Source organism: Cloeon dipterum, chromosome 3 (assembly GCF_949628265.1).
Source record: "Cloeon dipterum chromosome 3, ieCloDipt1.1, whole genome shotgun sequence".
NCBI classification, from domain to species: domain Eukaryota; kingdom Metazoa; phylum Arthropoda; class Insecta; order Ephemeroptera; family Baetidae; genus Cloeon; species Cloeon dipterum.
Genome location: NC_088788.1, coordinates 317,808 through 596,229, shown reverse-complemented (window position 1 = coordinate 596,229; position 278,422 = coordinate 317,808). Strand labels below are relative to the sequence as shown.

At 41.9% G+C, this 278,422-nt stretch overlaps 25 protein-coding genes and 1 long non-coding RNA gene across 45 annotated transcripts; 15 read left to right on the top strand and 11 right to left on the bottom strand.

The window, feature by feature from the left end:
• Positions 1-9,167: 9,167 nt before the first annotated feature.
• Positions 9,168-17,021, bottom strand: LOC135940648 (thymocyte selection-associated high mobility group box protein TOX-like). The gene is made up of 6 exons (XM_065485619.1): positions 17,012-17,021; positions 16,725-16,896; positions 12,167-12,302; positions 12,026-12,106; positions 10,739-11,101; positions 9,168-9,368 (listed from the first exon to the last, which is right to left on the bottom strand). The coding sequence occupies exons 1-6, from the start codon at positions 17,019-17,021 to the stop codon at positions 9,168-9,170; spliced, it is 963 nt and encodes a 320-aa protein (XP_065341691.1).
• A 16,816-nt stretch (positions 17,022-33,837) lies between these two features.
• Positions 33,838-35,074, top strand: LOC135941527 (uncharacterized). Its single transcript, XM_065487131.1, has 4 exons — positions 33,838-34,227; positions 34,288-34,572; positions 34,661-34,812; positions 34,877-35,074. The coding sequence occupies exons 1-4, from the start codon at positions 33,925-33,927 to the stop codon at positions 34,908-34,910; spliced, it is 774 nt and encodes a 257-aa protein (XP_065343203.1). The 5' UTR covers positions 33,838-33,924; the 3' UTR covers positions 34,911-35,074.
• Positions 35,075-38,248: 3,174 nt separating this feature from the next.
• Positions 38,249-39,268, top strand: LOC135938455 (uncharacterized). Its single transcript, XM_065482096.1, has 5 exons — positions 38,249-38,327; positions 38,512-38,573; positions 38,751-38,857; positions 38,929-39,130; positions 39,191-39,268. Exons 1-5 carry the CDS (start codon positions 38,273-38,275, stop codon positions 39,266-39,268), a joined length of 504 nt encoding a protein of 167 aa, XP_065338168.1. The 5' UTR covers positions 38,249-38,272.
• Positions 39,269-44,365: 5,097 nt separating this feature from the next.
• On the top strand, positions 44,366-49,918 carry lovit (loss of visual transmission). Its single transcript, XM_065485736.1, has 12 exons — positions 44,366-44,461; positions 45,443-45,662; positions 45,750-46,012; positions 46,187-46,299; positions 46,358-46,586; positions 47,016-47,164; positions 47,219-47,302; positions 47,760-47,879; positions 47,936-48,091; positions 48,432-48,562; positions 48,620-48,794; positions 49,563-49,918. The coding sequence occupies exons 2-12, from the start codon at positions 45,478-45,480 to the stop codon at positions 49,836-49,838; spliced, it is 1,881 nt and encodes a 626-aa protein (XP_065341808.1). The 5' UTR covers positions 44,366-44,461; positions 45,443-45,477; the 3' UTR covers positions 49,839-49,918.
• A 190-nt stretch (positions 49,919-50,108) lies between these two features.
• Positions 50,109-66,759, bottom strand: LOC135938318 (GTP-binding protein 10-like). Its single transcript, XM_065481932.1, has 7 exons — positions 66,443-66,759; positions 66,071-66,326; positions 65,848-66,015; positions 65,346-65,794; positions 65,172-65,289; positions 64,726-64,942; positions 50,109-50,513 (listed from the first exon to the last, which is right to left on the bottom strand). The coding sequence occupies exons 1-6, from the start codon at positions 66,485-66,487 to the stop codon at positions 64,728-64,730; spliced, it is 1,251 nt and encodes a 416-aa protein (XP_065338004.1). The 5' UTR covers positions 66,488-66,759; the 3' UTR covers positions 50,109-50,513; positions 64,726-64,727.
• LOC135938316 (integrin beta-PS-like) lies at positions 52,203-55,944 on the top strand. Its single transcript, XM_065481929.1, has 15 exons — positions 52,203-52,384; positions 52,445-52,613; positions 52,665-52,893; positions 52,954-53,029; positions 53,081-53,251; positions 53,306-53,401; positions 53,452-53,616; positions 53,670-53,825; positions 53,883-53,996; positions 54,389-54,607; positions 54,672-54,962; positions 55,014-55,143; positions 55,204-55,464; positions 55,521-55,660; positions 55,726-55,944. The coding sequence occupies exons 1-15, from the start codon at positions 52,250-52,252 to the stop codon at positions 55,789-55,791; spliced, it is 2,418 nt and encodes an 805-aa protein (XP_065338001.1). The 5' UTR covers positions 52,203-52,249; the 3' UTR covers positions 55,792-55,944.
• LOC135938319 (uncharacterized) lies at positions 56,158-56,939 on the top strand. Its single transcript, XR_010574651.1, has 3 exons — positions 56,158-56,305; positions 56,360-56,811; positions 56,864-56,939. It is a non-coding gene; the product is annotated as an uncharacterized LOC135938319 (long non-coding RNA).
• LOC135940637 (integrin beta-PS-like) lies at positions 56,965-59,430 on the top strand (the record flags this gene model as incomplete). Its single annotated transcript, XM_065485608.1, has 11 exons — positions 56,965-57,156; positions 57,209-57,304; positions 57,355-57,519; positions 57,574-57,729; positions 57,788-57,901; positions 57,951-58,166; positions 58,213-58,503; positions 58,555-58,684; positions 58,825-59,058; positions 59,116-59,255; positions 59,306-59,430. Coding segments are annotated over 11 exons (1,797 nt in total), but the record flags the coding sequence as incomplete, so codon positions are not given.
• On the top strand, positions 60,075-64,726 carry LOC135938317 (solute carrier family 23 member 1). Its single transcript, XM_065481930.1, has 13 exons — positions 60,075-60,203; positions 60,255-60,470; positions 60,789-60,946; positions 61,009-61,214; positions 61,737-61,863; positions 61,925-62,057; positions 62,116-62,257; positions 62,311-62,424; positions 63,055-63,342; positions 63,408-63,487; positions 64,213-64,354; positions 64,413-64,533; positions 64,584-64,726. The coding sequence occupies exons 1-13, from the start codon at positions 60,174-60,176 to the stop codon at positions 64,633-64,635; spliced, it is 1,809 nt and encodes a 602-aa protein (XP_065338002.1). The 5' UTR covers positions 60,075-60,173; the 3' UTR covers positions 64,636-64,726.
• An 81-nt stretch (positions 66,760-66,840) lies between the features above and the next one.
• LOC135938315 (uncharacterized) lies at positions 66,841-77,351 on the top strand. Its single transcript, XM_065481928.1, has 13 exons — positions 66,841-66,994; positions 67,734-67,801; positions 67,930-68,326; positions 68,584-68,832; positions 68,884-69,071; positions 69,133-69,331; positions 70,574-70,761; positions 70,815-71,387; positions 72,736-72,979; positions 73,040-73,302; positions 74,527-74,695; positions 74,755-74,933; positions 75,884-77,351. Exons 2-13 carry the CDS (start codon positions 67,751-67,753, stop codon positions 76,136-76,138), a joined length of 2,955 nt encoding a protein of 984 aa, XP_065338000.1. The 5' UTR covers positions 66,841-66,994; positions 67,734-67,750; the 3' UTR covers positions 76,139-77,351.
• Positions 77,352-78,737: 1,386 nt separating this feature from the next.
• On the top strand, positions 78,738-84,521 carry LOC135939576 (dual serine/threonine and tyrosine protein kinase-like). The gene is made up of 13 exons (XM_065484041.1): positions 78,738-78,901; positions 79,092-79,247; positions 79,309-79,514; positions 79,570-79,843; positions 80,382-80,485; positions 80,550-80,834; positions 81,072-81,251; positions 81,309-81,518; positions 81,576-81,759; positions 81,810-81,966; positions 82,027-82,273; positions 82,326-82,575; positions 83,979-84,521. Exons 1-13 carry the CDS (start codon positions 78,769-78,771, stop codon positions 84,245-84,247), a joined length of 2,655 nt encoding a protein of 884 aa, XP_065340113.1. The 5' UTR covers positions 78,738-78,768; the 3' UTR covers positions 84,248-84,521.
• Positions 84,512-87,419, bottom strand: LOC135939577 (thymidine phosphorylase-like). Its single transcript, XM_065484043.1, has 8 exons — positions 87,259-87,419; positions 87,009-87,089; positions 86,304-86,489; positions 85,949-86,107; positions 85,771-85,889; positions 85,557-85,719; positions 85,078-85,299; positions 84,512-84,816 (listed from the first exon to the last, which is right to left on the bottom strand). Exons 1-8 carry the CDS (start codon positions 87,377-87,379, stop codon positions 84,542-84,544), a joined length of 1,326 nt encoding a protein of 441 aa, XP_065340115.1. The 5' UTR covers positions 87,380-87,419; the 3' UTR covers positions 84,512-84,541.
• Positions 87,420-88,670: 1,251 nt separating this feature from the next.
• On the bottom strand, positions 88,671-103,788 carry nompA (no mechanoreceptor potential A). Of its 12 annotated transcripts, none has more exons than XM_065484232.1 (20): positions 103,564-103,788; positions 99,496-99,581; positions 99,086-99,377; positions 98,402-98,534; positions 98,193-98,344; positions 98,007-98,139; positions 97,736-97,962; positions 97,095-97,421; positions 96,919-96,990; positions 95,606-96,204; positions 95,262-95,386; positions 95,044-95,201; positions 93,932-94,110; positions 93,642-93,857; positions 93,420-93,559; positions 92,019-92,258; positions 91,811-91,961; positions 90,770-91,101; positions 90,162-90,320; positions 88,671-89,619 (listed from the first exon to the last, which is right to left on the bottom strand). In XM_065484232.1, the coding sequence occupies exons 1-20, from the start codon at positions 103,637-103,639 to the stop codon at positions 89,448-89,450; spliced, it is 3,969 nt and encodes a 1,322-aa protein (XP_065340304.1). In that variant the 5' UTR covers positions 103,640-103,788; the 3' UTR covers positions 88,671-89,447. The 12 variants fall into 12 exon arrangements, with proteins under 12 accessions (XP_065340304.1, XP_065340305.1, XP_065340307.1 ...); XM_065484233.1 differs by having other exon boundaries at positions 92,019-92,255; XM_065484235.1 differs by having other exon boundaries at positions 97,095-97,391.
• Positions 103,789-108,193: 4,405 nt separating this feature from the next.
• On the bottom strand, positions 108,194-125,744 carry Atx-1 (Ataxin 1). The gene is made up of 4 exons (XM_065484086.1): positions 125,485-125,744; positions 115,049-115,204; positions 113,525-114,380; positions 108,194-111,381 (listed from the first exon to the last, which is right to left on the bottom strand). The coding sequence occupies exons 2-4, from the start codon at positions 115,198-115,200 to the stop codon at positions 111,112-111,114; spliced, it is 1,278 nt and encodes a 425-aa protein (XP_065340158.1). The 5' UTR covers positions 115,201-115,204; positions 125,485-125,744; the 3' UTR covers positions 108,194-111,111.
• Positions 125,745-135,371: 9,627 nt separating this feature from the next.
• Positions 135,372-246,064, top strand: LOC135940693 (TOX high mobility group box family member 4-A-like). Of its 4 annotated transcripts, none has more exons than XM_065485690.1 (11): positions 211,358-211,586; positions 225,444-225,503; positions 230,614-230,727; positions 231,174-231,247; positions 232,423-232,720; positions 233,537-233,658; positions 236,971-237,106; positions 237,167-237,247; positions 238,164-238,544; positions 239,915-240,033; positions 242,832-246,064. In XM_065485690.1, exons 1-11 carry the CDS (start codon positions 211,584-211,586, stop codon positions 242,896-242,898), a joined length of 1,455 nt encoding a protein of 484 aa, XP_065341762.1. In that variant the 5' UTR covers positions 211,358-211,583; the 3' UTR covers positions 242,899-246,064. The 4 variants fall into 4 exon arrangements, with proteins under 4 accessions (XP_065341764.1, XP_065341762.1, XP_065341761.1 ...); XM_065485689.1 differs by lacking the exon at positions 211,358-211,586 and adding an exon at positions 223,922-224,103; XM_065485691.1 differs by lacking the exons at positions 211,358-211,586; positions 225,444-225,503 and adding an exon at positions 223,922-224,103.
• Positions 136,134-139,225, bottom strand: l(1)G0320 (signal sequence receptor subunit 1 l(1)G0320). Its single transcript, XM_065485693.1, has 5 exons — positions 139,010-139,225; positions 138,587-138,766; positions 138,266-138,525; positions 137,403-137,673; positions 136,134-136,599 (listed from the first exon to the last, which is right to left on the bottom strand). The coding sequence occupies exons 1-5, from the start codon at positions 139,074-139,076 to the stop codon at positions 136,538-136,540; spliced, it is 840 nt and encodes a 279-aa protein (XP_065341765.1). The 5' UTR covers positions 139,077-139,225; the 3' UTR covers positions 136,134-136,537.
• Positions 139,602-145,367, top strand: LOC135940690 (tetratricopeptide repeat protein 21B-like). Of its 2 annotated transcripts, XM_065485685.1 has the most exons (11): positions 139,602-139,832; positions 139,885-140,984; positions 141,847-142,493; positions 142,552-142,662; positions 142,709-143,029; positions 143,078-143,248; positions 143,305-143,589; positions 144,246-144,369; positions 144,433-144,646; positions 144,699-144,883; positions 144,939-145,367. In XM_065485685.1, exons 1-11 carry the CDS (start codon positions 139,609-139,611, stop codon positions 145,256-145,258), a joined length of 3,702 nt encoding a protein of 1,233 aa, XP_065341757.1. In that variant the 5' UTR covers positions 139,602-139,608; the 3' UTR covers positions 145,259-145,367. The 2 variants fall into 2 exon arrangements, with proteins under 2 accessions (XP_065341757.1, XP_065341756.1); XM_065485684.1 differs by having other exon boundaries at positions 142,709-143,248.
• On the bottom strand, positions 145,319-150,698 carry wfs1 (wolframin ER transmembrane glycoprotein wfs1). Its single transcript, XM_065485688.1, has 10 exons — positions 150,483-150,698; positions 150,314-150,421; positions 149,889-150,260; positions 149,570-149,829; positions 149,207-149,415; positions 148,823-149,092; positions 148,543-148,771; positions 147,412-147,645; positions 147,096-147,353; positions 145,319-146,557 (listed from the first exon to the last, which is right to left on the bottom strand). The coding sequence occupies exons 1-10, from the start codon at positions 150,544-150,546 to the stop codon at positions 145,961-145,963; spliced, it is 2,601 nt and encodes an 866-aa protein (XP_065341760.1). The 5' UTR covers positions 150,547-150,698; the 3' UTR covers positions 145,319-145,960.
• On the bottom strand, positions 151,136-192,597 carry LOC135939724 (adenylate cyclase type 5). The gene is made up of 25 exons (XM_065484250.1): positions 192,493-192,597; positions 179,555-179,787; positions 170,725-170,973; positions 169,914-170,063; positions 169,628-169,745; positions 168,668-168,987; positions 165,896-166,045; positions 163,948-164,069; positions 163,645-163,737; positions 162,386-162,532; positions 160,195-160,353; positions 159,094-159,241; positions 157,890-157,975; positions 157,689-157,830; positions 156,584-156,681; positions 156,374-156,467; positions 155,832-155,960; positions 155,593-155,748; positions 154,624-154,760; positions 154,412-154,554; positions 153,495-153,598; positions 152,792-153,011; positions 152,597-152,728; positions 151,942-152,066; positions 151,136-151,882 (listed from the first exon to the last, which is right to left on the bottom strand). Exons 2-25 carry the CDS (start codon positions 179,720-179,722, stop codon positions 151,760-151,762), a joined length of 3,513 nt encoding a protein of 1,170 aa, XP_065340322.1. The 5' UTR covers positions 179,723-179,787; positions 192,493-192,597; the 3' UTR covers positions 151,136-151,759.
• Positions 204,725-209,724, top strand: SCCRO4 (DCN1-like protein SCCRO4). 2 transcript variants are annotated; one of them, XM_065485695.1, is made up of 7 exons: positions 204,725-204,866; positions 205,980-206,091; positions 206,783-206,889; positions 206,952-207,096; positions 207,157-207,265; positions 208,511-208,718; positions 208,775-209,724. In XM_065485695.1, exons 2-7 carry the CDS (start codon positions 206,003-206,005, stop codon positions 208,843-208,845), a joined length of 729 nt encoding a protein of 242 aa, XP_065341767.1. In that variant the 5' UTR covers positions 204,725-204,866; positions 205,980-206,002; the 3' UTR covers positions 208,846-209,724. The 2 variants fall into 2 exon arrangements, with proteins under 2 accessions (XP_065341767.1, XP_065341769.1); XM_065485697.1 differs by lacking the exon at positions 204,725-204,866 and adding an exon at positions 206,588-206,717.
• Positions 209,270-211,124, bottom strand: FRG1 (FSHD region gene 1). Its single transcript, XM_065485694.1, has 6 exons — positions 210,964-211,124; positions 210,798-210,877; positions 210,619-210,744; positions 210,398-210,564; positions 209,516-209,721; positions 209,270-209,459 (listed from the first exon to the last, which is right to left on the bottom strand). Exons 1-6 carry the CDS (start codon positions 211,023-211,025, stop codon positions 209,312-209,314), a joined length of 789 nt encoding a protein of 262 aa, XP_065341766.1. The 5' UTR covers positions 211,026-211,124; the 3' UTR covers positions 209,270-209,311.
• Positions 246,061-254,065, bottom strand: LOC135940691 (uncharacterized). 2 transcript variants are annotated; one of them, XM_065485686.1, is made up of 15 exons: positions 253,961-254,065; positions 252,858-253,134; positions 251,894-252,063; positions 251,614-251,831; positions 251,400-251,556; positions 250,532-250,738; positions 250,266-250,478; positions 250,068-250,190; positions 249,881-250,009; positions 249,714-249,824; positions 249,426-249,648; positions 249,234-249,359; positions 249,110-249,177; positions 247,610-248,064; positions 246,061-247,214 (listed from the first exon to the last, which is right to left on the bottom strand). In XM_065485686.1, exons 1-15 carry the CDS (start codon positions 254,001-254,003, stop codon positions 246,930-246,932), a joined length of 2,805 nt encoding a protein of 934 aa, XP_065341758.1. In that variant the 5' UTR covers positions 254,004-254,065; the 3' UTR covers positions 246,061-246,929. The 2 variants fall into 2 exon arrangements, with proteins under 2 accessions (XP_065341758.1, XP_065341759.1); XM_065485687.1 differs by having other exon boundaries at positions 249,426-249,645.
• Positions 254,066-255,039: 974 nt separating this feature from the next.
• LOC135939646 (uncharacterized) lies at positions 255,040-256,098 on the bottom strand. The gene is made up of 4 exons (XM_065484134.1): positions 256,019-256,098; positions 255,822-255,952; positions 255,358-255,562; positions 255,040-255,220 (listed from the first exon to the last, which is right to left on the bottom strand). The coding sequence occupies exons 1-4, from the start codon at positions 256,036-256,038 to the stop codon at positions 255,055-255,057; spliced, it is 522 nt and encodes a 173-aa protein (XP_065340206.1). The 5' UTR covers positions 256,039-256,098; the 3' UTR covers positions 255,040-255,054.
• An 850-nt stretch (positions 256,099-256,948) lies between these two features.
• LOC135939645 (tetraspanin-33-like) lies at positions 256,949-261,570 on the top strand. Its single transcript, XM_065484133.1, has 7 exons — positions 256,949-257,312; positions 257,634-257,837; positions 257,901-258,074; positions 258,134-258,265; positions 258,686-258,733; positions 259,780-259,896; positions 259,966-261,570. Exons 1-7 carry the CDS (start codon positions 257,217-257,219, stop codon positions 260,035-260,037), a joined length of 843 nt encoding a protein of 280 aa, XP_065340205.1. The 5' UTR covers positions 256,949-257,216; the 3' UTR covers positions 260,038-261,570.
• A 666-nt stretch (positions 261,571-262,236) lies between these two features.
• Positions 262,237-266,672, top strand: LOC135938793 (armadillo repeat-containing protein 8-like). Of its 2 annotated transcripts, XM_065482724.1 has the most exons (12): positions 262,237-262,396; positions 262,530-262,603; positions 262,670-262,884; positions 262,945-263,147; positions 263,205-263,365; positions 263,426-263,792; positions 263,848-264,027; positions 265,297-265,509; positions 265,570-265,764; positions 265,823-265,969; positions 266,029-266,195; positions 266,254-266,672. In XM_065482724.1, exons 1-12 carry the CDS (start codon positions 262,370-262,372, stop codon positions 266,288-266,290), a joined length of 1,986 nt encoding a protein of 661 aa, XP_065338796.1. In that variant the 5' UTR covers positions 262,237-262,369; the 3' UTR covers positions 266,291-266,672. The 2 variants fall into 2 exon arrangements, with proteins under 2 accessions (XP_065338796.1, XP_065338795.1); XM_065482723.1 differs by lacking the exon at positions 262,237-262,396 and having other exon boundaries at positions 262,403-262,603.
• A 630-nt stretch (positions 266,673-267,302) lies between these two features.
• On the top strand, positions 267,303-270,957 carry nudE (Nuclear distribution protein nudE). Of its 2 annotated transcripts, none has more exons than XM_065482725.1 (5): positions 267,303-267,583; positions 267,897-268,271; positions 268,467-268,617; positions 269,256-269,445; positions 270,116-270,957. In XM_065482725.1, exons 1-5 carry the CDS (start codon positions 267,464-267,466, stop codon positions 270,228-270,230), a joined length of 951 nt encoding a protein of 316 aa, XP_065338797.1. In that variant the 5' UTR covers positions 267,303-267,463; the 3' UTR covers positions 270,231-270,957. The 2 variants fall into 2 exon arrangements, with proteins under 2 accessions (XP_065338797.1, XP_065338798.1); XM_065482726.1 differs by having other exon boundaries at positions 267,304-267,583; positions 269,256-269,475.
• Positions 270,958-278,422: the final 7,465 nt, after the last annotated feature.

Below are 278,422 nucleotides of genomic sequence, written 5' to 3'. Positions count from 1 at the left end.
AGCCGTGCGCCAATTTCTGTTTAATATTCAGAGCGTAAATGAGAGAGTTCTCCCGTTGTTGGAGGGGCAGGTACTCAGGTAGCGTGAGCGTCGAGGGAAATATATTGATAATAATTGCTTTTTTCATCCTGCGCCAGATGAGGCAGATGAAAATCCAATCTCTCTCGCGCGCGTTATTATAGTAAGCGGTCGGCGGCTGACTGGCTGCCACGCCACGCCATACAAGCTAAAAAGGCTCTTGCGCGCTCATTCGCTCGTTTGCTCTCCTGCCTCGCGGCAGTCGCGGCCCTCCACTACATCTGAGGCAGCGGTGTTGCCAGTTCTCTCGTCATCTCTCTCGACTGCGCTATTAGCAGCGTCTGCGCGATGCCAGCGCCGCCACTGGTGTACAGCAGGCGACTGAGCGGCCAATCAATCCGTGCTATGCTTCCCAGCTCCCGCCATTTCGGGAGTTCGCATTGTTGAGCCATTTGGAGCGCGTAACACTGCAACACTTGGGTATAACTCGTCGCTAATAGCCATTAAACTCTCGATTTCGACTTTTTCCAAAATCCGCCACTTCAAAGAAAAGCAGTTTCGAAACAGAGAATATATACCAAATAACTTCACGCACCCTCAAAGTCGCATACAACAGCCACATGGGTTAAAAGGATGAGTGGCCGTCACCTACTGCAGCCAGCAGTAGGAGTCACGGGTTCAAATCCCGGCGCAGTTTTAGTCAAAACACTTTTTTTAACTTAAATCGAGAACGCAGTTTATTTAAGAGGAATTATTATTATTTTAAATAAGATTTTAATGCTATTCTCATTTTTAATCAAGAAAGTAATACCGCAGCCGAAATTCGCACCGGGGTCCGGGTTGTGATCTGTGTTGGTTTTCCCGCCGGTCAGAAGTCAATAAGGCGTCGAAATAATGGAGGCCAATTAGGAGCCAGTCCAGCGGCCAATCAGAAGCCTCGAAAAAGGGGCGTGCCTAATAAATTCATTCCTGCGTAATTTTGTTCAAATTTCCATCAGCCTAATGAGCCATTCAACGGTCGATCCGCCAATTACTGGGCTAATCAGCTGAAGGAATGTTCATTTCACGTTTGTAACTTTCCCGCCGCACTCTACCAGACGCCATGTCTGCTCGTTGCGTGGATTCGGCTCCGGTGGCAAACCTTTTTGATTAGAGTACACACAAAAACACGTGTCAGAAACGAAAAGCGTTAATGTAATACAACAAATTTGAGTGTCTGTAGACACATATTAGAGAAACACGAGTCGTTATAGGGATTATTTGCATCGTGATTCAGCCGTAATTAATGGGCCATTAGAAAGTTACGAGTAAATAATGTGCATAGGTTAATTATATTATGGCAAAAAGAACACTAAACTTTCTATAAATATTTCATTGAACGCCGAGCCAAGTCCTTCTCTCGCTTCCATTCAGCCGGATTATAATATAGCTCTCTGCACTGCACCGCGCCGCGCGTTATCGCTCAGGCTGATCGAATTTTGTGTGGAAAAAGAAATATACTCGTCGCTGTTGATGTACAATTACAATTAGCACACATTTAAATGCTTCAAGTCGTCTAGAAAGCGTTACTTTTGTTTCTCTGACGTTTCCATTGGAGTTTATTTCATGAATGCTTTCTTTAGATACAAAAATAAATCGGATTTTGATATAGGTCGAATCTTTTCCAATAAATAGCTCGGTATAGAAATGCTTGTCAACCTTTTGTATATATTTCTTGATTGTATTGATCCTGAAATATCGATGAGGGGATGGTCAGGTTCCTTTCTGTGCACGTGATTTTTCGTTTTGTGCGTTTTTTTTTGCCACCTGATTATTTCCTCAAGGCCATAGGCCTCCGTGAGATGGGTGGTGGGTGCAGGCCAAATGAACTCTGTGCAATTTTGCCTTCTATCCTTCGAAGCACGAAGGGGGTGTCCGCATCAATCAACCATCTGTTGTGCCCAAGTGGCCCAAACTGATACTAACCTGAACCTGATTTGGGTTAAGCAGCATGTATATTGAGAAGTGCAGTGAAATGTTAATTAAACGGCGACAAAACACAGTCAGCTATGTGAACTCAAATATGTACCTAAATAGATGACCTTTGCTCGGCCGCGTAACATATACGTAAACATTTAAATTTGTCTGTTTTTCAAGAACAAACAAAGACCGCAAAGCACATAAGATCCATCCGCATTCTAATGTCAACCGAGCATCAGAGCAGTTTGTCCCGATTATCCGAGCAGAGCTTTTTGCTATTGGATCAAGTGGAAATGGAGCTTGAGATGCAGCGACAGTCAGACTTTTTGCCTGAAAACACCATCCAGTCCTCTTCAAATTGCCAGACTCAAGGTATACACAAATATTTCGTTTTCAGAAAAATTAGATAAAACTATTATTTTTTAGAGAGAGTAAGGTTTGCTAACTATTTTCCGTCAGTTGAGGAAATGGAAACATGGTGTTCACTCTTCGATGCCAGTCATCGCAGCGGAAAATTGATGCCAAATTCGTTGGAAAGTAAGTTGAATGTTAAGGCCCCAAAAACTAGCTGTATTTTTAATTTATAACATATTCCAGCAGCAGATATTGATTGTGCTGCCCATTCAAAGGACCTGATTCGGAGCGACGGATCAAAGACCCAAGTAATCGACACGTTTTGGACAAATTTTGAAATGGGACGCAACGACTTAGGAAGGGAGAGAAGACAAGGCTACAGAGCAGTCATATGCAGATACTGTGGCAGATCTTTTCCCAGCAAAACGGCGTTGATGAATCACATCAGTCGTGAGCACCCCGGCCAACCCGTCCATTTCACCACATAAAGCAGAGATTTGTTGAATTATATGCATTTAATGATGTGTGGTTCAAAGATATGTTACCGTTTTTTATAACCAGGCAGTTGTGCAAACCCTTAGTGTTTAAAGCCGCTAACAGATGGTGCCTTTCATAAAAATTTAGTTTTAAGGCACTTCCGCTGCGATTTTAGACCCAATCCAGACACTGTGCATTCTTCACTTGATGTAATTTCTTTTGTCGTGCTGAAAACCAAAATCGATTCAGCCAATCGCCGTAGAAAGCTTCCGTTCAATAAGAGTGAATAAAATTATTGTAAGACTCAGTTTAAATTTATGGTTTTTAATTTGTCTCTTGCTGATAACATTATGAAATCGTTGGCCACTAAAATAATTTTGGCGTTTGCTCTTCGCCAAACAAATTTGTTTCAATCGGATCATCATACAAATAATCCGAACGAAAATGTAATTAGTTTTATATTTAGCAAGATTTGTCAATATTTTTTTTCAATTTCAAACTGGCTAATAGTAGGTTTTTACCGTTTTTAATAGTAATACTGAGCGTATTTGAAAAGGGGGAAATGAATATATTTTGTAAGTGTTTCGTCTACGCGAGAACAATAAAAAGATCGTTACCTTTAAGTTTTTAAAGTAATAAACTATTTGGCATGTTCAAAATATTTTTGCGACTTTGATGCCTTTGAGGCGGCGAAATTGAAAAAAAAAATACGAGGAAATTCCATTTATAAAGATGTTACCGCATTGTTAATTTTTAGTCACCTATATTTTTTGACCGTCCAATTTGGAAGTACATATTAATATATCCATTCAAAATAGTCGTATCTATATAAATTTACGTTGTACATTTGTATATAATCGCGAAATGTCATGCTAAAACCATTTTCATTTATATTTTCTGACCTGGATTAAAAATCATAAACAGCAGAATGTTATTTGATTGGCAATTAATTTTAAACAATCAGCAAAAATGATTCTAATTTCCATCCAATTCCATGTATATAAATTTGACCTTTGCACCGTTAGCAAACACTCAAGTTTTGTTTGTTTGCTTTGTGGAAACACCAAGGTATACTATTGAAAAAGTGTGTCCCTCTCCACATTCATTCTATTCTCAACCGAGCATCAGAGAGGTTCAGTCCCGATTCCAATTAGTTTTCGAGAGTTGCATCTTTTCGATTAGCCAAAAAAGAAATAGAGCAAAACCCAGACTTACTGTATAATAGACGAAACGGAACAGCCTTTTCCGACCAGCTATCTTCAACTTCAAAGACTCCAGGTATTTTATATTTTTCTTGCATATATATACTGAATGAATTTTCCGACAGTAGATATGACCATTTTAAATCCTTAAAATATTTTTTCCCAGATTTTTAGCAAATGACCAACCACGGACAAAATAAGTGTCCTCTTTTTGAGCCTGCTCGTGAGACGATGCTTGATTTTATTAAGCAGTGTGAGTAATTTTTTATAAAACACAACTCTTTCAACAAGCTCCACAGTTTCAAACTCATTTATTGGTGTGATAATATTCCAGATTTTGATTGTGCTTCAAATCTGGAAAGCAACACTCTTGGGCCGCTTTGTGAAACTGGCCAGAATGCCCTCCATGCCCAGGAAAGAAACACAGAAGTTCAAGAAGATGACAAATACGAATGCGCCTTTTGTGGCCAAAGGTATGACAGCAGTGGAGCACTGCTTGCCCACCTGAGAGCTGTGCATGGCAAAGGAAAGTGACTCTTTTCAGACGCTGCTCTGGTTAGAAATCCACACCTAGTTCTACATTGACGCAACTGTCCAAAACAATCCCTTTCGATTTATCTCATCTTTCCCAAAATTGACTTCAACTATTATTCTAACTTTCCAATTAATAGATATATTCTGACAGTAAATAAAACAATAATTTCCTCCCAATCAACCATACACTGTAATAAATATTATTCAAATGGTGAATAAAGTTAATCAGTAGTTCAGTTTACTTTGTGTGTTCCAATGATCCGACTACAACTTTTCTACAATGCGGTCTCTAATTTTAAAATACATCATTTGTAAACAGAGGCTAAATTGAATGATTTTAAATAAAGTTTCAATTATAGTTTGGCGTCTCCAAATATTTAAATTTCATTCATTTAAAAACACATTCATTTAAAACGGTGCGGCGCCGACCGCGTCTGCGATCTTCGGGGCATCGGGGTGATCCACGGTCTACGGGGTGGCGGAGGGATGGGAGGGTCGGCGCTCGTCGCGGAAGAGCGCGAAAGTGCGAGCGAGCGACCCTTTGCTATGGGCCCGTCGCGAAATGCGGACGCAACTTCGAGCGCCGTTTACGCGTGAAGCGACGCTTTGGTGCGGCGCCGACCTCCTGCGCGAGCATCCCGCCACGCACGTGAACTACCCCCGAGGGGTCACGGTTGGTTGCAAGCGTCGGCGCTCGACGCAGAAGGGCGCGAAAGTGCGTGCGCGCGACCGTTGTCCCTATACCGCAGTGGTAAAAATCGATTAAAGCCCCTCCGGCACCGCGACCGCTGCGGGACGCCGACGATGTGTTGGCAGCGCCGGTGGCCAAAATTCCCGCGAAAAAACTTTGGGCGCGGGGACTTTGATAATAGTAGACCGTCGGCGCCGGCCGCACCGCGAAAATCTCGATTTTTCCCTTGCCAGTAATTCCGCGAGGGCCCCGGCACCCGAGTTGCGTCGCGCTCCCACAGATAGGACTGAAAAAAACGCATTTAACCACCACATTGCATATTTTTAAATGCGGATTTTCCCCACGGCCGTGCCCACTCAGCCCTTTTTGCTCTCCGATTGAACAAAAATGTGCAATAAAATTTCAATGCATTGGAATTTGTTCTGAGAGCGCATCATAAGAAGGAGGTTTGAGTTCTTTCCTGGTTGGAGGGTAATCGGGTTTAAGAAAATGCCCGCACCTGGCAGACTAAATCCGAACCCTCCCAAACCCGGCCCGACGAGAGAATAAATTACCTGGTACCGGTTTTACCCGAGCATCTTCAGGTAACAAAAAAATACCCGGCCCTTCGAACACACCGCTCGCAGTACTCGCTGTATACAAGAATGTATGAAATATCTGGTCGATAACAGAACTAAATTCATACGTCGGCGTTCAATGAAATATTTATAGAAATAAATGCCATAATATAATTAACCTAGACACATTATTTACTCTCTAATGGTCCATTAATTACGGCTGAATCACGATGCAAATAAGCCCTATAGCGACTCGTGTTTCTAATTTGTGTATAGACACTCAAATTTGTTGTATTACAGAAACGGTTTTGGTTTCTGACACGCCTCTTTTTCGACACTTCTGTGGCCGCCTATCTTAAGACAAAACATTGGCTTCTGACCGGCGGGAAACAAACACGGATCGCAATTTGGCCCCCGGTGGGAATTACGACTGCGCAGAAGGTTTTGATTTGGGTCACGCATGCGCAGTGATGAGTTTCAGCCTCCCTGAGAGATAAAGAAGCGATTTGAACATACTGCGCATGCTTAAAATGCGCACAAGTTTATTGCACAGCTTCAAAATCGGCGAATTTTCAAACATTTATAAATTTAGACGTTCCGACCGACAAGTCAAGAACCATTTAATTTATATATTTTATATTTCTTTTGCCGGTGAGAAACAGAAGGCGGGGCTTAGTTATGGTTAGGTTAGATCCGAAGTGAATATATATTTTTTTGCTCTTTTTATCCCTGTCCGAGGACCGGGAAGGGCGCGCACTGCACTAGCACGATTGCTGAAACCTGGGTCCCACATGTCCCAATAACACCACGAACGGATAACATGGGCGCACCAGGCCGCACAGGGACCCAGCCCACTTGCCTCCGCACCGTGGAATTTTTTTTAAAACGCTAGAAATTCGTCCCGTGAAGCCAAATCACGCATGCTGGAAAGGTACGAACCAGCCCGTTGAGCAATTTGAGCATTTCGAGTCACCAAACTAACCACTTTTTGCCATCTCCGACATTGGGTAGCCAGTATTAGATCTCCGAACAGCTCAAATACCTCACATTGCTTTGACTCTCTTGAGAGTGCCTTAACAATGCGAGCCAACTGGCTGGAGGGGGGGGGGGGGCGAACGTGGATCGCCGGGCTGAATACCTCCGAAAGCATTGCGAGTCTGACAGCGTTAGGAGTAGCATCAGCTCGCACAAAGTATTATTTTACCACTGGACAAATTTGAAATTTAAACAATGGCTGCTTCCTCCGGCTCTTCGCTGAACGCCGAAGCAGCCGTTTATATCCCCGGGAAACCTGTCTTCTTGCGACCATCGGGTGAGTGATATTAACTACATTTTGCATTTCGTTGAATGTCATGAAATGTGGCCATCTGAGTTGCACGCACTCACATGGAACTTCTAAAGTTTACAAACCCAGCTGCCAATCCACTGCGAAATAGCGAAAAATAACATTAATTTAATCGAAATCGGCATTCTTGAAAGGTCCACAACATGGAAACAGTCATCGCCAAATGTTTTTGACTATCGATATAAATCATCCGAAAAAATATCGATGCTTAAATATCGTCCTGTATAACCTATATTGGGGCGGATCACGGCAACGCAACCTTGAGAACAAATGGCAACGCTGGTCATAAGGCAAGCATTGTACAGTGTTTCAAGGTCGAGCTAAAAACGGTGCCGTGATCCGCCCCAGTAAGCCACAAAAAACATCGATAAAAATCAATATCGTCAAAAAATATCGATATTAAAAATCGATTTTTGTTTGACCATGTCTACGAGGGAGCGGATCACGGCACCGTTTTTTAGCTCGACCTTGAAACGCTGTACAATGCTTGCCTTATGCCCAGCGTTGCCATTTTTTCTCAAGGTTGCGTTGCCGTGATCCGCCCCCTTATGTATAACGCGACCCCTGTGTGCGCTAGCGAGCGGGGTGGTGGTAAGCTAGGCCGTCGTCTCTGATTAAAATAAATACTCAAGTGTTCAAATTATAAGGGAGTCGTATAATTGTTTGAGACCGTCCTGAATAATAGTAAGTTTGACTTAAAGCAATGCATTTATTACGTAATCCTCCGCATTTGAGCACTGTCCGTCTGACAGTGACGGAGTTCGAGGACACCGCCTGTCGACCACGAGATCGACCAAGGCGAGTGCCCGGCTCTGGGTGCCGTAGACCGGCCGAAAGAGTTCAAATTCAGTTTAATCGCGGGAACTCCCACGAGAGAGTTCCCGCAGCCCAAAACAGAACATAGGCGAGATCTGGGCGCTGGCTCTTCAAGCCGCGCCAGATAGTAACGCACAAATTCCCCTGGACACGCGCGTTACAAAACAGACACTGAGATTAGGGCTGCCACTCTCCGGGTTTCGACCGGAGATTTCTTGACGGACACCCCCTTCGTGATCCGCAGTGAGAGAGCCAAATTGGACATTGGCCTGCACCCACCACCCATCTAACCGAATACAATATATGATTGTCCTTAATTAATAAATTCTTAATTCTATGAAAACCAAATTATTTACACAGAGGTCTCAGCCGCGGCCAGAAAGGCTACAAGCCATTTTTAAGCCGTCGCTGGCAGCTGGCTGAGAACTCACCAATAATATACTTAATATATTTATTTTAATTATTTTTTTATATCACATTCGATTTAGGCAATCTCTGATCTAGTCCAAATAAAATGGGATAAGAGCGAGTCCTATTACACAGCCCTGTTCTGAAAAGTCTTTTGATTGAATTGCTAGACTAGAAAAGTATAATTTTTGTACTTGAACCAGACGCAAATTGTCCGAACGTAAGCGCATAAAACACGTTCTCGACCTTTAAACACGGTTTTCTCAAATTGCTACTGCTCCTAATATTTAATTTTTAACCTGTGACCAGTTTCTTTTCCCTGTATCGAAGTATTTGAGCAACTGGAACGGTGCAAAATCCAGCCCGATGAGCTATTTGAGCATTGAATTTCGAGATTCGCCTTCTAAGACATTGGGCAGCCAGGAACAGATTGCCAAAAGCTCCTAATATCTGCCAGCCGTTACTCTTTTAGGAATTTCTTAACAATGCTACATTAAAAATGTTCAGAAGAGTTGTTCCCGTGAAAATATTTGGTTCGGCAGTAACGAAATCACCACAATTTTCCAATTTGGAGTTGTTATAAAAATCAGCAGAACTTTGTCTGCTTAATGCGTAGAAATCAAAATGGGCATTATACTCCTCTGAAAGTTGCAAAACAACGAGCTATTCTTTCGAAAAAACACACGTTTTCCTAGAAGATACCCTCATCATTTGGCAAATTTAAATCGCTATCATGAAATTGATCATGTTGCACGGATGTGACCTGGTCCGTCCTGAAGATGAAATGGAAGGGGAGAGAAATGAAATTAAAAAATGTGAATGGTGAACAAATGAAATGAAATGAAATGATGTTCGGGGGAATTGTTTTGAAGCAGGGGAGACACGTACCTGCAATGCGAGATGACGCACTCATTGGAACAGTACTCGTCTTGCCACTCGGCGTTGCTGATTGCCCAGTTGTGGCAGCCGCTCCTCACGCAGATCTGAATCGGCTGCGTGTTCCAGCCCTGAAATAATCAAAAACAACAATTCCAGTCAGTTTGTCGTAATTAAAAGAATAACCAAAACACTTAAATGTTAAGGAAGCACGCAATTTAAAAGTAGAGGTGTGCGTTCAACTCTTCTCGTAAAGCCGGATCAAATGAACACTAAATTTTAGGTCATTGGTCAAGGTCAAAGGTAACCAAGGCTCATTTTCGAAAATTTCTGGGTGTTTTTTTAATTTTAAAAAACAGGGCTGTACTTTAAAAATCCAGAACACTCTTCAAAAGATGTATCAGGGTACGTGGGAACTTGTGTAGAAATTTCAAGGTGGATTTCGACTTCGTTTTCGAGAAAATAATTTTTTAATTTATAAGAAAGACGAATTTTTCAATTTTTGCAAATGTTCGGACTTCCGAATCTCGGGTTCTAAGGGCCAGATATACAAAAACTGAATACCATTCGACTTTGCTTGACTTCCCCTGGTGTGCTAAATAGTTTCTGGGGTGCTCACCTCCAACCCCTATTTATCCCCTTGAGTCAAAAAGTGAAAATTTTAAACCATCGCAATTTTTTTAATCTGGGATTTTGCAATTTGACACTCCTGTTTTGAACACAGTTAGAAGGTTGTAATGCAGGACGGGTTAAAACCTTTTTTGAATTGGTATATGACACGCATTAGACGTTCAATAGCCAAAACCCGGCTGCCGTAAATTTTATATAAAATTAATTTTAATTTAATTTTTTCATTCGAAACATTTTTTAACGGCCAGCTGTTTGCATTTCTGATGTTTAGAACCCGAGAAAGTAATAAAGCAACCAAATTTTGCTCCAATTTTGGTCTTTTCAATTGATTTTAGTCAGAAAATTCCCCAAACTGAGGTTCCGGGAATACTTTTGAAATTTCTCAACTTTTTGCTTCATGTTAATCAGGAGTGTGTTTTTTTTCCTTCCGACCTGAATATCTCGGACCCTGAGAGCGCGGAAAATCCGCCTGATTATTTACTAACTGCCCATGACATATAGTTTTGAACGCAGGGCAGCACAGCCCTATCGAGACTCACAAACACGAAATAATGTCGAAAATTAACGTTTTTCGGACTTTAAAAATTAATAGCTCCGGCCCTGTGGGTCTGATGGGGCAAAACTAAAAATTAAATTGATGCCCATTAAATTTCGCGTCGAACGGTGTGTTAATAAACCCGATTGGACTTCATGAGACTCGTCATGCTCCGAGCTCGGCAGACTGGTAAAAAAGCCAAAAAAACGATTTGAATTTTTTTGTGGGCCCCCTATGGGCCAAAAAGGGCCGTAAAGGGTCTCAAAAGATGCGGCTAGACGAGAGGCATCGATTGCGTGGGTTTTATTTAGTATTTAAGAAATTGTCATTGCGCACCTGATTATCTGGGGGCATCTGGTTTTGCTGATCGAGGTGGTGCCTCGCTTGCTGCTCCTGTTGTTGCTGCTGTTGTTGTTGCTGCTGCTGCTGGGCGTACTGCTGCTGTTGATGCTGCTGCTGGTGCTGCCGCGTGTGCTCGGGGGCCAAAGTGGGCGTGAGGGGCGCCTGGCCCATCATCTCGTGCTGCTGCTGCATGTGCTGGTACTGCTGCTGCTGCTGGCCAGGGTACTGCTGCCCGTACTGCGGCTGCTGGGGGTTGTAGTACATCTGCTGCATCTGCTGGTGCGGCGGCGGTGGCTGCTGCATCGGCGCAGGAACGTGCGGCTGCTGCACCATGCCCGAGCCGTCCGCGTTGCCCTCCTGACAAATTACACACGAATTAATTCAATTGGATCGAAACAGGGTGGAAATTATTTCAATTTTTGGATGCAATAAATAGTTTGGAATAATCAATTTAGTTCCTATTCGAAAATTTGAAGCGCTTGACCACATTTTCTAGGCAGATTCAAATTTCTCTCATCGAGATACGTCTAACAGTGAATGAAACCTTTTAGGGAAACGCTTTTTTAAAGAAATAAAATCAGATTTCAAGTAAGGAGAAATAATCAATTATCTTTATTTCGAATTTTTAAAAATTCGAGTAATTTCCGATTTAATATTAAATTTTGGAATACCGAAAATACGGCATGTTAAATTATTTTCTAGGTATAAGAAAAATGTTGCCTAAAAATTTTCGGAGTCTTTCGAACAGTGAGAAATTCTAAATCGGATTGTTTTGACGCAGGGAGCCTGCCAGGAGTCATTCCAGAGTTCAGATAAGATTATTAAAACAGATTAAAATTATGTAAAAATAATTTAAAGAGGCAGGATCATCACATTTTCGCGATTTTCCACAGACACGTATTGGTTTACTGTAATTGCTACCGGTTCGATGCGGTTTTTGCGCTTAATTCCAGATTGACTGGTTTTTCCCACTTCTAAATCAACCATAAATCCAGTAGAGGACTGCTATTTAAGGACATTTTTATAGCTTGGTCCGCAGGAAAGGACTAATTTTAACTCGCAGCACATGTCTGGGAATCCCTTTTTAATGTGAATGTCTGCGGATAATCCCACGATACTGATATCAGCAAAGTCTCAAAACTGAAGGACATCCTCAGTCTAATTATACGTTAAATTATCAGATTCAGTCTAAATCAAGGTGAAATAACAGAAACAAAAATATAAAATTAAAAACAAATAACCAAGACGCTTAATTTGAATTATTTGAATGACTTTACTGACCTTTGAAACCAACGTGGCGCGGTAAGCAGCCAAGGCCTTGAGGTAATCCTTCTTCGCCAGTTCTGTCTTTTTCTTGTATACCTGAAAAGGAAGTCGCGTTAGAAATTGGAAGTGCGCATTTCTAACGAGTGAACAACTTACGTTTTTGTTATCGACATCCAGTCCGTCCCACATGCTGGCCACGATTTTGGAAACTTCGCCAAAGCTGGCATTTGGATTCGAGGTCTTGATCGCCGCCTGCGTGTCTCGGAAAAATAACGCGTACGCAGACACAGGCCTGAAAAAAAATTTTAAATTATTAGGCAAAATGATGAAAGCGACACAATATTTTATTTCTTTTATTAAATGGGCAGCAGATAAAATAAAAAACGATGAAATGCCGTTCTATTTTAACCTTTGATTGGTAATCAACTTTCTCTTTTCGTATTTGAGAGAAGAAGGGGTTTTTAATTTTCAGCAAAAGCGTGTATCGTTCGGTTGCAACACGGAGAATGTCCTCGCTTCCGATTTTTTTTAAATAAATAAATTTATTCCGGTCGCAAGGACACGCGGATTTTTCGTCCTCCATTTCTTCGGTTGTGTGCAAATCGGGAAAACAACACGGGAAGATGTTGAGTTTAGCGAAGAAGACGTGTACGCGGATTCGGTCGCTCGCGCGCGATAATATTCGTGAAAGTCGAAAGTTAGAGCTTGCGCCGCGAGTTGGATGTGAAAGCAGAACTGCTTTTTATAAATAATGATTTACATCATTGATCTTTGAGCGAGCCAGTTTTCAGATTTGATTACGTCACAAAAATGCGCTCGGCGCAGCGGCGGCGGAGGCGAAAATCCGATTTGTCTTTTATTGCGTTACGTTTGTAGCCTTTTACGTGTATTATAGCCGTTCTTCCTCTCTGCGCGAGTCAAATGAAAATTTAATTTCCTTTGAATTGTGTACCGCTATACGTACATCTCTTCTGAGCAACTCTGTCAGCGCCGTTCGATAAAATGCAACAAACTTGTTAGCAGCACAAGAGCTTTAAATTTTAGGTCAACTCGCGAATAAAGCAAGAGACGACGCGATTCCATCATTCAGGCAAGAAAGAAAATCGATTGCCTGTGCTCTGTTGTACTAATCATCCCTGCCATTCAGCCATTCAGCCGGCGTTTATATCTATATAATATTACTTTCTTTTTTGTGTTGCGTTGTAATGGACGAGGGGAAAAAAAGGGGGAAAACTTTGATGAACGCTCTCAACGTTGCAAGTTTGTAAATTGCAATATCAAAGCGCGGAGAACAAAAGAAAGACACGACTATTCGCGGAAGCGAGCTCCGTTTTGTTCTTATTTGCTTTTAAGGGATTTGCTTTTAGCAGGAAAGTTGTTTACAACAAAACTAGGCTGCAAATTCAATTTCAAATAACGCCACCAACATTAAAATTTTATTTTTCCTTAAAAACAAGTTTTGAGTGACGGCAGAGCAAAATGCACTCATGATGAAACGATGACCCCTCATGGCGCTTTCTCGCTCTCCCTCCTCTGACGACGAGAATGTTCAGGGACTCGATATAAAGGCAACCTAAAAACCTAACTTTCAAATTCCGTAACTGAAGTCCCGGCCAGACTAATTGTTGAAAATTAAAAACCCTGTGACATCATGACTGCTTCGAAATCTTCAATTTCTAGTCCCTTATCAAAATAAACTGGATTTTCTTTTGGTGGTTTTGCTTAATGAGCAAATAATACCACTTCGTGTCAGCCAAGCCTTCCAGTTTTAACTTGTACATTTTTGCACCTTTCGGCATGAGTTACAACAATTTCAAATTGAAGCGCCTTAAAGGCTAAATTCTGTTCGTGCGAGCCCCTTGTTCAAAATCAAATTGTTGCTTTCGATTAATGCGCGTGTGCCATTTTCGCATTAGCGCTCTTGCTCTTGCGCAGAGGAAAGGGTACAGGGGTGGGGTAAGGCCGAACCTCGACCCTGTTGTGGTAGAAACAGCTAAAAGAGAATATCTGTCGAGCGCGCGCTCGACGGCGTTTCCGGCCAACAGCTGAACAATCTATAGAGGCTGGTGCCACACGGAGAATTCTCACTCAGGTCATTTCATTTCCCTTTAAACTTAAACGCTCCCTGCTGTTTACCCTTGGATTCCCCCACCTTTTGTTAATGTTTTTACATTCCTAGACTGATGCATTGTACAATCATAATCTGAAATATTAAGCCAAACAGTTTCTCTCGTTCCTCGTCCGATTTTCAGTGTGATTTTAATTAATTTCGAGTTTATAAACAAAATGCTTTAGAAAATGACACCTGAACTTTGTTTGTACACATTACAGCTATTTCTTAAAATATTTATATTTTATTGCATGAGCCAGAACAGCAATTAGATTGACTTCAAAATATTAAATTAGGATTTCATCAAAAGTTTAAGCTTCATCAAATAAATCCATAATAACTTTGAGATAGAGACTTTAGATTTTAATCGTATTTGTAAAGCATCATTTTATTCAATGAAATATAGAACGAGTAAATGAGAAAATATGATTTTTTTTAATGAAAACCAACGATCCTGTTCACACCGCTTTGACTTGTTAGAGAGCAGAGCTAGATTAATTTTGCTGCAAACCAAATATTTCATAATTCCGGTGCTAATTGGTGTAGAATCTTCGAATTTGATTTATTTGTTTTATTTTGGAATTTTTTAGTTATATTCAGCACCAAGCTTAACCCAACAGGAGCAGAGATATTAATTAATTACGTTATATTTACAACAATTTAAATATACAACCATATAAAATAGACTGCGAGCGGTTTGATAAAAAATTTGTTTCTTCAAATAGCACATAGTATTGTTGTCTGTTATCAGCTAAATTTTTTTAAAGTTCACTTAATTTTAATCAATTAATTTATCTTTGAATCTGATTTGGATTAGTGCAACACAAAATATTTACAGATTAAAAATAGTTTTAATGATTCATAAGGAACAAACATATTTTTAAGCTTTTAAGCCCGTTGCAAATCCTAATTGCAAGCTTCTATTTCTGAATTTGAATCGGAACTTTGGTGCGGCGTAATACTTGCCGCGCCTGACCACGGTTTCTGAAAACGAGGGGCTACCGCGGTGAAGCCGATGCATGCCATGGTTTAATCTTGACCGGTTTTCATTCAATAACCACCGCGATGCCGAACGGAAGGTCAATTTTCCAAAAAATATTGTCTACCGATAGAACCGCTTTCGGTGAAACCAATATTAATTCAAATAACCCAAATAACACAAGACAATATAAAAAAAGGGATCTAACTATTTCCACAAAGGCTCTCAGAGAAATTAAAGTAATCTTTCAACCAATTCATTTCATATTATTTAATTCATTAAATTAAAGATATCATATCAATAATTAATGCTATGAATTTTAATTCAATATTTGCCAGTGCTTCATTAAATGAAAAATAAACTTTGTATGGGATAGATACCAATGCAGGGGGATGCAATCTGCTTCATATTATTCAAAGTTAATAAAAAAAATGTGGTGGCGAACACGGAGCCAGAATCCAGGGGTAGCCCAGCCCAGGGGAGGAGAGTGCTAAGGTCAAAGAATAAGTGCATCTTACCAGCGGAGGTGCCAGAAGCAGCGAACCTTTCGTCGAAACCAAAAAACAAGGGTGGCAAGAGCAGAAGAATAGTCAGCTAAGTTTGAAACTCTCCCTACTTTTGTGGAACATCGATCTTAACTAAATACCGGTACTTTCTTGACGGGTACTAGAGTCCTTTTTTTGGTATCGGTACTGTTAGTACCGGTACTATGAAAATGAACCGCCCATCCCTTGTGTGAAGTAAAAGGGGGTCGGAGTGGGGGTGGCAGGAATGCTGTGTGTTTCTCATTGCAGCACGGAACGTTGTGGATGGTACAAGTCTCTTAATATTCTTCGCTGCGTTTTACCTGTTGCTTTTATTAAAATCAAAAATCGACAAAATGAATACATCTACTCTGAACGTGAAAGCTATTGAGTTCGTCCCCCGATGCCAGACTTCCACGGGTATGTAAATTTATTAATTTGATTCAGTAGCCTCGTTGATTTCCAACTTTTGTTGTGTCGGGTGAATGTGCCGGAGGATATCGAAAATTGGCGATATTTTCGAAACGCGAGCCTAAAAGTTATAGCCAATAGTTTCACCCAATGCGCATAACAAACGCGAACATGCATACCAAATTTGGGAATTTTTGAGCCCATAGAACATTTTTAGTTCGATTTTTTGGGTTTTAAAATGCTGCGCGCTCCTCACTAGTATCCCGGGGACTAGCCGGCCGGCCGACTCGGGGAAGAGAGACGGAGAGAATGGGCTGTTGCGTGTGTGCGCGAGGGCGGTGATCAACGCGCACAGCATCCGACAAAACTGTCAAAGATGTGTCTCGCGCGTCGAGATGGATGCGGTATCGCAAAATTGAGTGAGCAGCCGCTGAGCTTGCTTGATCCCCGCGTCAGAGGTGTCGAGTTCTTGTTTTACTGTTTTTTGTTTAGCCCGAATAGGGCAGTCCATTCCATTTCGAGTGTTTCCGAGCTTCACATTTTTGCGACGCGGGCCACGAGTTTAATTTACTTGCAGAGCGGCGGCTGTGCAAATAATTTGCGGTTTCGTCTCGCGCTCAAAGTTATCAGCGGGTGGGCGGGCGGGATTTAATTAAAGTGTGTTTGCGACTTACCACTCCATTTCCAAACTTTTTGACGGTGCACGGCAAGACGGTGGTGCTGCCGATGCTGGCGATGACAACGCTCGAGTTCTCCGTGCCGAATATAGCCGGCTGCACTCCCGACGGACTCAGCTGGTTGGCGTCGCCCGTCCGCAGACTCCGGCCGTTTCTGTGCCGGATCACGTTCTGGTGCTCAGCGTCTGCAAACAAAACAACCGCTCTATTTGAATTTACATCCACACACGCCGTAACAAACTGACGATGCAATAAATTTAAATGTTGCTTTTATCTTCCTCTCGCTACACGCCAATTTACCATTGGACATGTCTGCACGGGTAAATGCATCATTTGCCCACGCAGAAGTGCGAAAAAGTGCACGAGACGCCGTATTTTTATGAGGACTTACATTAAATAATTCCAACAATGGAGAGCTGAGAAAGTGAGGTAGAGTTTTTACACTTCTATACGATTTTTAGTTCACGTACTAACGCGATCATGTGAATAAAAAACCCTTAATTTGAAAAAGTCACGGAAACACTCACATTTTCCGGGTATCGTGTTGACGTTGGAGCGTCGCAAGTGGCAGGAAAACCACAAAAAAATGAATGGCTTTTATCCTTTTATACCATAATCAAATTCAACGAGGCCTAAAAAAGGATTTAACGTCTGAAACGAGGAAAAACTGGAGGGTAGAAAAATTCACGGCTTTTATTTACCCTTTTTGGCGGAAAAAATGTATAGATTGGGAGCAGCAGAAGATTAAAGAGTATACAAGAATTCCGTTTTTGCTGGTCTGTTTACCACATTTTAGCTCCAATGACCAGATATAAATATGTATGTGACCGTCTCTTGATCAATGTTGAAGTGAAATTAACAATTTTATCGTTCAATTTACGTTAATTAAACCTCGTTCAATATTTCTCTTGGCTTTCCATATATGTACGTTTTAACTGTCCCTCCAAGTTTTTTTGCTTATAGCTCTATAATAATCGGAAGAGCAAGTAAATATTATCAAACTCTAACCGAGAAGTAATTAAAAAAAATCCCGACACTTTGCTGCTGCTTCGACAAAAATTCGCTCGATCTCGCGGGAAATGAACCATTCGATCGTTGAAATTGTATTAAGACGAATCCAAACCCAAAGCGTTCTAACTCTTATCCCGCACGCGGGGAAAACTTTGCTGGAAAAAATTGGAATGGAAATCTTTAATGATATGCAAGAAAGGAGATGCCGATAAATTATGAGCGTGGTGGGCGGTGTTGCCTCGGATAGGGTCGCGCATCCGCCATCCGCCAGCACGCACTCGTATCTGAAATCTGCGGGAAAAATTGCATTTGCTGCGGTGGGCCGAAAAAGCGACTCACTTTCTGGCTCTCGTGCGAAAGTTTAATTTCGAGCGGTGATTTATCATCGGGTTTCGTCTGTGCGAACGCAGCTTCCAGCTTCCAGCGCTGGAGCAAGGCCAAGTGCCGCGTGTGACGGTGTTGGCAACTTTTTCATCTCCTTTGCTTTGCTCTGCTCCGCAAGCCGGCCGGCCACCTGCACAACCCTTTCGCCCCTTCGCTCGCTCGCTCGCGTGCCAGCCGCGAGCAATATAATAAATTCTTTTATTACGCCGCCGCCGACTGGTCGTAATTCATCGCCCGCCGCCCCCAAATTAACTGCCGCGCGAATTAGCGAGCTTTTTTATTTTCAAATTTAAATTTGCGCCTAACGAACTCGTGCCCTCGCGGAGAGAGAGAGAGAGAGACAATTACGGCTTGTTTGTGCCTAATTACTTGCTAGCGGGGCAGTAAAAACTTGGCGATACTATACTGCACATCATATTTTCGCGTGCAGCGAGGACGCGCTCGCGCGGCAGTAAAATCCAGACACGCCTGCCTGCCTGATGAGAGCATTTTATGGCCGAAAGCTGTTGGATGAATGCGTTATGCGGTTTTTGTCAATGGATTTGCCCCGCTTTATGACCGCTCTCGCGCGCGCGAGCACGTATATTGCACAAAAGGGCGGGCGGGCGGGCGGACGCGTTAACTGCCGCGCTGAAAAAATAGGCGCGCGCTCGTTAATTGCAAATTGGTGCCCGGGCTTGTTGTCACCGAATTGAATTTGATATTGCGCAACCGATCGCACCGGGGAATAAAAAAGCAAGGTGGATTTTCATCGCAGCCAGCCTTGTTTACATATTTATCTGTTCCGAATTGCAGGCGGCAGCAATAAAATTAGGCGACTCACCGGCCACGTTATTACAGCAATCATCTTCGCCTCCGACTTGCCGTGCGTCCCACCCCGAGGGGAAAATTTTAAAAGACACTCAGCAGTGCGCACCGCCGATCGATCGGCCATTAAATGTGCGCGGCACGACGACGAGCCAACAAGCGAAATGACACACGATAATTGCCGAAAAGCATGTCAGCCGCTGAATTAATATAAACGCGTATGTCATTTGAATACAAGCATTTTACTTTAATGCTCGGCGGACGCACGCATTAGCATAATACGCGAGATATGCAAACGAGAGAGCGTGGACCCTTGTGCCGCCCGCCGCGAGATTGCATCGAAACACACGCGTGCCGCACCTCGAAATTCCAAATCACAAAGTGATCAGATAATTAATCTCCATCTCGGTGGAAACAGCTGTAATTTGTTTGCTAGCCTTCCAAATGGCCGTGACAAATTCATGTAAAACTCATTCCATCGATTAAATAAACTAGCTACATTTTTCCTGGAGAAATGCAGTTTGGAAAAATAATGATGGTTAGTAAATATATTTTGTATTTTTTGAATAAAAAACTAGGATATGCTGAAATGGCATACTCTGAAAATTCCGTCCATTTGTATTTGCTTCACTTTTTTGCACAGTTGCAGTCTCAAGATAATGTGTCGGCCTGGGGAAACGAGGGCGCAGCAGGCAAACAATAATCTGGCTGCCAGCGGGTGCGGCAAAATAATTTTATACGCGCAATTTGAGCCTACTTTGAAGTGCACGCAAGGGTTGCCGGGATCCACGATGCACTTGATGACCCACTAAACTTTACTTTCACTTACTTTGAGAAACTCGTAGGATGCGTCCCAGAGCAGTTTGGCAAAGTTTGGGCTCGGCTCGGCAGCGCTCGCGCCTCGGGCGAATAAAATGGGATTAAAGGAGGCTGGCCGGCAGCTGCTCTTTCCAAAATCGCTGCAATTGCGAGAGAGCGGAAGCGAGGCGCGACACTCGTGCACACAATTAGTAGCGCCGGTGCGAATTAGCGATTCCGTTTCGCACGCGCGCCGCGTTTGTTTAGCGAAACAAGAAGTTAAACTGCTTGAGGCCGGCGGCGGAGAGCGGAGATGGCTTTGCTTGCTTTAGTTTGCTCGCACGCCCCCTGCACTGCACTGCACACCAGCTGCGTCCCTTTTCCTCTCGCGCCTCTGAGTGAGCGATGGTCCAAGGTGTAATTGTAACACCGCGCCTTACGCGTTAGCCGCCGAGTAATTATTTATTCGGCTGCCCCCTCAAGTGTGGATGCCCTCTAGCCTGGCTTATCCCCCGTGAAATTAACCACAGGTTCGTGCAATCTCATCTCTTGCTCGCAGCATACATTTCGGTTGCTAAACAGGCCATTCGGGGTGTTGCCGCCCCTAACATGAAATAATCCCACTGCCCTGCTTCTCCGGATCGCTTTAATTTAGTTTTATTTTTCTCCGTAAAATTAAAAAATAGTTAAATATGTGTATCACTGTGCTATGTACCACCCTTCAACCCTGGAAATATACAAATACGCGATTTTTTTATTTAGTCAAGTAAGAAATTCAAATAAATTTAATGAGTCAACTATTAAATTTAAATTCAAGCCACAGTTAAATAATTCATCACTCGGCGTGTAGCCTAGATAGAAAGAACACGCTTAAGGGTTCAAGAGTCATTAGTAGATCAGGAAAGTTTGCAATTTGAATGCGTTTTCAAGCATGCAGGCTAACAGGCTGGTGCAAATAATCTGCAGAGCTTGAAGAAACTTTTAAAGAGGACGGATCATACAAGATTTGCTCGGTGATCGCGCGGCTCGGCTCGGCTGGTTTGCATTGCAAATGAAGCGCGTCCTTAGCGCGAGTGCAACATCTGCTCGGCGTCGTGTGCATCTCTCACGAGTCGCGGTGCGCGCGCGATTTCAAATAATATAATAATATATAAACTGCCAGAGACAAATGACCAGGCTGCTGCAACTGCTTTTTGTTCCAACGCGAGCACAGCTTTTCTTTCTTAAACGTATTCAACTGGAATGAGGACGGTAAGAGAAAAAAAAATTAATTTGCGGGAGCGCTATTTTTGCTGCAAAAAGAAACTTAATTCTTCGAAGCGACCGCCTCCGCGCACGTTGGGTTGTAAGACACTTTTTTATTAAATGTACGCCAGGGAGAGACGCGCAGATGGAGCACTCACTTTTAGCTTTTGTTGGTCTGCTCTCTGTATTTCCACGTTGTGTGTGATAAGAATGGGTCTAAGAGGCAACGCCTTCCCACTTTGAAATTTATATTTAAACCAAATGATGCCGCAAGTTGAACAGGAGAAACAGCACTTCAGACGAGGCGCTACTTGTTTAATATATGTAAAGCCTTCGTTAAAATCAGTTTTCTTGGTAACTCACGAAATCGCGGAATTGCAGAGAGCTAAGGAGCTTGCGGATACTCAATAGCAAAACCGCACAAAACTCAACGACAATTAGGAAAATCTTGCACGGAACCAGATGATGCTGTGCCGCAGATCAGTGAAAAGGCGCGGGTTGCATACCGGCGTCCATCCGCCAATTCATCCAATGTACTCGCTACACGTTCCAGAAAAATCTCAGAAGGAATAAAAAAAACGTGCGGAATTTTGAGGAAAGCATTGCAAGATATTCTTGGATGCCCCGGCATTTGAGTAATTGATTGGCAAGTATGCGTTTTTTGTAGGGAAATAGGATGGAAGTCGTCCTCCTTTTAAGCAAGAATAGATTGCAAGAAAAAAACTTGACATAACCATATCGTCAGCACTCAGACGGGACAGGAAGGTAAATAAATTTCAGCTTATTATAGAAAAAAATGCAAAAATCAAATCTCTGTTCATCGATTTTGCTAACTAAGACTGTATAAAAATACCATTTTGCATTAAAAGGGCGTAATACAGCTCGCTAAATCCTGAGCAACCTGCATTTAATTTCAATCGAAAAGATACATAACCAGAATACAATTAATTTAAATTAAGGACAACATTTTCAGAGGGATCCTGATTGTGAGCGAAATGCTGCTGTTCCAAAAATACTAGACATCTCTCGAATCGGCGGAATATGCAAATATGATTGTGCGCGCGTGCGGCGTAATGTGATGTCGGGGCACGTAACACATTAGGGGTGTTTAATCATGTCTGCAGCGAGACTGGAGCGTTTTTCGCTCATCCTTTGTTGGCGGCGAGCAGGCGTGGCAGCGGCAGCGGCCGCGGCGTCGAGATGCTTCTTGCTCAACTCCATCTTCGGCGCGGCACCCTCGAAAACACACGCACGCACTCACGAGAGAGTAGGCTGGGGATGAGAGGCGGCAAATTTATTGCCAAGTCTCCGCGCGGCACCACCAAGTTCCGTGTACATGTGCTCGAGGTTTTAATTAGCGACCTGTCAGACGCGTTCATCTGCCGACTACTGCATTTATTTCGCAAGATAAACTGATATTAATGCGCGCGCGTCAAATAATAATCCCTTAATTAATAAGAGCGTGCAACTTTGCTGTTCAAATATTCACGGCTGCATGGTAGCGGCGAAATATCATGGGCGCAGGCAAAGGGGCTTTCGAGTTTGCAGCCATTCGTCTTGCGGCCTGGCCTGCTGCTGCGCGCGCCAAATTGTGTAGAATCGGCCCGAATGCGGCCAACGAGCCCGGCTTCGTTACCTGCCCGCCTGCGTCTAATTTACCGCGATTTGCAAAGTGCAAACTTGACGCGCTGTGTGCGATTTGTTGACTGAACGGGCCACTATTTACGGCCGATGCCACTGTTATTTGCGATTGCGGCTCTATTTGTCGGCAATTGCACCCGCTCGCTCGAAATTGGCAATAATTTCATGTCACGCGCAGATAAATTAGCGCCAGTCTGTGCCTAAATTGGAACACGCGCTATAATAATGTGAATGTTTGCTCCTCCGATCGACTCAAATCGGTGAGCATTTCGTTGAAAACAATTACACAAAAAATTGAAAAGTTGAACTTGCATTAGCTTGAAATTTAAAAGGGTTTCACCCCCTGATGTGCTTAAATCATGCTCAAAATAAAGAGCTTTATCACCGAAAAATAAAAATGTTTGCGAAATATACGGACATGGAGCGCAATAAATTAATTATCGGCGGGGAAAGCCAGTGCAGGCTGCTTTTATGGCCATTGTTTGCCGAGCCTCTCGTTTTATGTGCCGGCGCGTCCGAAGCAGAAAAATTGATGGCGGAATATCATACGTTTTGTCGCGTACAACACAGTGTAAGAGAGGTCGTAATTTATTTACGCCCTAGGTATTTGGGTCGTGCGCTGCGCGGCTGGTAGGCAAAATCAATAAAACGCTCGCGCGCGCGAATATTAAAGGATTAAGCCAGCGGAAAATAATCGAATCCCTCGGCAAGCTTGCGTTTTATTGCGGCGGATTCATTTATCAGCGGCAGAAAGGGAGAAACAGAGGGAGAGAGAGAGAATTGATTCTCGCAAAGCAAGATAATGGGATTTGGACTCGACTTGCGGATGTATTTATTTCGTGTGTGTGCTCCAGCTCCGGCCGCCTGATTACTCGAGAATAAAAAGCGTTAATAAAACGGTGCAAATCATGGAAAGCCGGGCTGGCTGCGCGAGCGAACGAGACCAGATAAACAAAGGCCGACGCTGTTGTGAAAATACTTTTTGTCATCCTGCACGCTTTTATCAATTTTCGCTCCAGTATATTTTGTTGCAGAAGCAAAAATAAGCAGAATTGGAGCAAATGTCAAAGGTTCAGATCACATCATGAATTCGGCAAAGCGTGAAGCGCACAGCAGCATTAGAAATAAATTCATTTGCTCCTCTCCTCTCTGATCCTGCTTAGATGTGTTTCATTGATTCGCTTTTCTTTCTGCGTACAACTTTCCACATCGGGGGAATTTCACCGCGTTATTACCATCATTTAATAAACCTGCGCGATGCGTAAAAAGCGTGCAATGCTTTTCAGCAAATAATATGCGAGCATAAAAAGGAAAATGTCGAGCTGCGTTGCGCGGAGAGTATTTGACTTTGAGTTCGATATGAGCGTGCGGTACGTTCTTTGTGTCGCAAGTAAGATTTGTGTTATTCATGGATGAAACTTGAAAGGTGAGATGTATGTTGAAAAACGTTCAATATTGCGTCGTTTACCCGACTAGGTGGCGCAAAACTCAAAAAAACTACGAGAGCTGTGATAATTTCTTTCTGAACCTCTTATAATTACTCCGCTACATTAACACAATCTATCTAAAATAAAGAAATGCAGCTTCAAACCAGGGTTTCCACAAACATGATAAAATGCATCGGCTTATATTTACTAAAATACATGCGGCAAACACATCTTTCCAAGTTGACCACAATATCATTTCTAGAAATGAAAATGACTCGTTTTGGCCATTGAAAAGTAGATGCGCGATGGTTTAATTTTAACGTGAGACTGTTGCGTTTTTTAATTTTGCCGTATTAATTTAGTTTTTGGACTACTTATGAAGAACCGAATGATACAAAAATTAAATTTTGGACAGGGTTGCGTTAGCCTGGGATTCTTGTTGGAGGTATTGTTTTTTTTAATTTAACCAATTTGTATGTAGTGCTGGGTTTTCCTATACTTGAACGTGTCAAAAAAAATTGTAGAAATGGGCGGTAATGAAATTTTTTTTGTAAATTTTCTGCCCTGTCGTCAAAAGCCTTAAATGGCTTGAACTTGAAATTTTGGTTCACATACAATCAAAAATTGCCAAAGAAATCTCGACAAATTAGTGCTTTCCGGGTTGACCAAGGCAGTAGCGCGGCAGATGAAATCCTAAATCCTCGCGCTTTTTACCTCTGACGGTACAAACTATTGGCTAAAAAGAGAACCGCGAATTTCCCATCGAATAATGATGTTAGTTCTAATTACCCGCCATTTTATCTTAAACTCGTTTTATACCCAAAAAAAGCGTATTTATTGACCTAATTAATTTGCACGTAACTCAATGTAATTAAATGGTCAGCTTGCTGCTTACACCTCATGGATCCAGAAAAATTTATTTTGGTGATAATTCTTGAACATTAGCTTTCACGCCAATACTGGTGATTTTTTACATTCTTATACCCCAACTCCATATTTTTCGTTGAGTAAAACGAATTTGTACTCGACTCGTGCTGCTCATGAAGAAATTGTAACATTCCAGGGCATTCTATTGTTAAGCAAAACACATTGGAGCCTGGAACAAGGCATGACGGATCGCCTCAAAGGCGCCGCATCGTGCAGAACAGATGTTGGTTTGTTTGCCAATCAGAAGAGAGGAAACACGCGAGTTTATGGGAATTCCTGCCGGCCACTGACACTTGAATTATGTCCGAGCGAGTCGCAATCAAAATTAACAGAGGCCATAGATTACAGGCTCTTTCTCGATTTCCTTTCGCGGTCGCTATTTACGAGCCTCTTGAAGTGGAGTAATGTCGGGATCCGCCGACCGACGGACCGACCGTCCGACCGACCCACCGCCGGAACAGATGAACAAGCGGCCACACTCGAGTGCAATATTCTGCGCTGCCGTGTGTGTGTGTGGGTGTAGTGTGCCGAACCGAAACTCGCAGCAGCCGGCCAAATGTGTAAAAGTCATTCTGGTTGCGGCGGGTGGCGCGCGTGCTGCTTGGCATTCACGGTGTCACGCGCCGCTCAGGCTGCGGCATAATAATATACCTTGCTCGCGAGTGTTATCATTTGCGTACAACCCTCCGTGAAATGGAGACAAGACGGTAGTAATCGACTCACTTTGCTGCCAGCTACAAACTCAAAATTTCGACACACTTCAAGTGCTAAATAATGCTGGCCTCCGATCGCTGGCAAAATTGTTGATAAATTACAGATTCCAAAATGCAATACAATCAAGTTTTGTCTGCATACAATCAAGCGAAGCGTCGGCAAATGGCCATCCGCGACTATCTGCGTGTATGTGCGAATATTTGGAATTTGGCTCGCCGCGGCCGGCAGCGTAGCGCGCGGTTATCGATAAATCTGCAACCCCAATAAACACGGAGTCGCGAAATAATGTGTGCGTGCGAGAGGGCGAACGCCGCGCACTCGCTATTCCGCGCACGTCCTCGCGTTTCCACCATTCGACCTACTGCATGCAATTGCTCGCCTCATGTTTGTCCCTTGAAACACTTCTCGATTTCTCCGCCGGATAACGCACTGCCGCCTCCATGGAAATTCTCGGATTCCCAACAAATGGAATTCTCTCAACGTCTCCCAAGACCAAATCGAGTTATACAAACGGCTCTAAAGTTCAGATGTTTGTTTTTTAGCTTCAAATTGAACAAATAACCTTTAACTCTGTAATATCAAGGTGTCTGAAATACTCCTCCTATTTGAATTAATCTGCAATTAAAGTTGCTTTATTTTGTGAGAAGAGGTTGGAATTGAAAAATTGAGATTTTGAAAATGTATATATTGAAAAGGCAATTTACATGCCTTTAAGGTAATTTTTATTCCTTGGAAAAAATTCCACAACAAAGAAATGCATTGAAACAAGTTGTGTAGTCATAAAATTAAAGAAGAACTCTAGCAGCATATTTTATTTGAAAATTGACTCTTTATTCGGCTAAAAATTTGTAGAAATACAGATGGCAATTAATCGTATCAATTGCACAGCGCTTTTAGCATCTGCCGCTCCTTAAGATTCGACGCTTTTAATAATCATTTAGCAAGAAAAGAAAATCTCGTGATTTCCCTGTAATGGCTAATGGCTCGCAGCAATTATAGAAATATATTCGTAAAAAGACAACAGCAAGAATTACTGCTATTGATCATCAATGCCTACTCGAGAGAACAAATGGCGGAGAAATCGTTCCGGAAAAAATCATAGAGAGACATTTTTAACGTAATGTCCGTGTGCCGGTCTGCAGAAAGCTCAAAGCTCCGCACTTTGGCCAAATTGTACGGAAAATGTGCTCTCTCAAGGAAAATTTGCGTATGGCAGTAATATTCAGCGTGGAGCGAGCGCGTCTCAGACGGCGATTTGCCGTCAAATTGCCTTAAAACGCGCGCACGTGCGGCTAAACGGACCGCGAAGGACCATCGAGTGTGCGAGCGAATGGATTGCCAGCACTGCACGCCGCCTGCCCGCCTGGCTAATTTAAATTGCTGATGGAGATGGATGTTCCCCCTCGTCTCTAATTGAGCGACGTGTGCCATTCTGCCTGCTGATTTAATCAAAGTCCGACTTGTCCGCGATGCTCATTCCACGGCTGCTCCAATTGTTTCCACGCAGCGCAAGGAGCCCACCTAAATTATTCCCTTATTCACTAACCTCAGTGCAAAGTATGCTGTACTTGACACAAAATACTCTGTTCAATGTTACTAAACTAGTTTAATATTTAACTCTACTGAATTAACAATGGCTACTCCCACGGGCGGCCCGGGCAATCAGACATTTCATTTCACAACTTTTCAATTTGTTAGAATTCCATCAGCAAAATCAACAGAGTTATAATCACTCCCCACATGTGTAATAGTAGTAATATTTAAATTGAGATACGTAAAATAAATATTTATTTTCGAGGAAAAAAATCTTTGCTGATTTTCCTACCGCGGTCGGAAGAACCGATCTTTTCATTTTCGTTTGCAGAGAGCTTTTTTGATGAAACAAAAAGCAAATTAAACTTCCTGTTGCGCGAGGAAACGAGCAGAATCGTCAACGTACAGCATCAAAATTCACAAAATTCATGGAGGACCCCTTGGGGCATTCCAGCATAAATGAAAAAAAAAATTAATCGTTTAGCATTGGTAACGAAAAAGCAATTGAGGTAGTAGAGATATACACTCCAAGAGTTCGCCTTTTCAACTGACGATGGGGAACTCTTATCGCGCATCAATTTGCTGGAAATATCAATTTTGGAATTTCTTAAGGAATAGCGTCTGCGCAAAATTAATGAAAAGCAGGGCATTGGGACGAGGGAGGTGGAGGGTGGCGGGGTGGGAAATTAGTCGGGGGCCATTACCGTCGAGCACGTGGACGTTGATGCTGGCCGGGCGGGCGTTGGAGGTTGGAGGGCACGCAGCTGTATAGTTGCCCGAGTCGGCGATAGAGAGGGGAACGGGTTTTTGGTCCCGTCCCTGTCCAGTCCCAGAAAAATTAATCCCGTCCCTGTCCCTGTTAGCTCTTAACCTCGACCCCTTAGCAGGTTCGTTATATTTCAAATTTCTACTTTTAAAATTAGCCATTTTTTGGCAGTAAAATTTACTGGTAATTGTTATGTAAATTGTGAACCTCTCAAGAGCGCTCACCTTTAGAAATACGTCGGTGGAGACTTTTTACTACTCGTCCTGGTCGCGCCTTTAAAATTGCTCATCGCTCAACACCCAAATTTTATTGTTTTTTTGTTTAAAATTGCTACACTTTAACGGAATTTCTTCGATTTTAAACGGATGAAATAATATCATTTCGGGTTGTTACCTCCTCATAATTTGCTTCAATTCAAAACGAAACAATTTTTACTAAAAATAATTTCCATCCCGTCGGAAAGCGTGATTTGATTTTATTCGTCTCTGTTCGCAGGTGACGAGTCTGCTGCTGGCACGGTGGCCCCTTTGAAGAATTGCCGCGATTCAGCAAACGGTGAGTACAGAAAAACACAAACCACTCGGCTGATTGTGAGACGATTAAAGGTAAAGGGCGCGCAACGTCGACAATTTCGCTCGTTCCGCTTTTCCCCGGCGGCCGCCGCGAGCGTGGCCAACTGAGAAAATAATCAGCACAAACTAATCGCTCGGCCGACTCGCATAGGAAACTTGAACGCAAGTTCTCCGTGTATAAACCGTCTCCTTTTACTTCTTTTTGGTCAGGCACACACTGTGTATAATATGTGTGTTCGAGTTGGCGAATGCGACCACAAAACCGGCCTTCCCAGAAATTCGGCCTGGCGAAGACAAAAGTTGGCCCATTACGCGGACTCGAATTTGACGGATTTGAGATGGAAATCGAAACGAATTGAATGCGTCAGCGTAAGGCTTTGCTACACACCGATTTATTGCTCTGGAAACGGGCATCTAGCTGAGCGGTTGCGCAAATACGCCGAGCTCGGCCGCACAACTTCTATAAAATTTGAAAAAGAGAAAATTCAGACTGGCAATGGAGGCAAATTCACGGAAGCAATCTAATTAAGCGCCGGAAACAATTTCTAAGAGAAATTGTGTTTCCTTGTACCCGGGAAAATCGATTGTAGAAATGAATATTTTCCTGCTTGCTCGTCTGCAAAGGAGAAAATAAAAGTAAAGCGTCGCTTGTAAATGAAATAACTGTATTTTCCCTGTGCAAAATAACGAGGCGACTATTAAAACTTTTGTGCTTGTTACGAAAACGTTATTTGATCGTTGTTAATGTGGCAGACAAACACATTCGCTTTGTAAAAATGGTCGCTCGTCAACGCAAACAATAAAGGAATCCAGGTTGCCAAGTCATTTCCCGGACTGCGAAAGCGTTTCATTCCATTTGGACCGCGTAAAATGGAAATTAGCCGAAAGGAATTAATCCAAAGACGGTTTTTGTTATTCAATTGGACAATTTCCTTCCCGGATAAATTTTATTTGACGTTCCGGGCAAATTTTTTTAGGCAAAAATGCAGCCACCATTTTAATTGGGCTTCACCAATTTTGCAATTCGCAAAAATGCACCACTATTTGTTTGTTTTACGGAAAAAATAGCTGGAAAAACGAACGCTTTTTTAAAACAGAAATAATCACTTCATTCAGATTGATTGGCTGCTGCAAAAGAAATCGCGTGAGCTGTTGACATTAAATTTGCGCCTTGCGTGCAGCCAATCAGCGTTGAGGATTCTGCGAGCAAAGAATTCTTGCTGCTTTCTTCGATTTGCGAGATATCATTTGCAATTACATAAATCATTTGCATCGTAATTTAATAATTTCACATGTATGTACATATGATACATCGGGAAACTTGCGGAAAATTTACTGTTTTGGCGGGGGAAATGATAGATTGTAGCTTGTGCATACATAGATAGCATGAAGATATGTATGTACGTAATGCAATTAATGCATGTCTAGCCACAAATTGCATACATTAACGAAATTTCTTTGCCGAAACATCAGCGAAATCCGCAGAATGTCGATAAAAAAACGAATGGGCACGATGCATGACCCTTACAGAAAGACTGCATAAAAAATGAAATGTTTGCCTACCTTATTTAGCTGTCCAAATGGTCCAAATTCTTCTCTGGTTCAGCGGCAAGGCTGAAGCAGGCTGAAGGCAGCAACAACGACGTCAATTCTTTGTCGCCGTAAGCGTAGTAAGCTCCTGCGCGTTGAATTTGCCCAAAAGATCACGAAATGGGACATAATGATTCAACTAATTCCGAGCGAGCGTCGGTTCCTAAATAAATTTGTATGTACATGCACTGCAATGCACTATGCACTTAGTGCTGCCGTGTCTGTTGGCGAAAATATGTCGGCCGGCCGGCTAGCTGCCCCTCCCCCTCCCGCGCTTGTCATCCCGCTCCTGCCAATCTTCCCTCCCGTCTCCCTCATTCACTATTCATAATGCGCCTTATGTTTAAAAAAGCAGGCAACGCACCCACGACTTCTTCCACTTCCACTTGCACATCTCTGCACACGACACTGACGACACACACAAACACACATAGCCGCAGCCGGCTATCTGCGATGTTTACACCTTTTAAGCGCGTTTATTACTATCAGTTGGCGCCGTCGGCGGAAAATGCACCGGCGGGATGGAAAAATGCCGTGTTTGTGTCTGTTGTCACGCCGGCTGAATAAATTATGCTGGCCCGCCGTGTTTGTGACTGCAGAAAAGGCTAATTTGCGCGCCATCAATGACGATAATTGGACCGACAATTTTTCCTCCGCCGCGCCGCGCCTCGCCACCGGGAAAGACAAAAGAAAAGTTTCCAATCAGCGACGCACTCCGCCCGTCCGCCCGCCTAACGAGCAGCCGCGCGCTAATTTCAAATGGGCTCGCAATTAAAACCACCATCGCCGATCGAGCCCATGTGCTTCGCTCTCGGCGCATGTTTCATGCAAATCTGCCGCCGGGCAGTGACACACACTCTTGTGATTTATGCCATTCCGATGCCCACCTGCGATTGATCTTTTATTTGCGTGCCTCCGATATTTTAGCTGCAGTCTAGAAACACGCACTCACATACGCCTTCCACTTTGAAGGAAACTGTGCCGCCGAACAGTCTGTCAATGCAGGTGGTGCAGCATTCCAAAAAGCGACGACTCGAAAATCAAACGCACGCACTGGCCGAGTTCAGTGCGCGATGGTGGCTCTTGCCGCAATTTTAAATTTAAATTCAGTTTAGGAGCTTTTCGCCGGTGCTTGGTGCGGTTTATTTGCTTTCTTATGCAAATCGACACACACACAGAGCACGCCCACTTGCCAAATAAATTAAACCGCTTCCGTGACGCGGCGCACGGATAATTTGAACTTCGCAACGCTATAATTCAAAACAATTAAGGCACGAGCCTCGGTTTGCAAGATGCGGCCAGATGAAAATTCCGTGCCGCGTTTTGGATTTAATGCGCAACGTGAGCGCCGAGCGAGCACGGATGACACAACAGTGAATGCATTTCGGCCCATGCTGTTCCGCTGTGCGCGTATGACCGGCGAGTTGCCTACCTCGGCCTAGTCAAGGGGCTATTAATTGAGCGCGGCCGAGCATTAAAACTCTCACTCAGTTCAAACAAAAAGCAGGAAATTAAAATCGTGATTGTTTTTGCTGTTTTCAATAGATGCCACAACGGCGAGCATCAAGAAGAGAAAGAAGAAGAAGTTCACAGCAAGTGCGGAATTGACCAATCTTCTGTTTGGTAAAAATGGAACACAGAGTAAAGCTGTAAGTATTATATATGTCTGTTTTATACTCGAAATATTTCTCACAAAGGAATATTAATAATTTGCTCTTCATTTACTGTATTAGCTTTCAATTACTCCACCTTGAATCGACAATATCCCCTTGATTTCTTTTGTTTTTAATAAATCTCTAGATCATGTTTAGATAGAGACAGAAAAGAATGGCGAATTGAACTCTGCATCACGGATGTGAAGAGAAGACACATCAGTGGAAGTTCCTCAACGTGTTTTTTGTCTCATCATACAGGTTTTTTTTAATTGAAAATGAGTAATGGGTTACAAAAATGATTTATGAGTTTGGAGTTCTTTTTTGGTACCAAAAAATGCATACAAGCAGTTATTTGCGAGATTGGAGGTCGATTGGACGCGATTTTTCAGCGTAGAAATTTTTAGGTGGCAGTTATATTTGCTTAAAGTACTTGTTAATAGATGGTGAAATTCCAATTTGAAGCTCGGGAATGGGGGCGTTCCCTATTTTTTCGCCATCTCAAAAATACCCAAAAAACGAATTCTGTAAATGAATTCTAAACTGCAACTATTGACTGCGTTGAGGTATCACCTTGAAATTTTCACTGCCCAACCTAGTTTTTGAACCTGAACAACTTTTTTATTTACAAAAAATTCGCAGGTCGAAGGTCCAGGTCACCTTTTGCGACCTTTTTTTGAAAATTCAAAATTAAGGGATGATAGCCCCCTACGATTTTTTGGGGTTCAGGGCTGAAATGTAGCCCGTGAAATTCTGCACAAGCACACCGAGTTTCATAGGTGCAATCGCGATACTTTTGCTGCAATTCGAATTTGAAGTTTGAAAACCTGCTCGAGGCCGCTTGACCGTGCATGCACTCAGAGCGGCGAGTTCGCCTCTAGTTCTTCAAGTTGATTTTTTTCGCATTTCACTTGCTTAGAAACACCAAGAGGGCCTAGGGTAGGCCAAGGAAGGTTGAAATCGACCTTCAGGGTCTGTACCTGACGTGACCCTGAGATCCGAAACATCGAAAATTTCCAATTTCATCGAATTTGGTGTCTTTTTATAGGTTTTCACCACCGCACAGCTCAAATATACAGCCAAAACTGCCGAATGAAAATCCTGAAACCGGTGCTTATTTATTTCAAGCACTGGTTTCAGGATTTTCATTCGGCAGTTTTGGCTGTATATTTGAGCTGTGCGGTGGTGAAAACCTATAAAAAGACACCAAATTCGATGAAATTGGAAATTTTCGAAATTTTGTATCTCAGGGTCACGTCAGGGACAGACCCTGAAGGTTGATTTCGACCTTCCTTGGTCTACCCTAGGCCCTCTTGGTGTTTCTAAGCAAGTGAAATGCGAAAAACATTAACTTTACGAACGAGAGGCGAACTCGCCGCTCAAAGTGCATGCGCGATCAAGCGGCCTCGAGCAGGTTTTCAAACTTCAAATTCGAATTGCAGCAAAAGCATCGCGATTGCACCTATGAAACTTGGTTTCCTTGTGCAGAATTTTACGGGCTACATTTCAGCCCTGAACTCCAAAAAAATCGTAGGGGGCTATCATCCCTTAATTTTGAATTTTCTAAAAAAGGTCGCAAAAGGTGACCTGGACCTTCGACCTGCGAATTTTTTGTAAATGAAAAAGTTGTTCAGGATCAAAAACTAGGTTGGGAAGTAAAAGTTTCAAGGTGATACCTCAACGCAGTCAATAGTTGCAGTTTAGAATTCATTAACACAATTCGTTTTTTGGGTATTTTTGAGATACCGAAAAAATAGGGAACGCCCCCATTCCCGAGCTTCAAATTTGGAATTTCACCATCTATTAACAAGTACTTTAAGTAAATATGACTGCCAACAAAAAAATTTCAACGCTGAAAAATCGCGTCCAATCGACCTCCAATCTCGCAAATAACTGCTCATTCGAATTTTGTAATGAAAATTTGACTGCATTGAAATTTTAACCACCCAACCTAGATTTCAATCCTGAACAACTCTTCATTTTACAAAAAAAATTCGCAGGTCGGAGGTTAATGTGACCTTTTGCGAGTTTTTTTCGTTCGTTTCGTATATTTTTCGCACATACTTTGCATAAAAACATTTAATTCACACAATTCGATTTTCTGGGATTTCTGAGATAGCGAAAGAAGTATCGGTTTTCGGTGGTAATGTTGATGATGTTAATATTTTTGATCAACTTCATGTGCTTTAATTCCCACTCAAATAGCCAAACATTACTAATAGTTAATATTTTGCAGAGTTCACCGCTTAACAGATCTCTCAATATTTCCTCCATTGGAGAAATGACATCCCTCCATCATGTGGCCAGGGATGTATTTCTTGAAATGGAGAGAAATGATCCAGAGTTGACAGCGTTTTTAGTGGCTGAGATGCACGACGACTGTAGCAATAAATCCCATCAGCAACGAATAGAGAAGTTGTTGAAAAGACAAATCGAACATTACCTTAAGGTAAGTTTTATTTGAAAACATTGTACCTCTGTATAAACTAATTAATTTTTGTGATTTCAGGCAGGCGAACAAAGTCAGCAGATCGACATGGAGCCATCGGATGTAGCAGCGGAAGCGTCAAAGATCAGAAGTGAGATGCAACAGGCTCTTAGAGTGGAAGTGACAGCGCGCATCTCATTGTTCATCGAGGGAAACATCGAAGGGAGCAAAATGTGTGCAGAGCCCTTGGAGAATAGAGTGTCGGCAACAGATTCTAAGATGAATGAATTGTACCATCTGATCCTGCGAAGAACTACATGCACTTTCATCGATCTCCATTACTTGACAGTTATGGAGGCAAAAACTGTAAGTTTTTTTTATATGAATTTATTAAAATTAATTAATATCGAACTATAATAAAATATTTGTATGCTCAATGTTTTATTTCTTGCAGGTTATGACACTTTATCTCCAGCTCATTTCACCACTTCCCCTCGATTGTCATCCAAACGTTACTATCGTGACTGGGCGTGGCTTACACAGCAAGGATGGTATTCCAAAACTTCAGCCTGCAATTAAAAGCTTCTTAGGACAACATCGAATAAGGTATGATTCATTAATTGACTTTAGATTATATAAGCTCATGTATCTTTTTATGCATTTTTCACAGGTATGAAGAATGTCTCGGATCATTTCGGATTTAGCCAACGCATCAGGTGAACTAGGACTTAAGAACTTCAGTGAACAGGAAGTGCTGTGATTTGTGTACATATTTGCAGACTGTAAGTGTATATAGCTGGTCTGGTTTTTCCCTGTGATCTCACGTACTTGCTGAGCAGTTCAAACGGGAAAGCATATGGATTTGTTCCTTAGGATTCAGTTAAAAGCCACAATTGAATAAAGTAGAGCAGTGTACATTTTTTTTAGAAAGGGGGAAGCAAATGGTGAGGAGTTTCTCCTTATTGGAAATCCAATTTTATTTCCCAACAAAGAGTTTCCCTAAAAGTTTTCACACGCTGTTGGACAGATCTCAACGCGAGAAATCGAAATCCACCAACAAAATGCGTGGAGTAAGCGATGGAAATTTAAATGAAATTGGAACATTTTATTCTTATTGTTGCAAGGTCCTTTTTTATTGCAAATTGTAGAGAAACTTGTTTATTTTATCCAATAAGGGTCTAGGGTGTATCATGTTGGATACACCAGTAACCAAGCAACATTGAGTGCAGTCAGTGGCTGAACGGGCGACCGTCTGCACAGCTCTAGGCCAAATCGCTACTTGCTGGTTTGCACCTTTACAGCATGCGTGATTTTGCATCACGCGTCGAATATGTAGCGTTTCAAAGTTTCAATCAAGTCCTCTCGGTGCGGAGGCAAGTGGCCCTTGAGTGGGCTGGGTCCCTGTGCAGCCTGGTACGCTCATGATAATCCGTTCACGGTGTTGTAGCAACCAGGATTTCAGCATTTCGTGCAAGCACAGTATGTGCCCTTCCCTCTCCTCGGATAGGGATAAAACGAGCAACAAAAATATTGATTGAAACAATTTTTACTTGTCATATTCCATAGAATATCTCCCATTGCTTAGGCATTGCTGGCAATGCCTAAGATTGGATAGATAATGGGTGACAATTGAAAATATTCGAGTTTTTAGATGCAATTAGAAGTTATAAATTTTGCAGTAATCTAAGAGGACGTTGCTATACAGTACAGTTTCAAAATTGTCCAATTTTCTCCCAAATTTCTATCGTTTGACCACATTTTCATGGCAGATTTCGATTTGTCTCGTCGAGATCTGTCCAACAGCGTGTGAAACCTTTTAGGAAAACTCTTTGTTGCGAAGTAAAATCAGGTTTCAAGTAAGGAAACAGTTCTCACCATTTGAAAGCATGCAAACTCTGCAGCCACTTTTCACAAAAATTTAAAGCGCCACTTTAGCTAATTTTGGCTTTCACTCAATCCTATAAATTATGAGTTCATGCATTCCCAACAATAATTTTCTAGGATTTTACATATCAATTCTCTCAAGCAAGCAGAAAATTTTCGTTCCGTTTTTTCCATTCGTAAATTTTAATTCAGTGACGTACCTGAGAACGAGTTAAAACTCGATATTTTGTGAATTATCTGTGGATCTCTAATTACTCAGATCTCGCAATATTTTTATATGCACTATAGTGAGGAAAGGCTTGTACTTGTATGTACATAATGTGTTCCTGACTTAATTGTCTTGTAAATAATATGATCTGCTATTGAGACTGATAATTTCTGTGACACAAAATAGACTGTCTAATCGTGATGAGTTTGTATCAGACTGAAATATTTTTAAATGATATTAGAAATGTATATATTATATTTACTCTATGTTTATATTACTAATAAAATTGTTCTGTGATTGGTTTTACTACGTCGATGTAAAGAGTGAGCGGTGGTCTGTAGACGAGAGCTCCTCTTTTGAAGGTTGCCTGCATTTCCCGCATTTTTTAAAATTTGGAATTTGCAATAATTAAATGAAAAATTTTAAAGTAAATTCATATTAAAGCCAATTTTCTTTGGGAGGTTTTTTTACACCGACTTAAACTGGTGTTTTCCTACCCCAATTAACGTAGAGTCTCTTTTCTTTTGCAGGTTTTTCTCACCAATTTTAAATTGGTGTTTTCCTGCACAAATTAACGTAGCTGATTTCTTTTCATTTAAATTTTTCCGACAATAAATTACAGTCTTCCTCTTAGCAATAAACCTAGCTCGTTTTATTTGTTACATCCCTCCTTAGAAAATAAGTCAGGTTAAATTTTTGTCTATTTCCTATAGCACCGGAGATGTACGTTTGTTTACTCTTATACATTTAGTCAGTATGCATTCATGTCAATTTAAAAATATAGGAAAAAGCATGTGAGAAAGGCGACACTTCTGGAAAACAATTAAATTGCTAATAATCTAACCAGGAGGAAAAAGCCGAAGTGAGCCCAGAGTAGTTATCAGAAAAGACATCACAATAATCACACATGAAAATCTTGATGACACATACGCCTTACGGAGTGAAGGAAACTGTGCCGCAGAGCAGGCCTTTAGTGCGGGTGGCATATCGTTCTACTCTTTACCGACGCTGACGCTGAAGCCGAGGGTACAGCAGATTGTCTCCGTGGTACACGCGCGGCCCAAGGTGATTCGTGCCATCGCGTCTCAGTTCGACATCCCTGTCAGGCACATCTTGAAGAACAGGAGATCCGTTATAGATAGGCGAGCTGCGGAGGCACAGAGAGGAGATTTTGCCGTGAGTAAAGTGTAGTGCCCTGATCATCTTCTCCATGTTAGATTTTGTCGAGGGGTCATGCCACGCTGCTGTTCCGAAGAGCAGTTTGGGCTTCACAAGTGATAGGTACGTAATTCTTTTTCACTCTTTGGGTGCAGCCACGCAAGTTTCGGGCCGCGAACAAAGCGATTCACTCGAACTGGGCGAGCAGTGCGCCGCGTTTACTTCCTGGCTGCGCGCTGCAGTGACAAAAGGGGAGATAGTAGAAAAGAGGCCGCTGCTGAATAATGAGGTCATCGCTCTATATTTTCGAAGAGAAAATGAACTAAACAGGTGTCAAAATTAAAATCAAATCAGTTTTTCACATGGAGGAGTTTTTTTTAAAAGAGGAATTAGAAATTCAAGCGTTGATTCTGTGCGGACCATGTCAGCGGAAACATACTAATTCGGAGTCAGATATGTTAAATTAAATCAGGTTCATCTAAATATCTGTATCTGTTAATTCGAGCAACTCACAGATCAGCGCGTATTTTTTCCATTTTGATTATCATTTTCTAAAAGCTATTTTGATACTCTGATAAAGGCTTGTCTTTCTTTCACACTTCAACTTTTCTGCAAAACGATAAAAAAATACCAATTAATTTATTTTAAATGGAATATTATATCAGAAGCGGAAAAGCAGAAGATAATATAGCGATTGCCTCTTGACAGGTCGTGTCTTGCAGATTGTGAAAGATATGCTATATAATATTCCCCCTTGACACTGCGCTTTGTATAAAAGCTCGTGGAAATTAAATTGTGGTTAAAAAGTGCCTCAAAATGCTGTCCAACATAGTTCTCATCAACATCTTCCTTTGCTGCCCGTTTTTCTTAAGTATGATTTTTCGCATTTAGTTTCTTTCTAAACTGGCTAATTGTTGTAAAAGAAAATTCAAAAGTTAATCGTGCCTTTTACAACTCGTGAAGTTTTTTAATCACATTTTTATTCGTTTATATAGATAGACTTCATCAAATCAGAACACCGGCCAATTTTCTAATTTAAATATTGTTCCCGATAGCTGTTGAGCAGGGTGAAGCAGTTGCGGTTACGGACACAAGTCCGTCCGAGTACCCATACGTGGTAAGCACATTTTGTAATCTCATTTTCCCGCTTCAATTGGATTGACTCGCGCAGGGCAACAATTGAAAACTTGATTTGATTTATGCAATAAAATAAAAAAAAACCCAGTTTCCATCTAATTCACATTCCCTAGAGTTTATATATGAATTATTTTTGACCGCCTCTGTTGAAACGCAGGTTAGAATTAGCGTTTTTCTGCCAGGCGCCCCGATCGACGTCACAATTCCTGGACTGGTGGTCAGCAGCAAATTCGTGCTGCTCTTTCAACGGACGACCGATTTAAGGTAATATGCAAAGTTCCTTAATTTCAATGTTTTGATTCCAGAGTGAAATAAAAATAATTCAAACTCCACAGCGCTTTCAAATCATCAAATACTGACCAGTTTGGTGTGATTCGATCCCCTGCCAAAATCGAATCAATCTTAGACGACCAGTTTATACATTTCAAATTTTGCAACAAATTTCGTGAAGCCAAATATCCGCTCCGCGAAAGTGATTTTCCCAACCTGACAGACGCCATCAGTGATGCTCACCTACTTTTTTTCAATATAACATCGGTATCAGAATATTTCAGAGAGTTCCATTTGTTGATTTACACTATTGTATTGCATTTACAGACGGTCCTGAGAAAGGTGACTGTCCCTGTGATGAGCAAAACCGACTGCGCAATTGCTACGAACTCGGACGTTGCATAAATTTGACGACGTCGCTGTTTACCGCCAGAATTTGACTAGCGCAATTCCTCAAGTCGATCTCTTTTAGATACATTTTATTATTTGTCAACACAATAAATTCTCTCAGCTTTTAAGTCATAATCTTTCCCTTTCTAAAAATAAATTAATTTGGACTAAAATGGACAGTAATTCAATAAATTTATAGAATTAAAATAAAGGTTTAGTATAAAAATAAATCGCTACTACCAAGGGAATTCACATATTTTGATTCCACTGGACGACACATCCCCACAAATGTATAAAATTGGATTTTCTTTTTTCATAATCGTCAAGCGAGCACTGTGTAACTTTAAGTCCACGCTCCAGAATTATTTTGCCTTCAATATTTATTCAAAAAAAAATAACAAATGACAAAAGTAATGTATAGCATTGATTTTGATAATTAACAAAGCAAAGAAGTTGATTTACGGTGACAAATTCCCAAAAATCAGATAAATTTTTCCTTATTTCTAAGTAACAAAGGGATTCCATACAGTCAAAGCGATATTTTCCTCCTATTAAATTGAATATTTATTAGTAAAAACAACCTGGCGGGTGCCAAAAGTCAATTAAAAGACCAAACTCCTAGTTGAATAGTTTGAATTCCATCACTGAGGTCAGGGAAAGCAGGTTGACCCGATTCGTCAGTCATTTCGGAGTATGGCATTTCTTTGACCACCTGAAATCCAACCCTTTTAGCAATTTTCTGGGCTGCGGCTGAAGTGAAAACTGTCTTGGTGGCAGGAATTTCCAGTTGCGCGCACAAATCCCTACGCGCCCGCAGGAGCAACTCACCGATGCCCCCACCCCTGTGACTGCGGCCCACGGAAAGCCCGACACCATCAAGGTAATGATCGATTTGGTATCTGAAAGGGAAATTATCAAACATCGATTAATGGAGGTAATAATCACATTTTCAGGAATATTTAACCGGTGTCTTTGAAGAAGTTTCTGAGCCCACCAATCCATTTCTGAGGGTCGAATTAGGTACAGTGGATGTTTTTCCCGTTAAAAAAGTGCAGCACGACGTGCGAACTTTTTTCCCGCCAAAACAATTGAATGCGAGAAGTGCGCATGCGTGAGAGCTGGTTTGAGCACTTGCAGAGAGACCGGCTGTACGAATGACTTTTTTGCCACATCCAGCCAGCTCTCACGCATGCGCACTTCTTACATTCATATTGTTTTGGCGGGAAAAAAATTTGCATGTCAAACTGGACGTTTTTAACGGAAAAACATCCATTTTACCTAATTCGACCCTCACGAATCGTTTGGTGGGCTCAAAACCTTCGTCAAAGATGCCGGTCTTTATTTTTTTTTTTAAAAAACGCGTACTTATCAAAGATGTCTACTCCATGGCTGAATTTCTCCGTGTGTGAGGTTATACTCTTGAAGACAGACCCTTTGAGGGTGTCAAACAGATTCAGCTCAGGGTCAGATTTGGAAACAACCATCAGCACGTTTGCTCCCAACACGATTGGTGGATTGTCGGCTGTAACTATATGAATTTAATTATATGCCAATCATTCTTTATTAAAAATAATCGAGAATCTACCTGGCTGCATGTCGGCGCCGGGCGTCCCCTCAGCCAGGGCAACCAACGACACTCTTTGGGGCAGACTCAGGTCGCGCCACAGCCGCCTCATATCTTCCAACGAAGCCTCGTCTTTGTGCAGCTGCATGCTCTTCGATAAAGGAGCATCTCGGCACAGATATTCCACCTGATTAAATTTAATAAAATGTTTTGCGAATAATTGTGAAATTACCAGGTGGGCTATGACGAACTGGTCGAGGTCAGGTGTGATGTCTCGCACCACAATTCCTTTTTCGCGTAGCCATATTTGAGGAGCAACTGACGAGGGCCTTTTCCAGCTTGTCATATTTTACTGTTTATTTTTTATTCAGATAGAGCAGTGAATATGAGGAGTGAGATTAAGATTAGTTATCTGTTGATGACGTCTCATCACGCATTTATAAACACAGCACTGATTAGACTATTTAATAGTTCGTATTTTTATCTTTATTTCAACAATTTACTACTTGCATAAACCATCAAGCACTGTCTCCATGCTGTAAAAGCACGGTTTATTTTAAAATTTATTTTAAATATCAAATTTCCCCTCAAAATTCGCTCTCTTTATGATTAATTATAGTTAGTGGGGTCGAATTCAAAAGAGAAAACCATTCAATGTCTCGAGAAATTCGGTAATATCTAAAAATTTGACTATTCCTCGGTCCTGAATTCATTAATTTCACTTTAAAATTCAAAATGAAAGATAAAATTAATGGAATATTAAAATTAATCAAATATAAGTGCCAAATATTTTATTTTTAATTCAGCTCAATCGTTGGAAACACACTTTATATTCACTTTGGGATCATTTCCAGTGAAAATGGCTTTTTCTTAAAGCAGACAGTGCTAGCATTGAACCCGAGTTGGCCCCTGACGAGCCGCCGACCTACGAGGCGCCACCTGGCTACGACGAGATCATCAAGGTGGTCAGCAGGCGCAGTCTCGAGCTGGCCGGACCCAGCGGCGTGCCGAGCAGCGCCGAAGGACGCGGAAGGACCAGCAACAAGAGCAAATCAAGGGGCAGGAGGCGCGCAAAGTCAACGCCAGGCATCCCCTCCACGTAACCAAAATTAAATAAAATTCAAATGTTATTTTTTAAATTTTTAAAATATGGATTCCATTTGGTGTCTCAGGAGGGAACGCAACGTGACCCTGAGAGTGGCTCTGCTGCGCTCGAGGTCGCCTCCTTCTCGCAGGGCCTCCACCGCCTGGTCGGAGGAACAGGGAGGCTCGGCGCCGATAATTTTGCACGCAGTCAGGTTGGTTCAATTACATACTCTGATTTGAGAACAGTCACTCTCACAGAGTCTTTTTCAGCAACCCGGGAACAACCCCCACCCTGATTCTCCGCCTCCGCCATACATGACAGAGCCTTCTTTGGTAGGTATAAAAACATCGTGCGTGACCTGAGGAAGGTCGGTGACTGGCAAGGGTAAAAATGGTCGCCGAGTGTCGCCAATTGTGCTCGAAATAACTAAAAAAAGCATTAAAAACTGGCCTGGGAGCGGATCTCAGGTCGGGGTACCCTGAAAAAGGTTGTTAGGGTATGCCAGATTCAAGCCCCGTCCAAGACCTGTTCGATGTGGGTTCGTGATCGACGATCAGATGAACGGCCGAATTTTAACAAAAATAAAACCATTTTTGCCCATGACCTTTGGCGCGTTGCAAAGCCAAAATATTGATAAAAAATAATTTTAATTTTTCTATGGGCGCAAAAAATCTGATAATCGGGTTACAGGCCGGCGGCGGTCATGCGCGTGCGACGGAGTCGGTGAGACCCTTAAGGATTTCTCCGTTAAGAAAAAAAATCGCGAACATCCGATGGAGAATGTTCAAAAATCACGTTTTTAAAAGCAAAAAAATTATTTTCTCCAAGGATTTTGATCGGATCAGCTCGTGTTTGGTTTTAAAATTATTCCAGATAAATTTTTCGTTGAGTTGTGAGCAACTTTTCGAATTTTAGCTTTGGGCAAAAGATTTGGCTGGCGGTAGTCATTAAAAAATTGCCTTTTTTGAAAATTCGGCTGAAAATAATTCACGAAAATTCGGGAAATGGTCAGATTTTAAAACATTGAATATGGGCAGACGCGACTTTCCTAGGGACGTCGATTGGTACCAAAATCGGTGCCGTCCGGCCCATAGAGCCCCGCATGGGCCCCAAAAACAAAAGTTTGAAATGTCACAAATCGCGTTTTTATTTACTTCCACCAGGAAACTTCTCTCAAGACTCGCTGTTCGCGCGTTCAGCCCTTCAGGAGGTTGACACGCTGTCCACCCTGAGTACCCTGAGTAGTCAGGACGCCGCGGAGGCGACGTCACCGACGAGGAGCGTCGCCAGATCAGCGCTGCAATTGGCGGCGCCGACGCCGTGCAGCGTCATCTGCAAGCTGGCGTCGGTGGAGGCGTTCGAAGACCTGGAAGCGTCGCGCGAGTCGGTGCTCAGCGGTGTCGGCGCGTCGTCGTCGCCGGCGGCGGCGTCGGCCAATTTCGCGCACTTCGAGTGCGTGGACGAGTACCCGGCGTGCGGCTCGGCCACCGCCAGCAAGAGCACCAGCATCGACGGCGACCTGTCGGTCGGCACCGCCGCCAAGGACCTGCTCTTCTCGGCGCCCGTCTCCGCCCTCCACTCCAGGACGCCCAGCTCCGACTGCCTCGACGAAATGCAGGTGCTTTTTATATAACTCTTCCTTTACGACTTTAAGCGCTGTGCAAATAGCACGATTGACTATTTTTTACGCGACCAGCATAAAAAACCATCTAAATTTGACTTAAAGAGTGTACTTGATGAAGTTTCTGAGCCCACCGATCGATTCCCGAGGGTCGAATTAGGTAAAGTGGATATTTTTCCCCTAAAAAGAGTGCAGCGCAACGTGTGAACTTTTTTCCCGCCAAAACTTAATGAATGTATTTGCGAGGGCTGCGAATGCGTAAGAGCTGGCTGGATGTGACAAAGAATTCATTCGTACAGGCAGTCTCTCTTCAAGTGCTTAAACCAGCTCTCACGCATGCGCAGTTCTCGCATTCGTATTGTTTTGGCGGGAAAAAAGGTTCGCACGTCACGGTTCAACGTTTTGGAGGGAAAAAACCTCCTTTCTACCTAATTCGACCCTCAGGAATCGATTGGTGGGCTCAGAAAATTTCTCAAGGGCGGTCTTTTGATACTAGCAAACTTTTGAGTCAATTATTTTCTCAAAAAATAACAAAAACACAAAATGCAGCGAATATTTAATTCAATCCCGATAATAAGTGATTTATCGCCCAAACCAATTTGCAACCCTGTATAGGCATGTGAAATAAACAGCGTGCAATAAACAGGGAGCAAATCCTGCAAACGCAACAAATCCTGATGAACGCCCGATCTTTATTGAGGAAACGGCAATAGAAAAGAGAAAAGACGAAATTCGTTGTATAAAGTGAGAGCGCCGAGCGGGCAGATAGGCAGCGCCGCTTCAATCGTTTGCCTGCACCCCTAAACCTCCCCTGCTCGGCGCGGCAGGCAGCGAGCGAGCGAGTCAGTCAGTCACGCACCGAGCAGTGAGGGTGGCTCTCACCCCTAGCTGGACGCTGCCTTTCTTTAGCTTCCCTTCGCTTCTGGCGTGGAAATAGTGAGTTGCAAAATTTACAAATTTACCTATACAAGCACACACTGATTTATTTAATCGCAAAGAGAAAAAAATGGGTTAATTAGATTGAAGTGAAAAATCGAATATTTTGAGATGCGGTGCAGCTTATTTTTCTCTGTAAGGAGCTTAACCATTGTTAAAGAAGATCGGGAGCGCGAAATATAATTGGCAATTATTAGAACTCGGTTTGCTATGGGCTGTTTCTGCGATTTAATTGTGTGTTCGCGTCTAGGGCACTCGATCGCGTTGATTGGATCCGTGTGTGTACACACACACACGAAACACTGCCTGCTTCATCCCTATTGTTGTCCCGTTCCCATTGATTGCTGAATCTTCCGCTTCCGAAACTGGAGCATTGCGTAATTCCGGCGGCTGTCGCACTGCTCGATGAAGCGAGCGCGGGTGTTTAAGGTGCTTGAAACCATATTTTCTGTTTCTGCTCTGCTAATCCAAGAATTGAGCAGCAGCAGAGCACTTTTAGGGCTGCCCCAACACAAGCGGCCAAGCCACTTCTTTGTCACAGTCTTTTACAACAAACCGCTGGCACGGAGACTAACCTATTTTTAGCTAACTAGCTGCAAAACTTCAAGATCTTGATTTAAATTGCATAATTATTCCTGTTCACGCCAAATTAAACAGCAGGTGATTTTTAAAAAAAGCAGATTAATTTACAAAAAGGAAAAATACATAATATTATAATTTTTATACAACAAAGATTAAATATTAAGGTGTGGCACGATCGCAAAGCACGGTTTAATCGACAAAAATTAAGGTACAAAATTTCTTTTAATTGGTTTTCAGATTTTTTTACATATTCTGGCCGGAAGAAAAAATAAAAAAATATTTTAACCCTTTCTGACAGTGAAACCTTGTTGGTACTTGTTTAAATTCGTTTGTTGGCATTTCATTTTCAGGCTTCGAACATTAAAAAGGATTTATACAACTGGCAAATTCTGATTTTAGATGTAAAGAAGTGAATTAGAAGAATATTTGACAACATGACGGAAAAACTCCACGAATACCAGGGTTGTTTAGGCCGCTTGCACGCCTTCAGGGACAACTGGTCGCAAAAATTCGCACCCTACAAGGAGCGCTACGCCGAATGCGGGGGTGGCGTGGCCGGCCTCAGGGGGCTGCTCACCCACCGGCCGCAAACAACGCACGACTTTTCGCACATTTACAGGCAAGAAAATTCACAAATTAAGGATATTTCCTAATCTTTAGTTGAGGAATTGACCTTTTTATGCAATTAAATGTTTTTTTCGAGTAGACAAAAGACAAGGGGCGAGTTGGTGCGCATTTCGGCCGCCGTGATGGGCATCGAATTCGCGTACTCTGCCGAAACAGCGTTCGTGTCGCCCACGCTGCTGAAGATTGGAGTCGCCCACCGACATATGACCCTGGTTTGGGGTCTCAGCCCCCTGGTCGGCTTCTTCCTCACGCCCATACTCGGTTCCCTGAGCGACAGGTGCGACCTGCCCTTAGGCAGAAGACGGCCTTTCATCGTTGCCCTCTCACTAGGCGTCTTTCTTGGTAATTTTTTCAATTTGACGACGATTATGAGTCCACCAATCGATTCCTGAGGGTCGAATGGGAAAAAAAGGATGTTTTTTCCGTTAAAAAAGTGCAGCGCGACGTGCGAACCATTTCGTGTTCTCAGAAACTTCGTCAAAGACGGTCTTTAATAAATTTTTCCAATTTTGCTAGGCCTATTGCTGGTACCGAATGGCGAGTCAATTGGCTATTGGTTTGGTGATACGCACGGCATTGTTTACAACGCAACCTTGGCTGAAATGGACAAAAATTACACACCAAGTCAGGTATAGGTGCAATTTTTAACCACAAAAAAAATTTAACTAAATATGTCTGTGTTTCTAGGAGTCGATTATCGGGAGCCACCCTTGGGGGGTGCTGTTTACAGTCCTGGGGACAGTCCTACTCGACTTTGATGCGGACGCCTGTCAAAGTCCAGCGCGCGCTTATTTACTGGACGTAACGCAGCCAGAGGACCACGCCAGGGGCCTCAGCACTTTTACCATCATGGCTGGCCTCGGCGGGTGCATGGGATACGCGATGGGTGGCATCAACTGGGACGCAACCGCCATAGGTCTCGTTTTAATTCTTTTCCCTCGATAAAATAGAGAGAAAGTAAAATAAAAGAGTCAAAAATTACAAATTTTAGATATAAAATTACAAAAAAATCACTTCCGACTCAGGGGATGAATAGGGGTTGGGGGTTAGCACCCTAAAAACCATTCAGCTCATTAGGGGAGGTCAAGCTAAGTCAAACGATTTGCAGTTTATGCTTTTCTGAAGATTAGAACCCGATATTTGGAATTTCAAACATTTTGCGAAAATTAGAAAAATTAAATTTTTGGAAAAAGGAAGCCTAATACACCCTTTAAAGGTACCCTGAGACTGCTCTTGAGGGGAATTTTTGATTTTTAAAAGATGTCGCTAATTTTTAAATTCCAAAAAACACCCGAAGATGGTCTAAATTGACGCTTGATCTCAAATTTGGTGTTCATTCCGTCAGGTGTGATGCTCGGAGGTCACGTGAGGGCGGTGTTCACGCTGATCACCTTCATCTTCATCGGATGCGTGGCAGCGACAGTGACCAGCTTTACGGAAATTCCACTCTACTTGCTGGCCGAGCAGGAAGCGAGTCACGTCGATCCGGACAAGGTATTTAATTATTTCCTTCCTGGATTTTTTAATTAAATTTTAAAAAATCAAAAGGAGCAACGTCGAAGATCAACTCTCACTCATCAGCCGAGTGTAATGACCTACGGAGCTACTGAAGAGCAAACCACGCAATTCCAAGTTAGTGCGAATTTGAATTCTGTTTCTATATGCAACCTGCGTGACTTGCCTGTCGAGCATATTGCATATTTGATTTTGACGCAGTTTCTGAGCCCACCAATCGATTCCTGAAGGTCGAATTAGGTAAATTGGATGTTTTTTCCGCGCAAAAAAGTGCAACGCGCCGTGCGAACGTTTTTTCCCGCCAAAAGAATATGAATGCGAGAAATGCGCATGCGTCAGAGCTGGGCTGGATCTGAGACAAAGAATCATTCTCTCTGCAAATGCTCAAACCAGCTCTCACGCATGCGAACTTCTCGCATTCATATTTTTTGGCGGGAAAACACGTTCGCACGTCGCGCTGCACTTTTTTTAACGGAAAAAATATCCACTATACCTAATTCGACCCTCAGGAATCGATTGGTTTGATCAGAAACTTCGTCAAAGACGGTTTGTAACATTCTGATTAAAAACAAAGGGAAACGACGAGTATGGCGATGAGTATTCTCAGCACAAGAACGAGCCCAGCGGCGCACCAGAGGGTAGCAACCCTGAAAACTACAACTTCCAGGACATCGAGCCGCCGATCGCCACCCAGGTTCGTGCTTGACGGTTTTTCTGATTATTTTCTATTCAATCCGGCCTGACTTTCAGGCGTCTCTTCGGCATTACCTGCTGTCCATCGTCCACATGCCCGGCTCAATGCGAATTTTGTGCGCCACTAATTTATTCTGCTGGAGTGCCCACGTTTGCTACTCGCTCTACTTCACAGACTTCGTGGGCGAAGCTGTGTTCGGAGGCGACCCTCAGGTACGGAATAAAATTAGACTGTGCTGGTGCTGGAAATTACCCTGATGCCAGGGTTAGAATTTTAAAATATTTTAATCAGTTTGGTAGACCTTGCAAGCTTCCTGAGTCAAAACAATTTAATTTAAATTTTCTCAATTTTTACTCTACACAGAAAATGTCAATTTTTTCAAAAAATTCAAAATATTTCAAGCTCAAAATCAATTTTTGTATATATAAAAATTGTCGGTCTATTAATTAGGCATCTTTTAAGACCAAATTTACGGTTCTAGCTTCATTAGAACTCGAGATATTAACCATTTTGAAAATTTCGATCACTGGTATTGATTTAATATTTTTTCAGGCTGCAGAAGGTTCCGCGAAAAGAAATCTTTACGAGGATGGCGTGCGATTTGGTTGCTGGGGAATGGCCATGTATTCTCTGTCCTGCGCCTGCTACTCTCTCGTAATTGACAAACTCGTGCAGAGATTCAAGTAAGATTTAAAAAAGACAAAATTTAATTTTTTATTTATTTATTTAATAAATTGCAGGGCGAAACGGGTTTACGTGTGCGGCCAGTTGGTGTACTGCACGGGAATGTCGCTGCTCGCATTGACCAGAGCCAAGTTTGGCGTCATTATTTTCTCCTGGACAGCAGGCGTCATGTACTCGACACTGTTCACCATGCCCTACTTGCTCGTCGCCCATTACCATGCGGAGAATACGGTAATTCTGGGATTTCTGTAAGGTGTTACAGTTAAAAATCTTCCAAATGTGTTGAGTTTGTGAAATTTCGGCAATTTAAAACATTTACTTTAAATTTTAACCCCCTACATTTATAATAGCACCGATTTGGGGGGTGGCAGGGGCAGGCGGCGACGGCAAGGGGTCCTAAAATACGCAAAATTTTACGGCGAGTCTGAAAAACTTTGGGTTTTTACTGTACGACCCATAGCAGCCGAGTTAATAACTTTTAAAGTCGAAAAAACACGAATTGTGACATTTCTAACTTTTGTTTTCGGAGCCCATGTGAGGTCCTATGGGCCGGATGGCGCCGATTTAGGTACCAATCGATGCTCCTAAATGAGGCACGTTTGCCCGTGTGCGGTTTTCCCAAATCGGACCATTTTTCGAATTTTTACGAATTTATTTACGCCAATTTTTCGAAAAAGTCAAAATTTTCCAAAGAAATGTTTTTATTTTTATAAAAATTCGGCTGTTCATCCAATCGTTGACCACGACCCCTCATCAAACAGGTCTTTGAATGGGGTTTTACCTGGGATACCCTAGTGACCTTTTTCAGGGTAGCCCGACCTGAGATCCGCTCCCAAGCCGGTTTTTAATGCTTTTTCCAGTAGTTTTGAGTACAATTGGCAATACTGAGCGATGATTTTTCACCCTTACCTCTCACCAACCTTCCTCAGGTCATGCGACCTGAGGACTTTTTGGTCTGCCTCGACGGAATAATTATAAGTCGGCCTATTTGAATTTCAGTTCAGCGAAGCCGAGCACATGATGAAGAGCGAGGAGGCGGCGTCGATGGCGCCGCTGCAGCAGGGCCCGGCGGCGGCGCCGAAGCAGTTGCGCGGTCTGGGCACGGACGTGGCCATCGTGAGCAGCATGGTGTTCCTGGCGCAGCTCATTCTGTCCGCGTGCATGGGCGCCATCGTGAGCTGGGCCGGCACCACGACGGCCGTCGTCTGCGTCGCCTCGGTGCTCAGCTTCTGCGGCGCCCTCTGCGCCACGCAGGTCCTCTACCTCGACCTCTGAACCGCATTCAATACTCAATTTATTGTAGAATATGTGTGTAACCTCGCAACGAGTTAATAAATGTTTATCTCGGATTTATGTGCCAACATTTTCGGTTTTTAATTTAGAGGAATCAAAATCTACCAAAAAAACGCTGGAAATTTTAAAGTAAATTTGAAAAATTTGCTTATCGATCATTTTTTAATCTATCTCATAAGTTTTTCTTGACTAAATATTCAATCTAGATAATTTTTTAATAATTTATCAAGTGATCAATAAGAATAATTCTACTTTATATTATAAAAATTTTTATTCTGGCAGCAATTTGCGCTCTACAAGAAATTGAGGTTTGAAACTGGCAGGTTGCTGCTGCTCTTTGAGGTGCTCGCAGAAGGCTCGCACGATTTCCAGATGGAGGATGTCCTCGAAGACGTGCTGCATGGACACCAGTTCTTCAGGAGGCTCGTATCGAGGAGGCGTCTGCGCACTCGGCCTGTGCAAATGAGTCTTTTCTGGCGGCTTCCGCTGCTCGAGTTGATTCACCGCTCGAGAGGCGATGCAGCGCAGGCCCAAATTTGGTTGAGAAAGAGGCGCGTACGGCGGAATTCTGATTTCAAAGAGCCGAGCCACTGTTTCCTCGTCGATCACCGCATTTCCGCCCAGAGAACGATACCAATCGCAAAACCTCTTGCTTATCTGAAACACACAAACAAGTTTTTTAGCTTTATAAAGATAAATTATTTTTGTACACTGCTGTTTAGATTCAGGAAATTTATTTTCAAAACAAAATCAATCCTAAGTCAACTCCGTGCATAATAAATTGCGTTAATTTAATGTTTATTTATGAAAATTGATGCGTAACAACTTTTTGTAATGACAATATTTTTCTAGGTCCCAATTAGATTTTTTTAATTTCAAAATAAATTTTGAAATAGAAGGAAATTTTTTATAATTTTTGAGTAAACACAAAAAATGTTGCAAATTAGAACATTAATCCACCCTGAAAATTTTGAGACGGTGGCATCTTTAGTTTTAGAGATATTTCAGGTTAAAGGCCACAACCTGGCTTCAGGTCCAAAATAAAAATATCTTCTAAATTCGAGATCTCAGCTTCTGCTGGTCAGAAATTCAAAAACTGCACACCATTTAACTCGTCTTGATGCCCCCTGACGATCCATAAAGGTTTCAGGGTGGAAAATCCCACCCTTTCCATTTTTCAACAGTTTGAAATAACCAAGAAAATAATTTACATCAGAAGTAATAAGTTTGGCATGGTTATTCAGGGTTTCCCTGGCGTCCCAAAGGGGCAGGTCGTTAGATTCGCGTCGCCACGGCCGGTCGTCAGGGTGGCTGAGTAAAAACTTCGTGAAAAGGTCGCCTGGAAGCCGCTTCCTGCCCTGGTTTTCCTCACGGATTCTGCACAGTGGATGATTGACTTAATAAATCTCATTTTTAAAAACTAAATAAAATGAACCTGACTGAGGAAGGCGGTTTTGTGGACACTGGAGAGGCGATTCGATCAGGACTTCTGTGATACGCTGCTTTGTGCTTGGTTGATTTTGAAGGGTGCAGACAGATTTTCCTTAGAAGATCTACGCCCCGCAACTCGGGCAGTTTATCCTGCACCGACATATTTATCGATTGCAAAACGCGAAATAAAGAGAGAATAAACAAAATTGGTTGTCAAGGAAACTCTCGAGCCTTCTCCTGCGCTTGACTACTTTTTTACCACCTGTTTTTTCACTAATGGTTTTTGGCACTCAATTTTTACCAATTTCTTGAGCAAGAAATTAATTTGTTCCCTGAGAAAATCTAAAATTCGCGGTCGGAGAGGTCAAAATTTCCTCTGCCGTGCAGATTTCTTTATTTTAAATTGCCATTTGCTGCCTCCAAAAATATCTCTGATAATTTTTCAAGCCGAGATAATTAGAAAATTAATGAAAACTAAATAAGTGCAAACATTGCCTGCTCTAAAACTCGTAAATATTTTTTTAAAAAACTGTTTTATCACAGCAAATAATTTTTTTTTAAAAATGCGGGATTTTCAACCCTGTTCAGAGCAGATTTTTTTGGCTAATTTAACTGATCGAATCCTCGGTGTCATTTTGCCAAGAAATTCAATTCAGGAATTAACTTCATCTCCCTTTGGTCATAACAACAATTTTCATCCATCGGCGTTAGATTTTGAATAAAATTTCGTCAGCAATCTCCTTGCTAATCGTCTCAGTTTAAAAGCAAGATTATAATAATAAATGGAATAAGTGTAACAAATGTGAGCTTTTATCGGCCAGGATGCAGGCTTTATAAAGCACAAATCTGACGGACGTCAGAAAACCACATCCTGCGGAGTGGTGTGTTTTGCAGCGATATGCTCTTTTAATTATTATTCAAGTCAAGAACGCTCTTTGCGTAAGGGCGTGTCAGCCAGCAGAATGCGCCTCTACATCTTGATTTTGATCGCGATCGCGTCCGAAACTGTCCAGCAATCGGACGACCTTTGCAGCCACTCTTCGCTCAACACGTGCGGAAAGTGCATCGCCACGCCGGGATGTGCGTGGTGCGAGTCGGTGAGAGATAATTTTAATCCTCCTCAATAGAAAAGATGTAAATTTCAATAATAACTCAAGGAAGGAGACACGTCGAGGTGCGGAAAAGCAGCAGCCCAACAATGGTGCAGTGGAAAATTAACAAATCCACAAACAGTTATTCGTGCTCTTCAGGACAATCCTCTGAGCACAACCGCCGGTCGGATTGTCCAGATCAAGCCGCAGAAAATGTCCATAAAAGCAAGGCCAGGTGAGAGAGGAATTAAAACACTTCAGGACTCTTTTTTAATCGTCTAAAAAGGGCAAAAGGTGCAATTTGAGCTTCATTATCAACAGGCGAAAGATTACCCCCTGGATTTATATTACTTGATGGACATGTCAAATTCCATGAAGGACGACAAGGACAAATTGTCCGCGCTGGGCTCTAAACTGGCGAGTGAAATGAGAAGACGATCGTCCAATCTGAGAATGGGATTCGGTAGTTTCGTGGACAAGGTCACGATGCCGTTTGTCAATACGCTGACTGAAATGTGAGCACCTTCCAAGCCATCACAAATAATGTCGTTTTCTAAAAATTAACGTCTTTTCAGACCTTGTCCGGACTGTGCCCGTCCTTACGAATTCATAAACCATTTGAGCCTCACAGACAGAACGGACAATTTTGCGGTAATTAATTTCGATGGATAATTTTTAAGAATTTCTATCCATTAAATTCAGCCTGCGGTTCATCAAACTCAAATCTCCGGCAATGTGGACACGCCTGAAGGTGGCTTTGACGCGCTGATGCAGGCCATGGTTTGCAAAAATGAAATCGGTTGGAGAAACGAATCGCTGCGGATGATCATTTTCTCCACGGACGCCGAATCTCACTATTCTGGCGACGGACGGGTAATTTTTCATGATTTAATCAATGGCTATTTTAATGAATACGAGTGTTTTTAGCTTGGCGGAGTGGTTGAGCCAAACGATGAGCTGTGCCACATGCAAAATAATAGATACACTCACGGACTCATCCAGGATTATCCAAGCGTTGCTCAGGTAAGTGAATTAAACGTTTTAAAACCTTCTAGTGATCACGTTTCATGCAGATCAGCAATAATGCGCGCAAACTGAAGATGAACGTGATCTTTGCCGTAACCGAAAACGTCAAAATCACGTATGAGATGCTCAAGGAAGCAATTTACAACTCGCAAACGGCTATTCTAAAGGGAGATTCCTCCAACGTGGTTGAACTGATCAAGGAGCAATACGACGTAATGTCATTTTATTGAGTTTGAATCAATAATTAAGAGACGAATATCCACAGAAATTGACTCAAGACGTAATAATGGACTATCCAAAAAGCGACGACTTTGAAATTAAGATGTTCAGTCGGTGCAAAGGTGGCAACGAGCTCAGTGAAACCAACACGTGTTTTGTCAAGAAGAAAGGCGACACGATCACATTCAACGTCCAGCTGGAGGTAAAATATTATATTCACCGACTAATCGCAAATTAAATAATTTATCTTGGCGTAAAGGTGAAGCAATGTCCAGCAAGTAAAACCCAAAAAATCTACATTGCCCCCAGTTCAATCAACGAACGGCTGGAAATTGATTTGGAGGTGGACTGCGAGTGCGACTGTGAGAAGATGGTAAATTTGCATTTAATATGATCCACTGAAATTTGGTGGAATTACTAATTATTTCGATCAAAAATTGTTTTGAGAGGCGCAAAGCATAATGCTTGAATCATTTGTGCATGCGTCTCCCTCTGACGTCACAGCCATGCTTCGTGCTTGGCATTGGCCGCTGAGAGAGCTGTGACGTCTGAGGGGTGACGCTTGCGCAGTAGCAACTAAAAGATTCATGCGTTGCGCGCGCCAAAGCAACACATTTCTACCAGAAAAATAATTTACTCCGCCTATTTCAACCCTTTAGAATCTACAGGAACGTAAATTAATGTGGTTTTTTAAATTAATAAAAGAAATATAATTACCATGAATAGTATCTTTGAACCTTAGCTAAATTATTTCGATGTTATTAGGGTAATTTCTTGGCCTCACACGAAAGATGCAACCGGCAGGGCGACCTGAAATGCGGCGTCTGCTCTTGCCACCAAAACTTCTGGGGTCCCAACTGCGGTTGCAACACAAATTCCGTCTCAAACAAAGAAGAGGATAATTCGGCGTGCGAGAGAAACGGCGAAACTTGCTCCCATCGAGGAGAGTGCAAATGCGGTGCTTGCCTCTGCTACGATCCTGACGTAATTATCCTTTAAAATTTAAAATGCTATCTGATTTTGGGGTTTTTAACAATTTCAATTGCAGCGATACAGCGGCCAGTTCTGCCAATGCGACAATAAGAAATGCGCCGTTGGGCCTAATGGCAAAGTCTGCTCAGGGCCCACTCAAGGAAGGTGCGACTGTGAAGGGTGCGTTTGTTTCGATGGGTGGAAAAGCAAGCCTGACTGCAGCTGCTCGGACAATACGAGTTCCTGCGTGCCGCCCACCGGGGGCCTGGCGTGCTCAGGACACGGAGAATGCGTTTGCGGCGAGTGCGTCTGCAGAATCGAGCAAGGAAAGGGAAAATTCTTCGGAAAGTTTTGCGAGGACTGCTCCGTAAGTAAATCTGCGAGAGGTTTCTGAACAGTTATTGACCGATTTTTGCAGACCTGCCAGGACAAGTGCGACGACCTGAAGCCTTGTGTGCAGTACCAACTGCCGAACGAGGAAGGGGAGCAATTGGGAATTCCGTCAGGGTGCGAAGCGTACACTATGCTTAAGGTTGAAGACCTGAACGGTATGAAGCGTTGATTCAATTAATTTAACCCTGAGGAAACGGATTTTTGTGTGGATACAGATACGACCCTGGCTGAAAAGTTGCAGCAGCATCAGAAAACGGAGAAAGGCGAAAGAAGATTAAGGAGGGAAACGAACGACGAGAACCCTTTGGGCGGTTTGGAGCCTCTACCTGAGGCTGAGGCTCTGTCCAACTCTCGCAAATGCAATTATTACGTTCAGGGCTGCACTTATTACTACAAATATTGGACTGGGCAAGACAAGAGCACCTACGTGTTCCTCGACACGAACAAGGAGTGCGTGGCTCCTGTCGATATCTGGGGTAATTAATTTAAATCAGAATATTTGGCGAACGTTATACACACATTTCACTTTAAGGCGTTGTCTTTGGGCTGATTGGCGCCATTTTGCTGGCCGGAATTGTGATGCTCGTGATTTGGAAGGTGGCCACCACAATTCACGACAGAAGAGAATTCGCCAAATTCGAGAAGGAGCGACAGGCTGCAATGTTCGACGCGGTAAACACAGAGAGAGAGAGAGCCAAAGCTTTAACAAAATATTGCTTATTTAATAATTATTTCAGGGCCACAACCCTTTGTACAAGGAGCCTGCGTCCACGTTCCAAAATCCAACATTCAGCCAAAAGTAGTTTTGGACATCCCAATTTGTTTTGCGTACGATTCCACCTTAAAAATGTACTTAAATGTAGTTTAACTACCTTTTTCTTTGAAGGAAATTGTCCTTTAGATGATAATTTCCGTGATAACCGTTTCCAATAAAGTGGTGCTAAATTAAATACATATTTCTAATGGCGATTTTATTTCTTTGTCTCAAGCCTATATATAGAAATGATATTTGTGCACAATCAAAAGTTGAATTTTTGCAAAAATAGAGCTGTATAATCTCGAGCTGGTATCAACGCGTATATTTATCAGCATGCCTCAATCAGTTCCTCGAGTTGTTTTATCGTTTGCGACGGGAATAAAGCTAACAGTCAGCAACCTTTTGAGGGTGAAGAAGTCAAAATGCGGCTGCTTGCGATCTCAATTTTGATCGTGATCGCGGCCAAAGCCGTTCTGGCATCGGATGATACCTGCAGTGGTCCTTTAATTAAAACGTGCGGCAAGTGCATTTCCACGCCGGGATGTGCGTGGTGCGAGTCTGTGAGTGTTTTTCTGTTTTCTCTTTTATGCGTGGTTTTATCCTTCTTGAAATAGGGGAACTCATCCAGGTGTGGAAAAGCAGCAGACCAACAATGGTGCGATGGAAACTTTACCAATCCGCAAAAAGTTATTCGTGCTTTTCAGGACAATCCTCTGAGCACAACCGCCGGTCGGATTGTCCAGATCAAACCGCAGAAAATGTCCATAAAAGCAAGGCCAGGTTAGAGAGGAATTAAGACACTTCAGGACTCTTTTTTAATCGCTATTTAAAACAAAGGGCAAAGGGTGCAATTTGATCTTCATTATCAACAGGCGATAGATTATCCCCTGGATTTATACTACTTGATGGACATGTCACATTCCATGAAGGACGACAAGGACAAATTGTCCGCCCTGGGCTCTAAACTGGCAAACGAAATGAGAAGAAGATCGTCCAATCTGAGAATGGGATTTGGCAGTTTCGTGGACAAAGTCACGATGCCATTTTCAAATACACTGATCACAACGTGAGCATTTCCCAAGCCATTGCAAATTTCGCTTGATTTAGTTCCCTTTCAGACCTTGTGACGGCTGTGTTCCACCTTACGAATTCATAAACCATTTGAGCCTCACAGACAAAACGGACAATTTCACGGTAATTAATTTAGATTCATTTAAAAATTTCTACTAAATTAATTCAGATTGCGGTTAATAAAACTAAAATGTCGGGAAACGTGGACACGCCTGAAGGAGGCATCGACGCGCTGATGCAGGCCATGGTTTGCGAAACCGAAATTGGTTGGAGAAACGAATCTCTAAAGATGATTATTTTCTCCACGGACGCCATTTCGCATTTTTCCGGTAGCGGACGGGTAATTTCATGATTTAATCATTGGATATTTTAATGCATACGAGTTTTTTTAGCTTGGCGGGGTAATTGAACCGAACGATGAGTTGTGCCACATGGAAAATAATAAATACACGCACGGCCTCCTCCTCGATTACCCAAGCGTGGCTCAGGTGAGCGAAATAAATGTTTAAATCCCTTCTAATGATCACGTTCTATGCAGATCAGCAATAATGCGCGCAAACTTAAGATGAACGTGATCTTTGCCGTAACCGGAAACGTAAAAACAAATTATGAGATGCTCAAGGAAGCAATTTACAACTCGCAAACGGCCATTCTCAAAGGAGATTCTTCAAACGTGGTTGAACTGATCAAGGAGCAATACGACGTAATGTCATTTTTATGGAGTTTGAATCAAGAATTAACAGACGAATATCCACAGAAATTGACTCAAGACGTAATAATGGACTATCCAAAAAGCGAGGACTTTGTAATTAAGATGTCCAGTAATTGCAAAGGCGGCAAAAAGTTGAAAGAGACCAATAAGTGCTCTGTGAAGAAGAAAGGCGACACTATCACATTCAACGTCCAGCTGGAGGTAATACATAATATATTTACCGACTAACTGCAAAAAAAATAATTTATTTTTGGCAAAGGTGAAGCAATGTCCAGCAAGTAAAACCCAAAAAATCTACATTTCCCCCAGTTCAATCAACGAACGGCTTGAAATTGAGTTGGAGGTGGACTGCGAATGCGACTGTGAAAAGCAGGTGAGCACATTTATTTTAAATCATTTAAAATCCTAAAAATTTGGTTTAGGGACATTTCTTGCAAGCAGACGCAAGTTGTTCCAACCACGGAGACCTTAAGTGTGGTGCCTGCCAGTGCCACGAAAACTTTGGCGGACCCAACTGCGGTTGCAACATAACGGAAACGTACAAAGAAGAAAATAATTCCGTGTGCGAGCGAAACGGCGAAATTTGTTCTAGCCGGGGAGAATGCAAATGCGGCGCTTGTCTCTGCTCCAATCCTATGGTAATAATCCTGCTGATTTTAGGAGTTTTAACTATTTCAATTGCAGCGATACAGCGGCCAATTCTGCCATTGCGACAACAAGAAATGCGCCGATGGGCCCAATGGCAAAGTCTGCTCAGGTCCCACTCAGGGCAGGTGTGACTGTGAAGGGTGCGTTTGTTTCGAGGGGTGGAAAAGCAAGCCTGACTGCAGTTGCTCGGACAATACGAGTTCCTGCGTGCCGCCAACCGGGGGCCTGGAGTGCTCAGGACACGGAGATTGCGTGTGCGGCGAGTGTGTCTGCAAAATTGAACAGGGAAAGGGAAAGTTCTTTGGAGAATTTTGCGAGGATTGCTCGGTAATTGGCTCTGTAAATGCTGGACGAGCAATTATTAACTGAATTTTATAGACGTGCCAGGATAAATGCGACGACCTGAAACCTTTTGTGCAATGTCAGCTCCTGAACGAGGAAGGAGAGCAATTGGGAATCCCTGCCCAGTGCCAAAATTACACTTTGCTGAAAGTAGATGATGTGAATGGTATGTTTCCGGGGTTAACCAAACTTTTTTACGATTTTCCTGCGCTAATTCGACCCGCAAGAATCGATTGGTGTGCTCAGAAACTTTGTCAAAGATAGTCTGAGTTCTTTTGAAATAAAAACTCTTACTTACAATTAAAGGTATGAGTTTGGCTGAAAACTTTAAGCAACATCTGCATCCGGAGGATGGCGAAAAAAGAGCAAACGACGTTTTGGAGCCCCTTCCCGACGCCGAGGCTTTTTCCAATTCTCGAAAATGCAGTTACTACGTTCAGGGCTGCACTTACTACTACAAATACCTGACGCGGCAAGACAAGAGCACATATGTTTTTCTGGATATGAACAAGAAATGTCCGGAACCGGCCGATGTTAGGGGTAATAATTAAAATCACAATATTATAGAAAGTATTAGTTACAATTTTTAATTTTTAGGCGTTGTCATTGGATTGGTTGGGGCCATTTTGCTGGCCGGAATCGTGATGCTCATGACTTGGAAAGTAGCCACCACAATTCACGACCGAAAAGAGTTCAGGAAATTCGAGAAGGAGCGACAATTTGCGATGTTGGACGCGGTAAACAGTCAATCTTCGAAAAAAAATTAACTAATTATTATTATTTTCAGGGTCACAACCCTCTGTACAAAGATCCTGCGTCCACATTCCAAAATCCGACTTTCAACTCTTAGAATCTTCAATAGGTTTTCACTATTCATGTATTTTTTGTGTTGCAATAAATTTAACGCATTTCGGAAAAAGCGCACTCGCAATTAATCAGCGATCAAATGATGGCATGACATATTTTATAGTCTTGCTCTAGTTAGCGCGAGGGCAAGAGGTCGGCTCATAACATGTTTAATTACAATGTAAACCACACTGGACAATTGACGCCCGTCAATCAAGTCTTTCACTCTCACTTTTCCACTGCTGCGTGCCGTGCCGCACACGCGCGCATTTTGCTCTCCAGATCGAAAGGAAGACTTTTGGTGCCATTAGCTGCGAATTATTGAGGTGAGACTGCAAAATTCCGTTCTCTGTGTGTGTGCGCGCTGTTTTGAGTCAGAAAAAGGTAAATTTGCTCGGTCCATTTCGAAATGCAAATATTGGCGCAGATGGAAATTTATTTTATTTTCATTATTTTCGAATTTTGCACACTGCTCTGCACAATTTCTCGGCTAGTAAAATAGAGTTTTCCCGCGTCGAGGTCAAACCAAAAAGGTTATCTCTTTTATCTTTGCGTTATTTTCCTCTCGTGAAGCAACAATACAGAAAATAACAATGCACCAAAGTTGATTTTAAGTGCGCAAGTCAACATCCTCGGAAAAATTAAACAAGTAGCGGAGATAAATAGTGGGTAAATAAAAAATGGAACGTGTTTTCCTGAAAAACGAATGCGCAAAACCGGTGATGCTCGCATTTTGGCAGTTTTAGTGCACCTTGCGAGAGCTTCTATTTGCCGCGAGATCTTCAGTCACGCCAGCGAGTTCGTCAGAGATGGACACGGAGGCGCAGAAGGAATCAGAGGTGAGTGCAAATTAGTGCGTGACTTTTCTTAGCAGTTCCTTCCTTTCGCAGAAACTCTTTTCGAAGCAACCACTGCCACTTATAAATGACGGACTGAATAACAACTTTTTAAAATGCGACACAAAGGAAGAGAACGAGAAAAATAACAATGCGGGCAAGAACAAGTTTGAGAGTTTTGAGGAGAACGTGTTTGAAGCGGAGAAAACGCTTCATTACGGATTGGAAGATAACCCGCCTTGGTATACGTGTGTTGTCCTTGGATTTCAGGTGAGCAAAATATCAAATTTGGCTAGAATACGAAATTGACTCGCTTAGAACATTAAATTATTTTTTCTAAATAAATGTGAGTTTGTTAAAGCAATTTTAATTTCATATTTTCCTTTTTTGTATGCGAAAAAACTAAAATCTGAGATCACCAATGGATTAGAAACTTCTGGAAAAAATTACAGACAATTTTTCTGCCCATTTTTCACACCTAGTTTAAATTTCAGAGGAAATAAGTGGGATTTAAATTTATTTTACTCGATTTTATGTCTACTTTTGCATGAATATAGCAGATATTTTAGCAAATGATTAAATTTTCAGCACTACATAACATTTGTAGTTGGAATCGCGTCAGTTCCAATGATAATGGGGCCGAAACTGTGCATGCTCGAGGACGACGCGTCGCGAGGGGAGCTTGTGTCCACGCTCATGTTTGTCTCCGGAATCGTGACAATTTTACAAACCACAATTGGAGTGAGGTAATGTGTGTTAAAATAAGATTCTGGACGGCTTGTGTGATAATAACGTTGCAACCGCATAGATTGCCGATTGTGCAAGGCAGTTCGTTTGGTTTCTTGGCGCCGGCTCTCGCGCTCTTGAACCTGCCCAAATGGCAGTGTCCACCTCAGGAAGAACTCCTGCAGATGAGTGCAGAGGACAGGCGTGCCCTTTGGCAAGTTCGCATTAACGAAATTTCCGGAGCAATTTTGGTCGCCTCTTTATTTCAGATGTTGATTGGATTCGGAGGTAATAATAAAATTTTAATTAAAAATAAATTCTCCAGGCGAATTTTTGGGAGACATAATTCAATATGATATAAGTTTGAAGCCCAGAAAGGAATTTCTGAGAGTAAATTTCAACTCTACAGGGTCAAAAACCTATGAAATGACACCTAACTTGATGATATTTATGACAATATTTCGTATTTGGATACTCAGGGTCACCCTGAAGGTTGTACCAGACTTCTAATGGTCCAATTTTGTTAGCCTTGAGAAAATTGAACACGAAAAAACTATTCAATCAACGCGAAGGGCATGCAAAGCACACCCTGAAAAATCAATTTTTCGATAAAGGTCGGAAAAGGTGACCTTGGTTTGTGATAAACCCTTTAAAGGCCTAAAAATTTGAATTTTCCAACCTCTCAGCAAGTAAATTTCATTAAAATTTCCGTCCGTTTGCCATTAAAATTCACCTGAATATTTTAAGAAAATGTTGTATTAATTTTTTGCTGGTTTTTCTGGATTTAAAATATTTTCCTCCTGATTTTAGGGCTGATCGGATCAGTTTTAAAGTACATCACCCCGTTGACGATAGCTCCGACCGTCGCATTGATCGGTTTGTGTCTGTTCGACGCAGCAGCGCGGGAGGCGTCCGGCAATTGGTGGATTGCTGCCGGGTAAAACTGCAGCTAATAGCTTTTCGCACCGCAAAATTAACGCATTATACGACATATCCAGGACAATCGCCCTTTTGACGACGTTTTCACTCTACATGAGATTTTTGGAGGTGCCGCTTCCGACGTGGGGAAAGAAGGCAAAAGGCGGAGAGAAGAGAAAAGGACGCACTTTTCCCTTTTTCCAAATATTTCCTGTAAGCCATACTAGATTCTAAAAGGTTATCTCTTTACTTAAATTAATTCTGTATGAAGGTTCTGACTGCCATGGTGGTTATGTGGGTGATTTGCGGCCTTTTGACCGCAACCGGACTGCTGCCCGAGGAGAATTTGGCCAGGACAGACTCGAAACTAAAAATCCTGCACGAAGCTCCGTGGTTCAACTTTCCTTATCCAGGCAAACACCAATGAAATCAACACGAGCATTAATTAATTTAATTTAATAAACAGGCCAGTGGGGAAGTCCGACCGTCAGCGCGGCAGCGGTGTTCGGCATGCTGGCAGGCGTGATCGCGGGGGCAATCGAGTCTGTTGGCGACTACTACGCTTGTGCTCAGTTTTGTGGTGAGTCTCTTTCCACAAAAATAAGAAGCAACGGAGCACGTTAAACGTATCAGATTTGATTTTTGGGGGGCGGAAAACGTAAGAAACGACATCAATGACGGTCAAATTATTCGAAATTTAATTAAATAAGAAAAAATTCATCCCCTGGGGATGAGGGTTGTTTTCAAACCCCTTCAAAACACATAACTATTCATATAATGAACTCAAATTTGAACGAAAAGTGCTAAAAACTAGCGTATTTGCAATTTATTTAAATATTTTTGGTTAAAAAATACATGTTTTTAAAACTTAAAATTCGAATTTCTCAAAAATACGGAAAAATCCTGCCGCAATTTTTTTAAATGATATTCTTCATTAGATTAGGCGCATTTTGGATATCTCAAAAATATAAGTTTTTGTTCCCTTCGGTATACAGGAATTTTTTTTAAACTCTCAGGTCAAATTTTAGTGACCTTGACCTTTGATTTAGAAAGCTAATCAGCGTGGCAAACTTGTTGGGCGTTTAATGTAGATAATTTTAGACACCTTATTTATCAATTTATCTTTACTCTAACTTTAGTTACAAATAATTCCCTGAAAAAAAATTATATATTTTCCGCCTTTTCTAAAATTGCGATTTAAATTTTTCAGAGGCGCCGCCGCCGCCCATCCACGCAGTGAACAGGGGAATCGGAACGGAGGGCCTTGGGTGTCTGCTCGCGGGCATTTGGGGCACCGGCAACGGCACGACCAGTTTCAGCCAAAACATCGGCGCGATCGGCGTGACCAAAGTGGGAAGCCGGCGGGTGGTGCAGTACGCCGGCGTCATCATGATCATCATGGGCGCCTTCAGCAAGGTCGGTGCCTTTTTCATCACCATTCCGTCGCCCATTTTCGGCGGAGTGTTCTGCATCACCTTTGGAATGGTCACCGCAGTCGGTTTGTCTTAATTTCAAACACGGAAAAAAGGAATGATTGATAATAACCGGATTTTGATTTTACAGGAATATCGACTCTGCATTTTGTTTCCCTCAAGTCATTCAGGAATATGTACATCATTGGATTTTCTATTTTCTTCGCCTTAGTAAGTTCATTCAATGAGGGAATTATTTTTTAAAAAAATCCCTATGACAACGAAAATTGGGCACTTTAGGGGCATCGACGGGGGTGGGCGGGGGCGGAAAAAGGGCGGCAGGGACGTAAAATTTTACGGGGAGTCTGATAAATTTTATTTATTTATTGTACAACCCATAGCAGCAGAGTTATTAATTTTTCAAGCTCAAAAAACGCGATTTATGACATTTCACTTTTGTTTTTGGGGCCCAGGAGGGGCCCTATGGGCCCAAAGGCGTTAATTTGGGTACTAATCGATGCCCCTTAGTGAGGCGCGTCCCCCTAAGTTTGATTTTCCAAAATCAGACCATTTTTCGAAATACTACGATTTTTTTCGCCCAAATTTTCCAAAAAAGGTTTTATTTTTATTTAAATTCGGCCGTTAGTCTGATTATCGACCACGACCCCTCAACGGACACGTCTTGGGAAGGACTTTAACATTCGGTACTCAAACGACCTTTTCCAGGGTATGCCGACCTGAGATCCGCTCCCAGGCCGGTTATTAATGCTTTTCTGGTACTTTCAAGCACATTTGGCGATACACGGCGACGAACTTTCACCAATCCTATCACTGACCTTCATCAGGTCACACGACCTGAGGACTATTTTTGCGGATTCGCTTTTAGTCAATTTCGCCGGCTTCTTACTGTCACAATTACAAAAAGATTTTTATTTTCAATGAATTGATTGTTGTAGGTTCTGCCCCGTTGGATGCATAGTAATCCCAACGTAATACAAACCGGAAGCGAGTTTTTGGACCAACTATTCACCGTGCTTCTATCCACCAGCATGTTTGTCGGTGGCATAATTGGTTTTGTCTTGGACAACACTGTGCCAGGCGAGTGAAATGTTGCCGACAAAACCCTCCAGAAAATAAAAAAATTGTCTAATTTCAGGCACTGACGAAGAGAGGGGTCTAACAACCTGGAACAAACACCACGCTTCCTCCGAGGGGACAGTGGCCGAGGACGCTCCCACCTGTTACGACTTGCCTTTCGGAATGGAAGCAATTCGAAAGTACGCTCTAGTGTTTGAGTAAGCTGCCTTTCTAAATATTTTAATTTCAGTGCTAAATGGACCCGCTACTTGCCTTTCATGCCAACATTCAACCGAGCGTAAGCCGCGATATTTCGTCTTTAAAAGAGGGAGTAGTAGAGTTTTGGGTTCGCATTTAACTCGTAAATTGTGAATAAAAGAAAAAAAACTCACATTCAGTCGTTGTTTCTCTGCATCTGCCGGATGAATCTCTCGCCTTCGTCCGCCTTGTCGAGTCTGTCGTACTCGTACCGGTCCATCAACTCTCGAATTTGGCTCCACAGCTCATTCAGCTTGTCCTCTTCCTTAATTCTCAGGTCCATTCCGACCACGTGTTTCGGTTGGAAGTATTTTTCAGGGCGTATGCTTGGGTGCACCGTTCCGACATAATCTGTAGAAAAACCACAAATAAATAATGGAACATTACATGAAGATTGTCTTAATAATAATTAAATAGCTAAATTTTCTTGTAGAAAAGAAAATCATTCAAATTTATAATATAATTTGATTCTCCAAAAGGCTGCATCAGAGCCGGAATTATTTTCCGGTTTTTACACGGAACCAGAATAATATTTTTTTCGTTTCTTTGTGGTCTGACCAAAAAATGAATATTTAAAAACCTGTCAGACTGCCCAGTTGCTCTTGGAACAGTTCAAATTGAGATCCTTCTTGATTAAATTTGTTTACAACCACTACAGTCGGCCTTTCCAGCATTTTGGCGTTGTACTCCTCAATTTCCTGTGACATTCAGTGAAAATAAATAAATATTAATACAATATAAACTAATAAATTACCTTGTTGAGACACATGTAAGACTCAAACAAGTTAAGTTTCTTTTTAGGAAACTGAAATCCAGTGGCATCCAAACAAATCATCAAAAGCCTCGTTCGCCGCAGGTAACTCAAGATCTTCTGGCCACGAAAATCGTCTCGCATGCCACACCAAATGCCTGGCGTGTCCAACACGCTCATTTCCCTGAAGTCAGGGTAGACCATCCTTTTGGTTTCAGCATACTTGGTCAATTCAGTGGGACGAGGCAATTTCGAAAGGGGCAACGTCAGCTGTTGCAGCAGCGTCGTTTTTCCGGCGCCGTGGAGGCCGACAATTCCGACATCGGCGACCACTTGCAGCTCGACCTTTGCAGTTACTGCTTGTCCTCCTCCAAATCTGAATTTGTTCTTGACAGTTCCACCGTGGCCACCTTTAGCTATCAACAACGCACTGTTTTCTTTCTTCAGTGAGCCTAAAAAGAGATAAATTATTTTTTTGAACAACACAAATTGATTGATTTCAAACCTAAATAATTTCCAATATTGTCGTAAATGTTCACTCCAACCGGAACAGGTATCCATTTGTCAGCTCCAGGTTTGCCCAATCGTAAATTAGCGTTTGTGGCGTCGCCGCCGGACTCTGCATGGATTTTAACGTAAGGAAGCTTTTCTTTCACGCCGGCAAGAGTTTCTCCTAAATAATGATTCAATAAAAAATTCGTAAAATATTTATTTGGCCAGAAGTGCACCTTTTGTGGCGATGAAATAAACATCTCCGCCTTTGCCTCCTTTGCCTACGAGCTTGGCGTTTCCGGATCCGCCAGTGCCGCCCTGCACGTTCAGTACGATCGAATCCAAAATTTTCTTCTTGACAACAGGCTCTTTAGGTTTATTTTCAGTTTTTTCAACACTAGCAGCTTTAGAGGGTTTGGCCGGTTTGGCCAGATTTAAATCACTCTTAAGGGTTCCAGTTGGGAATTGTATGTCCTTCACCGCAGCAGGCGTCTGAAATGCAAAACGTGATGAAAATTCGAAAATGTTCTTCATAGAAAAAAGCACGTGGAGTTACATAAATTCTTTAATATTATATAAAATACGCATGCACAAGCATACAAACTTACCGCTCTATATTTTCTAGCACACAAAAGCGCCGTAAGCCTGACCATAATGTGATATTTAAATATTAAATAGGAAAACTTTGGTATATTCGGTAAATTAAAACAGATTAGGCGAAGAACATCTGCAGTGTTTACATTGTTATCTACGAATTTAAATCTGGCCAATCACAGTCGAATCGATGAGTCACGTGCATGTCACGGCGAAGAAGTTCGTGCTGCGGCCGAGCGAGTGCGTACGCGTATTAGAGTACAATGATAAACTAATAATTGGCCTTTTAAATGCGAAAAATACCGGTTAAATCTAGAAATAACCGGTTTTGCTCGGATAATGCTTCAAATTACTTCTTCTGGTGGGGTCCCTTCGCTGTTGCATGCGTAAATCTCGCAAATTTTTTTTTAATTAGCGGGAGAAAAACAATTTTGGCTTTTGATTGTGGCAAGTAAAATCGCGAACACACCGTGATTTACCGTTTGGCCGAGAACCGGTTGCGGAAACAGTTTTCCATAATGGTCGGCCGCTCTGTATGGCCTCTTATGGTGACAGCTGATGCCCAGGTAACTTTCTTGCCCATTTTCGCCGTAATTTACTACGCAAATCGCGCTCCGCTCGCCTTCATTCCGTTCTCGAATATACGATCTTGAAGGATTTTCCACGCCAAAGCTGTTAAATCAGCGTTTTGCAGGTTAAATCGCGGCTCAAAGTGGCATCAAACCCCGCCCATGGGATCTCTTGCTGTGTCGTTTCGTGCTCGTTAAGAATATTACGAAACAAAATTTGCGCGACGAATCGTCGGCAATCCGTCGGCGGTGCGTGTCGAGCCGATCCCTGGCGACGCTCTCTCGGCCGATTGACTTGGATTCGGCCGCCTGGCCCCGTCCAAACGGACGTTTCCTTCGCCAAATTTGCATACGTCTCCATTACGTGCTCGTCTCGCGAACAGTCTGTGATTCACACGCATTTATTTGTCCCCAAATCCGATCATAATCGACAAATCCAGTGGCGTTCTGGTTCCGCTCCGTGTCGCAATTTGCTTTGAGGCTGAAATTTGCGGTTCGGCCCGAGTTTGGGTTTCGTGACGTCGAAAGTGGGTTATGGAAGGAAAGAGAAGCAAGAGTGCATGCACACGCTCGCTAGAAAGTTTTTAGACACTTTTTCTCGACATGCGTTTATCGATTGTCTACGAAACGCACACAGGGGCGCTTGTTTTCGTGCATAATCCGGCCTGATTTTTTGTGATTTTCACCATTTGCTCGTTTAATCTCGATTAACGTGGCTTTTGTGTTGACTTTGCAGGAGGTGAAATAGGCATCATGACTGTCGACATCGGCATAGACTGGAAGGTCTACAGGACTAGTGATCAGGTGATTGAAAATTGTTATCAGTCGACAGCAAAATTTGCTTTAAAAACAACAACTAACAACTGTTGTTCGATGAACCGATGATTTGAGTGTTACGCAGTTGACAAATTTTTTTCCAAATTGTTCCGCAGGGGGTGGCTGAGAAGATCAGCAATGCCCTAGATTGTGGCTTTAAAGTGATCGCGTGCATCGGCGAGTCGAAGCAGGACAGGGAGGCGGCGCAAAGAGAGCTGCTCCTCTACGGCCAGGCGTCCGTGCTGACCGCGCGGGTGTCCAAGTGGACAAACTTGGTCCTCGCTTACGAGCCGGTGTGGGCCACCGAAACGGGAGAGGTTCCTGACCCCAAAGAGGTGATCGACGTTTTGACTCGACTTCGGCTGTGGATTAGTCTGGCCAAGAGCCAGGAAGTCGGCGACTCGCTCAGGATCATCTACGCGGGCAACCTTACCACTGACCTGCTCAATGGACTAAGAAATAACACGGACGGCTTCCTCTTCAAGTCGGAGCCGCTCCTCTTCTGTAGCATTGGTGAGTCCAAAATCGAAAAACCCGAATTTAAAAAAAATTAAAACAGTCGTAAAACCGTTTTTTGCCAGTTTCTTGCAGGAAATTCTTTGCTGATGCCCTCGAGTTAAAAATTATTACCACTCCAATCGCAATTTTTAGATTTTCAGAGAGGAAAATTAGAAATGATTAATTTCTAGGCAAGAAATTGGCGAAAATTGAGTGTTAAAAAATACCTAACCTGTCGAAAGGCGTGCTAATTTAATTATCGAATTCCTCAGGATCCCAAAGGATTGGGAGTGGCGAGGTGAAGAAGGGCAAAGACCCAGCAACGAAAGTGGAAATCAAAAGGAAACTGTACGCTTTGCCCGGAGGCCGGACGAACAGAACTAGCAAAAAATTAATCACCCTGGATGATATTAGTCTTGCTCACCTATTTTCCTATTTTTTGAAATTCGCCGTCAGGCTGGAAGCTTCGAGGACTAAAAGCAAAGGGCAGCAGCCTGACAAACCCATCTTAACCAACGAAGGTAGCTTGCGTTTGGCAACTAATTCCCGCTGATTTAATTTTTTTTATAAAGATGACTGCGAAGAAGAGGAGACGGACGAGGACGACGAAGACGAGCGAGACATCTCGTCCTCGCCGGAAGAACCTCAGCTGCCCAAATACGACCCTAGACTGGACGAGTTGTTGAAATTGCGCGCTCAGCAAAGACTCGACTTGCTCCTCCACATTTCCACGCAGTGCCAAAGAAAAGAATCGACTGACGTAAGTTTCGCTTCGCTTCACTTGCTTCCACCATTTTAAATTAATTCATCGGCTCGGACAGTGTATAGTTCCGCTGTGCAGTGAGATGAAGTATGTGTGGAGCCACATGCAGCGCTGCGACGAGGCAGAGTGTCCGATTCCTTTGTGTGATAGACTTGCAGACATCATCAGCCACTGGACCACTTGTTACGTCGAGGAGGACCGCGAGTGTCCCCTCTGCACGCCGGTCAAAGAGAGGCAGACTAGGAAAAACCTCAAAGGTTTGTACCTGAATCATACAGGCGCGGCTCACTTTCAACGTTAAAAAGTAACGCATTGCTTAGAAAGTATTTTTGGTGAATTTTTCACAAGCGATTTCGTCACTGCGTCCAAAAATGCCAATTTTAAAAGTTTTTACCGAAATTTGGCGCTTATTCCGATTCCGAGGCCTGCTTTTTGTTCGGAACGTGTTTTTGGTGACAATTAGGGGGTGACGGCCAAAAATGCTGTGCTGCACATGTTTCCAGAGTGAAATTTTCCGCAAAGACTTATGGTGAAGTTAGAAACTCGAGATTTCTCAGATTTATTTTAAGTTTTTAATTAATAATCTGCCGAAACTCCCCAAGGACCGCATTTTGAATTCGAATGTCATAAATCTCATCAAAAAAATCATGGAATTTAGTTTCTGGGCACAAAATGGCGTGCTGAGCAGGGAAAAATTTAGTTTATAAAATCCAGACCTAAATTGTCAGTTTTCATATTGGGTCCGAGATCGGCCTTGCAGCTCGGCACTAATGGGTCCGAGAGAAAAAATATCCACAGATTATTAAAGCTGATGAAATTTGCAATCTTTTTCATCCAGAGTAAAATTTTTAAGCATCTATACCACTTCCGGAAAATTCCTTTAAAATTTTAACGAAACTTTATGCGAAAGGAACAAATCGCGGAATTTTTTCACGAATTCCAAAATCTAGCAAGGGTCTTGATTAACATCTCATGGATAAATAAAAACATTAGCGTGAAAGCCGTTATCGTGCTGCTCGCGATTTCCCAAAGATCTCCTGGAAAATCCGAAATTTTCCGGAAACGATGAATTTGCGTATTTTGAACTCGTCGTGAAATGCTGATTCATAAAACTTTTAAATCGGATGAGTTTCTTTGCGCAAAGCTGCCATTTTTCAGGGTTGCAAAAGACCAGCGTTTAAAAAAATAATTAAAATTAGTGGTGAAAAAAACGAGTGGTAAGCAAATTAATGCATCCCTGAATTTTTTTAAATCAAATTTTCTATAAAAATTTAAAGCTTCTAAAATCCTTGATTATTCGGAAAAAAGGGGAATTCCTGTTAGAAACCCATTTCAAATTTAGATTTAGCGGTTTAGCGACAAAACCGCTAGTCTGAAAGTGTTGCAAATTTCCCCAACTAAATTTCCTTGTTTTCTAAACGACGCGCAGTTGGAATTTCGTTCGGGGTGTTCGGTTCTTTTTTTATAATAATTAAAATTAACTCTTTCACTTCCATTAGCACGCCGCCGACTGCCGCAGAGACAGCAGCCGCCGAGTTCGAACGCGGTGCCGATTCTGGACCCGCCAAGCCCAAGCAGCACAATTTTCTCCTCTCCGAAGCAGGCTGCCGAGGAAGAGAACGAGTCCCACGCTGGCGAAACCGCCTGTTGCAATGATGGAACCGGAGTGAAGTCTTGCGATGAAAAGGTAATTAATATTTATTTAAAATTAATCAGCATGTGACCAATCATTTTCAACAGATTGAGGTGAAAGAGATGCCTGTGACGGTGCGGAAGAAGCACAAAGGGAAATCGAAAAAGAGGCCGCAGGGGTTTAACCGGAAGCAAGGCAAAAAGTCTGGTCGCAAGTCTGCAGGTCGCGGGCAGAAATCGAACCAAAAAAGAGCCCAAACCCCGGAGGAGGAAGACGACGAGGACGACGAAGACATCGAGTCCGAGGGCGAGGAGCAAAGCAAGCTGAAAGAGGCCGAGCAGGAGGAGCCGCAGCCCAAGAGCCCGTCGCCTCCGGCGCCCGCTCAGGTCGGCTCCCTCAGCTTCGCCGAGGCCAACTCGAAAGAACCGGAACTGCTGCCGCAGGCGCTCACGCCCACCAGGCCGAAGAACGACATGCAGGCGCGGAGGCAGGCAAAATCCAAAGTGTGGACTCTGTCGGACGGCTCGGACGTCGAGGAGAGTCCCGAGGAAGAGTTGGCCGCCATTTCAGTGGCGATTAATAACGTCAAGCGTCTTGTGTACACCCTGTTCCTCATCAGGACCACTGTCAGGTGCAAGGGCAACAAGGGCGCTCAGCTTGACGTCGAAGACTGCTGCAAGGTAATTTAAAAATTCAATCATTATCGGCTCGGAAAAGTGGGAAAGACGTGAAATAACAGTGATTTTTAGGAGTGACTTTTTTCTGAAAAATCTTACATTATTTTTGGTTAAACTCGAACATTTTCGTCATTTTCAAGGAAAATTACGAAAAATTCACCAACATTTTACCGTTTTAACTTCAAAAAAAGTTTTAAAACCCGAAAGTGATATTTTTTTTCTTGAATAACCCTTTTTAATCATACCTGACGCTTCATTTTATTTTTTTTTAAAGTGTCTTGTAATCTTACCAGAACGTGTTAGGGAGGAAAAGTGTTAAAAATAAACTTTCTTAAAATTATTTAAACATAAAACAATTATTTTGACTGAATACGGATGAATAAAAATTTTAAGGCTTAGCCTGTGCTCATTTTTTGTTCCTGCAACGATTGGAAGCTTAATTTTGCAGCCCTAGTGACCATGAAATAAGCACGATTTTTTTTAATTAATTAAATCATAATTAAAATAGATTTAATGATATTTAAATGGAGCCGAATGAAGTGTGAGGTGAATAAACCACCGACAATTGCAGATAGCAACGACCTATTTTGATATCTTAATCTATTCTTCACAACAAAATTAAATTTCCATTGTCTTTCACGTGGAAAGGGTCGGGTATTTTAGTCATTTACAAAAAGATAAGTTAAGTTGCGTTTTTTAAATAGTGTTTTTCGCTTTTCATGGTAAATTAGGAATTTTTAATTGTCCGTGACTTTTTTTAAAGCCCTTTACGAGTCGGCAACTGATTTCACTGCTTGACTGGGTATTTTAAAAATAAATTCCTCCCAAACTTGGCATTTAATCGACTGTTTCTGATAGCAACACGGACAAAAGTGAAAACCAGAGATAATTGTATTTTTGAAAACTAAATTTCGTGAACAATCACTATAACAGTTCGCAATGACTCTATTTTGTCTTTTTATTTTCTTTCTATAGCAATCAGGTTTTAAATGGATAGTTTAATGCCCTGATAATTGTAAATACACCTTGAATGTAGTTTTAAAATGATTTCATTTTTTAGGCAAGGCTGCGCATGGGAATAAATCGTTTTTTGCGGCTAGTGTCTCCCGGGCTTATGCAAACAAACTTTGCATCTATTTATTTTTGCCTTTTTAGTTCTCTTGTCAATGCAAAAATTTTATGAAATCGGTTTTAGACAGTTATTTAACAAACAAACAAAAAAATAAAAATAGTAGACGTTATGGCGACTCGATCGCTTTTACATTAATACTTTTTCAATTGATAAACATGCAATTTTCTTTAGAATTGGACTTGCATTCAACTAATCCGTTTATGAATATCTAATTTGCAGAACGTGACTTGTCAGCCAATGCAGGACGTGCTCAATCACCTGAGGATTTGCCGAAAAGGCGAAGACTGCCTGGTGGCTTGCTGCTACAGCGCGAGGCAGGTGATTTGCGGCTGGGAGTTTTGCCAAGAGTACTGCAGCGTGTGCAGCACCGTGCGCTGCATCTGGAAGGACATCGACAAGGTGCCGGCCCCTGTCTTCTCCGACTGTCACATTCCCGACGAGGACCTTCTCTCCCTCATGACAGGTTCGCCTTGTGTTTTTTTTTTAAAAGACATTCCGCCACTGTAGCTAACTGTGATCGCAGGAGACCTGAGCGTGAGTCTGAACAAGCAGTACGCCCAACTGGCCCAGAAGCAGTTGTCGAGCAAGCGTTCGCTGCACGTGATGCACTACGCCGGCATCCTGCAGCGCAGACAGCAGCACCTGCACGACAAGCAGCAGCAGGCCGAGGACGAGCACACGCTCAAGCTGCACGACCTCCACGCCTACGACTGCATCATGCAGCTCAACATGCAGCAAAAGCTCGAGCTCCTGCTTCACGTGCACGAGTGCACCACTCCGCATTTGGTAAATAAATAAATAAATTCAAAAATAATGCTTGTAAATGACAGACTTTCACATTTGTTTTTTTTTACCTTTTTATTCTTCACTCAAATCGAATTTGGCGCAAAAACAGAGCAATAGATGCAAAAAGGCGAATTAAAAAAAAATATTGAATTGAATCTTCATTTCACCCCTGGTTTTGGAGCCATTGGTGGCTACAGGGGTAGGCGGGGGCGGAAATTGGGTTTTACATACGCAGAATTTCACGGCGAGTCTGAAAAACCTTGGTTTTCCGTCGTACGACCCATAGGAGCCGAATTAAAAATTTTTAAGTTGAAAAAACGTAATTAGTGACATTTCAAATTTTTTGGGGGGGTCCTATGAGCCAGACGGCGCGGATGTTTGTACCAATCGACGCCCCTTTGATCGGCACGTCCGCCCATGTGCGATTTTTCAAAATCGGCCCATTTTTCGAATTTTGACGAATTTTTTTCCGCTCATTTTACAAAAAAAGCCGAAGCTCTTAAAAAACGGTTTAATTTTTGTTTAAATTTGGCCGTTTGTCCGATCAATTACCACGATCCCTCGTCCGACAGATCTTGGACGGCGCTTCGACCTGGGGTACTCTAACGACCTTTTTCAGGGTACCCCAACCTGAGATCTATTCCCAGGCTGAATTTTAATGATTTTTCAAAATATTTCGGTGCTTAGACGGGGTCTAACTGTCCGGACGGTGCTGATTCTGGTACCAATCAACGCATCTTGGTGAGGCACGTCCGCCAGTGTGCGGTTTTTAGAAATTGGACCATTTTTCGAATTTTTACGAATTTTTTGCTGCCCAATTTACGAAAAAGCCGAAATTTTCTAAAAATGGTTTTACTTTTGTTTAAATTCGACCTTTGCTCCGACCGTCAATCGCAACCCCTCATCGGACAGGTCTTGGATGAGGCTTCGACCTGGGGTACCTTAACGACCTTTTACAGGGTACAGCGACCTGAGATCCGATCCCAGGCCGGTTTTTCATGCGTTTTCACTCATTTCGAGCAATTTTTCTATTCTTAGCGACGATTATTAACCATTACCTGTCACTAATAATCGTCAGGTTGTGCAACCTGAGACCCTGAATGTGTTTTTTGTTGTTTTGCCGCGCCGTCGCTATTATTTTGGTCTATTTTGGTCAATTTCTGGATTTCTGCCTCGCTGGACAGTTGTTTAGACAAATTGCCTGATTACGGTTAAATGTTGCAGTGCGAAGTGGAGCTGTGCAGAGAGATGAAGACTTTGTGGACCCACGTGTGCGACTGCACGAACGTCAAGTGCGCCGCGGTTTGCATCACGATCCGGGAGCTGAGTCTGCACTGGAACATGTGCTGCAACAACATCAGCGAGTGCCCGCTGTGCACGCCCCTCGCCCAAGGTATGCCCAATTCGGTTGCCGACGCGTGCAGCAAGTGAGTGCCAGCATTTTCTTCGCAGCTCGCTTCGAGCAGCAGCAGGAGGCGTGCTCCGCGTCGAGTGTCGACAGCAGCACCAAAGAGCACGAAATGCGCTCGTTGATCAGGAAAATGCGCACCCTGCTGGCCGTCTTTCTCTGCATTAGTGAGGAGAAGGAAGACGACGTTTCTTACCGCAAACTCTATGGTTCCTGCTGTGCCGTGAGTATATTATTTTTTTTCTGCCCTGAGTTAAAGTGATGTCAAAAAATGCCCTTGCGCGATCTCTTAAAGCGCTTTGCAGGGCAAAAAAATGTCGTCGATACAAATGGGAAGTTGATGATATGCATTTGAACACCATGTCAGGACAAAAAACTAAAAGAAATAGATTCTGAGAAATCGGCAAATTCATTTCTAATGCTGTATACATGTAGGTAGGAAAGAATTATCCGGTCACGCCCACTTTTTCAGTCGCATGACAACAAAAATTCTTGGTAGCGTAGGGATGTTTCCTTCGCCTTTTTGCACCGGGGTTTTGGTATTAAAAATACTAGATTTTCAGGCCGATTTTTTAATGTGCGTGAAACCGAAATGTTCGTCGTCGAAACAGCCGAAATCAGTCGCGGAAGAGGGGGGCGTAACCGAGGGAACCAAATAGGTAAGAGTTCGCTCTCTGCTGGTCATAGGGGGCGTTGTGCGCTGCCATATTGTATTCCCTCGGTTACGCCCCCCTCTTCGGCTGCCGATTTCGGCTGTTTCGACGCTAAACATTTCGGTTTCACGCACATTAAAAGATCCAGTAAAAGAATTTGACTGAGAATGATGGTGTTTATTGAGCTATGCGCAATTTTAGCGCTACCAACAGCTACCACGAATTCTTGTTGAGACTGAAAAAGTGGGCGTGACCAATCGTTGCATCAAGTGACCCGACTTTTTCTCGCCTTCTGGCGCGAAACGTGAGAAAGCGTGAAATAAATTCGCCAATTTCTCATAACTCTCAGATTCTTTTCATTTTTCGTAAATTTAAGAATCAGTCATGTTCATGAATTAGGCCGAACAGACAGCCATCTAAAAAATTTTTGTTGATTTTGTTCTAAGTAAATAGATAAGTGAGGTAAACAGTCCTATTAGATAGATAAAAATGTCCAATTTTGTGTGCGTTTTGTTGGCAGTACTTGGGCTGCGAGGCTGCCAAAGACGTGCTGCTGCACCTGCGGACGTGCAGCCTGCTGGAGAAATGCGAGGTGGTCTGCTGCTACTCATACCGACAAATAATCTCTGGGTGGAAGTTCTGCGAGCCGACGTGCCGCATCTGCACGCCGATGCGCGAGTTGTGGGAGGTGATCGAGAAAGTGCCTTCACCCCTGTCGGTTGGTTGTGACTGCACCGAGGGTGAAGTGTACCAGTACATTGAAAACAGCAAGTGACCCTGTAAAAGACAATAACGAGAGTAATTTCGACATACACGATGATATATAACTAATTCAAACACTATAACTAACTAGCACTCTTCTGCTGAAACATTGCTGTGAACCGGTCTGTTTTGTTCTCTTTAAGAAAAGAAAAAAATAATTCGTTTCTAGACTGCATTGTTAACAATGTTGATTGTGTCTGCAGGTGAGAATGAGTTTCCTCCTCCGTCAATGATATCACCCGAGCGTAGATAAATAAATTTATAATTATTATTATTACCCGATTGTGCGTGCAGAGTTTAAAACTTGAAAACTTGAGCGGCTGGCCCAATAAATAATTTGCAAGCTACATAATTAGAAAAATGCATATACTAGACCTCCAAATCGAAACCAGCATAGCGAGAGAATGTGTAAAAATATTATACATATTTTATTTTGCCTCTTTCCCAGCCGATTTAGGACAAATTTAATTTTGATTTTTGAATTTATTGTGTCTTAAAAATTGGAACCCCCAGTGTACTTAGCACCTTCGCAGTGTCTCGATCCCTTCCTTTTTTTATTTTGTACAAAAGCCACTGCGCCGATTCTTTTCTAGCGGTTAATTTGTCGAAATTTTTGTTTGTGATGAAGACTATAAATAATGGTAAACGGTCTTTTGTTGACGAGTGAATGTGACGCTTTTCGCTGCGCATAGATGTAAATTATATTACGCCCTCATGCTGGACGATTTGATCATTAATATGTCGGTATCCAAGAGTAATTATATCGAAATAAAGTAAAAAGGTACAGTTATCACACACACATGCTTGGTCAAGGAATAAAACAAAAGAAAAGAAAAAAATCCATTATATAGAGTGCATAAGAAATGCAATCGATCGATGTTTTGTATTTCGACACAGGCGCGATTTTGTTTTCTGGTTGTGTAGATATTCTCTTAAGATTATTTACCTTTTCTCGAGGTGGGGTGATTTTCACGAGTGCATTCAACACTTACGCAACTCATATTACCTTCTTAAGCGATATGGCATGACTTATTTAATTAATTCAAGCAGCGAGGAAATTAATTTCTACTCACCGCCACGACGTGAATTACGATGAAGAAGCCTTGTCAGTAATGTTAATTAATTAATTAATATGCTACCGTCTATATTTATCAATTATTTGATTGATCATTAATCATTTATGTATGCCATCATGCTGTTAAACCATTGAAAAAATCAAACCCAAATTATTGCTCGTTTTATTTACTCGGATTTACCTTTTTGATCATTTTAAATTTGGAAAATGTGAGCTTTGATTATTGATAGGCTGTTAAAATCGTCTGTAAATTAATTAATCTCATGATTTAATTTAGTGGTCACCCTGAAACTATTTTAAATTAATAAAAAATACGTTTCCCTTGATGAACGTCTGGTATTAAAAATTTCTGGGAAATATGGGAAACAACAGTTTAAAAATATTTTTAATTTCAGAGTTTCTCAATTTTTGTATTGATGACAACTTAAATTAATCTGTAATTTTTAATTATTTTCCTTTATTTAAAAACGCTTTCTCTGTTATTACTTAATTTTTTAAACATTATTGTCTCTTTCTGAATCACTTCTATACTTAAAAACACATTTTTCTTTTGTTTATTACGATTTATATTAATCAAGGCCAATTACACTGTGAATCGTGAGTGCTAGAAGTAAGTGAATTTTACGAATTCTTTGCCATTTTTTGCAGCCGCAACACCAAAAATAAGTAGAATTGTTTTATTTACCTTTTTCTCAACTGATCGTGTCTGTTCTAATGGGACGGAAAATTTACGATAGGCCGCGATCTAAACTATTCTGCGGCGCCTTGAGGTCCAATAAGATAAAAACACATTTTAAAATGGGCATTTACACAGAGACACTTTTATTTTGATTTTGGTTTCGTCATGATTTTCGACACCACACTCTATATTAGAGCAGGATTTGTTCCGTAGTGCATTTGATTGGATATAGCGTCAGGATAGGCGTCGGTGTCAGAAATTTCAACACTAAAAGAGCTATTTTAATTCAAAGAAAAATTATTTCCTTGAAATGCTACCTAAAATTGATGAAAAAATGATCTAGTAATTCCCAGGTTCCTATTTCAATTTTTTTGCGTGCTAAATAAAATTGTCTCCTTATTTTAAAATCACAATTTAGGAAATTCGTCTTCGAAAAATTCACTCATTTTATTATTGTTAGGCCTGTAAAGCTCGAAAACTTGATTTTATTCAAATGGTGGTAACCGCAGATGCGTTATTTTGCTGAAAAAAGTCTCATCAAAACCACCGTCGAGCTATTTTAGCGCACAGATTATATTTCCACATTTTTTTATGAGCCATGAACCAAGAACCTCACTCTTCTCCTTACTGCAACCGTTCGCGGCGTTCGTGCACCACAGTGACGTCAGAGAAATGTTGCCAACCTAACAGACCACCATTCCCTAACTTCTACTACCAATAATGAAAATTAAAGCCTATTTTTTGATTGGAAATCTATCAAGAATTTGTTGCTCAACCTCCAATTTAAAATAAAATTAACCTGGGAACATGTCCGTATGAGAAAGCGATCAAAAGGGCGTAGTGCGTGTCAATGTTGGTACTGAAACTTTGTTCTAAATAATCTCAACATATGATTCGCTGGTCTTTCTACTCACTGCTGATGCAGTACTTACGAAGTTGCAAAAATATTTGCAATTTCGAAGGAATTGCTCGAGAACCTGTGCACTTTGTTGTAAAATCGACAGGTTCGACCTACAACTGCGGTAAGGCAATTTCTAAAAATTCCGTTTCCCGTGACATTTAGCCGTTGTGAGTGAAATAAAATTGTAAAAACCGCTCTCAAGGCAAGGTCACTATCTCCAAACTCCATTATTAATTGTTTACTTTTGCGCCAGTTCTCAATGTTTGTCCATCTCAAGTGTGCTCACATAATTGAGTGTAACATGTTTCCAGATTATGAGCTGCCGTTGAAATCGGGCTGTACCATGTCGAACAAGGTGTTGAGCTGCTTCAAAAGATATTTGCGCAACAACTACGACTTGCGGAGAATTTTGCGAGAGACGAGACAGCTTTTGGAAGACATCGCCGCCCCCAGCATTTTGCCGGGAGGTTTGTTTGCGTCCCCTTCATTCGCCCGAACCTGATTAATTTTGAGTCGTTGTTTGGACAGAAAAAGCCGACCTCTTAGAGAAAATCCAACGCGTCGACGATGTTTTGCGCAAGTTCACAGCCATCATCGCCGTCGGCCCCGACTGCTTCGACGTGCTCAAGTCCATTTTCGGCTCGGACAGGATCGAGTTGGAGAGTAAAGACGTCTTCCTGCGCATCGTCAACTCCAACTCGGTCTATCCCCCAATTGATTTGCTGACCAAAATGGTAATTCAGTAATTAAACAGTTCAGAGTTAATTATTTAAAAAAATTATTTTGTAGGCGACTAGGGACGAGGTTGAGATTAAGGAAGTGCAGTTGAGCCACTCTCTGTTGAAGGACGGCCTGCAGGTTCTCGTGTCTTCCAAGTGGAGCAACGTTCAAATGGACTCAGTGCTGCCAATAACTCTCTACGGCGTCAACTCGGAAGAATTAAGTCCCGAGGCTCTCTCCGACCTGGTCCAGCTCAAGTCCGACTGGCCAGAGTTGCCGCTTTGTCTGGTCTGCATGCAGAAGGACACCATGGACCGCATCGACCAGCAGCTCAAAAGCATAGGTTTGAAGGAGAAATTATTTTTAGTTTTCCGGTCCGGGGAAAAAAGACGGAAAAATTTCACGGATCGGAGGACAAAATCGGTGCAATTTGGAAAGTGAGGAGTGCTTTGGATTCCTCTCGCCAAGCCCGATTGAACTGGAAACTAATTTGATGTCCTAGGTCGAGGACAAAGGTCACTACTGTTGATTTTAAATTTTGAAATTGCCTTGGGATTTTGGAATTTTAAAAAATGTGCTCCATGACGTGTGAACCTGTGTGGATATTTCAGGGGTGTTTTTTTTCGAAAACTAAAAATAACACCACTCAGGTAATTTTTAGCGAGAATATAAATTTCTATTGTTTTTAATTTTGAATTAAAAATTGGAGAAATGTGGGGAAAAGCATTTTTTGCGCAATGCTAAATTGGGAAATGAGGCCCTCCTTTTCTAAAATATGCAGGAAAATCTGGAAAACCGCTTCGGAACCCCTGATCCTCCCTCTTTCAATCATTGTCTGTCAAACCACATTGAAAATTAAATTTTATTTTACACAATTTCAGAATTTGGCCCGGTTTCCTTGGTGAACGATCAAAGCGGATTCAACGCGTTCGTCAAGAGCTGCTTGCAAAATCACCTTGTATCAGCTTGTTTGCATTTGACCGAGGCAAGGCTCAATATTGGGATGCGTGCCAAGCGAACAATAACACATTAAATTAATTTATTCACAGGTACAGTCGACCTGCATTCGCAGTTTCATCCTCTCCGCCTTCGACATGGCGCGCGAGCTGCAAATCACGCCCAAGAGGCTGCAGTACGTGCAGGAAAAGGAGTCTGAGTTGCACCAGAGCCTGATGCGCGTGGCCAGCGACAAGCAGGAGGAGATTACAGACCTCATCGAACGCACGCTCCAGGAATTGCGCGAAACGCTTTTGGATAAGGCTTCAGAGTGTGAAACCTCCATCAATGTGGCTGGAAACAGCGAAGGCTTGCTCGCAGTCGAAGCTGCTACCAAAGTAATTCTTTTGTTTTTAACTAAAAATAACTGTCAAACTCAATTACTCAGGTCTCGCAATGTGTTTTCTATGAGTTGAAGGTATATTTCTTCGGCAAAAATTCAAAATAATTGTTCCCGTCATAACCGATTTTAACTCGTCTTGATGGCCCTGATGAGCCTTTTTCTCGTTCAAATAAAAAATATTAATTTACAAGTTAATACCGAAGCCTGACTTTAATTTATTTCTCTCTTCTAGGAGGTGCAACAGATGGTTTTGAGCAAGCTGAGCAGCGCCGTGGCCTCCCAGTTGGCGAGCACTGTGTGCTGCTTACAAGACTCATACGTTGGGACCCTGCAAAGGTGCTTAGAAGGTCTGGAAAAGCACTGCCTGGACACAGAGGAGGGCCATATTAGAGCCACCGATGCCTTGAGACAGGTTTCTAATCATGAAATTTCGATGAATTTGATTTTAAATTAAATTTCCGACCGTCAGAGTCTGAGTGCTGCGTACTCTGTGGAAATATCCGCCTGCCCTTCGTCGCCGTTCACTTCCATGTTTGAGTGGTTCAGGAATTTAATGAAAGGATTTCCCGTTCCGTGGACCTCGCCTCCGACCATCGACTCCGGCTGGCGGAGAAAAGTGGCTGCTGACATCCTGGACCAACTCAGTGCTTCCAAACTGGCGCGAGGAATTTGCTCACAGGTGCAGCGTCCCGTTTTGAGTGCTCACCAGTAGCATGACCAATCCATCCATTTGCAGTTTCGGTTTAAAATCCGGACTTCACACGAGGCTTTCCAAAAAGCTTTGAGCTCTCTAGAAAATAGAATTTGCGGCAAGTTGGAGCGAACGGAGGAGCAGCGAGTGGCAATCAGAAAGCAACACGCGCCGCAACTCGCCCGACTCTTGCTGGAAACCACGTCGATGAGCGATCTCGTCAGATACGGTACGTTTAAATCTAATTTAAAATTATTTTTTAATTATTTTGTACATCAGGAATGCCGCGGCTGGGTCGAGAAATCGGGCGAGGACAGTACGGGGTGGTTTTCACCTGCGATCCGTGGGGAGGATTTTCCTCGTGCGCCGTAAAATCTGTCGTGCCGCCTGATGACAAGCATTGGAACGACCTGGCCATGGAGTTTTACTATACTAGGTGTGTATAATTAATTCCAATTTATATTTTAATCTAAATATATTGATTGTATTATTTTAGAACGCTGCCGGAGCACAGGCGGATTGTGCGGGTGCGAGGCTCTGTGATCGACTGTGGCTATGGAGGCGGCTGCTCTCCTGCCGTGCTGCTCATGATGGACCGAATGTGCAAAGACTTGTACTACGGCCTGCAGTCGGGCATGTCCTGGCTGGCGAGGCTGCAAGTGGCCGTCGACGTGGCCGAAGGAGTCCGCTTTCTCCACGCTCAGGGTCTCGTTCACAGGGACATCAAGCTGAAAAACGTCTTGGTAATAAAAAATAATTGTATTGTCTTAATTTATTACTTCTTCATATTTTTAGCTGGATGGCGAGAACCGGGCAAAACTAACCGACTTGGGATTCTGCATTCCTGAGGCCATGATGTCTGGCAGCATTGTCGGAACTCCTATTCACATGGCGCCAGAACTGTTGTCCGGCCACTATGACAGCTCGGTCGACGTCTACGCGCTTGGCATCTTGTTTTGGTACTTGTGCACTGGAAAAGTGAAAATGCCGCTCGCCTTTGACCAGATTGGAAACAAGGAGCAACTATGGAAAAACGTCCAAAGTGGTAATTTTTTATATTAATTTGCAATGCCGCAAAAATTACTGAAAATAAGCATTAAAAACCGGATCTCAGGCAGGGGTACCCTGAAAAAGGTCGTTAGGGTACCCCAGGTCAAAGCGCTGTCCGAGACCTATCTGATGAGGGGTCCTGGTCGACAATCGGATGAATGGCCGAATTTTAATAAAAATAAAACCATTTTCGTACAAGAGCATTGGCACGTCGCGAAGCCAAAAAACGAAAAAAAATAATTTTAATTTTTCTATGGGCGCGAAAAATCTGAAAATTGGTTTCCAGACCGGCAATGGACCTGCACATGCGATGAAGTTGTTAAGACCCATAAATTTTCCTCCGTTTGGAAAAAAATATTAATTTCGGATTTCCCAATGTCTCCTTATGGAAAAAGTGCCAAAATCACGTTTGTCTATCTTCACAATCCATCTAGTGCTAGGATTTTGATCAGATCAGCACGTATTTGGTCTTAAAATGTTCTCAGGTTAATTTCGCGTCGTTTAATTTCATGGTGTGTAGAATTTTTTCCCAAATCGTGAGATATATGGCGACCTGGAGCCGGCAATTGTCGCAGAAACTGAAATATTCGCCTATAAAACTAACAGACTGATCGATTTTGATAAAACTTTCACAAAACAAGCCCCATCTAATACCTAGCTCAGATGGCCAGGTGGCATATCCGGGAAAATTTGTTTCACGGTGATTTTAATTTTAAATTTCGACTTTTTAGAAAAATCATTCACCAAAAAATTCGTAAAAATTCTAAAAACGGTTCTATTTTATAAAACAGCACACGAGCGGATGCGCCTCACCAAGGGGCATTAATTGGTACCTGAATCAGTGCCGGCCGGCCCATAGGACCCCGCCTGGGCCCCAAAAACTAGTGAAAAAGTGTTAAAAACCGGCCTCGGAACGGATCTCAGGTCTGGGTACCCTGAAAAAGGTTGTTTGAATACCGGAGGTCAAAGCCCTTTCCAAGACATGTCCGGTGAGGGTTCGTGGTCGATGATCGGACCAACGGCCGAATTTAATTAAATCTAAAACAATTTTTTACTTTTTCAAGAAATCAGCCGACAAAAATTTGTAAATATTCAAAAAATGATCCGATTTCGGAAAATCGCACACGCGCGGACGCGCCTCACCAAGGGGTATCGATTGGTACTCAATTTGACGCCGTCCGGCCCATAGGGCCCCGCCTGGGCCCCAAAAACAAAAGTTTGAAATTTCACAAATCGCGTTTTATCGACTTTAAAAATTAATAACTAGGCTCCTATGGGTCGTAGAGTGCAAGGTCAAGGTTTATCAGACTCGCCGTGAAATTCTGCGTCCCTTGAGCTTAATTTCCGCCGCTCTACTGTATTATACAAATTAATTTACAATTTAAATTAATTTTCTAGGATTGCGTCCTGAGAAACAGCCGCACTTTGACGAACAGTGTTGGCGACTGATGGAGCAGTGCTGGTCCGCCGAACCGAGCCAGCGGCCGTTGCTGGGCTACGTGCAGCCGCAGCTGGAGGCCATAATGGAGCGCTTCCAGAACTCTGACAGCTCGGCTTCGGACAGCGGCGGCGTCGCAGGCAGAGAGTCGATCGTCAGCGAAGACTCGTTCGTGTTGCTGCACAGCCCCAGCTTTGAGAATCTCGCGCCCACCACCAATGCCTCCTAGTCCTTCCTTTGATCTCGCCACCTGGTAAATAATTTGTATATTTTAACGCTTGCTCCTGTACCGAAGGGAAGTGCTCCTGCCTTTTTCACAGACTCTATGACAATCTCAAGCGAATTTTAAACCATTCCAAGACTGAAACGAGTGCGCAGTACAGTGATTTCAATTAATTCTTTTAGCCAAACACACTGTTTCATCACAATTGTATATTTATTACGCGTTAAATTACTCTGTAGTGCTCTAGAAGGACCAAATAATACAATTCGCTTTATGGAAACTCGGCATTTTATTTTAAAATCATTCCATGATTTTGATTATTCTCGACTTGAGCAACGGCTTGGCCGCAATTGTGCTGATGCACTTTTGCAGCCTCTCTTTCAGCGCTTGGTCCAGCTCTTGTTTCGAGTGATGCACTCGAAGCCAGTGTTCGCCGCGTTTTACTTGGTCGCCCACGCTTTTCAGAAGGGTCACTCCGACTGAGAGGTCGAGCTGTTGGTCCGCTCTGCTCCGGCCGGCGCCCAGCTCCCGACAAACGCGTGCAATTTCCAATGCGTCCAAATCTCCAACAAAACCTATAAAGACAAAAAAATCCCCTTAGCCGCTTTGGATTTTAATTAAAATTCTGGTTTGAAAATTATTTCTTTCTATAACAGCCGAAGAGGAGGGCGTAACCGAGGGAATAGAATATGGCGGCGCACCACGCCCCCTACGAGCGGCGAGCCATGTCCGCGCCGCCATATTGTAGTCCATCGGTTACGCCCCCCTCTTAGCCCGCCGATTTTGGCTATTTTGACGGTGGTGCCATCTGTTGGGGGCTTCTAATTAAAACTCACCGTCTGCGTCAACTGTTAAATCAGTGGTGAATTGCGCCTTTGGCAACACTTTCCACATGTCCCCAAAGCAAACCTCGTTGGCCACCGCAGAGTCCACGCCTTGGCACTCGAGCATCTCCTTGAATTTTTCTAGACCTTTCCCTGAAGACAAAGCGTTGGCCACCTGTTGCTGCCCTTCCTCCACTGTGTCTGCCACTCCGTGCATGTGGAGCAGAACTCCACCTATGTTTTAAAGTGAAACAATATTTAAAAAATTCCAATTTTTCAAATTTTCTTGACAGATTTAGATTCCTCTGTGCAACTACCTTTTAGGGATACTCTTTTTTAGTAAAATAAAATCAGATTTCAAGTAAGGAGACAGTCTCCACCATTTGAAAAACATCTTCCAGCGTTTTGCAGTATCAATTAAAAATTATGAGGCAATCTTAAAGATGTTCCCTATCTTTCTGCGCGACTTAAATAACAATCTTCGACCTTACTGAGTGTGAGCACCAAAGTGCGCAAATCTTCTGGTCCTCCTCCGCGCAGACACTCGATCGACTCGGCGATTTCGAGTGCGTTTCCAACCGAATTTCCAATAGGAACGTCCATCGCCGTCAAAACTGCTTTTGTCTTCAATCCCAGCTTGTTTGCAGTCCCAATCTTACAAAAAAATTAAAACTCACTTTATAAAAATATTTTAAAAATAAATACCAATTTTTTGGACACTTGCACCGCTCGCTCTTCACTTTTGAAGACGGCGGCGCGGCCAACCTTGACGTCCATGACGAGAGCCGAGGCTCCAGCCGCCACTTTCTTCGAAATTATCGAAGCTTGAGATAACAAACTTTGTAATTGAGACTTGATTATTTGCAATAACTTCTGTGCTCACCGACAACGAGAGCATCAGATCCGACGGTTCCCGTAACGTCGCGCCGTTTGTACAGCTCGCGGTCCGCCGGCACGAGTTTCTCGGTTTGCCCTGCGATGAAGCAGCCGGCCTTGATCAGCGCACCTTCCATTTCTTCCTTGCTCAGAGCAACTTTGAAACCTTAACAGAGGATAATTAATAATCCTGGAAAATAAACCAGAAAATTTTTTATAAAAGTCGCTGAAAAATTCTATTTTATTTCACAACAAAGAGTTTCCCTTCGAGCTGATTTTCTTAAAAATTAAAACAACGTTTTAATTTATTTTTTCAAATTATACCATAAATTAAAAGAATTAAATTCGGTTCCTCGGCGTACCTGTGATCGACTCGAGTTTGTCGAGGGTGCCGCCGGTGAAGTCGAGGCCCCTGCCCGACACCATGGGCACTTTGAGTCTGCAGGCGGCCAGGGCGGGTGCCATCGGGATGGAAACCTTGTCGCCGACGCCGCCGGTGCTGTGCTTGTCGACCAAGGGCCACGATTTGCACCATTCTAACACTTCCCCTGAAGCATCGACAGTTATTAATGTTCTCAATTACAAATTACACAGCTGCTGAACACATAATTATAATAAAGTGCAGTTCATTGGCATCTTTGATATGATTTACTGGTGACGTCAGTGATCAGTGTAAGCTCAATGCGTCATGATAATTATTTTTAATATTCTGCATTTCCTCAGTTGGCTAATTATACTTCTCTGCTTTATCCGATGACTTGTTCAGTAATTAAAGAGAAAATCAAACACATTGTCAATATTTACAATGTCGGTAGACGCTTTTGAAGGAAATTCCTGTAGAAATTCCGGGATTATTTCGGCGGTTTTGGCGCCACAAGAACACCGGCGACCAAACAGATCGAGACAGTAGCACCACAGCGACAGTCAGCGCAATTAAGCGACAAGTTTGGCATTTTTTGCTACCGCTAAACTAATGATTTTTAATTTTCAAAATTAAAATATCTATTTGGCAACGTTTTATACTGAAAAAAATATTTTCTTCACTAAAACAAGTAAAAAATACGTACCGGAATTCACGCAAGCTCTGGTCAAGTGTGTGGTTTCTTCTTCAGTCATGTCGTTTAAATAAATGGCCATCAACATCGCTCCTGAAATAATTTTCGACTTTCATCCAACAAATTTTATTCGATATTTAATTAAAATTAATAGAAGAATTTAATAAACGCGCGTGTGTGTTAAGGAAAACCTTGAACCGCGTGGAAATAAATTTAAAATATTCTGCGGAGCATGTGTGTGAGCGTGTTTTGAAGGGAATACCAATTTGACAGTCCTGCGCGGTGCCGTCTGTGACCATGGCAACGAACGCCTCCACTTCCTCCTTGGAGAGTTGCTGAGCGTCCCTCTTCTTGGCGATAATGTCCACGATGCTGGGCGGCATGATGATGGTCGTGTTGTCGCGTCGACCGCAAAGAACCTAGTGACACCGAGAATCGAGAATCACACCGCTACAAACTGGAAACCACGCCTTTGAATTTTATCTCTCGCTGCGTTCAGCCTAGCATAATATGTATGTGAATCTCGGCAAAACGTGCTGCCTACACCAGCCTCCAACGCGCCTGCTGACGACATTTTCAAGGGCACAAAATTATTTGCAAACAAGCGGGCGTTGTTATAATTGATTGGAGAAACAAACACTTAATTCGAGACGAAGGCTACGTCGCTTCTGCGCCTCGCAAATTGGAAATTGGATTGATAAAATTCAAATTGACATTTTAATTAAATTATTTCATTCAGATAACAGTTCTTCCAGGAGAAATTTATTTAAAATCGCATATTATGCCATTTCAAATAAATTTTTCTGATTTTTTGGTTAAATTTGTAGAAAAGAACCGCTGGAGTTGACAAAATCATGAATATCTCGAGTTCTAATGGAGCTAGATCCGTAAATTTTGTCTTAAAATATGCCTTATTAGATGGCCGCCAACTTTCATATTCACCAAAATTTATTTTGAGTTTTTCCCAATTTGAATTTTTGGAATAACCAAAATACGCATATTACATTTTTTCTCTAGATATAGGAAAAATGCTGTTCCAAGTGTTTGTGATATTCCTAGAAATTTTCAGGACTTTTTCGAGAAGAAAAAGGTCAAATTTTGATAAATCCGCATTTTCTGTGTCCGGTAAAATGTAAAAATTGCAAAATCGGATCATTTTGACGCAGGGAGCCTGCTAGGAGTCATTCCTGGGGTTAGGAAATACCATTTAAACAGGTTAAAATTCTAAGCCTGGCGTCAGGGTAGCTCTAGCATACAAAAATATGTACATGAGACATTCGAAAAATATTTTTAAAAGATGACAATAATATTTTTCAAACATAATTCTAATCTGAACTAATAAAAATCGAGTCCAGGAGAGATTAGAGTGATCAATATATCATTAAATCTCATGGGTAGCCACTTTAACGATGCCTGACGAGCTCTGTATTGATTCGACCAGCAAGGTTTTCTCTCCGTTGAATCGGTCAAGTCGAGAGCTTTCAAAATTTGTGCAATTTTGGTCCCATCAAGGTGTTTCCGAACACTTAATTTGAAAGCTCTCGACTCAGAATTTATTATCTCACAATTAGATAGAGTTAAAATACTTTAAAACGATTTGACGGCTAGACGAAATTTGATAAAACGTGTTTTTCAAGCTTTTTCCTCGACCTTCTGGAAGAAAACGAGTTGAAATCAATCAAGTCGCTATATTTATTTGTAAAATATACAACATTCATTACAAATTATCAAAAGATGCAGCTAGCACGAAAATGACACAGGGAAAATGTCCGTCGATTATACAATAAATTACATTTAGGATATGATTATGTTGTGTTGCTAACCTAAATCTCCCTCCACCGCTTGTTATAAAATGCGATAATTATGTTTAAATTTATAATTTTGTACTTAACCCAAACCTCTATGGAAACGAACTAAAAATCATCATTTTCAATTAATATTAAATCATACGGCGCGCACTAGCAAAAAGCGCTTTCCTCTGCCTAAATTCAGGGGAAAGCAAAAACGAATGATGAAGTGAAAATGATTTAAAAAATCCGCCACAAAAAAAGAATGTGCGTGCTGTTGAGCTAGATAAGGAGCGGCCTGGAACTGGTCTGAAGAAGGACAAAATTAGAGTGCCACGCGCGCGCGCGCGGGCGGGCACTTGCGTTGCACCAGCAATTTCGGAGTGGCCCTCGTTATCTATCTACCTGGCATGCGCACGTCTCAAAATTCAGTGAGTGAAAAAAAAATATATAATCCCGAGGTTGATTTTTTCCTCTTCTTTTGTAACCCACCACCGTTGTTTTTGCACTCGCAAAAGTCATCTCTTTCTTTCTTTCTTTCTTTTAATTCTTTTTAGGGACTAAAATCACTGCGCGTCAGTTTCGGCTCTAGCTCTCGTCACTGCTGTGTCGCAAAATAATTTTGAAGTCCAATTCGCGCGGGCTGGCTTCCGCGAAAAGCAAGTCACGAGCGCTGCAGCTGCACGACGGCCGCCTGCGACGCCGCGATGCTGCGCAGACTGCGTGAACGCTCGAACAGCGACGGGTCCGTGTAAATCGGCTCGCTCGGGTCGTCGAAAGTCGGTCGGCTCCCGTTCACGGTCACCACCGGTGCGGTCGAACTGCAATCGTCATCCCTGCAAGTGCAATCGTATTTTTTTTTAATTAAATAGAAGAAAAACAAAAATAGTTATTATTAAAAAAATCGTTTTAATTTTTTCAAGGGGGTTGATGCAGCTTAGGGGTGGAAATTACGCACCCCTGAACCCTTTAGCTGATCAGGGGAGGTGGAGATGAGTCCAACGGTGGGCATTTTTTGCAATTCTGATAATTAGAACACGAGATTTAGAGTTTTAAAAGTTGTCAAAAACACGAAATCACGAATTTTTCGTATTTTGTTAACTCCGAATCTCGTGTTCTAATTATCAGAATTGCAAAAAATACCCACCGTTGGACTCATCTCCACCTCCCCTGATCAGCTAAAGGGTTCAGGGGTGCATAATTTCCACCCCTAAGCTGCATCAACCCCCTTGAAAAAATTAAAACGAAGATTATTTTTTTTTAAAAATCTTCATTTTACTTTGGTTCCATTTTTTTAATTAAATAGAAAATTATAAAATAAGACAGTCTGAATCCTTAGGATTTAAAGTATTTTGCGGTATCCTGAACCGTGAATTACCTGGAAGCGCTGCGAGCAAAGTTGGGAATCATGAAGCTGAAGTTGCTCCCGCTGACCGTGCGAGACGTGACAGACTCGTGGTTTCTGGGACACGTGGTGAAGTTGTTAGATGACGTCCTGTCCGCCGCCACATTTTTCATTTCTACGTTCCAGTAGCGCCTGAAAAACCAGAGAAACTCTCAAAAGTGGCCAACAAGACCAAGACGATTTAAAATATTAATTTTTCGACTCGGCGAATAAATAGGGGTTGGGGATGAGTACCCCAAAAACCCTTCAGCTCACTAGGGGAAGTCAAGCCAAGTCGAATGGTGGGTAGTTTTTGCATTTCGGACCCTTAGAACCCGAGATTTGGCGTTTCAAACATTTGCAAAAATTTTGAAGAAATTGTTTTTTAAGAAATTTCAAATTAAATTAAATTAAAATGAAGCCGAGCACCACCTTGAAATTTTTAAACAAGTTCTTAAGTACCCTGAGACCACATTTTAGGGGCATTACGAATTTTTAAAATGTTCAAAATCCCAAAAAAAACCCGGAAAATTCCGAAAATGACCCTTAATGACCTTTTACCTTGACCGATGACCTAAAATTTAGTGTTAATTCGATCGCACCTGTAAGCAAGTGCCGCGATGCCGGCGGTGGCCAGCAGGGCGATGAGGATGATGATGACGGCGCTGATGAGTCCGTAGTACTCGCCAGTGGTGAGGCAAACAGCGTCCGTGAGCAGCCCGACGGAGGCCTGCGCGGCGACGCCGCTCTCCGCCGCCGTCATGTCCTGCCGGTTCTCCAGCACCTTGATCATCTCGCGCACGTGCTCCTCTTCGCCTTGCTCGGTGCCGTTGTTGTTCTCGGCAACCAGGTCTTTCTCGACGGTGCCGTTCACGTCTCGACGCCGTCTGCCGAACGACGCGTCGCTCCTGCCCGCTTGTCCAGTGCAGTAAGCCTGAAAAATGAATGATTTTTTTATTTTAAATAATTTTTAAAGGTTATTTTTGGAGGGGTGACGAGTTAGGGGTTGTTTAGGGAGGGTGGGTAAAACCATTTTTTAGATTGAAGGATAAATACTGTTTTATTTTAGCTGGAAAAGTTGAATTTTAATTCTTATATGGCTAGGGGTGGATCAGGGATGAAAGGGGTGGGATGTACCACCCTGAAACATTTATGGCTCGTCAGGGAGCATTAAGACGAGTTAAACGGTATACAGTTTTTGCATTTCTGACCAGCAGAGGCCAAGATCTCGAATTTAGAAGATATTTCGATTTTTGACCTGAATCCAGGTTCCAAACTTTAACATGAAATATCTTTAAAACTGAAAATACCACCGTCTCAAAAATTTCAGGGTAGATTAACGTTACAATTTTCTACATTTTTTGTATTTACTCAAAAAATATAAAAAGTTTCCTTCTATTTTAAAATTTGACTTGAAATTAAAAAAAATTATTTAAAAAAAAATGAAAATCCAGGAAAACACTTCAAATTTTGGTCCGACAATTTTACTGGACATTCTTATAGTCAACACCACCAAAATATGTGAAAATCAAGACTGTGATATAACGGGAAATTATTTTAAAATATTCCTGAATCAGGAAAAAAAAGATTTTTTAATTTTCCGCACTTAAAAGACTTTTAAAAATTCGCAAATTCATCCATACCGGCTGGCATCCTCCTCTGCAAGTGCGGACGGTGGCTTCAAACAGCAGGAAGTTTGACTCTGGAATTTTAAACGCGTTGAATCTGGCCTCCAACCCGTCTCCTTCTCTGGACCTGTCCAGTCCCGGGAAGACGAAGTTGTCCACAGGGCATCTACCATTAAACGCATTTTCACAAAATATCCATTTATCAAAAAAAGCTTATCTTTACCCGTATCTATCAATTAGTTGGACGGAGCGTCCGGTGTAGGGGTCGCGCGCGATGACGTTTGTGGCGAAAATGTCCTGCGCGTAGTTGTATCCATCCTGGGCCTCGAGGCGGAAGGTAAGCGGGTCTCCGACGGCGATGGTAGTAGTAGGTCTGCCCTGGTACAGGATTAGCAGACGCACCCGCGAGCTCAGCGAGTTTTCCGCCGGCAAATACTCGATTGGGATCGGACTGCCAGAACTGCTGGATGCCGCAAGTGATTAGGCTCAAAATCAGAAATTGCTTTCCACAACAAGTGCTTCTCTAAAATTATTAGTTGTTTGTGGACCGATTTAGTAGTTTTCAGACTTAAATACTCGTTCTCAAAGTTTGAAAAATGTATTTTGACTAGAAATCAGAATTAAATAAAAAAAATTACAGGATTTAGGGAACAATTATGGAACAAACTTTAAGTTTTAGAATCTTGAAAAATTGCTTTAAAGTTGTCCTGTGATTCAGAGAAGTTTCATTAAATAAAATCCACATCAAAACTTGAAAAATCCCGAATTTTCGATTTTTTTTCGTGTTTCTCTAAAGTTGTCAACTCCAAATCTCGAGTTCTAACTATCAAAATTTCAAAAACCTCACACTGTTAGACTCTTCTTAACCTCCTCTGTGCAGCTAATGGGTTTAGGGGTGCATAAACCCACCCCCTTTCATCCCCATTGCTACAATTTTGATAAAAAGCGACCACCGTTCCTGGTGCCGCTCAGCACTGTTGCATTTTGAAAGCTGTATAGCACCTTAGGGGTAGAGAGGAAACACCCCTAAACTTTTTAGCTACTCAGAGGAGATTAAGATGAGTCCAACGGTGGGTAGTTTTTGAAATTCTGATTGATAGAACCCGAGATTTGGAGTTGCAAATGTTGTCAAAAACACGAAATCACGAATTTTTCCACTTTTTTAAATTTGTTAACTCCAAATTTCGGGTTCTAACCATCAGAATTGCAAAAAATAAGCACCATTAGATTTTTATTGACCCACCCTGAATAGCTAAATAGTTCAAGGGGTTATAACCCTCCACCCTTTCAACCCCTTGGAAATTTTAGTTTAGTAAAAATGTACTCAAAAGCATTTTTCATGGTTTTAAAAATACTTTAACGATTGGGGTTGGAATTTAAGCACCCCTAAAACCCGTCAGCTGAGCAGGGGAGGTTGAGACGAGTCCAATGATGGGTAATTTATGCAATTCTGATGGTTAGGAATTTTAAATATTTGCGCAACACGTAATGACGAGATTTTTTGACATTGTGTTTATGGGAAAAACGGCAACCTGAGAATTAATCAATCTTAATTTTCAGAGAATTATTATTAGAAGGATTGGCATTAAAAAAATGTGGAATAATGTGAGAAATGAAGAATTACCCCGCTCCGATGTATCCGGAGGTGACGACCGCTTCACCTGGGCCGCGGAAGACGCAGGTCAGGTTGTAGCGCTTGTCCCTTGCCGTCTGGACGTAGTCGCTGAACTGCACGACCACGATGTTGGTCATCATGTCGCCGAGCTGAAAACACGGTTGCACAGAAATAAGCACTTGGTTTGGAAATTAAATTTGCGTCTGGCGAGCCGCATGCGTGCTCAATTACCGGATGCTGCCCTCCAGGGTGGTTTTGCGGGCCCCCCGGTGCACCCCCGTACCCCCCGTATCCACCGCCGTACTGTCCTGGGCCCTGAGGGCCGTACTGGCCCGGACCGTAGGGTCCGGCTGGGCCGTAGGGCCCGACGGGGCCGTAAGGGGCCCCTGGCGGGCGGAAGTGCTGGCCGCCGTGGTGCGAGTCGTATCTCAATCCCCTTGAATCGAACTGACATGCAAGTTAGCCGCCGCATTCGCATGCAATGTAACCAACCCCATGCGAGGGTTGCAACCCGAACTCACCCGCTGCGTGCCGCAGTCAGGGTAGCCCTGAGCGCCGCTGATGCGCAGCACGTTGGTCGTGCCGCCGTTGCCGCGGAAGAAGCACCGGTCGTAGAAGCCGTACGTGTAGATTCGACCCACGAACGGCTCCGTCGTCCTCAGCGTGAACTCCATCCCGTCCTCGCTGCACTCCTGCTTCACTAAGGTCCAAAATAGGAACAAATTGGCAATTTATCACTCAAAAATTAATTTAATTCGTTTACTTTGAATGGTCAAATTTTTAATCAGTTATAAAAATAAAATATAAGGCTTGTGAATGCTGTCCTGAATTTTTCTCTTCCTTCGTCTGCTTCAGACCCCGATTTTAAAAAACGAACTCCAAGCTTTTTTCATTTGGGCCCCTCGCTCCCCTATTTTCCCGTGAAAATAAATCGCCAAATCAGCGAATTTGACCGCAAAACCCGAGAAATCGACGCCTTTAAATGCAGAAGGAAGTAAAATACAGTCAAAATCGTACAGATTTTGGGGGCATTGACAGAAGCGGGGGCGGATGGTGGCTAAGAAATCAATAATCAGACGCAGAATTTTACAGCGAGTCTGAAAAACTTTGGTTTTTAACTCTACGACCCATAGGAGTCGAGTTATTAATTTTTAAAAAACGCTATTTTTGACATAATTTTGTTTTCGGGGCCCAGGAAGGGCCCTATGGGCCGGACGGCACCGATTTGAGATTCAATCGACGCCCTTTGTTAAGGAGCATTCACCCGTGTTCGGTTTTCCAAAATCAGACCATTTTTTGAATTACTACGGATTTTTTTCCACCCAATTTTCGAAAAAGTCGAAATTTTACAATAAAATGGTTTTATTTTTGTTTTAATTCCACCGTTTGTCCGATCTTTAACTGCAAACCGACAGGTCTTGAACTGCGCTTTGATCTGGGGTACCTTAACGACCTTTTTCAGGGTACCCCGACCTGAGATCCGATTCCAGGCTGGTTTTTCGTGCTTTTTCACTAATTTAATTTGAATTTGAATAAAAAAATGTGTACATCAGACTAGTTAAGGATTTAGTGTAAGCGTTGAATTTTTAAAAAAGGTCTCCAACCCTGGCAGGACCTGAAATGGGAGTCTTACCGTCGAGACAGTCGCCGCCGGCGCGTCCACCTCCGAAGCGCTCGTAAAAGTCCGAGTCGCCGGTTTGCTCGAAGAACATTGGATTGGTGTGGTCCAGCTCGCGAGAATCTCGGTCGCTCAGTTCGCAGTTGTCACGGTCGGAATAATGAGCAGGCGCTCTAAAACAGTATATTTTATTTAAATTTTCGAAATTTAAAAAAAAATAGGAGATAATTAACCTGTAGTTGAAAGATCTGCACATAAAGTCGTGAACGTCCACGCACGCCCTCTCGCACATGAGCAGCGAAGGAGCCGACGTAAACCGTCTGATGAAGTTCTGTCGCATCCTCATGCGAACACCAACCTAAAAGTGGGAATGATAGGGATTTTTTTTATTTTAAGCAAGATATTACATGAAAAAAACACCAAATCAGGCTGATTTTCCGTAAAAACAGCATTATATTTTATTCTTTTTAAATCTTGGCTATTTTGACTGCACTAAACATCCCACACAACATGCAAAAAAAATCAGGGTGTTCCTCTAAAAAATAAATGCGGACTACAAAAAATATTTTTTTCTCACCTGTCTGAAGGAGTCTCCCTGGTCGTCGCATTTGATTGGCCTGGGCGGTCCAAATGGTGCTGCTGCTCCGCCGCCGCCGTAGAAGGAGTCGCCGGCGGCAGGGTGGCCTCCGATGCCGCCCCCGTATCCGGGGGCTGCAGGAGGGAACGGGGCCGCCGGGGCCCCGCCGTACGCGCCGCCGAGAAGGTTGCTGCCTCCGCTGAACGGGGGCGGCGGTGGGCCTGCTTGGTACGGCGGGATGGCTGGAATGGGTCGGACACCGCCGCCGCCGCCAGGGTAACCACCAGGGTAGCCGCCTCCGACGCCTCCACCGCCGCCTCCGAAGCCGTAGCTTCCGCCCTGTGCGAATCCGCCTCCGCCTCCGCCACTGCCTCCGTAATAGCCGCCCCCGGAGGAACCGGAGTAGCCGCCTCCAGAGGAGCCAGAATATCCGCCCCCGGAGGAACCTGAATAACCGCCTCCGGAGGAATATCCGCCTCCACCTCCTAGGCCACCGCTTCCGCCGTAGATTCCGGCGCTGCCGCCGTACGAACCTCCGGAGGCCGCGCCGCCGTAGCCGCCGCTCGCACTGCCGCCCACCGGGTACACGCCGCCTCCACCTGACGCATTGTTTCGTTAGCAAAATTTTCAAGGTGGGAAATTTCGTGCAAAACATAAAACAAAAACGTCACCAAATCATGCACCAACATAAGAACAAATTTATATTTTTTTCGGGATTTGCATAATTCACACGCGTTTGAGGCGTTTGATGGCACTTTTGTTAAGTAGTAATTTCAATTATTCGTCTTTATTTATAATCTTTCATCAGGTCTTAAGGTAAATAAAATTTAAAATAGATATACAGGCTAATTTTTTAAAAAGAAATCTTACGTTTTAACGCGTTGTCGTGTTTTAAGACTTTATTTTCAAACTGTGTTTTACTCGAAGGAAGAAAAAATCAGCAAATAAATTATAAACAACATGTACTTTGACTTGGATGAAAATAAACAACGATAAGTTTAAAAAATGGAACTTTTAAATTGATTTTGTGGCTCCAAAATCCTTTTATTATTCTTCCTTGAATTGAAAACCGGAGACAGAGGTCTAAAACTGATTTAAAAATTACTTTTCATTCCGGAAGACATCGGAGTTTCCACGTTAGTTGAAAAATCATCTAAATAGATGATTTTTGCATTAATAAAAATAAAAAGACTAAAACTTAATTCTATCCCGAAAAACATACAATGAACCACATGAAAATCTATTTATCTCAAATTAATGCTTCAAACTGGCTGGGTGATTCCAATGGTGTTGTGCGGACGGAAAGGGATTACCTAATATTTGCGAGGCGGCCGGCCGGTGCGTGTCCAGGGTATTGCTGCTGCCCTCAGGTTTGGGGCCGACGTCTAAAAGCACACAGGACGACACGACACGGGGCAATAAGAACAGAGACAAACAAACGCACACGCACACGAAGAGACACGAATTAAGAATGTCAAGCGCTACTCACTCATCAGGTTCTCGTAGTAGTCGTAGTCGGCGTCGTAGATGACCCTGTAGCCGTCCTTCTGGTTGAAGCGGCTGAGCCGGCACGTGCGGAAGCGCTCGCTGTACACGGCCGACCGGCACTGGAAGCTCGTCTGACGCAGACACTCGTCCAGACACTCGGCCAGCGAGCGTCCGGTGATCTCCGAGTGGAACTCGCCCGCCAGACGACTGTTGCGGTACCGCTGGAACGCCGTGTCCGGACGACGGTCCGAAAACAGGTGCGACGTCTCGCCGGGGTGGCGCACCTCGTTGCCTTGCGCTGCCACCATTTCACGGGTCAATAATTTAGCTAGTTTCGTGAAAAATTTGCTCGTTTTTTAAAAAATAAATAAAAATTGGAGTTCAATTTGTAATTTAACCAAAATAAAATAAAAATCAACATATTTTCTGATTCTAAGAATTCTTGCTATTTTTTCAAATTTGAGGGTTTTAAATAATTTTAAATGTGTTTCTACGATTATGAATCGATAGAACAACTCTTTGGCTGCAAGTAGAGATTAAACAATCGGCATTTTACTCATCTAAAAAGGTTAAAAAACCATTTTTTTGATAATTTCCAGCTTTGCCCGTCAGGATTTTTATTTAAGAATTTGTACTACTCACAGCTTTCGAGGCAGACGAGGTCGAAGAACAAGTGCGGGCTGTTCGATTGGTAGTTTTCTCCCTGGCGTCCGATAGAGCGGTGCGCAGACGCAACGCCCGGAGGAGGCGGCAGGTGTCCCGTGGCCGATTTGAGTTGCTCTCGCTGCGAAATTGAGTCCTCGTCGGAAAGAATGCATTCGCCCGATCTTTCGTGGTATTGCACTGAGCGGCAGAAGTACCTAGGACCACTAATCTCTTAAAAAAGAATAATTAAATTTATCTAATTTCATACTTTTCGGCTTTGAGACAGTGAGATTGGCATTCGTCCAGGGTCAGGTTGAAAAACACCTCCATCTCGTGGGGGCCTCCCAACTTGACGTTCTCCTCTCTGATAAACACGATTTGTCCGTCGCAACGTCTTTCACCTTTTACAAAATTACATTAATGAATAGAATAAAATTAATTAAATAAAATTTACGATTGAGGCAAACGTTCTCGAGGTAAACCGTTCCGGGGTTATCTTCAAAGGCCTCAGGTCGCGTTCTGCGCGTGAATTTGCTCATGGAGCATGTTTTTGTTGCGAAATTGAAGGTCGCTGAGCGACAAACCATGCTCATTTCATTCAAGCATCTGCAGAAGATTACAAAAATGTATATTTTGTATTAAAAATTAAAAATGATTGCTCACTTTTCCTCGCAGTCTGCCCTGTTGGCCGCTTGCACCTCCTTCGCTCCCGCTCCAGTCGGCAATTTCAGCATTTTCCTTTCGAACCGCTCGACAACGTAACGCATATTCGGGCAGTCTAGTTCGATTCGGCTTGCTGAGATGAAAAAAAGGGAGTTAATTATTTTCCTGCGAAAAATCGCCATTTTCATCCCTAAAAAACAATTTGACCTAATTTCGATAAAAAAAAACCAGCGCCAATCGGGTTTATATTAGCATAGTTCGACGCAAAATTTAATGGGCATCAATTTAATTTTTATTTTGGCCCCGTCAGACCCATAGGGCCGGAGTTATTAATGTTCAAAGTCCAAAAAACGTGGTATTTGGACATTTTTCACGTTTGAGGGCCTGCTACGTGGGCCCTAGGGGCCCGACGGGGCCGTGCTACCCCGCGTTGAAAAGAAAATCTCATGGGCATTTAGCCATAGGTCGGACGGATTTTTCGCACACTCAGGGTTGGATATATTCAGGTCAAAAGGTAAAAAAACTGAAAATTCTAAAAAATCCAAAAATGCACTTAAAAATCAACTGAGCCTCCTGTAAAACTTTCTTAAGACTTAAAACTCCCTATCACATACCCTGATCTCAGGGTATTTATTTAGACTCAAGAAATCGGCGAGGAATTGTTTTTTCTTTTAAAATACTCACAGGAAATGCAAATCTCATTGAAGTGGTACGAGTTGGGCACGAGTTGCATGTTGCCGATGCCGTCGGGGGCGGCCTGCTCCCTGGTCAGGTAGCAGGTCGACTCGGTGTACTCGGGCGCCATGTTCTGCGGAGGGCCGCCGTTGTACGGGTTCGGCGGACTCACGATCCTGCTGCCCGGCTGGAAATCGAAGCTGCTGCACGTGCGGACCAAATTGTTGACGGCCGTCCGGTCGCGGATGCACAGCTCCTGGCACCGCTGCAGCACGCGCAACGGCGGTGACGTGTCCTTTACCTGTTCACAAAATTCGTTCTAATAACCACACTCCACGAAATTTGAGACTTTTATTTATTTATTTTAGGATTAAAAGAATTTGAATGATTTTTATTTTTTGATTTAAATTTGCACTGACCGTATCGTCGTCGAATCCTTGCAGTTGCTGGTCAAGCAACCGTTCAAACACCAATCGGCCCACTCCACCGTTGCATGTGGTTTGGGCTGCAATCGAGAATTTTGCAATTTTATTAATTGATGCGAAAATAGACGAGTCGGAAGGGGAGCTGGCAAAGCAGTTTCTATTTTTCGCCTAGTTACTTAGTGACCTGAATCGAAGCTATTAAGCGCGCCCTCTCGCCATTGTTGGACAAAACACTGAAACGAGGAAACAGCGATTCCCCACGGTTTCAGTTCGGGGAATCGATGCTGGCACGTCACAAATAATGAAACTGCGATGACAATTTGCTCGGTCCTACATTTTATAAGACCTCTCTAGCCATTTAACAGAAGCCACTTTTAATTATTTATTAAAAAGAAACTGATCCGTTTAATAATAATTAAAAAATAGTGGACTACAGTATCTCGGAATTTAAATTTAGAGGAAAACAATCATTTAGAATATTTTACAATGTTGACAATATTTCTTATTTTTCTAAAATTTAGCAGCAGTTTATCTCTGCAATGTGCAATAATGAAATCAAGACCGAGGAACAATTAATTAAAGAAGGCCTGGAAAATCCCTAGGGATTCAGTTGAAGCTAAAATTGACATAAACTTTTGAGAAAAGTGCTTTTCCAATGGTGAGGAGTGTCTCCTTACTTAAAATAATATTTTATTTCACAACAAAGAGTTTCCCTGAAAGGTTTCAACACGCTGTTGGACAGATCTCGACCAGAGGAATCGAAATCTGCCAAGAAAATGTAGTCAAGCACTGGAAATTTTGGAGAAAATTCGAAATATTTGGATTTTTACTGTAGAAACGTCCACTTTAAACGGGTTTTCCATGATATTTTCGCTTGATTTCGATCCCTCTCGTCGCGATTTATCGAATAGTGTGCGAACTTTATGGAAAAAATCCCTAAATTGTGTAATAAATCGTGATTTTACAGAAAATGCTTTTTCCTATTTTTTTTAAAAAATAGTATTTCAAGTATAATTTAAGGAATTCGCTTTAATGCGATTAAAATAATTTAAATTGATGGATTTTATTGAAACTTGTGAATATTTGGAGCGAATAGTTGCAAAATAATGTGGGCAAGAGTGGCGCAAGAGAGGAGAGAGGCATTCAGGTTGAATGCCGCGAGAGCGATACGCATCGATCGCACGTTTTTTTTATTCGTTGCCACACGCAAGCGGCGGCGAGAGCAAGGAGACAACCAACAAGCGGCGGGCGACCTTTGACCTCCGCGCGCTGGCTGGTCCAGATGCATACTTCCTGCTGGCCGGATGTGGGGGACCGCGCGCGGCCAGATCTGCTTCCGCTGCGCGCCGCTCGCTCGCTCGCGAAGCAAAGCAAAGCGCGTCACGCTCGGCCGGCGCAAACGCAAGGTTATCGCCCGCCCCCGCAGCCCCCCCCCTCCACCCCCGCCAGAATTACCAACAAGCACAAAGAAGCAGTGACGCTAATTAACAATTTTAATTTGCTAATTATTCGAAATTGGCGATTTTAGCATTTTAATTATCTTTTCCTTTAATTTTCCTTTGAAATAATATCTGAAAATTAGGAATTAGGAGAATAAATTATAAAATAACGATTTATTTTGCAATTTAGGGAATTTTATTGTTAGATTTAGCTAAATTTCACTTGTAATTAACCCTCTTTAGTCCACAATGCGAAATATTCTGAATTTTCAGCTTGTTAAATGAAGATGGCAATTTTATTCTTTCCAAAATATTTTTAATTTTTATTTATGTTTAATTTTTCCACTTGTCCAGCCGTCTAGAATCATAACAGGTGCTGTTCCTTTCTCATTCATTCCTAAATTAAACCGAAGTGATTAATTTGTCACGGCACCTTGCGTCCGCGAAGCGTGACCAGACGCGACGGGGGTGCTGAACTGTGCTTTATGTTCACACGTCGTGTCATGCGGCCGCCCGAGGAGGCACTTCATAAAAGGGGAAAATCATGTTGCGTGCAGAAATCGAGGAGGGTGGCTACGAAAATTTGTAATTTGAATAGCCACCTGCTTAAAGAATTTAAATAATCATACATAGCTATAAAAAATTCATTTAAACAAATTAAAAAGCCTTTTTGGAAATTTGGCCGCCAATCCCGGCCAGTCGATGCTGGGCAGTATCAAATTAAGGGAAAGTGAGTCGCGAACAGCCTCCAGCAAATAGGAGAATTAATAAAAAAAAATAAAACAAGACGAGTGACACTTCAAAAATTTTGGCTTTTGGGGCCCAGCTAGGGCTCTATGGGTCAGAGGGGGTTGATTTAGGCACCGTTCGACGTGCCTCAGTGAGGCGGATCCTACCGTGTCCCGTTTTGAAAAATTGGGACGTTTTTCGAATTGCTACGAATTTTTGAATGTGTGAATTTTGGAAAAGTCGTTATTTTTGTTAAAATTCGACGGGTCGATGGATTTTAACTCACGAGGTCTCAATCAATTCGTCTCGGCAATACCTTCAACCTGACCTACCCTGACGACCTTTCTCTGGGTAACCCACCCTGATATCGGTCACCTGGCTACGCTTGTGAATTTAAATAATCATACACAACTATAAAAAATAATTTAAACAAATTATAAAATCTTTATAGTTTTTGATTATTTATCAAAATTTCTGTTTCTTTTCTTGTTTTTCAATTTTTACATATACAAATATTATTTTAATTTACAATTTAATGATTTTGAAAAAATCCTCTTGCCGTAACTAAATTTATCTTTCGCAAAAAAGTGATTCTCTTTGATTAAACGTTTCCCTTACAATCGCTCATATTTATCTCGTGAAATTCACTGCTTGCGGCAGAGCTTGACGCCTTGAGCTTATGCTTTCGCGTCTCAAGAAACGCTTCAAGAACGCACAGGTTGCATAATTTCCAAAGTTGCAGGCGTTCAACTCTCGTTCGCTCGCTCTATTCGCAGTTTTATGTCGTCGGTTTTGTGTCCAACCTTGTCTGCCACGACCATTTTCCTGCTCGAGCGTTCGTCACCCTGGCTCAGGGCCTCACTCGGACCTTGGAAATGCGCTGGCGAGCGAGCGAGTTCGTTGAACTGACGCTTTCCCGGCCCGGCCGCCGAGCCAACGCACGGACGAAGGGGGACAATGATCGAAAAGTGACAAGCCGATACTTAAAGTGAACCGTTTTGAGTCAATTTCAATCGTTTCCAATTATTATTGATTTTTTTAAATTGAACTGGGCACGGAATAATCGCAAATGGGACGCGCAGATTTAATTTTCTTTGTTTTTAAGCAGTTTATAGAAATCTTAAGGCCGGTTTCAACGAAATTCGATCATTTTTAAGATTCTCTAGGAAGCAAAGTTTAATGTTTAATTCATTTTGAAGAAGATTTCTTCGGAAAGACGGTTTTTAATACCATCTTAATTTAAAATTAATATTATTTTCACCCATTGACATTTTCTTAGCATTTAAATAAATATTTTGCGGCTCAATTTTAATAATTTAAAATTATCATGATGATATATTGAAAGAAAACTGAATTTTCATTCCATTTCAGCTTCAAATTTTGTTTCCATATTGCAATAGATATTTTCCTTCCAGCTGCACCGAAGCGAAAAGCAATAAAACCTATGACGTCGATCGAATTTCGATGTTTTGAGTTGGCGCGAGGCCGATTTATCAGGCGAGCGAGATCTGAAACGTGCGCCATGTTTGCAGCATTTGGACGAAAAATGATGGCGGCGTTTTGGTTTGCAGAGAGTCGGAAAAATAATGGACACGTCAGCCTGCTTTTATGCCTCTCCGCAACATCCGCTCTCAATTTCGCTGCAAAGCGCGCCTTTACTGCTCCCCAAACAGAACTTAACGCGCAATATTCGGCAATTATTACATAATGTTAAAAACTAATTATTTATTTGGTTTAAAATTAAATTAAAATTCAATGTAAGATTATCATACGCACGGCTATTTAAAATAAAATAGGAGGGAAATCATCAAAATTATGACTTTTTAGAACAATAACACATTTTAAATGAAAAAATTTCCGTTTTAAATGGAGAAAAAGATGAAATGTATCTCACCACTAGAGAGCATCTTGAGCACAGTGACGACCGCGAGCGCTTCCATGATATTTGGCAAATAATGTTTCCTTGGCATTGTCGCTGTGTTGTGGGCGCGCGTGTCCGGCCCTTAAGTGAGCATGCTTCGGTTCGGACGGAACGCGAGGCAGCACCGGACGCACTCTCGGGGTTGTTGACGCAAAAGCGGAGCGGAGCGGTGGGCGACTCGGACCTGCGGCGCACCTGACGACCAACACTCGATTGACGCCTCCGCGACTCCGGCTCCGGCGGCTCCAGCGGCTCCGCAGCCGCACCGGAAGCTGCACAAAGCCGCCCCCCTCCCCCTCCACACCGCCGATTTCGCCGTTTCGCGCCGACGGAATTCTGCATTTTGCAAATCACCTTGCTGCATTTTGAAACAGTTAGACGAATATGTAAAATGTGCATTCCGCGCTTTGTCAACGAATTTTTCGCACAATTAAAATCAAAATCCGTATTTTTTGTTTGTGAATTACTCTCGGATAATTAAAAATCTTTTATGAAAAGCAAGGTTTCAGGAGTGAGTATTTTTCTTTTATAAAATGAATGCCTTAAATTCTGGTATAGCCTAATTATTTAAAAAAATTCGATTAAATCACTGAAATGCGACCTAAAATTTTTTTAATGCTATAAAACATATTTTCAAAAGCTTTTTAATTAAAACCTTGTTATTATCATAATTTTAGATAATGAGAAATGCAGTGGACAGCAATTAAATTCTTCTTCTTAGTTAAAAAACCATATATTATTAAAATTTACTCAAAATTAAAACAAATTTTTGTCCTCTAAAGTGCCCAAGGATATTTTAATTTTTTTGAATTGAGTCAAGCCTATTTTTTGCTAACTATTTATGACCTAGTTTCTAGCTGAAATTTTGCTAGACTGAATTTTTAGTCTGAAAAAAGCTGAATAAAGCTACATTTTTGGCCAAAAACACTGACCAGAGGGCTTTGAAATTTAGATGTTCGACTTTTTCTGAGCTTCCAATCGTCACGGAATTTTTAAATAATTTAAGTGGATCGATCAGGGTGACAATTATAAATTATTTCAATTGTTGATCGATAAACAATTTATTCTACAATTTGCAATAGTAAAAAAGGGAAAAATTCAAATATTTCGAATTTTTTCCCAAATTTCCTTCGCTTGAGCACATTTTCTTGGCAGATTTCGATTCCTCTGGTCGAGATCTGTATAAAAACCTTTTAGGGAAACTCTTTTTTAGTGAAATAAAATATTATTTCAAGTAAGGAGACACTCCTCACCATTTGCAGCCACTTTTCTCAACAATTTTAGATCAATTTAGGCTTCAACTGAATCCCAAGGGACGAGTTAATGCGCTGCTAACAAGCATTTCCCAGGATGTACAGTATCAATCCTATTTAAAATAAATAGTTTAGCAAAGAGGAGGGATTGAAGTGAATTCCTCTTTCATCATTCATTGCAATGGTCCGTTCATTTTGGATTCCCCTGCTCTAATTACATCGATTGAAACTATTTGATCCGCGCCTTTTTCGTAACGACTAATTGGAGGCTGCGCTGTTGCTGTATCATCATTTATGTACCCTTCGGAACGCGTAAAAGTAAAAACTAGCGATTTGCCGCATTTCCCTTTCTAATTTAAATAATGAGTCTGCCGCGCGCTTATCGAGAATCGGCCCAAATTGCATGTTAATGTTGTGTGTTTGCTGGCCGTGGCGAGAGCAAACCAAGGCAAGCCTTTCCACACACATTTTAACATCAAAATCAACAGTTTCACGCAATTCTGCCCTTCAATGCTTTTAAATATCCGATTTAACTCTTTTGATAACTCTTAATTCGAGCTTTAGCATGACTATTTGTGTACTTTAGATAAATTTATTCGGTATTTTGTCAATTTCTCTTGGTTTTCTCTTGGGCCTTTAGGAGAACTATCCGTCGAGGCGGCGAAATTGACCAAAAGACCCAAATAAAAGCGACGGCGCCGGCAAAAACACAAAAAATTCATCAGGTAGCGTGACCTGAGGAAGGTCAGTGACAGGCAGGGATGTAAAAATGTCGTCTAGTATATCGCTAAATGTGCTCGAAATTACTGAAAAAGCATTAAAAACCAGCCTGGGAGCGGATCTCAGGTCGGCGTACCCTGAAAAAGTCGTTTGACTACCACAGGTCAAAGCCCTTCCCTAGACCTATCCGATGAAGGGTCGTGGTCGACGATTAAACAAACGGCCGAATTTTAACAAAAATAAAACCATTTTTTGTAAAATTTTGACTCTTTCGAAAAATTGGCCGAACAAAAATCGTAAAAAATTAAAAAAATGGTCTGATTTTAGAAAACCGCACACGAGCGGACGCGCATCACCAAGGGGCATCGATTGAAACCCAAATCGGCGCCGTCCGGCCCATACGGCTCCGCCTGGGCCCCAAAAACAAAAAATTGAAATGTCACAAATCGCGTTTTTTCAAGTTTAAAAATTAATTACTTGGCTCCTATGGGTCGTAGAGTAAAAAACTAAAGTTTTTTAGACTCGCCATAAAATTGCGCGTTGAATGAATTTAAATTCCGTGATATTGAAGATTTTCTTTTTTTATTTCAACCGCATTTTCATTTGAAAAACACATTTTTATTGATCTGATCGTTTTATTACTGAGTTTAATCGATTGAGTGTGCGTCCTGGCGTCCCTGGCTTTGGCTAATTTGCAATTTCAGTCGTAATCGGGTCAGCAGTTTTTCGTTGGGCGAGTCGCAGCTGTCTAATCTATTCATCGGGCGCTGGATCGATTTTCATCGGCAATCTCGAATCAGGCGGACTACCGGCTCCCAAAATGCAGCCAGCAGGATTTCCTCTTCGCAATTTCAACGAGAACCGAGCAAAAATCTGCGTTTCGTCTGGCAACAAGGACCAAAGATATTCTCTGATTTTATTTTGCGACTAATTGCAGTCAATGCCCTGCGAATTTTTCGAATTTGAACTGAAGCATTGCGCGCGTCCTTGAATACTACTGGGAACCGGTAATTTAAATTAATGATAGCGTTTCGTTTTCAAAGCCCGCGTGTGCAATGAACACAACGAAAGTGTAAATAAACAATAAAGAGTCGCGCCGGTGTGACCGCCAGCCGCTCTCGACTTAGTTAATCAATTCCCTCCCCGGCTGGCCATTCTGATTAGACAGATTATTATTTTCGCTTGCTGATGAGGAGACGCCGCCATTGCTTTTCAATAGATTAATTGCGTGTGGTAATGACCTCGTTGCATATTCTCTTGCAAATTAGTTGTGTAGCCGCCGCGTCCTTTGCCACCGATCCGGCGACCTCAAATTTAATGAATCAAGTCCTTGGCGCGACTACCAATGAATGGATACAACTCAGCTCATCCAATCAAATTAATTAATTATTATTCTGAAAATTTTGCAACCAATATCATTTTCTTGAATTTTTATGGAAAATTTAAGCCTAGTAAATATTGCATAAAATTTATATTAATTTGCCTGTACTAAAAACGATTTAAAAAAATACAGGGAATTTTTAATTGCAGGATTAGAGAGATATTTATATTTTTAAAATTAGTTTTTTATGTTTTGCACACAAATTTATTCTAATTGAGTGTCAATTATAATAAACGAGATGGAACGATTTCGTTAGAAAGCCGCAATTACAAGTTACAGTCTTGGTTTCCAAATATTACCGCTGATAAAAGAATTTGGACACATCAGTGTGCTACCTGAGCGACCTGATGGCTTCCAAAAGGGTGCATAATCTGAAAGCTCTCGACTTGGACGTTGCAACGGTGAGCAAATCTTGCCGATCGAACAGATACGTGGTTAAAAATTGGAATTTATTTATATGGATCGTTTGAAGGCTACCCTGACGCGAGGGTTCGATTTCTTACCTGCTCTGAAAGTCTTTTTCTCCCCTCAGGGATTATCCGCAGCTGCTCTAGATGTCAAGATCGGCCAATCGTACAATTTTATTTTATTATTATTATTATTTACCTGAGCTAAAAAATCATTTTTCAACCTTTTTGAAGCTCCATATCTTACAAAATAAAAGTTCCATAATCTTGAAATTTTGTACTCATATTACACACATTTACGGCAACATTTTATCTTATAATACTAAGAAAAATATTAAAATTTCGTTTTTGGAATAATAAAAAATAACGCAAATTTATAAATTTAAAAATGAGGTTTAAATTTTAAATTTGGTGGTTATTTACGTAAGAAACGTTTGGTACAAATTTTAATGTTCTAATTAGAGATATTCTAATTTTTTTGAGCGCCGACAGCCCCGTTTCGCCAGATTATCCGAAAAAAGGAAATATGTTCAGTCAAATTCGATCGATTCTGCAAAATCCTGGAAAATCTTTGTTGCCTTGATCATTAAATCATCCCCTAGGATCCATTTTAAGCCAAAATTGACCTAAGGAGCACTGTAAATTATTTAGAAAGGTGGTTGCAAAGTTGTGAGGAGTATCTCCTTACCTGAAATCCTATTTAATTTGAAAAATTAGAATTTTTATTGTAACAACTGGTTCTTTTTATTATAGCATCCAAAAATTCAGATCTGAATTTTCAATTATGTTTGTTTGATAAAGTCGTGTAGCTGGTGAAGTAAAGAAATAAAATGCAGAAAGGATTGCGGTTTTTTGACAGTATCGCTTTTATTCTTTCTCATAGACGTGAAAACAAAAATATAACATCTGTTTGATTCACTCCCAATTGCAGGACACGCATGTCTTCGCCATGCCAGTGGATATAGTAACACGCGCGCGCATTCCCATTCCCTTAATTCGCTATCTCTCGATCCGCACTCTCTCTCTCTCGCAGCAGCGCAGAAGCAACAATCCAACTCATCGCCGTGTCAAACGCAAAATCAATTATATTATTTTCTCTTACAGCAACAATAGTACATATTGTTTTATGAATTAAAATCTTCCTTCGCGCCCTTCCCTAACATTAATAAACTTTGCTAGACTGGCGATTGTTTCTTTTCCTTCCCAATACATATATGTAACAGTTACTGTACATTTTTACGGCTTTATCTTCAAATCACAGGTGCAGTTGAGGAGGAGGTTTGCACATTTTTTCAGTCGACTTAAGGTTATCTACATTATGGAGATTGTTAGTTGTGTGCCGTGCAATGCGAACAAAACACCTGTTAATCCGAAGAAAAAATGAAGTTTTCTTATTTACATCACATACAGAGCCTAATTTCGCGGAAAATAATTTATGCTTGAGTTTAAAGACTGTCTTTGGCGACGTTTTTGAGCTCACCAATCGATTCCTGAGGGCCGAATTAGGTAAAGTGGACGTTTTTTCCGTTAAAAAAGAGCAGCGGGACGTGCGAACTATTTTCCCGCCAAAAGCGAGAAGTGCGCATGCGTCACAGCTGGTTTGGAGCACTTGCAGAGAGTGACTTTGTGGCTCTCACGCATGCGCACTTCTCGCATTCATATGATTTTGGCGGGAAAATAAATTCTTGCGTCGCGCTGCACTTTTTGGCGGGAAAAAACATCCATTTTACCTAATTCGACCCTCAGGAATCGATTGGTGAGCTCAGAAACTTCGTCACAGACGGTCTTTCACTTAAAAAAAATTAAAACTATAAAAAAGCCGTTAAATTTTTGTATAAATATAAATTCTCTCAGAGAATTGTAGCGAAAAACCGCCATATTTTCGGATAAACAGGTGCGTCAATGAATTCCCTTGATTTTAAATGGAGCAAGAAGTTTTTGTGCAATTCAAGATATTCGACCATTCACGAAAAATTTGGAATAATTAAAATCGCCAGTCTATGAAATTTCGTCCTGTTGTCCCCTTCGGCTGTTCATTGAGCTTACATCGAGTAAATGTTCGTACATCTAGTTTGTTGCTGATCCACGTCAACATTAATTAAATTTACTTCTGCTGCTTTAGAATCGTGAATATATAGAATTGTATTTTGTCTGGCAGGAAACATTATTTTTTTTTCATTATTATTAAATATTTGCTTGCATTCGCTTCACGCACTGTTCTTTCTGCATGGTACTTATTAAAATTTTCTCATCAATATTTTACACACACCCATTCTCGTAGGTCTGTTTTTTTCTGTCTGTCTGTCTGCAATAATTGTAAAAAGGCACTCGTCATGTGTACTCTCACCACACTCGCACTGTACTTTGGCGCCCTGTGTTCGCGTCGCGTCGCGTCTGTCTCAGTTTGTTTGTTACACGCGGATTTTCTCACATTTACAATGACTTGAAAGCATGGAACAATTTTTCGTTTTAAGATTGTCTCGTGATGAGATTACTACACCGTGTGTGTGTGTGTGTGTGTTTGTGTGAGTTGGTTTATATAAATTTAAAATTAGCATACAAGTTGTACTCTTCTGTTCAATACTTGCCATCTCTGATAATATATATATATTTAAAGTCCAGCAATATTGCCGAGGTGACACACTTAAAGCTGCTACGAGACCGAGTCTACTCGGCCCAAAACCAGCCAGTTTCAGTTTTGTTTCAAATATATTGTGCTCTGATCTTTTGATTCGCGAGATTTCTTTTCTTTCGTTGGCACACAAAGCAATAATTATTATTTAAACATTTGAAACACAGCAGAAAAAGAGGCAGTGTGCTCAATTCAGAGTAAAATTAATAACACTTTACACCGTTAATACACATGATATGAGATTCCATAATGACGGAGAAAAAAACGTTATCTATATCACATAAATCATATAATCAAATGTACAGTTCAATGAATGGTCTTGAATCGGTCGTTGGGAGAGACGAATTCTCTTACAATTCAGAATTACTGAAGTCAATCGAATGCCAACAGCATTTTTTGAAAACAAAAGCGCGGGAAATAAAGCGGTCTGAGCGGAGGGGGGGGGGCGTAACCGAGGGATTACAACACGTGAGGCAAGAGTTCGCTGCTCGCCGCTCATAGAAGGCGTGGTGCGCTGCCATAATATTGCAATACCTCGGTTACGCCCCCCTCTTCGGCAAAAAATATAGTAATTTTTTAATTATAATCGAAGGAAAAATCTTTGTTGGAGTAGTCACGTGACCCAATCCCGTCATCTGATTGGAGGATAGAGATGCGCACGCATCTAGGCTATGATGTGCGTGCTTTCTCTTAGCCAATGAGACGGCTGGATTGAGTCACGTGACTGATCAGCAGATGTCTCCGAACGCGAATTTCACAGTTTATTTATTTCCCGCGCTCATGGCTTCGAATTTCGTCTTGGGACTCCAGCATAAATTCATGTTTTTTTATTCAGCTTTCCGTGCTAAACATTTATGGATCAAATATATTTGTGCTTTCTCTCTTTTTACATTCAAAGAGAAGGATTTCCGCCGTTCAAGATCTCTGGTTTGTGTTTGCTACGTGTCAGGTACCAAAGTTTTTAGAAAATCGATGGATGGAGCTCTAATTAAAACGATGAATTTAAAAACCTTTTAATTCTGCCAGAGATCTCGGGTGTGGCAACTGCCGAGAACGAATTATGAAAATCATAAATTACAACAGTCGTAATGAGAGGAGGGTTCCGGGTTTGAGCCGAACCCTGAGAAGTCAGTGCTTCATGCGTCTGGCCGGGGGCGGTTGGGGGCAGTCTTGGTCCTTGTCTGTTGTGATTCCGTTCACGGCCGGCGCCGACCACCGCCGCTTCACGCTGCTCTTCGACTCTTCGCTCCGCAGCGTCATAAAAATGCAAGTGTCGTTCTCTCTCAGCTGCTCCACCGGAAGATTGTACAGCGACTCGCTTAGGTCCGGCCTCACCGACGCCCAACCCTTGCCGTTAACGAAAAGCGGGTGCTCCAACACCACGGCCATTTCAGTTGTCTGAAAAAAAAGAAAATTTTTGTCACATTAAAATGAATTAAAATTATTTGAAATTAAATTACTGAAATCGAGTAGCATCCTACGTGTTCGTTGACGAAGTTTCCGAGCCCACCAATCGATTCCTGAGGGTCGAATTAGGTAAAAAGGATGTTTTTTCCGTTAAATAAAGTGCAGCGCGACGTGCGAACTTTTTTCCCGCCAAAACAATATGAATGCAAGAACTGCGCATGCGTCAGAGCTGATTTGAGCACTTCTTGCCTGTACGAATGACTTCTTTGTCAGATCCAGCCAGCTCTGACGCTTGCGCAGTTCTCGCATTCATATTGTTTTGGCGGGAAAAAACGGTTCGCACGCCGCACTGGACTTTTTGGTCGGAAAAAACCTCCACTATACCTAATTCGACCCTCAGGAATCGATTAGTGGGCTCAGTAACTTCGTCAAACACGGTCTTCAACTAAAAAATTCGATAAATGTGGGCGTGGTTCCTAGGAATTTTTAAGAAAGAGGCGTGGCTCGTGTTGCAAAGCTCGGTGTAGTCGTAAAATTGTGAGAAAAATCGATGAAATTTTGGATTGGAGGGCCTGGTTTTCTGGAGAACGGAAAAGGAGGCGTGGCACGACAAACATTGAACGATTTTACTGAAAGAACCCGTGGGAATCTCGAATCGGGGGCGGGAATTTGAGGAAAATTACAAAAGAAGGTGTGGAACGTGTCATAAAGAGCGAGAAAATAAACAAAACTCGACTCAGAATTCACGGAAATTTTGATTCGGGGGCGTGGTTCTTGGGAAAATTTAAATTGGAGGCTTAGCATGCGTTGGAAAGTGCAGGAAATCCGTAAAAATTAATGAGAAATTAGAAATCGGATTGAAATAGTCATCCCAGAGGCCAGAATAGCCCCAAGAATTAAACAGACTAAAAAAGATATAACACAATAAGTGAGTTTTGATTCAAATCAGAAAAATTAGAAACCGGCTCTGACTCAACGCACTTTTGATTGCATTACAGCAAGATAAAAATCTACTTTTTGTTATCAACACTTTATTTTTAAACGGGACTTTGAATTGCGCATGACGCTAATTTCCAGCCAGGAATAACTATAATCACAATACGTGGAAATCTAATTCTGCGCAGCAAACGCAGCGGTTCCGCGTTTGGAGGACAAAATATGGTAGGTTGCTTAGTGACGGCGATGTGTTCATTTGCTCAATCTCGCTTTGTGTTTCGATATTATCCGTCACTTTCCTCCTCGTTGTAAATTAGCAAATAGTTAAACTTTAACCTTTCCCAAGCGTACATTTCATACAAATAGCAACGGCTGAAACAGTTGGGGGCGTAATTAAATCGCTTTTTTGGTGTTTTCCTATGAGAAATAAACAGCTCTGCCTAGTAAATGAGTTCAGATAAAACCCAGCCAAGCGGATATACGAGAAACGCTTCTGATAAACATATCATTTCTTACTAACGCTTTACGCTGGTGCGTGCTCTTAAAGTGGAATGATAAGCATTTTTTTTTCTTTTAAAATGATATTTCATGAAAAGTGTGCCTATCCGTATTTATTTCAAATTATACTTCTGACAAAAAGGTTCCGGAAAATCCAATTTTGTAAATTTTACCGGTTACGCCCCTTTTTTAAACATGGCAAAGGAAATTAATTGCTTCCAGGGTGAGAAAAGTTATGAAAATTTATTACATAGCGCACCGGTCGCCTTGTGTAAACGAAAAGAAAAGCGAGAGCGGAAAAGTGCGTGCCACGCCCCCCTCTGTCGGCCAATCAGATGGTTTTTCACAGTTTTCTCTGAAATTTCCAGCGCTTGATCATGTTTTCTCACACGATTTGGAAGCCTCTGATCGAGATCTATCTGTCAGTGTGAGTCTTTATTTCGGGAAATGCGGAAATTCAGTGAAAAACGGAATTGCAAAATACCTTTGAGAATTCTCCGCTTAAACCAATGTTGGGGCCGATTTTCTCGAAAATTATTATTTTTTTAACTGTAATTCACTATAATTCCACTTTAATTAGCTGATTGAACGGTTCCGCAATGAGTACAAGCCCAGAAAAAAATATTTCCCTTCTAAATTATCTAAAAATAAATTTAAACTATCGCTAACGATTTAATTTTGACGAATAAAATGGACTAACCTTTTGGTCCGGCCCAAGGCGCAAATGTAGGACTGCGTGCGCTCCCTGTTGGACGATCCGCACCACCGTGGAAGGGTTGAGGCTGACCTTTGGGTTGACCTGGGCGGCGGTGACGAAGTCCTCGGTGCGCAGGTCTTCGACCTTGACCTTCTTGTGAGGCATGACGATGAGCGTGCCGCGCGCGAACTCGGGTTTCCTCGCGTTCCAGGGCGTGGTGTCGGTGGAGGAGGTTTGCAGGCCGAAGTCGGCGGCGGTCATGCCGACGTCGGCGACCGTGCGGCCGAAGGAGGCGGACAGGACGGGGTCGGCGGCCGGGCTGAGGTCGTCCGGCACGCTGGCGGGCGGCGCCTCCTCCGCCTCGGGCCGCGTCAGGATGCGGTGCTTGAGCGAACCCTCTTTGCCGGACGGCACCTTGAACGCAGCAGCCGCCGCCGCTGTCGGCGGCGGCGGCGGCTGCGGACGCGTCTTCTGGGGCGGCGAAGGCGCGGGTGGCGGCAGCACGTGTATGTGCTTCAGCACGGGCGTCGGCCGGGTGTCCTGCAGGGTCACCGTCCTGGTAGAAGGCTGGTGGTAGAAGGAGACACTCGTGCGAGGCGGCATGTGGCGCGGCATGTGCCGCATTTGGTGCTGCTGAGGGTGCGGAGCGTGCATGCTCAGGCTGGAGAGGGTGTGTGGCACCAGTTGGGGGTGGTAAGGCATGATCGAATCCATGTAGACTGGTTGCGGTAAGTACTGAATCGGTTGCCGTTTGTTGTGCATCAGGTTGACGTTGGCCTGTGGCCCGGACAGCGACGTGTACACGTTCATCATTTGCTCCCCTCCGTAGTGCGCCATGTACGCCGGCTTCTGCTCGTATCTGAAATTTTATTTGCACATTAGATTTTAGATAAATAGACAAACGAAAAATTGTCATGAGCAAAAAATTTAAATATTATTATTGAAAACGTAGAGCCGACATTGCCTGCAAGAAACTTGTAAAATATAAAAAAATGCGGGTTTTTGCAACCCTGAAAATTAAATAACTGTCTAAAATTACGACTTTCTTGTACATTTTTTAATAATTTATATTTCTGATTAGAAATATTATCCTTAATTGAGCAGAACTCTGGTTTTGAGTTTTTGGAATGGAGAAGACGTGTCCTAAATTAGGACGAAATACCACAAATTCATTATTTTACAGGAAATTTCTCTTAATTTTCAACAAAGGCAAGTTTTTCTGGGGTATTTTTTATAACAATTTAAATTTATAAAGCTGACAGCTCTTTTAGAAGCGTAAAGTGAGTAAAACAACGAATAAATTAATTTATAGACCGTGTAAATACAGTAAAAACAGTATCTTTCCAAATAAAAACTTGAAATAAATAAATTTCAATTCCCTAGCCCCAAAATTCGCTTTGCTCGTCGCGAATTTGGCAACGCGGTAGCGTCAAAAGCGCGAAGGCAGCCATATTCCAATTTTCAAGGCAGGAAGCGGCGCCAACACCGGGGCGGAAGGGTTTGTCCAATTCGAATTTCGATTACTACCTAGTCGCGTGTTTGGGCAGGGGTCTGAGGAACTCTGGTACTTTTCCCTCGCCAGAGGGCGCCGGGTTGTTGAGGTAGGGGTCGTAGGTCATGCTTCTGCCGTCTCCTGTCGTCTGCTTCGGGGGCTGATGGCTTGAGCTTGTCGTCAACATGGAGCTGAAACAAATATCGTCAATGACATTAGTCGCCAAGCAATCAACACTATAAATATATCTACAAATAACGCGCTTCAAGCTTAAAGGTCATCGTGCATCTGCATGGGACGCTGCCAAATTGATTCCATTGACACCGTCCACAGCTTTAAACGGATTTTTTACTTTAAAAAATTTTATTACATGAAAGGAAATCCTTAACGATTAATTTTTGACCAAAATCCAATTTTTCCGATTGGTTACGCCCTCTTTTTTGAGCTAAAAGGAAATTAATTGCTTCCGGGGTGAGAAAATTATGAAAATTTAATTGTGAGAAGGTAAAAATAGTTCTTTTGAGTCTTGAAATCTGTTTTTAATTTTTTTCAAAAATTGCAGATTTTCGAAAAGGGCCTGATTAAAATTCAGCAGTTGATAGTAGCGTCAAAAATTGCCTAAATACAGAAAGCTGATTAAATTTACAGTTTTTTCCTATTGAGCAAATTTCAACTGGCCCTTAGAGAACCTTTAAATGTTTTTGAAAAAATCAAAATACCCAAAATTAAGATAATTTATTCGAGAATCGTCTCAGAAAAGCTATTTTTATTCATTTTAATAATTTCTATGATTTTCAGAGCTAAACTCGGACCCCTTTTGCCTTTATTTTGATTTCTCTCATCGCGATTTATCCAACTGTTTTCGAATTTTAAGAAACACTTCCGTAAATTATGAAATTAATGGTGATTTTACAATAATTCATTCTCGCCGCTTGATTAGCCGATTTCTCAATAATTTAAACGGCGGCTCTGATGAATGGCTCTGTCAGCAAGCTTTGAAAATCAGTTAATCGTAAAAGAAATTCTCTCGATTTAAACAAGGTTTTCTGAGCCGATGAGCAGATTTAGAAAAATACCAAAACACGGCACGTGCGGTGTGTGAGTCAAGCGTCGACGGAATGCGATTCTCTTTCTTTCTTTGTCTCTATCTCTGTGTCGAGAGAGAGAGAGAGAGGCCGAATTGGAAAACACAAAGTGCACACGACGGATGGCGGCCGGCGTCCATTGAAGCTGCGGTGCGGTGCTGACGGTGCGCTGCATTTATCGATCGCGCGCGTGTTTCATTCATGGTGTTGCAATAAATTCCGCCGCGAGTTGACGCTGCCTGGCCTGCCGACAATGTACACATTATATTCGAGAGCCAGCGACGAGAGAGAGAGAGAGACTGCTTGATAATCTGGCGTGCGCCGTGCGCTGGCCGATTTATTGCCCAGACACGCCGACAGGGGCTAAGTAGTAGTCTCCTCTTTCGCACCGACAAGAACAAGTGCCTCGAGAAGTCGAGAGCCCCGCGTCCGCGCTCCAGACCCAGACGCCGCAGATATTGCTTATTTCGTAATATGCTGTTGCTGCAGTTTCCATGCGACACCTTCGTGATTGTTGACCGACCCAAAAATTGATGTAACAAAAATTGAGCAAACGACTTATAGAGTAATAGTAGTAGTTTACAAATTATTATTTCGCTCTACGTTATTTCTTGGAATATATAAATGAAACGGAAACTTTCGCAATAAAATTGTAAATTCTAATAGGTAATCCATAAAAAATTATGTTACAACCATTAAAAAATTGCCTCATTTAAAGAGTTGGCCAATTTATTGAGAAATTTCACTTTTTCCAGGAAATTCATTGTTACTATAGCTTGAGTAAAGATAAATTAATTGATGAATAAGGTGTTTAAAATAATCTACATTAAACGCCCAACAAGTTTGCCACGTTGATAAAATTCCTAGGTCAAAGGTCAAGGTCACTAACATTTGACCTGAGATTTAAAATAATTCCTGCATTCGAATTGAACAAAATTTTATATTTTTGAGATAGCCAAAATGTTCCTAATTTAATGAAAAATAACATTTAAAAAATTTACGGCAATTTTTTTCCGTATTTTTGAGAAATTCTAATTTTAATTCTGAAAAACGTGTTTTTTCGCTCTAAAATTAGAGTCTAGTCCCAATTTAAATTAAATTCACGCATTTTTCGGGCAGATTTGGTGTTCCTTTTGAATATTTAAGAGTTTTCAGGGGGTTGAAATCAACCCTTATCCCTCAGGGGGTGAGTTTTGGTTAAATAATAAATATTTCGCTAAAATTATACCGTCATTGGAGTCGTGCCCAACGTTTTCTGCCCAGAAAAATCAAATCTAAGGTCGATATTACAATTAATTTGCTTCCTTCAGCCCTAAATTAATTATCTGAAGATCCCTCGTGCATCGATTGTGTCCCAAGAGTTGTAAAATATCAAAATCCGAGACCCTTGCCAACAGCGGAGCCGCCTTTTTTCCCAAACAAAAAGTTTTAAAGGTTCTGGCCAGTTAAAATTTTCAGATTAATTCGAGAAAAATTTGCTCAGTAGGAATTAAACTGGAAATTTAATCAGCTTTCTGAATTTAGGCAGTTTTCGACTGGTGAATTTTAATCAGGCCAAACACAGACCCCTTTCGAAAACCTGCAATTTTTAAAAAAATAAAAATTAACTTTCAAGACTCAAAAAAACTATTTTTTATTTTCTTACTAATAAATTTTCATAACTTTTATCCCCCCAAAAGCAATTCATTTCCTTAATTGCTCTAAAGAGGAGGATGCAACCGTTAAAATTCGAAAAATATGATAGCAAACAGTCATTGTCTTCCTTGAAACACAGATTGAGCAATTTGCCAGCTTGCAAAAATGGCGAAACTGAATTTCAGCTTGTTGTCGAGGAAATGAGCGAGCGAGCGAGCGAGCGCAGAAGAAGCAAAGTCAAAAGGTCAGTGATACACATACAGAGTCTATGTGAAAAGTAAAATTACGATAATTAATCAGCAACAGTGTGTCGATTCATTAAAAATGCTGATCATTGAAAATTGCCGATGAGCGCAGCTCATTTTTAATGGACTTGTTTACCGCCAGCAGCGAATGTCATTCAAATAAACCGCATTAAAACGAATGTTATGCGCCAGATGCAGCGCGGCCGACAGATAAGCCCGAGAAAAATCTCGCTCAATCGCTCTTCTATAAGATTAATTAAATGTGCTGCGAGGTTGCGAGACGCGGCCGCCAGAGAGATGCACTTCGCTCTTTTCCCTTGGATAAACACACAACTCTTCGGAAACCCTTACTTTTCTGCGTCGGCCTCTAAATTCGACTTTGCGTTCACGTGTGACTCACTCAATTGGAAAGGTCGCGAGGTCAAAGGTCACGCACAGCCAGACTGACAGTGATTAGACTAGAGCACCTTCAAATTCAAATTTTCTTTTTAGGCGAATTTCGGGATTTTATGAGCATTAATTGAGGCCAGAGAAAATTAAAGTTCAATTCCTTATGAGTCTTTTTAAGTGTACTGACAATTCGAAAAAATCAAGAGTCAAATTTTTCAAATTTCAGAGTTCGAAGCCACCGACCAATGGCGCCACCGCATACTTCGTAATAAATTTAATTTCAAGGCACTTTTGCTGCAATTTCAGACTAATGTGCACTCTTCACTTAATATTCTCTCTTTTGACGTGCTGAAAACCAAAATCGGTTCAGCCAATCGCTGTAAAAACGTCGGAAAAGAATTTTATTTTCAAAAAAAAAAAAAAATCTCGATTCTACGGCGATTGGCTGGACTGATTTTGGTTTTCAGCACGTCAAAAGAAAGAAAATTAAGTGAAGATTACACAAGCGGCAGGATTGAGTCTGAAATCCCAACGGAAGTGCCATAAAATTAAATTTATTAAGAAAGTATACGGTGGTGTCATATCTGTTGCCGGCTTCGAACACACAACTGTTATATTTCTCCAAAATTTCCAGCGCTTGACCACATTTTCTTGGCAGATTTTGATTCCTCTGGTCGAGATCTGTCCAACAGCCTATAAAATTGTTTTAGGCAAACTTTTTTTAGTGAAATAAAATCAAAGTTCGAATAGAGAGAGAGAGAGAGAGAGAGAGAGAGAGAATGCTAATTTTTCAGCCACTTTTCTCACAAATTTACGCTGATAATTAGTTAATTTTGGCTTCGATTGAATCCTAAGGGATCAGTTTATGCATTAGAAACAAGGATTTTCCTGGTTTTTTCAGGATAAAACCTTTTTAAAAGGGTTTTTGCTAATTTTCCATGAAATTTGGAGCAAAAAATCCGTATTTTTTGATCAGAGAACACATTTTACGGCAAACTGCATTATCTATTAAGTAGTGCTCTAATTTCGCAGCAGGATGTTGGGGTTTGAGTACCAGCAGGCCTGTCTCTGCTCATTTCCTACAATTCCGCCGCTTTTGTAAAAATATAAATATATTTTTATGAAATTTTCCCTAATAAAAAATGGATGGCAATTCGCAAAACCTTTTACGCGAATAAATTCCGAGAAGCCGGCCGTCAAGAGAGAAGAGCAGGGCCTGACACCGCTCGCTCGCTCGCATACAATGTGTGTGCGTGTATGTATAATTTAAATATATCCTCACTGGCACACGCACACACACACACTCTCACTTCATTCTGCGTTCTGCCCAGCAACGTGAGAGCTGCTGATGCTGCGAGTGGAGCGAGTCGATACCGAGCACCATTGAGAAAAATAGTAAAAGAGCAAAAATAATGTGAACGCACGCCGCAGTGCCAATTTGACGAAGCGCCAGCCGCAAGTCAATGAGGGCCGCGCCGGGCCCATTTCGCGGGGGGCTGCCTGCCCGCCGAGCGGTGGGCGGCGGACGCAGAGCAGGAAAGGGCCTTGAACTTGTCTCCGGGCCGGGGTGGAGGGCGGGGGCGGCACGGCACCACGGGGCGGGGTGCGCAGGCCTGGCCAGCTCTCGCTCCGTCGGTGTGGAAAGTGAGTGTGTGAGAGAGTGTGTGTGTGTGTGAGTAGCGGGATCAATATTCTGTACAATGCGGCCGCCCCCCGCCACCCCCGGCCCGCCGCCCCGGCACGGCATGTGTGTAAGAGAGCTGAATGAATCCCCGCGCCCGCCCGCCCGCCCCCGCCCTTGCCCCGTTTTTGCGTAGCAACCCGGCCAGCGCCGTGGGTATAGCAACCCCCGACCTACCCCCGCCGCCGCCGCCTCCGCCTCCACCGCCACCGGGGCGAGAAGAGAATTTCCCAGAAAGACGGCACGGCGCGGGCACAGGCTCGTTTTCGCAGAATGGAACAGAGAGAGAGAGAGAGAGCACCGCACCGCACCACCCCGGCTCGACATAGTCACCCCCTCAACCCTCAACTGCTCCGGCGTTGAGATGCAGCACCAGCGAAACTTGCTCCGTTTTTCGTTGGGCCGCGGCGGCGGCGGCACTACTTTTCATTGACCTTTGCTGGCCTTGCGGTTTCTCTATTTCAATTTTATTAAATTCGCCGCTGCAGGAATTTCGCTGGCTATAAAATAAAATATTTCATGTAATAAGGAGGATGCCTTTTTTGTACGAATTCTTCTCTAATAGTTTTTGGTGGGTAACTATGCGTTGCTGCTGCTCGCGCAATTTTCCGCGAAAGCATGTTCGATTCACGTCGTCGGCGTCGACGTCGAGACCCGAGACGGCCAAAAATTCTACACGAACATGAACAATCCTCGCCGCGGGCTGTATTTTTTTCTGTTCTCCCCTGGCCCGTGTAGAAGGTTACACGAGATCGCCAAAATTGAATGTTATATACGTGCTGGCTGCTCGGCGAAAGTACATGTTTAGGGCGAAAACAACAATCTCGAAAGGGAGCAAGCAATTTTTTTCGGACAGGCTTGCATTTGGTTTTTTTCACCTCTCTATTTTTACCAATTTCTTGCGCAAGAAATGAATTTATTCCATTTTCCCCTGTGAAAATCTAAAATTTACGGCCGCAGCGGTCAAAATTTCCTTTTAAAATAGCCTCAATTTCTCCAAAAAATTTTCTCTGACAATTTTTCAAGTCGGGGTAATAAGCTAATAATTAAAAAACTAATTTTAAGGTGCAAAAATTGGCTAGTTAAAAATTAAAAACGGTATTTTGCAACCCTGTTTTTGGAACAGGTAGTAAAATTAATTTTAAAAATGGCGCAATTGAAAAATTGGCGAGGAAGGAACTGTCGTTTGAGGCTGGCGCGGCTGAAAAAATTATAAACGTGAAGTTTGATTGTGTTTAAAGGCCAAAAGACATTTTTTCTGCTCAATTTTTTTAATTATTGACCCTTTTCCCTGGCCAGGGTTGCAAAAAACCACATTTATTTAATGAAAAAAATGCAGTGCAGTAATAAAAAGCGATTTTCCAACTAACACCTCAGTTTAAAATAATTTTCTAATTATTTGCTCATCACCTAAACTTGGAAAATTGTCAGAGATACATTTTTGGAGAAATTAAGGCAGAAAATGGCAATTTAAAAGTAAAAATCTAGACAGTAGAGGAAATTTTAACCACTCTCCGGCCGGAAATTTAGATTTTCAAATGGAAAATATGGAATACATTCATTTCTTACGCAAGAAATTGGTAAAAACCTGTGATAAAATAGACAGGGTGGTAAAAAATGCAACCCTTGTCGCATCTTATTTTTTATTTTTGTACAAAAAACTAGACAAGGTTTTTTAAATAAAAATAAATAAAATTATTTTACACGCGTTGCAGTCGTGCTAATTATTTCCGATTATAATCATACTCTTAATAAGGTTTTGACGGTGTTAACCTTTACCCTGGGTACCCCTGCTGTGCGCACTGCTAGTTATTTAGTGATCATTCGGCGCTGCAGTTTAGCAACAAGAAAAAGAGAGCAACAGGCCGCTCGAAAAGAATGCACCTGCATCTACGCGCCTGGCACGCAGGTCTTTTCTCCCTTGATGAGACGCGGCCCAAGGCGTCTAATAATAAAATTGTCACTCAGGTACACTCTGGAATAAGGAGAGCGAGCGAGCGAGCAAGCGAGCTCTACTCAGGAGAAAGCGGCCCACGTGGTTTTGCACGATGAGAAAAGCAAGAATCCCCGAGCTCAGGGTAAAATCGCGGCCACCCGCTTTGCGTTGCAATGAAAATAATTTTTCTTTATCTCTTAGAACTTAGAAGAGGCAGCTGTGCCGAGAAACCGAGGCTAGAGAGCGCAAATAGTGAATCAACTACCCCCGACGGGGCCTCTCGCTCACAGCTTTGGTGAAAAAATGGCTAGCGCTTGCAATTAGATTTAATTCCGAAATAAACGGCTAAAAAGCTAATGGGCTGAATAGACTGGAGAGCATGCAATATCGAAATATTTACCTCGGCATAGTCCTCCTCATATAATCCATGCTTAGAATATGATGCATATATTCCTGATACCGGGCTCTTACGTCCATGGCAATAAAGCAGTGCGCTATGCGATTCGGGAGGAGAAGCACTCTAGTCTCGAGCTGATAGTACACTGTGACTGCAGACCCTGAGGAGGCAGTAAACTACCCCCCTTACAGCAAAGAGCGGGGGGAACAACAAAGGTTCAAGTGTTGCGAAACAAAATAGTACATTTTTTTAAAAGTTTTCAAAAGCAAGGGCCATTGTCTCTTTCTTCAGTGAATGACAAAGCCATTCTACCGTCCCTTTTTTCATTATTCTTACCCAAAAGCTGAGAGAGAAAAAAAAACACGAAAAATATATATAGCTTTAAACAATGCCATTCTTACAAATTCTGTGAAAATATTGAAATAAATTCTTCGCATTAAGGATGAAAACAATAGCATCGATATTTTTTTACGTAAAAGCTGACTGAAAATTGAATTGGCGCCTGCTAGGAGTGTGAAAAAAGATAAAAGATGAGTAACGAGGCAGCCGACGTGAACACAATAATAGACCTTTTCAAAGCCGCGCTGAGCAGGTAGTCAGAGAGTTGCTCTCTCCCCTCGTGTTTTCCTGGCTTTTCAGGAGTAAGGGGTCTCTTTATTCCCTGTATTTGTCACCGCAGGTCACATAAATCCCTAAATTCGTGTACGACCCTCTTGACATATAGACAGCCTGACAACCATTGACTAATGTTTTCGTTGTATTGAATATTATCAAGTACCTGAGTGAGAGTGCATCGTGATTGGGAAACGCGGCAAGTGCTGGAATTTGTCTCTTTTGTTTTTATCGTTTTTATCATTGAATTTTTTTGAAGAGTGCTTATTTTACACTTATCGCGGCAGAGTTTATCTCTTCTTTGTAATCAGACAATGAGAAGAGGGAAGAAGCAGCTTTTCCTTATCATTTATTATTTTCCAATCCCGGCAGCGACACTGATTATTACTATACAAATGCTATATCCGACCTTTTATCTACGTTAAGAAAGAAAACGCCTGCTCCCTCGCACTTTAGAGAAGATTTGCAGGTGGTTTAGGGGCAGCAGCGACGATATCTTGATCGCATTATCACCAGGTAGCACCCTGACATTCACGAATTCATTTGATATCATTTTTTTTTTCAAGAAACCCCTTCGTGGAATGCATTATTTAATCCTACTATTGTGGATTCGCTGTGGATTCTAGACAAAATAGGCCACTTCTAGGATTATTTCCAAGCTGTTCACTTGTTTGCTACCAGATTTTTCCTCACTATTCCTGCGCAATAAAATGAATTTTTGCCCTCTCGACAATCTCATGGTCAAAAATTTTATCTTCCATTTATCAAAAGATTTATCTCTGACAATTTTTCAATAATAAAACTAATTTTATGGAGCGAGAAACTGGTAAGAATGAAAAATGGGTTACTTTTAGCAGCGGGGACCGGCTTCGTGCGACGTGCAGATATGGCGTCCGGTGGAGTTTGGCGCGAAAAATCGGTCACGTGAAAAAATCATGCTTTGGTCAATATTTTGACGCATAATTTGCATTAATTGTGCATATTGTGTCTTTTGGGTCGTAAAAACATACTCTTGACGCTTGTACGGCGGCTCTTTGCTTCCCACATTCAGACGCCAGCTTGGATCTGCGCAGTCCGAACCAATTTTCATCCCACATTTGGCCCCCGCTGATTTTTTACCACATTTTTCTGTCCACAAGCGGATAAATAGTAACGAGAAATGGAAGGATGCATTTTTTGAATGAATTGGACCCTTTTTTAATCACACCTGGACCTTAATTTATTACTCTTCGCATTAAAATTTCCACCAAAATGAACAATGAGTGCATGATTTGAAAATTTGGACCTCGGATTCGATGTTAAAAGTTTAATACGGCCCAAAAACCACCTCAAGAAACTTCCTGAGGGACTGATAATTAATTACAACCCCTAAAATAGTCATAAATAATTTTTATCGCCAATTTTATCGCACATCTGGCCCCCGCTGATTTTTAGAAATCATTTTAAGTGCTTTAAAATCGGTGGCGCCATCTATCGGTCACTTCAGGCACTAAGGGAATTTTAATAAATAAATTTCTACCCTCCGAGGCGAATTCCGAGTGTAGTAAGCAGTCAAAAAGCGATCTATTTTCACGCGGCGGAGGATTTCGGGCGTTTGATTGGGCGGCGGCAGAATCTGTGAGATTTTCGGCCAATCAGAGCGTCCGTGCTCCTCCGCCATGCGAAATTAAACCTTTTTCCGCCTGGATTTGGTTGTAATGGAAGCTGCGAGCGTATTTTGTATTGGTAATAAAGACGCTAAGCGAATTTGAATTGGCAAAAAGGCGCACCTCGCGTGTGTGTGTGTGTGTGCCGGGACATGTGAGCGATCGAGTGAGAGAGAGAGAGAGAGAGAGAGCAGCCGATTACAATAATTCCAATTTGCGCCTACGCAACGCCAGGCATCGAAATAATTGGCCCCGAATTTCAATTGGCAATTGAAGCCGAAATTTGATCGTGTCGCCGAGCTGCATTCGGCGCATGTTTTATTCAGCAAAGAGCATCGAGATGAAAGGACGCGCGGCCCAACATAAAAGCAGGGAGCCGATGAAAAATAAATAAGGGAAAATGATGCTGCCAGCCTCTTCGCAGTAGCAGGCTCAGGCTGCTCCCTCCCGCTCCCCCTTCCACCCTCCCGACACCAACACACTTAAAGGCGAAACTTTTAAATACTCGAACATCCCTTTCCCTTTTTAAATTTAAATAATTACGGGAAAAAAGTAAATGAATCACTCTATTACTTTGCTAAGCGTGGCCGCTGGCTGGTTGCTGATTAATTTTCGAGTTGCTTTTTCCTGGTCGGTGCTGGCGACTCTTTTTCGCGAGCGCATCTTTCTTTCTCTTAAATACCAATGACGTAAGTGTGCGCACACACAAAATCTACACACATACACCCGCCCGCTGTGTGCGTATGACGCGGGGCAAAAAGTCGGGGGGGAAAAATCGGGCGCCGGTGCCAATGGTGAAAATACCCCCGGCGGGACGCTGGTGGTGAGAAGTATGTGTACTCACTGCGAGAGTGCGAAGAGGGTGTCGGGCGAGCAGTGTGTCACTCTTTTCGGCGCGTCGGCATCGTGTCACGGCCGCTCGGCGCGTTCGGACCTCGGCGGCACCCTCGGGCTGTCGGCCACTGCTGCTGTCTGCCTACTAGTGCGTCGGCTCGCGCGTTTTCGCCCGATTATCACCTCGTCTCGGGCGCTATGTACTGCGGCCTCCGTAGCAGCATCAGCAATAATAGCAACACAGCTACAATCGCAGGCGCCACTAGCGCCACAATGAAAATATTTTGTACCTGCTGAGTTGCCAACCTGATGGAGTGCCGAATTCGCGAGAAATGAGTGAGACACGCCCACTTATCGCTTGATTTGAATTTTTTTAGCAAGAATTTTACTTTAAATCGCTGTTGGTTGGAGTTTTAATGGATTTTAACCATTTTTTCAGATATTCTGACGGAGAATTTTGCTTTGTTGGGTTGGTGTATATTTTACTATGTCCCCTTCCCTTATGCCTGTTCTGGTATGTTACTCGCTCTCTCTCCTTCTCGTCGCTCTTTTACGCTACTTCCCCTTGTGTAGCCGGGCGGAGTTTTTTCAACAAGCCGGCGTCATTGCTTCTGCCCAAGGCCGTCCATCGTCCCGTATTGTGAAGGTCTTCTTATTAGACTCAATGCACAGCACACCGCGCGCTCCTCCGCGCCACAGCCACACTCGAAATTTTCCCTCAACCCCTTTGTGATGATGAATTCCACGAACCGGCCCCGCCTGCCGAGAGCGCAGGGATGAAATTATACAATTTCTCACAAATTGGACGGAAAATATTATGTTCCAAATCGCCAGATAAAATTCCCCCGCGGCGACGCTGCGTTTTTACTCTCATCGTCGCGCCCGCCGCCTCTCTTTCCCAAGCCGTGTGTGTGTGAGTGTGTGTGTGCCCTCTAGAAATTCCTGCAGACCGACCGACTCACTCTCCTCTCGTGCGGCGGGCGCCCGTTCATTCTTGAACGAACGAATGGTCTTACTGCCAAGGGGCGGAATTAATTCCCTTTTTTTTTGTATTCATACAAAATGTGTGATATTATGGGAAAGAATGTTGTTTGCGTGTTTTGCAAAAGTTGACAGCACGAGTTTTAAATTAAAATTCCGTTTCGAATATAACGTAACATGATATGAAAAGCGAATTTCCTGAAAGTCAATCAATATTTCTGCCGGGCGAACTTTCCTGCTGCCTTCTTGGCTAAACTTTTAAACAAAACTGCTCGCACAACTCGTATAAATTTCTCAACTTGACTTTGCAAAGGATGAAGCAAGGCACAAATATTTGTTTTGCCTAAACAAAATCTTTGCTCTTCAGTAATCTTTTACAAAAATGCTCAGCCGAGCAGATCTTAAACTTGTTGATTGCCTCTAGCAAAAGGAATTTCATTTTTCCGAAATTAAAATGTTGCCTACAGCTTACAGAGGTCCCAAATTGCTGGTTTATTGAGAAAATGGCTTCAAATTCGATTTTCTCAGCTTCCAGAAGTGCAAGAGGAACAAACTTTACGCCATTTGAAAGCTAATTAAGTGGGTAATTAGATTCAGGGTCAAAAATTAAGGTTTGGTCGACAGAAAAATTATTTTTCAGTGAAAATAACTTAAAAACGTGGTTTTTGGGAACCGAAATTTAATAAAAATAATTTTCGACATAATTTCAAGCAGAAATAACTATTTTAGGGGTTGTATTTAATTGCCAATTCCTCAAGGGGTTCCCGGGGTGGTTTTTTAGTCTCAAGTAAATTTTTAACATCGAATCTGAGGTTCAAATTTTCAAATCATGCACTCATTATTCGTTTTGGGGGAAATTGTAATGCGGAAAGTAATAAATTAAGGTCCAGGTGTGATTAAAAAAGGGTTCCATTCATTCTCAAAAGAGAAATAAATACATCCTTCCATTTCTCGTTACTATTTTTCAGTTTATAGACGGAAAAATGTGCTAAAAAACTCTAAATTTATGTTTATAAACCTTTTTACAGCGGAAATGCTAAATTTTAATAAAGAAAAACCAACTCAAAAATATTTTTAATTACTTTAAAATAGAATTTTTACAATTTAACGCATAATTTCGAAGTCCACGTCAATTTACAACATTTAATTGATTTTTCCCGAGCTGTTTTCGCGTCGAACTCGAAACTTTGGCGTTTAGTTTGAAATTCCAATCGCAATTTAGCGAAGGGGAGCTTCTAGTGTTTCTGAAAAAGGAAACCTCGCACTTTTGGCCAATTTGGCCCGTTCCATTCGGGGGCCATTTGGCCGGTGTGTGTGTGTGTGTGTGCAGTATCTATCGACTGCTTGAAACGCGATCTCGGCGACAACCGAGAGACGCAGGCAGGCAGGCAGGCAGGCGAGGAGCATCTCTGTGCTGGCGTCGAAAAAGAAGCGAGAGAGCAGGTTACACAAAGGCCCTGTTACCAGCCAGGGACGGGTGGGCGGCGTGGCGCGGCGCGGCGCACAATAAAATTACACCAGCAGGGCCTCAGGTATTTCCTACTCATCCCACTACACACACTCACGAATACTATGCGACGAGAGTAAAGTGAGTCTCGGCACGAAGCAGCGTGTGTGTAAAAGAGCCGTGCTGCGCGCAAGAGAGAGAGAGAGAGAGAGAGAGAGAGAGAGAGAGAGAGAGAGAGAGAAGCTGAACAAGAAAATCCAGTCCGTCCGACAAGCCTCAGCTTCTCGGGGCGTCATTTTTTATTCACACATTATTCAGCGAAATATTCCAAGAATGAGAACCCATAAAATAAAGAGAGAGAGAAGGAGTAAGTGTGTACTCTAGCCGGTTGCTCGCCTCGCTGGCTCGCTGGGCCGCCGAGCAGCCGACCAGGATCCTTTTGACGTAAACGAGCAGAAAAACCGGTGCCGCAATACTAAAAAAGCGGCCGGAGAAATATTTTGGGCGGCCGACCGACCGACCGACCGGCAGGCAGGCAGGCCTTTGTGTGCGGATGGGAAAATGCGTGCGCGCTCTTCTCCGCGCGTAAATCTCAATAAAAATAGATATAGATAGAGCGTGTGTGTTTGCGAGCACAAAAACGCGCGCGGCTCTCGCTCGGACGAACGCACGCGGCACGATGCTCGCCGCGCGGATGCAAATTATTATTAGGGTTGGGATTTCTAGACCGTCCACTGCTTTTTCCTCAGCCTCCTTTCTGCGTTTCGTCATTAAATGAGCGCGAATCGTGAATTTTAAGAATTAAAACCGTCCTATAGTCGCGTAGCAGAAAAATCCTGCATTTTTTCCCTATTTTTACATGCGGGTGGAGATTTAAACTCTGTAGATGAGGGAAGGTCGTTTTTCTAAAGAACAGCCATTCAATTGTATCCAAAATTGACCGAATTAGCGCTGTAAATTGTTGCGAAAAGTGGCAGCAGGTGGTGAGGACCGTCTCCCTACTTGAAATCCTATTTTATTTCACAACAAAGAGGTTTCCCTGAAAGGTTTCATACGCTAATGGACAGATTTCGACGAGAGAAATCTAAATCTGCCAAGAAAATGTGCTCAAGCGAAGGAAATTTGGAGAAAAATCGAAAAATTTGAATTTTTACTCAATTTTTACTATTGAAAATTGTAGAACAAATTGTTTATCGATCCAAAAATTCCACCGGGGGACGGATTCACGCGACGCGCAAATATGGCGTCTGGTAGAGTACGGCGGGAAAGTTACAAACGTAAAATAAAAATTCCTTCAGCTGATTAGCCCTATAATATTGGCGAATCGACCGTTAGATGGTACATCAGGCCAATGGAAATTTAACAAAATGCGCGGGAATGAAATTATTAGGTCGGCACGCCCCTTTTTCGACGCTTCTGATTGGACCGTCTCCTTTAATTTCGACGCCACATTCACTTCTGACCGGCGGGAAAACCAACACAGATCGTAACCCGTCCCTCGGTGGGAATTACGACTGCGCAGAAGGTTTTGATTTTTGTCACGCATGCGCAGTAATTAATTTCAGACTTCCCGTGAGATTTAGATGCGATGTGCATACTGTGCATGCTTAGGATGCGCACAAGTTTACTGCGCAGCTTAAAAATGCGCGAATATTCAAACAATTATCAATTTTGACGCCATATTAACTTCTGACTGGCGGGACAGTTCAAATAATTTTCAATTGTCTACCCTGTAAAATTCCCAACCCTTATAATTATTATTTTCTCTCTCTTGAATAATGCGCGTCCGGTGAGCATATTATACCGACGGGTAATATTCTTTCTTTGTCACCACGCAGTCGAAAGTCCTTTTGCGCACAGAAATTTGCTATTAGCGAATTTTTTGGCTATTAGCAGAGCGCCCACACACCCACTCACTCGTCGATGTAAACGGATTTTGCTTCCAGCGGAAAAGTCCTACAATGGAAATTTTCATGAAAGCTTTTAGAATGAAACGAGTTACGCTTCAGTCTCATGTCTGATGAAATTATTATTATTTCTAGAGACCGCCTTTTGTGCTTTTCAAAACGTTATTTTGCCTCGTAAAATCATTTCACAGATGAAGCCGTGAATTTTTTTATACGATTGATTCAAATTAGAGAAAATTGTTATCTAAAAATGAGTCTCTTTTCTGTAAAATTAAAATTTAGGGAAAGCTGGCGTCGAGAGGGATCGACATCAAGCGAAAAACATAAGTTGCTTTTAGTGCTGACTTCAATAATACGTCTCGTAGAGACAAGCATTATTTAACAGACAATGAAATTCTTGCTATTATAGTCGAGAAAAAAAAATGCTCTTCAATTTTTGCCTGACAAACTGCTGCTTTTGTAAGGAAAATTGAACGGTCGTTCCACTTATGGATAGAGTCCTTGAACTTGAACCTTACCAAAAAACATTCCTCTGCTGGTCATGTTTCATGTGCGTATTGTGCGTCTGCATTGACAAATACAAAAGGTGAAATTTCTCTCGAGAGAGAAAAAACGACCACCCCTCGAATGCGTCTTTCAAATGTCAGACCTACCACTGCGGGAGGAAAATGAACTCATTGTCCATGAAAAGGTTTTAAAATTGTGCAAGTTCACGCTGAATCCCTATTGACAGGAGACGAAGGGTCAAAGGAGGATAACAATTGAACAAATAGGTGAACCGTTTGTTGGCCACACGCAGCAAATGAATGAGAGGAGAAATCTGTTTAATTTTTCTATCTGCCAGTCGTGTCAACTACTCGTACAACACTATTTTAAAAAATATTTTTTGCAGATTGACGATGGATAATCCTCGGCTTACTTCACAAACAGACCGATTTACCCCGAAAAATGATGAAAATATACGGAATATTTGTTTAAAAATAGGGAGTTGGGGCGGCATGAAAGTCGCGGCGTTTGCGTCAGGGCACAAAACGAAATGTCGATGACCTGCGCAGTCATTATAGGGGGTCGCATTTTAAGTTTATGCTGCATACCTCAAAACACCCCTCTATTATTCTTCTTCTACCATGTCGCAGCAGGGCAGAAGGAAAACAATTCAACAAATAGATCCACAGCGTTTGTTTGACGATCTTTTTTGGATTTTTGGCACAATGGTTTTTTTTTAACAAGAGACAAGAGGAATTTTAAAAAAGAAATAGCTGCTCTCTCTAAATCATCTCTCTGCGGACCGTGTCCAACTAAACAAAAATTTCCACCAATATTTTAAAAATATTTTCTTATATTGACCATGGATAATTCTCGGCTTGCTTCCCACACCGACCGATTTACCCCGAAGAATGATGAAAATACAAAAGATTTGTTTGAAAAGAGGGTGTCCGGGCGGCGTTTGCACTGAATTGAACCTCACGTCTGGCGGAGGAGCGATTTTCGAGTGTGCGGGGCCGTGAGCAAAGAGCGCACATACGCCCGAGCGAATGATAAATTAAGTTGAGCGGGAAGGCGCGGTTTTATTTCGGGCGCAATTCCGCGTGTGTGTGTGTGTGCGGCGGCCACAGGCGGCGAACGGCGAGAGTGAGCTAATCCATTAAGTCATTCATGACCCCGCCGCTCGGTCCGAAGTCGTAAAACGTTGGGAAAATTGATTTTTTTCTTCCGCGCGCAACCACGCGATATCAAGGCCGCCGGTGTCAACCGCGCGTCTATTTTAGGGGTGCTTTTCGCTGTGTTTGTGTGTGTGTTGTGCCCGCACCCGGCTGCCTGCCCGCCCACCCGTGATCGTGTTCATATGTGTGTGTTTGTGCACGCAGACACCTTTATCAGAAAAAAATTTATATACTGTGTACACACACTATACTATTGTGAGAGACCGTAGGGTTGCATATTCTAGGCAGTTGCTTTCTTTTTATTACAAATAAAAATTTCAGGATTTTTTTTCCGAGTACCTTTTCTTTTAAAATCATCTACCACGTAATTTTTAAAGATGGGAGGGTTAAAAAATCAAGAAAAATTTGGATTTTGAATTTTTTAAAGTATTTGAGAAGGTGCATTGTTGCTTTTTTCTTGGATTTTCATTTTCTGACGGTTCCAATTGGTTCCTGATGGTTGAACAGCAGCTAAATTCGTCGTCAAAAACCGTTACTTTGCCAGATTTTTGCCTGAACCAATCGAAAAATGTGACAGAACCCCGGCGACCAATCAGAGACCTGCTTTTTGACGTAGCAAAGGCCTAAGATCGAGACAGCAGCGCCACAGCGACAGCCGGCGCAATAAAGCGACAAGACTGTTGCTGTGGCGCTGCTGTCTCGATCTTCGCTACGTCAAAAAGCTGGTCTCTGATTGGTCGCTGGCGTTGTGTTGCGCTTTTTGATTGGTTCAGACCAAAAAGTGCGAAATTATCGGGCTGATTCGGCGTTCTAACCTAGTAAACCGATTGGCAGTGTCAAAAATCCAATTCCAAGTCTACAGAAGATCTCTCAAACCATTCGATTATATATTTTCTGAACTGCCAAATGTTGCGCGTTTACAATTGGAAACCCTCTGGAGTTGGTATTAGGATAAAACGGCGTGACAAGGCGCGACTGCTGGGATTGCGATGCGATTCATAATCTCATTCGGGGAAAAGAACTGCGCAGGTCCTCACGCTAATGCTCTTGTGAAATAATCTGTCTGCCAGACGGGTCTTTATGATAATGCAATTAATAAAAAAACCGAGCCACATTCATTGATCAAGACTGCGCGGCGCTTGATTTTCCATTGCGGAATTGACAATTTCCACACTCCTCTGAAAATAATTTTTATTTCTTTAAGAAAAAAGGTTTCAATTTTGAGAGTCAATCAATATAATAGCTTGTTTTTTTATATTTTCTTCGTGGGAGGTGATTGAACCTGTCGCCTAGACTGGTGATAAACGGGGAAATATGAACCTTATCTAACAAATATAATGCTTGCTCGTTCAATGAAGTGTAAAAAAAACTTATAAAAAGTTATTGCCTCCTACGTTGGCATCAGCAGACAAAAAAATGAATGGTTTTGTAATAGTTTTATAGTCTTTGGAAAGAATACATTCCATTTTAAGGCTGAGGAAAAACGAACAGAGTCATTAATTAAGCAGTAATTCGGCCTCATCTCCATTCTTTACGAAAATAATTACTCTACCTTCCTCGAGCGCGCGTGTGTGTATTCGTTTGCATGGTCGAAAAAGAGGCACATGCATATGCATGTGTACAACAAACGAGCAGCAAATTGCACCGGAAACAGCGGAGAATAACAATAGAGCTCGCTGGCGCAACACTTCAAACAAAAAGAGGCTCGAGGTGAATCACTGCATTTGAATATACATATACAAGCGTACACACACACACACACATACACCGACTTCCTCTCGCGACGACGCGTAATTATTATCTGAACTATTAGTCACCAGGGCATCAGCAGTTGTGTGTGTGTGTGTGTGTTGGTTGTTGCGCTCGCATGTGCACTCTTTGTGTTTATTTTACCGCCGCGAGCTTGGATTTCCTCAAAGGATGCGTACGAACCGCAACCAACATCTATCTTTGGTTGGGATTCCACAAAAAAGCTGTAAATGTCTACAGCTGGACGAGGAAATTCAGACTTATTTATTAGCCGTGTACGTGGCTTTCGTTTTCCGCTTGCAGAGGAAATTTTGAATCTCAAATTAAACAATTTTTCCTTTTGAAATTTTATTGTCTAACGGAACGGAAATAATTTTTAATATTTTTATTTATATAAGACTTCTCCTGATAAGTTTAATTACTGCTACTCTGGTTTTTTTACTTTTTAGGTGATTATTCACGTGATATGCTTAAACTAGAATTAACCGCAGCTGGGATTCCCCGGGGTTATTTGTTATTCAAAAAGCCGAATTTAACTTTTTGATCCTCAAGGTTCACCTATTTTTAGACGTCAGCGCATGCAGTTTGATGGCAGCGAAGGGAGTCGTCCTTTTAATGCTACCTTTGTTCGCCGCGCTGAATTATTTTTATATGAATTTTGTGGTAGCCCGAGCATGACTCGCGGCGTACGCGTTTACTACCGCAGCGCGACTCCTTTTATATTTACTACCGAGAACGCATGCATCAAATACGCGAGTAAATAAACTGCATGTGCTGGGCGCTGCTCTCGTTGTTAATACATATGCGTGCTATTATACCTTTCAAACTCACGTAAATGCATTCCCACCCGCCCGCCCGCCCGCCCGCCCGCACGGCTCCGCAAATTTGTGTATAATTCGCCCATCTAAACGTCACTTTATCTCTTTTTGCGTGCGCGTTTCCTTCCCGAAAATACGGCGATGTTTCTTTTCAAGTAGCGAGTACACGTGAATTTTTTTATATTACATTATTTCCTCTGAGGGAATAGTTAGACTAACGGCAAAGTTTTTAAGTAATCGATATAGGGCGACAATTTTTGGTGATAAAAACATGTTGTTCTAAAAAAATAACCTTTAGCTACAGTAAAAATTCAAAATTTTCAAGTTTTCTCCAAAATTTCCATCGTTTGACCTCATTTCAGCGGCAAATTTCGAATTCTCTATGCAACAACGTAATAAACCTTTTAGGAAAACTCCTTCTTGTGAAATAAAATAGGATTTCAAGTAAAAAGACACTATCCTTATCATCTGAAAAGCACTTTTCTCAAAAGTTTAGAGTCAATTTTAGTTTGTACTGAATCCTAAGGGATCATTTCACGCATTAGTAACAAGTATTTTCCAGGATTTTGCTCTGTTCAACCTCTTTAAAAAAAGGCTAAATCAGCGTAAAAAATTAATTCTGAACGGTTTGCTATTAATAAAAATTTACGACAAAATTGGCAGTTAAAACGTCTAATGCTTTTTTACCCTTTCATAAAATTTTTAAAATAATCCTGCATAACTACCCTCTACCTGTGTTCAAAACAGGGGTGTCAAACTTTCAAATTCCATCTAAAAAAGTAGACAAAAATCGCGAGGATTTTAAATATTCACCTTTCGACTCGGGGGATAATTAGGGATTGAGGGTGAGCACCCTAAAAACCCTTCAGCTCACTAGGGAAAGTCAAGCCAAGTTGAATGGTATGCAGTTTTTGCATTTTGGACCCTTAGAACCTGAGATTTGGAATTTCAAACATTTGCAAAAATTGAAAAATTTGTTATTTTTTTTTATTAAAAATTGAATTCCTCGAAAATGAAGCTGAACACCACCTTGAAATTTTCACACAAGCCCAGACGTACCCTGAGACCACATTTTAGGGGCGTTTCGGATTTAAAAACTTTCAAAATCCCAAAAATCACCTGAAATTTTTCGAAAATGACCTTTGACTTTGACCGATGACCTCAAATTTGGTGTCAATTCGATCGGGCTTGACAAGAGGAATTCAATGCATATCTTAAATTTTAAATTGCATCAACTCAAAATGAATTAATGCAGATAATGTCCCGTAAAGCTCACAAAAATGACGATTTTTGATAAATGTTCCTTTTCTGGTGTGAATTGCACCGCCAAAATCATCCTCAGCCCGTGATTTTCACTCTTTTAATTTTTGCTTGCGGTAAAAATGACGAATTTCTGGAAAATTGGAAATTTTCAGCAAAAATTAACAGAAAAACACTTGTTTATTTGGCCAAAAAATATCTATATCTATTTTCTGAATAAATATAACTGTTTAAATTCACAGCCCTGCTAATTCCCTTCAATATTAATGATTAATTCAATTTTACTTAATATCCGGGAATGAATTCTGTATCACGGAATGTTCAAAAAATGGTGCGTACCGAGAGCGAGGCATCTCCGGCAGAGGTGTGAGGCGAAGCAGAAGCAAAAGCAGAAGCAGCAGCAGGATCGATTGGGCGGTTATGCAGCCGGCATGGCATGTGTGCTTGTCAATCTGCATAAGTCGGGCGCTTCAGCCGTTTAGACGCGGGGGCAATTTCAGCCCTAAAGCCCTTTCGCAATGGCGTGACAGCGGCGTGCGCGGCGCGGAGGTGTCACACCTCCCCGTTCCGGCAAATAAGGCTCTCGCGTGCATGTATTTATTTTTTTATTAGACGCCGCGCAGACTTAATGAGATGCACGTACATACGTGTTGCAACAACCGAGTGTGTGCACATGCAATTATTAATTGTGCATGAACAGTAGTGGGTTTGTATTTATTTTTTCCAGTAGTTAGCGGCTCTCGTTTCTCGTTGGGAAACAAACGCGCGCGCTTAATTGATTCATCTATCACGGCTGACGTGACACTGACGATAAACCTTCAAACAAACGGTACTTTTATTTTTTTTAACAAATTTATTATTTATTTCAACAAGCCGGCAAAGGATTTCTTCCTTTGGCGGCGTTCAATGTTAAACAAGAGAACAAAAATAATTCCTTGCAAAAGCATCATCACTTCACCAAAATGAGAGACAGACATGCACCAATCATTCCGTCGCCACGCATTCCAGGGTAAAAAAAAGCCAAGGCTCATTCATTCGACGATTAGTTGTCTTTTTTTCTTTTGACTCGCAAAGCAGTCGCCAACAAGAATTTCGCGGAGTTTGTTTGTGCTTGATGGTTCTTTTTTTCCAATTTGCTTAGGAGATTTAACGAAGAAAGGGAGGGTAAGTAGCTGTTGTTTGTTGTTGTTGTTTGAGTTGGTCTCTTGAGTAGTTGGCACAACAGGTGCGGAAGTCTTCAGTCATCGCTGCGCTTCACTTTTCTCTGCCGTGGGCTTTGCTTCGGCGAGCGTTGCTGATCTGCAATTAAAATTTAAAATAGATTTATTAAAGGCGGGTCATTAATTAGAAATTATTTGGTGGCGATCCTAGATTTTTTTATTTGTTAAAGGTACTTTTGAATTAAAAAAAATTAAAATTCCTTAAAAAATCGAATACAAATTTTTTTAAATATTTTTTACGACAGCTAGGTTTCATGAAATAAAATTTAGGAATGTTATTCGGCGGTTTTAGCTTTCAATTTGTGATTTCTAAACGCAAAGATTCGATAAAATCGGTATTTTTTGAAAAATCTTCTCAGGGTCACGTCAGGGACAGACCCTGAGGGTCGATTGCGACCTTCACAGGTCCACCCTAGGCCCTATTGGTGCTTCTAAACAAATTAAATGCGAAAAAATAGACTATACGAACGAGAGGAGAACTACGCATGCGCGGCCGAGCAGGTTTTTAATTTTTAAAATTCGAATTATTGCAGCAAAACTATCGTGACTACACCTTTCAAATTTGGTGTGCTTGTGCAGAATTTTGCGGCCTACATTTTAGCATCGAACCCCGAAAAAATCAAAGGGTGCTATCATCCCTTAAATATGAATTTTCGAAAAAAAGGTCGCAAAAGGTGACATTTACCTTCGACTTGCGAATTTTTTGTAAATAGAAAAGTTGTCCAGAATAAAAAACTAGATAAGACAGTGAAAATTTCAAGATGATATCTCAACCCGGTCAAGAGTTACAATTTAAAATTCGATTTTCAGGGAAATTTTCCGGTCCCAAAAGAAAATAAATTCCTTGATGCAGCTCTAACAGATAAATCAAGTGAAACATACTGTTCAGGTTCTTGAGAGCATCCTTGGGGAGCCAGTCGTAGTTGACGTCGTTGGGGTTGTCATTGGTGCCGGTCTCGACTTGCGGCTTCCGCGAAATGTGGCCTCTCTTCTTGCCGACAGACACCAAGAGCTGCTGGCCGCCGACCAGCAGGAGCACCACGCAAGCGGCCAGGAAGACGTACATGAAGAACACCTCGCCGTCCAAACCTTCTTCCAGCTCGATCACCTGCACGGTCTCGTTGTAGACGGCTTCGCGGAAGAATCCACCGCTCTGCAAAATTTAATTTGATTATTTTTAAGAGTGAAAATCTTTAAATTGATTGCTTGAGGGCTACCCCGAGTACCCTGACGCCAGGGTTTGATTTTTCAACTGTTCTTATGGTCTTTTCTGACCTCAGGAGTGATTCCGAGGGTAAATATGGACTTTCAAATTTTTAGCAGAACTCGGAAATACCCGTTTTTAAACCTTTGACCCATTCTGTCTCAAAATCCAAAGGTTTCACAACCCTGAAATTTATTCCACATGTTACATGCAGTCAGGGTAACATTTTATCCCATATTTAGAAAAAAATTGAATGAACATTTCTGAGATATCTTAAATTTTTTAAGAAAATGACAAATAACTCAAATTTGGAAAATCCCAAATAATTGTTTGCAAATATAAAAGTTGTCGGCCATCTAATTAGGCATCTTTCAAGACCAAATTCAAGGTTCTAGCTTCATTAGAATTCGAGATAATCTCCCTTTTGTAAACTCCGCGAGACCCAATTTCTCCGATTTTCCGGCAAACTCACAGCAAATATTTTTAAAAACGTAATTCACGAGGACAAATTAATTCAGGAGACGATATTGAAGGAACTTACAGCGTCTCTGTAGTTGAGGTTGACGCTGAGGCTAAAGGGCCTTCCAGCGAAGCCCTCGGCAGGAATGAAAGAGTAGGCGAGCGTGGCTTCGTGACCCGGTTTCACAAGGCGGCTGTACGCAAGGGTGGAGAAGTTCTGAATGTAGAAGGTAAACTCCATGGGGTATCTGAAGGAGGCGTCCAGGGTCTCGAGGACAAAGTCCTGTTTGCCCTTGTTGGTGAATCCGACGAGAAACTCGACCAGCTTGCCGCCAGGCAGATCTGATTTTTATTTATTATTATTATTGTTTTAAAATAATTTAATATAATTATTATAATTTACCAAGGTTTGAAGTTCCGACTGGGTTGGTGAAGAGAATGGTCGTGTCAGCGTCGGGCGAGGCTCCTGGTCCAGTTGGTTCGGCGGGCTCTTCGTCCCCGGTTACCGAGGTTTCCACTTCCAAATCCTCTCCTTCGACGTCCACACCCTCGTCGTCAACGTCGTCCTCTGCCCTTGCGAGGCCTGAGAGGAAAATAAGCCATAAAAACAAAGCAATGACCAAAAACAGCTGTTCCAGTTTAAAAGTCCAATTTTTGACAGAAAACTTTGGGTAAACTGTACACAGCGCTTATATTTCTCCAATTTATCAGTGTTTACGTGTTGCAATAATGTGGGATTAAAATTAAATGTACACCTGCCACGTATTATTCAACCGTAAACTAAAGGTCCTCACTGATCCGCCTTTTAAGAATTTAAAAAACTCACCATTATTCGAAGCGAATAAAATTGCGGCCGGCAAAACGAGCAGCGTGAGCCAAATGTGGAACTTCATCTTCAGCAGAAACCGCGGATTCTTTTCCAATATTCAAAACGGCCGACGAGATGTTGATAGATTCCGAAAAACGGTCCAATTTATATCATTTATAGAGCCGGCTTTGTGATGTGTTGTTCTCTACGAGTCAGAAAAGAGTTAACGAGGTGGCCGCTTGCCAGTTGTGGCGCTCGCGCGCATGACGTGTCAGGCCAACGTGCTCGCTGTTGGCGACGCTGCGTTGCCAAGCTTCCGTCTCACCTGTCTGCAGCAGCACTGCTGTGCGCGCGCGACTGTTTAAAAGGGTTTAAAGTCGAATAGTGGAATCTCGCGCATTCCAATCTTGTTTACAAACACAAACGATTAACCTGCGCCCCGGGACGAAGAAAATGCACCTGCTGCCGCCCGGATTTGTGTTTCTTTGGTCTTGAATAATTCATTAAATCAACTACAGGTATGTAAATAATTTTTTAAATGGCTGTTTTGTGAATTCTTAGGTTTAATTTTTTTTAGAAATTTTTCAAAAATTCTTACCGTCAAAAACAGATCTAAAATGATGGACATCAGACTGTGCAAGTCTCTCTCGGTGTATTTCGGCGTGCGGAGTTTGTACCAGACGATGTTTGAGCTGGCCAAAAGAGGAAAGTCCGAGCACCCGGCTAAAGAGGCCGAATTCAAACTATTGATTTGCTGCGCCCTGAAACTGCTAGGACGAAATGACGAGGCCAAGAAAGAATGCGAGACCATCCTCAATCCAGACGACGTTGAAGCGTTTAGGTACGGAATTTAAAATTTAAATAAATTCTATAAAACAGTCCAACAATTTCAGGTATTTTTGCCGAGAGACTTCAACGCTTGAACCGAACGAGAGCTCGGCTTTGGTTCTTGTCCTCTTAAAGGACCACAAGAAGTGCTGTGACCTGCGGCTGCCGAGGCAATCTGTCCCTTCGTTGTGCTACCAGGGCTGGAGTCACCTGGGTTTGAAGTCGGTGGACAGAGCCACGGAGCTGTTCGAGAAGGCCCTCAAGTTGAGTCCGACCGATTTCGAGGCCAACCTCGGAATGGCCAAGTGCCTCGAGGGCAAAGAGGACCTGGAGAAGAGCTTGGACACCCTGAGCAGGCTGGTGATCAAACACCCTGAGACGACGGTGCCCATCACCGAGAAGATGTTTCTGCACCTGTCCCTGTGCGACTGGGAACAGGCCATCGAGCAGGCGGGCCGCGTGCAGAGCTCCGTGGAGGCGGCCAGGGTCAAGGTGCTGAAGGCGCTGTGCCTGGACGGCAACTTCGAGCAGGCCGAACACGAAATAGGCGTCCTGAGGAGGACTCTGGAGGAGAAGGAGAACTTCAATTCGTGGGCCTACTTCCATTCGGGCCAAATGATCAACCGAGTGTGCTCGAGGAACGCCGCCATTCTGCAAGAGGCGAAGGCGCTGGTGCAGAAGGCCATCGAGCTGCAGCCGGACAGCTGCGAGTTCCACTGCGAGCTGGGCTACAGCCTGCAGCTTCAGGGCAGGCTCAAGGAGGCCGTCAAGGAGTACAAAATCGCCGTCAAGCTGGACGACTCGTCCATTTTCGCCCTGTCCAACCTGACCTTCTGCCAGCTGCTGGAAAACCGAAACAGCGACACGGTCCGCCAGCAAATCGATTTGCTGAAGGAGCTGCAGGGCGCTGATCCGTCCGCCCAGCTGCTCTACATGAGTGCGATGATCAATGAGAAAGACCGCAACCTGCCGCTGAAAGCCATTCAAGCCCACCTTCGCTTGGTCGAAAACATACCCTTCGGGGTTGAGTACCTCAAGGCTTACAACCCTGAGTTCATCTTCTCCATCATTGGCACCCTGCTGAACCGCATGCACGTGAAAAAGGACTCCCCTGAGCTGGTCTACCTGCTAAAGGTGCTCAAGCCCATCACACAAACCTGTCCAGGTAAAATCTACCTCAAGTAAATTGACCAACAGACTCAAATATATGCAAAACCGCAATAATAGTCCTCAGGTAGCGTGACCCGAAACAGGCAATTGTCAAAAATCGTCGCCAAGTATGAAATTACTGGAAAAAAGCATCAAAATCCGGCCTCGGAGCGGATCTCAGGTCGGGGTACCCTGGAAAAGGTCGTTAGGGTACCCCAGGTCGAAGCGCCGCGCGAGACGTGTCCAATGAGGGGTCGTGGTCAAAGATTGGACGAGCGGCTGAATTTAAACAAAAATTAAATTAATTTTGTCGTGTGAAGTGTGAAGCTGAAAAAAAAAATTAATTTTAATTGTTCTATGGGCGCGAAAAATCTGAAAGTCGGTTTCCAGACCGGGACGGGCCTCTGCGAGCGATGGAGTTGGTAAAACTATTTCAGTTTGCTCCTTTTGGATTTTTCTTTAAAAATTTCGACTTTTTTCAAAAATTAGGCTGAAAAAAATTCGTAAAAATTCTAAAAATGTTCCGATTTTTAAAACCGCAGACGGGCGAACGCGCCTCATTAAGGGTCGTCGATTGATAACAGAATCGACGCCGTCGGGCCCATAGGGCCCCGCCTGAGCCCCAAAAACAAAAATTTGAAATGTCACATTTCACGTGTTTTCAACTTTAAAAATTATTAACTCGGCTCCTATGGGTCGTACGACGTAAGACCAAAGTTATTCAGACTCGCCGTGAAATTCTGTGTCTTTTAGGCCCAATTGCCGCCGCCACCCGCCCACGCCGCCTCCAACACCCCCAAAATCTGCGTTATTTTAAAGTTTTATTAAAAAAAAACAATAATCAGCATTAAGAAAAATTTATCTTTCCTCTGTTTCAGGATTGTCGGAAGCAAAATTTTTGCACGCCAAGGCGCTCCACCTGAGCGGCGACTCTGCCAACGCTCTTGCCCAGTTACGGCGGTTCAACTACAACAGCGAAGCGCAAATGCTAGTGGCAAAAATTCTGCTGTCCCAGAACGACACCGTTGGCGCGAGCAACAGCCTGGAGATGGCTCTCAGCTTCGACTTTTCCGTCAAGGAGCACCCGATTTACCTGCTGGTGCAAGCCAAGAACCAGAGGGCCAAGGGAAACGTTTCGGACGCCATCAAGTGGCTGCGGACCGGCCTGGCCAGCTCGAGTCTCAGTTCGGCGGACAAGGTGACCATCAGTCTGGAACTGGCCGAGACGCTGACCGAGGCGGGCAGGGTGGACGAGGCCACCGACCTGCTGAGGAAAACCGTGGCCGAATTCTCCGGCACGAGTGAAGAAGGAAGGCTGATCGCCGCCCAGGCGGACTTGGCGTTGAAGGCCAACAAAGTGGACCAGGCCCTGGAGATTTTGAACTCGATCGGCCCGTCGGAAATGCACTTTTTGGAGGCCAGGCACAAAATGGCAGAAATTTACTTGGTGCACAAGAGAGACAGGAAAAAATTCGCAGCCTGCTACCTGAGCATCGTGGAGCAAAAACCTGGCGTCGAGAGCCAGGTATTTATTAATTTTTTATAAAAGTGTATAATTGTTTAATTATGTTTATTTTTATCAGATTCTCTTGGGGGATGCGTACATGAGGGTGCAGGAGCCTGAAAAAGCCGTCGAGGTTTATGAGCAAATTCTAAAATCCACCTCTAGGAAGGACGTCTCGCTGGCTAGAAAGGTTAGTTTTATAAAAAAATTGAACTATACTAACGACAAATTTCTAGATTGGGCAGGCCTTGATTAAAACGCACATGTATGGAAAAGCCGTGAATTTCTACGTAGAGCAAGTGAAGAAACATCCGTCCTTACGGAAGGATTTGGTCGAGCTTCTCATCAGGATGAAAAATTTCGACCGTGCCGAGACGATCCTGAAGTCGGCTTGTTCCGGCAACGTGCCCAACAGCGACAGCGACGAGCTCATCAACCGGTGTCAGCTGCTGCTGCTGCTGGCAAAGGTGCAGGAGCAAACTGGACACGTGACAAGCGCCCAGAGCACCCTGATGGAGGCCAAAGACATCCAAAGCAAAGTCTTAAAAAGACTCAATGTGAGTTACAAAATTAAAAAAGAGGAAATTTGCTCATTTTTGGCACAGATTGATGGAACTGGAAAGCTGGCTGCGCAGAAAATTGTTGCTGCGAGTATTTGCAGGCTGATGGCGCAGCAAAACAGCAACCAAGAGGCGATCAAACTTTATAAGGAAGCCCTCGTCCACCAGCCGAGTGATCCTGATACCCTGATAGCACTGGCAAAACTTTATCTCCAAGTAAATGAAATTTTTCCCAATTGAAAACACATTGAAATAAATTTTATAATTTCCAGGCTGACGACCTGGCGCTGTGTCAAGCCACCTGCGGCCAGCTGCTCCGTTCCGACCCTGACAACGAAGCGGCTTGCGTAATGATGGCAGACATTTCGTTCCGAAAGACCGATTTTGAGACGGCAAGCGTCCACTTTCAGCAACTGCTGAATAAACAGCCCAGATACTGGACCGCCTTGGCCAGGTTTATCGAAGTGATGCGCAGGGCCGGGACCCTGAGCCAAGTGGCTCCCTACCTCGAAAGGGCCGCTGACAAAGGGGATGAACCTGGTCTCGCGTATTGTCAGGTGGGCAGAATTAACGAAAAACACGAAAACTTTGGTTTTTGGGACCCAGTTGGTTACATGGGAGATCGAAAATTCGCGATTATTTCCAAACAGAGAATATTTGGAGGATTTTACTGACTTCATCGCACGCACAGGACCACTGCTAGTCTGGAAAACGATTTTCAGATTTTTCGCGCCCATACAAAAATTAAAATTAATTTTTTTCGGTTTTGTCGGCATTGCGACTCGCAATGTTCAAGGGCGTAAATCGTTTTATTTTTGTTAAAATTCGGCCGTTGGTCTGATTATTAACCACGGATCCTCATCGGATAGGTCTTGGACGAGGCTTTGACCTGTGGTACCCTGACGACATTTTTCAGGGTACCCCGACCTGAGATCCGCTCCCAAACAGGTTTTAATAGCTTTTTCAGTAATTTCGAGCTTATTTTGGATTACTCGGCAATGATTTTTTACCCTTGCCTATCACCAACTTTCCTCAGGTCACGTGACCTGAGATTGGGCCCCGGACTGTTTGCGGTTTTGCCTGCGCCGACATTAGAATTTCAGTCTTTTGGTCAATCCCTTGAATTAATTATTATTACGTCTGCGTTTAGAATTTTTTAAAACAATGATACGTAAATTAATAGAGCAATTAATTATTGTTGTTTTAAACACAGGGCCTGTACAGTCTATACAGTGGAGAGCCGACGCAAGCGTTGAAGCATTTTAATCGAGCGCGACGAGATCCAGAATGGGGTCGCCAGTCGATTTGTTCCATGATCGAAATTTGCTTGAATACAGGTGAAATTAATATATTGGACAATTATTTTATCTCAGGACTTATTTTTCTCTTTCCAACTGCAGAGGCGCTTTCTAGTTTGGAAAATTCTGACATGGACTCCAAAGATTCGCGCGAGACAGCGCTGAAAACGGCGGAAAAGCTGCTCGGCGAGCTGAATCCGCGACCTGTCAGCGAGGAGAAAAACATGTACCAGTTGCTCGTTTGCTTCTGGATGCTGGCCAGAAGGGAAAAGGCGGTCGCTGAGCAAGCCCTGCAAGAACTCACTCTCCTCGCGGGGTAATGATCAGCGGAAACGAAACTTTTATCACGATTAATTAATTTTCTTCAGAGTGGAGAACTCGCGCATCAACATCGGCGTCACCCTGGCCATTTCCATGGCTTACCTGATTTTGAAGCAATCCACCAGGGCCAGGAACCAGCTGAAAAGGGTCGCCAAGCATCCGTGGAATTTCGAGGAAGCAGAATATTTGGAGAAAAACTGGCTTTTGCTGGCCGAGCTGTACATCCAATCAGGTACACGCCCTGAATTTTAGCTTTTCCATGCCTTTTGCTTACCTGGCGTCTGCAGGAAAATACGACTCGGCCAGCGAGCTGCTGAACAAGGTGCTGGTGCACAACAAATCGTGCACCAAAGCGTTCGAGGGTCTCAGCCTGATCAACGAAAAGGAGCAGCAGTACAAAGAGGCCGCCAGCAAATACGAACAAGCGTGGAATTTCGGCAACAAATCCAACCCGGCGGTCGGCTACAAGATGGCCTACAATCTTTTGAAGAGCAAGAAATACGTGGCCACCATCGACGTGTGCCACCAGGTTTTGGCAAACTTCCCCAACTATCCCAACATACAAAAGGATATTCTGGAGAAGGCGAGAAGCCACCTGAGAACTTAAAAATGTTTAGTAATTTTGTGATATATATTCTCCGTCCATTTTTTGTAAATTAGAACAGCATTGTTCGACATTGCACAAATTAAATACTCTTTATTGCACTTAATGTTAATCAGGCTTTCGTATCAGAAAATCATATATTTAACTTCAATTTCGACTTTCAACAGACTAAAATGCAGATTCCTACGCTCTAATCACAAACACGATTGGTCACAACAAAATAAATTAGCTCTCGCGTGAGATTAGATGGGTTAGCCTCTCTAACAAGGAAACTCTTCGCTCCTGTTTTTGGCGAAATTATTAAATGGGATAATCGATTAGTGGGTCATTTTTGACGCTAAAAAATCCCAAAAGGGTTAGTTCCGAGCTTTGTGAGTTGTTAATAATTTTTCTTATGGCAAAATACTTAATAATTTACAATTTTATGAAGCTACGAGACATGCTAGTGAGCTCAGAAAATTTTAAAACATTATCTTGAGCCGTTAGTTAATTTCCAGGCGAACATTTAAAAATTAGGAAAATGTTTGGAAAGTAAAAAATGACGCATCGATCAATTTTTCTTGTCAAGAAGACTGTCACTGGCTTCATAATCCGATTTTGAATCATTTCCCACAATAATTTCAACTATTCAAGCTCTATTGCGAACTAACTGACGATTTAAATAATTCCGCCAAAAACTAAAACGTTCCTTTTGAGTCGTAACAATTAAGTGAACCGGATCATCGGTCCCAAAACAAATCCAATAAAAGACTGAAGCGCGAGTTGTCCGACGTCGATGAGTGTGGTGACCGAAGCTATCAAGAGCCCCGGCTTCCTCATCATCAGAAGATCACTCTTGTGGCAGTCCAAGCAGTCGATTTGCTGCAGACTGATTTTGGGGGCCGGTCCGCCGAGGCCGTCGGCCAGCAGCTCGCCCTTGAACCAGATCCGGTCCTGGGGCTGCAGGACGGCGGTGAAGTTCTTGAAGAAGTCCTCGGCGACGAGCCGCACCTGCGCGTCCGTGCCCCACATTCTCTTGGACTTCATTTTGACGGAGAGCGTCACCTCGACGTTGGCCCACGAGTCCAGGTGGCACTTGCGCCCCGTCAGGTGGTGCAACCGGCACTGCCCTGCTTCGGTCGACCGCCCTTCGGGACACACGAGCGGAACTTGCTCCCCGATCAGACAGGCCAGCGTCGACGAAATCAGCGATGGAAAGAGCTGCAGGCCAGAGGCCAACGGGTTTGACATTTTGCTCACTTCCACGCTCGTCACGTATCCGTTCCAGCTAACAGATGTCCCGGACAATGGAGAACACGACAGCTGTTGTCAGAAAATTAAATTCTTTATTAAATATTTCACGGGTTTTGCCGCAGAGGGAGTTAAAACTGGTCCTTTGCCGGTTTATATTTTTTGTTAAAACTGGATAGGACATTTTTAAATAATTATAATTATTCTCCGCAAATAAAAAGCAGGATGAAAATTTCAATATGGTGATATTTTCGAGAAACTCCACTTCAAAGTTAAATTTCTTAAAAAAAAAGAAACATCTCTATGAATATTTCTGGAAAATTCACAATCCTTTAAACACACTTTCTACTTTTCTTAATTATTTTCAAAAATATTTTTATTTTTAAATTATTCAACCGTGCATTAGTTTTTACTTATTTCCAAAGTTCACTTTTTTAAATTAGAATTAAACGGTAAGCACCTCCGCACACTTAAAAAACGATTAAAAATAATTATGTTTCGGAAAATTGCGTAGCTAAAGGAAAATTTAAAAGTTTTTTTGCGATGCAGTGGGTTTTCCCAGAAAACGCGAGTTTTTTCGAGCGTACAGAATTTACAGTTGGGCACTCACTTGAGTAACTGCGACAGAGGATTGTTCCCAGGCTGGCTGGTGGCAGTGTTGGTGGTACATGTCCCAAGTGAGCCCAGACTCGGGCTCTGGAATGTTGTGAGTCGATTCTTTCGTTGCCGACGCGTGCTGCTCTTCTTGCAGGTACGAAATGCTGCTCAGGGTGCTGTTGCTGACCGGATAAATCAGCATCACCATCGCCACCACGCTGCAAATGAGTTGCAGGGCAAGCACTAGACGCCCGGCATGCACCGTGCCTCGCTAAAATCGTTTAAATTGAAATATATTTTTTAAATTAAAATCTTATTTTTTATTTTACCCTGTGTAGCTTTGCAATCCACCAGGAAAGGGCAAAAGGCAAGGCGGCCACGAACGACGACGACGCTGCCTTGACCAAAAGTGTGGTGCTGGTGAGCGTTTTGAGAATTGCCAACGCCGGCAACAGCAGCAGCAGCACTCCGATCAGAGGCACGCAGAATCCAAGCCCGACGATCGAGAACGCAGCTCGCAAGAGCCCGAATTTGGTCGCACTCTCCGCGGACAGCACTGCAATCTGCGTTTTAAGTTTCAAGTTATTAAATCATGCTTTGTTTGAAGGGCTAGTGTAAAAATTCATCATCGAGTATCGCCAAATGTGCTCGAAATTATTGAAAAAGCAATAAAAAACCCATTTGGAGCGGATCTCAGGTCGGGGTACCCTGAAAAAGGTCGTTAGGGTACCCCAGGTCAAAGCCCCATCTGAGACGTGTCCGATGAGGGGTCGTGGTCAACAATTGGACGAGCGGCCGAATTTTAAGAAAAATAAAACAATTTTCGTCCCGTGAAGCCGAAAAACCGAAATAAAATAATTTTAATTTTTGTATGGGCGCGAAAAATCTAAAAATTTTTTCCAGGCCGGCGGCGCACCTCTGCGTGCGATGTAGTCGGTAAAATGCTTTCAGTTTGCTCTTTTTGGATTTTACTTTGAAAATTTCGAATTTTTAGAAAATTAAGCCGAGAAAAATTCGTAAAAATTCTAAATATGTTCCGATTTTTAAAAACCACACACGGGCGAACGTGCCTCATTGAGGGTCGTCGATTGGTACCCAAATTGACGCCGTCCGGCCCATAGGGTCCTTCCTGGACTCCCGAAAATAAAATTTTAAAATGTTTCATCAACTTTAAAAAATTAATAACTCGGCTCCTATGGGCCGTACGACGCAAAACCAAATTTATTCAGACTTGCAGTTACATTCTGCGTCTTTTAGACCCGATTGTCGCCACCACCTCTAACTTCCTTTGCCACCAACGCCCCAAAAATCTGCGCAATTTTAAAGTGTTTAGTTTAATTTTATTTTTAAATTTGGCTATGACCCGGATTCGGTTTCGGACTAAAAAATACGCCTCCCCGCAACAAAACAAGTCGATTGTTAGGTTTTTGCACCAAAATTTTGAGAATTTGATAACTTGCCTGCCACCATGCTAGAGCGACGCAATGAGGTATCAAACCGCGGCAAACGCCGGCCCAGCCGTTTCTAACAGCCATTCGGACGAGGATTAAAGCGACAGACAAGTGCAGCAGAGAGCGGTACGTGAGACAAAACTCGACGCTCCTTCCGACGATGGATGAGGCGAAGGCTGGAGCTCGCAGATCCAGGAATTGCCAGCCTTGAACGACGGCGTCAAATTCGTACGGATACCTAAATACAATAATTTAATTACCATTTTAATTATTTATTTAATAAGCATGCCTGGCAAGAACATTGAGGGCAAAGGAGAGAAGCATCAGGCCATCTGGCTTCTTCCACGAGTCCATGAAGCTGAAAAGCGTGATCACGGAGAGCACGGTGGCGATGACGGAGATTTCAGCGTGCGGCACCCAACTCGAGTTGACCAGCGGATAAGACACGATGAAGAAGAGCAGCGCGGCGAAGAATCTCACGTACTGGCCGACGCCGCCGTTCAAGAAGCGCCGCTCGGCCTGACTAGAATCCAGGTATCCACCTCCCAAATCTGCCGGACTGAGCAACAACCAGATTCAAAATTATTCTGAATTAAATTAAAACAGACAGACAAAGTTTTATATAACATTTTTCTCTCTTTGGTCTGAATAAATTAATGAAAGGATTGCTCACTTGGAACTGTGGCTCAAAAAGAGCTGGGACCAAACACGGAAGTGCTGGAATTCCTTCTCGCGCTGCAGCATTTCCATGGTGGCGATGAACATGAAGCCGAAAGACGTGTAAAAGATCATGATGGAGAAAAGCCAAGACAAGCTTTCGGCTCCCGCCAGCCAGTAGCAAAGTAGCAGTAAAATCGTGTGAACTGGAGAAGTTGGAATGATCTGAAAATAAAAATTAAACAACTCGTTAAATATTTAAACTAAAAATATTCAACCATCTAAAAACAATTAAATAATTATAGGTTTAAATAGGAATCTCTTGCCACAAAGTTTGATGTTCTAATTTAATTCAATTGTCGTGTGACCCGGGTTTTACCATTTGAAGCAGCGAGGAGCCGCGTCTGGCGAAAAACTCGAGAAGAGAGACGTAGACTAAGACAACGGTGGCCCACGGATGCAGCACGCTCCTTTGAATGAAGCCGATTTGTTCGAGTTGCCCTCGTTCCGGGTCGGCAAGCACCAGCACCCTTTGCACCAAGGGCAGTTCACCCCTGGTGTACGTTGTGGCTGCCGAAACCAAGCAGTCTTCTGTCAATTTCTCGCCGGAATAGCTTTGACCGGCTCGTGAAGTCCAATCTTTCAAATTAAATCAATAAATCAGTCCACGGATAATTTAAATTTAATTAATTTTCCACCTGTATGTGGATCAGAGCCGTCGCTTTCGGAATTATTGTCAGCGGCAGAGTGCATTGGCCCCTTCAGAAGTTGATGGCTGGACGTCAGCCGTCTTTTCTTCATCACGACAATCCGCCGTCTCAACTGGTCCGTCGTGATGTAGTCCTGTCCGGCCGATAAACTGTTAAACAGCTGGCGGGCCGCCCTCCTTGCGAGCTTCTCGTCTTGGCTCATTTTCAGGCACTTCTGCACGTCCAGGAAATTTTGCTCCGAAATCCCTCTACCGATATCGAGACAGTGCTGCAGGATTTCCGTGGCGTCCAGGTGGCCCTGCTCGGACGCTTTGATCAACCAGTAGACAGCCAGGCGGTCGTTTTCTTCTTTGTCCTCAACTAAATTTCCAAATGAATAGAAAATATTGCTGATAAATATAAAAACTCCGTACCATTCTCTGTGTCGTTCAGGAGTTGCTTCGCTAAAGCAACCTGAGCCTCAGGACATCCGTCTTCGGCCAGCTGACCTTGCAGGAGTCGCAGTGAGCTTCGAGGACCGTCTGCAACGCCGATATCATATTTCATTATTTTTATGGATTTCGTAATGTGTGGAAGTAATACCGTGGTAAGTCCACTGTTTGCGGCGCGAGGCCTTCTTCAGCGGCACCGGCACGACCCCAGCCATCGTGCGAACGCTGACAAACTTGGATGCGAACCGCGTCAGTGCAAGACCGCCACCTGATTCTCGCCAGTCTAGCCCAAAATTGCGCTCACAAGAGCAGGTGCGAGTGTCAAGGTGCGTAAGTGCGGAGGCGGTTTTCCTTTTGTTGACATTTTACTACACAGCTGACGGCCTTTCTCCGTTTCTCCATCGATCACAAAACAGGACTGACGCCCCGCCCACCATCTCTAACGGCGCGAAACGGAATTCGGGAAAATGTGAGAATGTGAGCTTTGGCCTCGTTTACATCGCCGATTATAGGAAAATGATCTGAATTGGATAGATTTTGACGAGTGGAATCGAATTAGTAAAAGAGAACACACGATGCAGTGGGTTAATTTGGTTAATTTCTCGAGAAAATTCGCATCAAAGAAAATACGAAAAATTCATACGAATTATGTGGGTATAAGAAGCGAGTTTTTGACAAAAATATCAGTTATAATGTTATTTACATGAACTATGTAATTCTCGACACTCAAAGACCCACATTTCGACGCCATCTTGCATCTGTACTCAATGGAGGGGTAATTGAAATAAAATTGTCCGCGCAGCATTTCATTCTTGTGTCTGTAGGCTTTATTGCCAATGCCACCTGTCCGTCACATTTATGAAAATATCGATGAATAATCACATAAATTTTAACACATTGAGACCAATTTAAGTGATTAGAAGAGAAAATTGATAAGTTACAATCTTGGTCGATATTTCTCACACAACCCTCTATCCCTCTTGGTCAAGTTCCATTTGTCCTCTGGCTGCAAAAATATACATATAGCTCGATCGTGGAAACTGGCCAATAAATATACAGTCTCAACAATTCATTTAATTCCTCTCAAGCCACTAGAAGTTTAATCTGAAGATTGCAACCAATTAAATGCTATAGACGAGTGAAGAGATAGGCCTTAAACTTATGTCATATTCACGTAGGCCAGGCAAAACGATCCTCTCTGTTTTGCCGCAAATTTTTTAAACGTTCCTTCCATAGAACTATTGAAATTGTAGTGTATATAGGAAAGTAAATTTTTCAACATTCAACACCGATTTTGCGTAATGACATTTGCATAGGGAGCCTTTTTCTTTATTTCTTTCGCAATTAAAAGAATGAAACTGTGACAATTTCAACTATACAGCAGACGAGCATCACAATCACCGATTGTTCTCCAAAGTTTGTTTGGCATTAGCTGTTCTTGTCGTTCAGCAAGTAAGTCACCATTTCACCTTTGCCCTTGACGATGACCGGCCCCCGACAGGACAAAGAGTAGCCTCGCTCGTTCAGTATTTTGTACACTTCCTGCGTCACCTGAAAAAAAAAACGATTTTGCTCGCACAAAGATAGGGAAGGTAAATAATCAAAATTGCCTGAATTGAGTCCAGGAGGCCCGTGGAGTCCATTCTGCTCGCGACGTTCACCGCGTTGCCCCAGATGTCGTACTGCGGCTTCTTGACTCCGATCACACCGGCCACCACGGGACCAACGCTGATGCCTAATGATCCGTATTATTTATTTTACATTCAAGACCGTCTTTAACGACGTTTCTGAGCACACCAATCGATTCCTGGGGGTTGAATTAGTTGGAATTGATATTTTTCCGTTAAAAAAGTCCAGCGCGACGTGCGAATTTTTTTCCCGCCAAAACAAATGAATGCGAGAAGTGCGCACGCATCACAGCTGGTATGAGCCAGATCCAGCCAGCTCTGACGCGTGCGCACTTCTCGCATTCATATTGTTTTGGCGGGAAAAAAAAGTTCGCACGTCGCGCTGCAATTTTTTAACGGAAAAAATATTATTTCTGACTAATTCGACCCTCAGGAATCGATTGGTGTGCTCAGAAACGTCGTCAAAGACCATCTTCAATGATTAAAAATAGTTTTAGACATTTAAAATCCCTAATTTCAATTTAATAAAAAAAAATAAACCCAATTCCATTTTGAAAATTGAATCGCAACGGCGCAACCATCAAAGATTGTTTTCATTAACCCATTTCACCATGCAGGAGAAAAGTTTGCTGCGTACCGATTCTAATCTTGAAGTGATTGAAGGAATGTTCGTTGACGTATTCTAATTGCTCCCTGAGCCGCAACGCGTAATCAGCCATCGCGGTGACGTGGCTGAAGTTGATGAGATCACACGAGTCCTCCGTCAGACCTAGCGTCGAGCAAAACAGTCAACAAAATAATAACAACTTATAATCGACTGAATGTGTCTCACCAGACGCAGCCATGTAGGTGGCTCCAGTCGACTTGATTTTCTCAATGGAGCCGAACCGCTCTTCCGCGAGGATCTCGTCAAAGTCGGCGATGATTTCGTTGAGCAGCCGCAAACACTCGACGCCTTCGTTGTTCGACTCGAGCTCGACGTAGAATTCCGAGAAGTTGGGAATCGACGCGAACATGATGCACACGAACTCGCACTCTTGGTGGTACAGCTCCTGCCGAACCAATTCGAAATTAGTTCCTTCGAGAAATTATAGACTGTCTAAATAAATAAAAAGCCAAAACTGCCAAATAACGATCGTGAAACCGGTCTTTGAAATAATTGTGGTAGCCATTAATCCTGCAACGCATTCAAAATGCTAAATGTTAGCGGTGAAATCGCTTTTTTTCGTTTGAAAATAATCCCTGACGCGGGCAATAAATGATCGATCGTGCGACCCACGCTAATTAAACAGTGCGGTAAGCGCACAAGGGCAAATATAAATAAATATTGCGTCATGCGAAGGGAAATGTGAATTTGAATGAATTCAATCAAACAGCAGCGATGGCAACAGAGGACGGTAAACCACACGGCTGGCTGTCAAAGGAAATTGATTTTGCTCAAAGGAAAGGCGCGCGCGGCGCACGAGGCAAATTCACGAGTGCAGACCGCCGAGACGCCTTTTCACGGCTCAATACACTTTGATTTTCTTTCTTACCTCGATATCACCGCCCAGAAAATGATCGGCGACGTGCTCGGGCAGAATGTTGGCGAGCAGCTTTCTGTTGTGTGCTTGCAGGTGCTCCATTTCCTCCTTTTCCTCTGCAACTCACGCATGACCGAATTAAAAATAACTCGTGGAAAAAACTGCCACGCCCCTCCGGTGGTCAAACGCCTGCAGATTTTGCGAGCTATGCAACCGGCTTGCCACCACCGACGCGCCGGCTGCATATTTTGCTCATTATTTTGTCATTAAATATTCACGCCCCTTCAAACTCACCTGCACTACTTCTCGCTTCGTATTAAATGCAATGAATGTTTTAATTCCACACAAATTGCAGTCTATGGACTAGGAAAGTCATTAAAATAGTCCATTCATGTCAAAAGACTGGATAAGAGTTAAGGGAACAATTATTTTATGAATATTTAATGAATTATATCTTTAAGATCGTCTTTGACGAAGTTTCTGAGCACACCAATCGATTCCTGAGGGTTGAATTAGTCAGAGGGGATGTTTTTTCCCGCCAAAACAATTTGAATGCGAGAAGTGCGCATGCGTCAGAGCTGGCTGGATCTGACAAAGTCATTCGTACAGGCGGTGCTCAAACCAGCTATGACGCATGCGCACTTCACGCATTCAAATTGTTTTGGAGGGAAAAATAGTTCGCATGTCGCGCTGCACTTTTTTAACGGAAAAAACATCCCCTCTGACTAATTCAACCCTCAAGAATCGATTGGTGGGCTCAGAAACTTCATCAGAGAAGTCTTTAAGGCGAAAGACCTTGTTGATTTGTTTAGTTTATTCAAAAATAAAAATTACGATACGATAATAATTTAAAGTAAAGGTAAAAATTATTTGACTTCAATAATTCTCATCTCCGCAGTAAAAGAAGTAACAAATGAACCATTTCTCACCATTGGCTTGCAATTTCCACAAGAAATCGAGTCGAGACGTGGTTTCCGACTGCTGGCTGTGGATGAGCGCCGCGAGCAGCAGGAAAAGAATGCACGAGGCGGTGAGCAGCACGGGCATTCCGCCCTCCATGCCCAGACTCCACCTTTGACAGGACATCACGTGGAATGAATTTACGCAATTACAGGCATGGGCTCGATTGTTGTTTGCTTACATCGACATGGGCGGAAGCATCAGACAGAGAATGGCACTGACGCTGCCCAGCCCCAGCAGGGACAGCTTCACGGGGGTGGTGAGGGCTCGGTTTTCGGCGCACGCCGCCATCGCCAACACTAGACAACCTGCCACCCACTGAAATTTCGATCACCAGCACGTTAGAACTAATTAAAAAAATAAATTAACAAAAGTGGCTTTGCGAAGTTGACCAAAAGACTTAAATTTAAGCAACGGTGCCAGCAAAACCGCAAATTTTTCTTCAGATCGCGCACCTTGAAGAAGGTCGGGGTGAAAAATTGTTGGCAAGTTTCGTTAAATGTGCTCAAAATGACCGGAAAAGCATTAAAAACCGGCCTGGGAGTGGATCTCAGGTCGGGGTACCCTGAAAAAGGTCGTTTGAGTACCGAAGGTCAAAGTCCTTTCCAAGACCTGTCTGATGAGGGGTCGTGGTCTATGATCGGACAAACGGCCGAATTTTAAGAAAAATAAAACCATTTTTGAAGCGCAATGCCGAAAAACCGTATATAAAATTCATTTTAATTTTTCTATGGGCCCAAAAAATCTAAAAATCAGTTTCCAAGTCGGCGTTTGACCTGCGCATGCGATGCAGTCGGTGGGAACACATTTTGGCCCTCCGTTTAGACAAAAATCCCGAATTTGGGACATTTTGAATCTTTTTCGAAAATTCAGCCGAAAAAAAATCGTAAAAATTCGAAAAATGGTCCGATTTTGGAAAACCGCACACGGGCGAACGCGTTTCACCAAGGGTCATCGATTGGTACCAAAATCAGCGCCCTCCGGCCCATAGGGCCCCGAAAACCACAGTTGGTAGGTGTCCCAAATCGCGTTTTTTTCAGCGGAAATGTTAAAAATTCACCAAATTTGTCTCGCTGAGACTTTAAATTTCACAGCTACAATTTCATTAATTAAAAAGGAAATGTTTCGAGCGAATTAAAGTTGTACAGACCTCTGGAATTTGTTCAGTATCACAAAGGTTGTCGGCCGCGTTGTAGACGAGGTTGGCCGTGTCGTTGAGCGTGACGTTGGCAATGACGCTCGAGTTGTCCGCGCGCAACATTTCCTGCTTCATGCCGCACTCGTCGCCGGACCACGAGTTTAACAACTGTATGTGGGCGAGCGAACAAACTCAATGAGCACGTGTCCCAATCCACGTTTATTTATTTCCAACGGGGAAAATTAACTCACCAGGGGCAGCAGGGCGGCGATGTAAATGCACGCGACTGTGCAGATTGCCACGTTTTGAGCCACCTGACGGCTGTGGTTCATTTTGGCAGACAGCTTCGCCACCAGCTTCCCGCACGCTCGGCTCACACTCTGCTCGCAATTACAATTTTTTTTTATATTTACGTCGCAAAATAAACAAAAAGAAATAAAAATAGGTTATTTCTAGTAGAGTCTGGAATTTAATGTAAAATTTACTGCTTAATAAACCAATATTTGGTAACAAATGACGAAATTTACACCAGGAATCACGTCCTAAAATATTAATTCATATGTTTTTAACGGGAAATTTTTAAAAATTTAATTACAAGACCCCAAATATTGGTTTAATAAGAGAATTTATTGCATATTTTGATAATATCATGCATCAAAAGAGTTTTCATGTAAGAGTAAAAATTATGTAAATCGAGACTGTTGTGCTGATTAGTTTGAAAGTTTCGAGAAAACCAAAACTTGTGCTATATACGTATTTTTAATGAGAGAATGATGAAAGTAACACTTCTTACCTCACGATCATAAGAGAAAGTCAGAAAGTTGAAAAATGCTATTAAAATCAGTCCAGGGATGCTGCAAAGAGCACAGGCCAAAAGAGCAAGTGGGCTAAAAATAGAAGAAAAATCCACTCGTAAAAATGACACTGAAATCAATGCGTGTTAAGGAGGAGATCTGATGGAGAGTTGTTCGTGCAAGTGGGCCGGAAATATCCTATGTATTACCTTGTGCTCGCGATCGCCTCCACCAGCATCACAAGCAAGTAAACCAGCAGGGAACACAGAAAGTACGCCGCCAGCAGTTTGTCTTGCTCGTGCGAGTACTTGCAACAAAGGGTTTGTTCAACCAAACTAATTTACAATGCAAATATAGACAAAGGCGAATTTATTTGCTAAAGGCACGGTTGTTATTTCAAAACTCATCCTTGTGGAATGGGCAAACTGAATTTGGATTTAAAATCAAATTGGTTTTATGGTAAATAAATAATACATGACCATTTTAAGACGTAACAAGCGGAGAAAATAGCAATGACTATAAATAGGGCAGTGTTGTTGAATTGGTTGGTGTTGAAATCGTTACAAAAATGCTTTATTAACAATTTGAGACCTTAAAGATGAATTAGTGAGGGCAAAATGCCACCGAACTCATAATTCCCCCGAAATTCGCTCTTTGTTCTGCAACAGATGAGCGGAAAACCGATCGTTTAGTCTCTATTTGCAGCTAAATAATGGTTAGTAATTTTTAATCGCAGAAACACATAGAGAGTTGATTTAAATGCAATTTAAAACACGAAGATCGTGGAAAACAAATAATTCTTTGCTTGTAAAATTCTCGACGCTGATTGGCTGCACGCAATGCGCATGTCCACAGATTCCGAGGTCAGCTCACTAAGAATTCAGATTCGCGCGCAAGCTGCTGAAATGCGCGCGCATTGCGTGCAACCAATCAGCGTCGAGGATATTCTTTAATTAAGAATTCTTGCTCTTTTTTTCGGTTTGCGTGTTTTTATTCGCAATTAAATCGGGTTAAATCAACTTTTCATGGGATTTTGCAATTATAAATCCAATATAGAGCAATTCTTTTAAGTGATCAAGTCCGTGAAACTTTGACTAACATGAGCTGTCAGTTTGTTGGCCCGACCGCAAAGATTATGCCATTCAGACTCAGAGAGCGAATTTGGGATTCGAGGCGCGCGCATTAATAATTCAGCAGGTCGTGTGTGTGTGTGTGACTGCATTTTGTGTGAGTTTGCATTGAGTGACGGGGGCGCTAGAGCTAGAGCTAGAGCTAAAGTGAAATGAATAATGCTGGCCTGGCTGGTGCCGGTACCTTCTTCTCCACGTCTGGCTGCTTGAAGTTGAGCATGAAGTGTTTGCAGTGCTCGGCACGCAACCTGTCCACGCTGCGTGCGTCGATGGCGCGTTTGAGGTAGTCGTTGAGCTCCTCCTGCTGGTCGCGCGTCTCCTCCATTCTAAATCGGGACAACACACTCATGCATCTTTGATTTTAACATCACACGACCTGCCGAACCTGTTTTCCGACATCAGGTGGCCCATGACCCGCAGCTCCTTGGACACGCTGACCCCGTTGGCGCCTTTGTTCGTTGTCGTCGGCTTCTGCGACAGACAGACGAAACCTTTTGTAATATTCATTGATTTATTGGTCCGAGTGGCGGAAAAGGAAGAAATTGTTGTGACGGAGGCAGGCGAGAGACTATATAAATGTCAAGGGCGATTCCAAAATAAATTTGCTTTCATGCGTAAAATAATCGTTCTCGTTTAATAAAAATGATCGGAATAAAGGCGAACTCTTGTTCCGAGATCTTAAAGACACGAACCAATATAAATGTTGAACCCTTAAATTCAAGAAGAGTCAATAGGGGGTTAAGGTTTGCGATTTTTCTGGAATTTTTGTTTTGAAAAATCCACCGGGGGCCGGATTTACTCGACGCGCAGATATGGCGTCTGGAAGAGTACGGCGGGAAAGTTACAAACGTAAAATGAGATGAAAATAGCCTCTGCACAGTGAATATTTTTGTTGTTATTTATTTACTACCAGCTAATTAGCCCGGTAATTGGCGAATCGACCGTCAGATAGCACATCAGGCCAATGCAAATGTTACAAAATCCGCGGGAATGAAATTATTAGGTCAGCACGCTTCTTTTTCAACGCTTCTGATTGGCCGCTTTATTGTCTCCTGATTGGCCTCCGTTATTTCGACGCCGTATTGAATTCTGACCGGCGGGAAACCACCACAAATCGCAATCCGTACCCCCGGTGGATATTGCGACTGCGCAGAAGGTTTTAATTTGGGTCACGCATGCGCAGTGATGAGTTTCAGCCTCCCTGTGAGATTTAGAAGTGATCTGATCATACTGCGCATGCTTAAGATGCGCACAAATTTACTGCGCAGCTTCTAAATGGGCGAATATTCAAACAATTATCAATTTCGACGCCGTATTGAATTCTGACCGGCGGGAATCAACTGCACAGGGCTGTACAAAATAAAGATAAAGCGGCTAATCAATCTAATTGGATTAACAGGATAAGAGGCTAATCTATAGCAGCCGTTTCCACAGTAAATAATACATCGAGCGGCTTATCAACATTGATCGTGCAGGCGTCGCCGACGGGGGAAATCGATGCGGCGCGGCAAACGCGGAAGAAATTAATAAATAATCACGGCTGGAAATCTCTTTTTAGTGCTGGTGCGTGGTGTGCATAATATACTCACGTTGATGCGACACTCTTCCTTGGCAACGATCAAGAAAGTGGCGATGTTGTGCGCGTGCAGATAAGCGTTCCTCTGGCCTCCGTTTCCCGCCTCCACCTCGTAGCTGTCGCCCAGGTACTGCAGCGTCTCTTTCGTGATATGCACTCGGCTGAAATGCGCGAGAAAAGAAGAACGACCTATTTACACACTCAAGCGACAATAAAATATTCACGCGATCTATATTTATCTCCTTGCATCAATTTTTAATCTGCCCATGACTGCTTAATCGCTCCTTCAATAAATTCAAACAAACTCCACGAGGCAGAAAATAGATCCACATTCGATTCTAAATAAAACTGACAGTCGAAAAATAAAATCAGGACCGTGGAACAGTTAAAATTCAGATTTTGCTGGATTTTTCAAAAAATTTAATAATTTAATCCCTCTTGTCTTTTTCTTCCGACTTCTGTCCGCCATATTTCCGGTCCAGGGTAAAAAAATTTGAAAAGTCTGCACCTCAATCGACGCGAAAAATGTCTGGGATCATTTTGAGACCAAATACGAGCCGATCCGATCAAAATTCTAGGAGAAAATAATTTTTTAGCTTTCAAAAACGTGATTTTTGCACTTTCTCCTTAAGGATAACATGGAAAATCAGAAAATTCTTGATTATTTTCAAACAGAAAAATTTTACGGGAACATGCCGACTTCATCGCACGCACAGGACCACCGCCGGTCTGCAAACCGATTTTCAGATTTTTCTCGCCCATAGAAAAATTAAAATGATTTTTTTTTTGTTTTTCGGCTTCGCGCGACGAAAATGGTTTTATTTTTGTTAAAATTCGGCCGTTGGTCCGATCGTCGCCCACAACCCCTCATCGGATAGGTATTGGACGGGGCTTTGACCTGACATACCCCAACGACCTTTTTCAGGGTACCCCGACCTGAGATCCGCTCCCAAACAGGTTTTTAATGCTTTTAATTTCAAGTAAAGCAGGTAAAAAGGATTTTTCACAAATTATCTGTAACGAAGACGAGGAAAAACTTTTGGCCTGCTTGCAAATTGGGTGCGGCAGAAGCGGGCGGGCGGCGCAAAGGGAAAATAATATGTTTAGTACTCACCCGGGAATGCCGCCGCTCTCCATGTGGTTGGCGAGGGTGACATCATTAGACCAGACATCGAATTGCCATTTTCGCAAGCCGAGCACCCCGCAGTGCACCCTTCCAGAGTGGATGCCGACACGCATGTTTACATTGACCCCGGTGACATCGCGCACCAGCCTGCGAAATAATAACAGCGCCGAGAAACGCTCTCTGAATACACGCACGCACCAAGTTTACGCCTTCTCCGCGCCTCGGATTTTCGGCTTGTGCCCTGCTGGGGGCTGGGAAGGGAACGAGAGTGATATTGCCAAATTCATGCTGATTGTGAGTGGCATTTTGTGTTTACTCCGGTTAAATAGAGGCTGGGACGCTAGTTTATTGCTTATTATTATTGAAACGGAATTTTAAATTTTGGATATGAGCCAGAATCTTTACAGAAATGTTTCTTGAATTTATGCTAAATTTTTGAACGGGAAAGGTGTTAAGAAACCCTCAAATTCTATTTTTTTAACCCCCGTCAAAAGAAAAAAATCCCTAATTTTGTTCAGGTTGCTCGTAGTACAAAAATCCGGACACCATTGAACTCGTCTCGTCAAGACAAACAACTTTGCTGTTGACCCAAAGATCGTAGGTCAAAGGTCAAGGTCACTAAAATTGAATTTTCGAAATAAAACTCAAATTTAGAACTGAAAATTTTGAAATCTTTAATTTTGATGTAGCCAAAATATTCTATATTCATACGTTTTAGTAATAATCCACTAAATTTCTAATGTAAAATATATTATGTAATATACTATTAACGGCTTGTTTCAAGTTGAAAGCTTTCATTGAGGTAAGCTTACGTCCTATTGAATTTAACTCCATTCAGAAGACAAATTTGCCTAGCGACAGCACTATTTCAACGTGTATATAAACTAATTTGCAAATGTGCAGCGTGCAAACAAACAAAATGTTTCTAACTCTAACTCTATGTGTGTATTCGCAGGGACTAAAAGGTTTTGCTGCTTTCGTCCTATTAGCGGAAAGTAAGTCTGTGCATGAATCGCAAGTTTTCTTGTTAGTGTCGGAAGCGGCGAGCAAATAAAAGCGCCCGAGGAGGTCATTAAAAAAGTCTCGGTCGGTCTGCACAAGCAAACTGCTTAAGCAAGACGCCGAAATGTGCGCAACGCAAAAAGAAGAAGCAGAGAAGTTTTGTCTGCCTGACGCGCGTGGCACACAATCTGTCTACTTTTGGACTCGGCGCAACACAAAAAATTGCCACCGCCTCACTGACTCGCAGCAAAAAGCTTTTCAAGGCGTAATGGAAGAAGCGAGCACAACCTTATTCAAAAGCCATTAACAAGTTCGATCAAAAAATTGAGTGATCCCTGAAAAAATTGACAGAAATGTCAATCAAATCCTTCGTTATCGATTTATCAACGCATTTTTTATTTTACTTTATAAACACGGTGATAATCATTGCCGTTCTGCTAGTAAAACTAAATAATGTTTCACGTGACTCTTTGGGAAATTCAAAGGAGATTATTTGTCACAATTTACTTTGCTGTAAATTTTAAATTCTCGAATATTAATTTCCGTTATTTATAAATTCAGAGGACTCACATTTCATTTGCTTAGAAATTCCAAGAGGGCCTAGGCTAGACCTAGAAAGGTTGAAATCGACCTTAAGGGTCTATACCTGACGTGACCCTGAGATTCAAAATTGCGTATATTACCAATTTCTTCAAACTTGGTGTCTTTTTATAGGTTTTCGCCACTGTAAAGCTCAAATAAAATGTCAAATCTGCCGAATGAAAATCGTGAAATCGGATTCACGAATCGTTTAGACTGGTGAATTGAAAATTTTAGATCAGCGAACCACACATAATCCAAATGTCAAAACAAAACCATTAAAAATGATTAATTTTGACCAAGCAGATCAAAAGTTTATGGCAAATCACTCGCAAGTGGATTACGCAAAGGGGCTTAGCGTTCGTCTAACTAAGCCGATTTTGATGAAATAAAAAATTTACTCTGGCTGTTGTGTGTATAAAATCGATTATAATAGCACGAGTTTAAATTGTTTTTCCAGCAATTCCAAAAGTTTGCAAAGAATAGAGAACAAGTGTAATTTTCCCGGGAACAAAGGGTTATTTTCGAGGGACAAAAGGCCGACCAAATTGTTAATTAAGCGTGTGGCAGAGAAAGGGTGTGTTGGGCTGCAACTTACGCGATGGCGTCGATCATGTCGAGACCCATCTCGACGCAGCACTGCGCGTGGTCGGGTCTCGCCTCGGGCAAGCCGCTGACACAGTAGTAGCAGTCGCCCAGCAGCTTAATCCGCAGACAATGGTGTTCGGCCGCCAATCGGTCGAACCTGCGTAACCAGAGTACACCAGTCGGCCACAATCAAGGGCGGAAATAGGAAAAAACGCAGTAATTTTCTTTAGAGGCTGACTGACCTGACTGTACACCAAATAATCACTTTGAGAATTAAATTTAATTCTAAAAAATCAGTAAATATTAAAAAAGGTTTTCCCACTTTGATATTTTTTAAATATAAGAAATTGCCACCACAAAAAACAGCGGAGATGCTCTGTAAAAATATGTGCGAATTTAGCGAATGGCATAATATATAGGGAGGAGCCATGAGAACAATGACCAATGTACAGAAATCAATATACGCGTCTTTATTTTCTCCGTGATGTAAAGTTACCGCGCTGGCAACCCGTGTTTTTCACTTATGTACTTTTTGCATTGGCCGCAGCTCTACGTTTTTACAAAACTATTGTCAGGCGATGAAATTGTAGTTATAAATCACGCCAAATGTGTTAAATTTTTCAGAAAATTTCGAAAATAATTTTCATTTTAGAAAATCTGCGATAATTTGAGTTCTAAGATTGCTACAGAGGAACAGTTTGAACCAAAATACTTATCAAAATGTCCTCTAAAACTTTTTTAAATTAGATCAAGGTCACAGGTTAACATTTTATAATTAAAATTAAAAAATTTCGGAATAAACATAAACATTTTTGATACCGAATTGGCCATTTTCGCGTCTATTTCGCCTCTCAAAAAATATTCTTGCACAAATTCATGGAATTGAAGGGTTTGGAGTCGTTATACAGATTCATTTTGAGGGAAAAAATTTAATTTCAATCTGAGAAAATATTAAAAGTAGACCTTTGACCTCGATCTAAATTATTTTACAAGTTTTTTAGGTTTAACTGCATCTCTGCTATCGCGGATTTTCTAAAAATAATGTCAAAAATTGTTTTTTTGTCTCGGCGCAATCAATGCGATTAATTGAAGCTGTATGTAAGCGTCCTCACTGAGGCTCATCCCGCTTATCCTCTTTCTCAAGTTTATAATCCGCATTTGCCATAACCAAGGAAATTAAAGCCGAAATTGGACTTAAGTGCGGCTCCAAGATAATTATTTATTCATGGTGTAAAAGCCAGTTCCGATGAACACACACACAAAATTTACCTCGCAAAAAGCTCGTTAAGTAGGCAAACAAGCTCTTCCGCTGTGCACTGATCAGAAAGGCTTGTGAACCCGCAGATGTCCGCAAACAGAATGCTGAAAAAGGGTGAAAGGATTTTCAATGAAAATAAAAGCAATTAAATTGATAAATATTAATTCACAGAAAGCAAAACGGTGTTGATAAGCCCATTTCGAAGAATTTAATTTGCAGACCGCAGACGGGAGATGCAAAAAATGTTCCCTTAGCTAGCAACATGTATCCAATATCCCATTTCCTTTTCCTTTCAAACATAAATTTGCTCTCACCTGACATTCTCGTGCCGCTGGATGTAAATTTTGTGGAACATCGAGTCGGTGGGTTTTCCTGCGAAGTCGGCCTTCATCTCCATGGCTACGTGACGCGGCAGCACAGACAGAAGCAGCCGCTCCTGCGTTCCAATCCACAATATTCAGAATTAGAATCTCTCGACCCTTCTTCCGGATATGATGCAATTACGCGTTTTAAATTATTTGTCTATAGAAATAATCAGGTTATTTCTGATTTGTTCAAAAACGTGCTTTTTCGCTCCAAAAATAGACCATTAATTGCAATTAAAAGAGTTCCAATAATTTTTCAATCAGATTTGGCTCCCTTTCGTCTCGTTGGAGGAATTGAAATTAATTTTAAAAAAATATAAATTTTAAGACCGCCTTTGACGAAGATTCTGAGCTCACAAATCGATTCCTGAGGGTCGAATTAGGCAAAGTGAACATTTTTTCCGTTAAAAGAGTCAAGCGCGTCGTGCGAACTTTTTCCCCGCCAAAACAATGTGAATGCAAGAGCTGCGCATGCGTGAGAGCTTGCTGAATGTGACAAAGAAGTCATTCGTATAGTCGGTCTCTCTGAAAGTGCTCAAACTAGCTCTGACGCATGCGCACTTCTCGCATTCTATATTCTATTGTTTTGGCGGGAAAAAACATCCTCTCTGACTAATTAGACTCTCAAAAATCGATTGGTGGGCTCAGAAACTTCGTGAAAGATTGTCTTTAACTTTAAAAATCATCAATAAGAAGTTTATTTTACACAATTTGAATTGAGTGTCATTAGTTTTTCATTTGTCTGAACAAGACGAGAAATTGTTTTTGACAGTGTCGAATGGCAGCTTAGATCTGTCTATATTTGGCTCGCTGGTGAGCTGCTCCCGGCGAGCGTTGGTATTGGTACCGAGCGAAAATTGCAAGCAAGCGTCAAGTTCAATTAGGCCTAGAACGCACGGTGGAAATCTACCTGCGCGGCATCAAAGGCTTTTTCACTGTCACCCACCGAGCGAGCGAGCGAGCGTTCGCGTTGAGCAAACGCGCGCGCACTGGACTGATTGAGTGGACGCGCGCGGGCTTTGGGCTTGGGCGGCTCCCGCGAGAGCAGAGAGAGTCCATTTCAATAAGCAAGCAAACGCTGCTGGAATGATCAGAAATAATAAACACGAGGGGCTGAATAAACAACAAGAAAGCAGCCGCCGAGTTAGAGTTAATAACGTGTCCAAACGCTCAAATGCCGCCTCTCTGTCATTTGACACACAACGCACATGAGCAGAGAGGGTTCATGACCTCGTTCCGCGTTTGCTCTCTAATTCCCGAATAGTTGCCACCCAGCAAAACAGCTCATTTGAAGCCATTCAATTTGATACACGTGCCCTTCGCTCTATTTGATTTGCGTAAAATGCTACTGGTGTCAGGTTGTAGCCGCCGAGTTTATGCAAATTGAAGCCAAATTACAAAAGCGGTTCATGGACAAGTTTGAAATTAAAAAAGTGGCCTAAATTTAAAATTAGTCTTTCCTTTTTGTTGTGTAAAATGGAATTAATTTTAATTGTTTTTGCCAATTTGCAAATTTTGCGCGGAAAGAAATTAAATTTATTTTGGTTCATTAAATATTCTGCTTGCAATGGCAAATTAAGCGGGAAGAAGAAGGTGCTTGATTTTTTATTTTAATGTACAATATTTCACAGCGCTGTGTTTTTTTTGCTAAAACTTCACAAATTCAGATGTTGTTAAAACTTAGGAAATGAAGCAACGCTCAATTTGTTAATAAACACTCTTACGATTATGTTTTTGTAAAAAGAGGAAAATAAATCACTTTGCTTGAGTGCTTCAAGCGGCTGAAAACACTTTCCATTTAATAAATGATCTTTTACAGGGGCAAAGTTTGGAGGAAATGCACAGCTGGTGCCATGGAAACGCGCGCGGTCGTTGGCGAAATGAATTTTGCTCTCACCTGGCGCTGATTTTCGTGAAGGGTGCGCAGCCTGGCCTCGATGCACTGCCTGGTTTCCATAAAGGCGGTCCTGCGAGCCTGCTCCCCAGGGAAATGCGTCAGAGCGCCGCACCAGATCGCCCCCGCGAGCAGCACGCTGTCCGTCAGCAGCTGAAAAACGAACCAAAAAGAGACCAAACGACAACTGATGAGAGAGAGGAGAGAGAGAGAGAGAGGGCCGGCCGATTCATGTGCGCCGTCAAAAGTGCAAACTTTCAACGACCACTTTCGTTTCCTGCTGACGCTATCAAATAAAAATGACCTCCTCCTGCTTTCCGCAGGCGACATTTTGGTCTGCGGACATGCAGGAAAGATTAAATTTCGTTTTTTTACATTGGATAATGCTCTAAATTTAATTGAAACAAATTTTTGGGTAAATTTAGAAATTCATTTGAATTGTCACACGTCAAAATAAATAATTAAATTTATTTTTCAACAAAAGTCCCCCAAAATCTAATTTTACCGGTTTTCCAGCACGGGAAATTAATTGCTTCTGGGGTGAGAAAAATAATGAAAATTGAATAGAGAGAAGATAAAAAAATATTACTCTCGATTTTCAGAAATAAGAAACTGTTCTAGATTTCCTGAGCGCGCACAGGCAATTCTGTCATTTTGCTATTCAATCACGGCATGCGGCGGGAATGCGAGATGCAACTTTGAATGGTAAAAAATAGGAGTTGCATGCAATGCATTCACGTATGTCGATTGATCAACGATGCGTGACGTGCATTCGAGAGAAACAAGATGTTAGCTGCCGCTTGCTGATAAATAATACTGCACCGCGTGACCTACTTGCCCAACTTGTTGCCTATGCACGCAGGCTGTTCGACAGACGCTTCTTTCCCAAGCAGAAATAAATTCAGCTGTTGGCGATCCTGTGCTTCAGATTAGATATTTCTTTTTTTAGACCGACAGGATCGGGTTATAGCAATACAATTATTGGAAAAAAATCCTGAAAATTGGCAAAGACCGTCTTTGACGAAGTTTAAGAGCCCACCAAACGATTCCGGAGGGTCGAATTAGGTAAAATGGATGTTTTTCAGTTAAAAAAGGGCAGCGCAACGTGTGAACCTTTTTTCCCACCAAAACAATGCGAATGCGAGAAGTGCGCATGCGTCAGGACTTCTTTGTCAGATCCAGCCAGCTCTCACGCATGCGCACTTCTCGCATTCGCATTGTTTTGGCGGGGAAAAAAGTTCGCATGCCGCGCTGGACGTTTTTAACGGAAAAACTCTCCATTCTACCTAATTCGACCCTCCGGAATCGATTGGTGTGCTCAGAATCTTCGTCAAAGACGGTCTTGAAACAAATTTTGAAATGAAATCTTCCCTGCACTAATGCGTAGACATAACAACGTCGTGGATCTGGAATTCGCGATCTTTAGTAACAGAAGACGACTGCTTCAACCTGAGAGCGAAATACAGAAGACAGCCCGGCGTCTAATCACCTTACGCAAGTTCAGATCGCACTCATTTGGTGTCATTTTTCTTTCGCCCGGCGGCCCTGCGTCTTTCGGCGAAAAACCTTTTGCTTTGCGATGACGCTCGAGTTTCGCTCGAGAGTGGGAGAAACGCAAAAAAACGGTGGAAATAAAGTAGCAGCGGAAGAAGTGTCACAACAATGAAACCATAGTCGCACTTTTTTGGCCCTCTTGCTGGATGGAAATTCCCCCCGGTTTTCCCCATTTGTCAAGGCAGAGTTGTTGGCTTTCTCTTTATTTTCAGAGTGAGGCTTGAATTTCAAATCGAATTATTATTTGTTTTTGCGCTGCTTGACTTTACATCTGCAATGTGAAAGAGTTTTGAACGGTTTTGCTGAAATAAATATCTAAAAAGGCTTGGGAAAGTTGATTTAATTGATATTTATTGGGAATAAAATTTATATTCGCTCTAACAGAGTGGATAAAAATCGGGGACATTGCGGGTTTATTTTATTATTGGTTTAGTCAATCGAACGACATAACAATTTATGCTTTGTTGATTTTGTGAGTTTTCCTCACGAGCGATTCACATCAAATCTAACAGATTTCAATAATTTCAGCTCAAATCACGTAAATATTCGGAATGATTTTTCCATAATATTTCCACAAAAATACACAACTATTCAAAAGGGATCATTTAGTTTCAAAATTCAGAAAAAAATGCGTGAAACTAGTGTGATTGGAATTTGAGTATAATATTTTGGCGCAAAAAAACTCGTTTTTCAAAATCAATATTAAAATTTCTCAAAAATGCAGAAAACCGTAACACCATTTTATCATGTGTGTTTCCTAATTAAATTTGGCACATTTTGGCTATCTCAAAAATAGCATTTTTTGCCGCCTTAGATATGCAGGAATTTTTTTTAAATCTTTGGTCAAATTTTAGCGACCTTGACCTTTAACCTTTGTCAACGTGGAAAAGTTGTTGGGCGTTTAATTTAGATCATTTTAGACACCCTAATTATCAATGTATCTTTACTCTAACTAAAGTTTAAATCTTTTTAAAAGAGCCTCTGCAAAATAGGCAATTCTGGGAATTCTGACCTAAAACTTCAGGGTTTTGGTATCTGCCATTACAAAAAAGGCTTAAATTTCTCACTCCCTCATAAAGAAAAAAATCTGCAGACTAATAATTATTCGCAAATGTGACTTGCTAAGTCGTCTTCACAGCGCATAGACTGCTTTATTACTTTGACACAATAATTTTCCCCTCATTAACTGTGAGTACAAACGAGTATAAAAAGAGCACCAACCTTCTGGGCCGTTGCGTCCGGCAGGGAGAAGTTGATGGTGGTGATGTGGACGACGGCGAGCAAGAGGGAGGCGATCAGCGCCTCGATCAAGTGGACGGGCAGCATGGCGAAGGCGAGGAACACGAGCGACATGACGGCCGAGACAGAGTTGTGCGGCGTCAGCGCCATCAGCAGGGTCAGCCCGACGAAGGTCAGCATCACGACGTACGAGGCGGCCATCAGGTACAGCTCGTTCAGCGACGGCTTCGACAGCATCACCAGCAGCGCCAGGTACACCAGCATGCAGCTGATCAGCACCGAACACGCCAGCAACCGCGGACCTTCGACAAATTTAATCATCTCAGGTTAAATTAACAAAAATTAACTAAATACTGTCTTTGATGAAGATTCTGAGCTCACCAATCGATTCCTGAGGGTCGAATAAGGTAAAGTGGATGTTTTTTTCGTTAAAAGAGTCCAGCGCGACGTGTGAACTTTTTTCCCGCAAAAACAATATGAATGCGAGAAGTGCGCATGCGTCGGAGCTGGCTGAATGTGACAAAATATAGACGGTCTCTCTTCAATTAAGTGCTCAAACCAGCTGTGACGCATGCGCGCTTCTCGCATTCATATTGTTTTGGCGGGAAAAAAAAGTTCGCACGTCGTGCTGCACTTTTTGGAAGGAAAAAATATCAATTTTACCTAATTCGACACTCAGAAATCGATTGGTGTGCTCAGAAGTTTCGTCAAATACAGTCTTTAACCGAAAGAAGACATAAATTAAACTGTGTCTATATTAAAAGCAAATATTTTTTGTCAAAAACCGAGACTTCCTAAAAAAATGCTGCACGAAAGGGAAAGCTCTGGCGGTCAGGTCACACGACAGATCTTTCCGCCTTCAATGGAGGCATGATATAATATACTTCTGTAGATTTTCCTATCCAATCACACAAAAAGCGTAAAAAGCGCAGCCGTGCTTACCAGAGTTCAAAAGAACGACTAGAAGAAGGACGGAGGAGAGTGCAACGAGCAGCACCAGAAGATGGACTAAATGGCTCTGATTCATTCTGAGGAAGTAACGTTGGTAAAGCATTTCCACCTAAAACCAAAATAATACACATTTTTGCTGTTTCTCCCATAAAGCGCCGTGATCTCGCACGAGGGATCATGGAGCTGGTTATTTAATTGAAGTTAACGGCGCGCGGGCAGAGGCGCGAAACCCATTTTTAGGCATGCAAATAATAAATAAATTTATGCTCTATCATACCTCAGGATTCTCAAATCCGCGCGAGTTCCAGGCCTGGCCTAAATAGTGTTTGCATTTTCCCCAGCAAGACGCGTTCTCAAAGTCCTGTTCCTCGAATCCAGTCAGCGCCAAAGTGTTTTCGTCCGCGTCGTCGAAGTCTTCATCTTTCGGCTGCATGAAACAGCAGACGTGACGTCTTTTCAATGATGTCACCAACAATAATAATGAGCCGCCCACTCGACGGCATTTCGGCATAGTTAATTAAACAGCACACGCAGCTCCAGCCGCCGAGTAAACGTTTGTGTGCAAATGCAAATATGTTCCGGGGGATCAATATGTGGACTCGTTCAACGAGCTTGAAAATCAATTATTTTCCTATATATAATTGTATAGTGAATGAAATTTGCGGTACTTTCAAATTGCGTTAATGGAAAATGAATCACGTTTAATTAACCAAAATATAAAATCAGGAGTTTATTTGTAGGTATTTTTTGCTACCTCTATTCAATCCAAATTTCAAGCATAAAAATTCATTTTTACCAGCCTTTTTTATTACTTTTAGCATTATTGTTTCAGTAAATTCAATTTTTTTTGTTACAGCAGAGATCTTGAAGAAAGGCAAAAAGTAGACTTCCATAAGAACCCCATGTTAAAATGCCTCTGGTAAATCGTTTATTATTTTGCTTCTAATGAGCGAAATACTTTAATTTATTTCAACGATTGTCTGACATTTTTCTGTTTTATATTATTTTTAAAATCCCAACAAATTTAGAAAAAAAAATAGCAAATGAGAGAGAGAGAGAGATTTGCCGTGTCTTGTCCTATTTATTACCTTGAGCGAAGAGGCGATGAGGCCGGAGGAGGCGTTGAAGTGCTCGATGACCTCCCAGTTGGACTTCTTGGGCCGCAGGTTGGTGCTGCTGGCCGAGGAGTGCGGCGCGATGGACACCATGCTGCCGCAGCTGTTGTTGGCCGACACGACCGCCGTGGTGGTGCTCACGCGGAACGGGTGCCGCAGACTGCGCGACCGACGCGTCTTCACCAGCGTCGCCGTGCCCGCCGCCGCCGCCGGCTGCGCTGCCTGTGCACACAACAACACACACAATAATTCAATTTTATTTGGTGCTCATTTGCGCGAAATTTTTAAAACAAAAACCTCAAAATTTCAATTTACCAGCTTTCGCAATTAGTCGCAGCCTTACTGCCAACATTGTTGTTAAACGATCTATCAAATGAAGGGTCTCGTTGCAAATTATCTGGAGGACTAATTTAAAATTGCTGAGGCAAGCGGTGGCCATTAATAAAGAGAGAGACCCTTTCGCATAATTGGATAATGAAGGGAGACCATCTGACAGTTCAATTATGCATGATTAAAGCGACCTACAGCAGCAGACAAGCCAGACTAAACATGATCAAATTTTTAAAGGAAGCGCTCCCAATTTGCAAATGGAGTGATTAAAGTCTCAGCATTTATGAGCTAGTCTATAATTTAACTACTCTTGCTCCGTTTTTGACACTCAAAAATTCATATCTTCGGTTAAAAGATTTGATGCAGCATAATTTAGACGCGGTTGATAATCAATAAGTGTTCATGAAATTTCATGGAATGGCTTGTTTTTGTCTGATTCATCGACCGGTTTGTGGTTTGTATTTTATATTAATTAATCAGTTCGAAAAGAAGGGTTACCCGGAGCCCAAGGGTGTGAGATACGATGAAACCAGGCCTCGAGTTGAGATTGTCGTGACATAAAACATACAATACGACATAAAAAACGCTAATTTCTGACAAAACTTAATTTAACTTGAAAGATTCCACCCCTGGGGGGCAGGGGGTGGGTCTCAACCCCTAACCAAAATTAAATTTGTGTTAAATTCCCCCGAAATCTGTATAAAAATGCACTCTGTAAAAAATTCTAGATTTTCAGGGTGAAAAAATACGTTATTTCAACTTTGGCTTCAATTTTCTCAAAAATTAGAAGAGATTGTTAGACAAATTTTGTATATGTTCTTGCCACGTATATATGGACCACATTTTGGCTATTTTCGATTTTAATTTTTTAGAATGTGCCAGATTTTTTTAAAAAATTCCACCTGTTTTTGTGATCTTAAACTTTGACCTTCGAAGTTGGTCCCAAAAGACAACGTATTTAGCGTCAACTGAAGAAAATTTTAACACCAAAATTATTGGTCTACCTCAATCCAGGCAATTACTCTCTGAAAAATTCCCTTTTTTATTTAAAAAGGCAATTTTAGGAATTTTAGCCCAATATTCTCGGGTGCGACACAACTTTGGAGCAAGTTTCGCAACCAGAGCATGAAAATAAACAGATTATTTCAGGCTAGAGTCGCACTTGAAAAGCACTTAATAAAAGCAAGGAACATTTGCGTTGGTAAACACGCGAGGCGGCGAACACAAAAGCTTAAAGTCGGCGCGCGAGACGTGTGTTTTATTCGTGCGGCCGCATCTCTTAAAAAGCGATTTTCCGGCGCTGCTTTCTTTGAAGGTCGTTTTTCCGCACGACGGCCCCGCAGAATCACGACAGCTGCTGCTGCGAGTTTTGCAACTTTGCTGCTGATTCTTCGCCTGCTTGCCAAATTCTGCTTTCTCACTACTTTGCTCCTGTTGCTCTCGCCGCCGCGACGATGAGAAGGGCAAAATAAACATTCTCGCCAGCAACTTGGGCCCGAGTTTGGCGGTAAAACGTGTCATCGTGAGCCCTCGTCAGCACATTGTTTGCATTAGTTTCGCCTCCTCTCGCAGCCGCGGAACAACCAATCCGCACGATTCCATCAAAACTGACAAAAACTTTCGGCACATCAACCCAGAAACTCGCAGTCAGACCTCAGCCAGAAGAAAAAAAATGCGGGCTGGCATCAGGGTTTGCCAATTTTCCAACGCGAAAAAACAGCCGGAAAACCGCCTTTCCAATTTTGAAACACAAGAAAATCATAAAATTAGCATTAAAAAACAATTAGGAATTTACATCCTCCCCCAAAATCACCAGAATGGTGTTATTTTAAGTATTCAATAAATTTCCTCTCCAAAAATAAAAAAATGACATTTTTCGATTTTTTGGGTTCTTTGCACTTCCAAATCTCGAGTTCTAAGCATCAGAATTGCAAAAATTACCCACCTTTAAACTCGTCTCAATTTCCACTAACCAGCTAAAGTATTTAGGGGGTGCTTACCCTCATCCCCTTTCATCCCCATTGCTACAATTTTGATAATAAGCGACGATCATTCTTGGTGTCACTCAATGTTGCATCTTTAAAGCTGTATGGCCACTTAGGGGTGGAGAGAAAACACCCCTAAACCCTTTTGCTGCTCAGAAGAGATCAAGATGAGTCCAACAATGGGTAGTTTTTGCAATTCTGATGGTTAGAACTCGAGATTTGGAGTTGGAAAAATCACGAAATTTGAAAAATTCCTGTTTTGAATTTTGAGTAGAATTCCTAGTAAATAAAATCCATTATCACGAAATTTTCTGCAAAGCTCAGACTTGCCACGGGACCACTTTTAAACACATTTTCTAAACTTCAAAATGAAATTCAAAATTTAATATTTTATTTTTAATATTTAATCGTATTATTTTGACAAATTTTCAAACTTTTTTAATTATGTCTTTGGCTGGCATGAATCTCTAAATAAACAGACAAAAAATGGTATTAATCCGGTTTGATAAAATATTTTAACGTGGCTGGAGAATAGAATTTTATCCATTTTTTATTTCAAATATTTGAATGCACTACGCGAGGTTTGCTGATAAAGGAAATACGCATTTTATTCCTTTCACTGCGCTTCTTCAGATTTAGAAATGCTTAATAATATAACAGAAACTTTAGTAATAATACATATAAGAAACTGCAAATTGCGTTGGGCTCAATTACCCTCTTAAGACGCATTACATGTTACCTCGAAGCAAAAGTTTGTGTTTGTGCATCTCACTGTGCATGCGGATGATTGAACGTAACTGTTGCAGACGTAGTTAATCTAGTTGCTCACTCGGATATACTACACTGAAGACTAATGAGGTTAGAAATCGAGCGAGCAAATAGAGTAATTGCAAAAACAACATTAATAACGCCGTTGAAAAATTCATTCAATCATTCTTCCTTCCGAGTATATCGGAATATCGGAATGTGTATCTTGGCAACCTTATTTCTCCGACACAGTGAGTGCACCTGTATTGACTCGCCCTTTTCTTGTTAATTTCATTCGGCTTGTTCCCATTTTCTTCGACGGCGATATCAAAAATCGATCTGGACGCAGCAGAAATGGGGCTTCTCTTTCTCTCTCTCCGCTGTCTGCTGTCTGATAATGCGAGCATGATTCTCTACGCCGCGCTGTTTCATTATTTGCCCGCAATTTACATTTCGCACGCCGAGCGTTGTTAGTACGAATAACGAGAGGAGAGAAGAGAGAGAGAGAGAGAGAGAGAGAGAGAGAGAGAGAGAGAGAGAGAGAGAGAGAGAGAGAGAGAGAGAGAGAGAGAGCGAGACCCTGGGAGTGAGAGCAAACAAAAACTCACGCAACCGAGGACAAACTCTTGCCATTTCGCTCCGAGTCGCTATTTTTAAAAGGAACTCTCGGTGTTTGTTCTGCTAAATGAGATTGCTTTCCCGGAAAGACGCAGACAAAGTTGACAAAAGTTACTCCAGGGGTAAATTTCTCGCATTTTGAGGGTTGTAAATTTATTTATTAAAATGCAATCCTTGACCTATTATAAATATTGCTAAATGTGAATTTTCTGCGTAGAATTTCTCCTTGTTAGAACTGATCTGCTTTTACTTTATGAAAGGAAAGTCTATTCATAGATTTTTCCTCATTGAAAGTTAATAAAAAATCCTCGGGAAAAAATTGACAAAGCGCATGATATTTCTATTTCTATACATTACATCTTATTAGTAGTTGAGCCAGCAGAAAAGATTGCTTCAGAGTATATAAGCTCATATTTCACACAGCTGGAATAAGGTAACTGTGTTGAAAAATTAATTTTCTGCTTTCAAACAGTTAACTAATTTTAATCTCTCGACGGTTTGATTAAAGAGGGATTGTGGCTGCTGTTTACTGCGAGATATCTCCTATTTCAAGGCAATATTTCCCAGAAATTAATATTTAAAATTTTTTATTATTTTCAGGCATTTTTGCTCATGCTGATATATTATTCCTCGATCTCTAATATTTTTTTTTTAATTTCTGCAACCTCAAGAATGATTAAACCGAATTGAATTCACTAAGAAAATTCACAAATCCTTTCGACACCTAAAAAAACTGAACTCGGGATATTTATTTCTGCTAAAACTGTAGTTAGCAAAATTAAGCAGAATTTATGACGTGACAAGGTAGCCTCGCGTATTTTTTATTTATTTCAACGCCGCGTTCATGGCAATATTTTACTCATAATCCTGAATTATTATCCTTTTGACTGCGAGTTAAACTTTCGGTTGGACGCATAACAAATAAAAAATAATTTTGTATCTTTAAATTTGTTATTCCAGGGATTTCTTCTTCAATTTCCGTAATTGCCAACTATATGGGGAGATAATTGTGCGTGACAAAACCACTTTTGCTCAATTACGACGCTTGATGAGCTCAACAGGGGCGAGTCTCGGGTTTCCAATTAATCGCGGCAGTTGGCTCCGGTTTCGGTTTCGGTGTGTGTAACTGAATACTCATTTGGCGGTGACTGTGCATTTTTTCTTCTTCTTCGTCGTCGCCGCGTATTGAATTCCAGCCTATATCATTTGTGTTTTTCGTCTTTTGAACTCTCGTCTTGGAGCGACAGACAGACAGACAGCCAGCCAGCCCCCCGTGTAATCCCAGCTGCGGTTGACTCGGCAACAAAAACGCGCTTTGCTCTTGTTTTTGAGCGGCTTATGCGCCTTTTGAGCTGTCAAACGCAAAGTTTCTCTTTCTTGAAATATATTTTAGAACCAACCGCAACAGTAAAACGCACAAATAACTTGATTAGTGGGTTGAGTTTGCGCAACTATTTACTTAAGCTGCGACCCCTTGGGTGTCTTGGGTGGAGCGACCCCTTCCTTCTCTTTGATTTTGCTCGGGAAAATTGTTTGTCTTACACACCGGTCCCAAAGGAATCTGCGTGTTGGCAAAGGCGAATTCTGCAGCACCCCAGAGCCCGTCCGGTCCGGCTCCGGCCGCTAAATTTCATCATAGATGTATTTTCCTGTGGGATACGTTGACAAATAATGCACAAGATTTTGGGCACACCTCAGGTCGTTTCCTGAACTTCCCACAACTGATATTTTAAAATTAATTTATTTTTATAAATAAAAAACATGCTAGATGTGAATTTGGAGGAAGATTGGACAGTACATATATTTTTCCCAATTTTTTGGTATAAAAAAATCACCAAAAAACGAATTCTAAACTGTAACTCTTGACTGGGTTGAGATATCACCCTGAAATTTTCGCTATATAACCTAGTTTTCAATCCTCAACAACTTTTTAATTTACAAAAAATTCGCAGGTTGAAGGTCAACGTAGCCTTTTGCGACCTTTTTTTGAAAATTCAAAATTAAGGGATGATGGCCACCTTTGATTTTTTCGGGGTTCATGGCTGAAATATAGCCCGTGAAATTCTGCACCAAGTATACCAAGTTTCAAAGGTGTGATTGCGATGCTTTTGCTGCAATTCCAATTTGAAAATTAAAAACAGGCTCAAAGTGACTCAACCGCGCATGCGCAGTTCGCCTTTCGTTCGTCAATTATATTTTGTTCGCATTTCATTTGCCTACAAATGCCAAGTGGGCCTAGGCTGAACCTAGGAAGGTCAAAATCGACCTTCAGGGTCCGTACCTGACGTGACCCTGAGATAAAAAATTTCCCAATTTCATCGAACTTGATGTCTTTTCGTAGGTTTTCAACACTGGAAAGCTCAAATAAAATGCCAAAACTACCGAATGACGATCCTGAAAGCGGCCCTTGAAGTAATTGTGGTTAATTTAATCTTTTTGAAAACGTTTTTTTAATTGAAAAATATTTTGAACGATGAAAAATGATGAGAAACAACAGTTATTGCGGAGGCGTTTCATTTTTTGCGGGGCTCATCGCATGACATTTCCCCATTTGACAGTACTTTTTGCTTTCAGAACCCGCCGTCGGCATCAGGCCTTTAAATAATCAATGCCGGTCGCAGCCGTGCTGCTGACGAGCAGGCAACAAGTGGGATTTATTCCAGAACCCGGTTTCACGAGAGCACCACCTTCTCTGATGCTAACGACGCCTGTTAAAAGCCACTCCTCCCGCCTTTATTTTTATTTTTATTTACATTTTCTTTCGCGTCCAAAGGGGAAATCGGAAAAAATGCATTTGCGAAGAGCAGGAATTAGACGAGGAGAGCGCAGATGAAACATTTTTTTTTTTGACATTAAAAGGCAAGCACTCTAAAGAAGTAGTTTTATTTTTAATTAAAAAAGATAGAGCTACAAAAACAGAGTTTTCAGCAGTGACTGTTTTTAACAATGCTAAAGAAGGGAGGCAGGGTGATGTCTCAAATTAGCTTTCCCTGATTCCCTGGCCCCTGGTGAATAGCAATTTGGCTCGGCAAAAGAGCTGACGCAGCTCCAGCCATAATTAGCCCGTTTCCTGTTCCACGCCGTTCCCCAATTAAGCCCTTTAAAGCAAATTAATTTTGCATTCGTCTTCCTTTCAGGCACACCGTCCGCCGGGACCAACTTTTTATAATCTTCGACTAGGAATAAAATTTAGGATCGTTTTAACCCAGATTTCATTCGTTTTAAGAGGGCTGCGCTTTTTAGTTTTTTTTTTAATATCTACAAAACTCGTTCTAAATTACCACTTTGTCAAAACTAAAACAGAAAATCCAGAATTATATAAAATATTTTAATTTTTTCGAAGGGTTGAAAAATTAGAGCAACTTAGGGGTGAAGGTTAAGCACTCATGAACCCTTCAGCTGGTCAGAGGAGGTCGAGCCGAATCCATTGGTGGTTACTTTTTACAATTCTAATAGTTATTGCAAAAACTAAGCACCTTTAGACTTGTATCGACCTACCCTGAATAGCTAAATAGTTTAGGGGGTTCTAACCCTCCAACCCTTTCAACCCCGTTAATTTGTTTTTAGTAAAAATGTACTAAAAAGCATTTTCCTCATTTTTAAAAACATTTTAGCGATTGGGGTTGGAAGGTAAGCACCCCTAAAGCTCCTTAGCTGGTTTGGGGAGGTCAAGACGAGTCAAACTGTGAATATTTTGTGCAATTATGACAATTAGAACCCGAGATTTGGAGTTGCAAAAATCACAAAAATTGAATTGTTTTGAATTTTGAAGTAAATATCTTGTAAACAAACAATCGTCAAATTTGATATTTTCTGTAAAGTAAGTTCACAACTTGTAAGCACATTTTCTAAATTTCAAAATATATTTTTTTATTATTTTAATCTTCTTTTTGGACATAATTTTAATCTGTTTTCTCGCGTGTGATTTTTAGTTTTACAGCTTTAATCATGTTAAAATAAAACAAAAAGTCATTGGTAAAAGTAAGAAAATGTTCCATTAAAGATTAACAGAGAAAAAACTATCCATTTTTCAAATCAATACCTAGATACAAAATGCGCATACACGCTTTAACACTGACAATGGGCAAGCGCTCGCTTTTCCCATTTGCTCTTAGGCTGATCGCCGTGGCGCGCGCACAGAGTGTGCACTTTCGCTCGGCCGATTGTGAAACGACGACGTGCATAGTCTGCTTAATGAGCTCCCAGCCAGCCTGACAACGAGACTAAACGCACAATATAAAGACTATTCATAAGCTGACGGTGGCGCAAAACTGCGCTCTGTCTGCGATAGCAACTTGCCGGTTATCCCACTCGACGGGCAAATTGACTCATTACGCGCGGATTATGTGCCAGAGCCAACCGGCCGACCGGCCGGTGATTGGCGAAAAGTGCCTTCGCTCCTGGGATTTGCATGCGGAGGCGCGATTTTGCGCTCTCTTTGTTCTGGCCTCGCCGGCACTGCGGTATATTCTCACATTTCTCTCGCAAATTTTATTGCCGCGAGCACCTTTTCTCGTGTTTTGTCTGTTTTAACAATCAAATTTACTAAATCCTCAGCTTTAAATAGCTTTAGGGGAATGTTTGAAATATGTATAATTTCGTGGATGGTGCAATGAGAATTTATGATTATTGTCTCAGTGCCTCTTAAAGTCCGTCTTTGACACAGTTTCTGAGCACGCCAATCGATTCCTGAGGGCCGAATTAGTTAGAATTTATTTTTTTCCGTTAAAAAAGTCTAGCGCGACGTGCGATTTTTTCCCGCCAAAACAAATGAATGCGAGAAGTGCGCATGCGTCAGGACTTCTTTGTCAGATCCAGTCAGCTCTGACGCATGCGCACTTCTCGCATTCAATTTTTTGGCGGGAAAAAAGTTCGCGGGTTGCACTGCACTTTTCAAACGGAAAAAACATCCACTCGCTCTACCTCTTTCGACCCTCAGGAATCGATTGGTGGGCTCAGAAACTTGGTCAAAGACGGTCTCTAAATAAAGTGCGTCTCTTTCCTTTGCCTTGAACACGGATTTTAAGAGCTAATGGCGATGATAAGGCGTGTAGCGGAAGTGACAGGAGTGGTGCGCGTAAACAAGTTGGGGATAAATAAGAGTGTGGGTCGAGAGCACTCACCTCGGAGCTCTCGGACCTCGCCGTCCTGAAGCTGAAGCGTTTGCTCGTGCTTTTATCCGCTGCAGGCAAAGACTTTTCCGGCGGCGGCGGCGGCGGAGTGCCGCTCCGTGGCTGCTGATCTGCTGCATTTGGCGAGCCGCTTGTCACTGCTGCTGTATCTTCATTCATGCTCGCACTCTTTGTAAACACTGCACTGCTCGGCTGTCATTTTAGGTTGCGCCCCTGACACCCTGCTAACAGATAAGAAAAACGCAAACTCTTTATTCACGTCCTATTTTCGTCGTTATTAAAAGGCTTGTGTGTGTCATTTAAAGGCAGGCAGACAAAAATCACGTGAAAAATGCAGCCCAGCAGCAAGTTAAACGTAAAAATGAATCCAGATTTGCTTTTTTGGGGCGAAAAACTTAGGGAACGACACCAATGACGGTTAAATTTTAAATAAATTACCAAAAATCACCCCCTGCGAGATGTGGGTTGATGTCAACCCTCTGAAAAACTCACGACTATTCAAAAGGGACGCAAATCTGACCAAAAAATGAGTGAAACTAATTTAATTGAAATTAAAGTCTAATTTTGGCGCGAAAAAACACGTATTTCAAAATTACAATTCAAAATTCTCAAAAATGCAGAAAAACCGTAACACGATTTTATCACGTGTGTTTCCTAATTAAATTTGGCACATTTTGGCCACCTCAAAAATAACATTTTTTGCCGCCTTAGATATGCAGGAATTTCTTAAAATCTTAGATCAAATTTTAGTGACCTTTGACCAAGGAAATTTGTCAGCGTGGCAAAGTTGTCGGGCGTTTAATGTAGATAAATTTAGACACGTTATTTATCAATTTATCATTACGCTAACTATAGTTACAATTAATTCCCAGAAAATAATTAATATTCGCTGAAAAATCGACTTCTTCAAAGCAACTTTACGTTCAAGTTTTCCTGCTTTCAAAACAGAACAAGGGAAAGAGACATCCAACTTAATTAAAAATGTACGCGTTTTGCAAACTAACTTGAATGTCAAAGAGCATAATATTACGCAAAATGAAAAACTCGCGATCGAGTGCGTGGGAGGGAGAGAGTCTGACGTCTCGTTCAGCAGCGGTTTCCCAAGCTTTTTATTATCTATCATAAAATGTCTGTTGGCGTTTGTTTGCTCTTGCTGATCCAGCTCTTTTATAAACTACCACCTCTACGACATTATTTCCTTCCACTCGAGAAAAACTATCATCTGCTCTCCAACGTGTTATTGTTTCCCGCGAATCCACTCAACGAAAACATAATAAGAAAAACTTGCAATATATTTATATGCCGACCTCATAACCTCTCGAGGCAATTAATTAGCAATTTATGTCATTTCCATTTGTAAGACGCGGAGGTGTCGCAGACGCCCCACATTTCTCTTGACTCGCGTGTGTGTGTGCTTTTGCAGCTGTGAAACCGCCTTTTACACCGCCTCTGGTGGTGCGTCCTTTGATTTTGATTACGCAGAGTGCGCGCCATGCAGATGGAGCGCGCGATCAATTATTTTAATTAAATGTGCTTTGTGACTTGGACGTGCTCTCGCAGCTGTGTGCGTAGACACGTCTTGCGTGCTCTCCGATATATTACCAAAGCTGCGCGTTGCGGTTATGTTAAACAGAGCAACTTTCAGGCCTGCGTGATTGATTGAAATTGCAATTAACGGAGGAATTCAACAAAAAGGCATGCGCAGACACAATCGGTTTACTTGACAAATAATGTACACGGTATAGTTGAACTTTATTAATCAAAATAGTCAGTTTCAGATGGTTTCTTAGCAAATTTGGACAACTTTAGTGCATTGGAACGATTAAAAATTTTCTGTGAGGATGAAATTGACCAAAAGATTAAAATATAAACGACGACGCCAGCAAAGCCGCAAAAAACAGTCATGGACCCGATCTCAGGTCGCGCGTGACCTGAGGAAGGTCAGTGACAGGCAAGGCTTAAAAATCATCGCCAAATGTGCCCGAAATTAGTGAAAAAAGCGTTAAAAACTGGCTTCCGAGCGGATATCAGGTCGCGGTACCCTGCAAAAGGTCTGTAGGGTATGCCAGGTCAAAGCCCTGTCTGAGACCTGTCCGATGAGGGGTCGTGGTCGATGATCGGACGAACGGCCGAATTTTAACAAAAATAAAACCATTTTCACCCAGCTTGTCCCAAAGCCGAAAAAACCGAAAAAAATTCATTTTAATTTTTCTATGGGCGCAAAAAATCTGAAAATCGGTTTGCAGACCAGCGGTGGTTCTGCGCGGGCGATGAAATCGGCAAAACCCTTTAATTTTGCTCCGTTTGGAAATAAATCGTGAATCTTTTATTTCCAATGTTATCCTTGCGTGCAAAAAATCACAAAAATATTTCCATTTGGTTTTAAATGAATTCGATGATTTTTTAAGGTTCAATTCCATTGAAATATTGCGTGGTTAGTGTTTATTTGATAATTCCCTGCTGATTGGAAGGCCAGAAAAAATATTTTACTGTCTAAAATTCATGAAAAGAAAGGTTCCAAAATCAGAGGAGAGCCTTGGCGTCTCATCAGGTGGTGTTTGGCAGATCCATAATAAACGAGAATGACCGAAGAATCAATTTTGGTATTTTACGTGCCGTCCTAAAATATCATAGGCAGCATCAAACAGCTGCACGAATCGCCTTAGCGACGTGTCTATAAAAGGAACAAGGTAAAAAAAATGCGAAAGAGTGTGGAGATTAGCTTGCAGCTCGATGGAAGGAAGCCGAATGTGAGCCCGAAGAGCCAATAAAAGAAATCGGCCGGCACGGTTAAAGGCCAAATGAAAATTCAGCCAGCCAGCCATCCATTCTCATCTGCAAAAAGGGCGAAATGATAATACCTTTTCCCCCGGAGAGCGAGCTGCCCATCTTTTCGGTGCGTGCGAGCGAGCGAGCGCAGCGCAGCGGCCTCCTTATTTCCAATCGGCTGCCGGCAGCCACGGTACGGCAGCCGCACGGCAAGACTATACGCGCGCCCGCCGGGCTTATCCGTCATTGCACGCACACCACCACCACCACTTTCACATCCTTCCTTTCAGATTTATTTTCAGCCCTCCATTAACTGCTGCCGACTCTTTTTTTATTTTGAATCACCCGATCTGCAGCAGCCAGGCACGCAATTATATCGACACACACACACACACACGTTCAACTGTTCGCTGCACGGATGTTTCGCGCGCGCCTTGTGAGCTTAAATAGAGAAGAGCCCACTCAAAAATTCGCCCAACGCCTTTTCCTTCCAGAAGAACCCCATGTTAAATCTGTGTATATGAGCGAAATTCCGATTATTTGCAGCCAAAGAGTTGATCTATCGATTTTTAATCGCATAACCCATTAAAGTTTTGATTTAAATCCGAATGAAATCACGCAAATAAAAAAAACTGGAAGAATTCTTTGCTTTTAAAATCCTCGACGCTGATTGGCTGCACGCAATGCGCATGTCCGCATCAGCTCACTAACGTAAGAATTTAGAATCGCGCGAAGTCTCAAAAGCTGCTGACATGCGCATTGATTCAGCTAATCAGCGTAGAGGATTTTAAAAGCAAAGAATTATTTCTGATTTCTTCGACTTGAACGCTTTCTTTCGCATTTGAATCAACTTTCAGTGCGTGTTTGCGATTTTAAATCGATAGAACAACTCTTAAGCTGCTAGAAGAGACAAAAAAATCGGTTTTTCGCTCATCTGCAGATTTACCAAAGGCAAGGAAAAGGCGTTCGGCGGCTCTCTGGGTTCGCTTGTCTCTCTTTAAAGTCTTTAGTCGATACACCGACGCCGTGCGTGAGGCACGAACCTTGGCCTTTGCTGAAATAAATACATAGCTCGCATTCTCCGAACATATCCGTTTTGCTTGGAAAATCACATGTCAATTTTTGCATTTATTTGAAACGCAATATGTGCACATTTTTTTCATTTTCTGCTCGGTTTATTCGCCAGCAAACATACAGAACGGTACATTTTGGCATATCTGAATCAACAAATTTTACAGAACTTTGCGTTTGAAAATAAACCATGTTATTTTAATGTAAGGCAAGTAAAAGACTTGGCAAAACATCAACAAGTGGAGCACTTATGGCAATGTTTTGGCAGAAAGAAAAATAATTTTTTCTGAGGTCTGATATTTCATAAATTGGTTTTTATGTGTTCAATGAAATAAAATCTTTAGTTTCTACGCGGTTTTTGTTTAACTTCAATTTTTGTTAACCAAATAGGAATGTGACTTCCGTTTCGAGAAATTTCGCTTAGATTTATTCAAAACAAGATTTTTGTCAGTTTAAATTGAAAGCAGAGCTTGCTTGGTGCTAAATTATTTTTCTACAGAAATTTCCTGCTCAACTTTTTCTTGCCTAATCCACGAGCTTTTTTGCGTGTCCAATCTGAGGGCTGAGGATTACCAGTAGTTGAAACTATAGTTGAGCAGGAAATTTGGAGGAAAAAAGAAAATATACACCGAGGAAGCTGCGTTTAATTTTAAATTTTCGCGATTTATGTGAGAATTGCAAAAAACTGCACTTCATTAAACTCGTTTATTTATTTTATTCGGAGCTCACCCAAATGTTAAAAGAGGTTCTAAAAATAAAAAAATCCAGAAATCACTGCAGAAAAAATAAAGCATGCTGACCTAATTTTGACAAATCTGTTTCTCATAGTTGCTGGCAGACAACTTTTTTCCTACTATTTTATTAAAATTTTTAACTGAGTTCTGTTGGAAGCACGAAGGCAAGTGTCCTTTTTAAAAAAATTACTCATCCTTCTATTTATACCTTCAAAGCTGATCCTGTGTGACATCCGAGTTTGCAAAATGATGTGCACAACGAAGCACACGCGACGACCCTTTGCGGTATTTACAATGAAAGCAGCAGTTGTCTCGTTGAACGTGCTTATCTGGCTGGGCTGCGGCTAAACTCGAAGGAGAAACTGCTCACTCGCGAGCGAGAGCGAACTAAATAAAGGCCGGTTGGTTGGTCCGAGCAGTCCGACCGACCGACCGACCGACCGACCGACCGACAGACAGACAGGCCTAAGCAGCATTTGTTGCGGCCAAGTGCTAACAAATCCTTTTGACACTTTCGGCAACACGAGACGCAGACAGCTCGTGTGCAGCCTGACTGAATGATTGGTAAACACTTTCGCGCGTTCTACGTGGCAGCTATAAAGGCACACACGCCGCGAGAGAGAATGAAAACGCCGCCGCCGCGGACAGTCTTCGCACTATTTTTTTTCTTGAAAAAAAATTTGGCTTTCAATTGAAAAATTTCACCATCCCCAAGGCAAAATAGACAACTTTGAAGCAGTTCTGCTTTTTTCTCTCGCACGCTAGAGTGATAATTAAAATTGCAAAGTTTCACAAGAGCTAATTACGCGACAGAGACTGCATTTTTCTACCCTGCAGAGTTCTACTCTTCAAAGCATTTCTATTTATCGAGAGATTTTCATTATTTTTCTCTCTTAAAAACAAAATACAAAAAAGGGAAGCGAGCTCGTTAATTGGAGCTTTTCCGTGCTCTTCGTTTTTAATTAATTTGGCCACGGTCTGCAAATTGAATCTATATCATGCCATGCAGCTGCGTTTCCCTTTTTCCTGCATGTTATATTTCCGCGTTGTCGACAGCCATTGTTCGCGTTCGAGATTTCAACCTCTCGCTCGAGACATAACTTTTTTTCTTTTCCTTTGTTCAAAGAGTTTCCTGTTTCATCAGCACAATGTAGATGGGCACGCTATCATACAAGCTTCTTTCTCTGATTAAAAGCACTGTTTTGTTCAGGCAGACACACGTAACCTGATTGAGAGAAATATAATTCATCATTTAAAATCAACGCACTAATTTTACGAATGTTCATTTTCTCTGAGTGTCAATTTTTTGTCATCCACTTAATTAAATTAGCTATTTTTAGAACCTACGTAGCAGACAATAAATAATCTCTCTTGTGTGTGTGGGAACAAAAGAACTTCATGTTAAACTGTTCACCGTGTGTGTAATCTTATTTGTATGACGGGATGAAAATTTATTTTTGTTCTTTTATGAGAGTGTGAGTGGTGGAAAACATACTGCATTGTCTTGGAAAAGTTTGAATGAAAACAATTTCAGCAAGATTATGAAAGCTTGTGCAGTCTCCCTACCCTTGTTATTTATTTTACTCTGCATTTTGCTGGCTCGTCATGACCGTTTTCCTGCAAAAAAAGAATAAAAATATCTCTCTGGAATTTAATTTAAAGCTTTGAGAGAATGAACAGTACATATTTGCAACAAACAGACATGAATCCTGTGAAGACAGACAAAAATGATAAAAAATATATAAATGAATGTAATTCTTCAACAGGACGTCTCACCGGTATATATTTCTAGATAATTTACACTGTAATAAGTAAAAACCCTCACGACGACAAGTCAAAAGTACCCCGGGGTCCGGATTCACGCGACGCGCAGATATGGCGTCGGTAAGATTACGGCGGGAAAATCATGAATATTCATATTTTCGGCACAATGAATATTTTTGTTATTATTTCTTTACTAAGCCCCTTTTTCGACCTCCATTATTTTGAGGAAATTTTGACTCCTGACCGGCGGAAACCAACACAGATCGCAACCAGGCCCCCGGTGGGAATTACGACTGCGCAGAAGGGTTTAAATTGGGTCACGCATGCGCAGTGATAGGTTTCAGCCTCCCTGTGAGATTTAGTAGCAATCTAAACTTACTGCGCATGCTTAAGATGCGCACATGGTTACTGCGCAGCTTCAGAATGGGCGAATTTTTCAAACTAACTGATATTTTTGTGTTTCGGATGTGAGGGTGACGAGGCATTTGCCCTGCTAACCCGCAAACATTTATAGAAAAACTCTTTAAAAGCTTTGGAGGTGGAAGACATTGAGATAAGTACCAATTACAACGAATAAACCTCCGTTAAGGGATGACATGAAGTGGTCTGAAATTGCCACTCGATGCCTCAGCCCTGACTGACAAATCTCTGCTGCAACGAAAACTCTATACACGCGCGTAATTAGATATTCTGGAATTTTTCGTTTCATTGATTTTAGCGAGAGCTATCCCAAGGCATTTTGCAGATTGAATTAATTCTGAGAAAGTTGCTTATTGCTTTCATAACCCGCAACTCTCTGCGTTAATCGCAGCGCAGGTGAGAGAAGTTTGAGCTGCGAGAGCACATTCCAGGCTAGCTGATAATCCGGCAGCATGTTTGATACAGCTCAAAGCGCGCGTCGGCATGCTCTTCTCAAAATTAATGTGTGTGCTCAACGGCTTCCTCTCCAGCGGGCTCAGAACTCGGTTATTTTCAAATGAGGAGCGGCCCTGGAGGCTGCGCGCGTGGATCAGTTCGCTGCTGTTTTTGTTCCGACGTGAGAGCAACATTAAATAATTGTTTCGAATCCCAGTTTCCATGGAAACGCGAACCAGTGCTGGCCACTCGATACCGTGTGTTTTCTATTTAGCACTGGTCTTGACGTATTTTACATGATGAAGCACAAATGCCACGGGTCAGACGACAAATCATGCTGATGGAAGCAAGTTAAAACGTTATATTGACTTCAGATTTGATTTTTTTGGGCCAGAAATAAAATTTTGGCGAAATTTAATAATTAAAGACGGTCTTTGACGAAGTTTCTGAGCCCACGAATCGATTCCTGAGGGTCGCATTAGTTAAGGTGGATGTTTTTACAGACTAAAATGGCCAGCACGACGAGCGAACCTTTTTTTCCCGCCGAAACAATATGAGTGCGAGAAGTGCGCATGCGTGAGAGCTGGCTGGATCTGACAATGAAGTCATTCGTACAGGCGGTGCTCAAACCAGCTATGACGCATGCGCACTTTTTATTATTATACTTGTTTATTTTCATCTAAGTCAAAAATACATATACAATGTACTTCACGCATTCAAATTGTTTTGGAGGGAAAAATAGTTCGCATGTCGCACTTTTTTAACGGAATAAGCATCCCACTTTCCCTAATTCGACCCTCAAGAATCGATTGATGTGCTCAGAAACTTCGTCTTTAACCGAAACTCAACCCCTGGGTGGATTTTAACCCCCTAAAAAATCACAATCAGTCAAAAGGGATCACTTTTGGTCACCAAATCTGACCGAAAAATGTGTGAAACTATAGCAATTATAGTTAGTTCAGGGTGAAAACACGTGCATATTTTGATTATATCAATAATAATATTTTGCTCCCTTCGATTTTCAGGAATTTCTTGAAATTTAAGGTCAAATTTGAGTGACCTTGACCAAAAAATAACGCATCAACGAATGAGTCCGCCAATTGCGTGCCGACTGGAATAATCTCACTACCCTTGTCTGCATGAGCCACCATTGCGCAATATTTTCGCCCAAAAGAGCTTTTTTGCTCACTCTGTCATCCGTGCTGAGGCTCTGCGACCGAATTTATTACACCGAAATCACCGAATAGCGAAAGAGTGTGTGTTGACGTCAAGCAAAATCCTCATAACAGCTCATAACAGTTTAACTAGGAAAATAATTCTGACATTATAACAGTAAAATTACAAAAACATAGCCAACTTTTCCAAATTTTTGGAGACAATTTCAATTTTTCCATTTTTACCATTGCAAATTGTAGACCAAATTGTTTATTGCATCCAACAATAATTCAAATAATTTCCAATTTTCAGCCTGCATCAACCCACTTTAATTAAAAAGAGACCTTGATTGTTTGAACAAACCAACAATCAAATCAGGTTACTATTCTTGTCCTCGTGTAGTTTACTTATTTACCTCCTTTAGAGAGCAATGATATCGATTTGATCTTCTTGCTTAACCGAGTTAGACGCAAGACGATATACCAACTTCAAATCTGATGGCATTTTTCTTCTAGATTTTTTTTACCATTTCACCGAGTCTTATTGCAGCGCGCGGTCTCTTATTCTTTCCTTATTACTCTCGTTGTTGGAATCAAATCCCATGTAATTGTAATCAAAGACGAAAGAGTATACGCCTATCAAGATTGTGCCCTGCGACAGCTGCCTCTATCCTTTCCAGCTGCCGGCAAAGCAAATTAAAATTATTTTTCATCTCAATAATTCAGACACGTTGTCTGCTCTGCACAATCTCATCAAAAACAAATTTCCAGCTGCTCCATCACAATCCACGCAGCCAGCGAATGAATGCGTGTCAAGTCGTGTGAAAGAAGGCAGAAGAGACGCCCTTTATCCTTTATACAGGACCAGCTTCAAAGGGACTCCTCGATTATACCTGCGCTCTCCTTACCTGCGCCGAACCGAAAGTCAAAAGCTCGTCGGAGATGCGATGAGCGCGAGATTTACGCTCATCTCAAATCTCATACGTGCGCGTCTATTTTTCGGCTCTTGCAATGGAGCGTTCGTGTTGGGCCTCGTTAAATATTAAGCAAGACAGGGCTTTTTTGTGTTTGTGCCGCTCTGATGGAGATTAAACGAGATTCCTGCTGGGAAAACTCTCGTGCTCTTTAATTTGTTGCGTCCGCACACGAATGCATCGCGGCTGCAAGTTGCGCTTCCCCTTGGGACGTGTAACCCTTCTTTTCTGCACTTTTGTTTCGTTCCAGTGCATCAAGCTGTTTACAAATTGTAAACTAGTTTACTCTGCTCTAATAGGAGTTTCAGACAAATCTCTGAGGAATACTTCCATTTCACTTATTTTGTTAATTATAGTTCTAGTTAAAAGTAAACAAGATAACAAGATGTGGCCGAAAAACTCGTTCGGGGCTTTTAGACCGCCTTTGACGAAGTTTCTGAGCACCCCAATCGATTCCTGAGGGTCGAATTAGGTAAAGTGAGTATTTTTTCCGTTAAAAAAGTCCATCGCGACGTGCGTATTTTTTCCGCCAAAACAATTTGAACGTATTTGCGAGAAGTGCGCATGTGTCAGAGCTGGTTTGAGTATTTTGAAGAGAGGCCACCTGTACGAATGACTTCTTTGTCACATCCAGCCAGCTCTCACGCATGCGCAGTTCTCGTAAATACGTTCAAATTGTTTTGGCGGAAAAAATACGCACGTCGCGATGGACTTTTTTAACGGAAAAAATACTCACTTTGCCTAAGTAAACCCTCAGAAATCGATTGGTGGGCTCAGAAACGTCGTCAAATACAGTCTTTAAGAAAATGAAACTGAATATATTTTCCCTTGGAATTCCGCAACAAAAAACCCTTTGAAATTCAACTCCGAGGAAGGGCATCCAATTTCAAGGCGTGCATTTTATAAAAAAAACCTCTGCCCGCCCATGAAAAGACAGCTGATAAATTTTTCGTCCCGCAAACACCTGTCCAAAGTGACCTTTGGAAATGCCAAATAATTTCGCCTGCGGTGATGGCGGGGTTGGCAAAAGTGCAGCGGCGCGATTGCCCTTGGACTGGATTCGGGGCCAGCTGCACCGCAAAGGGTGTCAATGCATAAATTTCACGTCGCAGGCCCACTCGGTGGCAAATAATATTGAAATGCAGGGCACACTCGCCGCGCATCGAATGTGCGAGTGTGCGGAGGCGTGTTAGTTATTATTGCCCATGTGTGCTGACGGAGGAGAAAGAAAGAAAGAAGCTCAACTCGCACTCGCCAGCCAGCCAGCCAGCCAGCCTTTCGCACCGCGTAGCAGTGACAATGATAAAGCGCTAAAACATGCTGATCACCCATACTGCGGGTATCTGCACTAGCACACGCGCTCCACGCCGCGAGATTCGCGCCCGCCACTGACACGCTTTCGCACTCGCTCAATTCCGGATGCTATACGGTTTAGCGGCGATTTGCTGGTTGTTTTGCTAATTCGAAATTGTTGTCATTGGTGCAGGCTGCAGGGATTTAAACAGTACAAAATAATGACGTAGCTGTAGGGATTGGGCGGAGATGATGAGTAGGCTAGAGAGATTTTCCAATAGAGTACAAATAAAATTAGAAAAACCCCGACCCAACACACTAAATTAAAAAAAAACCTAGAAAATTGTAGGGTTGTGAATCAGGGATGATAGTCTTAAATAACATTAGGCCATTCCACACACTTTAAATGTCAGTTTAGAGGCTTAAAACCTGCAAAACATTGTTTTTTCCTGTTTTCAAGGGGGTGAAAAATAGTTGTATAGGGGTGGGACCCTTAAGATTTCTTTAGTTATCTAGGGAAAATTATCACGAGTCAAACGGTGCGTGGAATTTGCAAATCGAACCCATAGAAGTCGAGATTTAGCGAGAAACGTATTTTTTCTGACGTTCGGGAAACCTTGACCCTGCATGCTAAATTCAAATTAATTCGAAAACGAAGAAAAATCATGTTACAAATTTTTTAGATGATATTTCCATTAATATTTTACACATTTTTGCTATCTAGAATTTTAAAAATTAATTTATTACGGTATGTGGGAATTTTTTAAATTATTTGACTCCAATTTAGTGACCTTGACCTTTGACCTACTAAGTTGGTCATCGTGGGAAAGTTGTTGGGCGTTAAACTTAGAACATTTTGACACCAAATTTTTGTGTTTTCCTCGAATAGAACCAAAGTTTCAGTTTTGTTAGGAAAAAAATAATAAATCTCAACCTTTGAACCCCTGTAAAATTGGCACTTTCAGGAATTTTGTCCTAATATTTTAGGGTTTCCTAGAGATCATCTCCACCAAATTTCATCAAGATCCTGCCGACATTAAGAACAACTTTAAAATAGTTGAGACAAAACAGAATTGGTAAAATTAGAAGAATAGACATTTTGTTTGTTTTGCGTTTTCGATTGACGATTTAGGCCCAATTGTAATTAACGGGATTGAAGCCATTGAAGCCGTCCAAATCCCAAATCCCAAGCAAGCACGAATCGGCTCGGCAGCAAGAGCAACAGAGTGTCGACCGACAATCAGTCTTGATTAGTGCAAGCTGTTTCCTTGTAATTCGTGTTGTATAACGCAGCGGCATTGATCGGAATTCGCGTACGTGCGACAAATTGCTAATTGGAGTCAATTTAATCATCCTGCCAGCGCACCATGTTTACAAAATAAAAAAATGCGCGTGATTGGCGGCGTCGACAGAGCGTGTTAAAGTCCCTTGTGATCCGCACATAATTAGTGCACCAGGGGCCCTGCCTGCTGCTTGCGTCGCCTCATAATTACTGATTAATATGTACGTATAAAGGATGGAAATAGGATCACACTTGGCACCAGGGAATTGCATAATATTGTGTAAAGACCGTTACGTGAAAATGAGAGAACAAAACAACACACCATGCAGAAAAATTATCTCACTATTTCATCACGTTATCATTTCGATTTTTTTTTTTAATCTGAGGGGAAATCATGAACGCCGTGATGCTGAAAAAGTTCAATGACGAACAAACAACTGAAGTATCACATAACCCGGAATTGGATATATTTCTGTGATCCTTAAAATGTGACGCAGGTTGAGCAATTATTGGAAAAGAGCAGAAAATACCGATAAAAAGAGGGAAACGAGCAGGAAACTAGTGAGTGAGGCGAATCCCGATGTGCACGCGAAAGAGGATAATAAAGATAATAAATCAAGTGATGGCATGACGACTCAATTTCACTGGGAAAATCAGACAAAAATGAAGTGAAAAGTGAATCTTAATTACACATTATTTAAATCGATCATCTCTTAAACCTTTCAGCTGGTTAAACGGTGTGCAATTTTTGCAATTCTGGCGGTTTAAGAAACAAGTATAGCTTAAAAACCAAATTATTCCTGTTTATAACAAACTGTTATCAAGTGTAATCGTCGTTGTTGTAAGTTATTAATTTAAAATTGATTACACAGAAGGGACAAACCTAGGCACATGAATAATGTTGTCCAAGCAATAGTTTTAGGACTAGCAAATCCGAGATTTGCGAGCGAGGGCCAACAAAAGACGAAAGACGAAAGTGTGCATGTGCTCATCCTCGGCGGCATTAGTGGATTAAGGCGAAAGAGAAACTCACCATGCCGCACAAAGCATCGTGTTTATAAATAATTCACAAGGGGTCGACTTAGCCGCTTGTCAAAGCGACCTCAGCGCACGCGGAGAACAAGGGCGAGCGAGTATTAAGTCCTCGACGCGCGCGTCTGCAAACACACTCACGAGTGCACAATGGAGAATGGCGAAGCGCAGGCTACCCGCACATCAACATGATCGGTTGCGTGCTGCAAACAAGCGCGACTGCCTGAGTAAAGGAGGCGCTCGCTCGCTCGCTCTTCTCCTCTCTATGTGCATACGCTAATTCACCGTTGCATGCTGGTTAATTAGCAGATTAGGACAAAGCAGCAGCTTGCAATCAGCAGTGGCATAAGTGTGTGTGTGTGTGTGTGTGTGTGTCGCCTTTGTTACTCGCTGCGTACACACAACACACTCGCGCATATTGTTTTGGTCGCGAGAGCTACACACTCGGCGCGCTCTAGTTTCTGTCTTTTGCGAGATGTTGCGCGTCTGTCGGAACCCAGATTGCCTGTAACTGCAATTAATTCGCTTCCAGCAAGCCTTTTTTGTTTGTTCTCGTTGCGTAATTAATTCATATACGGATATAAGGGTGCTTTTTTACCATCAGTCTTTTTCTCTCTTAATTAAATTATTTTATGCAGCTCGTGGATTTTGAAAAGTACTTTTGTTGTGATGAAACTTTTCTTTTTGTTTTAATTAATGAGCTGAATAATTCAATGAAGAGTGCTTCAGCTGGATTCAAACACAGTAATTTAACCCTTACTGTCAAACAGTACCAAAAAACACAACTCAATTTTCTAAATACTCGGTCCAATAACTGAATGATTCGAAACATTGATGGCCCCCTGAATTGAACTGTTGTCACCATTTTGTTTCTAGAAGGGATTCAAGTGTTGCAAATTTGTAACAATATTTTCAAACAAACTTTTTGATCGGCAAAAAATACTCAGTTTACCTAATGTGACCCTCAGGAATCGATTGTTGTGCTGACAATGAGTAACTTCGCCAAAGAACTGTTTTAGATTTTGTACAAAAATGCGTCCAAAATTCGAGTTCTTAAAAAGCAAATAGCAAAAATAAATTCGCAGCCTACAAAATTATTGGATTTTTTTAGTGAGTAAGAAATAAGAGGCCGCACAACTCTCAGATAAGTTGGTATACTGTTAATTTTCTCCTTTGCAATGAATGTTAATTGAGGCTCAAACCGCTCTGATTTCAGCATTGCACTCAATTCCGCTGCGACCATATCAACGGAACCAATCTCGGTTAGTGCACCCATTAATTTTTTAAATGGTTTTCCCCTGATAGCGACCAACATACTATATGTATATACAGCATCGCAAATGAATATCACATGAGAGCGCGCTCCCGCTGAAACTTGATAACGAAAGCCTTGTCTAAATATTAATATATTAAAACGTTTTACTGCCTCTGCAACATGGAAATTTTAATAAATTGTAAGGCAAATATTTTCAAATCTGCTTCGATGAAGTAGCAGCAGAACCTGCCGAAAGTTCGCGTGCGAATTTAGGAAACCAAAAATACGCACTGCTTTTTATTAGTCTGCGCGTGCCTCCATTAGATCATGCACAAATGGGACAAGTATATACTAAAGATGTTTCCGTTCACGAAAAAGCGAGATTTTTTGCGACTTGCTTCAATGTGTATATACTTTGGCGCGGCGTAAAACAGCTGGTGGAATGCGGCCGTTAACAATAGTTTATGCTTTAGGCGTTTTACTGCCGCTGCTTGCAGCCAGAATAATACGCGCACGATAATGTTTCTGCCGCTTCCGAACCTTTTTACGGCGCGAGCAGCAGCCTAAGACGCAAAATTAATGTTTCATAAAATGAAAACGAACGCACATTCGCGTTCTAGAGAAAAGAGTGAGAGTTGCGGCAAATGAAAAAGGTGCTCCAACCGGAATTATCGGGCGGGAAAACAAACTCTCTAATTTAAGTGTTGCAATTTCAAATAGCATATTGTAGTGTGTTTTCGCTTTGATTTATTAGCGAGCGGGCTCACTCGGTTGGTTTGCACCACGCCGCGGGCAAATAATTTAATCAAAACCACTCAACCCAATTAGTGTAGTCTCTGTGTGATGACACCGCAAATTCCAAACAGCCAACACATGCGCGCGCGGTTGTCAACAATTAACTGTAAGCCGATGTAAAACTAAACTGTTTCGATTAGTAAAATTATAAATAAACGTACTGTGAACAAGATCAAAAAGAGGGAACGCACGCTTCACTGGAAAATCATTAAAAGTAGTTGATTAAATTTTACTAGCTTTATCGATGTTCATTGTAATCGCATTTACACGGATTTAATTAACTTTCAATGCGTTTCTGCGATTATAAAACGACAAAAAGGGATCATACAACCTATTTTCTGCCGATTAAAAGGAGAAATGGGGTTAAATTCAACAGTTTGTCATGTTTTCGAGCTTTTTTTGGCATCTAACACAATATTCTGGAAATCTGAAAAGTAAATAAAATTGTTTAAAATGATGGGCGAAAGCTTTTCCCAAAAATTATTTCAAAAGCAATCTGCTTTACGTGTGGAGCAACATTCTGTTAAAAATGCAGGATGATATCAGAGCAAAATGTTTAAAAAGTTCTTGCCGTGCAAAATTTGTGCAAAACGAGAAAGCCGGAAACCGCTATTTGCGTGGCGTTCTGCAAATTTCAATGGGGAGCAGAGCATCTATATGCCTGCGCACACGAAAACTCACAAAATTTAATTAGTGGCCGAGGAGGGAAAATTAGTTTTCCTGCGTTGGCGGCCCTAATGAAGCAGACATATGTGTGCGTGTGTGTGTGCATGTGAGTTCCGAGTGAGTGGCGAGTGGCGAGGTGTGGATGCCGTAGAGTCCGTGTCTGCAACGCACGCTGTGTTTGTTTTCCTTTGTCTCTTTATCCGTGGCCTGCTCTGCTACTGCTGCGGCTGCTGCAAACGAACTTGTTGAAATGACTACTGCCACAGTGCGAACGAACAATGGGGCGAGAAAAAGAGCTAGCGAAAAGGCCCAGCAGCGATGAATAATTTATCCTTGGTGCGCAGTTTGAAGCGAGCGCGAGTGTGTTTGTGCGCGACTCACTCGTTATATTTTTCTATGCAACTTATTGGCTGCGGCGGCATCCATCCCCGCACACTCGAAATGAGATGCGCGCCCTTTGCAAAACTTTGCAATTCCCCTTTGTTTTTCTTTGCGACACCGCCTCCAGCCTGCTTTATTCAAGTTTCCGGCCCACGCTCGCTCGCATTTCTTCCTTCGCTCAATTTTTGTTGGAACGAAATTCGAGATTTGGCTTCCATATTCGAGTGGGCCTTTGACGAGCTCCTTAAATTCTCAATCTCTATTTGCACGCTGGAAATTTGACTCGATTGACGGTTTTTTACGCTCGCTTCTGCTGACGACAACTTCTGCAAACACACCCTGACTGCTTTTGGAATCCAAATTTCAAGGAATGGTGGGTGAGACTAAATCACCGGGGACTGGGCTGCGATCTGATTTGGTTCCCGCCAGTCAGACGTCGAAATTTATAGTTATTTTAATATTCGCCTATTTTGAAGCTGCGCAGAAAACTTGTGCGCATTTCAAGCATGCGCAGTGTGTTCAGATCTCTTCTAAATCTCACAGGGAGACTGAAAATCATCACTGCGCATGCGTGACCCAAATTGAAACCCTCTGCGTAGTCGTAATTCCCACCGGGGGACCGGATTGCGATTCCCGCTGGTCAGAAATCAATATGGCGTCTAAATAATGGAGAATCAGGTGACAATCCAGCGGTCAATCAGAAGCGTCGAAAAATGGACGTGTCGTCCTAATAATTTAATTCTCACGTATTTTGTTACATTTCCATTGGCCTGATGTGCCATTTAACGGTCGATTCACCAATTACCGAGCTAATTAGCTATTAGTAAAGGAATGACTACAAAAATATTCATTGTGCTGAATGTATTTTCATTTAATTTGAAACTTTCCCGCCGTGCTCTACCAAACGCCATATCTGCGCGTCGCGTGAATCCGGCCCCTATTGTGATCGTGATTTTAATTGTTTAAAGTTTTGCTGTGTGTTAGTGAAATAATTCGTGCTCGTTCGTTTGATAACAATTTGCAACGGCGGAAATCAAAAGCATCCTGCGAGGAAGCAAGAACAGGATAAATCAAGCGAGTCGCGCGCGAAAGAGCAGAAACGGAAAGTGAGAGGAAATTAATTACGCACTCGTTAGCGGAGGCATTAATTCGAGCCGAACGCGCAATTCGGTGTGCGGCACGCGCCCATTAATGATGCTCGCGGGGCGCGTGTCTCCGCGACTGCATATTGCAAACGCGCGCTGGCAATTATACAGCAGGAAAAGCATCTCTCGAGATTTTCGTCGCGCGTCCCCTGGGAGCGCGCGCGCCGCGCAGCATCCGCGCAGGCAGATTTATGGAGCGATAGAGGTGTATTTATAATAGAAAGAGATTCCACTGCGGCCTTCTCTCGCGTGCATTTATTTTCTTGTTTCTCGCCGTCGCAAAGAGGAGAGCAGGATATATTTATTTATAAAAACGGAGATGTAGAAAACTCGAGCTCTGCTGCTGTTTGGAAAATAAAGCACGTCGTGTATTCCGAGTGTCTTTTTTTATGATCGAGCCGCCACCGCCACGCCGGGAAATCGATGTAAATAACACACTTTTTTCTTCTTTATCTTATAAATGCAACATATGCGGGTAGGTAGCAGCTATTTTTCTTTTTGCTCAATTTATGGAGGTATGTAGACCGGCAGACCCTGCGCAAAGTCGCCGTAAACAAGCGCGGCATGGTGCTGGCTATGGGAAAACACAGGGAATTCGCAGGTGCAAACGCATTTTCATGCGGTATTAGCATCAGAAATGGGCTTCATATATACAAGCACCCATCTGGCCTGTGGGATACGGGATTACTTGCAAATCTCAAAATAAAGTAAAACCAAGAAGTGCATCTAAAATTTGATCGCTAAGAATTTGCGACCAAATTTATCTGAAATCAATGGTAGAGTACGACGGAAAAGTTGCAAACGAAAAATGTAATTGGTGAATTGACAGTTAGATATGGCAAATCAAGCTGATGGAAATGTAACAAAAAAATACGCGGGAATGAAATCATTAGGTCGGCACGCCCCTTTTTCAACGCTTTTGATTGGCCGACTGGATTATCCTCCATTATTTCGACGCCATTTTGACTTCTGACCGGCGGGAAAACAAACCAAGATCGCAACCAGGCCCCCGGTGGGAATTACGACTGCGCAGAAGGTTTTGATTTGGTTAACGCATGCGCAGTGATTAGTTTCAGTCTCCCTGTGAGATTTAGAAGCGATCTGAGCACACTGCGCATGCTTAAGAAGCACACAAGTTTAGTGCGCAGCTTCTAAATGGGCAATTTATCTAACTCACTGATTTCATTATCAAAAAGTTAATTTAACCGGCGGGAACAAACACAGATCGCAACCCGGCCTCCGGTGTTTTGATATTTTGTAAAAATTTATTTAAAAATCGCGTTAATATAGAACTCTTTCGTTTTAAATGCTAATGCAATTTGGATTAATTAATTACTGGGGATGACCAGAATTTCAATTCAGCGCATATTTAAGTGTAAGGAATGCAAGTAACCCTCGACCGCGACTTGCATCCTGATGAGCCATTAAGCAAGCGGCGGGGCTAATCATATTACGCTTTGTGACACGGCTGCAGCATAATTAAAAAGTGGCACAAGAGGAAAGGATAATCAGGTGCGGGCAGCAAGAGCAAATGAGAAAATGGTGCAGCAGAAAATTCATTCTCATCTCGCGCGCGCGGAGCTGCCACAAAAGCTGGTGTTTTAATTTCCGCGGAGAAAAAGTTTGCTCGGCAGCACAGCGGCGGAAAGACACTTTGCACGCTAATTGAGCTGGCGGAACAATTAACCGCGAAAACACGGCTTTATTCCAGCTACCCTCTCTCGTGAGGACTTTTGCTTTGTGTGAGAGACAAGTGGACTCGAGAGACTAAGCCATTCTTCCCCTGATGAACAGAAAACCGATTGTTATTTGTCTCTACTTCCAGATGATGAGTTGATTTATCCATTTTTAATCACAGATACGCATTAAAAGTTAATATAACTGTGAAGGAATTCACGGGAATCTAAGAAAGTAGCAAGAATTCTTTGCTTTAAAATCCTCGACGCTGATTGGCTGCACGCAACGCGCATGTCAGCAGCTCCCTCGGCCTTGCAACAGCATACTCATGTATTTTAAATTGCGCGGGAGCTGCTGACGTTAGTGTTGCGTGAGCCAATCAGCGTCGAGGATTTTACAAGCAAAGAATTCTTGCAGCTAACTCTAATTTTCTAATTTTCGTGTTTTCAATCTCATTTATAACATTTTCAATCAATTTCCAATGCGTTCCTACGATTTTAAATCGACGTCAAATGGAAATCGAACTGGTTTTCAGCTCATCGAACTAAAGCTGCAGCAGAATGGTAAGCAATTTACTAAATGCAAAAATTTCTTATGGAGCATAATAGCGTTCGGTGACTTTTTGAGTCCGCGGCTTGTTAAAGATCTGTATCTTCGTGGCACGTGTGCCATTTTCGACGGCAGCTTTTATAAGCAATTACCGCGAAAAGAGGAGGAAAACTCAGGAGGAAAGTCGAATCGATCTCGAGGAAATAAAAAACTTCATCGGCGGAGGCATTTAGCTGCTCAAGTGCCTGAGGAGATAAAAGGTTTCCGTCTGGCAACGAACTTTCTTTTGTGCCGCTCGTCGGTCTCTTTCCAGAATTTTGTGGAGGGCCGCTCAATTATTCACACCGGGCGACCTTGGCGGGGCGAAGCGGACAAGTCAATTATTCATTGTGATTGCGCGGATGAACAACAATGCCTGTGCTCGCTTTTCCTGCCCACTCCCGCCGGATTCGCTCCGCCGAGCATCAAATTTGCAGCATAGAATACTGAAGATTCACTCATGCTGGATTTAATCTTGCAAACAAGGTTATCCCGAGCAGCGCGCATTAAACGTCCCGTCAATAATTTGTTTTTTGCACACTGCTTTTTGTTGCAAAAATGGCAAAAGTGCTATGAAACTTTCTACTATCTCAATTAATGTGATTTTTTCTTTGTTTTGAACAGATTTGAAGAAAGTAAATAATAATTTCTAAAGCTCTCTCGCTTGTAAATTGTGTAAGCACTAAAAGGTTATGCAACCTGCGCAGCAGAGATGTACAACAAATTGCCTAGAAATCATAAATTCGGTTGAAATCGCGACTTTAGGAATTCAAATTTGTTTAATACTGTTATTTGAGGAAGTTTCTGAGCACATCAATCGATTCCTGAGGGTCAAATTAGATAAAATGTATGTTGTTTTCGTTAAATAGTGCAGCGCGACGTGCGAACTTTTTTTCCCGCCAAAACAATATGAATGCGAGAAGTGCGCATGCGTGAGAGCTGGTTTGAGCACTTGCAGAGTACGAATGACTTCTATCTCAGATCCGTCCAGCTCTGACGCATGCGCATTTCTCGCATTCATGTTGTTTTGGCGGGAAAAAAAGTTCGCACGTCGCACTGGACGGGGAAAATGTCCACTTTACCTAATTCGACCCTCAGGAATCGATTTGAATGCTTATTAGAGGTTGGAGTGAACTGCAGTGCCACACATTTGAGGAAATAATAATTTTTCCGTTTTATCAAAAGCTTTATTTCGATTGATCACCAATTTATATGCAAATCTGTATCGAATGCTGCTTATTAAAAAAAAAAAACAGCGGTCAACGGCGAGCGCAGAGCAAATTAACAAGCATATTGCGGTCGGGGGACAATGAACGCCGTACGGCCCATCAATTGTGTACCTATCAACTACACACGCGCGCGTATACATTTCAGCTCGATTAGTGCAAATCCCTCTGCGCATGATTGACAGGCAATTAAGCCGCGAGCCTATTGTGCCGCAAATCGCTTGTTGCCTTGTCATTTTGCCAAAATGGAATTCGCTCTACCTGGCGCCGCTGCGAAACAAAATTGCGTCTCGCAATTCGGCATGCTGCACATACAAAAACATTGATTTGTCGTGCAACAGGTGCAGCTGACGCGCGCGACACGTCACCACAATCATGATTGCACTTTTTGTCGTCGCTTCAGACAAAAAATAAATAAACAGAGACTATATCAATACATTATGTATTCTAGTATTTCCTCGAACTGGAAATGAAGCCGCGGTTTCCATTTCCGTGATTATGTATTAATAATCTGATTGGTATTCATTGTATGTATCTCATGATTCACATTACCTATCGTAATAACTTTTGCGTCAGAAACGCATAGCGAGTCACAAATCGAATTTGCAGGTATATGCAATTTTATCGCGTATAATGTGTTTCTCTGACAACTAGGAGAAAATGTATCTTCAATTCCATCTGAAGTGGAACGATGCAGGGCGACAATTGAAAATTATTTGAATTGTTTGATGCGATAGAAATTCTTTTTTTTTTTAATTTTCCAGCACTCGTCGATTTCTGTCCAACAGCGTGTGAAACCCTTTAGGGAATCTCTTTTTTGGGCAATAAAATCGGATTTCTTGAAATTTACAACAGCTACTTAAATCAATTTTGGCTTCAACTGAATCCTAAGGGATGATTATTTCATATATTGGCAACGAGGATTTTCCAGGATTTTGAGACATATTTAAAATTTTAAAACTTCGCTCGCAAATAAATACTGGCATAAAGTTGGCAGTTTGAAGTTTGGTAACAAATTCTCCGCATGGCTGCGCGTACCACAAGTCAACAGCGAACTGGAAATTTCCATTTTTAGTCAAGCTTTTGCTTCTTTGACGACGTGACGTCGTACGCTTGTACGAACAACACGAATTCCAAAAATTCAGAGAGATGAGAAACATGCCGTCGCGCATTCCTCCGCCAGGAGCACCTCCTGCCCTTGCAGCAAAATATCATAATCGTTTCTAAAAACAGGCAACGGGAAAATGGACATTTTTTAAATCCAATATTAATGTTTGGAATGCTCGATAATTTTGACAAAAATTCCTGCATTTAATTAGCTAAAATGTTGTTATTCAAGTTAATATGAACATTTGTTCTGCAATCTTGTGATATATTTATTCTAGAAGACCTTGTTATACATATAATACGTGATGCGCAGAATTGCTGCAACAATTACATGTGTAGTTCAAAAGGTAGGATACACATGCAGCGTCATATTCGTGGAAATACGTAATCGGCCCAGAGGGAAGCGGCGCGGATTCGAATTACGCAAACCTGCAACCAACGAACGAACGCGCTTCAACGCGATAACCTACGGCTCTTATCGCGAATCCCAACCATTACGTGAGCGAGTATTAATTTTCTGTGCGACACGTTTTCATCGAATGCCGGCTGGATCATAATTAACTATACATTGTGAATTAACAAAGGGAAAAGCAGCTCAAATTTTGCAAGCCAATCAAGAGGCGAGCATAAATTGTCTCCTTATCAGGGATTTTTCCTTGAAATTTGCACATAATTGGATAGATCGTAACGAAAGGGAACGAAATAAACGGAAAAAAATAATATCAATTTTCAGAAATTCGGTAAAATTTGGAATTTAACTGCTTCCCAGCGGGGGACATTTCCTGACGGCCAACGCAGAGGCCGATTTAAAACATCCCATCTGATTTTCAGAGTTTTGAACTCCAAGCACAATTTTATTTTACGACCTAAAATGTGTCCTGGCGGCTGACCACTTGACCCAAAATTGGCCTCTCTCTCTCTCTCTGAGGAAATTTATTTAATTTAATTCCAGATCATGAAATATTTGTTTGCCAAAAATGCATTCTATATTGACACATTTTATTCCCTTATTTTTCAATAGTTTTTTCAGCTGAATCCCGGGTCTTGACAGCAAGCCTAGCTCTTGAATTGCCTAAATTAGACAATTTTCAATTTTAAAGTGGATCAATACCGGGTGACAGTTGAAAACTGTCTGAATCGTTGCATGCAATAAGCAGTTGATAGATAATTTGCATTATAATCGAAAAAGGAAAAATATTCAAATTTTCTAGCGCTCGACCACATTTTTGGGTACATTTCAATTCTTCTAGTCGAGATCTGTGCAACAACCTATTAGGGAAACTCTTTGTTGCGAAATAAAATAGGAATTCAAGTAAGGAGACAGTTAAAAATCATTAGCAATAACAATATTTAAGGATTTTGCACATCAATTCCTGGCTGAAGAGAAATGTTGATCAACTCACCCCAGGTAACATGTTGACTGCTATTTTGGTGTGTCTCCTATTTGAATAAGTTTTGCGTGCCTGCGAGAGGGCCGAAAGATGAAAGCGACAGCCACGCGGTCGGCTGCTGGAGAGGGTGCGTGCGTCCGCCGCGAGGGGTGTCCGTGAAATGCGGTGGGTCGGCGTCGGCAGCCACCCTTGCCTCCACCGCCCGCTGGCAGGCGCACTATCTGCATGCGCACCACCCTCGTCACTTAAAAGCTGACACACAGTCTGCGCGTCTGCCGCCGCACAGGCAAGAGCAGCGGATAAGAGCCACAGGTGGTCCCCTTTCCTTCGCCGCCGAGTCGACTCGAAGGCATCAAAATGCTTCCATCAGCCGTCAGCCGAGATTAAAATGGATTGCTCAACACGCGATCAAAGGGATGACGGTTTATTGCCTATTGAAGTAGTTTACAATTAGCAAAACTAATTAAATTAATGTAGAAACGAATTGAAGACTGTCTTTGACGAATTTTCTGAGCACACCAATCTATTTCTGAGGGTCGAATTAGGCAAAATTGGTATTTTTTCCGAATAAAAATGTTCAGCGTGACGTGCGAACTTTTTTTCCGCCAAAACAATATGAATGCGAGAAGTTCGCAATCGTCAGAGCTGGCTGACTTTTTTATTGCAAATTGTAGAGAAAATTGTTAATTGTATCAAACAAAGGTCTGCAGGGTGTATCGTGTTGGGCACACCGGTTCTCGTTAGATCACTGAAGTTAAGCAACATTGAGTGCAGTCAGTGGCTGGAATGGCGAACGTCTGCACAGCTTTAGTCCGACTCGCTACTTCTTGCTGCTTTGCACCTTTACAGCATGCGTGATTTTGCATCACGGGTCGAACGCGTCGCGTTTCCAGTTTCATTCCCCCGCATTTTTTTTGTAAATTTGGAATTTGTGCAATAATTAAATAAAAAATTTTAAAGTAAATTTATATTAAAGCCAATTTTCTTTGGCAGTTTTTTTACACCGACTTAAACTGGTGTTTTCCTCCCCCGCCCATTAATGTAAAGTCACTTTCCTTTTGCAGATTTTTCCCACCAATTTTAACTTGGTGTTTTCCTGCATGCACAAATTAACGTAGCCGATTTCTTCTCAATTAAATTTTTCCAACAGTAAATTACAGTCTTCCTCTTAGCAATAAACCTAGCTCGTTTTATTTGTGACAATCCTCCTGAAACTAAAAGGCAGGTTAAAATATTGTCTATTTCCTATAGCGCGAGAGATATAGCTTTGTTTATTCTCACATTTAGAATTGCCAAAATCAACACCGATGGACTAGTCTCGACCTCCTTTGACCAGCTAAAGGGTTCTTGGTGGTGCTTACCTTTTACCCACAATCGCTAAAATGTTTTTAAAACAGGAAAATGCTTTTGAGCACATTCTTACTTGGAAAAATGAACAACGGGTTGAAAGGGGCTAAGGTTACAACCCCCGTAAACTATTCAGTTAGTCAGGGGAAATCGAGATGATAATTTTTGGAATGCTGATAGTTGGGACCCGAGTTTGGAGTTTGCAAAATAAGAAATTCGAAACGGTCGGTGCTGAATAAAGAAATAAAATATAACAGATAATTCGAGCACCCGACCGACAAGACTTGGTCTCTGACCCTAATAAATATTATTTTCTCGTTTTTATCTATATAGACTTCAGTTTTTATTTGAAATAAAATATCTGCAGTAGCTAACCTAATCCAATTATGTATTCTGCGATTCTATTTCAATAATCAGATTCCGCGTAGTGCATCCGAACTTGGTACCAACATTTGAGGGCATTGATCCGGTTATTGGAAGATTTTCGATATGTACTCTCTTTTTTCCATTTATCAATAAAGCCTTTTTGGTCTTGCTAATATAGTTTTTAGGAAGGCCGCGCGCGAATAAAATGTGCGGATTCGTTTCACGTTGCGCCATCTGTGCTTCCCGCCATTTATCAACAGCGGCCAGCTGTTTCTACCAATGAGCGGCCCGCTCGTCTTTACCATACACATGGTAGACAAACACCATTCGTACACCGAAAGCTCTTGCATTTTGGCTCAACTCGCCCTTTGATTTTCTCCAGACTGTGATCTTCCCCGGACCCGCACAAATTCCAACGAATTTCCATTAAGGTATATTACCATTCACGTACTTTTCGCTTTCCAGCTCGCCCGCAAATCCGTTCAAATCGGGAAATTAATCGAACGTCGCGACTCCCATGGAGACAGAGAAGATTATTTAACCATCTCGAGTACATAGAATAATTGTGTTTAGCCGGCTTTGAACACAATTTTTGCGCATTCGCCGGTTGAATGTCGAGCATAATAGCTGTCTGCAAATGGACATTCGCACAGAAAAACCGGACATGAATTGGCGAGCATCTCACGAACGCACTTTCATCCATTTTGGGCATGGGCAATTTATTCTCTGATCATTTATCTTTCGAGAATTCTCCGTTCTCGGCCGCGACTTTTCCTCTTACCGTTGACAGACCAATGTCAGCGTAGCTGAAACCCTAAACTATATATTTATGTATCTGATAAATATTTAGAAACGAACAGGAGCTTCGTCATTACATTTGTCACCAGTTGCGAAGGAAAACGCAAAAAGCAGGCTGACCTTGACTTGTGAACAAAAGGCAAAAAAAGATCGTGTCGGGGCGCTGCCGAGAACTCTATTTTGTAAATTTAAACACTTGTTTTTCGTTTTTCTCATGTCGTTAAATTATTTTTTAATTATTTGTAAGTGTTTACAATTCACGCGGGGGACAAAATTAAACAATTTATTTTCGGGATCTTACAAAAAGCTCTTGTGATGGATTTGCGTGGGTGCCAAAGGGCCGGGGGTTTCTCTAGGGGAAATAGTAAAGCCGGGAATCATCATATTTTCCTACAGGATCAATAATTTGTTCATATAATTCACCATTTTGCGAAAGCCCTAATAGATGGCGCCACCGTATTCTTCCTATTTTGCGGAAATTTAGTCACGATTAAAGAATTCAATCCTGCTGCTGTGCATTTTGCCCTTGAAATAAATGCTGAAATTAAAATTAAATGCATCGCATGCAGCAGGATTGCGTTTTAAATCGAATCAGGAAGTGCATTAAAATCTGAAGTAACCGCTGGCGCCATCTAAAAGCAGTTTAGAACACTAAGGGGCTTTCGGAGCTGATTTAAATTTTACAGATGTTTAGCGCTAAAAATTGAGCACAATAATTTAACCAGGAGAATAAATTTTCATTTCAGGTTAAGGTACAAGTTTTTTCGAGATGCCAAGGGGAAAGAAACGCGTCAGTTCCTTTGTCCAGTCCAGACTGTCATCTCCTCCACCCCCTAAAAAGGGTAGGAGCACCACAGTGTAAGTATTAATTTCATCTCACTTGAGAATGAATGCTCTTATATAGTGTTCGAAGCCACCAATAGATGGCGTCAGCGGCTAATTTCGATTTAAAGACAAGAGACGCAATCATGTAAACTAAAAACGATTATTTCTTTTGATGAGCTGAAAACAAAAATCAGTCCAGCCAATTACAGTATTTATTTTTTTTTAATGTCAAAAATTTGTTTTCCTACGAGTCCTAAATGCCATTAAATCTGAAGAAGACGGTGGCGCCATCTGTTTGTAGCCTAAATCACTAAGGAATTTCGCAGAATTGTGAAATATTTCATATCAAAATATTTTTTAAATTTAAAAAACTTTTATTTTGAATTTATTTAAAATTAAAATCGGTCTATTTCTGCTATGTGATTATGATTTCGCGGCTATTTCGCACAATATGCCGATTTCCGCCGGGACTGCAAATGCAAACAGTGAGCGCTTAGCTGAATTGAAATAAAAACGAATTTGTTGGCAGCACTTGGTGCTGAAAATAGCTCACCCCCGTGCCTTGGCTAATAATAAATTTTCGAGTTACAAAAGAGGTTGCGTGGACAATTTTTCTCTCTGGGCAACATTTGGTTCTGTTCTTGCATGGGGGACGACAGGTTGTGCCCCGACTCACGAGGTAACAATAATATTTCATATTTGTTTTTTGTCTACTCGGCCGCAGCTCTCGCCGCGCAAGCCGAAATGAGTGTGCCCCTGAAGTCTTCAACCAGAAAGCGTGCCTCAAGTGGTTTCAGGAGTACAGCCAAAACGACGACCCCAATATTATGGGTGAGTCCGAACCGAATAATTTTTGTTTGCTTGTTTCAAATTCCGAAATTGGTGTCTCGCAGGTCCGGACGGGGTGGAAAAATTCTGCTCGGACATAAAAGTCAAACCTGAGGACATAGTCATGCTCGTGCTCGCCTGGAAGATGAAAGCTAAACAAATGGCTTATTTCACTCAAGAGGAATGGCTTCAGGGAATGACTGAAATGAGGTATTTTTTTCTTGTTTAATTTTCGGTTCGCTGGATTGTGATTAATTTGATGTTTCGCAGCTGTGACTCAATCGAGAAACTGCGTTACAAGCTGGACTCGTTAAGAAATCTGTTGAAAGACAGCGCCACCTTTAAGAGTATTTACCGCTACTCGTTTGACTTTACCAAAGTAAGTTCTTGAATTTCACTTTTTTAGATTAGAGGGAGCAATCGAATCCAGACAGCCACTGAAAACTGATTGGAAATAAGCGATAACCGATAAACAGGGAGATTTGATTTTATCCTGATTTTTTTATCGTGTTAGGGTGGAATTATTAAGATTACGTTGAACGCTAAACTTTTAGCCAAAATAAACCCGATAAGACAGCCTTAATTTAAAAAAAATTGAACCGCAATTTCTGGAATTTTTCTTTGATTTTGGATGTCTCATCAACAGCATTTTTTTAAATGTGGAATAGAATAATTAGACCAAAAAATTGTAAGAAGCTGATTTTGTGGAAAAGGGTATTGTTTGAGGTCATAGGGGATTTGAGATAAATATCTAAATTTTATAAATGGTCGATTTTCAACTTCGGAACATGCCGGGAGTCACTCCTGAGGTCAAATAAGACCATTGGAACAGGTAATAAATCTTACCTTGGTGTCAGCGGCGCCTTTGAGCGAGCGATTTTTATTAAATTTCCACTTAAACGATGCTGGACAAGCTTCGTATTGGTTCGTTCAGCAAAGGCGAGAACTTTCAAAATATGTGCAATTCGACCCTTTAGAATCCATCAGGTCACTCAGGAAACACCTTGATTTGGCACCCTAACGACCTCACAAGCTTATATTCTGAAAATCTTTCCGTTCCAATGGTGAGAAACTTGCAAATTTAATAAATTCAGCACGTTCAGCCGCGATCAATTGTTTGAAGATTTGAATCCACTTTTTTCATCACGGGACTCGAATTGAAGCTGACGTAATGTTGAACACATAGTTGTGGTCAGAATCAAATTCAGACAATTTTCCCGGTGGCGATAAGTCGGTCGGTCGGTCGATATTTTTTTCCGCGGAACGAACGAACGTGAGCGTCGATATAGTGGCTACACGAAATGATTTTTATTGCTTGAGAGCTACCCTGACGCCAGGGTTCAATTTGAAAAATTAATAGATAAATTTTTGGATAAATCGGGGCCATTTTAAAGAAAAAAAATGTTCGGCAGAGGAAATTGACTACTCAGACTGCAAATTTTTTTACCGAGGAAAAATGGAAAACTTGAATTTTTACTCAAAAATCGGTATAAATTTATTTAAAATCAGTGGTGAACAAATAAATGCAACCCTGCTTCCATAATACTGATTTAAAGTCTTGTCTTGCCTAAATGAAGCCTCATCGGAACGACTTAAAATTAAAAAAAATCATGTGTTTTTTCAGGATAAAGATCAGAGAAGTTTGGAAATCGAAACAGCTAAAAGCATGCTGCGAGTTTTGCTTGCGGACCAGTGGAATTTGTTCCCTCAGTTCATGAAGTTTCTAGACGAGTCAAAGTACAAAGTAATTAATAAGGATCAGTGGGCCAACATTCTCGAGTTTACGCGCTACGTGCGTGACGATCTCTCCAATTATGACTACGATGGAGCCTGTAAGTTCTTTCCCAACGTTTATTAATTCCTCACTGTTAATATTTTCTTGGTGCAGGGCCTGTCCTGCTTGACGAGTTTGTAGAGTGGCTCGGCAAAGACAATAGCATGAACCAATCGGAAGTGTGAACCAGCGACTGCGTGTTTTGATATTAAATTTAAGTACCGTCAATTCTGATAAACAAGATCTTCGTACCAGCCGTTTTCCCTCAAGTGGCTTCTGGGCCATTCAAATGATCAGTTCCTGCATATTAATTTCAAGTTTTACCCTCGCTCGCCTCTCACAAATAATGCAAACTGCCGATTGTTTGTTAGTATTCAAGTCTCAAAATATCTGTGTTATTTGAGTTATCTTAAGTGATACCGAAATGTCCTCCCTCCCCCGCATCAGCTGATTAAAAACATCACGAAAGCGCGTGTTCGCATCAAACAATGCGCGGGGTTTTGAACCCTTCGACCGTGCTGAACATGTGATTTTTTTAGCAAGGCATCCATGAGTCCCCTTCGTAATGTATCTTGACTTAAAGATAATGTTAACATTAAGCAGTGTGAATAAAGTTAAGTCTCTGCATCGTATATTTATTAAAAGAAACATTTATTTGCAGTATCGATCTGCTTTCATTTTGCTTCTTCTGTCCAGCATTGTTTCGTGGAAAGTGCCCTCTTCCTTCGCCTTGGTCAAATTTCCCATTTCGCCGGTGAACAATCGGATCTTCTTGTCTTGGAATTTCTGGAATTTTTTCCTGTGGAGCAACGTCAATGTTATCCCAGTACAAACAGAAATATCTGTAAAGCGTACACATAATTTAATTCTACTTGAGACACTTCGCCTTCGTCCTCGTTTTTCCTCGCCGCCTTGGCGGCTGTGGCTTCGTCGTCATCCACCTGGACGCGAATTCTTATCATTTCGCTCGGCCCCGCGGTCTTGCTTAGTGCCTCAAGGGAGTCGTCTTCAGTCAAAGTCACAAAAGAGCCGTTTGCAGATAGAAGGGCCAGTTTGCCTTCCTGCAGTTTCATAATAATGCGAATTCTTAAACTATGTCAGATATTACAGTGAAAATAAAATGACGTGGACAGGCAGTAGGCTGCTTATTGCACTCGCACGATCGGTATTTATGGAAAGCAGAAGATTTTCTCTAAAATATGTGAGAAATAAAAACAGAAAATGAATAGATATCGAGAAATTGGCGTAATGTTCTCTTCAGTTCGCGCAACAAGACGCAGATGAGCGCGTTGATTGGTTGCTGGGAACGCCCACTTTTTTAGTTGCAACAACAAGAATTCTCTGCAAAAATTGCACAAAAGCTTAAAAAAATCGAATTTCCTTGTTGCAAGTAAAGAGCAACAATCATTTTGACGATGAAAATCATGGTGTTTGTTGAGCCTTGGCGCAATTTGAACGCTACCAAGAATTCTTGATAGTGTTGTGACTGAAAAAGTAGGCGTGCCCAACGACCAATCAGCACGCTCGCCCGCGACAAGTGACTGGACGTGGTCACTCGTGCGAGAGCACGAAATTTATTCACCGATTTCTCAAAATGTATTCATTTTTCGTGTTTGGTTCTGACATAATTTTAAATTGCAACCCTTCAGTTCCCCTCGTTACCGATGAAATTGTTATTTTACCCAGCGAGAGCGCTTTTAGAGGGGATCCAAAATAGCAACGTCACTTTTCACTAACCTGAAAAATCGGCTCCCACTGTTCCATGGAACCAACCGCATCCGAGCGTCCAGTGACGACCCCTTTCTTGTCAATCCCTAAGTATTTTCCATATCCCGATTTCAAAGCGATCTTCGTCTCGCTAACAATGATAGCCGTGAGCACTTCTTCGGGAGCTGGACCGTCGCCTGTAAATAAAATTAATTTACTGCCTTAGAATTCGAGCATTGAAATAATTTTACCATCATCATGAGGCGCTCCTAAAGTAAACAGACCGTTGTCCAGGGCTTTCACATATGCGGAATTTCCAAACTCGATTGCTACCGAGCCTTTTAGTTCGCTGAACCCATCAATTTCTTTCCAACCACCTAAGAAAACAGTAAAAAATATTCTGCTTGTCACTTAAATTACTGAAATTTACCGTGCTTTAAAATGTCCAACTGTCTATCTTTTTCTCCGTTATCATCTTCGTGCTTCCTGTGCTTCCGTTTTTTCTTCTTGCTGTAAAGAACGATTATTTTTTAGTGCTAAGAACATAAACAAACTAAAAAGGTCTGGGGAAACGGCATAAATTTGTTTCGTCGAACCTTTTCTCCTTCTCTCCTTTCAGTTTCAGTTTTCCTGTTTTTGCCAACGCGTAATCTGCCATGACAATGATTAAAATAAATCTAGCAAACCACCAGAAACACACGCTTTTTGGCTTGTTTATGTTTTGGCGTTCCTAAACAGTTGTTTATGTATGGTTAACTCAAAAGGATGAGAACTGAAATAGCGGCCATACTGGATTTAAGCGCGCTCAAATTAACCCATCTGTAACGCGCATGCGCCTTTAAAATGTTTGAATTTTGGCTCTAAAACATGGCGCACCAGCAAGCCTTTTTCTTTCTCCCAAGAATTTCCTTGCCACATTTTTTGTTTGGGAGAGACATCTAGGAACGTCCCGAGAAAACTCTATTCTATACCAGTTTCCGGGCGTGGTTTTAGGAATGCCCCTGTCGGCCAGGAGGGGAACTGCTTAGCTCCACCTCGCCGAAATGAAAACAATTTAGTCGTGCTCAAATCTGGTGCATTAGTCTGATTTAAAACGAGTCGAAGATACACGGATCATAAACAATCTTTTGTTAGTGCCCCTTGAAAAGGAATCAAAGGTTTTTCTACCTGATCACGTCTCACCCTGCGGAAGAGCGAAAAATTTGGAGCCGAAGACATGGTGAGTTTCTTATTTAAATACGAAACTCTTAAAGCGATGTCACATCCGATTTCGGAAGTGTAATTTTGAATCACTTTTAAAAATGGCCGAGATTTTCGGTCCCGTATTTCTGAATTTTCACCGTTTTCCACGTGTAGGACAACACGATGACCATCAAAATCGGCAATGACGTGAACTTTCGCGGAAAAGAAAGTTGCTGATTTGAATTTTGCGCGCGTCCCTCGGATTGCAAATGAGATTTGATGGGGTCAAGGTCGGCCGCCGATTTCGCCAACGAAAAAAAAGTATCATACATAAAACTGCATGGTGCTGCTTTCAAAGTTGTTAACAAACGAGAACAGTGGTACAAATTAATCGGTTTCCGATATTATAATTAATCAATTAATAAGTAGGCTGGCCAGAGGATTTATTACGTACGTATATTATTATATTCGCCATGATTTCACCGATGGCATTTTCTAACAACATCATTCTCGAGCGCAAGTGGGAGAGGAGGGCTGTTATTGCCTTGTACATACTATATGTACCTATACGATCGACCGTTTAGGTATGTATGTATGTACACTCACACGATAATATTTTATCTTTTACACACACATAACTAGTATATAATATAAAACGTCGAAAAAAGAAGAAATTACTCGTGGAAACCGGTTCCGAGCCCCAGAATAGATTAGACCGCGCGCGCACTCGTATATAAATACAATTTTTATTATATATGTATACACGCACGTATTTATTTTGTGTGCGTATTAAGTAACAATTTTCCCTAATTGTTGGGCGGGCGGGCGGACTCGCTCGTAATTGGCTCGATAAATTTTTCCCTCCAATTACGCCATCTATCTATTCCGTATCCGAATCTGATTTTCCTGCCGCAGACTCAGAGAGAGAGAGAGAGAGACACACACACACAGAGCCAGGCAAAGAGAGGCTATTATCTCAAAAAACATGACGTCATGCATTTGAATCAATATTGACTCGCGAGTTGAAAATTATGGCACACAGCGAGAGAGAGCACAAGAAACTGCTCCGCGACTGAAATTGAATCTCTCTCTTCTTTGCAGAGAGAGTCTGAGTCTCTCTCTCTACGCCGACTCGCGGGGCTTCTCGTCCGACGTCCAATTTTCCACCCTTTTAACGACAAACGCGATTTGCTTTATTTAAGCTGCGATCGATCGCCGCAAAATTATCTCGCAGCCTCGTGTTCAAAGAAGATGGTTGGTTCGTCGTGTTTTACAAATTTTCCGAGGCGTTCCGTATGAATGCAGACTGTCGGTCGGTCGGTCGGTCGTCTTCCTTCCCCGCCCGCAGGACGTTGACCTTTTAACCCGTTGCCGGCATTCATTTGCAGCAAAATCGTTTTACAAGCGACGGGAAAAAGAAAGAAAGAATAATATGTACATACATGCATCATTCTTCAAAGTTGAAGTTTTTAGAGCCTCCGCTGAACCCTGAACGAACGCCGCAAACCGCGAATTTTGGTATACTGACAATGCGAATGCAAACCGCAAGAAATGAGAATGACATCTTTTGTTTCACTATGCTTACCATCCGCTGATTTTTACAAATTTTTACCATTTTTTTGCGCAAGAAATTAATTTATTCCATTTTCCCCATGTGAAAATCTAAAATTTTCGGTCGGCGTGGCCTAAATTTCCTCTACTGTGCAGATTTTTTCTTTTAAATTGCCATTTTCTGCCTTAATTTCTCCAAAAATGTATCTCTGACAATTTTTAAAGTCGAGGTCGTAAGCAAATAATTAGAAAATTATTAGAAACTGGCGGAAAATTGAAAATTGTATTTAAATTAATCATTTTTAGTGTTGATCGTGATTGTTTTCAAGCAGGATTGAATTTCCTCATTCCTCATTTCTCTCGACACAAAGATAGAATCAATATTTGTTTTCTTTGCTCCATTTTTAAAATAACTCCGTCGTAAACTAGAATGATTCTCACCAATGAATTTCAGGAGGGGCAGGTATACGTTTTCATTGTCAAATGCGTCGTCAACAAATATCGACGTCTCCTACACAATAAAAGGATTTTCCAATCAGATCCCACAATGGACATTCACAAAATAGGTTTTCGTCCATTCCTCTTTTGCCCTGCCTTATTTAAGAAAAATATGGAGGTTTGTTGACAGTTAAAATACAAAATGGGGTTTATTCTTCTGCTCAGATTAAACACGATTTATTTTCTGCAGGAAATTTTTGCTTCTTTTATTCTCATTTCTGTCTTTCTCTGTCGCAATCTTTCTTTCTATCAACGTTTTGTAATTAAATTAATTGTTGGACACATTTATAAATTCTGTGCGATAATTTGAGCGATGTTAAAGGGTGCCAAGGTTGCAAAAAAAACGCGCAAATTAAAAAAAATTTGCAGTGGTAAAAACGATTTTTGGATCAATTTTTGTTTGGAGGCAATGTTTGCATCTCATTTTCGAATAATTTTTTAATTATCAGCTCGTGGCCTTGAGTTGAAAAATTGTCAGAGTGACGTTTGGAGAAATTGAGGCAGCAAATAAAAATGGCAATAATTGAAAAGAAAAAATCTGCACAGTCGAGGATGTTTCGACCACTCCGACCGCAAAGTTCAGATTTTCACAGGGGAAAAATGGAATAAATTCATTTCTTGCGCAAGAAATTGGAAAAAACTGTTAAAAAAACCGGGTGGTATGCAAAAGGGTGCAGGTTTCATTCCTGCGTTTTGCTCAATTTAATTGCAGTGATGAATTTACCCAAATAATATTTTTTGGAAAGTGTTAACCGTTCTACTACAACTAACACACTTGAAGTAAAGAAAGCGACCCTGTTGCGGGGCAACAACGGTCCTTAGAAGGGCCGCAGGCTCTTGAGACGCGTAAACCCTTGATTTTATTGGACGCGCAACATGGCTCATTGCCGACTATAAAGCAGCAGTGTCTATTTTTATAACACGATTTGTCAAATTGATGTGCAATCAACACTAAAACAGAACAAAGCTATAAAGCAAAAAAATGGCAAATCTGTATTTTAAGGGATTGACAGTGCAAAATCCCGAAATATTCTTGTTGCCAATGCATGCAAAACGTCCATTAAGATCCATTTAAAGCCAAAATTAAACTAAGTAGAATTTTTTATTGAAAGTGGGTTCAATGCTGTTTCCTTGCTTGAAAACTCATTTCATTTCTCAACAAATAGTTTCCCTAAAAGGATTAATATACGCTGGTGGACAGATCTCGACCAGAGAAATTAGCTGAAAAAATAAAAATTTAAAAAAATTGAATTGATTTATTGTTGTACTGTAAACAATAATACCTCTTTCTTGTTGACCTAAAAAACCGAAACTACGCGGATTTATAAAGGTACAAAATTGTGAAAATCGTTATTCTCGATTAATATTTCTTCTGCCATGTTTAATCACTGTCCACCTCCGGCTCCCCGGTCCTCTCCCTCGTCAGCTTTTTTTTTGTAAGTTGTTTCCCTTTTCGCCCATAAAATGATTTATTTTTACAAGTGTGAGAGTAAAATGGCGCGAATACTCTATTTTGAACTATGCCACAAAAATAAAAATAGATTATCCTTTCTTTAAACCTTTTACGTGTCAAATCCAATCCAATGAAGTATAAAATAATCTCCTTTGTGAAACATTTTCCACAATGCGATTTCCACTATGTGATGGATTTATAAGAGTTTAAGGAGCAAGTCTCTGCGGACTGTCGAAACGGTTTCAATTCCATCCGGATTTCAACTGGGGAATGCATTTTATTTATAAACACCTTCCCAAGAAGCGTGGGATAGTTTCCCAAGGGTGTATGAATTAACAAAAGAGCCAGGTGCAGGGGAGCAATAATAAAAATGGCGGGGTGCTTTTCTGATCTATACACTGCACGCTGCGTGGCCTTCTCCAACAAACCTACTTGAATCGCAATCTCAGAAGATATACAAGCTATTGAACTAAAAATCAATATATTTAATTTTTTATTCACTTTGGTGTTAATGGGAAAGAGGAAGCTGTCGTTTAGTCACTTTCCATTGAAAAAAGAAATTTTGTGTTAAACCTGTTTGGCAATTTTTGGAACGAAGTGAGAAATTTTAGCGCGTGTTTGGCGCGGTTTTGACGCAACGTGCGACGTGCGAAATTGCAGCGTCTGCTGTTTGACGCGAGAACATGATTCGTTCGTTTGATCTCTGATCCGGCGAAAAGAGTGGGCCAGGTGGGCTTTATTATTGCTGTGTGTATGAACAAAAACTGGATCCTCTCTCTCAAAGTCTGTGTGTCTCATTTGCCGGTAATGCAAATGATAGCAGATGGCCGTGTCTCATACTAGAAAAGAACCAAAATATCGCCGCTGCTCCTCGCACCTGTCCCACCTTTGTGAGCAAGAAAGAATTCGTATTTATCAACCAACTGAGCGTCTTCTCTTCTCCCCACAGCATCGAAACCGTTCTTAAAATCCAGCATACAGGGATGCAACATTTCATTTTCTCCTGCTCTACAGTTAGCTGCTCCAGCTCGTTTGTCAATAAAATTTCCATCGGGGCACACGGGGCAGGAAAATGATATCCCCCTCCCTCCTTCCCTTTGCTCGGAGCGCTTCTCGGAAAACCGAATTACCCAACTTCGGTTCGAAGCAAAACAATATCCGATTTAAATGCGATTCTCGGAGTTCTCAAAATCCATAATCTGCATTCAAGGAAAAATCTTTTAAACAGAAAAATGGATTTTACAAAAATAAATGAATAAAGTTCAACGGGGTACAATTACGTTAACTTGGTCCTAAGCTTTAAGAAAAAGGTTTTTACAGACGCGCACCTGGAGGCGGTGCAGTAAAAATCGCTGATTTGGGATGGGGAAACTCGTTGATGATTTTATCACATTCCGTCAATGATGTCACAGTCTGAAACGGGGAATTTATTGCGCCTTTCGATGAGCTTTAATCGATCCTTAAGATAGCATTTTTTATTCCTTTCCTTAACTCTCACGGCCAATTGATCGTCAGAGATCGTTTTATTTATTTCTGAAGACAACCTCGCCATCGTAAAGAATTATGTCATTTAAAAAAATGGTATTAATTGGAGGCTTTCAAGGTGCTTAAATTAACTTTTTATAGTTGTTTCAATATTCGCGCATTTTGAAGCTGCGCAGTATGTTCAGATGAAAATGAAAAACCCAAAAAACCGGGTTTTTCTATCTTGTCGGTAAAACTCAGAACCCTGCCTGAAACTGAGCACTGCATCAAAAACCTTTCGCGCAGTCGTTTTTCCCACCGGGGGCCGGGTTGCGATCTGTGTTGGTTATGGCTGGTCAGAAGTCGGAAGCCAATATGGCGTCGAAATAATGGTGGCCAATCAGGAGACAGTCCAGCAGCCAATCAAGAAGCGTCGAAAAAGGGGCGTGCCGACCTATTTATTTAATTCCCGCGTGTTAAGTTATGTTTCTATTAGCCTGATGTGCCATCTAACGGTCGATCCGCCAATTACTGGGCTAATCAGCTGAAGGAATTTTCATTTCACGTTTGTAAGTTTTCCTCCGCACTCCACCAGACGGGAATTCGGCTCCGGTGGCCAACCTTTTTGATCAGAGTACACACAAAAACACGTGTCAGAAACGAGAAGCGTTAATGTAATACAACAAATTTGAGTGTCTATATACACATATTAGAAACACGAGTCGTTATAGGGATTATTTGCATCGTGATTCAGCCGTAATTAATGGGCCATTAGAAAGTTACGAGTAAATAATGTGCATAGGTTAATTATATTATGGCAAAAAGAACACTTTCTATAAATATTTCATTGAACGCCGAGCCAAGTCTTTCTCTCGCTTCCATTCAGCCGGATTATAATATAGCTCTCTGCACTGCACTGCACCGCGCAGCGCGTTATCGCTCAGGCTGATCGAATTTTGTGTGGAAAAAAGAAATATACTCGTTGCTGTTGATGTACAATTACAATTAGCACACATTTAAACGCTTCAAGTCGTCTAGAAAGCGTTTCTTTTGTTTCTCTGACGTTTCCATTGGAATTTTTTTTCAATGAATGCTTTCTTTCTTTCTTTAGATACAAAAATAAGTCAGATTTTGCTATAGGTCGAATCTCTTTTCAAATAAATAGCTCGGTATAGAAATGCTTGTCAACCTTTTGTATATTTTTTCTCATTTGATTGTATTGATCCTGAAATATCGATGAGGGAATGGTCAGGTTCCTTTCTGTGCACGTGATTTTTCATTTTGTGCGTATTTAATCTCTTTTGCCACCTGATCGTTTCCTCAAGGCCATAGGCCTCCGTGAGATGGGTGGTGGGGGCAGGCCAATGTCCAATTTGGCTCTCTCTCCCTTCGGAGCACGAAGGGGGTGTCCGTCAATCAACCATCTGGTGTGCCCAAGTGGCCCAAACTGCTACTAACCTGAACCTGAGAGCAACCTGAATCGTTCACTTGCGAAGCAGCCGGTACAACCTGCGCAGCACGCAACCTCTCTGGTCATCTCGCTATATTCGTTTTCTTCTATTTTGAAAGTTCTCTTTCAGGTAATGTTATTACCCTTACATTTACTTTTTTGTCAGGGTCATGAATGATATTTTTAAAGCATATTGTCGTTAAAACCGTGGCTTAATGCCTCGTATAATAACAATTTTATACATAAATCTCAGAAGATTTTACCCAGATTGCAATATGTCAATAGCGTCATGAAAAACTCACTTGTTTATTGGTGTCTCTATCCTGTTCGTCACGCACAATATTAACCAGTCGCTAGACATGGAAGCAATCTTTTTGTCCAACTTACAGGGCTATAAAATTCTTATGGATGTCTTTTTTCACTACTCGGGCCAGTTTACAAATGGAGGGTAAAAAGCACGTGAGAACGGGCGAAAACGTCTCTAAGTCTCTAAGACAATGTTTAGGAGGACAGAGAGCCAAAGTGAGCCCAGAATTATTATTTTTTTTTATTTGTTAAAGAGTCGATTCTGACGAATTTTGAGATAGGGTTTGGCTCAAATATCTCGTGTTTACCCGAGCCAAAGCGTTACCTAGTGCTCCCGACTTTTTTAATTCATCTCATTGCTTGATCGCGCCTTGGACCCGATATTAAGATGACACGTGCGTCTGCCCACTCAAAAATTTACTAATTTTTTCTTTTATTTTCAATGCATTTTAACATCAGCAGTGTGTTAGTTTTCATTTAAAATTAACACATATTCTGCCGCAATAGTTCTAAAGCATGTTAATTTTGTTTTTCTTAAGAAGTATCGCTTAAAGCTAACTATGTTCTAAATTAATTTCCGCGCGGAGCTTACAATTAGTATCAAATAAATTGGTCATTAAACGATAAGTATCACAAAATTGCAATAATATACAAAAATATTTACTTTTAAAACCTGGAAAATACTGCTGTTGAAGAAAGGCAAAATGCAGAATCTTGCTTCACTGTGCATATTTTACTAAACTGGCAAACCCTTGTGAAGTTGAAGCCGTTTTTACGAGATTTCTTTCTATTTTGCCTTTTGATATTTGTCCGTAAAGCCGCTGCGAAGTTACAAAAACCAGCTAAATTTAATTAAACGATGACGAATGCGCCAAAGTTTTAAAGGGTTTGAGACACTTACTGTGGTGCTCATTTAGAACAAATTTAGTTGCTGCATGTGAGGTAGCTTTACCATTTCTAATATATAGGCGAGTACACGCAACCTTTTTCGCTATTCTCCCTATAAATAAAATAAAAAAAAACTCAATTATTGGGCAAATCTCGGTATAGAAATAATTATCTTTATCCTGATAAAAGCGGCAATGCGCTGAACTTTGAGGTTGGCATTGGCGGAAATTTCTGTTAAACGCTGCAAAACTCGAGTCTCTTTTACGTTATCCATTGAATACACGAGTACGTTTCACAGAGCAAAATCGTTGAGCTTTTATATGGAAAGTGCCAGACGCAGCGAAATACATACACTTATGTGTTTTATCGATTTGCTCAGCGCTCTTTTCAAATTCTCCTCAGGCAGCAAATCCAATTTGGCATGGAAAATTCTCTGCGCGCGCGACCTTTTTCTATGGAAATTGCGTCTGCTTTAAATTTATGATTTTTCCAGCACTTGTGACTATTTTTTTACACCCGAATTTACATCGCGCCTATTTCAATTTGTGTTAAATGACCGTCGTATCAAAAACTTCTTTGGAAGGCAACCCATTTTTTACATCGACAATAGAAAAGTTTAGGGACAAATTTGCGTGATTGAGGAATATACATATTGCGGTTTGAAGGATAATTTGGGTAATTTCAGTGCGCGTTGCAAACAAAAACCATTTCCTTTCGTTATTCTGCAGGAAAGTGTATTCAAATTAAATAAGTTGGAAAAATTGCCAGCGGCACGACGGCACGACACACACTTACACCGCTCATTTCGATCTCTCGACACCAAATTGCACACTATATGTTCGCAAAACGTGGTTTGGCCCAAAATTGCTATTTTTACAACAGTCGGCTAAAATGAAACTATTATTTTTAATTCCTGCTATTAAAAAATGGAACACACAGCTGATTTATACAGTAGCGAACTTAAAAGCCACTAAACCTTTGGTAAAAAATACATTTTCATCAGCTCCTCGGTGTTCAGCTATTTCAGCAGTTCTTGTCATAATTTCACCACATTGTGCCAGCCCGGAAACACTCGAATACCTCTGAGAGCCAATGGGCTGGAAGTGACACGAATATTGTTGTGCGGAGATTGGTTTTAGAGGAATTTTTCCATTATTGTCACTAAAAAAAATCAATTTACGTTTGAATTTAGTGTTTTTGTGTTTTCTCCCTTGCGACTTGTTAAGGAATGCGACAACGGCCTGTTAAAACGGTGTACCTGGGAGGTTGTCTCAACGGAATGAAATATGGATTCTTTTGTCATAATTTTCTCATTGACATTTCCCCAGGAGCTTTTGCCTTAACAATCTGTGCCTGTCAAATTTGTCATGCCCAACAATAAGCTAGATTATTTTTTATTTTTAATGTTTCTCTTATTCCCATTGTCACTATTATCACTTCTTAAAGCGGATGACACTTCAAAATCCTGGAAATGCTTGTTGGGAATGCATGAACTGATCCTTAAGATTTGGTTGAAGCCAAATTTGAATAAAGCAGCAATGAACATTTTTTTTAGAAAGGTGGTAGCAAATGGTGAGGTGTCTCCTTACTTGAAATCCGATTTTATTTCCCCAAAAAAAGTTTTCCTAAAAGGTTTTACACGCTGTTGGACAGATCTCGACCAGAGAAATCGAAATCTGCAAAAAAAATGTATTCAAGCGGTGGAAATTTTAAACAAAATTAGAAAATTATTTTTTTATTGTAGCATAGTCTTTTTTTATTGCAAATTGTAGAGAAAATTGTTAATTGTATCCAACAAAGGTCTAGGGTGTATCGTTGTGGACACACCGGTTCTCGTAGATCACCGAAGTTATGCAGTCAGTGGCTGGACGGGCGACCGTCTGCATGCCGGCTGCACAGCTCTAGGTGCTGCTTTGCACCTTGCACCTTTGCAGCATGCGTGATTTGTCCTCACGGGACGAATGTTTCAATGCAGTCGTCGGTGCGGAGGCAAGTGGCCCTTGGGTGGGCTGGGTCCCTGTGCGGCCTCAGGTGCGCCCATTCAATCCGTTCGTGGTGTTATTCGCACTCGGAATCAGCATTTCGTGCTAGCACAGTGCGCGCCCTTCCCTCTCCTCGGGCAGGAATAAAAAGAGCAACAAAAAGTAGGGCTGGAAATTTTTTAGAGCTTCTTTTACAAGGCTTTGTTGCACAGGTCTCGACAAGAGGAATCGAAATAAGCCAATAAAATGTGCCCATGCGCTGGAAATTTTGGAGAAAATTGTAGAAAAAATTGTTTATCACCTCCGACATTTCAAATAATTTTCAACTGTCCACCTAAATTCAATGGCGGGTATGAAATGTTTATTTGTACAATATTTCGTGGCAAAGAAACATTTTATTTGTGTTCAATAATCAAAGACCAGGTGGTTTGAACTAAATAAAAGATTTCAAAATACTTTAGAAATAATGAAAGGCTTAACACTTACATAACAATCAATTTTTAAAGGACAAAGGTGAGTAAAGCTTCATTCTCCTTACAAACTACGGTGCAAAGAAGTATAAGAGAAATATATATCCAATACAAAAATAAAGTGAAGGGGAGAATAAAAAAATTCCATTGATGGAATTTATTATTCGCTTTACATTGATCCTAAAATACAGGTGCTTGGGACTAGAGGTTTTTATTATAACTTTTGTAAAATCTTTGACAGAAAAAGATTGAATAATCTTCCTGTTTGTCGGTCACCAAAAGGTCCAAATCACCTGTTCGCCGTGGGAGATCTTACACAATTCACAACAGCTGCGCAGAATCCCTTTATTTGGTGTCACAGTGTTCAAAGTCGACAACAGACGGCGCAACAATGTACCTTCATAATAAATTTAATTTGAAGCCATTTCCGCTGCGATTTCAGACTCAATCTTAGCTGCTATGCATTCTTCACTTAATTTGCTTTCTTTTCACTTGCTGAAAACCAAAATCGATTCAGCCAATCGCTGTAGAATCGTTAGAAACTATTTTTTGAAATATAAACCTTTTCTGACGGTTCTCCGGCGATTTGGCTAAACTGATTTTTGTTTTCAGCACGTCAAAAGAAAGTATGTTAAGTGAAGTAATGCACAAATACCAGGATTGAGTGTTAAATCGCAGCGGAAACGCCTAAAAATTAAATTTATTACGAAAGTATACTGTGGCGCCATCTGTTGGTGGCTCCGAACACTGACGGTTTATTGTTTGCCGGTGGGTATGCAACAATGGAGAACGATTTTTTTATTTTTCTTTTGATTTTTGAATTAATTTAGCCAAAACAAAGAATTGAATCATATCTCTCCGCAAGTGCTCAAACCAACTCTCACGCATGCACAGCTCTCAAATTCATATTGTTTTGGCGGGGAAAAAAGTTGGCACGTCGCGCTGCACTATTTTAACGGAAAAATGATTCATTTTACCGAATTCGACCCTCGAAAATCGATTGGAGTGGTCAGAAACGTGGTCAGAGACGGTTTTTAAAATCTTGTTTGGAGCCTGGATAGAAAATTGTCTTTATTTGTCCGTTCTCTTCGATGCGGGTGCTAGGGATAAAACTAATTTTAAAAAGGTTGCGTCTGAACTCACTTGTTTGGCGCCTGGCGTGCACCCTTATTTTATTGTTTGCGTTGCTACAAGTTTCGTTCACATCATACGTTTTTGGTTAAACCGCCCCACTTCTCTACCTGACGACCCTGACGTTAGAAACCGCTATTGAACTGCGTTTTCTTTTGTGGCGATGCACCTGGTCCATTTATTTGGGTCTCTGGGTCGCCCGAATCAAATGCAAGTGAATAGATATTTATTTGCTGTCAAACTCGGATAACTAATTTTTTCCTTGCCTTACAATGAATTGTTCTCTGGAAATTGGGAAGGAATTTCCAAGCAAACTTGTGCTCCCTATCCCAACTGTAAAATCACGTTTCATTTCACAATTGAGGGGTTGTTCCCTCAGAGTTCGCTAAAAGAGGCGTGGGTTACGATCGAGGTGGCCTTACATCAATCGTGTTTTATTGTTAGTGGATGTCGAGACGATTTTAAAAGTGGGTACGTCTTGCAACTCTGATGGTTAGAACCCGAGATTTGGATGTGCAAAGATTTTTTTTTTAATAAATTTACAAAAAATATAAAAAACACAACTAAAAAATTTCCAAAATTACGTAATTTTTCAAAAATTTCGGTCGACGAAGGAGAGTCTCACAGTACCTGGAGGAGTTCCGGTAGCTCCCGCTACCGACAAACGCTCTGCAAAATGCTATTTTACTTCTCAACAAAGAGTTTCCCTAAAAGGTTCCGTGCGATGTTCGACAGACCTCCACCAGAGGAATCGAAATTTGCCGAGAAAATTAGGTCAAACGCTGGGAAAATTTTGAATTTTGTACCTTTTTCACTATTCTAAAATTTAGAACAAATTGTTTTTCGATAAACAATTAGAATAATTTTCAATTGTCACCAGTTGAAAGGAAATAACCGCAGCGCGCAGAGCACAAAATCAAAATTTGGCGAAATGCACTCGGAGGCCGCAAGAGGAACAACAAGTAGTAGTGCGGCGCAGTGACAATTTGTGCGGAGCCGTTTAGGGATAGGGTGGCAGGGCAGTAGGGTCGCGGCGCGGGACGTTTCCTGAATCGGCCGCCGCGGCGCACGAGCGCCACCCACCCACCCCCCGGCCTGTGCCCCCACCACCCACCACGGCAGGTGCGTTCGACTCGTAGTAGTAGACCGGGGTCCCGTTCCCCACCGCCGCCACCGCCACCGCCTGTTCCGCGCGCCACAACCAGAAAACACTGGGCCCGCCGCGGGAGTACACGTGTGCGTGCGTGCGTGCGTGCTTTTTCGTGTGTAAACAAACCGATTTTCGAGTGCACCGACTTACGCGAGTGTCATTTTTTTAATATGCAGTGCGGACAGTGCTGAACATGGATTTTCCTTTCAAGGTACCTTTTTTATTAGCCGGGAAATTAATTTTTCTAATTCATAAAAAATTAATAATTGGAAATAGAAGGGATTATTTTTTTAATTTTTAATGGCTTGGGCATCCCTTTTTAAGAAATCTTGAATTATGAAGTAAATAAGCGCCTGATTGCGTCAATCTCTTTAAATTTAGCCTTGGAACAGATCTTTGAGAAAGGTCAAATATTCCCTCCCCCCTACTCTTTTAGGAGAATTAATTTTCAATGAAACAGGCCCAACGGTAATTTTTATAAACACGTGTAGACTCATTTTTAAATTTTTTCCGTGCGAGATTGGAATTAATTTCATATTTCTAACGTAATGTGCGGCAATCGAAGCCGACCTTGTGCTTAAATTGGCTATTTGCACATTTTATCTGCAACCTCGTTGAACATCAAGCTGTTCTTTTTACAGTGCCGTAAAACAAACAAAAAATACAATAAAATTCTAACTAAGAATAACGATTTGCCTGCGAAATTATCCTGGCTACAATGTTGCTAAGTGAAAGTGCGACAAGCTTTCAATAATATTACTCGAATTGCGCCACCGATTTTCACAATTTAAGTCAGCGAACCGAATGAACCAAAATTCCTGTTGCATTATTCATGCCTGCAGTCATTAGGAATTCCAAACAAACTTTTATATATATTAATTTGGCCGCTTCGTTGATGGGATCAAATTTTTATGCCATTGTTCGTGGAACGAGCACGAAAGCAGCGTTAACTTTTGAGAATTTCGAAAAGACCTTGGGCTGGCCGTTCACTCACTCGCTCGCTTGAGAAAAATAAATAACTTCCTCTGAACAGCTGCTGTGGGAGGAACTCGCTCTGATCGGCATACCCGGCGACTTTTTGCCAACTCGATCAGATTCGCGAATAAAAGAAAGAAAGAAAGAAAAAGGGTTGGTGGGCTGGGGCAAGCCCGTAGCTGCGGTAAAATGACATCTGCTCTCGCGGGCGGGCGGGCGGCTTTCTCAATCTGGTTGTCAAGTGCTGCCATAAACGAGGCATTATTGATTGAAAATGCACCCGCCGAGAGCAAGGAAAACTGGAAAACGCGCTCGTTTTGCGCACAAACACTCCTTTGCAACAAATTCAAGAATATGTCGGTTTAAATGTTTCTTGGTTGCGTGGGAAAATAATGGTGGCGATACCGGAAACTCGCGCACTTGATAACCAAATTCGACGCTTCTACTTCTACGATAAAAAACGAACGCGCGTCATTTTATATCTATATTTTGTTATCAAACGTGCCACGTTTTCCCCTCCCTAATGGCTTTTAAAAATAAATTCTATATTTAAATTGAAATTTAATTTTGTTTCAGAACGGAGACGATATCAGTATCGCATCCACTTTGGGCACCCTCGATCACATGACAGACGCGGTGAGTTTTCAGCAACAAAATTGCTGAAATTTAGTGCCAAGGCTGAGCGCAGGCATTATTTATCAATTCCACAAACATTTGCATTGTGATAAATGCGACACTCAATTCAAACAAATGGCTGTAATTACGTTAAATCTTATAAATTTGGCCGAGTGTGTGCTCGCTCGCGATAAGAGCCTTACGTGTTGTGTCTCTTTTAAGAGAGCATATATTTATTCAACGCGGACAATAAATCACTTCTTTTATTCCCTTAAGCATCACCAATTTGCGCGCTGACCTCGAAAATAAATAGACACTGCGCTACAGTCCTCAAACTTCGTTTCAGCTCGGTTGGAAATGAGGAAAATATCGCAATATCCGCTCAGAAAACACTGCACGGCTTAGTCATTCATCTGTGCAAAATGTTGCGCAACCCTTTTACCAGGAAAACAGCAGTGCCTGCCTTTGAATTTAGATTTAAAACAAATATTGAAGAAATCGTGAATTGGGGAGCCAAGCTGCGCTACTCCTTTTCTATTTTTGGTTTGAACGGTATTGATTAATTGTTATTAGGCGCTGTTTGTTACAAATTTTTAATGCAACGGAGAGAGAATTTTTATTTTAATCAGATTCCTTAACGAAGTGGGTAAATTTTGGACCAAGAATTTTGTTTTGATTAAGAATTTAATGTTGTTTAAGGTCCAAGTGTTCCAAGGGATGAGTTTATTTATCACCCCTTCCTCAAAGAAATTTGAAAAAATTAAATTGCAGGGCTGCATTTGCTCACCACCGTTGGTTTATACCAATTTCTTGCGCTAGAAATGAATTCATTCCATTTTACCCCTTTAAAAATCTAAAATTTTAAAATTATCGAAAAATAATGTGCAAAACTGGTTAAAATTAGAAAATTCTGGTTTTTTGTTTGTTATTTCCCATTTCGATGGAAGCAGACATCAACATTATTTTGAAATTATTTTCGAACGGCGCACTGACATTTCCGAGCAAACGGTGATGAAACCAGCGATTCGCTGATTCGCTGGCTGTCGATGACAAGCAGGATAAATTCGGTTGAATAGTGTGTGTCAGAGCAAACAAAATAAAGCTGTTACGTTCACTCTGGTTGCTTATTTTTATTCTCAAATGAGCTGGAAATTGTATTCAGGCTCAACTCGCGTTTAATCCAGAGGCGAACGTCGGTGATTTCGATCCGCCAGAAGCGACACGACACACGCGCCAACCCTTTTTTATCGGCAATCTCGCTCTCGCAAGTTTCAGTTTTTTATTTTTATTTTTTTAATGTCTATTGACATGCACTCGTTTATGCTATTTTGTTCCATGCTTCTTTTCCTCTCTTTCTCTCTCTGGCACTGCGGGGCTCACAATAATAAAGCTAATGGCTGCCATAAAACAATTTTTGAATACACCTGTACCTTTATCTTAATATAACAAACAGTTATAGAGTTTCCCCTCCCACTCGTCCGCTCGCTGCGCTGCGCTGCGCCGCGTTATCTTCCCCACTTGTTGTTTGTTGCGCTCGCGATGGAAAAATATATAAATCGCTTTTTCTACCTTTTCTCTCCTGTCCTTTATTTTGTGTCGGACGCGATCGTTCCTTCTATTCGGCGTTTTATTGGCCGACGCTTGCCCGGTAAATGGCTCATTGTGTTCGACAACGCCGCTATTACTTGAGAAATTAATGCATAAATCTTTTGTTAGTCTGCAAAAAAACCGTATTTTGAAAATTAAATGCAGTAAGAAGAAGTTTTTTCAATTCCAACCAGTTTTGTACCTTTTTCAAAAATTTTATTAAATTTGGAATGACCTCGACTTGAAAAATTGTCAGAGAGAAACCTTTGGAGAAATTGAGGCAGCAAATGGCAATTTAAAAGACAAAAATCTGCATAATAAAGGAAATTTTGGTCACTCTGAACGCAAATTTTAGATTTTCTCAGGGAAAGAATAGAAAAAATAAAGTTCTTGCGCAAGAAATTGGTAAAAAAAACAGTGGTGAAAAAAACCAATGCAACCCTGAATTAAATGGCTAATATTTTAGGGATAAAAAATTTGGAGCAAATAATAAAAAGAATTTCGAAACCATTATGTGTTTGCGTTTGTCTAGGCTCTCGATTTGAGCTTTTAATTAGCTCGATCTACATGTCAAATAAGAACAAAGCGCAGCGTGCAATGAAAACCGTTTCACATAAATGGCCATTTTCCATTTGCAATTTACAGTAAGAGCAAGTCATTACACCGCGCGAGTACAGAAATGGCTCTTTTTACAAGAATTCAAGCGCAATAAAATCGTGTGTGTACGTATATAAAACACACGTTTGGTGCTCACTGATGCAGAACTCTCTTCTGAGAGGCTGAAACGCGAAGGGAACGCGAGCTCTCCCGCTGTTCCATACAATCTATCGATTTTTCTCTGAACGCATCCATCCATCCATCACTCGTTTCATTTCGCATGTTATTACGATTTGTCGTCTAAATAATAATTCTCGCGCTTCGCTACAAAGGACGGAACTTTCGGGAATTGCCAATTATGCGTGTATTCCGACAAAAGTCATTTCTCTGCGAATCTGCTTTCAAGTTGAAATCTAATTACATTACGCCAAAGGCAACTTCGTTTGAGTTGTTGCTTGTGTACAGCAGATGGAATTGTGTGTGTGTTTGTGCGCCTCTCAAATTCACCTCTTTGATGAGAAATTGCTCTCTGCTTTTCCTGCTCCAAATTGCTGAATGCTGCGGATAATAATCTGCTCGTTTTTTTCTGCCCGGGTTCGAGGCGAGCCATTTCGATAAATCTATCAATCTCTATCGAAATAATTTTTCTCGGAAGAGAGCTAATAATAAATTCCATTAATTGCTTGTTTCATTTAATACGAACGATTTCTCCGAATTAAACTGTCTCAAGAATTTTCCACTTTGTTGCTCGGGGAAATTGAATTTCCTCGGCAATAAGAGGCTCAGAATTCCTCCCTGACTGGGGCTAATTGAACAACAAACAACTGAGGAGAGAAATGAGATGGGAATAAATATTTCTAACAGAGTCGAGACGATATCTTTATTTCAATTCATATTATTTGTTTTTATTTTAATTCGCTGCACCTGTGTTGATCCAATTAGCGATTGGTGAGCGCATAAAAACGTGGTTGCCACACATTTTTGTTCTAATCAGTGTTTGCCAGCGACCTCGATCCCCCCGCCGCCGCGTCTATTACTCAATCCAATTACTAGACGCGCCCCGTGTTTTAGTTTGTCCACGAATCAATACCGCGAGGAATAAGAGAGCCACTTGCTTTTCATGCCAAACCAATTCGGATCGATCAAACAAAATTTATTCCACTCCCTCGTCGCCCACAAATCATTCCCAAATAAATAAGCGATACAAAAAGAGATTTAATTTGTTAATTATTCACAGAACAGTTAAATATTTTTGTAAACATTCAAATTTGAATCATTTTTCCGTGTACAAAATATCCCATTTGCTTTCGCACTTGTGTGTTAATTCAAGCTGGAAGCTGTACTCTCATTAATTGAGTGCTTTGCAAATGCAAAACTCATTCGTACGCAATAAAAATATAAAAAGAACCACTGCATAAGCAGAAAACCGGAGTAAATTGTCGTTTTCTGGCTGCGCATACTCGTAAAATAAACAGCAAACATACATGAATGGGTCTCTTTCTCTTTATTTGCATCCCTTTTGGAAAGCTCTCTCTCTCTCACAATATGAAATGCCTCCCCCTCCCCCTGCGGCCCGTAAAGCGCGACCCCCTCGGCCCCCTCGCGCGGCTTTGGCTCTAACAATCGATATGCCTCTTGCAAGATACAAGCATGTATGCAAAATTCACTCTTCAACTCACTCACCCCCTTCGTTCGTTTTTCCGCCCCGAAATGTATGCACATGTATCCAGCCTCCATCTATCTTCTCTCTCTCTCTCTGACTCTCTCTCTCTCGCGCGCGCTCTCTCGCACACTTTGAGGAAATTTATTGATCCGTCATCTTATTCTCTTTCGCATCACGATGGCATTTATATGGGCCTTGTCGTTGTTGGTTGTTGGGCTGAATAGCAGCGCGCATCAGCCATTATTTGGCAACATGCAGCAAAGCGGCCATTAAGCGCCGCCTGACATAATGTCCCGCAATTAAGCCGCACAATGACGTTCAATTCGCGACCATTTTGAAAAATATGGCACACACAGCTTGTATTTTTGTTCGTTTCCCGACTGCAGGAAATGAAAATATCGCAGGCTTCGTCTGAAATGCCACGCCGCTCCAAACCATCGCAAGGACATATAAGCTATATTTGTGCAAAATTTGTCCTTTACTCACTATATATCAGAGAATATTATTTGGCATTTAAATTTCTAAATACGCCTGGGGACAGTTTGCCACTTTCCAGTAATTAATAAATATTTGCTTTCATAATAAGAATATCTAAATTCGCACGCCAGTCGCGACTCTTTTGGCATCTTAAAAGAGAAGATTTAACTCGGCAGAGAAAGTGATAGGAAATTTTTAGCGGAAATGTCCACATCTCGGTACTAGTTAGAGGCGCACTTTAATTCCACGTCAAATGCTTGTGGTAAATCGTTTACTATTCTGCTGCAGATGAGCAGAAAACCGATTGTTTCGTCTCTACTTGCAGCGAAACTGAAATCGCGGAAACACATTAAATTTGATTTAATTTCGAATAGAAACCCGCAAATCGGAGAAAAGTGCAAGAATTCTTAGCTCAAAAAATCCTCTACTCTGATTGGTTGTAGCTGCAATGGTTGTTTAGCGTCAGCCAATCAGCGTCGGGGATTTTCAAAGAATTCCTTCTGCTTTCTGCGATTTGCGTGTTTCTGTTCTCAATTAAATCAACTTTTAATGTATTTCTATAAACCGATAGAAAAAAATTTAGACCAAAAAATTTTTTTGCCGCTCATCTGCAGATTTTTAACATTTAATTCTCAAGTGCTGTATTTATTTTTAAACGCAATCAAAAGTTTTTATTTTAGCCAGGGCCTCTTAACCATTCACTTATATGACCGATTTAGATTTCTAAATTCGGTGATCTTATCTGTGTTAGCCCAATAACTTGTTTACGTTTCGCTCTAATTTTGCTTTTATCTGTTTTGATTTCAGCCCTTTCACACGCCGAGTTTCGGCGACGAGAGTTTTGAAATTCACAACTTGCCGCTCGTGAACCAGGGTGAGATGAACCTGCAAAATTCGTACCAACCAAGCCAAAACCACCAGGTAAGCAGATTAAAAGACGCGCCCTTTTCGCGTCTCTGATTAAATATTATTATCGTCGAGGCCTTTTAAAAGTCTTGCCTCTCTCGTTATCAGTCAAACGCGAGTTTTATTTATTTCTCCGGGGCCTCAGAGTGGATACGATCATCTCAATCAGTCTTGGAGCGGCTCAATCTGCCTGCTCTTTGTCAATTTGTTTCTCTTTATGCGCGCAAAAGGCGGCACACAGGCTGTGTGCCAGCGGAAATGACTGATTGAGCGAGTAATTGCTCATTTGCGAATCAAAACCACCAATTCCCCGATTGACGCTCGCGTGTGTGTGTGTACGTACGTACGTACGTAGATTCCTGCCGTTCGCAAACTGATTGCGATAATTGGTTATTTGACTCTCTATATGCACACATCTATCGCTGCTTGATTGAATCCTGCACTTTTGTCTCTGTTCGCAGATGTCGATGCACACGATGGAGCCAAACAACTACAACAACCAGATTTACATGAGTGAAGAGCCTCAACAGACCCAGTGAGTCTCTCTCGCTCCTTTAATCAAATCGCGCAGCATCGATCCGTCCAGCTCTTGCGCGGAATAAACGAACCGCCATCGCATAAAAAAGATTATACATTTGTTTTAGAGAGAAAATAATTTGCTTTTGATTCGACGACGTGAATTTACATGCTGTCAGTATATCGGTGAAAATTAAATCCTGCAAGCGCGGCGCAGGATACGCGGTATAATATACGCCACTAGCATTATGGCACGTTCAAAAGGGCCGGAAATAATGTTCTCTCCGCTTCTCTCTCTCTCTCGGCTGCTTTAATAACAATGGAGCTTTTGAAAAGATGCGAATCTAACTGGTGTTTTATGTAATGAGAGTTTTCGCATATTTTTTAAATGTTAAAACCAACTCATAGTTGAGCCTATTCTGCATTCGAAAGTATGTGTACTGCAATTTGCTTGACCTTCATTCATTTATGCACGCTTCTTGTTAAGTTCAATGAAATGACGTCAATCAATTACTAGAAAGCAACAAATAACCTGTTTAACATTCGAAAGTTAATTAAAAACTCCGTCCTAGAAAACCTTTTAAAATATTCAATTTTTTTTATCTGAATTGAAACATTCCCAATTCACGAGTTCGTAAGCCTTTAATGTGTAAATTCTGCACTTGAAATTATTTCAATTGATGTGCTTAACTAAAAATCAGTTGTAGGAAGAGATTTTTTAGACGTTTCCACGGCGATTGGCTAGACTGATTTTTGTTTTTCCAATGAAAAAAAAAGATAAAGAATGCACATTAGCAGGATTGAGTCTTTAATCGTTTCGGAAATGCCGTAAAATCGCCTGGAGCGTCTAAAAATAAACAGTATATTATGTAGTTGAAGCTTTGGACGGTTTTAATTAAGTTAAATCATGTCCAAGTACGCAAATTTTCCGTTCCAAGAGGCGAATTTAATTAATCTGAATGAAGTGATTATTTCTATTTTAAAAAAGCGTTGGCTCGCAGCAAAATTCTCATTTTATCGGATTGCAAAAGCCGTACAGCAATTCGGGACGACATTCCTCTCGCAAATTGGCTCCAAACCAAATTAAGTGCCTCTCTCTCTCTCTCTGGAGCCGTATTTTCTCGTTGAGAAGAGTCCAAAAATAGCTCGTTCTTGATTTCGCCGACAAACTCATTGAGTGTGGCGTCTTTTCAGGGTGTACAGTGTTCCTGCCAGTGTTCCCCAGCAGTACAACAACCAAATGTACCAGCAGCCCCTGCAGAGTCAGCAGCAGCAAATGCTGCACCCGCAGGCCAACCTGATGATGCCTCAGCAGCAACAACAGCCGCAGCAGCAACAGCAACAACAGTCGTACCCTCAGCAGCCGTCACAGCCACAACAACAACAACAACAACAACAACAGCCGCAACAAACGCAGCAGCAGCCTGGGCAGCCTGGCGAGCCGTGCACCAGCGATGACAGCGACGACAGCATTCCAAACGCCAACAACATGGTTAGTCGTTGTCTTTTTTCCTCCCATTTTGATTAGCATGTTAATTTACACTCGAAAAGGAACATTTTATAGCAGCTTGTTGTGACAACTGAAAAGCGCTTTCTCCTAACCTCGATGAGGCAATCGCCGGCTCTCTTTTTGCTCAAAGCTTTTATATTCCACCATATTGGTTTCCAATCTCTCCCTGTGGCAAAAATGGAAATAGTGAAAACCATTTCCATCCTTTCAGTCGTTTTTCTAAATTTCTGTACGCGAAAAACCGTTTTACCAGGTGTGAGATTTTTTCCACTTGATATAAATGATACTTAAACTGACTAGCTCTGCGAAAATTTAATTTTTGTTTCAATTTAGTCCTTTTGAGGGAATAAATCATAGTTTTCTGCTCATATCAGTTGGATAAATCCGGTTTTAAGCGGCTCCGAAAATAGAATAAATTACCTGAAACCGTTAAAACGTTACGCAAAATTTACTCGGATCAAACCAGACAACCATAGATTTAAAATAACTACCAGACATTAAAAAATCGATTCATCTCGTCGAGTAGAGTAGGATTTTAACCTTCGGAGCTTCAAAACTCGCTTAGATGGCCGGTAACTTTTCACTTAGTTCGTTGAGAAGTACTTAAATAATATACTTTTAAAGAACATGAAAGCTGTTTTTCCTTGTTAGTGTTGCTGTGATTTCGCTTTTTTGCCTTTTTCATTGTCCATTTGCTTCCTTACAAGGCTAAATTCCTAATCAAATATATTTTTAAATATTAAGTAACAATTTTGAAGCGTTTTTTGCATTGAAAATTGAATAATGTCCTGTTTGCAGTACGTAAGCAGCGCCCCAAAGAGACCAAGTCCCGAACCTATCGACTCGCTGAGTAGCAAAAACGCCAAAAAGCCGAAGGCGCAGAAGAAAAAGAAGAAACGAGATCCGAACGAGCCACAAAAGTAAGTGTTAAATTCCTGCATAATTCTGCGTTTTGTTAACATGAGTACAAGTGTCTATTAAGCTATTTACAAACGCGCGTCGAGGTATTTGTGGTGGCAAGTGGCAAGGAGTGACCGACCGCGTGTGTGTTACTTATTAAGAAATTGTGCCGTTATAGAGAGAAATTTCTGAAAAAGCTGCACTCACAGCACACAGCCGCTGTTTATGGAGTAAAAGTAATTAATATCATCTCGCGCGCGCATGATTTCACGGTCATTTGTTTCAATTCCGGTTTTTGTATCCGCTATCGCCAACTGGACTCGGCGCTCAACCGGCTCTCCGGCTGCACTTTTGTTTTAATTTGTACTCTATACCGCAGCTCTTCTTCTAAAATCCGCTTTGTTCTCTAATAATGAAATATAGGAATTTTTACAAAGCCACTGGTTTCACCGAAAGACTGAAGATTGAAACACTTTATCGTAATTTTCCAATTTTTTGGCTCGATTTATGGTTATTTTCGAGGTTTAAATTCGGATGAAATCGGAAAATCCCCAAACTTGCGGGGTTTCCAGCTGGTTTCTCCGTAAAAAAATAAATTATGCATTTTTGCGAATTGCAAAATTGATGAAGCCCGGTTACAATGGGTTACCGAAAAGAATTTGCCCGGAACGTCAAATAAAATTTATCCGGGAAGGCAATTGTCCAATTGAATAACAAAAACCGTCTTTGGATTAATTCCTTTCGGCTAATTTCCATTTTACGTGGTCCAAATGGAATAAAACGCTTTCGCAGTCCGGGAAATGACTTGGCAACCTGGATTCCTTTATTGTTTGCGTTGACGAGCGACCATTTTTACAAAGCGAATGTGTTTGTCTGCCACATTAACAACGATCAAATAACGTTTTCGTAACAAGCATAAAAGTTTTAATAGTCGCCTCGTTATTTTGCACAGGGAAAATACAGTTATTTCATTTACAAGCGACGCTTTACTTATTTTCTCCTTTGCAGACGAGCAAGCAGGAAAATATTCATTTCTACAATCGATTTTCCGGGGTACAAGGAAACACAATTTTCAACAAACAACTATCTCTTAGAAAATGTTTCCGACGCTTAATTAGATTGCTTCCGTGAATTTTCCTCCATTGCCAGTCTGAATTTTCTCTTTTTAAGTTTTTGAGAAGTTGTTGGGCCGAGCTCGGCGTATTTGCGCAACCGCTTAGAGCGGCTTGCACTTGATGCCCGTTTCCAGAGCAATAAATCGGTGTGTAGCATAGCCTTACGCTGACGCATTCAATTCGTATCGATTTCCATCCCAAATCCGTCAAATTCGAACCCAACTTTTGTCCTCGCGCACCGGAAGTAATCCCGTTAGGCCGAATTTCGGGGAAGGCCGATTTTGTCGCCACTCTTAGGCCGCGATTCCCGGGCCACAAAGAGAGAGAGAGAGAAGGGAATGAATCGAGAAGCTCGATAATCGACTAGGATAATAAAACGATTCCCCTCCGCCCGCGCCCCGCACCCCCTCCCTCTCCTCTACATACAAACTTCTACTGCTTCTTTTTAAAACTTGAAATGTAATTTATCTTGGAAAAGTTTCTCAAACTCAAATAGAAAGCTTAACAAACTTTTATCCCCCTCATTCTGCGCGTTCTCTCTCTCCGTCGCTTTCTTCCCTCATCTGCGCCAAGTTTTCATATAAAACTTGTGTGTGTGCAGCTCAAATGAAATATTTAATCAATTTGCTCCAGATTTCAATACAAAGCTTGTGAGTCCCGGAGATGTTGCTCCATCCGATCTCAACACAATGCCGTCCGTCGTTTTTCGTTCGTCTCCCTCTTTTCACGTCGAGAGAGAGAGAGAGAGAGAGAACACATTTTTTCGTTCAGTTCCCACCATCCGTCCCGACCGCCCGACCGGATTGACCTTCCTTTACCTTCAAACTCTAATTTTTTCCTCCGCGTGTACCTGTTGACGAGGCCCTTCTCCTCTCCTTTGACGGATTCCCCTCCAGCGCTGCTGCACTCGCGCTCAGCACTCCATTGTGCCCGGCTCAATTATTTATTTATTTATTTCCAACACAATGGCCAGCCGAATTATAAACAACAAAAAAAAGGAATAAACACCATGATGATGAGTGCATTTTGCTCTGCCGTCACTCAAATCTTATTTTTAAGGAAAAATTAAATTTTAATGTTGGTGGCGTTATTTGAAATTGAATTTGCAGCCTAGTTTTGTTGTAAACAACTTTCCTGCTAAAAGCAAATCCCTAAAAGCAAATAAGAAAAAAACGGAGCTCGCTTCCGCGAAGTCGTGTCTTTCTTTTGTTCTCCGCGCTTTGATATTGCAATTTACAAACTTGCAACGTTGAGAGCGTTCATCAAAGTTTTCCCCCTTTTTCCCCCTCGTCCATTACACGAGACGCAACGCAACACAAAAAAGAAAGTAATATTATATAGATATATATAAACGCCGGCTGAATGGCTGAATGGCAGGGATGATTAGTACAACAGAGCACAGGCAATCGATTTTCTTTCTTGCCTGAATGATGGAATCGCGTCGTCTCTTGCTTTATTCGCGAGTTGACCTAAAATTTAAAGCTCTTGTGCTGCTAACAAGTTTGTTGCATTTTATCGAACGGCGCTGACAGAGTTGCTCAGAAGAGATGTGTGTATAGCGGTACACAATTCAAAGGAAATTAAATTTTCATTTGACTCGCGCAGAGAGGAAGAACGGCTATAATACACGTAAAAGGCTACAAACGTAACGCAATAAAAGACAAATCGGATTTTCGCCGCCGCTGCGCCGAGCGCATTTTTGTGACGTAATCAAATCTGAAAACTGGCTCGCTCAAAGATCAATGATGTAAATCATTATTTATAAAAAGCAGTTCTGCTTTCACATCCAACTCGCGGCGCAAGCTCTAACTTTCGACTTTCACGAATATTATCGCGCGCGAGCGACCGAATCCGCGTACACGTCTTCCTCGCTAAACTCAACATCTTCCCGTGTTATTTTCCCGATTTGCACACAACCGAAGAAATGGAGGACGAAAAATCCGCGTGTCCTTGCGACCGGAATAAATTTATTTATTTAAAAAAAATCGGAAGCGAGGACATTCTCCGTGTTGCAACCGAACGATACACGCTTTTGCTGAAAATTAAAAACCCCTTCTTCTCTCAAATACGAAAAGAGAAAGTTGATTACCAATCAAAGGTTAAAATAGAACGGCATTTCATCGTTATTTTAATTTTATCTGCTGCCCATTTAATAAAAGAAATAAAATATTGTGTCGCTTTCATAATTTTGCCTAATAATTTAAAATTTTGTTTCAGGCCTGTGTCTGCGTACGCGTTATTTTTCCGAGACACGCAGGCGGCGATCAAGACCTCGAATCCAAATGCCAGCTTTGGCGAAGTTTCCAAAATCGTGGCCAGCATGTGGGACGGACTGGATGTCGATAACAAAAACGTAAGTTGTTCACTCGTTAGAAATGCGCACTTCCAATTTCTAACGCGACTTCCTTTTCAGGTATACAAGAAAAAGACAGAATTGGCGAAGAAGGATTACCTCAAGGCCTTGGCTGCTTACCGCGCCACGTTGGTTTCAAAGGTCAGTAAAGTCTGACAAATAATTCAAATTAAGCGTCTTGGTTATTTGTTTTTAATTTTATATTTTTGTTTCTGTTATTTCACCTTGATTTAGACTGAATCTGATAATTTAACGTATAATTAGACTGAGGATGTCCTTCAGTTTTGAGACTTTGCTGATATCAGTATCGTGGGATTATCCGCAGATATTCACATTAAAAAGGGATTCCCACACATGTTTTGCGAGTTAAAATTAGTTCCTGCGGACCAAGTTACATGTCCTTAAATAGCAGTCCTCTACTGGATTTATGGTTGATTTAGAAGGTGGAAAAACCAGTCAATCTGGAATTAAGCGCAAAAACCGCATCGAACTGGTAGCAATTACAGTAAACCAATACGTGTCTGTGGAAAATCGCGAAAATGTGACGATCGTGCATCTTTAGATTATGTTTACATAATTTTAATCTGTTTTAATAATCTTATCTGAACTCTGGAATGACTCCTGGCAGGCTCCCTGCGTCAAAACAATCCGATTTAGAATTTCTCACTGTTCGAAAGACTCTGAAAATTTCTAGGCAACATTTTTCCTATACCTAGAAAATAATTTAACATGCCGTATTTTCGGTATTCCAAAATTTAATATTAATTCGGAAATTACTCGAATTTTAAAAAATTCGAAATAAAGATAAGTGATTATGTCTCCTTACTTGAAATCTGATTTTATTTCTTCAAAAAAGAGTTTCGCTAAAAGGTTTCATTCACTGTTGGACATATCTCGACGAGAGAAATTTGAATCTGCCTAGAAAATGTGGTCAAGCGCTTCAAGTTTTCGAATAGGAACTAAATTAATTATTCCAAACTATTTATTCCATCCAAAAATTGAAATAATTTGCGCCCTGTTTCGATCCAATTGAATAAATTCGTTTCTAATTTGTCAGGAGGGCAACGCGGACGGCTCGGGCATGGTGCAGCAGCCGCACGTTCCTGCGCCGATGCAGCAGCCACCGCCTCACCAGCAGATGCAGCAAATGTACTACAACCCCCAGCAGCCGCAGTACGGGCAGCAGTACCCTGGCCAGCAGCAGCAGCAGTACCAGCACATGCAGCAGCAGCACGAGATGATGGGCCAGGCGCCCCTCACGCCCACTTTGGCCCCCGAGCACACGCGGCAGCACCAGCAGCAGCATCAACAGCAGCAGTACGCCCAGCAGCAGCAGCAACAACAACAGCAGCAACAACAGGAGCAGCAGCACCACATTCATGAGCAGCAAGCGAGGCACCACCTCGATCAGCAAAACCAGATGCCCCCAGACAATCAGGTGCGCAAATACAATTTCTTAAATACTAAATAAAACCCACGCAATCGATGCCTCTCGTCAAGCCGCATCTTTTGAGACCCTTTACGGCCCTTTTTGGCCCATAGGGGCCCCGCAAAGAAATTAAAATCGTTTTTTTGGCTTTTTTTACCAGTCTGCCGAGCACGGAGCATGATGAGTCTCATGAAGTCCAATCGGGTTTATTTACACACCGTTCGACGCGAAACTTAATGGGCATCAATTCAATTTTTAGTGTTGCCCCATCATACCCACAGGGCCGGAGCTATTAATTTTTAAAGTCCGAAAAACGTTAATTTTCGACATTATTTCGTGTTTGTGAGTTTTGACAGGGCTGTGCTGCCCTGCGTTCAAAACTATATGTCAGGGCAGCTAGTAAATAAATCAGGCGGACCGAGATATTCAGGTCGGAAGGTAAAAATACTGAAACTCCTGATTAACATGAAGCAAAAAGTTGAGAAACTTCAGAAGTATTCCCGGAACCTCAGTTTTGGGAATTTTCTGACTAAAATCAATTGAAAAGACCAAAATTGGAGCACAATTTGGTTGCTTTATTACTTTCTCGGGTTCTAAACATCAGAAATGCAAACAGCAGGCCGTTAAAAAATGTTTCGAATAAAAAATTAAATTAAAATTAATTTTATATAAAATTTACGGCAGCCGGGTTTTGGCTATTGAACGTCTAATGCGTGTCATATACCAATTCAAAAAAGGTTATAACCCGTCCTGCATTACAACCTTCTAACTGTGTTCAAAACAGGAGTGTCAAATTGCAAAATCCCACATTAAAAAAATTGCGATGGTTTAAAATTTAAAATTTTCACTTTTTGACTCAAGGGGATAAATAGGGGTTGGAGGTGAGCACCCCAGAAACTATTTAGCACACCAGGGGACGTCAAGCCAAGTCGAATGGTGTGCAGTTTTTGTATTTCTGTCCCTTTGAACCCGAGATTTGGAAGTCCGAACATTTGCATAAATTGAAAAATTCGTCTTTCTTATAAATTAAAAAATTATTTTCTCGAAAACGAAGTCGAAATCCACCTTGAAATTTCTACACAAGTTCCCACGTACCCTGATACAGCTTTTGAAAGGTGTTCTGGATTTTTAAAGTACAGCCCTGTTTTTTATAATTAAAAAAAACACCCGGAAATGTTCGAAAATGAGCCTTGGTTACCTTTGACCTCGACCAACGACCTCAAATTTGATGTTCATTCGCTCCGGCTTGACGAGAAGAGTTGAACGCACACCTCTACTTTTAAATTGCGTGCTTCCTTAACATTTAAATATTTTTGGTTATTCTTTTAATTACGACAATGAACTGTTTTGACTGGAATTGTTGTTCTTGATTATTTCAGGGCTGGAACACGCAGCCGATTCAGATCTGCGTGAGGAGCGGCTGCCACAACCGGGCAATCAACAACCCCGAGTGGCAAGACGAGTACTGTTCCAATGAGTGCGTCATCTCGCATTGCAGGTACGTGTGTCTCCCCTGCTTCAACACAATTGCCCTGAATATCATTTCATTTCATTTTATTTCTTTTGTTCACCATTCACATTTTAATTTCATTTCTCTCAGCTTCCGTTTCATCTTCAGGACGGACCAGGTCACATCCGTGCAACATGATCAATTTCATGATAGCGATTTAAATTTGCCAAATGATGAGGGTGTCTTTTTCGAAAGAATAGCTCGTTGTTTTGCAACTTTCAGAGGAGTATAATGCCCATTTTGATTTCTACGCATTAAGCAGACAAAGTTCTGCTGATTTTTATAACTCCAAATTGGAAAATTGTGGTGATTTCGTTACTGCCGAACCGAATATTTTCACGGGAACAATTCTTCTGTACATTTTTAATGTAGTATTGCTAAGAAATTCCTAAAAGAGTAACGGCTTGGAGATATTAGGAGCTTTTGGCAATCTGTTCCTGGCTGCCCAATGTCTTAGAAGGCGAAACTCGAAATTCTATGCTCAAATAGCTCATCAGGCTGCATTTTGCACCGTTCCAGTTGCTCAAATACTTCGATACAGGGAAAAGAAACTGGTCACAGGTTAAAAATTAAATATTAGGGGCAGTAGCAATTTGAGAAAACCGTGTTTGAAGGTCGAGAACGTGTTTTATGCGCTTACGTTCGGACAATTTGCGTCTGGTTCAAGTACAAAAATATACTTTTCTAGTCTAACAATTCAATCAAAAGACTTTTAAGAACAGGGCTGTGTAATAGGACTCGCTCTTATCCCATTTTATTGGGACGAGATCAGAGATTGCCTAAATCGAATGTGATATAAAAAAATAATTAAAATGAATGAGGATCTGTATATGTATTATTGCGGATATCTCAGGCAGCTGCCAGCAACGGCTCAAAAATGGCTCCTATAGCCTTTTATGCCGCTGCTGAGACCTCTTTGTAAATAATTTGATTTTTATAGAATTAAGAATTTATTGATTAAGAACAATCATATATTAGATTTGGTTGCGGGTATTGTAACCTATTCTCTAAGTTAAATTTTAAGTTGCTCGCAGAAACGTTGTTCACCTTAAAAATCATTTCGAAAAATCGGAATTAAGGTTGCAAATGAACAATATTTCATTATGGAAAGGCGTTAGAAAGGAGTTTTTAAAAATTCTGGCGCTTCGGCAGAAAAATTGTTGCACCCGTCCTCATTAACACGTGAAAATCAAAATTGAAACAATTAGCTTTGATTCTTTCGGGAAAACACACACGCGACACCCATCGCTCAACAAACAACCAAATTTTCTTACAAAAAGGAAAGTTGCGTTTGGTTGTTGAGCTACATGCGGAATTTCTGCATGAATCTGAATGATTCCGTGACATCGTGAAGATACTCCGTCTTTATAGTAATAAGAAGAGAATTACAGACTATTTGCGTTGTTGAGAATTGGCAATGGTTTGAGAAATTTATCAACAGTGCAGTACATAATGAAATCAGGACCGAAGAACAGCAGGTTAAGTTTAAGAAAATCGGAAAACAGGGAAATTGTTAGTTTTAACTCATTTTTAGGTTTAATTTGAAATGTGTATCGACTCCAGGCAATTGAAAGTCCGTTTCCACAATCACGAGATGAGTTGAAACGGATTTCATTTACTGATTACTTAAAAGCTCGAACCTTTTTAGGAGTAACAGAAACGCTTAATTTATTAATTTTATTAAAATGTAAGTAACACTTTGATTGCATATATTGTAGAACTCTGTGAGAAAAGTTGCTGGCAACTTCAGCCAATTGTTAATTAATTTTTATTAGGTTGAAAATGAGTTGTTGCCATCTTGAAAAATAAAAATAAAGAAACCTGTAGCTAATACAGGAAAATAAAAAAAAATTGATAAATGTTATTTCGGCTCTGTGCTTATTAGCACATTTTTCTAAAAGAGCTTTCCTTAAAACGAATTCGGCTTGTTCCGAATCAAAACTGCTGAAATCTATAAATTTTTTCAATATTTATGAGTTAATTCTAGCTGCCTTAAGTCTCTGCTTCTTAAATTAATTATTTTCGCAGCTGAAGGTTTTAACTCAATATACGCTCTTTTTTATTAATGAGCGAAAGAAAACAAAACTAATTTGGCTTCTCAGTGGAAATGAAAGATTTACCAAATATGAAAAGAAACACCTATATTAAACATATATACATATAACATATATGTACATCAGAAAAGTTGAAAATGCAAAAATTCACCAGTTGGATGAACCCTCAGTTTTCGAAGCCGCCAACAGGTGGCGTCACCGTATCTTTCGTAGTAAATTTAATTTTAAGGTGACTTGACCACTGTGCATTCTTCTCTCAATAAAATTTCTTTGCATGTTCTGAAAACCAAAATCAGTCCAGCCATTCGCGGTAGAATCGTTGGAAAAGATTTTATCTTTCAAAAAATAGTTTTTTCACGATTCTACGGCGATTGGCTTAACCGATTTTGGTTTCCAGCACGTCTAAAGAAAGAATGTTAAGTGAAGGAATGCACAGTCAGGCAGGATTGAGTCTGAAATCTGAAAATCACAGCAGAACTAATTTAAAATTAAATTTTTACGAAAGTGTACGCAGTGGCGCCATCTGTTACCGGCTTCGGACACTAACGGCTAATACAACTGATGAAATTTAACTCAAGACCGAACGGGACAATTTATTGGCGGCGCAGGATAGGATCCTTTCCCACAAATTGAGAGGTTAAGCGCAAAATATAACGAAAGTATCATAATTACTATTTATTGTTTCCCTGAAAATTGACGGCTCTCATTAATTTGTGTGTCTCGTGATTTCAGGGACGTGTTTTCCAATTGGGTCTCTTCGAACCAGCAGAACCAGCAGAACTTCTCCACCGTAAAGTAAGATGGTTTTTGGCCAGCGACGCAAAAATTGCTAAACGCTTGCTAGAGGATTGTAATGATTTTGTTCGCATTCCTCCCGCAGGCAAATATCTCACTCTCCATATTTTACTAAGAACTGACAATGAGAGTGTGTAGCAAACAATTTGAAATAAATTCAAGTATTTTGCGTCGCAGCTCTGAGACAAAATTTGATTGTTGTTGCCACAGTCGAGGACATGACTGAACTATTATGCTGAAAATGAATGAAAACAAAACAAACACGCTCTGCAGTCGGCCCAGTTTCCGCTTCCGAAAGGGAATTTCGCGAACCTGGCCAACGCGCACTTTGTTTGTTCAAATGGAATTTATTTTTTCGGATTTAAACACAATTTTAGACTTTGTTGAAACGGTTTTTATATTTTATTGAGCTTAATTGGATGAAAATTTTTATTTATTTTGTTTTACAATGTACAGCTGTGATTTATACATTTTTGACCATTTTTACTTTTGGTCTCTGGTGAATATAAATGCTTGTAATTTTTTCTTAAAAGGTTAAATTATTCCTGGCATTAAATTTTTGTTTATTCGGTTTTTGAGGGTTGAGAATAAATTAGGAATCACTCTCAGTCAAAAATTGGTTTGAAGCGCAGTAACTCGACCAGCTACCTCCGCTGGTTGTCGCTGTGGCGCTGCTGTCTCGATCTTGTGCCTGATTGATTCAGATTCAAACCACAAACCGCCAAAGTAACGTTTTGTTTTACTTTGGCACGTCTTTTCGAACTAATTCGGCCCTCCGAGATCGTTTCTGTATATAAAATAAAACTCCAGGTCACAACAGAGGCTGTAAATTTCCCTGGTTTACAAGAATTTGTTATTGGATGACAATTCTGGTCTGAAAAGCATAACTAAAAATTGGTTTTTATCTAGTTCGGATTAACGATCGATGATATACATTAATTCCATTCGGACAAAATCAGTGTGGGCGACCCTGGAAACTGGCAGATTGACCGCCTATTCCAAGTTGAAGGGCCGGTTGAAAGCGTGTGCGCGTGCGCGTGCGTCACCACCTGAATACCTTGCATAGCAACCTGCACTCTTTATCAGCTAACTAATTTATATACAATGTAATTAAAAATACTTACGGAGGCAGACTGCGCAAAACTGAGTTGCCAACCAGCCAACCAACCAACCTACAGACACGTGAGGGAGAAAAACGGTTATCAAACTTGCTCATCACTTGATATAAATAAATAAATGAATAAACACACTAATTAATAAAATGGTATACTCGCATTCCGAATATTGAGTTTTTACGGTCGAATGGAAATTGCTAGTCAAAATTGCACTGCGCAGACTTAGTTTTATTTCTACTCGAGAGTGTGTTGCTTTTAAATTAGATTTTATTAGCATCGGGGTCCGGATATTCACGCGTACGGCGGGAAAATTACAAAATTGGCTTGAAAATTGAATAATTTTGTTGTTTTTTCTTTACTAAGAGCTGATTAGCCCGGTAAATTGAGGTAACGACCGTTAGATGGCACATCAGGCTAAAGGAAATGTAGCAATATTCGCGGGAATGAAATTATTAGGTCGGCACGCCCCCTTTTTCGACGCTTCTGATTGCCCTCCATTTTATTTCGACACCATATTGAATTCTGATTGGCGGGAACAAACACAGATCGCGACCCGGACCCCGTTGATTATTAGATGAGTCAAAGATTGGTTGCAGGTTGAGGTGGAATGCAGAGAGGTGTACCTAATCACACACACACAAACACACCCACACATATGTACATGTTATTGTATACTTAAAATGATAATTATTTTGCTGACGCGACTGACAGTAGAGGGAGTTTTTCCAGAAATGTGTAAATTTAAATCGTATATAAATATATATTTAACACACACACACACACACACACATGTGCATATCCAGACTTTTTAGCATCGGATTGTTGTTTCGTCAGTTTGAATATTTTTTGTTTTCTTGTTGACAAATGTAACACCTTTATTTGCGAGCGGAAAATTGAAAGAAATACACACCCAGGGAATTGTTCTGAGTAACTAAGGATTTGCGAAGTGGCTCCATGATGCGCGGAATTTTCATTTACATAAAACGTACAGTTTGGTTTTCTGCGCGCCTAACGTGCGCGACACAGCTGGCTGTACAGAACTGCGTGCAGAGTCGAGCCATTTCGAGATTTATACATTAAAGACTGTACTTGACGAAGTTTCTGAGCACGCCAATCGATTCCTGAGGCTCGAATTAGTTAAAGTGGATGTTTTTGCCGTTAAAAAAGAGCAGCCCGACGGGCGAACCTTTTTTCCCGCCAAAACAATATGAATGCGAGAAGTGCGCATGCGTGAGAGCTGGCTGGATCTGAGACAAAGAAGTCATTGGCACAGGCAGTGCTGAAACCAGCTCTGACGCATGCGCACTTCTCGCATTCATTTGTTTTGGCGGGAAATAAGTTCGCACGTCTCGCTGCAATTTTTTTAACGGAAAAAACATCCCCCTTAACTAATTCGACCCTCAGGAATCGATTGGTGGGCTCAGAATTTTCGTCAAAAACTGTCTTAAAATTATAGTTTAAGTTTTTTTTGCCACTGTCTCATGAAACATTGTAAAATTTAATAATAAGTAAGAGATAATGCAAAAATGTTGTAGTTTGTAAGCAAAGTAAAAATATATATATTTATTGCCATCGGACTTAGCGCGCAGAAATGAAGAAAGAATCATAATGTTAATAGTACATATAATTATTATCCGTTTCTTTGTGTAGAAATTTGTGTACAGGTTAGTTTAAATTATTGCCTAGTGGATGCTCGCGCGCGCGAAAGCAGCGAGGAAATTAATTAACTCAAAATAACGGTTTTTATGCGTAAAATGTGCCGGAGAAGCGAACCGCAATTGTAAGGGCTCTTATTCTTTCCTTTTGTTTGCGCTGATTAAAAACAAAATTGTTGACACCTCTGTGAGAGACCCGATTCGACTTGACGCATGTGTCACCGTGAATTGCTCAAAATATTTCTGCATTTTGAGTCCTGTCGTGTGCATGTTGGTTGGTTTCTTTGCGAGCGCCATGCGAGTGCTGCTGGAAGAAAAAGAAAATAAACTGTTTTCTTAAACGCATTGACATGTTTCGGACGATGAATTATTATAATCAAAATAAAAATGGTTAATTATACTTTTGCTAGCATTTTTACTTTATTTATGTACCTACGAGGAGTATTTTACAAAAATATTAGATCGTATCATCACAGCTCTCAATCATTCCCTATTAAAATTTTATAAGAAACAAGCAATTAAAACAGAAATTACATCGACGGCATTTTATTCCTTTGACACGGTTTTAAATTATTATTTTTTGATATGTTCGAAGTGGTCGGATTTGATTCATTCGTTTAACAGTCTCCAAATAACTGAAGAATTAATTATATTTAACTTATTTTCCTAACACTGCTGGCTTTTGCCAAGCAATATTTTAAGTATTGCAGTTTCTCCAGCAAAAACAACTTATTTAAATCTCGCGTAGTTGCGGATTTTCCAGAGTAGTTAAAGTAAAGCTTTGCAGACATTTTTGAAAGGTTGCCGTTTAAAATATTTGAGTAAATCAGCTTATGCTAATCAAGCGGCGAGCATTAATTGGAAAATCACGATTCATTTCACAATTTCGCACATAATTCCATTGTGACGAGAGGGATCGAAATAAAGCGAAAAAATCAATTGGGATGCTGTTGCAGTTGGTCGATGAGATATTTTGAAATAATAAAAAAGGACCTTGCTCCAGGTAAAGTTCAAATTTTCTCCAAAATTTCAATCGCTCGACCACATTTTCGCTGGCAGATTTCGATTCCTCTCGTCGAGATCTGTGCAACACCGTGTGAAACCTTTTAGGAAAACTCTTTTTTTTTAAATTAAATAGGATTTCAAGTAAGGAGACACTCCTCGCCATTTGCTAACTTTCCTCAATTTTGGCTTGAACTGAATGCTCTTCAATTTTGGCGCTGTAAAGCTGTACTTTAAGCAAAGATTTCTGCAGTTAATTTGCTTTAGAAGAAATGTTTTGTCTGCGAGTCGTCGGAGGAGCTGCTGCAGCTGCTCTCGCGCCGCTGCACCACCTCGATGAACCTGTTGAGCATGTTCTCCGTCTCCACGTCGATCAGGGCCGGCCCGAAGACCCACGCCGAGCCGGAGCTGGGCCCCGGCCTGCCGCTGCCCTCCGACTCGTCCTCCCCGCTCATTTTGGCGCGCTGCTCCTGGATCTGCGTCTTCAGCAGTTTGACCTGATGGCTCAGGTTCAGGTTGTCGTGCTTGGTCGGCGGCTTCGGCAGCAACTGCAACCAAAATTCCATTTGAATTGAAGTGTCAAAATAGAGTGAAGTGACAAAAACTATTTTTTAAAAGTAAAAAAAAAATAAGCAATCGATAATGTCAGACGTGGTATCTGATTTTGAACGAAGGACAAAAACAATTGGGTTGGAAAAATACGGATGGCTGCACGACGCCTGTCAACTGTCAACACTTTTTTCTCTTTCTGTTTATAAGCAGAAAATGCCTGTCATTTAAATGGAACTGTTTTCTGTTTTCGCAAGGTTCGCTGCTGACAATGAGATAAGCCAAATTTTCTTTACCAACATTTTAAAGTGGAATGACAGTGATTTTCTATTTAAAAAAAAAATGATTCCACTTTAAAATTGATATTGTCAGAAAGAGTTTAGTTAAAATCCACCTGCATTTCGTCGAGGCAGTCGGAGCTGGGCGTCCTGGAGTGGAGGGCGGAGACGGGCGCCGAGAAGAGCAGGTCCTCGGCGGCGGTGCCGACCGACAGGTCGCCGTCGATGCTGGTGCTCTTGCTGGCGGTGGCCGAGCCGCACGCCGGGTACTCGTCCACGCACTCGAAGTGCGCGAAATTGGCCGACGCCGCCGCCGGCGACGACGACGCGCCGACGCCGCTCAGCACCGACTCGCGCGACGCTTCCAGGTCTTCGAACGCCTCCACCGACGCCAGCTTGCAGATGACGCTGCACGGCGTCGGCGCCGCCAGTTGCAGCGCTGATTCGACGACGCTCCTCGTCGGCGACGTCGCCTCCGCGGCGTCCTGACTGCTCAGGGTACTCAGGGTGGACAGCGTGTCAACCTCCTGAAGGGCTGAACGCGCGAACAGCGAGTCTTGAGAGAAGTTTCCTGGTGGAACATTTTTTTATTTTTAAATTCATAACCAACAATTTCTAATAAAGATTTACAGGGAAAATTTGAGAAAAATCCTTACAACCTTTAATTATTGAAATCTAAAAATTAGGACAAAGGCGGTGACGGGGGCGGGCGGCTAAAAAAAGACCTCTAAAGACGCACAATTTTACGGCAAGTCTAAAAAGCTTTGGTTTTCTGCTCTACGACCCATAGAAGCCTAGTTATTAATTTTTAAAGTAAAAAAGCGTGATTAGTGACATTTCAAACTTTTGTTTTTGGGGCCCAGGCGGGGCCCTATGGGCCAGACGGCACTGATTTTGGTACCAATCGACGCCCCTTGGTAAGGCGCGTCTGTCCATATTAAATTTTTTTAAATCTGACCATTTCCCGAATTTTCGCGAATTATTTTCGGCCTCATCTTCAAAAAGAAGAAATTTTCATTGCCTCTTCCACCGGCCAAATCTCCGTCTTGGCGCTAAAATTCGAAAGGTTGCTCACAAATCGACGCACAATTTATCTGGAATCATTTTAAGACCAAACACGAGCTGATCCGATCAAAATCCTTGGAGAAGATAATTTTTTAGCTTTTAAAAACGTGATTTTTGCACATTCTCCATCGGAAATTCGCGATTGTTTTCTTAACGGAGAAAACTTTAAGGGTCTCACCAACTCCGTCGCACGCGTATGACCGCCGCCGGCCTGTAACCCGATTATCAGATTTTGTGCGACCATAAAAAATTAAAATTATTTTTTTCAGTTTTTTGGCTTCGCAACGCGCTTAAGGTCAAGGGCGAAAATGGTTTTATTTTTGTTAAAATTCGGCCGTTGGTCCGATCTTCGACCACGACCTCTCATCGGACACGTCTTGGACGGGGCTTGAACCTGGCATACCCTAAAAACCTTTTTCAGGGTACCCCGACCTGAGATTCGCTCCCAGGCCAGTTTTCTCAGTTATTTCGAGCACAATTGGCGACAATTTTTACCCTTGCCAGTCACCGACCTGAAAATCTGGCCCCGAAATGTTTTTATGAGATTTTACCTGCCAACGAAGGCTCTGTCATATATGGCGGAGGCGGAGAATCAGGGATGGGGGTTGTTCCTGGATTGCTGGAAAAGACTGTGAGAGTGATTGTACACAAAGCTGGGTATTTAATTGAACCAACCTGACTGCGTGCAAAATTATCGGCGCCGAGCCTCCCTGGGATTCGGACCAGGCGGTAGAGGCCCTGCGAGAAGGAGGCGACCTCGAGCGCGGCAGAGCCACTCTCAGGGTCACGTTGTGTTCCCTCCTGAGACACCAAATCGAATCCATATTTTAAAAATTACAAAAATCAATCAAATTTAATTTTAGTTACGTGGAGGGGATGCCTGGCGTGGACTTGGCGCGCCTCCTGCCCCTGGATTTGCTCTTGTTCCTGGTCCTGCCGCGTCCTTCGGCGCTGCTCGGCACGCCGCTGGGTCCGGCCAGCTCGAGACTGCGCCTGCTGACCACCTTGATGATCTCGTCGTAGCCAGGTGGCGCCTCGTAGGTCGGCGGCTCGTCAGGGGCCAACTCGGGTTCAATGCTAGCACTGTCTGCTTTAAGAAAAAGCCAATTACATTTATTAGAACACTGCGATTTCGAGGTAAATTGTGAAACAAACCCAAAAGTTCGCTGATGGTGCGGAGTCTATTTTGCAGGTCCCTTTGCTGCCTGGCCCTGGCGCCCATTCTGTAGAGCAACACGATCAGGGCAACGACCAGCATCACTAGGCCTGTTCAACATTGAAAATAATAACATTTAACAAATAAAAATACGCAAGAGCCGCACCCAAACTGCTGATCAAGAAGACCAGGGTGGCCGTCCTGAGGTCAGGGTAGCGCTCCATCTTGGGAAAGTAGTAGTTTGGCGTGACTGTGTAGCGTCGTTTGTCGTATTGAATGTGTTCCGTCCAGAACTCTGCAATCATTTTAGGATTAAAATAAAATACATCGAAAAGGTGAAAAATAGGAAGTACCCTGCATGCAGGTTGCGGTCGGCTCGTCAGAGTTGTCTCCGCAGTGGTCGAACCCATCGCAGGTCAGCCGCGTCGAGATGCACCGGTGGTTCTTGCACAGAAAATCCGTTCCCGCAAAGCAGTCTAAATAGGTTATTATTATTTTTTTTAATATTAAATTAATTTAAAGACCGTCCTTAAATTATTTTTTGTTTATACCCATGTAGCTGAAGGCTGCGTAGACGATGGTTAGTTTGGAGCGCGAGGAAAAGACGCCTCTGAGCGAAATGTAGAAACCGACGTCCACCGGGATGATCATTTCTTTGGAAAGTCGCGAATTGGGCTGGATCTCGGAGACAGGACTGCGGTGGCTCTCCACCACCACACCCTCGGAAGTCATGCCTTGCCGCACAATCAGTTCCGTATTTCCACCTACAAAAATAAGCATAATTTATTTATTTTGTATTAATTTTAATTAAATTTACCGAAATCTGAAAACTGGGTGATTTTGACGTAGAGGTGCGACTTGAGGTTGAAGTAATTTCGCGGTGGCTTCACAACCCAGATGCAGTCAAAGTTCTTCAGGCTTCCTTCCTCCGTCATGTGCATCATGGTAATTGCTCCTCCCGGATTTTCCACGAAACCCCCGCAGTCCGTGTCAGGTTGCTTCAGTTGGTTTTTGTTCGCTTCTTCTGCAAATCATCCAAAATCCAAAAATATAGTTAGAGTGAAGATAAATTGATAAATCGGGTGTCCATAATGATCTAAATTAAACGCCCAACAACTTGCCACGTTTAAAAACTTCCTAGTTCCTAGGTCGAAAGCCAAGGGTCACTAAAATTCGACCTGAGATTTTAAGAAATTCCTGCATATCTAAGGGAGCAAAAAAATATTTTTGAGACAGCCAAAATGTGGCTAATTTAACCAGAAACAAAAGAAACAAAATTTGTAGCACGATCTTTCCACATTATTGTGATATTTTGAATTTAAATTTAGATAAACGTGTTTTTTCGCCGCAAAATTAAACTTTAATTTGAATTACACTATTTTTATGCAATTTTTGGTCAGATTTGGAGTCCCTTTTGAATAGTTATGATTTTTTCAGGGTTTAAAATCAAACTTCAAACCTAATTAATTAAATGTCACTAAATTTGACTGTCATTTTGATGTCGTTTCATATATTTTCCAACCTATAAAGATCAAATAATAGAGTGAATTTTACGTTTAACCTCCTTTCTTCAGCTTGATGGAAATTCCAGTCTCGAGAAAAACCACAAATTAATTTAAAAAAAATTATAATTAAAATCCAATACTGTCGTAAAAAAATATTTTTGTCTCGTAGCAGTTGCTCACCATTTGTTAGAAAGGTGTAAACGGCCTTAAAGCCCAGTCCAAATCCTCCGTTAGCGTAGAACCTGATAATGAGGGATGGACCTGACGAAATGACGATCGGCGGCCGGAAAGACGCGCCGGACGACACTTGCAGTCTTTGCCCGTTCCAATCGTACATCTGTATATTTTTAACACTTTAAATTAGAAGGAAAATTTCAATCTTCTGCCACGGAACCTCGATTATGCTGGAGGAAGAAAGCTGGAAGTCGGTGAAAATGACCTGGACGTTGGACTTCTGGTCCATGGTGGTGATCACGTACTCGATGCCGATGTCGCGCGGATAATTGGCAGGGAAGAAAGGCGAAACGAGCTCACCACCGCGCGTCGCATTGCCATCGAAGCCTGACTTCGTAATCGCTGTGGACGGTGTCAGGCCCAAAACCTGCTTGTTTCCTTAAAAATTAAAATAAATTAAGACCGATCGAAATAGACAAAAAATAAAAATTTTTACTCACTTTCTGCGCGGTACTCGATCTCGAAAGCATCCCTACGCTTCGTGCTGAAGAGGTAGGAAACGTGCAAAGTCCTGGTGAGCGACCTGTATGACTGCCCGCCGCCGTTGTTGCCGCAAAACGGGCTGCCTGACGACTCGAACGGCGGCTCAAAAATCCAAACGTAGTCGCATCTGAAACAAATTTCGTTTCAAATTTAACTTTGAGCATTTTTAAATATTTTAATTAATTTTTTAAAATTTAATAGGCTACGATAGCAAATTTAATTCAATAATAACTTTTCATTTGGATGTTTCTGAGGGTAAAATATTTATTAAATTATTTTGTTCGGTTTGAAAGCGCAATATATTTTCAAAAAGAAAAATATCCTTTTAGGAGCTTTTCAGACTATTTAAACATGTAAAAATATCCGTAAAACATTAAAATTTGACGAGAGAAATCCGACGCACACATATTTTTTCAATTGGACCCCTCAAGCGAGCCCCTTCCCTATCTTCCAGTGTAAAAATATGGCAAAGTTGCGAATTCTGACGCAAAACCCGAGCAATCGACGCGTTTTATCACGGAGAAGCATATTTTCAAGTCGGAATCCGAATCTGGCAAATAGGTGAATTTAAAGAAAATAAAAACAAATCTTTAAAACACGCAGAATTTTACGGGTAGTCTGATAAAGTTTGGATTTTTAATCTACGACCCATAGGAGTTGAGCTATACATTTTTAAAGTCGATAAAACGCGATTTGTGACACTTGCCAACTGGGGTTATCGTGGCCCTATGGGCCGGACGGCGCCGTCCTTGGCACTAATCGACGCCCCTGGGTAAGGCGTGCCCGCCCGTGTGCGGGTTTCTAAAATCGGGCCATTTTTTGAATTTTTGCGAATTATTCGTGAAAAAAATAATATCCTTTCATTTTTCCCCCAATTAAGCCTTTCCACTTTAAATGATAAAAAAACAACTAAAAAATGACCTGCAAGAGGAGTCTGTGCTGCAGGACGAGAGGTTGAGGTACTTGAAGGTGGCCGTGATGACGCACGCGGGGCAAGTGACGATTTCGAGGCTGCACGTGGCGTGCGACGTGCGCTGCTCCTGCTGCAGAAGGGCGTCGTCCACGAACGACGCTCTCAGGGTGCCCCGGTCGCCCAGGTCCAGGTACAGCTTGCGCCCGTTGTGAGTGCCGCAGATCTCGTCAACCCGCGGCGGCGAGTATGTGAATCCTGACGATACGCCTACCAGACATGTCACACCTGCACGCACATTTTTATTCGCATTATTTTTTAAAAAAAGGACCTTGCTACAGTATAAATTCTACATTTTCTAATTTTCTCCAAAATTTGCAGCGCTTGACCACTTTTTCTTGGCAGATTTCGATTCCTCTGATCGAGATCTGTCCAACAGCGTGTGAAACTATTTAGGGAAACTCTTTGTTGGGAAATAAATTAAGATTTCAAGTAAGGAGACAGTGCTAGTTTTGCAGCTATTTTTTTAAACCTCTTTAAATAACAGTAACCAATTTTCTTCGTGGATTTTTACACGGAAAATTTAAACCAGAGCAGGTTAACAATGTCAGACAATAAAATAATGATGCACCACATTTTTTGCTCACGTTGTGCGTTGTGCAACGCGATCTTACATAGCGCACCATCGCGACAGATTAACGCAGCACAATTAGATTAATGACGATCGACCCATTTCTTTTGCAGCAAAACCTTTTTTCATACAATGCAATGCGGGCAACAAGATAAAAGAGTGTAAATTACTAGAATTATTAGATGTTATGTGCACAGCAAAACAAGTAGAGCATAAAAAGACAGCATGGATCGAATCGTGCAGGGCAGGTTGCATAACGAATATTTATCAGGGGTTTGCAAATCTTAAATGGCTGATTTTGTTCTTTAATATGCGTTAATTTTCCTATCTGAAATTTTTAAAATGCCATTTTAGTGGTCTGTAAACCTAGAAATAAATCTAAACCAACAAAATACAGCAAATTTAACTATTTTTTTTATCTTTTTCATCAGTTCCAACTCGATTCTATACTAAGGAAATAAATTGTAAAAGTGGTGTACGTACCAATTGCAATGAAGCAGGGGTGAAAAATGCGGAAAGAGTCCATGGCGTGAAGGGTGTCCGGGCGAACTGCTGCGAAACGGCGATCGAGCGCCGAAGCCCGGCAAATGCGCGCGTTTTCTCATAATCTTGTTAGCGCGACTTTGCAGCGCACCCCTAATTAAGTTAGAGGGGGCTGGCCGCGCGGTGAAGAATTGAACACCTTTCTTTCCCTCTTATTCGTGGGCGTCACAAAACCACCGGAGACACTCATGCTTTCGTTCTTGCAAATCCGCATTATGCTGCGTGGCGCGTGGCGCGTGGCGTGGCGTGGCGTGGCGTAAGGTTTGCGTCAAACAAAATTCATAATAATTGCCACCGCAACACGAAAATATAATTCCCTCGCTGCTAATCCCAGAAGACGAAACATGAATCCCTTTGTTTATCTGTATGTATTCGGTTACAAATTTCATATCGGCTTTCTTTGTGGTTATATGCGTTGTAAGAAACAGATACTGCGTGGCTTATCAAAAAATTAATTTATTGATATCGCGTCGACAAAGCAAAGGTGCGTGCGGTCAGGGGGTGCTGTACCTGCAGCGCTCCTCGCTGCTCATACCTCGCCATACCTTTGCCAATTCGGCAAAGACCTTTTGCAGTGTCGCGGCGTTGCCCAGCATCCTCTTTTTCTCTTCACAAAAACGTTGTAGCAAGTGGTTTTATTGAAATATCACTACTGGATTTTCATTTATTTCCTTAAAACCGGCTTTAGGTGATATAAAAATTATGAAAAATCATTTCCTCTTTACTTTACATTTTTTCAACTTGCGCCGATTAATTTTCTAAGACAAATCGAGTCCAAAGTTTGGGCGCTATAGTGAAATTTGGTTGCTAAATTAAATTCTAATGCACCACTAAACTTGTCAAAGCTAGAAAAAAATGCAAAATGTTGTTTATTATTTGTCCGGTTAATGATTAAATTTCATTAATTGCAAAATCACTTCATTTTTTTAGTGTTCTAATGGAAAAAACACGCTCCAATATTTTATTTTTAAATTAAATTATTTTTTATTTAAAAACTACAAATAAATGACGATTCAGACTTTTTGATGCGCATCTCACAAGTTTCTATACTGGCCAATGATCCTTTCCATCTGCCTGACGCTTTTGAAGGGACACTTGTTGTACCTCTGGAGGCACATGTTGACATCTTTATGCATTTTTCCGAAGCTGGCCGCGGCTCTGAACTCGTCGAGAGCGATTTCATCTTCGTCCGATTGAGCCCTGCGCCAGAGACAAATAGCTGATTAATTAATATTGTTGCTTTCTCCGCGCGCCTGCGACACGGCGAAATTATTGAGCAGAGAAGCAAAGTAAAAACAGTGTCACTCGCGGAGTCGCGCGGAGATGGCTATCGTTACCGTAAATGGGAAGGCAGCAGTTTGTCGTCGGCGTTTCTCAGCATCGCCGAGCAGGCCATCTCGCAGATGTACAGCCGGGCGCATTCTTTCTCGTCCAGTTGCAGTGCGTGCGCCAGCGACGGCGACGAACCCAGTCTGCTGATCCGGGACCACTCGGAAATCGACCTTTTCCCCACTGCCGTCGAAATGTGGCTCAATGGGCTCCCTGAAATCAATTTCATAATTTTTTAAATAAATTTACTAAATGAAATAATGCTCAACAATCTATTTTTTATTTTAATTTATTATTTTCTATTGTTTAAAAATCCAAATATAAAATAAGCAATGTCTTTAATTGGTAAATTTTTACGAAACATTTTAATTAACAATTTTTATCGAATAAAATTAAAAAAGGTCCGAGTGAAAATTGCTAAGCCAAAAGGGTTGACAAAAATTGCATTTAAATATTAAATCATAAGTCCCACCTGATGCTACAGCTTGATAGAGCACAAGTCCTCCGAGTCCGAAAACAGCAAGCACGATCAGCTTGACAATGTGGAATTGAGCTTTGGCCAGCGAGAGGAAGGCCAGCGTTTGAAAGATGACGACCAGAATCCTGCGGAACAAAACACACACGTCACTCGGCGCATTCTTCCCACGGCGAATAAATTATATTACGTACTTTACGATTTTGCGCGACATATCCGCACTGGCGAGGGGAAAAAACGTGTCGCCGCTGAATGAAATCAAATGCAAATGAAGGTGGAAAGTGTTTGACATTCTATTTATATACAGGCAGGTGTGCGCACTCCACTTCTAACTGTTTTGATTAAAAATCACTGAATACTTTCTCTGCTTGCGCTGCACTTGAGGTTTCTTTTGCACAGCCGAGCAAACAATCAAATAAATTTCATATATAGTTAGTTATTCCGAGCGAGGAGATGCTCGCACATTTGATTTTAAATTTACGTCGGGTTCTCACGCGTAAAGTGAAATTCGGCTCGTCGCACGTGAATGTGAGGAAAAGCTGCGATGACTCTCTCGGTCGCAACCTCTTCACCACTGTCGCCTATCAGGAATGCCTTTATATTTAATGATGCAATTTTTCCTTCTATTTTTATTACGATCGTTGGTTGTTCTACTTGCTTCAATTGCACGTAACGAGAATTACCGTTATTGAAAATAAAGTCTGAAAAGAGCACCACATGCGGCATGAAAACTGCAAGCTTGTCAAATTTACTTTGAAGCGCAAAAATACTTCTATAAAAAAAGAGGTCATTTGAACTTTTGTCAATATTATTTTTGGTCCAGAATTTTAATCACTCTGAAACAATTTCGTACATAATAGACCTAAAAGAGAGATTTTAGCGGATTTTCGGCGACCTTTTCACGTTATTTTGTGTACTAGTCTGTTGAATTTGAAAGAATTTCTATTTGCCTTAAAAGTCTAAAACCTTTTGCTGCCTTTACGCGCGCGAAAATGGTAAAAACAGGCCATTTAATTCATTATAGGCCTGTGGCGCAATGCACGCTTCTTTCGCGCCGTACTTATTCAAAGCAAGCCATTAGTTCAGGTGGCAGCACTGTCGGAGAGCAGAGCGATTTAGACCATTTAGACAGAAATTTATAGGAGGTTTAAAGATGGCGGTCTTGTTGTGATCCGATCTCAAAGGAAAACCGTGTCAAATCACAGCGTTCTCACAGGATTTTGGCCCGACGCACCATTCGAGGCGTCGATTTCGAGCACGGACTCATCCCCCAACGTGGACATGTGCATTTAGTCGCGCTTCTGAAGCGGGGGCTCGCGATTCGGCCGCGCAAACTGCAATAGAAGCGAGTGACAGCTACAGGCACTTCCGTCGGCGCCCGATTCGGCCGAAATGCACCAACCGAGAAGGCGGCGAATGCCGCACAACTTCACCTACGTCAGCGCTTGCAACAAATACATGATCTTCCTCCTCAATTTCTTATTTTGGGTGAGAACTAATTGGTCTTCTCGCATTCTTTATGCATGAAATCATCGAGGTTTTTTGCCTTGCGCTCTATCGTGCAAGGAGTCAAGGATCGTCGGCGTGTAATGTAAAATCGCAAGGCCGGATGTGGTGTTTTCTCGATTCTCGAGTTTCACCTTTGTTCTTGAAGGCGAGTGATGATTTCATAATTAATGGTAGTAAATTACAAAATTAAAAAATCTTTTTATTGCCTCATCCAACAATTATTATTATTATGTGCGGTTGTCGTGAGAGCTTTTAGTTCTTTCTGATCTTTTTAATAATTTTTAATTGTTAATTTTGCAGTTGCTTGGCGGCTTGATGGTCGCCATCGGCCTCTATGCATTTGTGGACAAGTGGCAGAATATAGGATCAGTGAAACTGTCCAGCTTCTACGACGTGTTCCTCAACATTTCCCTCGTGTTGGTTATCATGGGCGCTATCATCTTCCTCATGAGCTTCACAGGGTGCATAGGAGCCCTCAGAGAAAACACCTGCCTTCTTAGATTTGTGAGACAAAAAAAAAAAATAATAATTCATCGACCAATCTAAACAATTAATTGTCTATTGCAGTACTCCTTCTTCCTGCTGGTGTTCTTCCTCCTGGAAATGTTCATAGCCGTTGCCGGCTTCGTCTTTCCGCACAAAATGCAAGGGCTGCTGGACGAGCAGTTCTCGGACAAAATCATCACTAGTTACCGTGAAGACCCTGACCTCCAGAACCTCATTGATTTTGGGCAGAAAGAGGTCTGTGTTTACCGTTTGTAAAGAAAGCCAGGTTTTTATTTGTTCAAAATTAATTTCAGTTTCGTTGCTGCGGTTTGAGCCACGGCGGCTACTTGGACTGGTCCAAAAATGAGTACTTTAACTGCAGCTCGCCGAGCGTGGAGAGCTGCGGTGTGCCATTCTCGTGTTGCATCAACGCGACTGATATTACGGTGAGTCACCGGGAAAATGTCATGTCACTTGTGTTCACATTATGCTTTCTTATCTTTTACATAGTTGTGTTGTTTTCAAAAATATTCTCGCTGTGGTCTTATCCAGGAAAGGGAAGTTGCAATATTTTAGAACCTATTAGGGCTTTGTTTCCTTCGACTGGGTTTTTTGTATTAATAAATCGACCAAAAAATCTAGTGTTTTTTAATACGAAAATCTCCGGTAACAAAAGTTGAAGGAAACGTCCCTATATCAACATAAATTGCGAAGATAATTTATATTCAGCAAATTATTCAGATGAACTGAAAATTTCAGTTGTGTGGGATTTGTTAAAGTTATTTACGTTAAAATCGGTGGAAAATGCTTATTTTCTAACTGCTTTTTAGATCATAGTGTGAATGATGACATAATCTGTTTTTCAGGGTGGTCTCGTGAACATAATGTGCGGTTACGGAGTCCAGAAAGTTACTGTAAGTAGAGCTCAGTTTTAAATTACAAATATTTTATTGCCGGTGCTTTGATTTATTGCTTATTATAGATATTAAACCGATTCTAATTTTTAAATTTAGTAAAATGAGAGGAAAAAGAATTGCATTGAAAAAAATGTGAAGAATAATCCCTGCTAGTTTTATTTTATTGGTCGTTAGGCAGGATTAGGGACCTTAAAAAGAGAAAAGAGTAGTCATAAAAATAATTCTCCTTCAAGCTCCATTGTTGAATGCCTTTGGTAAATCAGCGGATGAGCGGAAAACCAATTTTGTGGTCTCTACTTGCAGCTAAAGAGTTGTTCTATCGATTTATTTTAGCAGAAACCCATTTAAAGTAGTTTAAAACTGGTATAAATGCGATTGAAAACACGAAAGTCGGAGAAAGCAGCAAGAATTCTTCGCCCAAACAATCCTCGACGCTGATTGGCTGCACGCAATACGCACGTCAGCGGCTCCCGCGAAATTTACAATACATTTGGTCCCGTTGCTAGGCAACCGCGGGAGCTGCTGACCTGCGCGTTGCGGGCAGCCAATCAGCGTCGAGGATTGTTTGGGCAAAAAATTATTGAGGCTTTTTCCGATTTGCGTGTTTACATTCGCAATTAAATCAACTTCTAATGTGTTTCTGAGATTACAAATCGATAGATCATCTCTTTAGCTGCAAGTAGACACGATAAAATCGGGGGTTTCTGCTCATTTGCAGCAGAATGGTAAGCGATTTACCAGAGGAATTATTTAACATTGGGTTTTTATTGAAGGAAAAGCGTTCGGCGGCTTTTTTGAGGTTTCTAGGCTGGATTGAAACTTCTTTTGAGCAAAATCTTAGAATTACCTGCCACTTTTAGTTGAAGTTTAATCAATAGTAATTAAAATCGGCAATCAAAAACTAAATAAATTCCAACCCTCTATTTTTTTTAAAACAATAGATATTTCACACTCCCATCAGCGTCTTTACCGATTTCCAACCTCATCTACACTGATACTATCTCTAGTGTTTTAATTAAATTTTGTAATTTTAATTTTTGAAGGCCTCTGAAGCTGCAAAGAAAATCTACACGACCGGTTGTGTGGAAGAAGTGAGAGTTTGGCTAGAAAGAAACCTGTACACCATTGCCAGCGTGGCGCTGGGCGTTGCTCTGGCTCAAGTAATTGAAACCACCCCTCGTCACCTCCGTGCAGAGTGATTAATGAATGATTATAATTTCTGATTGCAGCTGTTTGTCATATACCTGGCGAAAACGCTGGAGGGCCAAGTGGAGCTGCAGAGGTCGCGGTGGAGAACATGAGAGGAAATTGTGATGGTTCCGCCGTGCTCGTACTATCAGTGGGTTTGATGTAGCGAATTATACGTGTCGTCGGAATCACAATCTTTTTAACACAAAAATTTGAGTGGGGTTATAGACGTATCCATGTGGACTCTCGCTGAATGATATTTAATTTTTTACCTAAGTGAGCATTCGTTTGAAAAAACAATCAAGTTCTGCCAAAGGTAATTGAGCAAGAAAAAAATGAAATGAAAATAAAAACACGCAGACGAAGCGCCATGATGCTTTTCTGTAAATACTTTTGAGCGCTGAAGTGATCCCGTCATGTTCTTTTTGCGGAGACTGCACTCTCTATTTTGGGATAAATCAATCAAAGCACATGATCGTTTGCACACGCGATAATAAACCTTGGATGTAGCAGCATTAGCGTTGCCAACAACAATTCTCCAAATAGACCATTTCACACAATTTTTGGAATGTTAATTGTGATTATAGGGTTATTCTGTTTCCTGTCTAAATTTGATGCCACGTGTCGAGAGACAATGTTGTATGAAAAAAGGCAGGGTTCCGAGTTATGTATCGAACAGGTTAAAACCAGATCATAAAACCCGGATTTTCGGGTTTTTCATTTCACGTAGCATAAAAAAATTATCTGACAGTGACATAAAAGTCGTCTTAAACCCTGTTTTAGCCTGTTAAACCCAGTGCGCCGGGTTGTTCGGAACCCTGGAAAAGTATCAACTCCCTCCATTTCGGTGACTCGATTCGAGATAACAAAAAAATCCTCGTGCATTGTTGCTGTTTGTATTTAAAGTTAGATTGGTTTCGCTGTTCGTGCAGTACAAAACGAGCGCATTGCAGGCATTGTTCCAATGTGATGACTCAGCCGACGTGATATTCGGGAGGACCATTTCATTCTTTCTCCACCTCCACTCAACTCATGAAACAATTCCTCAATTTGCCAGGCATTCAATTGCATTTTTTTCATTTCATTTGTCCCTCAGCATTCCTCGTTGTTCCCTGTGATTAATTAACTTCTTTCAAGCGCGTGGGCGTTGGACCCAGGTTACTCGTCGTGAATTATTTTCCCAAATTTTAATTGTTTCCTCGATCCAACGGACAAACTTCCCTTTGACTCAAAGAAGGCCTTATTTATCACAGGTTCCTTAAATTTCGATGTTCGTCATATGTGATCTGCTTTTGTGGTCTCATTTAATTAAGCAATAGACGCGCGCGCATAATTATATTGAAAGTGACAATGAATCAGTTTAACCAGTTTTAAGTTATCGTATGCATTTGCGTTGTGGACTAAGGCTTGAAAATAATTTGCAGATTATAAGTGACAGATTGTGTACAGAGCTTTAATTACCCGTTTGATTATTTCTTTCGTGTACCTTGAGTTGAAAAACAAAAACGATGCGACTCATCGGGGGTGACGTACATTTAAGAATAATATGATTGTAAGTTAAATTTAATGCATGTGTCAAATTATTGCTAAATTGTATTGACTATATTATAATATCTGGATATAAATGCATTATATTTATACCTGAACTCGAATTTTATTTCAATTTCCTTCACATTCCGTCAATAGCCATTAGGTTTTAATTATAGGCTGTCTAATTTCCGTTTAAAAAAGGGAATTACAGAAATTAGTATGTGCAGATGATAATAATTGGCCCAAGGGTGATAAACATTTTCGAATTAACTGATTTGCTGTCGAGTCGTCGCTATTTCTCATGGAAAGTAACATCACAAATTTTGAAATCCTGCTGTTAATAGTTTAAAAAAATATTAAATGTTAGGTTTTGTACAAAAATATTGACGTTTTAAATCAGTTCATTAATGAACTCTCGAAATTAACCATCTCAGCAAAGTAATGCGATTTTAATTTAAAGTGGAAATAATTGTTGGCTATAATAAAGATCAAAATGGTTAAAGTTCTCCGTTTAAAAAGCAGCCTCACTTTAATTTTTTAAATATATTTTATTTTAATATTATTTCACAGATAGATGACAAGGATTTCCCGGGAATTTGCACTATCAATAATAATGTCGGTATCTATCTCGGATCAACAGTTGATGGCACAACACGATTTTCATTGCGATTTTCATTTATTCTTATCGCTTGTGACAGTCACGGCTAAAGTGAGTCGTAGTTTTTGCCTCTCGCGCCGTTTCCGAAGGCCGCTGATTGGTCGCCTCGAATCGCGGCGCTCTGATTGGCCCGCGAGACTGAGGACGCATTCAGCTGTGAGAGAAATTCGGCTCCGCCGCAGATTTCGTCGTCGTCGCGGATATTTCGCGAAAATCCGCTGCATTTACGCAAGTGACGCTGGTGTGAGTCGTCCTAGATGACTACGATCATGCAACAGTTCGTGGTAAGACCTCATTACACCCTAATTCCGCCTCCGAATGGGCCAAATACTCGCGTATCGCGGCGACGTGCTCGTCCAGCTCGTCCCACTGCCCCTGGGCCAGACCCTTCACACTAAGCAACCCTCTTTTCGGCAGGACCCCAACAATGGCAGGCCGTACATCGAAGAAATTTACTCGACAGACGAAGCCAAGTGTCTCCACGCCTTGATGTATGATATGCGATTGAGTGTACGTTTGCGTAGGCGCCTCTTCTGACGCACTAATTCTGCTTGCAGTTGCTTGAAAAACGCCGTGATCGGCAGCAACAGACAAAAGGGGTTCGTCGTGCAGCACGGCGTCATCTCCAGGCTCATCCAGATCATATCCTGCGACTCGTCGCCGGTGAGCGTCAGGATCGAGGCGACCATAATCCTCGGCTCGATCGCCAAAGGCACGGACGAGCACGTCAAGGCGCTCGTGGACATGAACATCATCCCTCTCCTTGTCAAAGGTGAGCCTCCGGAGCTTCCAGCACCGAACCTGATGTGTAAATAATGCAAACGGCCCTCAGGAGTCCTGGAAGACGGCGACGAAAGCAGTGCTCGGCTGGTGGAGGCGTCCCTCTGCTGCTTGCGGACTCTCTTACAAAGCGGGCTCGCCCCCACCGGCACCCTCGCTCAGGACAGTGATTTTGTACAACACTTGCTCGCGCTCCTCAGGGCATCGATAACCTCTCAAATGGCCATCGCCACTATTTTAACCGCCGAGTGCAAGGCTAGTATCCGATTGACTCGATTCCCAATCTAAAATTGTTGTTGCTCACTCGTTTAGACGCCTGAGTGTCAGGACCTGCTCTCTGCCCACGGAGCCGTTTACAGTCTAACTGCGCTTCTCTGCTCTCCTCACCGCAAAGTTCAAATGCCCGCCCTCTCTTGCCTGGCCAAAATCATCTTCCAAAATCGAGGCGTTGCCTTGGCAGCTGCTTCGGCAAGGTTTGGGATTTTTTTCAGTCGCACGATTAGTGATTAAACACAAATTCGATACATTTGCAGCTTCGGAGGGAGACCTCTTCCGGATATTTTGACCAGTCTGATGGCGCAAGACATGCCGAAAGGCATGCAACTGTCCGCCGCCCGGTGTCTGACGTATTTGCACCGGGCGGGCGCGCTCAGCGCCTCGGACGACATAATCAAAGGCAAGACCCTGTCTTGCCTCACGCGGCTCTGCGACAAAAACCACGACAACGGCATCAAAGCCATCGCCGCGGAAACGCTCGGCTACCTGACCGAGGTGGACATGATCCTGCAGAAGGACGCGTCCATCCTGAACCACCTGATTACCAATCTTGCTATGTATTTTAAATATGCAATGGAAGAAGTTCCGCCTTTGCAAGCGCAACTCCGACAAGCAGCGTTTCGGGTAGGTCCCAATTTTAATGCTATTGGATTGTGTATTTATTTATTCCTCAAACCAGGCGTTCGCATCTCTCGGCGCGAACGACGAAGACATTAGGAAGAAAATCATCGAGACTGAGGGCCTAATGGATCACATAGTGTGCGGCCTTCAGGATTCGAGTCCTGGCGTCAGGTTAGCTGCTATTAGATGCCTTCACTCTCTGTCAAGATCTGTACAACAACTCAGGACCACTTTTCAGGTAGGAATTTGATAATTTCACCTAAACCTCAATACCTTTTCTCCACTAATAAGCGTTGCCTTAAAATTTTGTAAGAGTTTCCGCGCATTTTGCCGCGGGAAGGCGTATTTTCAAATAAGAAACCGAACTCCGCTCATAAGTGAATTTATAAAAACAAATATTAAAAATATAGCGAAAATTTTTGGGGCTTTGGCAGCAGTGGCAATCAGATCTAAAAGACGCACAATTTCACGGCAAGTCTAATAAACTTTGGTTTTTTATTTTACGACCCATAGGAGCCAAGTTATTAATTTTTAAAGTCGGAAAAACGCGATTCGCGACATTTCAAATATTGGTTTTAGGGGCCCAGGCGGAGCCCTTTGGGCCAGACAGTGCTGATTAAAGTACCAATCGATGCCCCTTGGTGAGACGCGTCTGCCCATATTTGATTTTCCAAAATCGGACCATTTTTCGAATTTGTACGAATTTTTTTCGGCTGATTCCACGACAAAGTCGGAATGTTTAAAAACAGGTTTTATTTTTATTAAAATTCGGCCGTTGGTCCGATCGTCGACCGCGACCCCTCATCGGACAGGTCTTGGATGGGACTTTGACCTGCGGTACCCTATCGACCTTTTTCAGGGTAACCCAACCTGAGATCCGCTCCGAGACCGGTTTTTAAGGCTTTTTCAAAAGATTTATTTAAAAGCGCAGATTTTGGGGGATGGTGGGCGGCGGAAAATTGGTCTAAAAGACGCACAATATCACGGTGAGTCTGATAAACTTTGGTTTTTTAATTTACGACCCATAGGAGCCAAGTTAATAATTTTTTAAGTTGAAAAAACGCGATTTGCGACATTTTAAATATTGGGTTTTGGGGCCCTTTGGGCCGAAAGGTGCTGATTAGAGTTCCAATCGATGCCCCTTGGTGAGGTGCGTCTGCCCGTGTCCGGTTTTTTCAAATCAGACCATTTTTTGAATTTTTAAGAATTTTTTTCGGCTGATTCCACGACAAAGTCGGAATGTTTAAAAAAAGGTTTGATTTTTATTAAAATTTGGCCGTTTGTTTGACTGTCGACCACGACCCCCATCGGACAGGTCTTGGCAAGGGGTTTGACCTCGCATACCATAACGACCTTTTTCAGGGTACCTCAACCTGAGATTCGGTTTTTAATGCTATTTCACTAATTTTGAGCACATTTGGCGAGACTCGGTGACATTTTTATTTTATCCTTGCGCATCACTGACCTTCCTCAGGTTAGTATTGATTGATTCGTGTTTCCTCTACAGGACCATCTGGTTTGGAAACCTTTGATGAACCTTTTAAAACACGCATCGGACGATGACGTAGTTACAGTCGCCTCTTCTACGCTTTGCAACCTTTTGCTTGAGTTTTCCCCTTCGAAAGAACCAATTTTGGAGCTTGGAGCCATCGACCTACTGTGCGGCCTGACGAGAAGAAAGGAAGCAGCTCTCAGGTTAAACGGGATATGGGCACTAATGGTTCGTAAAATTGAAAGCCGGCGTCTTTTAATTTCTTAAAACGATTTATTTTGTTTGCAGAACATGGCGTTCCAGGCGGAGCAGAAGATTAAATCACAGATTCTCAAAGCGCTCGGCACGGAGCAAATTTTTAGGCTGCTTTCCGACCCTGAGGTTAATGTTTTGATGAAAACGCTCGGACTGCTGAGAAACCTGCTGTCGACAAAACCTCACATTGATCAAATCATGAACCTGCACGGCATTCAAATCATGCAGGTCTGTGCGCTTCGTCAGGGTAACTAGCAGAGCAGACAATTATTTTTTTGCATTACAGGCGGTAATTTTAATCCTGGAAGGGAACCACAGTGCAGAGGTCAAGGAGCAGGCTCTTTGCATCCTCGCGAATATTGCCGACGGCGACAGTGCCAAAGATTTTATCATGACCAATGAAGACGTTTTAAAGAAATTGGCCAGTTACATGGTAACTTAATCCATTTCAACGAACAGCGAAATTAAATTAACGTCTGAATTAATTTTTAGATGCATTCGAGTGTAAAATTACAAGTGGCCGCTATATTCTGCGTGTCAAACCTGGTGTGGAAAGAGGAGAACGGAGCATTGGAAAGGCAAGCTAGGTTGAAGGAAATGGGCGTTCACAAACTGCTGCAGCAGCTGATCAACACTTCAGATACGCTTTTGTTTGACAAGTAAGACGCATTGATTCAAACCAAAACTTCTCTCTGATCAGCAGTTTTATTTTTGCAGAGTCAAAACAGCAATGACCCAGTTTTCTGATTCATGATATTGTGAAGAAGAGGACGATGTGATATCAAATTTGTTAGACGTGCTCATGGCATTTTCAAGCCCCGAGTTAAACCACCCACAAGCCCACAAGTCAAATTTCTCACATATTATGCCTCCCTAACTTATTTTATGTCGTGTGCAAAATTTTACATTTGAATTGACCTGGAAAAAGCAATATTGACACTACTCCTGAACTCGCAGTTCCACGTCCCCCCGCAGAAATAGAATAAAACTTTGAATTTTAACTTTTTATCGCCCGAAATTCCTAATGCATTGTCATGTGTTCTGTCATATTATGTTGGTGTTGATTTCTCATTTGAATTTTGTTATAGCAAAGTTACAGTGGGAAAACTATTAAAATATTTAATGCTTACCATAAATGTTTAACACAATTTCCTTTCTCAATAATCCAATGTATCGAAGAAAGTTTAGAGACGCAGGAAATTCCCTATCTTCCGCTTCCTGGATTCGATTGTTGTTCATAACTATTTTCTGGTTGACAACAAAAGAATTTTGGATAAAGAGACGAGTTTTTGACTGCAATATAGTGATTTAATTCACACTGCAAGAGTTAAATACGCTGATTGCATCTGAAAAAACGGTAAAACGCGCGAAATTCTTTATAAAAAGGAAAAAAGCTTGAAATTTCCGAAATTTCCCATATTTGACGCCATTTTGGACCTTGGAACCGATTTTGGATAAAACGGCTAACGTCCTCTGATAATGTTAAAGTTGTTTGCTTGCGAATTTTTCAAATTTTTAAATCTTAAGGCGCCTTTTTCATGAACTAGAGAATGAGTTTTATGCTCTGTGAGATTGAAAAATATTAGGATTAGAATTTATATAGAGCTGGCCAGCTGCTCTTCGCTTGGTATTTTTTGTAGCGGAAGAATTTGATTCATAAAAAAGTGACCAGAAGTCTAAGACTTTGAATATTGGCGCGGTGTCGTTAGGTATGGGCCAGTGTGTCCCCGCCCCTTTCGCGTAACTCTGGCAACAGCGCATTAACAGTCCGTTCTTTACTTTCGATTTCACAGGCAGTTGACGCATCGAGCCTCGAGACGGAATAATAATCTGCAGGGAAAGCTCGGACGGAAGGAGTCGATTTCCAAGTGCCCCTCGACACTTCTTTCCATGGTTTTTTAGCGGAAATCATTGGCAAAGCAGCTGAATGGCCGACAACGTGCCCAATTTCGGCTCGGCCGAAGAGGAGGCCAAATACTGGAAACACTTGGCTCTTCAATACCAACAAGGAATGAAGGAAGCCAGGGAGGACCTCGAGGAATTTCAGGTATACATGCGTCACGACTCCATTCAATCCGCAAGTTTGCAAACGCCCTTGCTGCCGGGCCTTCCGATGCACACACGTTATTTGTTTCGCGTGAAATGGTCGATATTTTCGAAATTTTCAAGGGCGTAATCCACCAATATGTAACGGCAAGGCTGATCAAGGCTAAAATTTGGCAGTATGTCAAGTTGATTTTTATATAATAGTTAATAGACTCAAGTTCAATCACACGTGTGTGTGTGCAATTGCGTCAGGAAATTTAATTTATAGGACAGCAATCGATAATTATTAACGTGGCAATTTTATTGTGTTGCAGCTAAATTCGCACGAATTGGAACGCGAGCTGGAAGCGCAGTGCGAGCAGGCGGAGACGCGGCTGCACGGCCTGGAATCGGCCTACAACCAATTACAGAGGGACTACGAAGATCTCAAGAAACGAAACGAGGAAATGCAGCAGGAGTACCACCAAGAACTAAACACCCTGGGCAGCGAGCTGCAGCAGCACCGACGCAACGCCGAGGGACTCCACAAGTACATTCGGGACCTCGAGCAGAGCAACGACGAGTTTGAGAAGTCTTCTCGGATCATGCACGCCACCATCGAAGACCTCGAGACCAGGCTCAATTTGTCGATCGAGAGAAACGTCTTCATCGAGTCAGAGCTAGATGACAAAGAGAGCCTAAAGGCTATGGTAATCCTCGCTCTTTAGCCTTTTCAATTTGTTTGTCAGTCGCTCTTATCTTTTCCTGTTCTACATACAAAGAATTTTTAATTAGCTGACACAAGAAATAAGTTAAACAAATTTATTTCCATGATATGGCGTTAAATTTTTGCTGGCAATCTGAAAACATGTTTTGATTTAACAATTAAAAACTTTTGATTCCAGGTTCAAAGGCTAAAGGACGAGTCTCGTGATTTGCGACACGAGCTTAAAGTGAGGGAACAAAGGAGAGAATTGCCTGACGTTGAGAACAAGAAGAATTTGGAACTGAGCAAATCACATGACAAGCTGATCAAGTATGAAATTGAATCACCTGGTACGTATCCCATTTAAAATCTAATAATCACTTCAAAAAATCGTTTTTTTCCCGATCAGATATAAAAATTTGAATTTAGCGTTTATATAACTACTTAATCTCTCACACGGACTATCAGTCTTTCACTCTATGGCAATGAGATAACGGTTCGACAGTTTTGAAGATTTCACACAAGAAATCCAGGCATCTTTGACATGTTTAATTAAGAGTCACGCGCGGATTAGCTTGGCCGACGCGCGTTCGTTCTGCGCAGATCCACGCCGAGTCAAAAAACTACGGTTTGATCTGACTGATAGTCTTAGCGTCGATTTAATTAGGAACCATCTGGTCCCACGTAGGACCAAACAATTTGCTCGACCATTCGGTCCTTTCATGGGACCTTTCAGTCATTTTGCGGGGCAATTCGTTCCTTTCGCGGGACCTTTCAGTCACTTCGGTCCTTTTGAGTGACCTTTCAGTCCTTTCGCGGGGCAATTCAATCCTTTCGGTCCTTTCGCGGGACTTTTCGATCCTTTTGGTCCTTCCGAGTGACCGTCGATCTGTTTCGGTTTGTTATTTTTTGTAGAAAAAGTACTTAAAAACATTCAGAAAATGTTATTGAAACAGATTTCACGAATTTTGTAATTTTAAATTTGCAGGGACTCCGTTGAAGGTGAGCACGCAGCACAATGCAGGTGCCGCTTCGCCAGCGCTGACGCCGTCAGCGCGCATTTCCGCGCTGAACATCGTGGGCGACCTGCTGCGCAACGTCAGCGCCCTGGAGAACAAGGTGGCGCACGCTCGGAGCCTACCTCGGCGCAGCGACCCCAACTCGACCGAGTCACCAAGGTTTGTCCGGACTCGCAGGGTTTGAAGCAAGTGAGACACCACCTGATTTGATTAGCTAGAATGCGCAATTAAACAACGAGCACTCACTTTTATTGACATCTTAACGCTGCTTTTCTCGTTAGCCGACTAAAGAAAGAAAGAAAGAAAGTGTGCAGGGTTACTTCATCAGGGTGCCTGTGGTCTCACTCTCAATTGGATTATAGAACTAATTTGTGTTTCTTTGGGCATGCATCAACCAATTTCTCTCTTCGTGGTTTGCAATTTATTTACATCTGATTTTTTTTAACAAGGAATCTCTTTAGATTTGACGTTTTAGTTGTTGACGAAATCGTCGGTTCAACAGATATTGTTATATTGGCTAAAATCAACAATGAATTCGATAATATCTACAATAATTATCACTCCCTTGACAGTTTATCTCAATTAAAAGATTAAAAAATTGGAACGTCAAATCCTTAAAGGAGTTTCCTTGTCAGCTTTTGATGGCATGGAACAATCTCAGAGATTTCTCCTTTTTATTTGGACCGACTAACCTCATGATATTTTTTAATAAATATTCACCATACAGCATGATATATCATTCATCATGGCTGCTTTAATATTAGTTTGTTCCATGTGCACTGCATGCAATTCGATTCGTTTCCGGCTGACCTTTTGATTTGTTTGGCAGGACGAGAGTGAAAAGCGCCCGCACCTCCACATCAAACACCCCAGCCAAGAGCGTCAACAACAACAACTCGCCGACGAAAAGCGGCAAAACTCCTTCTGGATTAATCCGAGCCTGATAAAATTGGCTTAAACCACCCACCCACCCACCCACCCACCCACCCACCCTTTCCTTTTCACTTTTCCTCGTGCCCATCGTCCGAAAGCATCTAATCAGCCGTGTGCATCTGTGTCTAGAGGTTTTAACTTCTGAGGTAGAATTTAGCAATTGATCACTTGTTTGGTATTATTTATTGCTTGCCCGCAGCGAGCTTTTAATAACTTCTGGGTAATTTTTCCGCCTCCGATTAATGTTTTATATTAATTAATCCAAGTCAAGGGTTTGCGTTGTTTCAACGAGGGTGTCTTAGCGTGTTACTTTCTATCGAGATGACGGGAGTTGTGAGAATACAAATTTCCTATTAAGTCATATACAGAGATTTATGTAAAATATAAATACACTATAGCTCTACTTATTTAATTATCACCATTAAAGGTTCTTATTTTCGGTGTACTAATCTTTTTTGTTTAAAAACAACCATAGCAACTACAATAAAATATCGATCACAAAAGCTGTGTGTAACTATGTCACACACACACTCACTCACTCTCCGTGCAATCCATAAAAGACTATATTATACATATTACTCCAGATAAGGAGATCAAATGATACACTGTTAACGAAACAGAAAAGAAAATTGCAACTAGAGAAAATTATTTAGGGTAGCTTTAAAAGGAAAACAGCACTCGTGGTGCCTGTCAAAGTGATGAACCAATATGAATAAACTTCGTCATAAGAAAAGAAAATATCGGCTTTTTGATGGAAATTCGTTACCCCGTTGAACAAAAGAAGGTAAGGAAATTAATATTAAATTAAATAACAACTTATAACGTCGTTCATTATTATTATCTTTAATTATAAACGATCAAAAATGCTCGAGACCTCAGATTTAACTCCCAGATTCGCGCCATTCCACTTCGAAAGCTGTTAAATAAGTGGGCGTAACCTGTTATTGCTACAAAAAATGTGATTTAACTCACGTTGAGTCGAGTCCCAAGTCCAATACAGTCTTTTTGCATTTATACGCAGGTTTACAGAATTTAAAGTTTGCAAAATGTTGCGATCAACAGACTTTGCGACGAAAATCCGATATCCGCTGGTATTTGGAACTATCCTTGGCGCATTTTATTGGGGATTTTCAAATAGGTGCGTTCCAAACTTGAGGTTTGCTGTTTATTTTGCTAAAAATTATTGTGACTTATCCGCAGAAATTCGTTCTTTGGCGACTTAGAAAAGGATAAGTCTGCTCTCATGAGAGAAACTGCCGAAAACAAGAGCTTCCTGGAGGGCAAAATCGCGGAAATAAATGAGACGAGAAGAAATAAGTGACAACAATTAGAAACAACTCCTTTTTATTGTCTACGCAGTTAACAAAATTTGTGGTACAAGCTCTATCCTGATGAGAGATCATATTTAAGAATAATTTGTTATAGTGTCATGTTACATGGTCAATTAAGTGCATGTTAAGCGAATAAATATCTGAATTCTAAACATATATCGGTGGCAGTTTGGATGTTGGGACACTTTACCACATGTAATCTAACCCTCTCGCTCGCTCGAAAGAGCAGCAAAAATTCTCTCGACCAACCACAAAAGGACCCGGCTTCTGTCGTGACAAGATATACAGTCCTCAGCCTGCTCCTCTGCCCTGAGACGCGCGCCTGCAGACCCAAAGGCGCTACCCAAGAACCGCACCGTTTCATTTGTACAATTATTGAAATTAAAAAACGAGTTGAACTCTCAGGAAAAATAAATTTATTTAATTGAATCAGCCTTAATACAGCGTGTAACAATGTATCAGAGAGCGGCGCCAATTTTGTGTTGCTATTTAAAATAATCACGTCCAGCAGAAGACATGGCCTGCAATATATTTGTCAACTGATAAATATTTTATTTTTTATAGAAAAAAGTTTTGCACTCTTGCCGACATTTTCATAGAAATGATTCTCAAAATTTTGTATTTAATTGACTTGAACTTGAGGACACGGTGCCAGACGCAATAAGACACGCTTAGCGTGGTGATTGTCAAGAAGAGGCGGAGCCTGACGAGACATTCTTTCTTTGTCAGCTGTCACAGAGGCGCGCAGGCTACTGCCACTACTAGGAGCTCTGCTTCTGCTTCTGCTAGTCTGGTAGTCTGCTGTCAGCTGGCAGAGTGAACGGACAAGCGTGCATGGTGGATGGATGGCCTCGGAGGACCACGGCCGACGGCTACAGATGGATTGCCCGAATTCGGGGTGAGTACAACCCCGCAATGCACGAATGTGCGAGTCATAGAGCATGTGTGCGCGTTTTCAATCAGATCGCTCGCGAGAGCATTGTTATTATAGCAGCGTCAAATGATTTGAGCGACAAATTGCACACCTTCCGCAGGTGCAGTCTTGGCCGAATACTAACTAGTCCTCCTCGTCGGGCGATTCGTTCGGTTCGACCGGCCGTCTCGACTCGACTTGACCTCCAGCAACTCGTTCAGGTCGACCCTGCCGTCCAGCCGCGTGCACAGCTGACCCGGCTCGGAGCTGTCGTGTTCGGCTTCATTAAAATCGTGCCTGAAATAATCGAGTTTGTTTATTTTTTTGTCTAACTTAAATGTTTGGAAGTGGAAAAAAACTATTACAATTATGTAGTGATATTTAAAAAAGGCTATCAATTATTGCTCAAATTTAAAGACAACTACTCATTTAAGTGTGACGCATCATTGAAAACTCGATTATTTAGAGGATTTTTAATTAGCAGTCTGATCAGAACACATTCATGTAGAGATTCATTCATTTTTTTCTGATAAAAGCTACAGAATTGTCCAATGAATGGACGGATTGAAAACTTGAAAGCAATTGTTTTTCTAATTATGCAACCGGCTGCGGTCACAGGGAACGAGCGGGTTGCATGCCTTCATAAAAAATAGCACCACCCCGTCCACCCTCTATTTCATGCATTCAAAGAGCTATCGCACACACACACACACCCGTCGATTGCCTTCCAGAGGCGATTACACGCGCATTAATTAAAAGCATCTCATTCGGAATGAGCGTTACCTCTGACTTGGTTGCTCTTTCAAGATGGTTAAATCAGTGTGGTGCTGAAAAATTTCCCGGATGTGGTCTTCATAACTCATGCACTTTTATCATTTGTATTTTTTCAGTCCTATCTGGGCTAATTTTTATATGATTGCCTAAAGCTGTGGGAGTGTTATTATCGCTTCTCCTACTATATCATTAGTCTTTTACTGGCAACGACTGGAAGACTGGAAGATGACGTGCGCGGTGCTGGTCTGCAGCCGTGATGGAGAGGCCAGCGACCACCAGGTGACGATAGAGGACCACGGTCACATTTACGGTGAGTACACTACATTATATCATATTTTGGGAGCTAAGATTTTCATCGCGTTTTCGCTAAATTCTCGCGAGCCACTAAGCATTAATTATTGAGTCTTGATATTAAATAAATTGCGCAGAACATCATATTCTTAACAAACAAACACGACTTTCTTGATGAATGAAATGGGCAATAATAGAATTGACATTGAGTTTGTTTTTTGAGTTGAAGTTCGGGTGCATCCGCCATTTTAAACCTGCCATTCGTCCTGCTCGCGGAAAAATTGTGCATCACTAAAGTCAAACGCAGATTTTCGGGGTTAAATCAGTTGTTGCCCTTTTCTTGCAGCAGGGAAATTCGCGTTTAGTTGTTGAAAGTTGCGCAGTTTTACGGTACGAATAATATTTTAAACACAACGTTGATTTTACGCATATCATTTCATTTCACTAAGCTTATTTCGCGGGCTAAACGCCAAACGTTGTTCATGTGAAATAGAAGGCGGAGCCAGACCGAACAACTGCGCATGCGTGGCATTTAAGGAGAAGCAGCCAGAGTCACCAAAAGAGGGGAAGGAGTGGAAGCGAACAAGTTACCTTTTCCCCCACTCCTTCAACTTTTGGTGTCTGGCTGCTGCTTCGCTTCTCCTACTCTCACTCTCATTAGTCTGTAACTGGCAGTGACGGGACGATGTCGTGCGCGGTTCCGGTCTGCAGCCGCGCTTCATCATTTACAGCCAGCGACCACCAGGCGACTGCAGAGGACCACGGCCACATTTAGGGTGAGTCCAAATTCTGTTTTCATTCTTTTCTCAGCAGGGTCGTGCCCGCCGGCGTTTCTGACGCTTGCGGGGATGACCCTGCTGTTCCATTTTTTCCTTAATTTTCCCTTTTCTTTGTAATATTCAGCAGGGACGTCCCCGCCGGCGTTTCTGACGCTTGCGGGGATGACCCTGCTGTTCCATTTTTTCCTTAATTTTCCCTTTTCTTTGTAATATTCAGCAGGGACGTCCCCGCCGGCGTTTCTGACGCTTGCGGGGATGACCCTGCTGTTCCATTTTTTCCTTAATTTTCCCTTTTCTTTGTAATATCCAGCAGGGACGTGCCCGCCGGCGTTTCTGACGCTTGCGGGGATGACCCTGCTGTTCCATTTTTTCCTTAATTTTCCCTTTTCTTTGTAATATCCAGCAGGGACGTGCCCGCCGGCGTTTCTGACGCTTGCGGGGATGACCTTGCTGTTCCATTTTTTCCTTAATTTTCCCTTTTATTTGTAATATCCAGCAGGGACGTGCCCGCCGGCGTTTCTGACGCTTGCGGGGATGACCTTGCTGTTCCATTTTTTCCTTAATTTTCCCTTTTCTTTGTAATATCCAGCAGGGACGTGCCCGCCGGCGTTTCTGACGCTTGCGGGGATGACCTTGCTGTTCCATTTTTTCCTTAATTTTCCCTTTTCTTTGTAATATCCAGCAGGGACGTGCCCGCCGGCGTTTCTGACGCTTGCGGGGATGACTCTGCTGTTCCATTTTTTCCTTAATTTTCCCTTTTCTTTGTAATATCCAGCAGGGACGTGCCCGCCGGCGTTTCTGACGCTTGCGGGGATGACCTTGCTGTTCCATTTTTTCCTTAATTTTCCCTTTTCTTTGTAATATCCAGCAGGGACGTGCCCGCCGGCGTTTCTGACGCTTGCGGGGATGACCTTGCTGTTCCATTTTTTCCTTAATTTTCCCTTTTCTTTGTAATATCCAGCAGGGACGTGCCCGCCGGCGTTTCTGACGCTTGCGGGGATGACCCTGCTGTTCCATTTTTTCCTTAATTTTCCCTTTTCTTTGTAATATCCAGCAGGGACGTCCCCGCCGGCGTTTCTGACGCTTGCGGGGATGACCCTGCTGTTCCATTTTTTCCTTAATTTTCCCTTTTCTTTGTAATATCCAGCAGGGACGTTCCCGCCGGCGTTTCTGACGCTTGCGGGGATGACCCTGCTGTTCCATTTTTTCCTTAATTTTCCCTTTTCTTTGTAATATTCAGCAGGGACGTCCCCGCCGGCGTTTCTGACGCTTGCGGGGATGACCCTGCTGTTCCATTTTTTCCTTAATTTTCCCTTTTCTTTGTAATATCCAGCAGGGACGTGCCCGCCGGCGTTTCTGACGCTTGCGGGGATGACCCTGCTGTTCCATTTTTTCCTTAATTTTCCCTTTTCTTTGTAATATCCAGCAGGGACGTGCCCGCCGGCGTTTCTGACGCTTGCGGGGATGACCTTGCTGTTCCATTTTTTCCTTAATTTTCCCTTTTCTTTGTAATATCCAGCAGGGACGTGCCCGCCGGCGTTTCTGACGCTTGCGGGGATGACCCTGCTGTTCCATTTTTTCCTTAATTTTCCCTTTTCTTTGTAATATCCAGCAGGGACGTGCCCGCCGGCGTTTCTGACGCTTGCGGGGATGACCCTGCTGTTCCATTTTTTCCTTAATTTTCCCTTTTCTTTGTAATATCCAGCAGGGACGTGCCCGCTGGCGTTTCTGACGCTTGCGGGGATGACCTTGCTGTTCCATTTTTTCCTTAATTTTCCCTTTTATTTGTAATATCCAGCAGGGACGTGCCCGCCGGCGTTTCTGACGCTTGCGGGGATGACTCTGCTGTTCCATTTTTTCCTTAATTTTCCCTTTTCTTTGTAATATCCAGCAGGGACGTGCCCGCCGGCGTTTCTGACGCTTGCGGGGATGACCTTGCTGTTCCATTTTTTCCTTAATTTTCCCTTTTCTTTGTAATATCCAGCAGGGACGTGCCCGCCGGCGTTTCTGACGCTTGCGGGGATGACCCTGCTGTTCCATTTTTTCCTTAATTTTCCCTTTTCTTTGTAATATCCAGCAGGGACGTGCCCGCCGGCGTTTCTGACGCTTGCGGGGATGACCTTGCTGTTCCATTTTTTCCTTAATTTTCCCTTTTCTTTGTAATATCCAGCAGGGACGTGCCCGCCGGCGTTTCTGACGCTTGCGGGGATGACCCTGCTGTTCCATTTTTTCCTTAATTTTCCCTTTTCTTTGTAATATCCAGCAGGGACGTGCCCGCTGGCGTTTCTGACGCTTGCGGGGATGACCTTGCTGTTCCATTTTTTCCTTAATTTTCCCTTTTATTTGTAATATCCAGCAGGGACGTGCCCGCCGGCGTTTCTGACGCTTGCGGGGATGACTCTGCTGTTCCATTTTTTCCTTAATTTTCCCTTTTCTTTGTAATATCCAGCAGGGACGTGCCCGCCGGCGTTTCTGACGCTTGCGGGGATGACCTTGCTGTTCCATTTTTTCCTTAATTTTCCCTTTTCTTTGTAATATCCAGCAGGGACGTCCCCGCCGGCGTTTCTGACGCTTGCGGGGATGACCCTGCTGTTACATTTTTTCCTTAATTTTCCCTTTTCTTTGTAATATCCAGCAGGGACGTCCCCGCCGGCGTTTCTGACGCTTGCGGGGATGACCTTGCTGTTCCATTTTTTCCTTAATTTTCCCTTTTCTTTGTAATATCCAGCAGGGACGTCCCCGCCGGCGTTTTTGACGCTTGTGGGGATGACCCTGCTCTTTCCTATTTCCCACACTGCAAGTCAGGGGTGAGAAAATGTCAATGCGCTGCATTAAGAATATCTCATCACACCGCATGCCACTATTCTTGGGGATTCAAAGGGGAGTTGTTTTTACACGTAACAGCAGTGACATGCAGCGGCGTGAGATTTTCTCACTGCAGCGCATTGACATTTTCTCACCCCTGACTTGCAGTGCATTGTAACACAGGACCCTCATGTGAGACGTCAAGGTTGAGTGAGATGATGTCCAGTTGGTGCCGGGCTCGCGGGACTCTGCGTTCACGACGTCGAGGTTGAAACTTGAAACGTCCCTTTCTGGTGCCGGCTACTGGGATGAGGGTCCAGTCCAGAACAACGCCTGCAAACGCACCTACCAAACAAAGGTCAGTACTGAGTTTTCCAGCAGGGTCATGCCCGCCTGTGTTTTCGACGCTTGTGGGTGTGACCCTGCTTTTTCCTTTTTCAATTAATTTTCCCTTTTAAACTTATTAATTTCCAGCAGGGTCATGCCCGCCTGTGTTTTAGACGCTTGTGGGTGTGACCCTGCTCTTTCATTTTTCAATTAATTTTCCCTTTTAACTTAATTTCCAGCAGGGTCATGCCCGCCTGTGTTTTCGACGCTTGTGGGTGTGACCCTGCTCTTTCATTTTTCAATTAATTTTCCCTTTTAACTTAATTTCCAGCAGGGTCATGCCCGCCTGTGTTTTCGACGCTTGTGGGTGTGACCCTGCTCTTTCATTTTTCAATTAATTTTCCCTTTTAACTTAATTTCCAGCAGGGTCATGCCCGCCTGTGTTTTCGACGCTTGTGGGTGTGACCCTGCTCTTTCATTTTTCAATTAATTTTCCCTTTTAACTTAATTTCCAGCAGGGTCATGCCCGCCTGTGTTTTTGACGCTTGTGGGTGTGGCCCTGCTTTTTCCTTTTTCAATTAATTTTCCCTTTTAAACTTAATTTCCAGCAGGGTCATGCCCGCCTGTGTTTTTGACGCTTGTGGGTGTGACCCTGCTCTTTCATTTTTCAATTAATTTACCCTTTTAACTTAATTTCCAGCAGGGTCATGCCCGCCTGTGTTTTTGACGCTTGTGGGTGTGACCCTGCTCTTTCATTTTTCAATTAATTTTCCCTTTTAACTTAATTTCCAGCAGGGTCATGCCCGCCTGTGTTTTCGACGCTTGTGGGTGTGACCCTGCTCTTTCATTTTTCAATTAATTTTCCCTTTTAACTTAATTTCCAGCAGGGTCATGCCCACCTGTGTTTTTGACGCTTGTGGGTGTGACCCTGCTCTTTCATTTTTCAATTAATTTTCCCTTTTAACTTAATTTCCAGCAGGGTC

Excerpts from the sequence above, each read along its gene's own strand:
- LOC135940648 (XM_065485619.1), bottom strand. Across the intron at positions 12,303-16,724 it reads TTGCCGTGCACCGTCAAAAA|GCCTGTGTCTGCGTACGCGT; the intron begins GTTTGGAAATGG and ends ATTTTTTTTCAG. Across the intron at positions 9,369-10,738 it reads AGATGCCCCCAGATAATCAG|GGCTGGAACACGCAGCCGAT; the intron begins GTGCGCAATGAC and ends TGATTATTTCAG.
- LOC135941527 (XM_065487131.1), top strand. The coding sequence starts at position 33,925 with ATGTTGATGATGTTAATATTTTTGATCAACTTCATGTGCTTTAATTCC. Across the intron at positions 34,228-34,287 it reads AAATCGAACATTACCTTAAG|GCAGGCGAACAAAGTCAGCA; the intron begins GTAAGTTTTATT and ends TTGTGATTTCAG. Across the intron at positions 34,813-34,876 it reads TTAGGACAACATCGAATAAG|GTATGAAGAATGTCTCGGAT; the intron begins GTATGATTCATT and ends CATTTTTCACAG.
- LOC135938455 (XM_065482096.1), top strand. The coding sequence starts at position 38,273 with ATGCTGTCCAACATAGTTCTCATCAACATCTTCCTTTGCTGCCCGTTT. Across the intron at positions 38,328-38,511 it reads TTGCTGCCCGTTTTTCTTAA|CTGTTGAGCAGGGTGAAGCA; the intron begins GTATGATTTTTC and ends TGTTCCCGATAG. Across the intron at positions 38,858-38,928 it reads CAACGGACGACCGATTTAAG|CGCTTTCAAATCATCAAATA; the intron begins GTAATATGCAAA and ends CAAACTCCACAG.
- lovit (XM_065485736.1), top strand. The coding sequence starts at position 45,478 with ATGACGGAAAAACTCCACGAATACCAGGGTTGTTTAGGCCGCTTGCAC. Across the intron at positions 46,013-46,186 it reads CTCACTAGGCGTCTTTCTTG|GCCTATTGCTGGTACCGAAT; the intron begins GTAATTTTTTCA and ends CAATTTTGCTAG. Across the intron at positions 47,165-47,218 it reads GTCACGTCGATCCGGACAAG|GAGCAACGTCGAAGATCAAC; the intron begins GTATTTAATTAT and ends AAAAATCAAAAG.
- LOC135938316 (XM_065481929.1), top strand. The coding sequence starts at position 52,250 with ATGCGCCTCTACATCTTGATTTTGATCGCGATCGCGTCCGAAACTGTC. Across the intron at positions 53,997-54,388 it reads AGTGCGACTGTGAGAAGATG|GGTAATTTCTTGGCCTCACA; the intron begins GTAAATTTGCAT and ends CGATGTTATTAG. Across the intron at positions 55,144-55,203 it reads TAAGGTTGAAGACCTGAACG|ATACGACCCTGGCTGAAAAG; the intron begins GTATGAAGCGTT and ends GTGTGGATACAG.
- LOC135938317 (XM_065481930.1), top strand. The coding sequence starts at position 60,174 with ATGGACACGGAGGCGCAGAAGGAATCAGAG. Across the intron at positions 60,471-60,788 it reads GTGTTGTCCTTGGATTTCAG|CACTACATAACATTTGTAGT; the intron begins GTGAGCAAAATA and ends TTAAATTTTCAG. Across the intron at positions 62,425-63,054 it reads CGCTTGTGCTCAGTTTTGTG|AGGCGCCGCCGCCGCCCATC; the intron begins GTGAGTCTCTTT and ends TAAATTTTTCAG.
- LOC135938318 (XM_065481932.1), bottom strand. The coding sequence starts at position 66,487 with ATGGTCAGGCTTACGGCGCTTTTGTGTGCTAGAAAATATAGAGCG. Across the intron at positions 66,327-66,442 it reads GTGCTAGAAAATATAGAGCG|ACGCCTGCTGCGGTGAAGGA; the intron begins GTAAGTTTGTAT and ends TTTGCATTTCAG. Across the intron at positions 65,290-65,345 it reads CTTACATGTGTCTCAACAAG|GAAATTGAGGAGTACAACGC; the intron begins GTAATTTATTAG and ends TGAATGTCACAG.
- LOC135938315 (XM_065481928.1), top strand. The coding sequence starts at position 67,751 with ATGACTGTCGACATCGGCATAGACTGGAAGGTCTACAGGACTAGTGAT. Across the intron at positions 69,072-69,132 it reads AAAGAAAAGAATCGACTGAC|TGTATAGTTCCGCTGTGCAG; the intron begins GTAAGTTTCGCT and ends CGGCTCGGACAG. Across the intron at positions 69,332-70,573 it reads GACTAGGAAAAACCTCAAAG|CACGCCGCCGACTGCCGCAG; the intron begins GTTTGTACCTGA and ends CACTTCCATTAG.
- LOC135939576 (XM_065484041.1), top strand. The coding sequence starts at position 78,769 with ATGATTCGCTGGTCTTTCTACTCACTGCTGATGCAGTACTTACGAAGT. Across the intron at positions 80,835-81,071 it reads CAGTCGAAGCTGCTACCAAA|GAGGTGCAACAGATGGTTTT; the intron begins GTAATTCTTTTG and ends TCTCTCTTCTAG. Across the intron at positions 81,967-82,026 it reads ATGGAGTTTTACTATACTAG|AACGCTGCCGGAGCACAGGC; the intron begins GTGTGTATAATT and ends GTATTATTTTAG.
- LOC135939577 (XM_065484043.1), bottom strand. The coding sequence starts at position 87,379 with ATGCCGCCCAGCATCGTGGACATTATCGCCAAGAAGAGGGACGCTCAG. Across the intron at positions 86,490-87,008 it reads CAGAGCTTGCGTGAATTCCG|GGGAAGTGTTAGAATGGTGC; the intron begins GTACGTATTTTT and ends TCGATGCTTCAG. Across the intron at positions 84,817-85,077 it reads TTTAACAGTTGACGCAGACG|GTTTTGTTGGAGATTTGGAC; the intron begins GTGAGTTTTAAT and ends TTGTCTTTATAG.
- nompA (XM_065484232.1), bottom strand. The coding sequence starts at position 103,639 with ATGCCAAGGAAACATTATTTGCCAAATATCATGGAAGCGCTCGCGGTC. Across the intron at positions 95,202-95,261 it reads TGCAGATCTTTCAACTACAG|AGCGCCTGCTCATTATTCCG; the intron begins GTTAATTATCTC and ends ATACTGTTTTAG. Across the intron at positions 93,858-93,931 it reads CTGACTGCGGCACGCAGCGG|TTCGATTCAAGGGGATTGAG; the intron begins GTGAGTTCGGGT and ends CTTGCATGTCAG.
- Atx-1 (XM_065484086.1), bottom strand. The coding sequence starts at position 115,200 with ATGTTGACGACAAGCTCAAGCCATCAGCCCCCGAAGCAGACGACAGGA. Across the intron at positions 114,381-115,048 it reads CTGCCCAAACACGCGACTAG|ATACGAGCAGAAGCCGGCGT; the intron begins GTAGTAATCGAA and ends ATAAAATTTCAG. Across the intron at positions 111,382-113,524 it reads GCCTTGGGCCGGACCAAAAG|ACAACTGAAATGGCCGTGGT; the intron begins GTTAGTCCATTT and ends CTTTTTTTTCAG.
- LOC135940690 (XM_065485684.1), top strand. The coding sequence starts at position 139,609 with ATGATGGACATCAGACTGTGCAAGTCTCTCTCGGTGTATTTCGGCGTG. Across the intron at positions 142,494-142,551 it reads AACCTGGCGTCGAGAGCCAG|ATTCTCTTGGGGGATGCGTA; the intron begins GTATTTATTAAT and ends TATTTTTATCAG. Across the intron at positions 144,884-144,938 it reads CGAGCTGTACATCCAATCAG|GAAAATACGACTCGGCCAGC; the intron begins GTACACGCCCTG and ends TGGCGTCTGCAG.
- wfs1 (XM_065485688.1), bottom strand. The coding sequence starts at position 150,546 with ATGGCTGGGGTCGTGCCGGTGCCGCTGAAGAAGGCCTCGCGCCGCAAA. Across the intron at positions 150,422-150,482 it reads CAAACAGTGGACTTACCACG|ACGGTCCTCGAAGCTCACTG; the intron begins GTATTACTTCCA and ends TCGGCGTTGCAG. Across the intron at positions 147,646-148,542 it reads TCGCTCTAGCATGGTGGCAG|ATTGCAGTGCTGTCCGCGGA; the intron begins GCAAGTTATCAA and ends CTTAAAACGCAG.
- LOC135939724 (XM_065484250.1), bottom strand. The coding sequence starts at position 179,722 with ATGAATGAAGATACAGCAGCAGTGACAAGCGGCTCGCCAAATGCAGCA. Across the intron at positions 162,533-163,644 it reads CTTAACGAGCTTTTTGCGAG|GTTCGACCGATTGGCGGCCG; the intron begins GTAAATTTTGTG and ends CTGGTTACGCAG. Across the intron at positions 153,012-153,494 it reads TTCTGGGCGGTGATATCGAG|GAGCTGTACCACCAAGAGTG; the intron begins GTAAGAAAGAAA and ends TTGGTTCGGCAG.
- SCCRO4 (XM_065485695.1), top strand. The coding sequence starts at position 206,003 with ATGCCAAGGGGAAAGAAACGCGTCAGTTCCTTTGTCCAGTCCAGACTG. Across the intron at positions 206,890-206,951 it reads CGACGACCCCAATATTATGG|GTCCGGACGGGGTGGAAAAA; the intron begins GTGAGTCCGAAC and ends GGTGTCTCGCAG. Across the intron at positions 207,266-208,510 it reads ACTCGTTTGACTTTACCAAA|GATAAAGATCAGAGAAGTTT; the intron begins GTAAGTTCTTGA and ends GTGTTTTTTCAG.
- FRG1 (XM_065485694.1), bottom strand. The coding sequence starts at position 211,025 with ATGGCAGATTACGCGTTGGCAAAAACAGGAAAACTGAAACTGAAAGGA. Across the intron at positions 210,878-210,963 it reads AAAGGAGAGAAGGAGAAAAG|CAAGAAGAAAAAACGGAAGC; the intron begins GTTCGACGAAAC and ends CGTTCTTTACAG. Across the intron at positions 209,722-210,397 it reads AGTGGGAGCCGATTTTTCAG|GAAGGCAAACTGGCCCTTCT; the intron begins GTTAGTGAAAAG and ends ATGAAACTGCAG.
- LOC135940693 (XM_065485689.1), top strand. Across the intron at positions 231,248-232,422 it reads GAAGAGCCTCAACAGACCCA|GGTGTACAGTGTTCCTGCCA; the intron begins GTGAGTCTCTCT and ends GCGTCTTTTCAG. Across the intron at positions 232,721-233,536 it reads TTCCAAACGCCAACAACATG|TACGTAAGCAGCGCCCCAAA; the intron begins GTTAGTCGTTGT and ends TCCTGTTTGCAG.
- LOC135940691 (XM_065485686.1), bottom strand. The coding sequence starts at position 254,003 with ATGGACTCTTTCCGCATTTTTCACCCCTGCTTCATTGCAATTG. Across the intron at positions 249,360-249,425 it reads ACGCCAGGCATCCCCTCCAC|GAGGGAACACAACGTGACCC; the intron begins GTAACTAAAATT and ends TTGGTGTCTCAG. Across the intron at positions 248,065-249,109 it reads GACAGAGCCTTCGTTGGCAG|GAAACTTCTCTCAAGACTCG; the intron begins GTAAAATCTCAT and ends ATGTTCCACCAG.
- LOC135939646 (XM_065484134.1), bottom strand. The coding sequence starts at position 256,038 with ATGTCGCGCAAAATCGTAAA. Across the intron at positions 255,953-256,018 it reads ATGTCGCGCAAAATCGTAAA|GATTCTGGTCGTCATCTTTC; the intron begins GTACGTAATATA and ends TTTGTTCCGCAG. Across the intron at positions 255,563-255,821 it reads CTATCAAGCTGTAGCATCAG|GGAGCCCATTGAGCCACATT; the intron begins GTGGGACTTATG and ends AATTGATTTCAG.
- LOC135939645 (XM_065484133.1), top strand. The coding sequence starts at position 257,217 with ATGCACCAACCGAGAAGGCGGCGAATGCCGCACAACTTCACCTACGTC. Across the intron at positions 257,838-257,900 it reads ACACCTGCCTTCTTAGATTT|TACTCCTTCTTCCTGCTGGT; the intron begins GTGAGACAAAAA and ends TGTCTATTGCAG. Across the intron at positions 258,734-259,779 it reads ACGGAGTCCAGAAAGTTACT|GCCTCTGAAGCTGCAAAGAA; the intron begins GTAAGTAGAGCT and ends TAATTTTTGAAG.
- LOC135938793 (XM_065482723.1), top strand. The coding sequence starts at position 262,431 with ATGGGCCAAATACTCGCGTATCGCGGCGACGTGCTCGTCCAGCTCGTC. Across the intron at positions 265,510-265,569 it reads ACGGGATATGGGCACTAATG|AACATGGCGTTCCAGGCGGA; the intron begins GTTCGTAAAATT and ends TTTTGTTTGCAG. Across the intron at positions 265,970-266,028 it reads AGAAATTGGCCAGTTACATG|ATGCATTCGAGTGTAAAATT; the intron begins GTAACTTAATCC and ends ATTAATTTTTAG.
- nudE (XM_065482725.1), top strand. The coding sequence starts at position 267,464 with ATGGCCGACAACGTGCCCAATTTCGGCTCGGCCGAAGAGGAGGCCAAA. Across the intron at positions 268,272-268,466 it reads AAGAGAGCCTAAAGGCTATG|GTTCAAAGGCTAAAGGACGA; the intron begins GTAATCCTCGCT and ends TTTTGATTCCAG. Across the intron at positions 269,446-270,115 it reads AACTCGACCGAGTCACCAAG|GACGAGAGTGAAAAGCGCCC; the intron begins GTTTGTCCGGAC and ends TTTGTTTGGCAG.